Source organism: Leucopleurus acutus, assembly GCF_964270905.1.
Source record: "Leucopleurus acutus genome assembly, chromosome: 10".
Lineage (NCBI taxonomy): Eukaryota > Metazoa > Chordata > Mammalia > Artiodactyla > Delphinidae > Leucopleurus > Leucopleurus acutus.
In genome coordinates this window covers 4,317,968-4,606,325 of record NC_139153.1, presented here as the reverse complement: position 1 = coordinate 4,606,325, position 288,358 = coordinate 4,317,968, and the positions used below count along the sequence as shown (strand labels likewise).

Below are 288,358 nucleotides of genomic sequence, written 5' to 3'. Positions count from 1 at the left end.
AAAAGCCATGTATGAAAAACCCACAGTGAACATCACAGTCAATGGTGAAAGACTGAAAGCTTTTCCTCTAAGATAAGGAACAAAAGCAAGGATGCCTGCTTTCACCACCTCTACTCAACATTGTACTAGAAGTTCTAGCCAGAGGAATTAGGCAAGCAAAAGAAAGAAAAGGCATCCAAATTGGAAAAGAAGAAGCAAAAGGTAAAAGATCTGTACCTTAAAAACTACAATACATTGCTGAGAGGAATTAAAGAATAAATGGAAACCTTTTCCATGTTCATGGGGTTGGAAGACTTAATATTGCTAGGATGTCAATATTTCCCAAAGTGATTTATAGATTCAATGCAATTCCTATCAAAATTTCAATGATTTCTCTTTTTTTGCAGAAATAGAAAAATCCATCCTGAACTTCATGTGGAATCTCAAGAGAATCCCAAATAGACAAAACTACCTTGATAAAGAACAAAGCTGGATCACTTCCTGATTTCAAGACGTGCTACAAAGCTATAGTCACAAAACTGTGGTACTGACATAAAGACAAACATACAGACCAAAGGAAAAAAGATTCCAGAAATAAATCATTGCATATAACGTTATGATTTTTTGACAAGGGAGCCAAGACCATTCAATGTGGAAAAGACATTCTTTTCAACAAATGGTACTAGGAAAACTGGATATTCACATGCATAAGAATGAAGCTGGACTCTTACCTCACACCATACACAAAATTTAACTCAAAATGGATCAAAGACCTAAAACTATAAAACTCTCAGAAGAAAACATGGGAGAAAAGTATCACACATTGGATTTGGTAATGATTTCATGAATATGACACAAAAGGCACAGGCAACAAAAGAAAAAAAACCACACACAACATGAACTTCATAAAAACTTTTAAAATTTGCGCATCGAAAGACAATATCAACAGAGTAAAAAGGCAACCTACAGAATGAGAGAAAACATTTGCAAATCATGTATCTCATAAGGCATTAATTTCCAGATTATATAAAGAACTTCTAAAACTCAACAACATTAAAAAAAAAACTCAACCTGACCAAAAAATGGGCAAAAGATTTGAACAGACATTTCTCCAAAGAAAATACACAAATGGCCAATAAGCACACGAAAGCCTGTTCAACATCACTAATCATTGGGGAAATAAAAATCAAAACTACGAGATACCATCTCATACCCATTAGGATGGCTACTATCAAAAAACAAACAAACAAAAACAAAACCAAAAAAACACACCCCAGAAAATAACAAGTGTTGGTGAGGATGCAGAGAAATTGGAACCCTTGTGCACTGCTGGTGGGAATATAAAATAGCACAGCGGCTACAAAAAAAAGAATTGTGGTTCCTTAAAAAATTAAACTAGAATTACCATATGATCCAGCAATTCCACTTCTGGGGATATACACAAAAGAGTTGAAAGCAGTGCCTCAAAGAGAGATTTGTACACACATTTACAGCGGCATTGATCATAATACTCAAGGGGTGGAAGCAACCCAAGTGTCCATGTACAGATGAATGGATAAGCAAAATGTGGTATATGCGTTCAATGGAATATTATTCAGCTTTTTAAAATGAGGAAATTTTGGCACATGCTACAACACAGATGAACTCTGAGGACATTATGCTAAGTGAAATAAGCCAGTCACAAAAAGACAACTATTGTATGATTTCACTTATATGAAGTATTGAGAGTAGTCAAATTCATAGCAATAGAAAGTAGAGTGGTGGTTCCTAGGTACTAGGAAAAGTGGGCAATGGGAATTAGTGTTTACTGGGTATAGAGTTTCAGTTTTACAAGATGAAAAGTTATGGAGATGGATAGTGGTGAAAGTTGCACAACATTACGAGTGTATTTAATACCACTGACCTGTATACTTAAAAATAGTTAAAATGGTAAATTTTATATGTATTTTATTACAATTAAAAAATGGGAAAAAATTAACTTAAAATGGATCAAAGATTTAAATGTAAGAGCTAAAACTATAAAACTCTTAGAAGAAAACATAGGTATAACTCTTCGTGAACTTGGATTAGGTGATGGTTTCCTAGATATGATATCAAAGCATAAGTAACAAAAGAAAAATTAGATGAAGTAGCCATCATCAAAATTAAAAAGTTTTGTGTTTCAAAGGACATCATTTAGAAAGTGGAAAGACACCTACAAAATGGGAGAAAAATTTTGCAAATCATGTATCTGATACATGGACATGCACATATAGACTATAAAGAACTATTATAATATTTAAAAAAAAACAAAGAGGCAAAGAAATTGAGTAGAAATTTCTCCCAAGAAGATATACAAATGACCAGTAGCATAGGAGATGATCAACATCATTAGTTATTAAGGATATTCAATTTAAGCCCACAATGAGATACCACTTCACACCCACTAGGATGGCTACAATCAAAAAGATGAGACTATAACAAGTGTTGGCAAGGATGTGGGAAAACGAACTCTAATACACTGCTGGAGGGAATACAGAATGGTACAGCATCTTTGGAAAACAGTGTGGTCAGTTCTCAAAGGTTACACAGAGTTGCCATATAAACCAACAATTCCACTCCTAGGTATATACCCAAGAGAAGGACAAACATATCTCTACAAAAATCTTGTGTAGAAATGTTCACATCAGTATTATTTGTAATAGCCCCAAAGTAAAAACAATCAAATATCTATAGACTGATGAATGAATAAAGAAAATGTGGTATGTCTATGCAATGGAATATTATTTGGCAATAAAAAGGAATGAAGTACTGATACATGCTACAACATGGATGAAATCAGTCACAAAAGACCATATATTGTATGATTTCATTTCTATAACATGCCCAGAATAGGCAATCCATAGGGATAGAAGGTAGATTAGTGGGTGCCAGGGACTGAAGGGATGGGGGAAAGGGGAGATAACTGCTAATAGATATGGAGTTTCTTTCTTTTATTTTTAGCCGCACTGCGTGGCTTGTGGGATCTTAGTTCCCTGACTAGGGATCGAACCCACGCCCTCACAGTGAAAGCGTGGAGTCCTAACCACAGGGCAGCCAGGGAATTCCCTGGAGTTTCTTTCTGAAATGATGAAAATGTTCTAGAATTAGACAGTGGTGATGGCTGTACAACCTTGCGAAACTGCTAAACTGTACACTTTAAAAGGGTGAATTTTACGGTAAGTGAATTATATCTCAATTTTATAAAGCACAGCATGAGGGCTTCCCTGGTGGCGCAGTGGTTGAGAGTCCGCCCGCTGATGCAGGGGACACGGGTTCGTGCCCCAATCCAGGAAGATCCCACGTGCCGCGGAGCGGCTGGGCCTGTGAGCCATGTCCGCTGAGCCTGTGCGTCCCGTGCGTCCCGCAGCGGGAGAGGCTGCGACAGTGAGAGGCCCGCGTACCTCCAAAAAAAAACAGACAACAGAATGCAATATTCTCATAGTGACTTTTAGTTTACAAAATGCTTTGTATATATTAGTTTTCTCTTGGTTAAGAGATACGCAGAATAGGCACAAACCATTTTAGAGAGGGTGTGATGAGGCTCAAATCTTGCAGAATATATCTCCCAGCATCCATGTACATATATTTCTTAGCTCTGTTTATTTGTAATTAAGAAGAAAAGGCTGGCCAGTCATTTTATCAGTGCATAGGCATTAAATCCTTCTTTAGTAATGAACGTTTAGAATTCTGGTTGAGTCTATTATTACTCTGCAAGTTAATTCCACCCATTTCAGATATTCTGAATTCTTAACTGATAGAATAATATTCTGCCTTTCTGACTCACTTTATTTTTTAGAAGTTTTAAAGGAATCAACATTATTTGAGTACCCATAGGCTATGGAATCAGATAGACCTAGGCTCTGAAACACATACTGTCACCCTGAGAAAGTCATTTAAACCCTCTAAACTTCGGTTTTCTCAAATTCAACATAGACATATTGTTACTACTTTATGGGATTGATGAGAGGGTTAGTAAATAATATGTTAAGTATTAATTCTATTCACCACATAGTTACTATTAATACTATCACAAACTTCTGAAAATTTTTTCTAAAGCCTGAGTTATAAACAGTGTATAAATATCTTTGTTACCATGATTAATTGTACTAGTGAGATGCTTCTTGAATGGAAAATTCTTATTTTCTTTTTATAAGAAAGAATACCTCACATTATACACAAAAATTAGAAAACACAGGTGTAAATCTTCATGACCTTGCCTTAGGCAATGATTTCTTAGCTATTACACTTAAAGCAAAATAAAGAAACCAAAGACAAAACGAACTTTGTCAAAATTAAAAACTTTTGGGACTTCTCTGGTGATCCAGTGGGTAAGACTCCGCACTCCCAATGCAGCGGACCCGGGTTCGATCTCTGGTCGGGGAACTAGATCCCACATGCATGCTGCAACTAAGATCCCACGTGCCGCAACTAAGATCTGGTGCAGCCAATATAAATTAATTAATTAATTTTAAAAAAAGGTCATTTTTAGGGAGCAGAGTGGGGGCAGTGATTGGGAGAGGACAGGAAATTCTGTTCTTAACCTGTGTGGTGGTTACATGGGAATGTTCCCTCTATGATAATTTACTGTGTTACACACTTATGAATTGTGAACCTATGTATCTTATACAATAAAAACTTTATGTAAAAGAATAACAGTATTCAAAAAGTATTTCACAGGGACTCAGAGAAACTTTCTAAGTCAGTAGGCCAAAGTGACCCTTGTCCACGCTTCACTGGAACCTGCTAAGCACTGACCCTGTGCCACCCTGGGGCTGCGCACTGGGTGTGCACAGCAACCAGAAGTGGCCCTGCCTTCCAGCAACTGCGGCGGTGGGTGGACAGCTACAGGGGAGGAAGTGCGGGTTGGGTGCCAAGACTATTTGCCAGCTTTCTTACCCTGTCTGAGCTCCAGTTTAAACCCCCTGGACTCTGGTTGCCCCACGTTAAGGAATACGCTTGCAAATTTTATGATTACTTTTATATGAGAATCCCAAAGACCTCCACAGATTTGCTGAGAGGGGGCAAGGGTCATGCTGACGATGGGCTCAGTAATAAATTTATTTTAAAAATATTTATTTATTTATTTAGTCTGCACCGGGTCTTAGTTGAGGCACGCAGTCTTCTTAGTTGTGGCATGTGAACTCTTAGTTGCGGCATGCATGCGGGATCTAGTTCCTCAACCAGGGACGGAACCCGGGCCCCCTGCAGTGGGAGCGTGGAGTCTCACCCACTGGACCACCAGGGAAGTCCCTCAGTAATAAATTTAGATTGGGTGAACAGTCTTAAATATCCCTGGGATTCAAGGGAAGGATGCTTAACTCCAGAAGTAACAGGTAAGTGGGAAAATACCTGGGATCCCCTACTCCTGTGGCCTTTAGAAAGAAGGTGTGTTCTACTGGCACCACGGGCAGTTTAGATATGATCTGGCTTGAAGGCAAAGTGATGTCTTGATGGGATCTCCCAGAAATTCTTGCAGCTGTGTGAACGTTGAGCCTAATATTATGAACAGACATCAAAGCAGGAAGTCCACTTTTTTTCCTGAAGCATTCTGTTGAATATCATTTAGCACAATGATAAAAAGTCAATGACAGGGGCTTCCCTGGTGGCGCAGTGGTTCGGAGTCCGCCTGCCGAGGCAGGGGACAAGGGTTCGTGCCCTGGTCTGGGAAGATCCCACATGCCGCAGAGCGGCTGGGCCCGTGAGCCATGGCCGCTGAGCCTGCGCGTCTGGAGCCTGTGCTCCGCAACGGGAGAGGCCGCAACAGTAAGAGGCCCATGTACCGCAAAAAAAAAAAAAAAAGTCAATGACATAAAAATATTAGATGCATTTCTGACCGGCAGAAGCATCTCCTTTCCATCCTTTCCTGCCTACCTTTTCAGTGCCTGAAGTAGGTCTTGGCCCTCTGCCTTAGCTTACTTTCTACCCCTTCAATTTGCTCCAGCTGCAAAGGACACGCTCATTTAGTTCACAGTGAAGTGTAAACGCCCAGCAACACCCAGGTGTGTATTATACCTGGCCAGAGCGCTTGCACTTTGACACGGAAACAGCTACTCCAAAGGACTCAATTAAAACATGAGCAAGCAGAGTGTGAAAATACATTTGCATACAGGTCTTCCAGGGCATGGTGTCTGACTCACACTTAAAGGGTAAAATCGGCACTTCCATTTCACATCCTTTCTAAAGTTAACCATGCTTTACCCAACACACAAATGTTTACTGTCTAAAGAGTTCATGAAAGACCAGCTCGTCTGGTCAGCTGTCTCTGACCCCCCGGATTGGTGCACGAGTCCTGCTTTGGGCTCCCAGAGTGCCTGTATCTTAGCACTCTCCACAGGGCCCCTCATAGTACCTGCTCAAGTCTACCTCAGAGGGCAGGAAGGAACAGTTCCTTTTACTCCTAAGGCCAGGCACATATCAGGCCCAAAATGACTAGTTAGAGAATGAGTACTTTTTAACTTCAAGAATAAAGAAGTCGTCTTTTTTACAGTCCTGATGCTGGGACTCTGCCTAGACCTCTTTTTGTTTTACTCCACTCTTGTAACTATCTGCTAGTTAAACATCCTGCAGGTATGCACAACACCTGCCTTGGCAGTTTATCATATAAATAAACCAAGGCATATTGCCTCCACTGACACACGAGTATATGTGGCTGATGGGAAAGTACATACCTTTTTAACCTGGAGTGAGAACCTTCTCTATTTCACCATAACATGCCACTGCCTTGGCAGCATTTTTGGGGGAATAATTTTTAGGAAAAATTTCTGTGTTAACATGCAATCATTCGGTAAAGGATGAACATCTAGGTTGAACAGAATGCCCAAAGCATTCAGCTAATAAGCAAAAATTAAGTTTCTAAATCTATAATTTATTCTGATTCTGATTTTTGGCTGCAACATTCCCATGGGTTATTAATAGGGCAACAAAGTTCACACCCTGTGTGTGGGGGGGAAATAACAGATCCTGCAGACTCAACATGTTACGATCTCAATCAGGAACTTCCACTTCTCCTTAACATTCCTAGTGAAATAATGAACAATGTAAACAACTGCCTAAGTGGGTAAAGGGCTTCAGGCAGGGGACACCTCCAGCCTGAACTGAAATGTACCACACCCTCCTTTTATTTTTATTTCAAAGGACCACCAAATAATAAGTGTGGTGAAGGGTCAATGGGCAAAGAGTTAACCTCTCTTTGTGCAGCAACTTGTACCACAGAGGGAGGAAGCCATAGGAGGCTGCTGGTCTTGAAAGTGCTCGGCCGCTCACCTCATACAAAGGACCAGAACCTTATACTGCCAGTGTCCATGTTCCTAAAGAATTACTCCTGTTGAGTGGCAAGGGCAGCTCTTCGTTATACTAACGCCAGTGGAAGAATCAAACCTCAATATTAATAAATCCACCTCACTTAAATCAGAATTGATTAACCAGTTTGAAAATTTTCAAGTTGATAGTATGTTTAAAAAGATAAAACTACAGCCCTAAATTTCTTGGCACAAAAACAAAGATCCAAAATCAATGACTACTACCCCCAATTATATAAAACAGAGAGGTATTTAAGAACAGGTTCACATACTCTGTTCAGAGGCAGGTTAACCTACTGAAAACAACAACCACCACCACAAACAAACAGCTCTTGCTCCACTTGGGTCTACCCAGCACACTCAAATACAAGTTCCCATGAAGAAATAATTTGCTAGGTGCTAAGCATAGCAATAGACACTAAATTGATTTCCTTCAAATACATATTAGGCATCTAAATCCACTGCTTTTTACCACCTGCTATAAAAATAACTGCCTATGAAATATACTGCATTACAAGGAGACTGGCCTCCAGAAACAGAACAAGAAAAGGCTTCAAAATTAGTCTTATTTTTCTGCAGAACACTACACTTACCGTGCCAGTGGCTCTCTGCAGCTTTATTTACATTTTTTCTCAGCAACTTGCCCAGCCAGAGTCCAACCAAAACAGCCAGGGTTGGTGGGGGAACTCATCGGCATGTGCTTTCAAACTGCCAGTGCAGATTCCATTCACCAAAACCAGACAGAGCTGTTTAAAGATGCCCTCTCTATGACCCTGCTCTGCTGAAGGTCAAGTACACTATCACTCCTTGTAACTAAGGAAGCAAAATTGTCATGTTCTTGCTGTTTCACCAGCTGCTGAGGCAGTTTGTCTAATAATATGATTAATTGTTTCCAGGGAAGATGTAACTTTGCTTTACCAAGTTCTCCCTTCACCTAGATTGTTGCCTTTACTAAATGCTGGCCCCCACCCCAGACCAACTTTCCTGAACTGAGAGCTCAGGAGAACGTTACCTTGGAGTACAACCAACTCAAAACAGTTTTAAAACTATAAGGAGTAAAGGGAAGATTTGGAGAACTCAGAAATACCACATTCTGCATATAGCATTTTCAACTTCACAGTACGTTAGGTCAATATTTTTAAAGACATGGGGTCTTTGCAAGTTCCTCCTTCATTGAAAGGGAAGGCAACATCATAACCATCTGCATTACATATAAAAACACCCATAAGAATAACAGCACCAGGCTCCTTTAACATTTTACTACATCCACCCAACACGTAATAGGCATGTGAATACAGGTCAGAACTCTAGCCTCCAAAGCCTCCTATTCTGGTGAGAAGATGAACACGGGTAGTCAGGGCAAATGAGAGACTGTGGAATGGCTTCAAATCTAAGCCCTCCCCCCTTCCCCCAAGGCCACAGAGGAAAGGGAGCTCCTGGTGGAGGTCACAGAGAGGTGGGGCTGGGAGATAAGAGCACTTGCCTCCTGTTTGACATGGAGTGAATGCTGGTCAATCACCCTAAACCAAACCAAACAAATCAAAGCCTGGGGGAAGAGTAGGAAGAAATATATGGATATTTACTTTTATGTAGGATGGGAGGAGGGGATTGAAAGAGGAAGGAAATTAAAAAGAAATAAGTTCACACTGCAGTAAGTAATGAATTTCCACTCCACAAGTTTGTGGAGTGGAAACTTAAAACAATCTAAGTTAAAAGAATATGCCATCCATTTTTCAGATTCTAGCACAAACCTAGGCACCCCAACCGAAAGGGGAAAAATTAATCAAGAGTAAAAAAGATGATTATCCTTTTTTAAAGCAGTGACTAAAAGTCCTTCCACCTCAACAACTACTTAAAGTCCTAAGAAACATAACACTCTATTCACTAAGTACAGCCAGTAAATGACATGTTAATGGAAAGATTAATCTAAGGAAGCAAAAAGCTCCAAGGCCCAACTGTTGAGGTCAACAGGTCTGCTCCTCTCATCAAAAAAATTTGTTCATGCCCTCTGGCTTGGTAATTCTACTTTCAGGAAACCACCTTACACAAACTATCCTAAATACAGAAATGGCTTTATCAGTGTGTAATCCTAAATTATTTTTCTAGGGAATATGGAATTTCCTCTCTCAGGGGTTCAGATAAGGCAGAGCCCATCTCCAACTGTAGAGGCAGAAAATGCCAGATACTTGCAGGTCTGGCCTCCCTTGGAGGAGGGCAGGGGTTTGATCAGATGTGGAGACTTTGCACTAGCAGCAGAAGCCCCATGTCTGGCCTTGGGGTGTGGTGTGCAGCCACAGCTTCAGACCAGCTCTTCAGTGAGATCTGGGTGCAGTTCCTAGATGCAAAGCTAGTTCTCCACCTCTCCTGGTAACTCTGTCAAGTAAGTTATCTATCCATCCATCCATCCATCCTCACATATATTTTAAGTCAATGTTTTTTAAAAATCTCATTTCTCTTTACATCAGCAACAGTTGGTTTCTGATGTTATTTGCTATTAGATTCCTTGACTGGTAAAGCATGGATATATTTATCAGTGTTAATTTATAATACAGAAAGGTCAAAAGCAACTTAAATGTCCTAAACTAGGAGATGGGTTAGTAAATTATGCTATGCTCCCTTGATACAAAATTATGTAGCTATGAAAAATGATGGTCACGTAGGCTATGTAGTAACCTGTGGAAAGGATGATGACATTTAGTCTGTGAAATTAACATTCTGTGAAATCAAAAGATACAAAGTTGTATGCACAGGATGATTACAACTGGATGACATGCATGTGAAAAAAAAGACCAAAAAAGAACATGTTTATTCATGTAATAAAGAAAGGTTGGGCTTCCCTGGTGGCGCAGTGGTTGAGAGTCCGCCTGCTGATGCAGGGGACATGGGTTCGTGCCCCGGTCCGGGAAGATCCCACATGCCGCGGAGCGGCTGGGCCCGTGAGCCATGGCCGCTGAGCCTGCACGTCTGGAGCCTGTGCTCCGCAACGGGAGAGGCCACAGCAGTGAGAGGCCCGCGTACCGCAAAAACAAATAAACAAACAAAAAAGAATCCGCCTGCCAATGCAGGGGACACGGGTTTGAGCCCTGGTCTGGGAAGATCCCACATGCCACGGAGCAACTAAGTCCATGCGTCACAACTACTGAGCCTGCACTCTACAGCCCGTGAGCCACAACTACTGAGCCTGCACGCCTATAGCCTGTGCACCGCAACTACTGAGCTCACATGTTGCAACTACTGAAGCCCACACGCCTAGAACCTGTGCTCCACAACAAGAGAAGCCACCGCAATGAGAAGCCCAAGCACCACACGAAGAGTAGCCCCCGCTTGCCGCAACTAGAGAAAAGCCCGCATGCAGCAACAAAGACCCAATGCAGCCAAAAATAAAATTAATTAAATATGAAAAAGCATGTAGCAATATATACATAGGTGGTAAAGTCATAGACAAAAGGAAATGGCTCCATAAAATTCAGGACGACAGCCACACACTGTTACTTCAGAGTAGATTTCATTTGACCCTTCAAAGAGAAACTAAGACAAAACACTGGAGCTAATTCAAGCCCTCTCCCTCTGTTCCTGACTTTCCCCCTCTCCACAGCACCTTCCCCACCCAAAACCAATCCATGTGCGTATCTGAGAGCCATGGGCTTGAACCCCAAGAGATAACTTATTCAATTTCATAGGGAAAATGAGTCAAATTAATCTACTTACTGAAAACTGAAGTTTATATCCCCAAAATGGGACATGCCAGATACATATTAAATAGAATTGGGAGGGTTTGGGTGCTTTTGTCAGTGACTAGTTACAAATGACACTCAAACTTACTCAAATGAAAGGGGAAATTTGTTGGAAGGACACTCACAGAACCCAGTCTCAGGATGTATGACTGTGCTATTTGGGAAGGGGAGAGCTGTGAGGCAGCTTCTCTATCTCTTTCTCAGGCCACCTGCTCACTCCCCCTTTGCTTTTTTCTGAGAGTCTGAGAGTCACTCTCCGGCTTCTCTCTGAGGACCACCTTTCTCTGCTTCTACGTTCTGCAACAACCTGGGCTTACACATGGCATCACCTCAAGCCCTGACACTGTATGATCTTTTAACTCCAGGGTCTAATGTCACCTTTTACTGACCATATGCCAGTAGACACGTTATTTAACCCTCTCCTGTGCCTTAGCTTCCTTAACTATGAAAAGTGAGAGTACCATTTCACAGGCATTATGTTAACATTAAGGAAGATGATACAGAGCTTATGTGCAGTACCTGGCACATAGTAAGGGTTCAACAGGTATCATTGTTAGCAAAGTATGTTCTGTTGCAACGTTATTTCTGTAATGCGATTCTGATTCTACAAAATTGTAAACAGAGAAATGATGGCAGTATAACACTTGAAATCACACTGATTTACAAGTGACTGCTCCCAATTCCTTAATGCTTTGTATCACAGTGTAGAGCCACAGAATGCAAAGCACATCGGCATCTAAGCTAACAGGAATTCAGTGTCATGCACGATGCCTATTCATAACCAGGTTCATCCTCTTGTCTCATTCTGGCCACGTGTTCTGTGTCTTGGAAAAGCTCATTGCATGGTTCTCCCTAATCTTTACGCATTTATTCAATAATTCACCATCTTTAACCCTTCCTCCTTATATCCTCTTCCATAAAGCTTTCACCTTGTTTTTAAGACAAAATCCTATACTTAATCTAATGTTTGATTATTAGGAATTTAACATGTCTTTTTAATTATACTAGCATTTTTATTAGGATTGTTATTATTTTTGTTAGTACTCTGGGCCACGCTGAATGCTATTTTTCCATAAGCTCTGTTATTTATTTATTTATTTTTGTTTTTGGCTGTGCTGTGTCTTCGTTGCTGTGCACAGGCTTTCTCTAGTTGCGACGAGCCGGGGCTACTCTTCATTGTGGTGTGCGGGCTTCTCATTGCGGTGGCTTCTCTTGTTGTGGAGCACGGGCTCTAGGCGTGCGGGCTCAGTAGTTGTGCCTCGTGGACTCTAAAGCACAGGCTCAGTAGTTGTGGTGCATGGGCTTAGTTGCTCCATGGCACGTGGGATCTTCCCAGACCAGGGCTTGAACCCGTGTCCCCTGCGTTGGCAGGCAGATTCTTAACCACTGCGCCACCAGGGAAGCCCAGCTCTGTTATTTTTAGTGTGTAGAACACAAGGTTTTCCAGAAACGCATATTTCGTGTAAAAACAAAAATGCTTGTTTTCCAATTCTTAAGAGTAGGAATCTTATCAGCTCAATCAGTCCATCAGGGATACAGGTTGGCTGAATCAGCTGTAGACCAAGGAGACCAGGGGTAATGTGCTATGGACATGGCCACGCAGGTAATTCCACAGCAGGGACTATGGGTAGCCATGGTTTAAAACCAGGGAGTACCTCAAACTGCCCACCTTCAATGAAGAGAGTATGGTCTGTCAGGTCAGGGTCTGAGTGCAGCAGTTTGCACAATCAGCAGGCTCCTAGTTCAACCCTCAAAGACAGGCCAATCTCCTGCTCTAACTCTCCAATGGCTCCCCAATGTACATAGAATAAAATACAAATTCCTGACCATAGCCTATATAATCCAAGAATACCTGGCCCTACCTACCCCACTGACCTCATCTCCCACCACGTTCTCCCTCGCCCCCTGCACTCCTGCCACACAGGTCTCTTCATGGTTCCTCTACTGTGCCAACGCTCAGTACGTTGAGGTCCCCTCTCCCCTACGCTCCCCTCTCCCCTACCTGGAATGTTACCCCACGCCCTGATACTCTTATCTGAATCACTTCTCTTACTTCATTCAGGTTTCCATTTAAATGTCACCTTCTGGGACTTCCCTGGTGGTCCAGTGGTAAAGAATCCGCCTTACAATGCAGGGGATGCGGGTTCAATCCCTGGTCAGGGAACTAACATTCCACATGCCACGGGGCAACTAAGCCCACGCGTCACAACTACTGAGCTCGTGCACCTCAACTAGAGAGCCTGCATGCCGCAAACTACAAAGCGCATGCACTCTGAAACCCGCGCACCACAACTACAGAGCCCACACGCCCTGGAGCCTGCGTGCCACAACTAGCGAAGAGAAAACCTGCACACCACAACTAGAGAGAAGCCCATGTGCCTCAACAAAATATCCCGCATGCCTCAACGAAGATCCCACGTGCCACAAATAAGAGCTGACACAGCCAAAAATTTTAAAAAATAATTTTAAAAAAAATTTATGTCACCTTCTAAGAAGTCTTCCCTGAATGTGCTTAGATAATACTCTTATCACTTTCTATCTCTTCACTTTTCTTTATAGCACTTACTGCTCTCTTGACATTTTTCATTTGTTTAGATGTTGGTTGTTTCCCAATAGGATAGAAGCTTCATGAGAGCCGAGTATCTTAAAAACTAGAACAATGTCTAGCACACGGCACACAGTAAGCCCTCCTTAAATACTCGTTGAATGGATAAGTGCATACTTATGAAGTACCTTGAAGTCTATCAGTGAACAACTTTAATTTGCTTTACTAGTAAGACTTTCCCTTACTTCCAGTTAAACATAGCAAACACATGCATTTATTATCCCTATTCCTTTAACAAATCACATTTAAGCATGAGTAAAGGATTAAGAAAATGTACAGATCCACAAGGACAAAAAGAATAGTCAAGGAGATGACAGTGGATCACAAATACTAACAAACGCTAGGAACAGGGAAAGTAGTTGGTGGAGTGGAAACTGACTCAGCAGGATGAACAAAGCTGAACTCCAAATGACTATAGAGGGGAATACTAATGAGAAACAAGCTAATTCCCCCCAACCCACCCCCAGAACCCTGGAAGGGCTCAGTAAGATCCCTCAGTTCCACAGAAAGCTGGGTTTAGAAATAGGCTGAAAACCAGAGGCTGGCTGAATACCTGTGGTGCAGCCATGTGACTCATCACATGACCACCACTTCCTCATTCCCTTGCAGGGAAAGTGCAGCTACCAGGCCCCAGACCAGAGACATCAAAACATCTTCACAGCGAGGAGGGAGCCACCCTTCTTCAGTTTGCAAAGAGTAGATTAAATATTGAACATCAAACCCTCACTTTGTGCCATAACTTTAAAATCAACAACAATAAAAATACTGGAGAAAAGGCATAAATCACACCCACCCCCAAAGAATTCTTGCCTCCAAAACCTGAATGGCCCCAGAAAAGAAACCTATGGATAGTGACACCTGGAGCACCCTCCAAACAAAATGTGTGGGTGCCTATCTAATCACCCCAAAGTAAAATCAAACCAAAAGTTGACAAGCCTTACTCCTGTACAAAAAACATTTGTTTTTGTTTTCAGTTTTAAGTGCTTCATTTTAAAATGTGAACCAACAATAAGGATCATTAGCCATTTGAGAAAAGCTTCCTTATGAAGTAAAGGAACTAAAAGAAACAAGAAGGAACTTGGATAAAACAACACCTATGGAAGCAGCAAAAGAAAACTAAAAACAGCAAAAAACTGCAATTATCACCCTCACAAAAAGAGGACAAACTACTGCATACATGAGACAACAAAAAGTTGCCACACGGTTTGGTCTGGTTCTCCCACCGCTCCACGTCGGGTTGCAAGGCCTGGGCGGAAGAGGGCAGGAAGGGACAGCGCAGGGGGCCCAGTTCCTCGGGGATCTGGAGCGGCCCAGGCTCCACCCAAAGGAAGGGCAGCTCTCCCCAAGGGGCAGGGATGGAGGTACCCAAGAGATGGGCAAGGTTATCAGCTAAACCTGCTCCTGCAAAAGTGGAAACAAAGCCAAAAAGGGAAACGAGAACAGGGGAGCAAAGGGAAAACAGGCCAAAGTGGCTCAAGAACCAAGAAACTAAAGAAAGTTTACTTGCAGAAAACAGAACTGAAAGGGGGAGAGTCCAGCCTCTGATGAAGCAGGAGAGAAAGAAGCCAAGTCTGATGAATATCACACACTAAGTCTTATCAGTGGTCCCTGTCTCACTTCTTGTACAACGCGGAGGAATAACGTTATCAACTATTTCGTAAACACAAGGTTTTTTTAAAGTATATCTAGAAACATTTCTAAGGAGGAAATCCCACCACATCCAATTTTTCAAGACTCAATTTTTTTTTTTTGAGAGGTGAGTCATTTGCTGTTGCTTATTTTTCGATACAACCAGAAAATAGTGGGGTAATTGAGTGCAGGAGGCTTTGATTGTCTTGGATGTTCAGCTTAACATGCCATGGATGGGGGTCCTTTTCATTTCCTATTATACAAATCATACTAAATGACAACTTGCAGTCCCAGTTGTGCATTTAATACGCCTTGAACATTTAAAATTACTTCTGTTCTCATGTTGTTTTCAGTAAAATTGTTTCCTAAAGAAAACCACCCTTTGATCTTGGCCTTGCCTGTTAGAACTGCCTGCTCTCTGTAACATCTTTCATCATGCTAGTCCATCTTCCTAGTAACTTTGTTAATGTGCTGTGAAAGACCGAAAATTGGAGTATGTATATGATATTAAAAATTGTGAATTAATGGGACTTAAAATGTAACAGTTTATCAACACTTGAAGATACTGGTACTTGATATCCTCTTACAGAAAAATTTGCTGCCAAATTTTAAGCTGCAATAACTTTAAGAAAGACAACTACATGGTTTTTTAGATGTTCGGTACATATGTCACAAATTGCGTACAAACTGAAATGTCTGTGTACTGATGCTCAAAACAACCAATAAAATTTCAATTAAGAAAGGAAAATAAAAGAAAAAAAAGTTGCTATAAAAGAAAAACAGAAAAAAGTTTCTAAAATGAAAAATAAGATAGCAAAGAAGAGAACAATGTTGAAGAAACAACAGCAGCAACAGCAGCAGGAGCTGGGCAGTGACTACTCGCCACACTGTATTATTACTATGTGACATGCTTTAGACACACTAACTGAATTCTCACAATAATCCTCTACAATAAGTATAATCATTAACCCCATTTGATAGTTGGGGACACTGGCACAGCAAGGTTAAATAATATGCTCAAGCAACTGGTAAGACCTGAAGACAGATCTAAGTTGGAAATCTCCCTGAAAGTAGAAGCAGCAGAAAGAGCTAGAAACAGAAGAGAAAAAATGAAGAAATGATTAGTTCAAGAGCTCCAGTATCCAATTAATTAGGAGTTCTGGAAAGAGACTGGAAAAATACTGAGGGAAGATATTATCAGAGAACTACTGTAAAACAATTTCATAGAACAGGAGGTCGTGAGTTTCTAGATTGAAAGGACCCTCTGAGTGCTCAGTATAATGTATAAAAGAAAAACTACACTAAGAGACATTACTATGAAATTTCAGAACAAAAGGGATGAGGAAAAGATCTTTTTTTTAAAAAAAATTAATTTATTTATTTTGGCTGTGTTGGGTCTTCATTTCTGTGCGAGGGCTTTCTCTAGTTGCGGCGAGCGGGGGCCACTCTTCATCGCGGTGCGCGGGCCTCTCACTGGCGCGGCCTCTCTTGTTGTGGAGTACAAGCTCCAGACGTGCAGGCTCGGTAGTTGTGGCTCACGGGCCTAGTTGCTCCGCGGCATGTGGGATCTTCCCAGACCAAGGCTCGAACCCGTGTCCCCTGCATTGGCAGGCAGGTTCTCAACCACTGCGCCACCAGGGAAGCCCCGAAAAGATCTTAACCATGGAGGTAGGGGACAGAAAAGGCAAGAGAGAAAGAGGGAGAGAGACACTTAAAGAGAATCAAGAATGTAAATGGCCTTCTCAAAGCTGGAAGACAATAAAATGATGCCTTGAAATTCTGAGGTAAAATTATTATTTTCAACTTAGATTTCTATCCCCAAACTATCACTCAAGCATGTGGGTGTAAATAAAGACGTTTAGATATGCAAGATCTAAAAACAATTCATCTCTGATGCACTCTTTCTTAGGACGTTTCTGGACCATGTTATTTACATTTTTAAAAAAAAAGGAAAAAAAAACATGAATTCAAGGAAAGAATCCCAAACAAGAGACAAATAAAGGATGACAGCTGTGCAGCAGGCTTAAAAAGCAATCAGTAGGGACTGGAGCAGGTCAGAGGACTTTAGGAGGAATGTTTTCACAGGAAAATAAAGGAAACTGAAAATTCCTCTGATGTATTTGTATGAAGAATAGTATTCAGAGGGTTCTACAACTATATTGGAGATACTAGGAAGTATACGTGATAATGTCATAGTTAGGTAACAGAACATTAATTTATGCAAAGAGGATACACTTTTATTGGGAGAATGAAGGGAAGATATGCGCATGTGAGGAACTGAATGAAAACTAAAGTTTATTTATATACTAAGTCAAAAAATGTCTAATACCAGAAATGAACTTATTACTGATTTTGCAGAAATAAAGAGGATTTTAAAAGAGTACTATGAACAACTGTATACCAACAAACTGGATAACTGAGATGAAATGGACAAATTCCTAGAAACATACAACCTACCAAGACTGAATCATGAAGAAATAGAAAATCTGAGTAGACCTATAACTAGTAAGAAGATTGAATCAGTAATGAAGCCTCCCCACCCCTCAAAAAGCCCTGGAGCAGCCCTAGTGAATTATACCGAACATTTAAAGTAGAATTAACACCATCCATCTCAAACTCTTCTGAAAGACTGAGGAAGAAGGAACACTCCCAAACTCATTCTATGAAGCTAGCATTGCCCTGATACCAGTCAGGCAAAGACACTGCAAGAAAAGAATACTGCAGATCAATATCCCTTACGAATACCAATGCAAAATTCCTCAACAAAATACGAGCAAACTGTTATCAGCAGCATATTAAAAAGATTATATTGGGCTTCCCTGGTGGCGCAGTGGTTGACAGTCCGCCTGCCGATGCAGGGGACACGGGCTCGTGCCCAGGTCCGGAAAGATCCCACATGCCGCGGAACGGCTGGGCCCGTGAGCCATGGCCGCTGAGCCTGCGCGTCCGGAGCGCGTCCGCAGCGGGAGAGGCCACAACAGTGAGAGGCCCGCGTACCGCAAAAAAAAAAAAAAAAAAAAAAAGATTATACACATTACCAAGTGGGGTTTATTCCTGACAAAATTCAACACCCTTTCATGATAAAAACATCCAACAAACTAGGAACAGAAGGAAACTATCTCAACATAATAAAGGTCATTTGTGAAAAACCCACAGCTAACATCACATTTTGTGATGAAAGACTGAAAAATTTTCCTTTAAGATCAGGAAGCCAAGAATGACTGCTTTCACCTCTTCTACTCAATATACTAGAAGTTCCAACCAGAATGATTAGGCAAGAAAAATAAGTACAAGGCATCCAAATTGGGAAAGAAGAAGTAAAATTATCTTTATTTACAGATGACATGATCTTCCACATAGGAAAATCTAAAGATGTCACACACACACACACACTAGAATAAACAAATTCAGCGAAGTTGCAGGATACAGAATCAACACAAAAATCAGTTGCATTTCTACACCGTTAACAATGATGCTCAAAAAAATTAAGTAAACAATTCCATTTACAATAGCCTCAAAAAGAATAAAATACTGCAGGGGTAGAGGGGAAGAGGGAATGGATGTTAGTGTTTAAAGGGTAGAGAGTTTCAGTTTGGGGAGATGAAAAGTTCTGATGATGGGCAGTGGTGATGGTTACAGAATAAGGTAGTTAATGCCATAGAACTATATGCTTAAAAATGGTTATAATGGCAAATTTTATATTTTACCACAATTAAAACTAAAAAAAACCTCTCTCCCAAAAAAGGGCAATGTCTAACACTGATTAAAAAAAAAATTGGAAGAAAAAATGTTTTTAATAAAATAAAAGATGAACTTACTGTGTAGTGTAAAAGTCTAGGCTCTTAAGTCACTCAGATATGGCAAAGTAATCTCTCTACCTCTCAGTTTCCCCCACTTAAAGTGGGGAAAATAATACTTTCCTTATAGTGTTAACTGAAGTATTAAATGAGGTGATGAGCTGAGCATAACACCTGGCACACTGTATTATGTAGCTACAGATACATCTGAGAAATAAATACCTTACAAAACTGGAATCAAACTGTATATACTGCATATGTAATCATGCTTTACTGTTTTAGAAAGTATATAATTCTAATTAAAAAGTAGAAGTCACAAATCCCTCTAGTTTTTTTTTCTCCATTTCTTTTTGTTCTTTTATTTTGGAAAATACCTCTTAATTTTGGTAGTGGCATCTGGTTGCTGTTATGTATTGTTTTTAAAAAATACTTTTACTGAGCTCTAATTCACCTACCATACATTCTACCCATTTGAAGTGTATAATTCAATGGTTTTTAGTATATACACACATATGTGCAACCATCACCACAGAAAATTTTAGAAAAATCTCATCCCCTCAAAAAGAAACCCTGTACTCTTTAGGTATCACTTCCAAAATCCAGCCCTAGGCAACCACTATAACCTATTTTCTCTCTCTATAGAGTTCCCTGTTCTGGACATTTCATATGAATGGAATAATATAATATGTTGTCTTTTGTGACTAGTTTCTTTCACTTAGTATAATACTGTCAAGGTTCATCCATGCTGTAGCATGCATGAGTAATTCATTCCTTTTTATAGCTGAATAGTATTCTACTGCCTGGATATACCACATTTTGTTATTCATTTGTCAGTTGATGGACATTTGACTATTTCTACCTTTTGGCTATTTTGAATACTACTACTATAAACATTGGTGCACAAGTTTTTGTGTGGACAGTATGTTTTCATTTCTTTTGGGAATATAGCTTGGAATGGAATTGCTGGGTCATGTGGTAACTTCATATGTAACTTTCTGAAGAACTGCCAGACTGTTTTCCAAAGTGGCTACACCATTTTACATTATTACCAGTAATATAGGAAGTTTCCAATTTCTCCACATCCTCACCAACACTTGCTATCTGACCTTCCCCCCACCCCACCCCCCGCCATTCTAGTGGATGTAAAATGGTTATCTCCTTGTGGTTTTGATGAGAGTGGAAATTAATGAAACAGAGAATATAAAAACAATAGAGAAAAATCAATGAAATCAAAAGGCAGTTCTTTGAAAAGGTCAACAAACTGACAAATCTTTAGCTAGACTGACCAAGAAAAAGATTCAAATTACTAAATAGAATCAGAAATGAATGAGGAGAAATTGGTACTGACCTTATTAATAGAAATAAAAAGGATAAAAGAATACCGTGAACAACTGTTGTGACAATAAATTAGATGACTTAGATGAAACAAACAAATTCTCAAAAAGACACAGACTACTGAAACTGACTCAAGAAGAAAAAGACAATATGAACAGACCTATAACAAGTGATGAGACTAAATTTGGAACTAAAAAACTACCTGCAAAGAAAAGCCCAAGCCCACATGGCTTCACTGCTGAATTTTACCAGACATTTAAAGAAGAATTAATATTAGCTCTTCATAAACAATTCCAAAAAACAGAGAGGTCACACAGTTTGCAAGTGGCAGGATCAGGATTTAAACCAGGCCATCTGGCTCCAGAGTCTATACTCTTGACCACTATATTAAACTGTCTCTGTGAATAACTGAATAAATCGGAGCACATTATAGGACATCAAATTGTTCGTTTGTATGATCCAACTTTTGTAGTTTATTTTGGTAATGTGACTTATCTGGTCCATAGGGAAAAAGGTTGTCCTGGGGACTTGAAAGAAAATCATTTACACTATTGACAATGTTGCTCTATCTCATTTATGGAGCAAAAGCGTGGGACCTGCTAAAGCTCCTTATACGTTTTTTTTTGTTTTTTGTTTTCTGTTTTTGCGGTACGCAGGCCTCTCACTACTGTGGCCTCTCCCGTTGCGGACCACAGGCTCCGGACGCGCAGGCTCAGCGGCCATGGCTCATGGGCCCAGCCGCTCCGCGGCATGTGGGATCTTCCCAGTCCGGGGCACGAACCCGTGTCCCCTGCATCAGCAGGCGGACTCTCAACCACTGCGCCACCAGGGAAGCCCTCCTTATATGTTTTTATTTCAATGACTTCTCAAAACAATCCCATGAGATAATAGGTTCTAGTACTACTCCCATTTTCTAGATGAGAAAACTGAGGAACAAGGCAGTCACCCAGATAGCAAATGGCAGGACCTGGATTTAAACCCCAATCTGTCTGATCCCTAGAGAGCCCCCTTTCCACTATGGAGAGCCTGTCCTCTGTGTAGCCTGTCTCATGCCTGATCCCTGCAACACTGAGCTCTGGTGAGCAGATCCCCAGTCCTATTACTCACCTGTGTGTGCTTCTGGCAAACAGGCAGGGAAGAGGTATGTTTCTTCACTGTCTGCTGACTGAATAAACAACTGTCCCCAAATGACTGCTAATAACCCCTAATTTAAAAACTTCATTCCCACTCAATTATTGTTTAGCACCAACATGATGAACTGTAGGCGCTCTTACTCATTTCGCTGATTTAATATTATATACAGCTACCACATGTAGTTTAAAGTCATCAAACTTGAAATTTCAAAATAACAGCATGGAAATCTAGGGAATATTTTAAATAGGAAGATTGCTTTTGTTCTCCAAATTAATAATGCCTCCTACTATTTTGGATGTCTCCTCAAAATGTGCTTTTCGCCATGGGAAACAATAGTTGCACTAAATTAACACATGAAATTCCATTTCTTGATGGAAGTAAGGCATCTGACAGAAAATTTTACCTAGGAAATTTTCTGAATACATACACAAAACTTGTATTATCCTATAAATTACTATAGGTCAGTACTATAGGTTACTTACTATACTAACCTCTTCTCCTAAAGAATTAGTGATGACTTCTTAAGGCAGTGATCCACATACTAGTCTCCAAGTCAGTCTCAACTGGAAACTGTATTAAATGCAAAATAACCCTAAATATTTGAAAAGCCAACAGTGATTTTCAAGGTAATTGTTCCTAAGACAAACTATAAACACAAGCATTTTAACCCCAATACTTTCACAGCTCTTTAGCTCTTCCAAAAATATATTTAAAAATTTGTAAAATCTATCTGCTTTCATCTTCAGTTAACACTAACCCTTATTTGCCGGGTGAAAGGGATGATTATTATACTGCTGCCTTAAAGTCAATGGTTGATCTAAAATCTGAAAAGTCTGCTCACCAATTTTACTGGTATAAACTGGCATTCGTGTACTTATTTTTTATTTTAAAAAATCCTTTCTTTAAATGTCCATCCTTTGATAAATCTGTGTCTTCACCTTAGAAATACGATTATTGGTTCAAAAACACAAATCTGAATCCTTCTAATGGCTCCTGTTTGCAGCATGATGCATGGTTTATTGGAGGAGCTCTGGAAGAAGTGAAACAGAACTGGGTCAGTGTGCCCTTGGCCAGTTACTTGTCCTTGAGCCTTGGTTTCCTCACCTATTAAATGGGAATTAGCGATCACACCAAACCTCAAAAGGTTGTTGAGGACTGAAGCCCTTGCAGAGGGCCTGGTACAGACTGAAAAGATCTGGCCCTACTTCCCTCCTTTACACCTCGAGTTGCCTGAACATTCCAAGCTACTTCATGTCTCTGTCCTGTCTTTGCATAGGTTTCTGACTTAGGATACCCTCCTCAGCATCTGCCAGTTTCCAACCCTGCTTCCTTAGGTCTGCCTAACAAATGATTACTTGCAATGCAAGACCCACCTCCAGGATTACCTTCTTCACATGGAGTTTCACGTCTTACCATTTTATAATTACTCCTTAACCAGGCCCAGAGAACACTAAAGGAAGGACCAATGGCTCATTCACCTCCATATTTCTTAGCACTTAGCAAAATCCCCAGTACATGGAAGAAGGTCAACAATGACTGTAGAATGCACAGAATCCGCTTTCCACCATACACAGTATTAACAGAGTATCAACTGTGCAAGAAACTAAGAGCCTTTGACTTAAAACTATACTCACAAGCTTGACAAGCATCATTAGACTCTTAGTTTTTGTTCAAAGTAAAATGTTTAAAGTCACCTCATCGTATGCAGCTAGGCCACCCTATTCATGCAAAGAAACTTTAGGAGCAAATGTTCTTGTCATTTTCATTTTTCTTCAATGGCAGCATCCTGCTTTGGATCTGGCTCACATGCTGACTTCATTGGGACTGTTTTGAAAGAACAGCACACACTGATGTACTTTTCCTTTTAAAAGCAAGGGTGCCAGCTATTTTGCTAGCCCCTGTCACTCACCTCAGCCACCTGCTGGGTCCCCACTCTGTGCTGAACCAGCCCCTCCATATTTGTAGCCATGGTGAAGCAAGATCATTAGAGAACCTGTTTGGAAAGATGTAGCAACTTCTATCAGGTGGAGAGAAACCAGCCTACTTGAAAAACATCAGTAATCAAAATCCTTTTTTGGTACCATCTGGTGCAGATTTTGCCCTCCACAGACAACGAGCTAGCAGACTAAGCATATCTGGATAGGCTGCACCGGCTTCTTCAATTACAGGTACTAATATTAATCAGTAGTAACATTTCAATTGGGAAACAAGACTTGCCCTGGTAAATACAGACAAGATGAATCTGGAACTTTATCAGTTCTCTTGGGTTCTAACAGCTCAGTTCACCTCTCAGGCAGGTGGGAATCGCACCTTTTTGGATAGCTCCTTGTCACAGTGTGCTGAATAAGAAGGTGGCTATCTGAGAAAGGTGTAAGATCAACTTCAATACAGAGCATTAGATTGCTATCAGCAACTGTACTTCTGTTACTAGTGACCAAGCAAGGAGCAAAACCCTGCCCAGGTGCTAACACACCTCACTCATGGGTTTAAAGGCAAACACTATCACTAACAAAGTAAGAAAAGAAGTAAGGAGACTGCATTACTAAAGTGGGCTAAGAACACGGTACTCATAAATTTATCAATTTATATTTTTAAGTCCTCATTAAATTAGAAACCCAGATAATTCAGCTTTATATTATTAGAAAAATTATGCCATCATTTGCCTTAAATTGAGGAAGTTCATCTAAAGTCCAAAAAGCATGCTAGTCTCCTGGGTCAGAATCACTTGAGTGCAAGCAGTGTTGATGAAACAGACCCCCTGGTCTCTTCAGGTCATGACGTAAAGATCCCCTGAATAGTCCCTAAACCTTTTCCAATTAACTCTACCACAAAGAATTCAGGATAAAGGGATTCCACTTTGGACCTAATTCCTGGACAAAGCAAAGACTTCATTATTGACTGCACAGATCCTATGGTTAATAGGAGTTTAAAGCTCTTGTATAATTTATTTTCAGCATGTATACAAAAAATCTATATAGTCCTTCCAAGTGTGTAATGCATAAAATGCACACACAGTTTATTTGCTTGGCCCCTCCTCAATCACAAACTGGACTATTCTGCAATGCAACTTTACAAAACACTTTCCTATAGTTCTCACCTAAAGTATTATATTTATAAGCACTGATGTCTATAAACTTTTTCACTCTCTGGTAACTTTCTACGTTATTCTATCCAGTATTAGACAGCCACTTCTATTATCATTATTCAGATTATTTTATTGGCAAAATGGTAATGACAGAGAAATGGGAAACCCTGAGTGACAAATATAAAAGAAATATAAATATATAATATATAAATATATATATAAAATATATATATATTTATATATATATAAATATAAATATAAAAGAAATCGGCCCTGCCTTCAAGGATCAATATCCTCTAAGAGTACATACTGCATCAACTGCTATAACGATACCAGGTCACCAGTGCCAGTGAATCATCTTCTAAGAACAGGATTAGGACCAAGACTGGGGAGGCAGTGTTTCTGGCTATTTATTCTTTTAATAAGTCTTCAAGACTTTTAACTTTTGTTTACTTTTCTTTGTTTCTAGAAGAAAAAGCACAGAGAAACACTGGTCTTTTCCCCTACTCACAGTTTGATTCCAACTAATAAGGCATAGAGGAAAAAAGCATCACTTCACATGTACCAGAAAAGTCAATCAACTGTTGTTAAAAACACAACTATTGCATGTGAAAAGTCCAGAGTTCTAATCTTTTTTTCTCAAAACAGTAAGAGCTCTCTAAAGAATCAAATGGATGAAGATAGCAAATAGATTATATTAAGAAATAAAACCCAAATATGCAGCTGTGACTATTAATTTTATCACTTTTAGGTGTTATTAGCATTTCTATTGCTGTTAACTGCAGTTTTATGCAAGAAATACATGAACTTGAGTATTACAAAAATATTGTTAGGGAAATATTAGTGAGTATTAGAGTACAGAAATAACAAAGTATTAGAAAGGCATATCTTTCTATTGGGTTTCCCTAAAAGAGGTGCTTGATCCTCCAAGTTTTAAGGTATCACAATGTAAGAAGTAAGTAAAACAACATCCTCTGGTGATGTTAAGAAGGGAGGGAAAACATTTAACAAAGACTATGGGTGTCTGGATGTCAGGATATCAGGGAGTAAGATTCACCTGAGAGCCTGTTTTACTGGCTACCGCAGCCATAGGCTGAGACACATAGTGAGAAGGAAGGGTAAAGCTTTGGAAAGGGTACTGGGAGGTGGTTATCAATGAGGGGGTGTCCTTCAAGAATGAAAAGCTCCAGGGAACAGTGGATCGTGTCTACATATTCACTAGCACAATATAATTTTGCATTTGAAATTTGAAAAACAAAAAAATCCTATTGTTTTGCCAGTACAAACTAGACAAAGCACTTCAAAACAGCCTTGCTGGTAGAGCTGAGCAGGCTAATGTAAAGAGTAACTAACACTTACTGAGTGGTTACTATACCCCAGGCACTGTATTCATAAGTACTCTGGACTGAACACTAAAGCAGCTCTGGGAACAGAAACCTGAGTCTTCAAAGGCTGGTGCTTGACCCACTCAGCTCCTAACCCTGAAGGACTGCCCCCAACAACCACAATGTTTCCCAATTCATTAACCAAAGAGCTATAAAACCAAGTACCTTAAGTTAAAACAAAACAACAACAACAAACACTACAGAATATTTTCCTATGGTGGTTTTAAACTAATCAAGTTCAACCACCATCAACCCTTTAAAAATAACTAAGCAATAAGTTGGCTGCTGAGAATTAGTAACAACAATAAGAAGGAAAAGAGGAGGAAGAGGAGGAGAAAGTCCTTGTCCTTGAAGAACTTCAGAAGGAAACTACTAAGAGCTGTGCCATGTAGATGCTACAGAGTGTCCGAAGGAAGAAGCACCTCTGAGAGCAATGACAGTTTCACAGGACAGGAGCTGTTTAGACTGGTATTGAAGGAAAGTGGGAATTTAGCAAGCAAACAGAGGGCGGATGGGAGAGAATTCTAAGCAGAGCTCAAACTGCAGGTTATGAGAATGGCACAGCAGAGGAACAGCAGGCAATCTGGTGGGGATTGCTGGAGAGGTCATGGGAGGAGAGAGGCTGACACTGTAGACAATGAGAACTATCAGAAGTTTGGTAGGGAAATGTAGTGATCACATCTGGATCTTCAAAAAAAAAAAAAAATCCTTTGGGCGACAGTGTGGAGATGATAGAAAAGGACGGTCTATGGGAGGCCAGTTAGAAAGTGGTGGCAACAAAGACTATGGATGCAGGCAGACTCTTAAACTTAACCTGAACTAGTGAGTCCTTGCTGTATAGCACAGAAATGACAACAAGGCACAGTATATAAAAACTGTCATACAGACCAAAGAATGGCGCAAGTAAAACTATTATTGCTTGGCCTCATGTGGCAGTAGGTTTTATAACATAAATTCTTTCAAATACAAGTAGATCAATAGAACTCTTAACAGCAAAGATACAGAGAACACAATGGTGACTTTAATCAACTCTTCCAGACTTACGAAAAGTGTACAGCTGACCAAACTTTGCAAACTTTTCAGCGGAGGGCTACAAACCCCAGTGACCTGCAGTGAAAGCTAGGCTCGGCCCAGGAGCACCTGAATCCCAGTGAGTTAGAGAACAGCCCAGCTATGCTCTCCACAGGGGCAGGCTGAGAGGCCAATGTCTCAAATAACAATAAACAAATCCTGGGACAAGGAAACTCTGTCTTCACTGACAGGAATGGGTGAGCCTACCTTTCCCTTCACAATCAACTGATTCACATCATCCTTATTTACGTATTACGTGGCCCATAATCATATAACTTTCAAAATATTTACTGCCTTGGTAGTTTCTCTTCTAAACAAATATACTGGGTTTAGAGGCTCTGGCAGGCACTAAGTTAACTTCTCTGATACTGAACTGCATGAAGTTATCATTAAGAATAGATCTTAATACATGGGGCTTCCCTGGTGGCGCAGTGGTTAAGAATCCTCCTGCCAATGCAGGGGACACGGGTTTGAGCCCTGTTCCGGGAAGATCCCACATGCCGCAGAGCAACTAAGCCCGTGCGCCACAACTACTGAGCCTGTGCTCTAGAGTCCACACGCCACAACTACTGAAGCCCGAGCGCCTGGAGCCCATGCTCCGCAACAAGAGAAGCCACCGCAATAAGAAGTCCACACACCTCAAAGAACAGTAGCCCCCGCTCGCCTGTGCGCAGCAACAAAGACTCAACGCAGCCAAAAATAGATAAATAAAATAAATTAATAAGGAAAAAAAAAAAGAACAGATCTTTTTTTGTGTGTGTGTGTGGTATGCGGGCCTCTCACTGTTGTGGCCTCTCCTGTTGCGGAGCACAGGCTCCGGACACACAGGCTCAGCGGCCATGGCTCACGGGCCTAGCCGCTCTGCGGCACGTGGGATCTTCCCGGACCAGGGTACGAACCCGTGTCCCCTGCATCGGCAGGCGGACACTCAACCACTGCGCCACCAGGGAAGCCCAGAATAGATCTTAATACAATGTAAAGGGCCTAACACTGTGCCTGGCACACAGCAGGCATGCAATGCATGGGAGCTACTACTAGCACAAATTTCAAAGACATTTGAAAGCAACAACAAACTGTAAAATGCATATTATAATTAGGAATATGTCTCTCATTTTGACATAAGATCCACATGAAATTTAACTACATATGTATATGCATTATATGCTCATACAGCATTTATAACTGATTCTATTAAACTGCACAACTGAGTGAAATGAAATGGCTGAATTAGGATAAATCTCACAAATATTTAAAAATAAACCAATACCGAATAACTATTTGCAAAATACTACTGGGTACAGAACTTCTTGATAGGCACAAGGTATTCAGTGTAAGTTTTACTACGCTAAGATTGTCAGAATTCTCTTTATACTCATGGGAAAATAAAAACAAAAATATAAATAGCCTAAGAATTAAAAAATGAGAAATACATAGCTCAAGACTTGAAATCATAGATCAAGACTTGAAAACAGGAAATGGAAATCAAGTGACAGATTTAGTATAATTTAGTAGATGTTCATCAACATAAAAGATGCTTACGGGGATGTCTCTAAGGTCAAGTTGAGATATACATCCTGTCTGTCAGAAACCCTGACACTAGTTAGACTCAAAGATTACTTACCTTTTGGGTAAGGTGATATCCTGCCCCCACAGGAAACTTGTTTCTTCCATATTACAAGTCTGGGCTACGAGAAAGGGGCAGCGATGGTATGTGGGGGCTGGGGAGATGGGTGAGCAGTGACTTGCAGGGAAGAGAAGTGGCTCTCATCTACATGGAGTTCCTAGCTACCAGAGCAGTGCTACAGGTCTGTGTGTGGAGACCTTTCCTAAAATATCATTGTACAGTGTGGGTAGCTTTCCTGTTTCACCAAGGGCCCAAGTGTAAGGGTGAAACGCACCTTCTTTGTTTCTATTAGTGTGACCCAGGGGTAGACGGATGGAAGGAAAGCAGGACAGATTTTCTGAGAACCTACAACGTGCCTTATATCAAACTAGGCATCGTTTAATCCTTAACATACCTTCTGAGTAGGTATTATTAGCTGCACCAATGCAGACAGAAAAAAACGGAGACTCAGAAGTTTAATCAACTTGTTCCAAGTCATCCAGCTGGAAAGAGGTAAACCTGGGATTCTAACTCAGGTCTCTTTGACTCTAAAACCTCTGCACCAGGGACTTCCCTGGTGGTCCAGTGGTTAAGACTCTGTGCTCCCAATGCAGGGGACCCAGGTTCGATCCTTGGTCAGGGAACTAGATCCTGCATGCGGCAACTAAAGATCCCGTACACGGCACCTAAAAGATCCCGCATGTCGCAATGAAGAACCCCCATGCCACAAATAAGACCCGGCGCAGTCAAATGAATGAATGAATGAATGAATGAATGAATGAGTGAATAAAATAAAAAATAAAATAAAAAATAAAACCTCTGCACCACAGCGCCCTTCAAAATAGTTTCCCAGAAGAGGAAGTCAAGAGAAGAGAATTTTAAAGAGTGACAGGAGACCAATTAATTATCCAAAGGAACAAGCTGCTTCCATCAATAAGCTTGATGATTTAATAACTCATTTATATAACTACTAATTCCTAAATATATGATTGATGTTTCAGTACTACTCACAGAAATTTCTGATCTAGCTCCACCAGGACAGTAACATGACAGTTCCTTTAGAACTTGAACACACCTTTCCCTTACAATTTTACCTACATAATAATCATATTGATTCAAACAGTGAGGATAATTTTATCATCATTTTTAAAGTAAAATTTTTTACTGAAGTATAACATGCAAATACAAAAGTGTACAAATCATAAATGAAACAGCTCAATGAATTTTCATTCAGAGAACACCACTCACATCAGAAAATAGAACATTACTAGCACCTTAAAAGGCTCCCTTGTACGCCCTCAGAGTCCCTTACTTCCCTTCTCTCCTGACTTTCACTATCATGGATTCGTTTCGCTTGTTTTTGAGCTGTATGTTAATATATTTTTTGTGTGTCTGGATTCTTTTCCTCATTGTTGTGATAACCATGAGTAGTCAGTGCATTTTCATCCCTGTATAGTATTCCAACATATGACTATGCCACAATTTACTTATCCATTCTATAGCTGATGAACATTTAGACTGTTTCTAGTCTGGAGCTCTTATGACTGGTGTTCCTATGAACACTCCTGTACCGATGGTCCCTGACTTAGGGTGGCTTGACTTACGATTTTTCAACTTTATCATGGTGTGAAAGTGATATGCATTCAGTAGAAATTGTACTTTGATTTTTGAATTTTGATCTCTTCCCGGGCTAGCAGTATAAAGTTACGATCCTCTCTCATGATGCTGGGCAGTGCCAGCTACAGCTCCCAGTCAGCCACGTGATCAAACAACCACTACACTTACAACTGTTCTGTTTTTCACTTTCAATATAAATTACTGGAGATATTCAATACTTAATTATAAGATAGACTTTCTGTTAGATGATTTTGCCCAACTGCAGGCTAATGTAAGTGTTCTGAGCATGTTTAAGGTAGACAAGGCTAAGTTACGACGTTTGGTAGGTTAGGTATATCAAATGCATTTTCGAATATATTTTCTTTTTTAATTAATTAATGGCTGTGTTGGGTCTTGTTGTTGCTCGTGGGCTTTCTCTAGTCACAGCGAGTGGGGGCTACTCTTCGTTGTGGTACATAGGCTTGTCCTTGCGGTGGCTTCTCTTGTTGTGGAGCACAGGCTCTAGGCGCACAAGCTTCAGTAGCTGTGGCACACGGGCTTCAGCAGTTGTGGCTTGTGGGCTCCAGAGAGCATGCTCAGTAGTTGTGGCGCACAGGCCCAGGTGCTCTGCAGCATGTGGGATCCTCCTGGACCAGGGCTCAAACCCGTGTCCCCTGCATTGGCAGGCGGACTCCTAACCACTGCGCCACCAGGGAAGTCCCCTTGACATATATTTTCAACTTACAAATAACCCCATCATAAGTCAAGGAAGATCTGTACATGCCTTTTGAAAATTTTCCTACTTTAAAAAACTGTCTTTTACCTCTTCAGAAAAGAGACATATGTTATAAATTTAAAATTTCTTAAAAAAAATCTGTACTGTATTAATTATGTCATCAAACATATCCTAATTACCACTCTTTTCAGCCAAAGGCTGACATGCACTTTGAGATTTGTGCTTTTAATCTTGGTAAAAGGTGACTTTTCAGTAATTCCAGGCTTATTCACCTCATCAACCTAGTAGAAGGAAGCATTATTGCAGAAGCAATGGATGAGTGGAGAGAAAGAGAATGAGGGCAGTACAAATGACATTTCTGTAATGTTCTACAAATAATACATAATCAGATTCACTGTACAATAAATACCACCAGGGGAAATGCATCCTGAAGCCTGCTGGCATTGTTTAACTTCTTAAGAGCCATCCAATCTCAGCTGTCTATCTTTCTCAGTGGAGACCTGCCTGCCACATAGAGGTAGGCAGTTATTGGAGTTTTTATTGGAGGTGCATGTGTGGGCAGCCAGGTAAGAAACTTTTTTTTTGGTGTAGCTTCTATTCAAACATGAACAATAAAGGTAAGTAAGGTGGCTCCCAGTAAAACCATAAAACCTTCAAGTTTGTGTCTGGCCCTGCCAGCCTCTCATTTCTCTCCCCACTCTTTGAATAGCATTCACTTCATTTTCCAGGCCTCAACACCGTCTCTCATACCTTCCACTAATCCAGTGAGAGAATGATATGCTCTTCTATCATTGGCAGAAATTCCCCCCTATCAACATGTTAACACTTCCAGAGATTAGAATCATCAGGGTTACTGTCGATAATTTTGGAATGAAAGGTTTCACCTCCTATTATGGACTTCAGGCCTCTTATTAGAGTGGAAGAGGTATCACACTCTGTCCCTGAGGCTGGGTTTCATGATTATAGGCTACCTGGAGCCCCGGAGTAATCAGAAAGATAGCTGAGCATCTGAGCTAGCCTGTTCCTTTCCCATCCTTAACAATTCCCTTCCCATCCCTCTGCTCCAAGACTCCCAGATGCTGGGGTATGAATCTGCTCTTTCTGTCCCCCTAACAGTACCCTATGCCAATGCCCTGATCTGGACTTTAATGTCTTCTATCCACTCCCCCCCACCATCACTGTGAGCTATGCTAGTTGACTGTTCCCAGGGAGTCTTGCCTTTTTGTACAGAGCCCCTGCCGCTTAAAGCTCTAGCACTCAGGGCACCTGAAGAAAGAATGGGAAGCAAGTAGCAGCAGTGCGTGACAAGGGATATGGGGAAGGAATGGCAGGATGGGACAGAGTCACAAAGAGAATCTCAGCCCCCAGGCCTATTAGGTTGAGGCAAGTGAAACTCCAACAGGTAAGAGCATATCTTTTACAACGTGTGACAGATTAGGTTAAAGATAATAATACATGGAGGGAAAAAGTCTACATCTAAGCTGCTCATAACCAGCAATAAAGTGAAAAGAGATAAACTAACCTCTGACAGGTGAGTTTTGCATCAGGTGTGAGGCTAGACTTGATGAGCCTTAAGACTGATTCCTTCCCAAATTCCCCCTATGCAGTATTGATTAAGGGGGACTAGTATCTGCTCTAGGAGGTGCTTTGGGACTAAAGGAGCACATGGCACATAGGTAAGCAAACTCAGGGATAAAAATCCCAAATGAAAGCCCTTAATACGTGGAGACAGTCAGGCAGCTAGACACATGAGGCCAGTGTTCAGGGCCAACGTTGAAGGTGGGCTGATCCACACAGGCCCACCTGCCTTGCTCTCTATGCCATCTGGATAACAAGTGGTCCCTGTTTCTGACCCAAATCTCAGTGTTGGCTCCCCGCCTCCCCATTTTACAACTGGGGAATGTATAAGCCTCAGAGAGGCTACCCACTCAAGGTTCCAGAGACAGGCGATACACTGTCACTTGACTCCTTGGAGACACATGCTAAAACTTCCCAGAAGTCCTCATGAAGTGACGTTATTACACATAGGTTTTCCTTCTTTCTGTAAAGGCATATGCATGAAAACAAAACTTCAAGGTCATCATAAATACAACTGTTGAAAGCAATAAATAAGTAATTTAATGTTATAAGATAATATACACATACATATAAATATATATATATATTTAGCTTTTTCATTAAACTATCAGTTCTTTGGTTACCCTGAATTAGGTAGTTCAAGGAATCAAAAGTGTTGGATTGAACAAGTGATACCAAAAAATCCTTCAACAGGATAGAAAAGAAACATCCAAAAATAAATAAATAAAAGGGTGGCTGTTGTTTTAAAAATACCACAACACTTTATTTGTAAAATCTGTATTATATAAGTCAACAAAAATTTTCTATTTACCATGCTTTTAAGCAGAAGCTTGATATATACCTGGCAAAATGTGCTTTTAAACTTGGTAAAGCAATCACAAGGTGATTTTCAATAATTCCATTGCATGAATCAATTTATCTTTGGAAAGATTTTTTTTTTTTTTTGCGGTACGTGGGCCTCTCACTGTTGTGGTCTTTCCCATTGCGGAGCACAGGCTCCGGACGCGCAGGCTCAGCGGCCATGGCTCACAGGCCCAGCCGCTCCGCGGCATGTGGGATCTTCCCGGAGCGGGGCACGAACCCGTGTCCTCTGCATCGGCAGGCGGACTCTCAACCACTGCGCCACCAGGGAAGCCCAAGATAACTATTTTAAATTAATGGCTACAGAGGCTGAACTCCCAACTCTCTGCAAACCCATTAAGTCTTCTTCTCTGTTCTTTGATCTCCTGTGATAGAATAAGACCAGCATTTTTTATTTCAAGAAAATCACACTGGTGCTTTGATTTTTCAGTTAAAGTAAATGGCATGATTATTTTTGGCTGTTTACTAATGAGTTCCATGCGAACTCATTAACTTTCATGTAATTTACCTTGTAATACAACTAATTATTAAATTATCTATTTCTTGTCTCAAAAAGACCGCCCATAAATCAACATATTAAGTGTGTAAAAAAGGATTTATGTGGGTTATCTTACCCAGATTCAAGTTTGCAGGCAGTGCCATATCTGTGAGGAACCACTTCCTGAATTCATCCAAATACCATAACAGATATTTATTTTATTGCCGGCACTGCTTCTGAATTGCTAACAAGCCCACATAAAAAGGCACCATCAATGAGCAGCAACTTAGTTAGCAGTGATATCATAAATTATAAAGTATTCATTCACTCAACAAGTAGTGCCAGGCACTCTGCTAAGTGCTGGAAATATAATGGTGCCCAAAATGATTCCTGCTCTCATAAGGTAAGGGGAACAGGTATCAATCAAACAATCACATTATGGAGTGTAACTATGAAATGAGATAAACGTTAAAAAGGAAAAGAAGGGCTTCCCTGGTGGCGCAGTGGTTGAGAGTCCGCCTGCCGATGCAGGGGACACAGGTTCGTGCCCCGGTCCAGGAGGATCCCACATGCCGCGGAGTGGCTGGGCCCGTGAGCCATGGCCGCTGAGCCTGCGCGTCCGGAGCCTGTGCTCCACAACGGGAGAGGCCACAACAGTGAGAGGCCCGTGTATCGCAAAAAAAAAAAAAAAAAAAAGGAAAAGAACACAATGTAAAGAAAAAGAATCTGATCTAGACTGGCACTGGGCATCAGAGAGCGATTCCCTGAGGAAGCGATGCTTAAGCTGACATCTGCAGGACTAAGGTGTATGGGGGGCGGGGGGGCATGGGGCAAATGAGGACTGCAGACTGAGGGAACATCATCTGAAAGGGCCTGGGGTAAAGGTAAGCCACACTTTCAAGAAAACTGAAGGCAGGCCAGTGTGTTTCATGCACAGGGAGCTAGGGATACAGGGATAAGAAAATGACGTAAAGTCTTAGAAAGGTTTTAAAATAGGGAGCAGGCAAAGGACCTCTACCATTATATCCTGCTAGGGCTTTAACACTATAATGCCTGTAAGAGAATTCTGTAAACTGTAAAGCACCCCACACTTTTGTTAATAGTATTAGTTACACTACTTTGTTTTCTAAATAAACTTTTGGTCTGGATGCCAAGTGACTAGCTGAAAGCAGAAGAGCCAAAACTAGTACCCCAGTGTTCTAATGCAGTGTTTTGCCCCTACACCACACTGCCTAAAAATCTCATTGTTTGCATCACTTAACCAGTCCAATGTCTTTACCAGACAGCTAGTGCTTCATGACAACAATAACTCCAATTGTGAGCATTTACTATACGTCACTTTTCTAAGCTCCTTATTTACATTAAACTCATTTAATTCTCAATTCTAGAAGGAAGGTTCTATTTACTGTCCAGATGAGGACAATGAGCCTCAAAAAAGTTAAATAACTTACTCAGAATCACAGGGCTAGTAAATATTGGCACTGTTACCCACAACACTATTTAGCTTCTGCCTACAACATTTGTGTGGGTATGTGTATGTATGCAGATGTATTAGGGAAAGAGGGAGAGAACAGAACTCAGGTGTATAGAACTATATTCACATACTTGACACCCACCAATGTCTTAGTCAACTAGCGCCTGGGTAATAGGGGGGTTCAGGAAATATTTGAGGAATTGAGGATGAACACAAGGGAATGACAAAGGATTTGAATCTGGAAGTAAAGTGATTTTCTGAGGCTTTCCACCAAGTCATGTATTCAACAGGTATTCATTTCACGGCTATATTTTCCTCGACTCTCTCGTTGATTATTAAATTAGAGATTTATTCTCCACCGCCTTTGTCATATTTCACATACCTCAGCCTGGAGGTAGAGGGGAATAATGGACGGGACAACGAACGAGCTCTCCAGCCTCACTCACACCAAACGCCTCCCCTCCTGGGGCTTTCTTTGCATTTGCTGTTTTCTCTCTCACGCTATTCCTTCCTTGGGTTCCTCCATTCAAACATCACGTCCTCACGGAGCCCTTCCCCGACCATTCAATCGCAGCTGCGTCAGGCTTTCAACACATCCAGTTTCACTTCACTTACTTCACAGGATTTACCACTCTCCGAAATCACCTCTTTAATTGTCTATTCACCCTACCCCCAATTATAGGAGGGCAGGGGCCTGGTCTAGCTGGTTCTCTGGATGTATCCCCAGTGCCCCAGACTAAGCAAATACGTATGTAATCAACGAATGATAAGAGAACACTCCAGATTCTCCTCTGTTCTCTCAAGCCCTCAATACCCTTAGGCTTTCCACTCCGGGTGGCTCCACACTCCATTTTCAACAACAACACCATTTTTCCATTACTCTGAGGTTCGGAAAGTAGCCTGGACTCCATTTTCTGAGTTGAGCCCCTCAAACGATCTGAGAAGGGAGGTCCGGCCTGGCAAGAACGCCCATCCTCCCATTTCACAGTCGATGAAATTGAGCCTCATACGGGCAGGAGCCCTAAGGTGTCCAGATTCCAAAAAGCCCTTCCCACGAGCCAGCGCCCTGGGTTCAGGATGCTTCAACACCTTTATTACTATTGTTCCACAGCACTCATTCTGGACGCGTTCCACGCGGAGGACGCGCCCGGGCCCTAGCCGCGCGCCTCACGCTCACCCGGCCGCGCCCCCGCCCCGCCCCCGGCGCCCCGGCCCCACGTCGCGCCCCGGCCCCACGTCGCGCCCCGGCTTCTGCTCCCACCCCGCCAGGGCTCCCGCGACGCGCGGGGACCGCCCGCTGCCGACAGATCCAGTCAGCAAAGCCTCGGGGGGCGGCGCCGCGGGGCCCCGGCCCTCCTATCTGGGCGCCAACTGGCCCACCCAGCTGTCGCTCACAAGCTCGCGGCCGCACCCGCCTTCCTCCCTTTCCTCCACCCTCCCCTTCAGGAAAAAACGGCGGTTGGGCCGCAGCGGCCGCCAACTGCGGGCGGGAAGCGGAGGGTAGAGGAGCCGGGGAGCGAGAGAAGGAGGGACTGCAGAAAGGAGGAGGCGATAGAGGAGGAGGAGGGGAGCGTGGCCCAGCAGGAGCCATCTCCGCCGAGAACAAAATGGCGGCGTTGGCGGAGGGCCAACTGTGAGGCGGGGCCGCGGCCATCCCCCTCCGCCCCCACCCTCGTGCCGGCCGGGCCGGACAGGGGTAGCCCGCTCGCTCCGCCGGCCGCGGGCGGGGAGGGGAGGGGAGCGGCCCGGCCCACTATGCAAAGCGGTTGGCGCCGGCGCCGCCGCCCCGTGGCAAAGGTAAAAGGGTCGGGTTCAGCCGCCGCCGCGGCGCCTCCATGTCCGCGCGCCAGGACCGCCCCCTCCGCCGCCGGCCCGAGCCCGCCCCGGCCTTTTTTCAATTTTACCTCAGGATTTGGCGCCAAAGCGACCTCGAAGCAGGTCCCGTGTCTGCGGCGGGCGGCCCCCGGCGCGGAGGGCAGGGCGCGGGGAGGCCGGCTTCCCGGCGTCGGCGGATGGCGGGAGCCCCGGGCCGCGGGCTCGCAGGTCAGCGGGCGAGAGACGAGACGCCCAGGTGGGAGTGGGGCGGCGAGGGCGGGCCCGGAGGCGCCGCCGGGGTCGCGGGGAAGGAGGGGTTTGTTATTGTTTTTGTCAGTGAAAGGTCAGAGTTCGTGACCCCGGTGCCGCCGCCGCCGCCGCCCGCGCGCTGGTAGGAGGAGGGCGAATGTTCTTCTTCCTCTTCCCAGAGCCAGCCTCGCTGCGGCCGCGGGGGGCGGGCGAGCACGCGATTGGCTGAGGCGCGCGCGCGCAACGGAACGCGGCGGTCGCGCTGCTCCGTCCGGCCCCTTGGCGGCCCGGCGGCGGCGGCGGCGGCGGGCGCAGGGCGCAGGGTTTCGCGCAGTCGCCGGGGTGTCTGCCCCGGCTGGGTCCGCACCGCTGCAGGGCCACCATGTAGGTTAAATGCCGAGGTCGTCGGGGTAAGGGGTTGGTTGGTCGTTTTCGAAGGCCAGGAACGCCGGGTATCGTTATTCAGGGGCCAGCCCGTCCCTCCCAGGGGCCCGCGAGCTCCTCGAGGCCGGGTAGGGGCTGTGGTCTCGCTGTGACGTCCTCCACCCCGGCCCCCGCCGAGCTGAAACCTCTGTGTTGATTGAGGAAGCAATGAGAGAGCGGAGAGCCTGTAGGTCGGAAGCGGGTGGTTTGTTGGGTGGGTATTGAACTGTTTGTGCCCTACTCGGTATAGATGGTCCGAGGAGGCACCAGTTTCTGAGAGTATCAGGTGAAGTGCATAAAGAGTATCGCGATTTGAAACGAGTAAACCATGCTTAAATGTGTATTAAAAAACTCTTTGCAGGATTGCTTAAATTATATAAATACAGTTGCTTCTCTTGAGCCTATGAATCTTGGGTTGTAGGTTTTCATTAGCTACTTCTCTCTTTTAAGTGGTTTTGACTTGCTTTGGAAGGTGTGGACCACTGTTTTATCAGGGATGCCCTGAAGTGCTTAGGCCAGACTCCTTGATCACCATGCTTTCTCTGTAGGCCGAAGATCCTCTGCTAATTGATTTTTTCCCTGCACTTTTCATCTTTATTATGATTACTGACTCCAAGGTGGATGGTTTAAGCTTTTTTCTTAAACAGTGGCCATTTGGGCTTTTATCAGTGTGACCCCAGATTTGAGTATTTTGTCCATAATCTTGTAAAATTTTTATTTGATAGGAAATGCTTTAAACATCTTCCTTCCTTGTTGTCACCTTGCAAGGAAGTAAGTGGAGAAAAGAGTTAAATTTATAATGTCGTGGTGAACCACAGATCCTGAAGCTGGAAGGGATCTCAGAGATGATATGGTTGAATCCTCTTCTGGCAGAAAGATTTTACAGGAGAGGCAGATGAGACCAGAGAGATCAAATGATATGCCTAAGGGAACACAGTGCTTTGATGGTAAATCCTTGTAAACATGGACTGCTTTGTAATTGTGTACTTTTTTTCCCAAAAATTGTTTTTAATGTTATATAATACTTACAGATATAGTTTTAAAATACACACTTAAATGAGTTTTAAGGGTTTTTTTGGCAAATTATAATTGTTCTAGATTTTTAAATGAATACTAAAAATAGTTAATGTTTCTATGATGGCTTATAGTTTTCTTAATTTTCTCCATTTAATACTCAGCAATTCTGGAGCAAGGCACTGTTATTTCATTTTACTAAGGCGCAGGAACTGACACCCAGATAAGTTAAGCAACCTTCCCAGTGCTACAGGTGCAGAAAGTGAAGCCAGGGCTCTAATCTAGTCCTTTTCACCTTAAGGTTTATGTTGTAAACCATGCTGCATCAGTTTGCTTTGTTTGTAGTAGTATTCAGTAAAATTTCCAGTTAAAACAGGGATCCTCAACCCCTGGGCCATGGACCAGTAGCAGTCCATGGCCTGTTAGGAACCGGGCACACAGCAGGAGGTGAGTGGTGGGTGAGCAAGCGAAGCTTCATCTGCCGCTCTCCACCGCTCCCCACCGCTCTCCGTCGCTCACGTTACCGCCTGAACCGTGAAACCGGTCCCTGGTGCCAAAAAGGTTGGGGACCACTGGGTTAAAAGGTTAGTTGTTCAATATTAAAAGTAATAGCAAAGTTCACAATCTTGATGGGCTTGAGCTCTTTTCGTCCCCTGAAGGACAGAAGCACATGTACATACACACACAGATTGCAAACAGTATCAGCAGGTAAAAGCCTTCTGCAAGCTGAGGGCACCACTGCCATAGTGCTATTTTTTGTTCCATTGTGTTTTTGGTAGAAGCTTTTAGTGAGAACTCTTAAATGGCTTTGTAACACTTGATGGACTTTATAATCACAAAAATATTATACATTTTGTGTTATACTAGCTATACTTTTTGACTGTTAATGTGATGTATCCACATTTGCATTAACAGTGCTTTTAACGTTTTATCAGCCTTTAAAATAAAGTGTTCTTAATTGCAGAGTGTACTTCAGACCTGCCAGGCCCCCCGTTGGGTCTGAAACTGTAAGCTTTGGGTGGGGCCTGGCATCAGCACTTGTACTGAGCATCACAGATCATTCTGATGCACACTACAGGCCCAAATCACTGATCTAATTCCAAAAATGTGTGGCAGAAAAAAGAGACAAAACTTTCTGTTTAACCTTTTAAAAGAATCTTTTTTAACTCCTTAACTATGCCTGAAGATTACTCATTGACAGGGCCAGTGGCTCAGTGGGAATGATATATCCAGCAGTACCCAGCCCTTGTGTGTGCATCGCCTCAGCACCTACCCATCCTGAGCCCTGTATCGAAATGTGCCTTGTCCTGCTCTGTCTCAGCCCTTAACACAGTACCTAGTACAGAAGTACAGAATGGGCATGAAGTGGGCATTTATTTCCTTTTTTTTTTTTTCGGCCGCACTGTGCAACATGTGGGATCTTAGTTCCCCAACCAGGGATCAAACCCGCACCCCCTGTGTTGGAAGGTGGAGTCTTAACCACTGGACCACCAGGGAAGTCCTGCAGTGGGCATTTATTGAATGAATGCTTTTCACAGCAACAGTGTATGGTAAACAGTGTTCATATCATCATCCCATTTTTACAGATGAACTCTGTAAAGGTTTTGGTGACTTCCTGGAGCTGAGCCTGGGGCTTCTAGCTCCCTACACAGTACTTGTGAATGAGATCGAGGTGTTCCCTCCTCTGGTCCTCGGGCAGGTCTTTTTTCCCACAACACTTAAGCAGTCTGTTCTGCAGTCATTAACTGAGAGCAGGAACTAGATCATGCGGTTTCATTTTGTACCTAACAGAGTAAATGTTTTTTGCCATCCAAGCTTATTTTGAATTTGCATTTAAATGATAAATGTTGAGTCAATGAAAACCAAGTTTTGACTAAATAGTTGTAGATGTGCTAAATTTTTAAAATTACTATTATCTAGTAGAGATTTTTTTTTTTTACCTGTAAGGGTATGGCTTTTGTGATAGCATAAGTAATGTTTTTTTTATTTTCATAGACTAGGAAGACAATAATTACCTTTGTAAGTACTTACGTACATCTATATGTCAATTTTTCTATAATAGCTTATGCTTTATTACTATATACAGTAATCAGTTTCTGAAACTTGTTTCTCATTTGTATAATTGACATGTTTATAAAATAAACTTTTAAACCTCACGTAATTGTTGCTAGCCTTTTTTTTTTATGAATTTGGTATCTGAAGAGACATAATCATTGAATACCAGACTGCACATTCCTTACACTTACACATTATCCTGTTTAATCTTCATAATAACCCTGTGCAGTAGATAGTGTTATCTTTTTTCTCTTTTTTACAACTGAAGAGGCAGAGGCCTTTAACAGAGTAAGAATAACTTCTCCAAAGTCACGTGGCTAGCAGGTGGTGGAACGTTTATTAATAGTTATTTCTGCTTATTTCTTCTCTTTTGTCCTTGAGGACTTCGAAAGGAAGAAAACCCTCTTCTGCCCACCTCTGTGATTCTGTCACAGTCAAGCTCTGTCACAGTAGAAGGTTACTTGCGGAGGTCTCAACCTCTGTATCAATGGCCCTTGTTCTTCCCAGGAAGAGAAAGACCGACCCTGCGGCGGATGGATGGTTCTGGAACACAGGAACACTGCCAGAGTGAGTCCTGAGCCCCTCCAGAATGGCTTTTATTGAGAGTTATGACCGTTTGGTTTCTGACCTGGGGCTTCCCATGCCTTAGTAAGTTGTACTTGGCTCAGGTATCTTGGAAACATGATAGAAAATCAGATTATCAGAAAAATGCACCTGCCCTTAGTCCCATTTTAGAATATGCTCAGGAGAATGTCTTGTTTTTAAATGTCGTCTAATTGGGACTCTCAGTGTTTAGGCTGTGGCCTCTCCCGTTGCGGGTACTCCGGACGTGCAGGCTCAGCGGCCATGGCTCACGGGCCCAGACGCTCTGCGGCATGTGGGATCTTCCCGGACCGGGGCACGAACCTGTGCCCCCTGCATCGGCAGGCGGACTCTCAACCACTGCACTACCAGGGAAGCCCAGGCCTGGAGTTCTTTACTAACCCAGCACCACCTCAAGAGCTAACCCACTTGGGACTACCAGCCTTTCACTGATGAAGTCTAGAAGTTAAATAGTAGCATTCCTTGAGTTTCTTAAAGAAATTATTTCCACCCCACAGCCTGTTCACTGCAGGCCAGGGAATGCACCTCAAAGCAGAAGTTCTTTGGAAAAGCCCCTCCCTTAAGTGCTTTGCTTTGGATCCTGCCCTTTCCCTTGGGGAGAGATGGGATGCTGCCTGAGGCTTCTGGCTTTCAGGAGCCTCTGGTTACACTGTTAAGACTGAGGGTCTAAACAACAAATCCCCTTGGTTTTACCCTCAAGTTTGGCCCCTCCTCTACTGGTCCCTAGTTTAGGTCTTATCTTCATCTCTATGCCGCTGTGTAGTTCCGCTGTGTAGTTTCCTAGCCTTCCTAACCAGTCTAACTAGCTGCCTTCCTCATTCATTCATCCTTGCTCCCTTTGTGCTGCTGCTGAAACAGAGCCTCTCCTAGCCCTCTTCTATTTATGAAGGTCTTTAATAGTTCTGCATTGCTTAGGGCTGAAGTAAAACCTCAGATGCCTCCTCAGGTGGGGCCTTGGGGGAGGGTGTAGGAGTCTGGCAGACAATCTAAGGGAGGTTAATAAACTGATACAAACACAATTAGTATGTTAAATGGTGGTAGTGACACCTGGAGAGCTCAGTACCCACTTAAAGGGGGAGAGCCCCTCATCAGCTCCTGGAATGTGGTCCAGAGATGACGCATCTCAGATTTCTCAAGAGAAACCAGAAATCCAGATTTGTAAACATAAAAATTTCTTAACTTTAAAATGTTAGCAATTTGCAAATGGTTTTTAAACTGTGCAGGCCAAGCAGCGTCTCTTAAGCATGGTTCTGGGCCTCAGAACCAGTTTAGGACCTTGGACTAATCAGATAAAATACAGACTCCTCAGTAAGGGCAAATGAAAGTCCTTCATAATGGGTCTTTTCAGCCACCTTCAGATTAGAGCGTCATTCAGGGGTAGTCTCCCAACAAACAAACTGTTGAACTCAAGAATTTTGATTCCTTCTATTGAGCACACATTTTCATCTCAAGGAGCGGGAACTTCGCAGGCAGGAAACGGGAGCCCCCCGTTTAGAAGTTGAATCCAGGGACTTCCCTGGTGGCACAGTGGTTAAGAATTCGCCTGCCAGTGCAGGAGACACCGGTTCGATCCCTGGTCCAGGAAGATCCCACATGCCGCGGAGCAGCTAAGCCTGTGCGCCACAACTACTGAGCCTGCGCTCTAGAGACCACAAGCCACAACTACTGAAGCCCACGCGCCTAGAGCCAGTGTACCTCAACGAAGAGTAGCCCCCACTCACTGCCAACTAGAGAAAGCCCGAGCGCAGCAACAAAGACCCAGTGCAGCCAAGAATAAAATAAATAAAATTAAAAAAAAAAAAAGTTGAATCCAAAGTGTGTGTGTGTTTCCTGTCTCCTTCCAGGGCAGTCACTTGTCTGTAGGGTGGAGTCAGGGGATGAGGGTCTCATGACTCCTTACAGAGACTCCACTGGTGCTCCTGTTGAGTCCCACCATGGCCTTGAGTCCCACCATGGCCTTCCCAGATACGGTGCCTCCGGCTTCCAAGCCTCTCCGGAGGCAGGGGCTGATATGTCTCACTGGCATCTCTCCCAGGGGTCACTATGGTATTAGCTTTCTCCTCTGCCAAGTTAGCTGCCACTGTCCACGCATGTTATATCTTCCAAAAATGAGCTGACCATTTCCATACCCTATGCCTCTTGGATTTTCTTTGTCCTTTAGGTTATATCTCTTTATTCATTTACTGTCCTTTTAGTAGGTTTTGGGAGGAGCCAAGAAATGCATGTTTCGCGATTATCTAGGTGTTTCTTGAGACTCAGGTTTCAACGTGAAATTTGACTTGTTCACAGACGTTTCAGAAATGACTTAGGTAAATCAGCATTTCTCTGTATTAGGAAAGTCATTGTTTATGAGCGTATCAGAGTTTCAATCAGCAAAGTCTGTCTTTTCACCACAGGATGTAAAGTCAGTTTCCAGAATAACTGAAAGAATCTGGGTAGCTTTTCCATGAATTTTATATGTTTTCCTCTTTGTAATATTTTGAAGCATTCAAAAAATAAAACTGGAAGTGTCATTACATTTGAATATGTGTCTTTAGTTCTTCTGCTTTGGCTCATTATGTGTCTGACTGCAACTTTGTGCTCTTTATTTTTTTTTCCTTACCTGATACTCTTAGGCTAGTGGTTTAAAAATTTTTTGACCATGATCTATAAGTATAAATACATTTTTATCAACAAGCAGCATATCACATATAGTATATACATAAACGTATGATTGAAACAAAAATGTCATAAAATGGTCCTTAAGGATGATGGAATATTCTGCTGCCTTCTACTCCGCTCTTTGGTGTGTGGGGCAGGGGTCGGGTCCTGGTTGTGACCCATTACATTGATTCCATAACTCACTTGGAACTTGGGGGATACTGTCCAGTTTGAAAAACAAGAATAAAAGAAACTCATTTATGGTGCTTTCTTCCTTTTTTCTTTTTCTTCCTTTTCTCTTTTGTCTTGTGCTTTCTTAATACAGATTTTCTCTTGTCCAAGCCTCTCTTTTGCTCTCTACACTGGCTCTAGTTTAACGGCACCCTTGAAAGATGATCAAAGTAGAGAAGAGGCCCGCCGTCATTCTGCTCTGTCAACACAGAATGCCCTTCCCTGTAAGACATCGTCAATTATCTGTGCACCGAAAAGACCCAGACCATGTAGAGAACTCGTCTGCAAAATCACTCCAAGATCACCAGGACATTGTGAGGGTGGCCACGGGGCCTTAAGCTTCTCCAGAGAGAGATCTGGTGGAAGGGGATGTTGTGATGCTGGGCACTGCCTCTGTAGTCCGGCGTCTGGCTCGGTTAGGCTGGTTTCCCCTCAGATGTTCACTACCTTAGTAGTGTATTCCTCCTGATAACGTTTGGCACAGTGTGGAATTCTAAAAGGTGCCTTGCAGTCCTGTCTGACGATAACTAGTGACAGCCCTTGTGCCTAAAACATCATTTCAGACACTCGGGTCTCATTTTCTTCAGCTCAGGATCTGACTATACACTGCAGATAGACCCTGTACACTGGTACCACAGACTCCAAGCCTGGCCACAAGCTGAGGTCCCTGCCCACGGACTAAGTTAAGTTTTTACTCTGAAAACCTTCCCAGACCCTCCCAACCCTGGATCCCCAACTTGCCTGTCCACAGTTTCCTGAGGGCAGTTGTAGACCTAGAGAGGGGCACCCCAGAGGAGAGGGGTGGGCCGCGGGAAGAGCCTGAAGCCACCCACACATGCATAGTGGGGCAGCCGTCTCAGACCACAGAACCTATGCAGCTGTCCCCAGGGCCAGCTCTCCCTCTGCTGTTCCCCGCTGCACCCCAAGGGGGCAGCCTTGGTAAAGTGGCCCAGGTTCTGGCTGCAGCAAGTTGTACATTTGTGGTCTGTCACCCGGACACACTGCTCTGGCTTCACATGACCAACACACCCCGGGCTGTGCATTGCTTGCACTGGCTTGATTTCACTTCTGGAAATAGCCCCCTTCCCTTAGGGGTGCAACCCCCCAGGACACAGAAGTGTTCTGTGAACACGTGCTCTCTTCCCCTTGGAACTGGTGTGGCAAGGATATGATGGCTTCCTTCCCAAAATAAGACTTCTTGTCCATTCTTATAGGACACGTGTTAACTATAACCTTCGGGCTTGTCTTTTCACCACAGGATGTAAATTCATAAAGGGTTTGAGAATAGCAAGTAATTGATCAATTTTTAGGTTATTATTTATAAATCCATCATAGGAATTCTAAGCTATTCCATTATGTGAGAGAAATGTGCTGAATCCCCAAGGTTACTTACCTTAAAAATCCCTCATATTTGAGTATGCATTCTAACATGTCAATTATTGAATAATCCTAGAAATGTGAAATGTTAAATTATTTTTAAAGCATGTGTACTTTGGGTTTTAAATATCCAGATCCCCATTTTAAGTTGAGGTAAATCTTGTGCATATGATTGCAGAAAAAACAGAACTGTATTCATTGTTGCAATTAGTATATCGAAAACACTGGATTATGTACATGGATGGTACCTTACGTGACAACATCTAAGGATTCTGCTTGGAGAAAAAAATGCACAATTTTTCTCTGACTCAACATTGTGTTTGTTATACCGTTGGAAAAAAGGTCCTACTGATTGGTCCTGGGCAGTTAGAGATTTCTGTTGATTTTAGGAGGGACTTCATGTTGCAAGTGTCAGAAAATTGCCGAGTATCAGCTCACACACATTCGAGGGAGGCACCACAGGGGAGCAGTTACAAGCATGGGTTTGCCAACTGTGAGTGTGTGACCCCGGGCAAGCGACCTAACATTTCTATTCCCCAGTTTCCTCATCTGCAAAATGGGGATAATAATAGAAAAACAACTCACCTCAACAGGTCCTTGGGAGAATTAAATGGAGGAGCGGGGTTAAGGTGCTTAGAGCCCTTCGTGCCGAGATGTTTGCTATCATTTGTTGTTAATCACACAAAGGTCTTCTACGAGCCCATGAGAGATCAGTGCTGTTTGGCTGCTGATTTAATAATTGTGTTTATTAGGGGCTTAAAATACCAATAACATCAAACCAGCCTCCCCAATGCCACTTACAGTAATATTCAGCAAATATATAATAGATGCCCCAATGATGGCTGTGTAAGTTACTCTATCACAGAACATCCCCCAAATCCATGGCAAGGCACAGCCCGTGCACTACACTAATCCAAACCATAGTCTTCTTTCCAGAAGATGTGGTCCAGAGAGTGGCCACTGTGGGTGAATCCCCCCAGCCGCCTCCACCAGCTCCCTCTCCCCCAGCTGACTAGTCTCTGCCAGATATAGTGGTGCCCTTGGCAGTGACAGCTCAGTAAGTGTGGTCCTGGAGCCGTGTGGAGGGTCTTCTGGGTGCTTCTAAGAAGAAGCTACAGGGAGCTGGGCCCCCTCCTTGGGGGCTGTGAATAGGCCAGCGGTAGCTCCCATCACTGGGGGCGGTCACCGGTCAGCCTCTTGGGAACCAGCCCTGGAATCAAGCTGACAATGGACGACAGGTCAGTAACCCAAAGAGCTTGGAGCTTGGGGGATACTGTCTAGCCCTGAACCTGCCCTGCTTTCTCACTTCTTGTTGAGCTGATTTCCTAACTGTCTAAACCAGTGTGAGGTTGGTTTCCCTTTACTTGCTATTGGAAACAGACGTCTTAGTGTGGATACATTTGTCCTCTTGACTGACACTTAATACGTGGAAGCACAGAAGTTTCCCTGCTCACAGCAGCCGCATATCACAGGCTGAATCCGTGAAGGGAAGAATATTCCAGCATGTGGTTGACTTTGCCCCACAGCAGAAAGAAACTCGGGGGCTTCCCTGGTGGCGCAGTGGTTAAGAATCCGCCTGCCAATGCAGGGGACACGGATTCGAGCCCTGGTCTGGGAAGATCCCACATGCCACGGAACATCTAAGCCTGTGCACCACAGCTACCGAGCCTGCACTCTAGAGCCTGCGAGCCACAACTACTGAGCCCTCATGCCACAACTACTGACCCGCGCGCCTAGAGCCCGTGCTCTGCAACAAGAGAAGCCACCCAATGAGAAGCCCACGCACCGCAACGAAGAGTAGCCCCTGTTCACCACAACTAGAGAAAAGCCCGCGCACAACAGCAAAGACCCAATGCAGCCAAAAATAAAAATAATTTTTTTAAAAAAGGAAAAAAAAAGAAAGAAACTCGGGTTCCATCAGCTCCTACCACTCCCACCCCAGGTGGCCTCAGTCCCCACGTAGAGCCTCAGTGTTCAGTGATGCCATTTATACTGTCAATCAAACGAGAGGCTGAACTAGATGGGAAAAGGACTCTGACCTGGTTCTGGGGCTACAGCAGGGCCGTCAGGGTCGGTGCACACCAGCACACCACCTGGGCATCAGCCCCTCACGCCTCACCTGCCCAGGCTGCATTCAAAAGAGAATGAGCGGTCAGGGAATCTGTCAGCCTCAGCAGAACAACTCAGAGTATATTTCTGACATGTATTACATAGAAGACTTATTAGGACCCAGAAGCTCAATCAGTGTCCCGGGTCACTACCATGTTCCAGTGTGCTCTGCGTTAGTGACAACGAACAGAGTTCTTCCTGCTTATGAGGACCAGTCCAGACTGGAGAGACACATCCAGTCTCAGGAAAGCTGTGAAACCACCAGAGTGTAAAGTAAGTGCTACCTGCTTTCCAGTGTCACAGCCTTCGGTCCACTTCTACAAACGCACGGTGTGCGCTGTGTCCCCTCATCTCTTTGGGAAGCTGGAAGGGTCTCCGGGTGACAGGTGAAGGCACCGGGGCTCAGGGCTCCTGGAGTGTGTTCTGGTTTCTAAGCCACAGCACAGCTTCCTCTCTAGAAACACAGCCTCTGCTGGGGATGTGCCCAGGGGCTTCCCTGTGCCTGGGGAGAGCAGGTATCGTGGGGCCTTGGGCAGCCACTCCTCCAGCCTCTGGGCCCGGGTTACTCTGGGCTCACCCAGTGGACAGACGGTGACATGAACATGTAAGACGAGCTGGCCAGAGAGAAGGACAGGGGAGGGACAATGAACCAAATCAACCAGTAGAAATCGGATGAAATGAGTCCACGCAGAACCATGGGGAGGCCAGGTGAAAACAAGGCCCAGGTAACCAGGCAGATCCTCACCCAGTTACACGCGAGCTGTGCAGGACCTCTGTGGCTACTTCCTTTGACAAAACCCAACCAGGATGTTTTAGCTACAACCCGGGTGTTTTTCTCAGGGTTAACTATTCACTGAGAATAAAAGCCCTATCACATCTTCTTTACGGAGTATCAGAAGTAGGATGTTATACAGTAAAAGAGGCCTTCCAGATGACTTCCAGACATAATTCTACCCGGAGCTCAGAAACTGACAATGGGCAGTGGCACGGGCAGGTTGGAGAAGCGCCCACTTCCTTGTGCTGAAGTCTTGTTGTGCTTTCTAAAGGCTCAAAGGGTCTAGAAGGCCCATTTCAATATGTCTGATGATGAAAATGAAAGTCCTCAAAAATTAATAAGAAGGCCTCTCTAATCACTTACTTTGAATCATTAATTAAATGTTTGACCAAACATTTTAAAAGAACTGCAAACTAGAAAAAAAAATTCCCCTAAAAATATTTAATGTAAATAACTCCTGGAGATGGTGCTTTTTACAAAATGTTTGTCAGCAAATGCCTTTTTCAGGGGACAGGGCAGCAGGAAGATGGGGACAGGACATCAGAAAGTGTGATGATGGTTTTTTATTTCGATGAGAGTAACAAGGAGTCCCCCCACCACTCTGCTTTATGTAAAAACACGTCCAGCATCGTGAGCAGCAGTCATCAGCGGGGAGGTGACTGAGCCCCAGGCGCCCAGAGAGGATCTTCAAGCCACTATTTCTGTGCTCCCTCACTGTGTCCAGAGCCACTGGCCAAGACCACGAATTCACCTTCTGATTGCATCTTGTTTTCTCTCCTTTTGTCTCTTTCAAGGCTTCAGGAATACAGCAGAAGGATCACCGTGTCGAAAACAAGAACAGTTCTCACAAGCGTAACGACGTCAGCTTGTGCGGGGTAAACTCAGGAAGGCACACAATAAATTAAAGCAGACCTCTGTCTCTTCGGAGGGTCTGCAGTGACCTCTGGGGGCGGGGGCCGGATCTGCCAGCAGCGGAGTTTCCCGCACTACTCTGGTGTTGGGACTGCCGTGGGGAGGACGGAATATCTCCTTTCGGAAGCCCTGTCGGTCTGCAGGTCGAGTGGGCGGGCACTTGGAGGAGAGAGTCCTCCCCTTGTGCTCCAGTGCCACGTGGCCCTGCACCCTCCGTGGTAAGGGAGACCCTCCTGGTGTCGCCTCCTTGCGCCACAGCCAGTACTGGTGGCAAATTAGTCCACAGGACTCCATCTACCATTTACTTAAGTAAATCCCTTGGAAAAAATAAAACTGGAGGTTGTTGCTCAGTAAAACAATAAAGTGCTTTTGATGAGAGTAGCTGTTATTTGCTGGTTGTTTCTCATTTCACCTGAGGCACTGACATCAACAACGTGAAAGGTCATCACGTTTACCAGGAGTAAAAATTGTAAAAGCTTGTTTCTACTAAAAAGCTTGCATTTCTAAAATGTACTTCTCTATTGGTTTCCACGTCTTCATGTTACTAAATTTTAACTCACTACTGGAAAAGGAAATAGTTTATGCCTGGGGCGGGGGTGGAAAACACGAAGACAGAAAAGGTCCATAAATATCCCTTAAGGGTTCCACTTGTGAAGGTGTGAGAGAGGGGTTACAGCAAACAAGGTCAGGCCCCATGCTGAATCGAGATGTGTGTCCAGATGAGTGGAGACACAGATTGGCTTCTGGAAGGGTCCACGCATCAACCTAAGAGTGTACTCTGAGTCCACGTGCTTGATAACTGCTATAACACACTCGCATCTTCCATGGCTTCGATCCACCTGCAACGCAGAAGAGAGGGGACACTTGGTGTTGAGGCTCTGCCTGGAACCCTGGTCACGGAACCCATGAATGATGAGACTACGTTATTATTAGCCTGAAGTCAGCAACCGTGTCCTACTATATTTGTTTCCCTAGCATTTAGCAAAACGCCTAGAGTACAGTGCAAAGGTTGCTGAATCAATGCACACCTGTGTGAATGAGTTATAATACAGGCAGACCTCGTTTTATTGTGCTTTGCTTTACTGTGCTCGGAGATACTGCATTTTCTATAAATTAAAGGTTTGTGGAAACCGTATGTCCAGCAAGTCTAGCAGCACCATTTTTCCAACAGTATTTGCTCAGTCTGTGTCTCTGTATCATATTTTGGCAGTTCTCACAATATTCCAAACTTTTCCATTGCTACTGTATTTGTTATGGTGACCTGTGACCAGTGATCTTTGATGTCACTATTAGAAAAACATCATGACTTGTTGAAGGCTCGGATGATGGTTAGCATATTTTAGCGGTAAAGTTTTTTCAAATCAAGGTATGTACATTTTTTTTTAGACGTAATGCTATTGCAGAGGTAGCAGACTACAGTATAAACATAACTTTTTACGCACTGGCCAACCAAAAAGTTTGTGATTCGCTTTGCTTCAACATTCGCTTCACTGCGGTGGTCTGGAACCGAACCCGCAATATGTCTGAGGTCTGCCTGTGAATTTAAATCTGCTGTTCTGCTGTGGCCTGAGGGGACTTGAAAGGACAGGATGGATGGAGAAGAACAGAAGCCAAAGCCCAGGGCGACAGCTCGTTCCCTTCTGAGAGAGAGGCAAGGAAACGCACGACTAGTTATTTTGGTACCTCTGAGCCGAATTGGTATCCTCTGCTTTGAAGCTATAAAATACGGTTTTCTTGTGGTAAAGGTGAAAAATAGGTCCTACTTCGCTGCTGCCCTCCTCCTTTTCTGGCGCAATGGTGAAACCTAGGAGGGGCATGCTCTCCAAGGCCACTGTGTCCTGCAGGGAAGCAAAGGGAAAACTGATGTTAAACACGGCAAGATACCCAGTCAGCAGCTTAGCAATCACTGATGCTTCCAATGTAACATGCATGACGAGCCCCTCTGTGTGGGGCATCTCTGGCAACGGTGCAATTATCACACACATACTCTTCACTCCCACTTCCCCGCCAGCACCAGTCACGAGGAGGAAAAGAAACTTAACATTTTGTGACAGCATTTAGGGTCCAGGCACATTCACTTTCATATTATCTTGTTTAATCTTTGTACCAATCATAGAAGGTGTCACCCCCATTCTAAGAAGAAACTGAGGCTCAAGGAAGGTAAATAACTCCCCAAGATCACTCAGCGAGTAAGGGGCAGAGCCAGTGTTTGGACTCGAGACCACTTTCTAAAACCCCACATTCTTTCCACTGACTCGATTTATCAGTGACTCAGATTTCTAGTGTTACCCTCGTTAATGTATTCTGTACTCATCCCCCCAGGTCCTCTTTCACAGCGCTTCAATATGGAGCACTCAGGGTGTCCGTGCTATACAGCTGCTTACAATTTAGTGAGATGCACCCAGAGAACACAGATGAATCTTAAAATCACAGTGCTTAGTGGAAGAAGAAAGAGCTTTTTATATATAGATAAAGATATTTTATACACACATATTTATGTAAAAATACATGTTCATAAAGAATACAACTTTATAAAATCACATATAAACAAAGATATATAATTAGTTAAGCACATTAGAATGATTGTGGGAGGAGGGGGGGGGAGTAGAGTTTGTGTCTAAAAGGGAATCAATTTTCAAAGACTGCTAGATCAGTGCTCCTTTGGCAGCACATATACTAAAATTGAAACGATACAGAGATTAGCATGGCCCCCGAGCCAGGATGACATGCAAATTTGTGAAGCGTTCCATATTTTTATTATACAGCAGAAACTAACACACCATTGTAAAGCAATTATAGTCCAATAAAGATGTTTAAGAAAAAAAAGACTGCTAGATCAGAAAAAACTTTTGACAAAATTCAACATCCATTCATGATAAAAACTCATAGCAAACTAGGAATAGAAGGGAACTTCCTTAATCTGACCAAGGGCATCTATAAAATACCTACCAGTAACATCATACTTAAGAGCGAAATAGTGAATCCTTTTCTCTTAAGATTGAGACAAAGCAAGAGGACGCTCACCCTTACCAATTAAATTCAAAATTGTACTGAAACCTCTAAAAAGAACAAAGTTGGAGGACTTACATGACCTGACTTAAGGCTTACTATATAAAGTTATAGTAATAAGACAGACAGTATGGTATTGGCATAAGGTTTGGTAAATTATCAGTAAAACAGAATAGGGAGCCCAGAAATAGACCCACACTTCGTCATTTAATATTTAATAAAGACACCAAAATAATCCAATAAGAAAAGGAAAGTCTTTTCAACAAATGGTGCTGGAACAACTGGATATCCACAGGGGAAAAATTAAGCCTTGGCCCCTATCTCACACCATACACAAAAATTAATTTGAGATAGACCTAAATGTAAAAGCTAAAACATTAAAGTTTTCAAAAGAAAATATGGGGAAAATAACTTTGTGACTTACAGTAGTCGGAAGTTTCTTAGGACATGAAAGCAACAGCCAAAAAAGAAAACATTAATTGACCTCATTAAAGTTATAAACTTCTGTTCACCAAAAGATTGATTGATTCATTCATTCATTTAAAAAAATGAACAGACAAGCCACAGATTGGGAAAGAATATTCACAAAACATCCATCTGATAAAAGACTGGTAGCCAAGGTACAGAAAGAATTCCTGTAACTCAATAACAAACAATCTACTCTAAAAAATGGGCAAGAGATCCGAACAGACACTTCTCAAAGAAAAAAATATATACAGCCAACAGACACACGAAAAATATCATTAGTCACTAGGGAAATCTAAATTAAAACCACATTAAGATACTACTACACCCTCACCAGAATGGCTAAATTAAAGACTGACAATACCAAGTGCTGACAAACACATGGAACAACCAGAACTCCCAAATTTACCTACACTGTTGCAGGGACTGTTAAATGCTACACCATTCTGGAAAAATGTCTGCTAATTTCTTAGAAGCCAAATATATACCCTTCTGTGATCCAGAAATTCCAATCCTAGGTATTCACCCAAGGTGAAATAAAAACTACTTTCACACAAAAACCTGTATGCAAAAGTTTAAATTGGCTTTATGCATAACCGCCTCAAATTGGAAACAACTCAAATGTCCTTCAACTGGTGAATGGACAAACTGGTATATTCACAAAACGGAGTACTACTCAGTCATAAAAGAAATGACCTACTACTGAATGCAACAACATGAATGAATCTCAAAAACATGCTGAGTGGAAAAAGTCACACATGATTCCATCTGTATGAAGATCTAAAAGAGATAACTAATATACGGTAGGAAAAAAATCAAAACAGTGTGTTGCCTCTGGGGATAGGGGTGAGGTGGGGATTTACAGGGATATTCATTAGTCAAAACTCAACAGATAGTATCCTTAAGATTTGTGTACTTCATTATATATAAATTGTACCTCAAAAGAAAAAAAAGATACAGAAATATTGAACTCTTAGGAGGAAGTATACTTGAAAAGCATCAAAAAGATGGATGAGAGATGAATAGATATTTGTTCAAGGAAGTATAATAAAATGTTAATTGTATAATCTAGTTGATGGTTATAAGACGGTTCACTGTAAAATTCCTTCCACATTTCTTTATGTTTGAAATTTTTTAAACATAATAATAATAAATATATTAACTAAATAATAAAATATTGGAAAAAAATTTAAAAGATTCCTATGTATTTCTGATAGTCACTCTCTCCCAGGACTGTTACTGACAGCAAGTTACATCTGGTTTGGGTTACCTCAAACGTGGTTACCTCACGTCAGGGTACATGACGGGGCTCATGGTAGTGTAGACAGTGAAAACTGGCTATCCATTTTATCAAATTTTTTTCTTTGATGGAATTTGAAAGCTTGGTCCTGTCATTGGTTTAGGCTTATTGAGAAACTGTACAAGTTCCTCTCTCTGAAGAAGTGGCTTTGGAAGCATACTTAAATCCGTCTTTTAAAATTAACCCACACTCTCACTTCCATGACAACTGTTGCTCAGGACCCGGGGCCTCTGGGTTTTCCATTCTCAAACAGGATCCACTCTCTTTGGTGGTTGGTTAATTATCACTAGCCTTTGTTCATCTGTCTAAGCCAGTATTTCTTCCCCAAGTGTGTTTTCCATGAGATGCTCTGTGAGGAAGGGCCTGCTGTCAGGCCACCTTGGGACTCTCCACATCCTGGGGACCCACAACACGCCATTGTTCGTTAGAGACTCAAAAGCACTACTGTGAGGAAGTCCCACAAACTGTCTACTCAGGGTTCTCTCAGAACCCAGTTCTCAGAGGGCCCCTGCGAGTGTCCTGTGGAATGCCTCCTTAGGAAGATGCTGCTCTGGGTTGCGGCACATTTCAGATTGTTCCAGAAAGATCCACATTCTCCTCAGCACGGAGAGCCCCATCTGTGGACCCATAAGTGAAAGGCCCCCTCAGGGGAGGGCTTGCCTCACACAGTGCCCGAGTCACTCAGGCCCACAGTGGGTCCCCTCTGTGTGTCTGCGTCCCTCCTGGCCTCTGGGATCCCTGAAGATGGGGCTGACTGCAGCCGGCGCAGCTGCAGGCCCCTCATGAGGGAAGCTTTATGCCCGGAAGAAGGCAGTGCCTTCTGCCCGGATGCCAGCATCTGCGGTCAGGGGAGAAGGGCCAGCCCTGTGCTGATGTGCACATCCTTGTGGGTAAAGCACCTACCCTGTGCAGCTGGGCAGAATGCATTTAAGTCCCATTTTCAAAGCGGATTTCGCCTGTGGAAACCATCAGATGGTGGGGCCTGGACACGGAAATCTTTCACATTATCCCACAGGTTCAGCCTGGGCCAGGACCAGAGCGTCCCCTGCTGTACAGCCAAGCTCACACCTATCTACTCCAGAAGCAGGCTTGACCAAGGCCCTCTCTCCGATATTTTAGTAGACGTAAATGTAAGATGTTCTATGATATATATATATATATATATATATATATATATATACACACACACACACACATAAACTTGAGTTTTACTTAGCAGAAGAGTTACCACGAGGCAATATAGTTCCCTGACAAATGCACAGACAAAAAGTAAAGAAGTGGGACTTCCCTGATGGTCCAGTGGTTAAGAATCTGCCTTCCAATGCAGGGGACGCGGGTTCGATCCCTGGTTGGGGAACTAAGATCCCACATGCCATGGGGCAACTAAGCCTGCGCGCCACAACTACTGAGCCCATGCGCCTCAATTACAGAGCCCAAGCACTCTGGAGCCCATGCGCCACAACTAGAGAGAAGCCCATGTGCTGCAATGAAGATCCAGCATGCCGCAACCAAGACCTGATGCAACCATAAATAAATAAGTAAGTAAGTATGGTAGCTTCCTCCAAGCTGCTGAATTTTGTCTCAAACAACTGAAGCGGAGAACACAAAGGCGCTCTCTTTTAGGGAGTGCCAGCTTGTCCTGGATGCTGGGGCTGTGATACCCAAATGCTATGCTGCACAGGCCTGCCTGCTGTACCGCCTTAGCCCCACAAAGAAACAGTAAATTACTCAGATTGGAAATGGACGCATGGCTGCACATCCACATGGCGTCCCTCAGTAAACACCTGACCGACGTGGGAACTGACGTGGGAACCAGATGCTAGACTCACACCGCCCTCTGGTGAGGCACAGTGCACACACACCCCACATAGACAGTCTGAGGCACAAGCTTAACCCACGGGCCCTCACGGGAGAGGAGAGAAAGCAGGAACCACACTACCTCACTGGCCATGTAGGTGTAGAGCACTTTGCCTTTGATGACAAACCAGAGCTTCTTCCAGTGCCTCTTCCCTTTCTTACAACGGCTGAGATAACCGCTGATGGCGGAGCCCTCTCCGGAGGCGGCCACCTGGCAGACGGAAGCAGGGCGGTCAGGGCACCAGGTAGTAGACACGGTTTACACAGAGCCAAAATGACACTGCGAACCCGCTGGCAGGGTGTTTATACTGCTTTGGAATCTGAGACTTGGATGATCTCAGGATCCACCCAGCACCTCAAAGGCAGCAAAACTGTACCATATCTGAGAGACAGGATTTACTGACAGGATTTGCAGATCCTAGACACTGGAATCAAAAACTGCCTGCAGGAGTGCTGCCCCCTGGTGGAGATTCAGATTCCTGGTTCCCTGCCCTCAACCCCCAAGCCCCCAAATTACAAAACTGCAGATATTTGGGGGAAAGTTTCTTCCTTCTAAAATTGATTCTTATACTTTTCAGCTTATTTTTTTTATATTTAAGAGGGGATCCCTTTTGTACTGTTTATCTGAAAGGTTTTATGATCTCCTGCCCAATGAGTTTGTTAACTCCTCTAAGTAGTAGTAGTAGTGGTTGTGGTCTGTTGAACAGGCTTCATATGGGGGCTAAGAACACAGGCTTGGAGTAGGACCAATCTAGGGCTCCAGCACAGGCTCTACCAGCTACTAGAAGGGTAATGTCAGGCCACTTACGTCCTCAAAGTCTCAGTGTCCTTACTAGTAAAACTGGAATTAAGTGATATAAGACGGGTTACCTGTCAGGAAAGTGCCTGACCCACAGTAAGTGCTCCATAAATATTCACCCTACTATGAGAGCAATAAAGCCAGGTTTTGAAATCATTTCATCTTTCTCATTTTACAGGTGGGGAAACTGAGGCCCAGAGGAATGGAGGGATCTACCAAAGGTCAAATCCTGACTTAGTTGAAGAGAGGGTAAGAACTCAGATCTCTCAGCAAATGTTCTGAAGGTCAGCTAACTTCAGTGTAGGGAGAGGAAGCTACAACCAGCCGGGTGTTTTGAGAAGTACCAGGAAAGGAACCTGCCCCTCTCCGGGTCCTAGGACTTCTAACACCAGACTCGACTTCTCTCCCCACACTTGACCTGCTGGAGCAGCTCCAGAGTGAGAAAGGCAGAATGTACAGAACACATCAGGGAAACCGACTCTGCGGTCTCCCTCCCTGACAGATGCTCCAGAGGCAGCATTCCTGCAGACCTTCCCATGGGAAGCAGATCTCACTGCTAAGGTGGAGCTCCTGGGGGAAGAGGAGAGGGCGGAGAGGGACGGGCGCCCATTTCTTCTGGGGCTGCTGCAGAGCCCACGGTGTAGTCTTTGCTGAATAACAAAAAGGTTGTCACTTTGGGCAAAAACTGCCAACCTGGCTGGGGCAGATCCACACAGCACCAGGATCACAGTGCCCGGATACCCAAAGAGTGAGAACGGTTCTCGAACTCTGCACCCACAGAACACTCAGGTTCTATGAGCTCAGCTCATGCAGACACCACAGTGTGAGTGAGAGGGTGATCTTTTCTCAATTTGTGGAAAGGGACTAGTTAAATAAATGATGAGACAGCCACACAATGCAAGAAGTGTGAGATTTATGTGTATGAGCTACTGTGAAATAATAATATTGAAGATAAATTAACTGGAAGAAATGTACAGAGGACCCAGTATATCATCTTTTGGGTAAAAAAAAGGACCTATGATCGTCTATCTTTATTATGTATATGCACAAAAATTTCTGGAAGGGTCCATAAGAAACTTGATGGTGGTTACCTTTGAGGGGTGGGACTGAAGGAGTCTGGGGAGGGAGAGAAACTCACTTTTTATCATATAGTCTTCTGTGTTGTGAAAAAATTTTTATCACCTATGTGTTATTTACAAGATTTTTAAAATGCAAAAGGAATTAAGTTAATTGACAGAACTGTACTCATTTAAAATTTGCATCCCCAACACTTTTTTATTACCACCTGCTACTCAATAATGAATATTAATGAAAAAACTTGGAAACAGCTGATCACTCTTCTTTTGACAGCATGTATATTCATGGCACACATTTGTTTGTGGTTGTGATTAGAATACAGACATGTAATCTGGTCCTGTTTCCAGAATGGAATTTAGTTTAGCTAATTCTGAGGTTTCCTGCAAAGAGCCCCACTACCCTTAGGAGGCTCACCACCTGAGCCCGTGTGGGACCCCCAGGCTGAGAGAATGGTGCAAAGCTCGGGGGCGGGGGGAGGGGGCAGGGAAGGGCTGACGTGGGAGACCTGAGCCAGGACAAACAGCTTTAGACCCAAGTGCCCGGGTGATCTGTGCGGTAACCCTGGGGACTAGGTCTAGGCTGCGGGGACAGGTGCAGAGAAGGATGGGAGAGATGTCTCCTAGCACCACCTACAACCACTTGGGCTCCTGTCCTCTGTAACCAACAGGTGTCGTCTCGGTCACCCAGGAGACGGGCCTGTGCTTCAGGGCTGCCTTTGTTAGCGTGAGTCAGGACACCTCCCATTAGGGATCCTCTTTGTCCTGAAGAGCCTGGTCCGGCTTGGGTGGGGGGTCCGTCCCTGTCCACTGAGAAGGACCGAGAAACGTCTCAATCCCCAGCCTCCCATGCAGGTAGCCCCACCTGCCTCACCTCGGTCAGTGCCGAAGGGACTTTTTTCTGCTTCTTGAAGGCTGAGGGGTTGATGCTCTGGAAGACGGATGAGAAGGCGCTACTCGAGAAGCGGGTGGAGGACAGGGGGAAGCTCATGCTCACGGGCCGCCCTACATCAAGACAAGCGCCGGAAAGGGAGGTGAGAGTCCACGCGGATGGGCACAGAAGCCACGTGTCTGTGAAATCTGGGCTCCCGTCCCTCCCAAGATGGGACCCAGCCTCACTGGGGCGGTTCAGCGTGACTAGGAAGACGGGCACAGCCCCCTCTGCTAACACAAAGGCGGGGCTGGGGGCAGGCCTTCCCTGAGTGCTGGCTAGCCCCTCTTCTCCAAGTCTCCATGAGGCTGGGCTGTCCTCTCCGATGGCCTCAGGTGGCCCTGGGGGGTGGGGGAGGGGGAGTCTGGTTTTAGGCCCAGGATCCACCTGCTTTCCTTCCAGCTGACCCTGCTCTGCCGAAGCCTGTCCCCTGCGCAAGGGCTCTCACAGGCCAGCTCAGCTGCCTCGGGCTCCTTTACTGGAGGACCCTCAGCCCCTCCGCGACCATGACGCCTCTGCTCTCCATCTCGTCATCCTTATTGCAAAAAGGCCCCACGGAACACAGGCCTGCAGAGAGGGCCGCTACGCAGAGCAGACGTGAGCGCCGGCCAACCGTCCTCGCCACAGACGCGTGGACCCAGCGTTTCCCAAACTTAGCTGTCCATGGAACCCTTCCCCTGGGTGCACCTATGCACTTTCTACAGAACCAACGTTTGCGGAAATGGTTTCCTCCTTGAGGGCTGCTTTTGTTCAGAGCCTCCCCAGGAAGGTGGTTGGGAGAAGCCACGTGGGGAAGAAAGGGAGGGTGGTCCCCGGTACCTCTCATCAGGCCTGGGATGTCCCCGCCCCTCTTCTTCAGCTCCCCGTAGCAGCCGTCACACACCTTGGCCATGCGGTCCTTGAGGTACTTCAGAGGGTACTTGTTCCTTGAGCAGTTCCGGCAGACGATCTGGTGGGGTGATGCATGTCAGAGGGTCTCACCCTCCCAGCACGCACACAGCGACGCGTCCGCGCCCCCTGCCCACTCGCTCCCACCTCCTCCAGGGCCCCGTGCTCTGAGCACAGTAATTATGTTTCTGTGCAGGTGCTTATCTGTTTTTCTTTTCTAAAAATTTCTAAAATACATAACATTATTTTAGTTTCAGGTGTACAATGTAATGATTCAATATACATATATACAGTGGGCCCTCCATGTCTGTGGCTTCCATATCCCTGGATTCAACCAACTGTGGATCAAAAACATTAGAAATATTCCAGAAAATTTCAAAAGCAAAATGTGAATTTGCCGTGTGCTGGCCACTGTTTACACGGAATTCATGCTATGTTTATAACTATTCACATAGCATTTACACTGTATTAGGCATTATAAGCGATCTAGAGGTGATTTAAAGTATACGGGAGGATGTGCGTAGGTTATATGCAGCTACTACACCATTTTACATAAGGGGCTTGAGCATCCTCGGATTTTGGTAGCCACGGGGATCCTAGGATCCTAGAACCAACCCCCTGTGGATATCAAGGGAGACCGTACGATGAAATGCTCACCACAATGTCCAGCTAGCATCCATCTACCACATACAGTTACACTTTTCTTTTCTTGCATGAGAACTTTTAAGATCTACTCTCTTAGCAAGTTTCAAACATACACTACACTTTTGCTAACTATCATCACCATGCTGTAAGCTGATCTGTTTTTCTGATGAGCCCGTGCCCTTAACTGTGACAGGATGCTTTTCATCCCAGGAAAACCACCACATCCGCTACGACTTCCTTTTGAGAGCTTGCTGGTGTAGTGGGGTGGGCCTGGGATCTGGAGTCCTGGTGGGAGGGTATCAGTAAAAGGGGAATTAACTTCACAGGGTTGGTGTGAACATGCCCCACTCTGGGCCCGACACGCAGCAGCTGCTGGACGCCCCCCGGTCCCCACCCGACACCGCCGCCACGCCCACGGCCCCCGACGGGGACTCACCTTGCCGCAGGCGTGACAGTGGTGGCGCCTCAGGGTGAGGGAGAAGTCACAGCCACAGTTCATGCACATCATCACGTGTGTGACAGGCACTAGGGTCGGGGGCCTCTCCCCCAGGCTGACCCCCAGCCTCTCCCGTATCTGGAACAGCGGAATCGGACAAGCAGTGGGGTCAGGAGACCAACTGGATGGACACCCCCCTACCACGTACGGGGTGTGCACGTGTGTGGGCGGGGTGGACTCCTCTTCTACAGGCTCCCCTGCAACCCCCAGGGAGCTGACCTCAGTTACAAACGGAGCCGTAGGTGCCAGGCTCTGGGCTGCACAGTGATTATCCTGAGCCGGGCACGGGGAGGACCCAGGGCCCTGATGGAAGGAGATGCGAGGCCTCGTGGGTGTGCAGGGGCCCCAGGGAAACCCAGGTCTGTGAGACGGGTGCCCCAGAAACCCCGCTCACCTCCACGCTATGCTGGAAGGCAGCCAGAGCCTGGGCCTTGGAGTCCTCAGGGAGGGCTCTGCTCAGACAGCTGTGCCACTCGTCCCTCTCTGCACAGGAGCTGTGGGCATGAGCTGGAGTGAGCGAGGGGTGCACGAGGGCTCTGCCTTCTGCCCTCTGGGGGTGGACCACGCCCTGGTGGCCCCGCCCCTCCCCCACACCAGAGCCTCTCTCCCCCACGCCTGAAACCCCACTGGCCAGCCCAGCCACCTGCCAGACGGGCCAAGGCTTGCACCGCGGCACCTCTGCTTCCGAGCAGGCGGCCCCAAATGTTACTTGTATTCGGGCTCTGCCCGTAACAAGGGAATATCCAACACTGCTCCTCTAACTCCCAGGGCTGTTGTAGGGACCAAATGACACGTGTGGTGTGGAGGACTCTGTCAAGGACACAGCACCGTGCAAAAGCAAGGGGTCCCACACTTTAGGGGGGCAGGCTGGCAGGGGGATGAGGGCCAGGTACCACTGCGAGGGTGGGTGGATAAATGCTGGCAATGGTCACCGTCCCACTCTCTCCATCTTCCTCCTCAGTTTCCCACACAACTTCCCACTCACTCATCCAAAACGAAGACTTCCCATCCCTGCTCCGAGCCTGGCGGGGTCTCCTGAGTGGTGAGAGCCACACCTGGCCTGAGCTGCCCCAGAGCAGCTTCAGAGTGGAAATTCTCACAGAGCCCCCTAGATGTCATTCCCACCCCGTACTAAGTGTGTGGACTCAAACTAGAAGAAGGGACCGGTTTGGCCTGGAAGGGAGGGTGGTGGGCAGCCAGATGCCACATCCCTAAAAGGAGATGCATGAGTCCCCTGGAAGCTTCAGCATGAAGTATCTGGGGCTAGCAGGAAGGTGACTGGCCTGACAGTGACAGTGGCTCCTTGAGGCCACTGGCCAAAGGGCAGTGCCTCTGCCTAGGAGAGACAGGCAGCCCCACCTGAAGCGCTAAGCATGGCTTGTCACTACCCTCACTTCACGGTTGGGCAAAATGAAACCACACCCTGGGCCTCCTCATGCCCCTGATTTTACCTAGAGATAAGGAGAGGAGAGGCCATGGAAACCCACCCAGGCATCACCTCCTCCAGGAAGCCTTCCCTCACTTCCCCAGATGGAGGGGTCACTCCTTAGAATTTCCAAGGCTACTTTTTCCCCCTCAGGCAGTAGATAGTAGTGGAGAAGTGCTCTGGCTCACACAGTCCTGCGTTTGAACACCAGTTCTGCCTCACATGGATGTGGAACCCCTCTCTAGGCCTCAACTCCCTGCACATGGGAGGAGCTGCAGGCCCCACCTCCGAGGGTGGTGCTGAGGATCCGAGGAAGCGCCTGACACCTGGCAGGTGCCCAGTGTATGTCACCTTTGTCATCACTACTATTACAGCAGTTATGCTCTGCTAGGTCATCACTTTCCAACCCGTAAAGTGGGCTCTTCTGAGCAAACCAAGGCTTAGACAGTTTGTATCCTCAGCACAGGACTGGGCACTGAGGACGGGAAAGCGCATCTATGACAGAGCGTGTGCGTCAGGCCGGAAGTCCCATCCCACACCCAGAACCACGCCCACAAAGGGACCTGCTGCCGCCCGGGTCACACGCTGGCTGGGAGGGAAGACACTCCAACCTGGGGAACTCTGTACCCCTACTCTGCCCAGAGAGGCCCCTGGCAGGAGCCCCCGCTCCCTGGTTTCTGAGCCCCTCCTCCGCACCCTGGCTTGACCTGGCATTGCCCCGAAAGAGGGAGGGGGGAGCCCTTTCTCTGCCAGAAGCCAGCAAGGAGGGGTCCCCGGGGCAGAGCTCGAGGGCCTAAAGAAAACAGCCATCTCTGATAGAAAGGCCTTACCCCCAAACAGGGAAAGTAAAATGATGAATGCTCACTCCTTATTTTTCTCTTGCTCTCCAGACCTGGAAGCCTAAACGCAGACCATTTTGTAAACTAAGGTGCACTACGCACTTTTCATTGGCTGTAACTTTTCTTACTGCTGCAAAGACCCAATAATCCTTAGCGTTTTACAACGATGAGATATTTTTATATTTAAGCAACGGGCTCTGGAAACCCCCGAGATTCTATGTAAAGTTTTATGTGTATGCTCATTTTTTTTTCTGGGGAGAGAAGCCATAGTTTTACCAGATTCTCCAAGAGGTCTGTGATCCCCAAAAGGACAAGAAATAATGAAAAGACAAAAGTCCTTTACCCAAAAGGATACCGAAATAAAAATGACAACACTTCCAGCACCTGTTATTCCAAATGTTCCCACCAGCAAAATCCTGCCCCTTCTGCCCCAGACCGTCCCTCCTCTCCCCTCCTCCTACCTTGCAGACAGGGTCAGGCAGGATTCGGAAGTCTCGATCTTCAGGGCATAGGGCACTTTCTCCATCACAGGGCGGCTGACCTGGAAACCAACAGCGGCCCCTCAGGATGGGGGCAGGAGGGGTTCTGCCACTGCCCCACTCTGAGCCTGAGTTTCCTCATTGTAAAGGGCACACCTTTCTTATGTGGAAGATGGAGGGGTGTGTGTTTGTGTGTGTGTGTGTTTGTGTGTGTGCACAGGCGTGCAGTGAGGGCTCGGCTGCCGACTCCAACTCTGTGGCCACCAGCCCACACCCAGGAAGGCTACGAGCATCCCTCTTAGAACCCATCGTTCTGGACAAGTACCTGTCCAATGGCCACCCTCCCTCACGGCCTCCGTCACAGACTCCTGAGCAGAAGCTTCGGTTCAAAAAGGGAAGCCGCCTCCCAGATGAACGAGGTGCTTCCCTTCCCCTTCTCCAGGTTAGGAGCCTCAGGAGCGGGAAAGCCCCTGCAGGGCCCCTACAGCATGTTCCCTCCCGTCCCTCCGCCCTCCCAAATGACAGCCCACACCCAATTCCCCCACTTGAGTGCTCGCCTCTCTGACCCTGTCCCCACGCTGGGCTGGAATTAACTTCCTAAAATTTCCTACTCATTGAGAATCCCCTTCAGCTCCCAACCAGCCCCGTATTCGGGACCCAAGTTACAGCAAGTGAGGTCACAGCTGTGTCACCTTCCCTTCTCTCCAAGCTCACCCATGAGAATGTCCAGCTGGGCTGGCATCTCTCTCACATTTAAGAAATATCTGCCACTTGAATAGGTATTTGCACTCCCATGTACATTATTCACAGCAGCCAAAAGGTGTAGGCAACCCAAGTGTCCATGGATGGATGATGGGTACACAAAGTGTGGTCTACACATACAATGGAGTATTCTGACACTTGCTACCACATGGATGAGCCTTGAGGACATTATGCTCAGTGAAGTAGGCCAGTCACAAAAGGACAAACATCGCATATGATTCCACTTATATGAGGTCCCCAGAGTAGCTAAATTCACAGAGACAAGAGAGTAGAATGGCGGCTCCCAGCGCCTAGGGGAGGGGGGATGGGGAATTAGTGTTTAATGGGGACAGAGCTTCACACTGGAAAGATGAAAAGAGTTCTGGGGTGGATGGTGGCAGTGGCAGTACAACAACGTGAATGTACTTGACGCTGTCAAATTGTACACTTAAAAATGGTTAATTTATATTATGCATATTTTACCACAGTTAAAAAAAAACACCTGCTTGTTTCCTCCCTCCAAGCCTTTCCTTATGCATTTCCCTCCTCCTAGGACCCCCTCCTTCTCTCCCTTCCCTATTTGTCCAAATATTATCCACTCTAAGGGACTCAGCTCCCCCGCCCAGGAGGCCTCCCTCAGCCTCACTCTCCCTGGACTACCTACAACAGAATCCTGCTGTAACTCACAACCCAGGCTCCCTCACCTCCGCTGGTCTGTGAGCTCCACAAGCAGGGCTGTGTCTCTGCCTCCCCTGGGGTCCCCCCGCCCACCCCAGGGCACCCACCCCAGGTATCTACCTTCATGCTGGCCACCGCCAATGCGTTCTTCAGCCGGTACTTCCCATCCTTCTGGGGATACGTGTACAGGAGCACATCACTCATCTGGGGAGAGGGGAACCCCATCAGACATGTCTTGGCCCCAGAAGGCTGTGCTGGGTGTGTCCTGGAGCATCACTGAGCAGAGGCATCTTGCATTCCCCGTGACCCACACAGGAGAGCAAAACCACTCTGGAGTGAAACGGACACCCTTCCCCACAATTCCACTCTGACATAGACACCCAGGAGGAACAAATGCAGATGCCCACAAAAAGTCAGGTATGGGGGGTTTCCCTGGTGGAGCAGTGGTTGGGGGTCCGCCTGCCAATGCAGCGGACACGGGTAAGTGCTCCGGTCTGGGAGGATCCCACACGCCGCAGAGCGGCTGGGTCCGTGGGCTGTGGCCACTGAGCCTGCACGTCCGGAGCCTGTGCTCCACAGCGGGAGAGGCCGCAGCGGTGAGAGGACCGCGTACCACAAAAAAAAAAAAAAAAAAAAAGTCAGGTATGGGAATGTTCCTAGAGGCTTATTCGTAACAGCTCCAAAAGCAAACAACCCAAACGTCCATCGACAGGTGACTAGACACAGAAACTGTGATTCATCCACACCTCACAGCCACACAGTAACCACAGAGCAGACAGATACATGCCTGATGACAGGGTTCAATCTCCAACACATTACAGGGAAAGAAGCCAGACTCTGGAGTACATGCTGCTTCATAACATTTATATGAAGCTCCAGAGCAGGCAAAACTAATCTATACTGATGGAAACAAGGCCAGTGGTTGCCGGGGGTGGGGGTGGGGGTGGGGGAAGGTGCCTGACAAGGGGCACAGGGCAACTTTCTGGGGGCTGGATATGTTCTGTACCTTGACCCAGGTGGTGGTCACACGATGATATACAACTGTCAACACATACTAACACGTACACTTAAAATTGATGCATTTAACTCTATATAAATTAAGCCTCAGGGACTTCCCTGGTGGTCCAGTGGTAAAGAATCCACCTTCCAATGCAGGGGACACAGGTTCAACTCCTGTTCGGGGAACTAAGATCCCACATGCCGTGGGGCAACTAAGCCCGTGCGCCCCAACTACTGAGCCCACGCGCCTCAACTAGAGAGAAGCCCGCACAACTAGAGAGAAGCCCACGCGCCGCAATGGAAGATCACGCATGCCGCAACAAAGATTCCACGTGTCGCAACTAAGACTCAACACAGCCAAAAATAAAAATAAATAAATATTTAAAATTAATTAATTAAGCCTCTACCAAGCAAAGTGAAGGAAGGAAGGGAGGGAAGGGGGAAGCTCCTTGGGGACAGGGAGCTGGTGTGTTCTATTCACTGCCGTACCTCCAGCAATGCAGTAGGTGCTCAATTAATATTTGTTGAATGAACAACTGAAGCTTCCTGCCCTGAAGAAGGGCAGAGATGAAGAAACATAAGGAAAGTCACTTCTCCTCCGGAGAGAGTGCTTCCGTTTGGCTAAAAGTTTACAGCTTGAAGAGCCGATGTCACGCTCTGGGTGGGGCTGTGGGCCGTCAGTCCTGACCCTGCTCTGCAGCAGCTCTGTGAATTTGGACAAGCCGTTGCCCTCTCTGAGCCTCAGCCTCCTCACCTGCCAAGCGGAGGACATCCCTACCCCCACATCACTACAAACATTGAGAGTGGTCCCCAGTGAGCCCCTATGCATGGGAGCCAAGGCAGACTAGGGGTGTCCTGAGGATAGAACAGGACAAGGCATCTCGGGGTCTGAAATGGAGCAAGAACTCAGGATTTACACTCCTCTCCCTGCAGACAGAGTCTGCTGAGGGGACAGAATGGGTGAGTTTTCCTGCCACCAGCTCTCCTGGCGCTTCTGGCCAGGGTGGTGCGGGAGACCCGGCCTGGGCACTGAGCTGCTGTGGGACCTCAGGCAAACCCTTCCTCTCTCTGGGCCTCACTGTCTAAACAGAGTTGGAATAGACCAGGGTTGGCAATTTTTTTCGTAAAAGGCCAGATAGTAAATATTTCAGTTTTTGTGGGCCAGATGGTCTCTGTCGCAACTGCTCAACTCAGCTGCTACAGCCTAAAAGCAGCCACCGACAATCATAAAAGAATGCGTGAGGCTGCGTTCCAGTAGAGCTTTCTGAACAAAACAGGCAGCAGGCCGACCCCTGGGTCAGAGGAACCTTCAAAGCCCCTTCTGGCTCTGTTCTTCTAACACTGACAAGAACTACTGGCCATTCCACGTGCACTCCTGGGCAGGCCAGGTGCTGGGCTAAGCCCCCGGAATGATCTCAATTCATCCCCCAGGAATTCCCTCAGGCAGGTGCTGTTATTATCATCCCCATTTCACAGAAGGAGAAACTGAGGCACAGACTGGCTAGACAACCTCCCAGGATCACAAAGCTCATCAGCGGCAGAGCCAGGGTCATGAGTAAATGAGGGTGCCTCCAAGTGTGTGCAGGGTAGTGTGTTGGTGGTGGCCACACCCTGCCCACCCTGAGGAACCCTCCTGTGTCACTACCACAGCAGTTCCAGCCTTCCTGCGGCTGCCCCTGGAGCCCCTGTTGCCATGGCAACGCCACGAGCACCCAGGGCTCTATGAGTGGTCCAGGACCACGCTGCCTGCCTTGCACTGCAGCACCAGTCAGCCAGAGGGAGGGGTTCTCACGGGAGGTGACAGGTAGCTGCGAGGAGGGAACAGAGGAAGAGCCTCTAAGCTGGGCGCCCCTTGTGCTCTATGAGGAGTGGAGTGACCCACTGAGGTCAGGCTGGGGCCTCGGGACACGTGCCACAGAGGCTCTCCAAACCCTGATGGGCAGCTGCAGACGTGCCGCTTCGGTCAGGCTCAGGATTCCCCTGCTCAGGACCATGAGCCCTCTCTGGAATTCAGTCCCCAAGTGGCAGAGGGTCTATCTGAGGCCTGGTGTAGACCCAGCTCGTGAGTGGAAGACCCCATCTGCAGCCAATGACTCCACGAGACTCACAGAGGTCCTCCAGACACACCACGCTCCTCCCGCCTCTACGTTTGCCCATGCTGTTCCCACTCCTCCAATGTCCTTTCTTTGTCGGCCTGTTCCTACACACTGACTCAGAGCCTCTCTCCTTTTACTCTGCACACAACTGTAACAAAGTGTAAGGAGGCTGTTAGGGCAGCCACAACTGACAGTAACAAGAGATGACAGCTAACGGCGAAGGAGCAGAGAGAAAAATTACGTTCAGCAGAGAGAAGAACTTAAAAGGCAAAACTACTTGTGGGGCGGGGGGGCATGGGCTGGGTCTCAGCACTGGGGCAAAGAGCTGCTTGTAGCTCAGTAGCCACTGAGGTTGATGTTACTATACCCCAGGCCTGGACACTCCCTGGTGTTCCAGACTGTGGCGGTAAATCATCAAAAATGTTACGTATATCCCATCCTGTGCACAGTGGAGAAAGGGCTGGGCTCGGGTCAGAACCCTGGTTCCCTTCTGGACCTCTGCCACCGACCTGCAAGGAGATCCGGCCAAGTCAACCCTCCTTTCTGGATCTCAGTTTTCTCGCTTGTTAGATAAGGCAGTTGAACAGCTATTCCCGGTTTAAGAACTTCTTGGTTTTAGGATGGGCACCTGGGTAATTAAATTTTGGCAACATTCCCCTCAAAATCGTTCAAGTAATACATTAGGGACGGGTTGTAAAGCCCTCAGCTTTCTGGAAAGCTCGGCTATTCAGAATGATCCGCACCCTAAGGATTAGGCTCTGGTCTAGTCTCCCCTTTGCTTGCAGCTGTCCTTGAGTACTGCCCCAGAACACTTTACAGAACTTGACAGTCCTGGGGCCTGGATGGGGGCCAGGTACTTACCAGAAACAGGTGTCGGGGGCGTCTGTTTTTCCCTGTTACTTTCATCAGTGTCCCTTCTTTCAGAAACTCCTGTGGGGAGAGAAGCAGACCTCCGTGGTCAGGCTGACACCCCCCTATGTCCTGGAGAAGGGTGGGGGGAGGCCCTTTAGTGGGAAACAAATTACGGCACCTCCCAGAGTACCAGAGAGCAACTCGTGGGAGAATTCCCAGCTTAGGAGACGTGCCCCGTGTTTGGTGGAGCAGCTCTGCGGACAGGCACCTGGCCTTTCAGGAGCATCCACCTTGAATTACACCAACCCCAGACACCGTTCTGGCCACAGAGTGGTCCAGACAATGACTCGCTTGCTGGTTCGCTACCACGAGGGGTCCAATTGGAACAGAGCCTTTGAAAGTTTGCTAAAACGGCTGAAGACCTGTGAACAGTTGCTACAGCCCTCTCAATTCTGGAGGATACAAATAGATGTTTAATAAATATTCACTAACCTGATGACTCGGGCCAAAACATTAGGTGTGATTTTACACCTAAGTGCAATCTCTCATTCCTTTGTTCCTTGTCCTTCATGGACTGGAACAGGTAATAAACATATTTTTGACTCTTCTTGAGCTGAGTTTTTTTTTTTTTTGCGGTACGCGGGCCTCTCACTGTTGTGGCCTCTCCCGTCGCAGAGCACAGGCTCTGGACGCACAGGCTCAGTGGCCATGGCTCACAGGCCCAGCCGCTCCACGGCATGTGGGATCTTCCCAGACTGGGGCATGAACCCGCGTCCCCTGCATCGGCAGGCGGACTCTCAACCGCTGCGCCACCAGGGAAGCCCTTGAGCTGAGTTTTACGTTTTCCATTTGGAAGCTTAAAGTGGATAAATTTGTCTCTTAAAAAATGTTATTTCTAAATTTACTTATTTATTTTTATCTGCACTGGGTCTTCTCTGCTGTACACAGGCTTTCTCTAGTTGCGGTGAGCGGGGGCTGCTCTTTGTTGTGGTGCATGGGCTTCTCACTGCGGTGGCTTTTGTTGTTGCAGAGCATGGGCTCTAGGTGCACGGGCTTCAGTAGTTGCAGCACGCAGGCTCAGTAGTTGTGGCTTGCGGGCTCTAGAGCGCAGGCTCAGTAGTTGTGGCACACGGGCTTAGTTGCTCCGTGGCACGTGACATCTTCCCAGACCCAGGTTTGAACCCGTGTCCCCTGCATTGGCAGGCAGATTCTTAACCACTGCGCCACCAGGGGAATTCCCAAAAATGTTACTTTTAAAATGCTTTGTTGGGGTTCCTGAGAGATGGTTTCCCTGATTTTCCAGCAACTGGACTAAACTAAGAATACTGGTGTCTCTTTTTCTCAGAGGGACACGGAACCCAAATGGCACTGTTTCTTTAAAGGCCCTGAAAGCGGAAAAGCCCAGGGGAGGCAGCTGCGGGGCCTGGGGAGCCCAGCAGAGCCCTTGCCCTCCCCCCCACCCTCCTGGGTGAAAGGCACCTGCAGCCAGGCCTGCCTGGGGCCAGCCCAGCTGAACAATGGGGCTTATCAAGGCCTCGCCTGCCTGCCAGGCTGCCCCTTGCCCTTGCCCTTGCCCTTGGCAGCGGTGGTGGCACTCACCCTTCCTGGCTGGAGGAGATCCCCTTGGCCCCGAACGCTGTGCTCAATGTGGACCAGCTTCTGTAGGTTTTCCTGCGGGCGGGAGCAGGGCGAGGGGGAGATGGTCAGGACGCCTCATCTCCTCTGTAAGGAGTGGCATTGTTTCCACTTCAAAGAAGGAAATGCAGCCCAGAAGGGACTTGCTTCCAATCTGACCTCCTGTCGGTGGCAGGACCAGGAGTTGAGTCTGGGTCTGCAGGATGCCACCTGTGTGGACTGCCTACAAGCAGGCTAGTCTCTCTGGGCCTGGGGTCTGACACTGCCATCTTTCTGCAGGCCATGGAGATGGTCACGTGGCCTCGCTGTGCCGTCCGATACCTGTTTGTCTCCTGGCCTCTGCTCCTACTCTAGACTGTGTCCCCTGTAACGCCTGGAGCATCCGGATCTCAATAACCCAGAGGTGACAGATGTCCAAGGCCAGACTGGCTCTGTGGGCTTGCGCCCTTTGCGGGGGTGGGGGGCAGGCAGGGCCTGAGAGAGAATAACCAAAAACCGTAGCACCTGTGGAGGAAATGCTCTGTACTCCCTCAAGAAAAACAAGTGTGCCGGGAGCTCCCTGTCAGTCCCTCACTGGGAATCCACAATACGTAAGGTGACATGCCCCCAGGCCTATGCACACCATCCCGTAAAATTAGAAACGACAAGCACCTAACCCATGGGGCACATGCCCCTTAACCTTTTGCAGGGTTGTTTCTAAAGCCAGTGAACAAGGTGAAAATTGTGTGTAGAGAAACTGTCTTGAATTTCAGGCCTTGACACTGTCCCCAGTTTAGGGCATAAAATCCTACCCATTAGAAATGTATATAAGTTGTTCCACTTCCGCTTATCATGTAGGAGCTGCAAGGAAATCATGCCCCCAACCTAACAGGGAGAAAAAGCCGTATCATCTGCAAAAGCATAACTCTTCTTATGCCTATGGGAGAGGTGGGGTCCCAAGGCCACTGGGTGAACTGAGTCCCAAAGACGGACCACAGCCCCACCATGGAAACACAAGAGGAACGAGCTATTCTGCCTTTGGCAACACATGGGGGAGGAGGTGGTCGGCATAAAAAAGGTGAGAAGAAAGCAGCTAAAATGTTGATAGATTCTTAAAGGTCAGGTGTGGGCTGGTGGGACAGCTCAGAATAACGGGGAGCCCCAGACACAAGGGGCATCTGCAGTCACTTGCAAACTCTTTTCCAGGAGTTTCTGCCAGATACTTACAAGGAAGACTGGGGCCAGAGAGAACCCCCTCTTGGTGGTGAAGGCAAGCAGGCTACCACTGGGGGCTGGAATAAAACCCTGCCCACTTCCACAGGCCCCTCTCTGGTACAAAACCCTTCAGTCACTGGGGGAGGTGGGGCAACCCTCCCACTCCCAGAGCCCAGGCAAAGAGCCGCCCGCTGCTTCTGGGGAAAGGGCAGAAGCAAAAGATATCTGCTCCAAGAAGAGGTGGGTAACCTCTCAGGCCCAGGATTGTGCACCAGCACAAAGCAGAAACCTGTCAAAGACCCGCCACAGACACACAGCAGAGTTTTGCCACCATGCAGAGGAGGGGCAGGAATGCTGAGAGAGCCTGGCTCACAGGCCCTACTTAAGACTGAGGCTTGTCCAGGAGAGCTGTGACCTATGAGCCTAGCACGGAGTAACAGGAAACAGTGGTCTACCCCTGAGAAGGGGAGGGGGCAAGAACAAGGAGATCTCCAAAGATGGAGCAGGAACATGAGAAAAACTCTCCAGCACCTCAGGCCCAACACACAGCATCAGGGAACAGCAGCCCCCTTCTGGAGGAGCGTGAAGTCTGTGGGGCTCTGAAGGCGAGGATGGTGACAACAAAACCTAAACCCAGCTCAACTACTGACTGGATTGATGCAACTCCCACCCTCGACATGAATGGCATGAGTAAAAAAGAAGCATGTCCACTTCTGGAGGTAGACACTATTTCCCCCAGTCTCTACAGCACATAATGTCTGGTATTTGATTAAACATTACGGCAAACACAAAAAACAAGAACAAACCCCAACTCATTTTCAAGAGATAAAGCATTCAAGAAAACCAGAATGTGAGGTGACACAGATGTTGGAGCCATCAGACAGGGACATTAGAATGACTATGATTGATATGTTAAAGGAGCTAGTGGAAAAGGTAGACAGCATGCATGAACAGACGGAAATGTGAAAAATAAGAAATGTGGTATCAGAAATGAAGAATTCCTTTGACAGGCTTAACAGCAAACTGAACACAGCTGAGGAAAGAATGAATGAACTTGGAGATAGGTAAGTTGAGATTCACCAAACTGAAACACAAAGAGAAAATAGAGTGTGGGGGTGGGGAGGAAGAACAGGGCATCCAAGAGAATCTTCCAAAATTAATGAACAACAACAAACCACAGGTCCAGGAAGTTTAAGAATCACAACAGGATAAATGCCACACCCCTCCAAAACACACATACTTAGATATCATAGTCAAACTTCTGAAAGTCAAATGTAAAGGGGAGATCTTGAAGGCAGCTAGTAAAAAAGGGACACTTTACATAAAGAGGATAAATATAAACATCGCAGCAGATTTCTTATCAGAAACTAGGCAGGCCATAAGACAGTGGCATGGCATCTTTAAAGTACTGAAAGAAAATATTGGTCAACCCATATTTCTATACCCAGGAAAAATATTTTTCAAGAAGGAAGGTAAACTGATCAATTAAATAAATGGATGTTGGATGGCAGGAGCCAGGTTTCTCCCTGTTGGAGTGGAAATTTACAGATAAGCCAGGGAAGGAGGCTGGAATGATCCATTTGGTAAGAATCAGAGTTGAAGACATCAGTAAGAACTCATATCTAGCTTAATACAGGTGGTTATATATAGAAATAGCTATAGATATGAGTATATACATAGGTTGGTATATACACATTTATTATTTTGCTCTATAGCTAAGAGAATCTAGAGGAAATGATACCCCAATAGCAATGAGCAAACCTGGTGCCCAGATCTTGGTTTCTAATACCATTAACCAATTAAAGGAACCAAGCCTCCTTGGAGAAATAGCTGATTCTAGGACTGGGGCAGGAAATATACAACATGAACCTGGAGCATCCTGTAGTGCCAGAAAGTAAGGAAGTGCTCAAAAAATAAATAAACAAAATAAAAATCCCCACCCAAACCCACATCAATGCGGGTATATGAAAGAGGCACAGGAACCAACTGGCCAGGTTCTCAATGGCCAAAGATGGAACAATTTGAGAAATAAAATAAAGTAGATGGGATTAGAACTCAAACATAAAATAAATATATGTGAATTCTTACTGATATAAATAATTTATTTAGAATTAGTGAATACATTAATAAATGAGAGAGAAGAGACAAATCTCCCTTGCAGAAGAATTCCAAATAATTTAGGTAGATACTCTGCTCTCAAGGAGAGGGAGCATTATTCCTCACTCCTTAAATGTGGGCTGTGCATAAGTGACTTTCCTCCAAAGAGTACGGACAGGGCAGGTGGGGGTGGAACTTTACATGGAGAAATCCGACAAACACAACCTTGGCCAGGTGATCATGGTCAACATCAACAGTCATACAACAGGTTGCCAGTATGTACCCTTCATATGCTATGATGAGAACAGTACTTTCTGTGATCTTCCGCCTAAACTACAAACCTAGTCTAATCATGAGAAAAACATCAGACAAATCCCAACAGAGGGCATCCTACACTATAACTGATTGGTATTCTTCAAAACTGTCAAAGTTATCAAAAACAAAGAAAGCCTGAGAAACTGTCACAGTCAAAGGAGCCTAAGGAAACATGACATCTAAAAGTGACGTGATAAATATCTAAAAATCTTGTATGTTCTGGTATAATGTTTAAGTCATAATTCTAGTTATTACTTTAAAATGTATATCTCAGAAACAACTAAATTTCCTTGTCAATTGCATTATTACGAACTTTCATCAAATCTTTAACCGTGGTCATTTTTAAGTCTTTTGTCATTTACAGACAGTTCTGGGTGTACTCTGATGCTTTTGCAAAAATGTTCCTATAAAAGGGTTTCATCTTCAAGGAATTCATGGAAAAGACTCTGACAAGTACAGGTTTCTGGTAACTGACCATACTGCTGAACTGGAAGAGGAAGCATTTTCAGAACTCTAATGGAAAACTGATGAATTCATAAAAGTGCTAACAAAAGATCAAGAATGAAAAAGAAATTAATTACATGGGACTGAGTGAACTGATGAGGATGATTATAATTTTTGTGACTTTCTGTTTGAATAAAAAAAAAATCCCACAAGGACTCAGAGGCAAAAAATATACAAATCAATCTTCACTGCAAAGTAAAGGAGCTGTTACAGTGGAGGATTACTGGACTGAATGTCAATATTATGACATAGTGTGAGTGTGTTTCATGTTTGGTAATTGCAATCATTGTTGCTTGCTTTTGTTGTGGTCACCCATTTACAATGCTTGGTGTCAGTTTATTTATCTCTTGTAAAATAAAATACAGTGTGTGTGTGTGTGTGTGTGTGTGTGTGAAAAAAAAACCAAAACAAACAAAAAAAATAAAAATAAAAGTGATGCGATATCCTGGATGACAACCTGGAGAAAACATTAGGCAAAAATTAAGCAAATCTGAATGGACTATGGTCTTTAGTTAATAATACTACATCAACATTGGTTCTTTACTGTAACAAATGTACCACGCTAATATACGATGTTCGTAACAGGGGAAACTGTGGCATGCGTGCGAACTTTCTGTATAATCTTCTCAATGTTTTCTATACATTTAAAACTGTTCCCGAAAAAGCTCTATTCAGAAAGCAGAATGGTGGTAGCCAGGCTGGGGAGAGGTGGGGATGGTGGTGTTTCACACTGTGTGTTGGATGGTATGTGGGTCCCATTTTGGATTGGCGGGGTGGTGGGATCTGGCTTTTCCTGGAAACCATACCTCCAGCTATGACCTGTGTGAGGAACTGTGGTAATGGTTTGATGTGAGCATAAACCCCAAACGAACGCTGCCCTCCTCCAAGTAGCCTTCGCTGGTCCTCACAACCAATAAGTACTTTCCAGATTCTACTGAAGGCCATCTAGATTCACGGAAGACTTTGCAAAAAGGGGTTCTGGCACCATCAAACATATTTTAATAGGATCACTCTGGCTGCCAGATGGAGAATGGAATGGCAGAGCTGGGAGGTGATGAGGCCTGAGCTGGAGGGGGACCAGTGGGGAGGGAGAGGCAGAGCCCCAGTCCATCTTTCAGGAACACTCACAGCCACTGAGCTCTGCGTCGGGGTTGGGTTATCTGGACCTGCCCGTCCATGGCTCAGGCAGAGTCCTAGCCCGATCCCAGCAGGCGTGAGGTGGAGGCCACTAGTCCAGAGCAGGCCTGGTGCAGTGTCCACAGGCAGCTGGAGAGACAACAGCCAGCCTGCATCTTGGCGTAGCATCAAGCCTGGCCCTTGGAGAAAGCCAGGAGGGCGTTTGGCCGTGGGCTACTCCAGTTGCTCCTCCAGGCAGGGGCCATGTGCAGGAGCTCACCACAGGAGGGAAGACACAGCCCTTCCTGACCTAGATTTTCCCTTTTGGAAGCAGAGGCATATCCCTCCTAAAGGGGAAGTGTAGGCAGCCCAGCCCATCTGCTGCTACGTCACGACAGGGCGCCGACTCCAAAGCACCTCTGTTTTTTGGCTACAGTGAGGGAAATCTCACTGTATGTACAAAATGCCAAAATGCCAAAGAGCAGGGAGCCCACGGACACCAGAGGGGGGGGTGGTGCTGATGACAACAGCGTGTCTGACCCCCTGGATTTCGCACCCAGCTGTCTTCAGCCTCCACACTTGTACACGTCTCCACCAGCCACCTTGACTTCTCCCCTCAGACTCTTTTCCGACCGCACCTATGCTGTTCCCATCTTCCAGCCACGCTGGGTGACCCTCTGAACTCTGACATGTCTGGCACTTTCCCATCTCCATGCCTGTGCCCAGGCCAGGCCCTCTTCCTGGACCACCCTTGCTCCCTCTGCCTTCATGGCACACGCACATTCCTCCCTGTGTGGGCTCCTCCTGTATCATTGCTTCTCAGTGATCTCCCTGCTGGAGAGATGAATCCCTTCTCTGAACCTTGTAGCACTTTCTCTCTCTCCCTCACAATGTTTATCATGGTTCTTCATGTCCACGTATTTACTGCTCCACTAAGCTGTGATTTTCTCAAGGGCTGGGATTCACGTCTTAGCTCTGCATCTCCAGACCCCAATACAAGACGTGACATGCAGCAGGGGTCCAAGAGACGTTATTCCCTTTCCCCTATTTCTATCTGCTGATGACTGATTATATGGATGCTCTGCATACCTGCCACAGCAAAGCTGAGCAACAGCTCGGCATACATACCACCATCACTCCCACCTCTGCCTGTGGAAGACATCACTAACCGATCACTGAACTCTTTCCCACTGGCCTAGGACTCGGCCTCAGAATCGTTCTTAACACACAGTTCTAGCATATTTACTGCTTAGAGGAGCAGAAAATATGTGGACACAAGTAACTGTGGTAACCACTGGAACAGAGTTGGGAGGTGGGATAAAACTGGCCATCCTGGACAGAAACGCAGTAAGCATCTGATCATCTCCCGAATGCAGAGTTATACACTGTCAGAACCAGGCGTGCTTTAGAGCTCACATGTTCTCATGGATGAACGGCTCTCAAACTTTTGTGAGCCATTTATTTGGGGTGCTTGTTAAAAATGCCTATCTCTGGACCCTATCCCAGAAGTTCCAACTGGGAAGACCTAAGGCGTGCCTAGGAATCTGTAGTTTACAGACCACTCCAGGTGCTAACGCAAATGTTCTCAGACTACAGTCTGGGCACTACTTATCAGGTCTGTGCAAGTCTGCAGCCTCCCTCACTATTCAAATAAATGGTGAACTGGAGACCCAGAGAGGGACACACAGTACCTGAGGTCACACAGCACATGTCAGCGCCAGAACCCATGGCTTGTTGCAAGATCCCATGAGATAAATGGTTGCCTGTGCCCCTCACCAAGAAGTGGGGTATCACAAGGCAGACCTGTGCAGGGTGGAGGGGCTCCTGGAACCTGCAGCCAACGGAAGCTGCCCAGGGCTGGACTTACCCCTTGCTCCATGCTGTCATTGGCGCGGTCTGTGACCTTGGAGATGAGGGTCAGCGAACCTACAGAAAGAAGCAGAGCCGAGGGCTGGGCCTCCTGGGGCGGGCTGGGCTAGCTGCCACCTCCTCGCCTCTCCCCACGCAGGACCCCTGCAGGGCCTTGTGTATGGGTGGCACCAATTCTTCCCATGGCCGGGTCAGGTCACTGGCCCAATCCCAGCTTGGCCACTACCACCTAAGTGACCTTGACAGTCACGTGACCACCCCATGCCTCAGTTTCCTTGGCTGTAACCAGAATATGTTAAAATAGGGACTGCCCCGGCAGGTCGCATGCAGGGACAGCCACACAGAACTGGGAGGAAACAGGGAGTCTGGGTGAGATTTTTAGACCTGGCACTACCTCCTATCACTGAATTCTGATCACCTCCTTCTCCTCCTCTGACTGGACATCAGCCCATCCCAGGGAGTCCCCATGGTTGAGGTGAAGGGGAGTCACTTGGCAGCCCCGGAGGCCTCACGTCCCCTGCACACCCAGCTGGGGGGAGGGGGCTGTGTTGTGTGCCTGGGATCTGGTGTAGAGTCCAGAGTTGGGGAGAGGGACCAAAACAGGAATGTATCCCCTTCCTCTGGGTTCACACCGGACTTACCCTGTGTGTTATCGTACTCAGCCGAGTCCGGGCAAAGGTTATTTAAATAGTCTGCAGACAGAACAAGAGCCAGGAGTCAGTTTGCCCTGGGGAGGCCAGCCCCTCGTGTCCACAACAGGAGCCCCTCTGTCTCCAGAGACGGAATGAGACTTCCAGAAGAAGGAGGTGCCCACCCTCTCTTCTGTTAGCCCATCACAAGAACACACTGGCACAAAACTGGGCCCCCAGAATCACCACCAGCATCACGCCCACCACCGCTAGTCATTCATTCACTCATTCCACAAATATCTATTCAGCACCTGCTGTGTGGCTGGCACTGTGCTATGCCAAAGAAGCACACAGTCGGCTGGGGGAGACAGATGTGGCCACCAACATGGTAGAGTGGGATGTGTCAGACCCTTAACACATTTACACGCGTGAGGCTCGACACGGGCTGGTCTTGCTCCAGCTACCTCTCCATGCCTCTCGTTTAGTGGGGCAATGTAGGCATTCTTGCTACTTCTTGAACATGCCAAGCTTGCTCAGACCCCAGGGCCTTTGCACTTACTATTTCCACCACCTGGTACTCTCTTCTTCCAGATCTTCATATCGCTCATGTCCTCACTTCACTGATATCTCTGTTCAATGTTACCTCCTCAGATAGGTCTTCCCTGAGGGATGGATCTAATACAGCATCCCTGTTCCCCTGAATGTCCTTAATCTGCTTTATTTTTCTGTAAAGCTCTTATCACGGACATATTATACTTTTATTTCCTTATTTGTTTGTTCGAGTATAAGCTCCATAGCGTCACAGAGTTTGTTTAATTCACTTCTACCTTTCCAGCATCTAGCACAGAGCCTGGTACACAGTAGGTGATTAATAAATACTGGTTGAATTAGATGAAAAAATCCTCCATCTCCTGGCTCTAATGTCTTTTCTTACAGCCTGGTTGGTCCCTGGAGTTACATGCCTGTCTCTATGTGTGTAGTTCCATCTTCCCCACCAGAGCACCAGCTCCTGAGCCAGGGGTCTCTGTCCATTTAGAAGGCAGTTGCTCAGGACAGAGGTAAGAGTATTTCTGGCAGGCAGAGGTAGGGGAGGGGATGACACTCCTGAGGGAAGTTTGTATAGAAGGAAGAAACAAGGACCTGGGGCAGAGCCCCAAGAATCACTGACATTTACGGGGCCGTGGAGAGTGGCCAGTAGAGATGGAGAGGGAGCGGTCAGAGGGGTCAGAGGGAGGCAGGGAGAGAGTATACCACAGAAGCTCCGGGAGGAAAGGGCTTCGAGAAGCAGGAAGTGGTCAGCGGCAAAGCCACAGAGAAGGCCAGCAGGTCCAAGGGGGAAAACATCCGCTGATTCAAGAGGGCTTTGGTGATAAGACAGCTTTAGGGAAATGAGACCCACAGAGCCAGGGAGGAAATGCAGCCCAGGGGAAGGTGTGAGTTCCTGTGTGTTAGGACGGGAGACGCTTAAGGGAGACGTAGCAGGTGGCCACTCGGGCAAGTTTCCACGTGGCAGCAGGGGATCCAAAGCTCAGCCGGAGGGAAGGTGGTGGCTGGGCCTGGCACCTCTGCAGGGGGTGACGGCATCCTTCCTCCCACCCCTTCCTGCTACAGTGGGAGGGGAGGTCTCATCACATACCTTGCCAGGCCTCCCCCACCCCTCTGCAGGTGCTTCCCCTCCCCATACCAGCTCGGTACACCTTGACCTCCTGTGGGGCCCACCTGTGAGGAGCACTTGGTACTGGAACAGGCGCTGAACCACCCTCAGCAGCCGGTGCTTCACGTTCTGGCCACCTCCTTGCTGACTCTGCTGCTCCCAAGAGACAGGAGAACAAAACTCCATCAGAGACCCCTGCCTGAGGTCTCCGGGCTTACGGCATCCCACATGAGCCCATCCACACATGTTCCCTCCATGCCTTCTCCTGCCAGGCTGAGCATCTCCAAAACCAGGTTCCCCTCCTCCAGGGTGTCCTCCCAGATTAGCACCGCCCCACTCTGACAGTTCATTCTTTCAGGCTCACAGACCGTGCTACGCTCAGTTATACATCGCTCCCAGACCCTGCTTTGCACCTAATGTTAGTGGTAGAACAAAGTCCCTGATTTTGCTGCCCAGTAACTAGGTCCCCAGTTGGTGGTCATTTGTTGGGTCCTCCAGTGGCTTAGGGCCCCAGCTTGCTTTGTGCTTCTCTCCTGGACAGAGAAACAGCTACTAAAACTCTCCCCATGGCTGGTGCTCATGGAGTTCTCATCAATGGCCCAATAGGGGATGTTCTGGGTTTCCCCTCCTGCTGGGTCACCCTCTCCTCCCTACCCCCAGGTCTGCCCGTCTGCCCCACTAAGAAGCCCCACTGATTTGCATTAAGCCCTTCCATGCCCACCCCCACCCCTGCATCCTTAGAGCGGGTTCTTGGACTACCGACAACCCACCTCAAATTCTCGGACGGCAGCTGCTAGCTGGGGGGCGTGGAGGCAGTTCTCACCCAGCAGACTCAGGTACCTATCAAACTGCTGGATGTGAGTGGCATGGTGCTCAAACTCCTGCTCCCGGGCCAGGAAGACATCAGCCACCTTCTGCTGGCTCTCCCTGCAGCCAAGGAGGGGGCGGACAGGACAGCAAGAACTCAGCCTTGTGACCACACGGTGTTGGATGGTGAAGGTTGGCATTGCATCCCCGGTGGGGATCCCAGGTCGACTCTCCCACGGTTGTTTTACTTTGGGTGAACGACCTAACCCCTCCGTGTCTCAGCTTCCCCACCAGTCAAATGGAGACACCATTTCACATGGTGGGATTTTTACCCCACCTCCTGCATTCCCCAAGGCAACGAGGTGGGGACGGGGGTCCGGGGCCACTCACCAGTGTGACAGCCTCTCCTCCAGCTCCTCCAGGATCCCCTGGTGAAGGTCGCGGATGGGTGGGAGCTCACTCAGGCCACGTCGCAGCTCCTCCCTGGCCAACGTGTCCTTGCCCTCTTGGTCCATCTCATCCAAGGCCCCCATGACAGCTCCATGGAAATCCTGAAACCCCGAGAGGCCTGTTATGCATGAGTCGACTGGACTGAGCACAGTCCCCCAGGCAGCTCCTCCGCGGCTTTGGAGCCCTGGGTACATACTGATGGCACGGGACCTCACACCTGTGTCTCAGACCCTGTGAAATGGGGGTGACAACACGCACCTGGTGATCACAGGTAACTGATGCCCAAAGAGCCCCCCACAGCTCCCAGTATGGAGTAGGTTTAATGCATGCTCATTCCTCCCCTTCCTTGTGGGACCTTGGGTGCACACTCTTCTTTTACAAGATGGGTAAGAAGTTGGGTAATTCCTTCTCTGAAGAAATATACAGCTCTTGCTTTACAATTATCCATCTCTGAAGAGGTTCATGGGCTGTTCTTCCAAAACAAAGTCTAAAGAAACTATAGGCATCTGCTCCCTGGTGTAAAAATGGTGAAGATGATGACTGTAAAAACATTCATGCGTAGTGCTAAGAAATCAGGAAGGGGTACAAAGCTGTCTTCCTACCCTAACACAGCTGTGTAAAAAATGAATAAAGGAAAAAGCTGAAAGGGAATGAAATGTAAACAGTTACAGTGTCAGGGGTATAGAATTAGGAATGATTATTTTCCCTTGTTGCCTCTGTTTTCTAAAATTTCTGTATCATGATTACATACTTTAACAATTAAAGTAAATTTAGGGAGTTCCCTGATGGCGCAGTGGATAAGACTCTGCGTTCCCAATGCAGGGGGCCTGGGTTCGATCCCTGGTCAGGGAACTAGATCCCACATGCATGCCGCAATTAAGAATTTGCATGCCACAACTAAGGAGCCCATGTGCTGCAACTAAGGAGGCTGCGAGCTGCAACTAAGAAGCCCGCCTGCCACAACTCAGGATGTCACATGTTACAACTAAGGAGCTGGTGAGCCACAACTAAGGAGCCCAAGAGCTGCAGTTAAGGAGCCTGCCTGCCACAACAAAGACGCAGTGTAACCAAATAAATATTTTTTAAAAATTAAAGTAAATTTAATAAACATTAGGATTATAAAGAATGTACGACTTCTTTCTCACAGCAAAAATGTCTGATCTTGGGTTTCCCTGGTGGCGCAGTGGTTGAGAGTCCGCCTGCCGATGCAGGGGACACAGGTTCGTGCCCCGGTCTGGGAAGATCCCACATGCCGCAGAGCGGCTGGGCCCGTGAGCCATGGCCGCTGAGCCTGTGCGTCCGGAGCCTGTGCTCCGCAACGGGAGAGGACACAAGAGTGAGAGGCCCGCAAAAAAAAAAAAAAAAAAAAAAGTCTGATCTTCAAATACACATGCTCTTACATGAGGCCCAGCACTACGGTTTTAAATACATGGACTATCCTGAAACCACCTTGAATCCTGAAGCAATGCACATCAGGTGAATCTCAGCATCAGCAGCCATGGTCCGGCCCAAATCCAGAAGGTGACGTCACCTTGTCAACATTCAGGAAGGACGACCACCCTGCCTCGTTCAACTGCCTCCCTGATGGGGAACTCATTATGGGCAAGACAGTTAATCCCATTGCTGAACAGTTTTTACTGTTAGAAAAGTTTCTTTACATAGAGATCTGAAAAGGGAAAGTGCCTGAGAGGCAGGGAGGTGGATGGGGCAGATGGAGGCAAAGGTGGAGAGGGAACGAAGAGAGCAAAGAGAGCAGAGGGAGGGGTGCTGATGGAGAGAGCGAGACAGAGAATGGGAGGGGCAGAGACCCGGGGAGACTCTCTGGCTGCCCCGGAACATCTGTAAAGAGGCCACTGTGCTCCAGGAAGGGCAGCAGATGTGGAGGTTGCAAAGGTCCCCACTTCCTCAACACCTCACCCCGTCCTGCGTCCTGGAACGGCAGGGGGGACACGGGGAGGGCGGCCACCCTGGCTTGCACTCCCAAGGAGCGGGGACGAGTTGGTCCTGTCTGAGGCCGGCCCTAGCCAGCCCCAACACTCAGGTCGGAAACTGGGTGGAGAGAATGTGTGTCCTTAAGTGGAGGCCACACTCTTGAGCCATAATTAGAAACCGAATCGCATTGTACCTGAGCTACCAGAGCCTTTCCTGAAAGCAAGTTTAGGAGGATGGAGAAAGTATGAATGACAATGAGAGGGCAGCTAGGTGGGGACGGCAGCCAGCAGGTGGTGCTACTGAATTCTTATTTCTGCCCACAGCTGGCTCTGGGACACTTGGGGTCATCCTGAACCTGGAGGGGAGGTTTCTCTGTTGACCTTGACCTGGCATGGGAGGGCCCACGGGAGGGCCCACTCACTCCTCCCTTCGGTGTCTCTGTGTTCACTAGGACCCAGTCTCCAGCCCTGCAGGGTCTTCTCAGCTGTGGCATCCCACAGAAAGAGAGAAAACGTGCTTGATGAGGCTGATAACCCCTCCTGCCTGGCAGCTGGTGGACAGAGGACTTTAACACACCCCCTTACCGGCTCAGTGCCAGGTTCCAGCCCAGCTACCCCAGAAGCGATCACGGGCAAGCTGTCGACCTATCTGAGCCTCAGTTTCCTCACCTGGAAAATGGGGATAACAGTACCACCAGGTATCTACAAAGTGAGGCTCCTGAGAGGCTCATCCTGATGTTTGAAACTGCTTTGTAAACTATAAAGTGCTCTTCCTGCGGCAGCAATGGTTCAATTTTAGATATGACATCTCCAGAGCAGGGCCACATCTGTTGGTTTCCTCCCATGCTTCTGAAGTCCAGCAAAGCATGCGACACAGAGGTGTTTTATAATACTTGCTGATGGATGCACTGCAGCGCCCTTATTTACCAGAAAAGGAGAATGAGTCACGGGGGAGCCAAGACCCGAATAGGGTCACCCTGATACGCAGACCACAGTACACAGAAGGGGGTGGAGAGGGAGAGGGAGTGGGAACACGGAGGACAAGCAAAGACAAGGCTGATGGCTGCATTTGCATCACACTCCAGGGAGCTTAAATATTAATGGCTTTGCAAGCTGGCTTCTCATCTGTAATTAATTCTCACTCAATTGACTCAGTCCCAATGGGCAGGACGGCCACCAACAGCATGACTCATTCCTTGAACTGGAGCACAATCGGAACCGTACAGACATCCTTTCTGCAAACTCGCATCGGCTGGAAGCGCGCGAGGGCCCGCCGCCCCATCCGTTGCTCCCTGAACGGTTTCTGCCATCACCGCACCTGGGGGCCTGGCAGCCACCACAGAGGGCGGAAGGGGTAGAAGATCCGTGGTCCTCATCTCCTTATCACTCAACAAATATCCTGAGCGCCTGCTCTGCCCCAAGCTCTGAGGGGACAGTGGGAACAGGAGAGACGCTGTTCTGCCGTCAAAGAGTTTGCAATCTAGGGGAAAAGCAGTGAGCAAAACGATGACGTCAACACAGGGGTGTAACTGCTGTGACGGGAAAAACACAGGGGCTGTGCAGACCACGGGAAGGAGACCCGGCTTAGCACCAGGGAGGCAACGCCCACACTGAGACAAGAGGGGGAGTGTTCCAGGTGTGGGGACAGCATGTGCAAAGGCCCTGAGGTGGAGGAGGAACCGAGTTGGGTGTGGTTTGCGTGCCGTGGGTGTGTGCACGCATGCCGCATGCAGGATTGGAGCATGATGAAGCTGGAGGGTCAGACAGGACCCACCCCACAGGGCCCTGCAGCAGGCTTAAGGGACTTGGGTTTCATCCTGGGGTGGTGGGGAATCACTGAAGGTGCTAAGCAGGAGAGCAAAGTGACCAGGTTATCTGTCTTTAAAAGTTCACTTTGTTGGGAGAACAAACTGGAGATGGCTGGAGTGGGAGACCAGTGAGAAGGCCGTTCCAGTCGTCCAGAACAGGGGAGAGGCCAGGACCCAATGGTGCCATTGTGGGAGAGAGTGCACGGACCAGAGTCGGCAAGGAGTACGAAGTGACTGGACCCCATGCCTGCAGGGTCCAGCCCAACCCCCTGGGGCACCGGACGCCTTCCTGACTCGGTCTACCCTCTCACATACGCGCCTCCCCCGCTCTGTGTGGAGTTCCTGTCCCAATCCTCGAGGGCTATAGAGAACGAGGACGAGTCCTTGTCTATCTAGACGGTTGCCTCCATGTGACCTGGGGCAAGTCACTCCATCACCATGGACCTCAATCTCCCCCTCTGCTAAATGCGGACACACGTACCTCTGCACAGGGTTTGTGCAGACCTCCTTCTGTCATGTTTTAGGAAGATTCGTTTCTGGGCCTTGCTTCTCCCCTAGACTGAGTGGTACTTATCTCTGTGCCCTGAGCACCCAGCCCAGGGCAGGTGCTCAACAAACAGCAACGCTGATGGTTACTGAACGCTTGCATTATTATTATTTCTATTTTACCAATAAGGGAATTAGGCCCAGAAGGATTAAGTAACTCTCCCAAGGCCACCAGATGGTGAGATTTGAGGCCACGTCAGCCTGACTCCAGAACCCTGGCTCTTCCAGCTGCTTCACGCCAATTCCTCCTCTTATGACGGGCCCAGACAGGTAAGTGACTTGCTCAGGTCAAGGAGGGAGACTGGAGCCCAGATCTCCAGAATCCTGGCCAGGGCTCTGCCCAACCTCAGAGACCCTGGGGCAGCCTGGGAGAGAGGCAAGGATGGCCTATGCCTCTGGAGCCCAGACGAGTCTCCTGGGAGCTCACGGGGTTCCCAGGACCCTGCTCTGGACATGCCTGCAGTGGATGCAGGGACCTCACATTCAGGGGCCTGGTCCCCTGGCTCCTTTCCCCTTCTCCAAACCACTCATTGCATTTTCTGGGTGACATGGCATCTCCATTCTCTGGGCTAAACAGTTAGTGGGTGGCCAGAATGTCCTGCTCCTTGCAAGTGGTCAAACCACTGATGGTGCTGCCAGAAGTCAAGTGGACGCACTGGAATCCCATGAGTCCAAACGTACACCAACATCAACCTTGACCCACCTATGTTATAACTGCGCCCTGGCAGAAGCTGTGAGCTGTCCAGGGCACATGACTTCATTTGACCTGGCCAATCACCGGAGGATACTTTGGAACCCTGAATATGTTTCTGTGGGGCACGCAAAGACTTTTTAAACCGTATACAAAAAGTACTAACCATACAGAAAAAAACTGTTAAATTGGACTTCACGTTAGAAGATGAATATGGAAAAATGGAATTTGGTTGTTCTGTGTACTACTCCTAATCTTGTTACTTTTCTATAAATTTTACTTTTCATTTCATTTTATTTTTTGCCATACCACGAGGCATGCGGAATCTTAGTTCCCCAACCAGGGATCGGACCTGTGCCCCTTGCAGTGGAAAGACACAGAACCTTAATCACTGGATCGCCAGGGAAGTCCCTTGAATTATTTTAAAATAAAAGGCTAAGAATAATTTTAAAAGTAAATAAGATGAGAAAGAACAAAATGCTTAGGAATAAATTTAACAAAAGAGGCATAGAACATGTACTCTGAAAACAACAAAACATCACTGAAACTAAAGAAGACCTAAGTAAATGGAAAGTGTCGCATGTTCACAACTTAATATTGTTAACAGGTCAGCACTCCCGAGTTGAAAGACAGATTCACATCAACCCCTATCAAGACCCAAGTTGCCTTTTTTACAGAAATTGACAAGCTGCCCTAAAATTCATATGGAGATGCAATAGCCCAAACAACCTTAAAAAAAGAACAAAGTTGGAAGACTCACACTTCCTGATTTCAAAACTTCCTATGTGGCTATAAGAATCAAGACTGTGTGGTAATGATGGAGGGACAGACATTTATATTAATGGAATAGAAATAAACCCTCACATTTACGGTCAATTGATTTTTGACAAGGGTGCCAAGAAAATTCAATGGAAGAATAATCTTTTCAACAAATGGTGCTGAGATATTTGAATATCCATATGCAAAGGAATGAATTTGGATTCCTTCTTTAGATCATACACAAAAATTAACTCAAAATCAAAGATTAAAGGTAAGAGCTAATACTATACGGTACTTCCCTGGAGGTCCAGCTGTTAAGACTTCACCTTCCAGTACAAGGTGGGTGGGTTCGATCCCTGGTCGGGGAGCTAAGATCCCACATGCCTTGTGGCCAAAAAACCAAAAAACATAAAACAAGCAGTACTGTAACAAATTCAATAAAGACTTTAAAAATGGTCCACATCAAAAAAATCTTTAAAAAAAAGAGATAATACTATAAAACTCTTTAAAAAATGAGAGTAAATCTTTGTGATTTGGGGCTAGGCAAAACTTTCTTACCTATGACACCAAAAGCACAAGCAAGGAAAGAAAAAATAGATCAATTAGAGTTCATCAAAATTTAAAACTTTTATGCTTCAAAGGATACTATCAAGAGAGTGAAAAGACAACCTACAGAACAGAAGGATATATTTGCAAATCATGTATCTGATAAGGGACTTGTATACAGAATTACAATAAAAAGACAACCTATTGAAAGATGGGCAAAGGATTTGAAAAGACATTTCTCGGAACAATATATACAAATGACCAAGAAGATGCCTAACATCATTAGTCGTCAGGGAAATGCAAAATCAAAGCCACAATGAGATACCATTTTGCACCCACCAGGATGGTTATAATTAAAAAGACATATAACAACAAGTGCTGCAAGGAAGTGGAGAAATTGGAAACATCATACTACAATGGTGGGAATGTAAAATGGTGCAGCTAACTTTGGAAAACAGTCTAGGAGTTCCTCAAAAGGTTAAAGAAAGGTTACCATATGGTCCAGCATACACTCCGAAGTATATACCCAAGAGAATGGAAAACGTGTTCATGCAGGAGTTTGCACATGGATGTTCACAGCAGCATTTTCATAACAGTCAAAAAGTGGAAAGAACCCAAATGTCCATCAACTGACGAACGGATAAACAAAAATATGGTATATCCACTCAATGAAATTTTACTTAGCCATGAAAAGGAATGAGTCAATGACACACATTACAACATGGATGAACCTTGAAAACATTATGGTAGATGACAGAAGCCAGTGTCAAAAGACCAAAAATTGTATGATTCCGTCTATATAAGATGTCCAGAATAGGCAAATCTATAGAGAAAGAACTGGACTGGTGGGTGCCTAGGGCTGAGGGGGGTGATAACTCAGGGGTATGGAGTTTCTTTGGGGTGATGAGAATGTGCTAAAATTGACTGTGGTGATGACTGTATAACTCTGAATATATTAAAAAGTATTGAATTTTATGCTTTAAACAGATGAATTATATGGTTATGAGATTTATATCTGAATTAAGCTGTTGAAAAAATTGAATAGGGAAGCCACAGATTGGGAGACTATTCACAGTACACATATCTGAAAATGGACTTGTGTCCAGGATACTTAAATAGCTCCTACAAATCAAAAAGAAAAAGACAGACAACCCAATTAAAAAATAAGCCTAGGACATTTTTCAAAAGAGGATTTCCAAATGGCTAGTAAACAGAGGAAAGATACTCAATTTCATTAATCATCAGGGAAATGCAAATTGAAATCACATGAGAAACCACTACATGATCAGCAGAATGGCCATGAGTGAAAGGACTGACAGTGTGGGTATGCTGGCCAGTGCGTGGAGAAAGCGCTAGTCCTACACATCGGGAGTCGGGGTATACATTGCTTCGACCATGCTGTAAACCTATTTGGCAGCTTCTAATAAAGCCAAATCTATGCTCACCCTATGACCCGACAATTCTACTCCTAGGTAAATATTGAGGAGAAATGAGTTCCCTAGAACATTCATAGCAGCTTCGTAATAGCCTCAACTGGAAACAACCCAAACGATCTTTAACAGGAGGATAGATAGACCAACTGTGGGAGATCCATACGAAAGAACACTGATACACGGAAAACTGGTATGTATCTCACATTACGTTGAGCTAAAAAAAGCCAGAGACAAAAGGAATACACAATTCATGATTCCATTCAGATGAGGTTCAGGAACAGGCTAAACCAACTGAACGTGATGGAAAGTAAAATCGTCGAACCCTCTGGGGGGATGACGTCGACTAGGGCAGGGCACAAGGTACCTTCTGGGATGATGGGGATGGTCTACCTGGGTGGTGGTTACAAGTGCACACACAGGCATGTATTAAAAATTTGACCCCCACCCTTGAGATGTGTGCACTTACCTGTAGGTAAGTTACAAGACATTTTTTAAAAAAGCAAAACAGTTCTCTGAGGCCCCTGGGGGAGTGAGGACACGCAAGAGCTCCCCACTGCTTTCACGCTCCTCCAAACCCCTCGCGGCCTCTCCTGCCCTCACAGCCAAGTCAGTCCGCTTGGCCGGTCGCTGATGGCCCTTCAGGAGCTGGCCGCGCTGGTCTCTGCAGCTGACGCTCATTCCTTTACACCAGTGGGGCTCCAAGCAGAGTGTGCATCCAAATCTCCTGCCTGGCTTATTCAAACCCAGCTTGCTGGACCCCAGCCCCCGAGTTTCCATTCAGCAGGTCGGGCGAGGGGTTGGATAATTTAACATTTCTTCCACGTTCCTTGATGTCGCTGCTGCTGCTGGCCCCGGGGCCACACTTTGAGAACTGCTGCTTTATAAGAATCCTCTTTCCCAGCCTCTGTGTGTTTGTTCTGTGCCTCCAGCATCTGATCCATATCTTGCTCATCTTTCTTTCTTTCTCTAATAGACCTTCATTGGAGTATAATTCCTTCACAATACTGTGTTAGTTTCGGTTATACAAAGCTGCTTTCAAACGCCACCTCCATCATGAGGCCTTCCTGGGTTACTTCAGCAATCAGTCTAAGGGACTCTCAAGTGTCCTAGGGCCTCCAGAAATCTGGGGTCACAGCCTGAAGGGAGCCACCCCGATCTCAGAATGTCTCTGAAGTCTCATATTTTAGCTTAAAAATGAATGCATATTTTACATTATTCTCCAAAATATACCCAATTTAATTAATTTAAAATTTCACAACTAGAGCAAAGCGGAAGCTCTTAATAAATGTGCCGTGTTTATCCCGTGGCCTCAACTATGCCCCAGGCACCTACTGCATACCTGGGGCAGTGTAACCTGTATCCCAGCCTGAAAAGTAATGGCTTTACAAGGCTTTGCATCGTCAGGCTATTTACCTGCTCCGCATGTTTCTATTATCTTCCCTCCAATTAAGCAGAGAGCAGGCTGTGTCTACCCACTTTTGTTTCACCCTTGGATTGACCCGGCTTTGTTCACAACTGTGCTGAACAAAGCAACATGTTTGCTACTTTCCCACTAGGTTCTCCATTTCAGGTGCAAATTGCAATCACCTGGGGAGCGGTTCCACTGGTTTCCATGGCTAGGCTGCACTCCAGACCAATTAAACACAAACCTCTGAGGGTGGAACCCAAGCATCCATAGTTTTTTAAAGCCGAGGGGCCTGTGCGGAGGGAACTTACAGGATCACCCATCTGTGTGTCTCAAATGTTAGTACTGCCTGGAGGGTTCTGAAAACACAGATGGCCAGGCCCCACCCCCAGAGTTTCTGACTTAGCAGATCTGAGGTTCTGAGGTGGGATCTAAGACTATGCATCTCCCACAAGTTCCCGGGTGATGCTGATGCTGCTGTTTCGGGGACCACACTTTGAGAACCACTGATGTAGATGAGTCTTTCTCACACTGTACTCCGTGGAGACCCAGGGCCAAGGAAGGTGGAGTCAGAGCCGACTTTGGCCTCCACCTGCCTCTGAACAAAAGTGCCTCCACTTTCATCCACTCTTCATACTGGCATTCTGAGTAAAATTCCTTTGAAAACAAGCTTCCATGGCTAAAAATGTCTGAGTCCCATCAGCCATCTCAGGGTGAGGCATCAAGGAGAAAGAGACTTTCCAAGGTCACACAGCAATTTCTTTTCCTGAACTGAATGAAATACAGAGGGAAGAGCCACACGTCTAGCACAGGAAACTCCTCTACTGAGATGCCCCCAACAGCCACCAAATTTGTACCTCCCAAAATGGGGAGCTCACCAACCCCCCCGGCACTTCAGGGGGAAAGCGAGCACATTTTCTCACACGCAACTAAAATCTGCTTCTCTCTGCTTCTCCCAAAGATCAATGTGCTCTCTGCCAGCGAAGACTGAGAAACAGAACCCCCCCAACCCCCGCCAACTTGATTAAAAATTATTTCTTAGTGGGCAGGGGCTGCAAAAATAAGTAAGAGACAGCCTCGTTCCTGCCCCTGAAAAACAGAAAATCTTCCTGGCTATACATCAACTGCCTCAGCATGAGGCCGTCTGGGGGCTTAGTCTGGGTTAAACTTGTGGTCCTCCAGCATCGCCCCCTCCCACCAAACCCACCAGACCAACCTTCCCTACAACTCCCTCACTACATCTGCCCTGCTCGGGTCCTCAGGGCTCCCCAATTCCTATGTCTCCTTTTTGAAACACGACACATCCTGGCATTCAGGCTCTGCCTGAAGACCAGCTCTCCAGACTCTTCCTGTACACCCTACACTCCCCAAGCCCTCCCATCTGTGCACTTGTTTCTGTGGCTCCTACCTGCCAGAAGGCCTGTTTCTACTTCCTGTCCATCCATGTCCATCGCAACACCTCCTCTTCCAGGAAGCCTTCCTTGACTTCATTCCTCCCGCTCACACTGACTCCTCCCTCCTCGGGCTCCTTGCCACCTCACTGGACTGTTCCACATTTATTTGTCTCCTCCCCCTTCTCAGGGCTCTGGAGTCAAACAGCCCTGGCTCCACTTCTCACTGGCTGTGTGACTTTGGGTAAGTCACTCACCTTCTCTGGGACTCAGTTCTGGATCCATCCAACCACGTGAGAAATATTTACTGAGCACAAACTATATGCAACTAAATGAGCTAATGTATGTAAATTGCTAAGCACACATAGGAGCTCAACAAATGCTCTATGGCTGGGTGAGAAAAGAGGGGACTAGGGGGGCCAAACTGACAGCACACCAATTTAGGTAAATAAACTCAGAAAGTCGCCGAAAAGTCCCTCTAGATCCTCTGTTTGCCCCAGTCATGTCAGCACCGAGGCCGCAGCCAAATTAAACTCCTACGTGCTGATAAGGAAGGGCTTCTGAATGACTCTCCTCTTTCTCCGAGCAGTCTGAGAAGTCGGGCTGTGTCCTGGGGTGCTCCTTACGCCCCTGACACCCTTTCCAGCAGTTACCACCGCTGAGAAAAGCAGGCAGTGCTGTCAGTGGGAGGGGCACAGGGAGGATCCATGAGCCTCTCCCTGCCCTTCTGTACCGTGTCTGCCTAATACCCCTCTCCCAAAGTCCTTTCGCCCCTTCATAAAAGCCTGCCAGTCGGCAGGCCCCCCCCCTCCAGGGCACCTCCCTCCTCCCAGGGTCCCTGAGAGCCCTCTCCTGACACTGCACCCTCTCTTGGGGAAATCTGAGCCTCTCCTGGAGCTTCAGTTAACTTCTCTACACTTGACCGCTTCTGGTGCACATCCCGCACCCAGCTGACCACTAGCACGTCCTTCCCCAAGACCCCCTCCCTCGACTTAACCCATCATCTGCCCCCAAGCCTAGCCTGACCCCCTCCAGCACTTGCTGTCTTAGTGAGTCAGCAAGTCAGCAAGCCAGAAATCTGGGGTCAGCCTGGAGCCTGCCCTCCCCCTCCCACACTCGACGGCCCATCAGTCCCAGGCACACAGTCCTCAAATCTGCCTGCAGCACCGCAGCCCACTCTCACTCTTGCTAGAATCACCCAACGGCCTCCCACGGACCTTCAGCGGATCAAACCCAAACCCCAAGCATGCCTCGCGGGCTCTCCGGGCTCTGCCCCGGCTGTGCTGGCCTCAGCGCTCACCGCTCTCTTACTCACAACGCTCCAGCCAGGCTGAACTTCTTTCCGTTCCCAGTCACACCATTCTCCAGCTGGCCTCTGGGCCTTTGTACATGCTGATCCCTTTGCCAGGTGCAAGCCTTCCTCACTGCTCCCCACCCAGCTAACTCATCCCCATCCTTCAAGTCTCAGCTTAGACACGTTTCCTCTGGGAATCCTTCTTGGACCCCCAGAGGCCTGGGGCAGGTACCTCCCCTGAGCCCCTGCAGCCTTTGGGTGCCCCCCACCACTGTATTAATATTGTTTCCTTCATGCCCACTTCCCTCCTGGACTGTCAGTTCCTGGAGGGCAGGGCCCTCCCGCTTGTCATTCCTCCATAAGTCCCCCGTACCCACCCCACAGGAGGTTGCTCAGGAAACAATTTTGATTGAAAAAATGGTAAGACTGTTGGAAGAACTGACCCCGCCATCATTTATTCATCAGGCATTTACTGAGCACCGACAGCATCCCAGGCATCACAAACCACTGGGGATGAGATCTGACAAGAGCTTTGCCCTCAAGCAGCTCCAAGTCTAGTGAGAGAGGCAGACAATAAGCAAGCATCTAAAAGCCCTGAAATGCACGAAGCGAAGCAGACAGAACTGAAGGGAGACGTGGAGGACTCAACACCCACAGGTGGAGACTTCAACATCCCACTCTCCGGGACGGATGGAAGACGAGACAGAGAATCACAGGGTGCAGCAGACTTGAAGAGCGCTACCATCACCCTGACCTCAGTGACATCTACAGAACACCCCCACACACATCCTTTTCAAGTACACACGGAACATTCTCCAGGATATACTATATGTCAGGCCATAAAACAAGTCTCAATAAATTTAAAAGGGCTGAAACCACACAAAGCACATTCTCCAACCACAACGGAATTAGAAATCAGAAGCAGAAGGAAACGGGGGAAATTCACAAATATGTGGACACTAAATAATTTTAAATAACCCATGGGTCAAAGAAGAAAGCACAAAGGGAATTAGAAAGTATGTGAAAGTGAATGAAAATAAAAACACAACATAACAAGTAAACAAACAGATAAATTCGATCATTTCAGATAGTAAAAGGTGCAGTAAAGAAAAGAAAATGAAGCAGGAGGGAGCACAGAAGACAGGAGAGCTGCGGTTCCTTGCCCTCTCTGCATCCCCACCCTTGTCACGGCCTCATCGCAGGGGAGAGCACATCCCCGTCCCTTGCCTCTGGGCCTGGCCATGACACTTGCTCTGTCCAAAGCCACGTGGGAAAAAGCGACGATGCGCCAGTTGTGAGCGTGAATTTTAGGAGCCCTCTGGTGTTTCTACTTGCTCTCCTACCATCACTCTGGGAATAGCCTCCCCCGAGGAACCTGCTGTACCTTCAGACTGGGCCCCAGAATAAACACACAAGAAATACAGCTGCTGACTTGAACCCAACTTTGACCGAATGACTCCCAGTTGACCCAGTTTCCCTTGCAACTAGGAGTGCCAAATGAGATGAAAGCAGAAGTTGTCCAGCGAGGCTTTCAGGAAATTGGTCTCAAGTAGACCAACTCAGCCAGGAGCATAACCTTTTGATTCCCCCCATTTCCTTCTTCCTGCCTGGGACATAGATGTGATGGCTAGAATACAGCAGCCATCCTGTATTCATGATACTCCTCCCACTGAATGGTGAAGACTATGTTCCCTCCCCTTGAGCGAAGGTGGACTTTTGTGACTGTCTCAACTGAGTGTGGTAGTAGTGGTGCTACTTTTATGACCTGGCTTTGTCCAAGGCTACATCATAGAAGTGTCACGTACTTCCTCCTGGCTCCCTCTTGGGACACTCATTCTTGGAATCTAACCACCATGCTGTGAGGAAGCCAAAACCTGCCCAGGCAGAGAGACTACCAGTAAGTGTTCTGGCCGCCAGCCCAGCTGGGGTCCCAGACAATAGCCAGCACCGAGCAGCAGCTGCTGGTGTGAAGGCACCTCTGGTTGATTCCAGCCCCTGGTCATCAAGTCACTCCTTGATTTTAGTCTTCTCCAGACATCATGGAGGACAGACACACTCTCCCCACCTTGCCCTGTCCGAATTCCTGGCCCGGAAAATCTATGAACATCATAACATGGTTGTTTTATGCCACTAAGTTTTGGGCACCACCTTTGAGAAGGTGACACTTGAACTGAGACCAGAATGAGAAGGAAGAACTTGGCTGTGAGAAGAGCAGGGGCAGGACATGCCAGTGGAGGAAAGGACAAGTGCAAAACCCATGCAATGTGACTGCGTTTGTAGCACCTGAAGGACAACAAGAAGGCCAGTGAAGCTGGGGTGCAGGAAGGAGAAAGTGGTCAGAGGAAAGGGCGCAGACGTGGATGATCGCATAGGGCCTCTTGGGTGAGCAACCTCCTCCTGGGGTCTCAGATGGTGACAGCTTCCACAGTCACCTCTCCCAGTCAGCAGACTGGCTTATGCACAGGCCTACAATGCTTCGGCCCAAAGGAGGGACCCATGGTAGGAATTTTCTGCAACTGCTAGTGACACGGAGCAGGACCCTATGGTCCTTGCCCACCCCCTACCCCACGTCCTCAGTCTGCCTTTTGTCTGTGGAAAAATTTTGGCCAAAGAATAAGTTTAATCAGAGAAATGAGAAAATGCAGAAACAAATGAAAACAGTCAAAGGAGACCAAATAATAATAGTTTAGTCATTAAACATAGTCAAGGACCTTTAGTTCCTTAAGGGCTATAGATAATATCCTGAGCCATATCCTGTGAGCTGTCTTATAGATACTAAAATGCCCACCAGGTGGAAGAAGTGAACTACATCATGACCAGGCTGTAGCCATGACATAAGCTGCCACAATTCCGAAAACTGGCCTCAAAGAGATGGAAACAAACCGAACCTGGAACTGAAGATTAACTGTACCTAATACAATCAAGATGCTGCTGGTCAGACCACTGAAGACCAATTTCAAGATGACTGTCAGAGCTGACTGTGCTGCTTCTGCGTGTAGCCCCCTCCCTGTGTCTATAAAAGCTCTTGCCCCCGACTGTCAGTGGTGGGGAGTCGGCCTTTGGATAGGCGTCCGCACTGTGCCACTGTCCACCCCAGTTGCCAGCATCCAAAATAAAGCAAACTTTCCACCAACGCGGCCTCTTTATTGGCTTTTGAGTGGCGAGCAGCCAGACCGCACTTTTGGTTACACTAGGAGAGGGATTTGTTTTAGATGACAAAACAAGAGAATTAAAGGTGTCTAGGGGCCACACCAGTTTAAAATCTCCAATGACTCATTATATGCAAGGAAAAGCAGGAGGCTTCTAGCTTGGCATTTTAGGTACATCTCAGTTTGGTCCTAACCTTGGTTTTGGACCCATCACTTGACCCACTTGGAAACCTGCCTTTCCAAACGTATCCATGTTCTAACGACGTGTGATGGTGCCCTGTTCTCCACACATATCACGTTCCTTTAGGCCTGTGAGTGTTCTTATGCTGACGACCTGCCCTCCTCTACCACCTTGGCCTGGTGGCTCCCTCAAAGTCCATGTCAGTGGCACCTCTTCTGCCAACTTTCCTGGATACCCCAAAGGGGAATAAGCCTCTCTGCCCCCCATGCTCGTGCAGACTTTTGCACAAATTATACTTACCACAGAGTAGCACAACTGTTCACATATATAGTTCTCCTCCCCACCTCCAACCTTTCCCTCAACAGAAAAAGGAGACCTACTCAAGGGCAGGTTGGGGGCCTCTTCCCTCTTTGGGGATCCAAGGCCTATCTCAGTGTCTACGGTGTTGTAAACATCCTGTGATGTTCTGTCCAGAAGGAACGGGTGAGTCAGATAGATAGATGGATGGATGGATGAACGGATGAATGGACAAATGGATGAATGGGTGGACAGGGAGTTTGATGAATGACTGGCTGGCTGGATGGGTGGATGGACATATCATTAGGTGCATGGACAGATGGAAGGACAGATGAGTGGGTGAAAGCCTGGCTAGATGAGTGGATGAGAGATTGATCATACACACAGGTGGGCAGGTGGATGAATACATTTATGACTGGGTTCAAGGAAGGATAGAGCAAGTCTTTAAACCAGAAGTCAGCAAAATTTCCTGTAAAGACATGCTAAGTATTTCAGGCTTTGTGAGCCACATATGGTCTCAGTCATATACTCTTCTTTGCCTTTTTTTCCACAAGTGTTTAAAACATGTAAAATCCATTCTTAGTTAATAGGCTGTAGAAAAACAAGATCTTGACCATGAGAATGCACTTCTGGATGACCAGAAATTTTATGAATCCCTGAGGTAGCGCTATCTACCATTTGACAAACACAAAGTTGAATCCCTAACACAGAAGGCCAGAGGCCATCTCTGTCGCCCACTCAACAAAAGCACGATGGAGTCAGGGACTGTTCTAGCTGGGGAGGTTTGAAATGCACAGTTGGGCCCTTCCCACCACCCGGCAGCCTTGGAATTTCAAAAGCAGCGGATCTCCACAGAGAAATTCTGAGAGTACCTGCCAACCTTAGCAATCAGACACAGACCCAGGGAGGGGAGTGGTGGAGAACGTCCCAAAGTCTGTGGTCTCCTTTGGACTAGTGTCCCTGGCTAGGACTTGGAGTCACATTGGGGCATTTCTGCCACTTCTATCCCCATAAGCACTAACATCACAATGTAGCTCCAGGCCACAATTTCCCACAACTAGCTTCTGAGTTGTGATTTTTTTTTTTATGGGCTCTTTTTTTCCCCTCCTCAGGATATTATTATGGATTACCAGCGGCTTCAGCATCTTTCCAACTGGCAGGAAGCAGTGCAAACAGAGATGGAAGTTTCCCAGTTAGAACCCTCTTAACAAAGTCATAAAACAAAAAGGCGCAGCCCCTCTGTCAAGCTGCCAGCTCAGAAGCAAGGGAGAAGCATTACAAAAGGGAGAGTGATGCTTCCTGCCGTGCTGGGGCCACTGCGCTTCACACCTGAGGGCTTTTGGGTTTAATCACCCACACAAAGTTCTCAGCCTGAAGGGCAAAAACGAGGGGCTGGGAGTGCAGGGCCAGAGCAGTGCTCTATCCCCCCTCTCCCGGGGACCTGGGTGCGTCTGCTCACATGGCAACATGACACCAGGGTGATGTCACCGAGAGGGACCTCTGCAGGATTCGACCAAAGACCTGGCTTGGTGCTGGTGCTCCGCTGCCGGCAAGAAGGCCCCTGCCCCGAAGAGCTCCAAAGGCGGAGGGGACACGTGACTAACACAGGACGGCAGCACAGCAGGTGTCAGGAGACCTGGGGCTTCCTCCTGGCTCAGCCACCGAGGGGCACTGGCCTTTGCATCACCACCGACAAAACGCTCAGGATGGACATTCCCAGCTCTGACATTCTTGGAAAGACACAAAGACGAATCAAAGCAGCACGGGACCAGGTGCCAGCCTACGAGGAGACTGCAGATGGCTTAGAGAGCCCAGCCGAGCAGGGAGCGGTCACGAGGGCCTTTATGGGACAGATGCCCTCACTTCCCACATCTTTGCTGCACCCTCTTCCCTTGCCCTTCCTTATGACTCAGCCCCAAAGTCACCCCCTCCGGGAAGCCTGCCTAGATTCCCTGAGGTTGTCAGTCACTCCCTTTTGCTCTGGATAATTACTCATTCACCAATCTGTCTCCTTCGCTGGCCAGATTGCCCCTGCAGAAGGGACCTGTCTGACCCGACTTTCCATCCCCAGCTCTTGTCACACAGCAAGTGTCCAAAAAACGTTCACTGAACTGAATTGAACTGACTGCACAGGGAGACCTTCCAGGCAGTCTGGCAGGTTGTGAAGGGTGGCAGTGCCAGAAATCCAGGCAGTCCCCAGTCTGGCCTCTTTTCCTCTGAAAATCCAGAGGATTCCCCTGACCCCACCGGCTCAGGTGTTATTGTCCCAATACCAAGGTGACTGAGAAAGTCTCTTGATACCCCAGCTGCCTGGTCCTTGTGCAAACACATCACCTTCTCCACATAGACCTAAACATACAATGAGCGCACACACCTGTACACACACACACGCACATGCATGTCCCCACCCCACACACCTGAACTTGCACACACACAGCTACGACCCAGAACTACATCTGTCCTCCTTCTGTCTTCTTCAATGAGAGGGTCGAGGAGACCGCAAACATCCTTCCATAAACCTCAGCACGTCCCCTATGTACCCTCCACTCAGGCAGAGGGTAGCTCCATGGAAAGAGTGTGCTCTTCGCCCCCTGAAGCACACGAAGCAGGAGACAGACTTCCCTGAAAAGCTTCGGTGAACAGGTGCCTCTGCTTGTGGAAAGCACCTCTGTCTCCTCATTGCTTTTCTGCCCCTTATATCACAGCCTTGTAAAAGGGCGATTCGTTTTGGACAATTAAAGTGATTAACTCACCAGATGTAGGTGCTGGAGCATCTCCACGTATCTGCAGGGGGAAAGAGGTTTGAGTGTGCATTAATTCTCATTCTGTAGAAGCCGGGGAGGGGTGATGTTCTGTTAACAAGCTCAAGGCCACAGGCAGCTGCTTGGGGACTCACGCTTTCTCTGAAGACAGCAGTTCCTGTGCTATGACGTGGGCTCTGGACTGTCCGTCCACCTGTGGGAGGAAACAGAGCCATCAGGAGGGACAGTACCCATGGGGGCAGTAGAAGGGGAATCCCAGCTCCACAAGCATCAGTCAGGTTTATAGAAGGACCATCACGCTGCCGGAGGTGAATTCCACAGGCTTCTCAGGCCACCCCGGCACTCACTACCTGTGTGATCTTCAGCCTCGCCGCACCCCGGCTGCCTCATCTGTAATGTGGACATTAACAGCATCTAGTGCTCAGCCCAGTGCCTGCTGCGGCCTGCATGCTCGGCCGCCCTCACACCCACGCAGACTCTGCCCACAGCCCGGCAGGTTTTGAACAACCTGCGGTTCTCTGTGCCAAGCGAGCTCTCCTTGCTTTTTTACATGCTGTCACCTCAGTGTACTCTTCCTTTCTCTGCCTGGCCACCTCCCAGTTATCCTTGGAGACTTAGCCATGATGTCTATCACTTCCTCCGAGGAGCACTCCTGATGCCCTCCCCGAACAGGCTGGATTAGGTGTCTTTTCTGGGCAGCCCCCTCAGGACACCGATTACATCTCCCCCTGCAGGCAGGCACCGGGAAGTGCACCTCTGCAGGACAGTGCCCAGCCTGGGGTTGGTCCTCTTTTGTTACTGAAAGAATGAACGAGTGAATGAATGAATGAATGAATATTCATACCACTTGGGAAGCACTGACTCTCCTGGCTAACCTCAGAAGGTGAGCCATTTAACCCATCTGAACCCCAGCCTCCGCACCTGTGAGATTCGACAATAACTGAGATTTTGTCTATAAACAGGAAGGATGAGTGGGGGCCGAGGCAGAGGCCCGGGCCTTCTGCCACGAGCAACCCTTGTGGCCCCAAACCTGCCGGATATCAGACACACCGCGGTGTATCCGGAAGAGCAGAGACACTATGGGGCAGTGACAGGACAGATGGGGAAAGACACTGGGCCTGTGCAGGCAAGGCTGGGTGGGGTGGCCGCCGCGGAGAAGAGGGCACTGACGGGACGCATGGCTCCTGGTTTCCGGTCTCCTGCCACCTTCCCTTGCAACCCTGCAGAAGTCACTTTCCGAGGTCAGGCCTTAGCTTCCCAGGTGTGAGTAGAGTGGCCTCTGAAGGCCGTTCTCTGCTGAACCTGTGTGTTATTAAACTTGAGATGCGATGATCTACTCCAGTGGCCAGAAACGCACTGCCTGTTGAGGGAGCAGCTGCATGGGGCTGTGGCTAAGAGCACGGACTCTGGAACCAGGCAGTCTGGGCTCAAATCCTGCTTCTCCCTTGTTAAACAAGTCACTTAACCTTTCTGTACCTCAATTTCCTTACCTGTAAAATGGGCACAGCAGTATAATGGTATCTCACACACACGCATATTGTGTAGATTAAATGAGTGTGTATATATACAGATAGAGACCTCTCTGTATCTGTATCCATATCTGCATCTCACAGTTGGAACAGTGTCTGGCACACAGTAAACACTACACAGTTAACCGCTATCATTATGCTTGTGCTTTTTGTACCCTGAGGAACAGAACCAGGTGCCCAGGGATGGAATAAGAACAAATAATTTACAGGGTCAAGTAGGGAAAGGCCTCAACTGCAGAGTAGAGGCTGAGCCACTCCTCTGATAGCAGTTGAGGCAGAGGAAAGCAAATGGACCGTGGAATCAAGCATACCTAAGTACCAATCCTGGCTCCAGCATCGTGTAATTGTGTCACGGCTGGCAAACCATGACCTCTGAGCCTCAGCTTTTTCACCTGAAATACATGGAGAATGACCAACCCGGTCTCACACACTGCTGTCTGGGATGATGCACTCTTAACTCAGGCTTTGCATTTGCTGTTCCCTCTGCCTGTGATGCTCTTGCCCAGATCTTCTTCTCATTCTTTTTTTTTTTTTTGGCGGCACGCGGGCCTCTCACTCTTGTGGCCTCTCCCGTTGCGGAGCACAGGCTCCGGACGTGCAGGCTCAGCGGCCATGGCTCACGGGCCCAGCCGCTCCGCGGCATGTGGGATCTTCCCGGACCGGGGCACGAACCCACGTCCCCTGCATCCGCAGGCGGACTCTCAACCACTGCGCCAGCAGGGAAGCCCCTTCTTCTCATTCTTACTTTCTGACGTTTTCAGGTCTCTGCTCAAAAGTTACATCCTCAACGTGGCCATCCATGACCACCCGACCCAGAGAACTCCCAGAGTCAGTCTTACTCCGGGGTTCTCAGCCTTGGCACCACTGACATTTTGGGCCACACAGCTTTCGCTGCAAGGGCTGTCCCACGTGCTGCACGACTGTTAACAGCATCTATGGCCTCTACCCGCTGGATGACAGCTGTAGCCCCACTCCAAGTTGTGACAACTGAATGTGTCTCCAGACATTGCCAAATGTCCCCTGGGGGGCAAGAGCTCACCTTGGATGAGAACCTCTGCTCGAACCCTGTTTCTTGCTGTACTTTTCTTTATAGCAGTCACACTACCTAATGTTACCCTTGTACACGGGAGATGTTCAAGAAACGTTTGAATAAACGGATGGAATTGAGATACAGTGCCCAGCACATAGTAGGTGCTCAATAAACGAGTTCCCTTCCCTAGCTGGTGTGTCCCTAATAGCTTCTTGGCTAAGAGCACAGTGTTTTGGAGATTTCAGTCTCTCCAAGGCCACCCAAATTCAGCAAAACTTGGGCCTACGGTCAGTCTTCCTCCTGCCTCTCATTGCCGCCTCTGTGGTGGGTGATGCTGTTACACCATCCACAGAGCAGGAGGGAAACTTGTGAGGCCTGCAGAGGCCTCCAGCCTCACCTGGCCTCTCACCCTCCCACGGGTACCGCATCATGACTCCCGGTCTGCCTTGTGCATCCACAGGGCTAGCGTGGGGCTCTGCAGGCAAGAGCAGCTCACTTCCCAAGCAGGGGTTCCTGCAGAGTACCACACGCAAAAAGACTTCGTAAAGAAAACCCTCACAACGGAAACGTATTCTGCCAGGACAGGCCTCAACAGTTAAGAAAACCCTGTGGTCAAGCTCCCGTAAAGAGAATCACTTTGTAGAGAAAGGACCGGGGTCAGGAAATTGGCCCTATAAGATGAAGACGAGAATCAAGATGACGTCCAATCTTCCAGGGGCCTGTGAGTCAAATCTCGTTTGTCATCCAGCTTGATGCTGAGACCTGTGTTCTGGGGTCGGAAGGCCTGGGTTCAAGTCCTGGGCTCCACTCCTTCCTACGCTTATGCCCTTGGACAAGTTATTTCTCTTCTGAGCTCCCTCTGTAAAACATGGATGATGATGATGATAATAATACCACCTACCTAATAATATACGAGCTAGCATGTATTGAACACTTAGTTTGTGCTAAGTATGGCTCTAGGATTTTCACATGTATTATCTCACTGAATTTTCCCCACAACCTAGGAGGTAGATGCTATTATTATGATCTCCATTTTACAGATGAGGAAACTGAGCAACAAGTTAAGTCCTACCCTTTGCCCACAGTCCCTGCTAGTAAGTGGCAGAGCCAGGATTCAGAGCCAGGTCGTCAGCTCCAAGCTTGAAGCACTTGGCAGCGTGCCTGGCCCTGGGCAAGTGCCCAGTAAATCGTGTCTCTGCTCATTGGAGGAGGTGGGCTTTCAAGCTGGGAGACACCTACTGCTCTTCACCTTCACTGTGAAGGAGGCAGCAGGAGTCCAGCACTCCAGGGCACCCAGGCTAGTCCTCCCGCCACAGCCCTTTCTGATTCCCAGCCCGCAGAGCAGCACCCACCACGGCACACAGCAACGGGAGCGGTGCCGGAAGCGAGGACGCGTGGATCCACACCCCAGCCAGGCCACGAGCACCTATCTGACCGAGTGCAAGCCCTCCTCTGACGCCTGTCTTCTCATCGGGAAGATGGGGGTCAGTGTTCCCCCACTGCAAGGACCAGATGATGAGACGATGGATGGAGTGTCCCCGCCCCACCCCTCCGAACTTCTGAAGTTGTCCTCATTACCACTGTCACAATCTTGAAGCTGTCGGGAGGGACTTCTGTGCACGGGCCACTCTGCACGTCCCTCCCAGGCCCTCCAGCCAGACGGGCAGACTCTGGGCAGGATGCACAGGCTGTCCCGCTTTAGTGACTCTGCTGATGATGGATGTGTCTTCGCCAGCCAGAGAAGAAGGCCTGGCGGGCCATGTGCCTGGGGCTCTCCTCAGAAGCTGCTCCTGGGCGTTGCCCAGCCGGGCCATTTAATATAGATGTTTGTTTAACCAGGAAATGAACTCCGCGGTTGACGGCAGTGTCCAGGGACAGACTTCTGGGAACAGGGTTCCTCCCCGGCGTGTGGGGGCTGGGCCCGTGCTATCGCGTTTCTCAGGCTGGCGCTGTGAGGGTTACATCAGGTAGCCGCCCTTCTGTCCGAAGTCCAAGCCCAAGCGGCTTATCTCCCCTGTTCCCCTGGGCCGCCCAGCCGCACTTCCTCCCCAGGCCCCAGGCAAACCTGCCGGCTCAGTGCTGGCTATTCTGGGAGCAGCGCAGGGCGGGAGGAACAGTCCTCCCTTAGGGACCCCCCTGGCTGAACAGACCCCAGAAAGAGTTGGGAGCCCTGGTCCTCTGCCTGGGACTCAGTTTCTCCAGCTATAAGACGGGGGTTCCTAGGCCCCTTCTAGAACAGCGGTTCCCCAAGTCTGCTCTGAGGAGCCCCAGGGTTCTGCCTCCCCTTCCCAACTACGTTATCTGTGTGAGCCTGGATTTTCACTAAACTTGACCAAAACAGCATTTTCAACAGACGGAACCCGAGAAGGATCCAGGCGTCCCCTATGAAGCCGGAAGTTAACACTGTTCGCAAAAATGTGAAACCTGGTCACTCCTGTCGCTAAATATTTTGCAAAACAACTATTTTTCATAGTAAGTGCTATCTATGTTAACATATAATGGTCTATTGTTGTTATTTTTAAATAAATTAAAAGATAGATGTTTTAAGTTTTTCTCAGCGTTACTTTCTCACGTGGTAACTATGGATAGATATAACTTATAGAAATAAAAACTCTTAGGGGTCTTCAATCATTTTTATGAGGTTAGAGGGGTCTCAGACCAAAAGGTTTTGAGAACCACTGTTTTAGAGGCTGTCACCCTGATTATGTAGGATTGTGGACAGAAAAGCTCTTCATTCTCAGTGAAGAACCGAAGAGGAGGCATCACTGCCACTGTATTATAATAACAATCACCGTTACGGTTATTGTGAGAAGTAGGGTAATGAGCCCCAGGCTGTATGGCCTGGCCCTCAGCATGGCCCTATGTATTCCCAGGGGTCACACCATCTCTCCACAGCGTCCTGTCCTGCAGAAGAGGAAGAAACCACCTCCAAAGCTCCTGTTTTGTCACCTCTCTCCCTGTTTGCAGGCCTCCTGGGTTGATACCTGCTCTGCCTTTAAACAGCTGCCTCTTTCCTTTCACCCTCATCTCTGCCAGCTCCGGGCCAAGCCCCATGTCCTGACGTCTTGGTGCCTGGCTCAGTGCCCCCTCCCTAGTTCACACCTGTACCCCAGCCTGTGGTCACCTGGGAACTCCACCCTCCACGCCGTAACCCTCAGCCTCTCACCTCCTTGAGACTCCCTTCCCTTTCAGACGACTTTCACCTACTTGTATGTCTGCTCCACCCACCTGGGCCTCGTCCCCGCTCAGTGCCCTGCTCTGAGGTGGTGAGGACCTAAGCTCCCGAGCTCCCCTCCACCCTCAGCTGAACTCCCCTCTTAGCTCACGAGAGCTGCAGCCTTGGACCTACTCCAATCCACACAAGGTTGTGGGTACTGCCTTCTGCTGTCACTTGCAGTCCCAAGTGGCACCCCAGGACTTACAGAAAGAACTTGTCATCCAGCTTGATGCTGAGACCTGCGCTCTGGGGTCAGAAAACCTGGGTTCAAGTATTGGGCTTCAGCGCTTCCTAAACCTATGCCCTTGGACAAGTTAACTTCTCTTCTCTGGGCCCCATCGGTAAAAGAGGGATAATAACAATACGTACTTAATAATATAACAGCTAGTGTTTCTTGACCACTTAGTATGTGCTAAATATGGCTCTGAGATTTTTACATGAATTACCTCACTGAATCTTCCCAAAAAACTATGAGGAACTATTATTATTACCTCCATTTCACAGATGGGGAAACTGAGGCACAAATAAGTCCTACCCTGCACCTGTGACTCCACCTAAAGACCCTTTCCAGGCACCGTACCTGCATTCCTCGGGGCTTTTTGGCTCACAGATGCCTGTGTCCAGAACTTCCCTGTGATCGAATAAGTGTCTCTAGGTTACACGCTTCACCCCAGTGAGGCAGAGCGCCAAGGCAGGCCCCCGATGCTCCACGTCTGCCAGCCGCACATCCCGTGGGCGGGGCGAAGGGGCACATCCGCAAAGAGGGAAGGGGCTGCCGTCCAGGGCTGCTTCAAGCCCTGGGGAAATACTCCTGATGAGCCCTTGCTACTTTGAGGGTCCCAGCGAGGGGCCTTCCTGGGTCTCCCGAGGCCACAGCTGGAGCAGGGAACGTGCTCAGGGAGCCACACTCACGGGGTGGCAGGGACCCCAGGAGAACGCTTGTCTCCAAGGCCCCTCGGGGCACCACCTGCACTGACAGTGGCCACCTCCCCCTTGGAATGCAGACCGGGGCTCCCAGCACAGCCTTCAGCGGCCACTCGAAAATTCAGACAGGCGCTCAGGGAGAGACGGCTCATCTTTCATCCCAGCTGTTGCCTCTATTCCCACAGGTGGCAGAGGAGGGATGAGGAGGGCAAAGGAGAGGCAACACCTGCAGGACAAGGGGGGAAGAAGGAGGGACCAAACACAGCCCCTCCTCCCCTCCTCCCCCAGGACCAAGTGGTAGGCTTCGCTTCCTGCTGACATCCAGCCTTATTCTAGTTCCTGAGCACAGGCTGGTGTGAATCTGGGTTTGGCCCAGATACTCTAGAAAACTTTCAGTTGCAAAGAATCTTTGGTTCCGGATGCAGTTTGTAATAGAGGACAGCACGCTATCTTGGAACACCCCGCATGAGGCATCAGGAGACCTGGCGCCTACTCCTGACTCTGCCGCCAACGTGCCAAACAGCCACGAGCGAGCAGCGGCCTCTCCAGGAGCTGCAGTCTTCCCTCCCGTGAGACGAAGGGATCTCGTGCATCACAGACTCCACACCCAATTCCCTCTGCCCCCGGCCCCTGGCAACCACCATGCTACTCTCTGCTTCTATGACTCTGACTGTCTTAGATCTCTCCTGTAAGTGGCATCAGGCAGTATTTGGCTTTCTGTGACTCCCTTGCTTCACTGAGCACCATGTCCTCCAGGTTTGTCCATGTTGTACCACGTGACAGGATTTCCTTCCTTTTAAAGGCTGAATAACATTCCATTGTATGTGGAGACCACACTTTGTTTATCCATCCATCCCTCGATGGACATTGAGAGGGTAGATTTCATGTTAAGTGTTCTTACCACAATAAAAAAATAAAATGAAGTGACCTCTAAATGCCTCCCTCTGTCAGCTCTCTCAGCTTATAGGAGCCTGAGTGTGGTGGCAACTGTGACCAGGCCAGCTCTCACTGAACAGGCCAGCACACGGCTCGTACGAGACACAGGCTTCCTGTCCTCAGCATCTCACTTCAGTTCGGGAAAGGACCAGCCACAAGTCAAGAAGCCAGTCAGTGACGAGGCTGCATGCATTCGTGCTGCCTGCTTTGGCCTCCCACGTACCCTCTCTCTCCTTTCTACTTAGCCGCATCCTACTCTCCTTCACAGAGCACTTATGCCTCACCTCCTCCTAGAAACCTCCCTGATTGTCCTGACTTTTGAGACTTGGGATAGTCACACTGCTCAGGGTTTAGGTCACAAAGCTGAGGCCGCCATGGCTGCCCCATAATTGTTCCATCTCACGAGCAGCCTTTGTCTTGTAAAAAACTGTCAGACGTAACCCTCATAAAAGTGTATAAAATGTAAAGTTTAGAGATTATCACATAAGGAGCTTTCTCAGTCTCCAGCCTGACAGTAAGTCCCCACGGTCAGGCACCCCAGAGAGCTGGGGGCACTGTGGGTGCTCCATACAGACTGGACGGCTGACATACAGACCAGAGTTCAAACCTGAGTGAGCATATGAGCCACCGCGGGGGGATCCTGTAAACATGCAGATCCTGACTGGACAAATGTAGGGGGGCCTGGGGTGCTGCTGGTCCACATGTCCAACTCTCAGCAGCAGGGCTGTAGACCAGGCACAGAGAGCGACTATCACGAAGCTGGGAAGGAGAAAGTGAGGGCGAGTGTGACCCTGTGGCCCGAATTCTAAACTGGTCAAAGGGGCACGTTTGAGGGCTTCCCTGGTGGAGCAGTGGTTGAGAATCTGCCTGCCGATGCAGGGGACACGGGTTTGAGCCCTGGTCCGGAAAGATCCCATATGCCGCGGAGCAACTAGGCCCGTGCACCACAATTACTGAAGCCTGCGCGTCTGGAGCCTGTGCTCTGCAACAAGAGAGGCCGCGATAGTGGGAGGCCCGCGCACCGCGATGAAGAGTGGCCTCCGCTTGCCGCAACTAGAGAAAGCCCTCGCACAGAAATGAAGACCCAACACAGTCAAAAATAAATAAATTAATTAATTTTTTTAAAAAAGGGGGGGCACATCTGAGACTTGGCAGAGAGGAAAACCAGCCACAGAATAAGCTCTCACGGGACCAGGGTATCCCAACGGCCCCCATCCCCAGCTTCTTGGCTCCTGACAGCCTCAAGCCCTCCAGGGCCCTGAACAAGGGGTGTGAGACAGGCGGGTACCCAAGATGCCTCCCGGACCTCTGAGCTCCTGTTTTCTCCCTTCCCCTTTGGGTTCTGAGAGTCTGCACCCTCGTCCTCCTCCGCTCAACACTGCCTGAAAATGTTGCTGCGTTACTCTGCTGAACTGCTGTGCCCTCTGCGTGGCTGCTGTGGGGCTGGTGACAGGCAGGCTTGGTTCCCCACGCCGTCCCTCGCTGTGCACTGTAAATGGTACAGGACCAAACGAGTGTTTTTGTTTATTAAACTGTCGTTCATCGAAGTTTGTTTTCCTTACTTAAACGCAGGAACTGAGTCTAAATGCATTCACTTACTTATTCGTTTTTTGGAGGATATTTACTCAGTACTATTTTATGTGCCAGGCAGCAGGGACGTAACTGTGAATAGGACAATCATGGTCTCTGCCTTCCTGGAGCTACTCTGAAAGGGGAAGGCAAACAATATGCAAGTAAGCAGAAAAATAAAGAACATAATCACAGCTTGGGATAAGCATGAGAAAGGAAATGACAGGAATGAGCAGGGTGAGCAGGGGAGGCCTCTTTGAGGAGGTGACATCTCATCTGAGACCTGCAGCCAGCAGTGCAAAGGGCAGGAAGAGCATCTAGAGTGGAAGCAAGTGCAAGTGCAAAGGCCCTGGGGTGGGTTTACAGAACAGACTGATTCGTTCTGTAGCCTTCGAGGCTGAATTTCATTTGATCCATAATTAAGACATGGCAACAGAAGATGAAATGCCAGGGATTTAAAATCTTTCAAATCTGGTGCCAACCGCCAGAATAGCAAACTCAAGTGGAGAAGAAGGCGGGCGGGTGGTGGGGAGCATGGGAAAATGGCGAGTTCAACTTGGGATGTGTTGAGTTTGAGGTGTCTGCAGGGCTTCCAAGAAGGGCCCCAAAAAGCAGTTCATAGATGGAGTGCAGGGTCGCAGGGAGGGGTGGGGCAGAAGGTCGGCTCTGGGAACACACCTGAGAAGGGCTGGCCGCTGGCCTGGAAGGGGCTGCCTAAGCAGAGGACACAGGAGGATAGCGGGGCTGGAGGAACCCAGGCCCTGGGACGTCAACGCCTCACATGGAGGCGTGGGCAGAGAGGATGGTCAGGGGAGTAGGGAGAGAACAAGGAGAGAACGGAGCCAGAGAAGCCGAGGCAGCTCCCCGGGAAGGGAGACCACCAGAGCGGGGGCTTGGGATCTGAGGTGGACAGTGTGCAGGGCGAATGACTGCAGCAAGGGGGGCAGGACAGCAGGGAGGAACATGTCTGTGGGCGGAGCCAAGTCCTGCAGAACCCGTCCAGCCCACCCCCTTCTCCTCTGCTCCCCCAACGCTGACCTCGGCTGTATAGGCTCATTCCCACCACCCGCCCCGCCTCTGCGCTGCTGCTCCTGGCCCGGAATGCTCTGTCCCTAGACCTTCCCGTTTCCTCCTCCCTCACAACGTTCAGCTCCCTGCTCGAAGGGTGCCTCCTTATCACAAAGGCCTTCTCTGGGAAACTGGAACCCACCTGCATCTCTGGAGGGAAAGTCAAATGGGGCAGCTGTAAAATAGTATGGCAGTTCCACCCCCAAATTAAAAATAGATTGACTATGTGATCTAGCAATTCTACTACTGTGTACATAGACAAAAGAATTGAAAGCAATGTCTTAAAGAGATATCTGTACACCCATGTTCACAGCAGCCTGATTCATAACAGTGGAAAAGTGGAGGCAACCCAAGCATCCATCGATGCAACAACACGTGATACGTACACATAATGGAATATTATTCAGCTTTAAAAAGGAAGGAAATCCTGACACCTGGAACAACATGGGTGAACCTTGAGGACGTTCTGCTAAGTGAAATAAGCCAGACACAAAAAGACAAATACTGTACGATTCCACGCATGAGAGCAGTCAAAATCACAGAAGCAGAGAGCAGAGCGGTGGGTGCCAGGAGGACTGTGGTGGGGAGTTGCTGTCTAAGGGATACTGAGCTTCAGTTTGGGAAGATGAAAAAGTTCTGGAGATGGGTGGTGAGGATGGTTGCACAATAAGGTGAACGTTTTGTTTTTCTTTTTTTTAATGTAAGTTTACTGTTTTCTCTCTCATTTTTTTCAATTTATTTATTTATTTATTTATTTGGATCTGTTGGGTCTTCGTTGCTGTGCGCGGGCCTTCTCTAGTTGCAGCGAGCGGGGGCTACTCTCCTTTGTAGCGTGCGGGCTTCTCATTGCGGTGGCTTCTCTTGTTGCGGAGCACGGGCTCTAGGCGCAAGGGCTTCAGCAGTTGTGGCACGCGGGCTCAGTACTTGTGGGACATGGGCTTAGTTGCTCCATGGCATGTGAGATCTTCCTGGACCAGGGATCGAACCCACATCCCCTGCATTGGCAGGCAGATTCTTAACCACTGCACTACCAGGGAAGTCCCAACGTGAATGTTCTTAAGGCCACTGAATGTTCTTAAGGCCACATACTTAAAAATGGTCAAGATGGGGCTTCCCTGGTGGCGCAGTGGTTGAGAGTCCGCCTGCCAATGCAGGGGACACAGGTTCGTGCCCCGGTCCAGGAAGATCCCACATGCCGCGGAGCGGCTGGGCCCGTGAGCCATGGCTGCTGAGCCTGCGTGTCCGGAGCCTGGCTCCGCAACGGAAGAGGCCACAACAGTGAGAGGTCTGCGTATCGCCAAAAAAAAAAAAAAAAAAAAAGGTCAAGATGGAAGATTTTATGTTATGTGTATTTTCACAAAATTTTTAAAAATGGAAAAAAAAAAAAAACCCCAGCATTCTCCAGCCTCCCTGTCTAAGTTTCCTCCCTCTCCTCACCCCCAGTGCTCTGTCCTCCGCCACCTTGGTCTGCTTTGTTTGTTCGTTGTTTATAGCACTTTCACCACCTAAACCCACCTTGGGAGTTTTCTGGATGATTGTTCATCCCCTTCTAGAATGTAGACTCTAGCAGAGTCTTGACTTGTGGCTGCTGTATCTTCAGCCCTTAGAAGGGTGCCTGGCACATAGTAGGTGCTCAGTAAGTACTCAGTAAATAAATAAAATTCTGTTGAAGAAGAGGAGGGACGGGTGAAACTGGGTGAGGACACAGAGAGAAGAGGTGCAGATGGCGGGGAGTTCACATCGACAGGAGAGTGTTTTCTGGGAAGGAGAACAGGCTGCAGGAGAGGAAGCTGCAGCAGGTTTGGAATGGCCTCCCCGGGGCCCAGAGGAGCGCGTGTCTGCAGTGGAGCCAACGCGCAGCCGGAACGGGGGTTCAGGGTCTCCAGCATGGAGAAGGCACAGTGTGACATTTAACACAGGCTGGAGACTCGCCCAGTGGAAATGACCAGGGTTCAAGTGGATCCTTGTTTTTGGTTTGGTTTGGTTTTTGGCTGTGCCACACAGCTGGTGGAATCTCAGTTCCCTGACCAGGGAGGGAACTTTCACCCTCGGCAGTGAAAGCACAGAGTCCTAACGAGTGGACCGCCGGGGAATTCCCCACGCAGATCCTTTAACCCAGGCAGATGGTCAGGCAAGGCCACAGGTGCAAGGCTAGGGTCACGAGGTCAGCAAGGAGGCCCGGGCCAGGCCGCCAGGACCTTGGGTGCAGCCAGGGAGGGGACGTCCTGAGTGGGCGGGGACCAGGGAGGGCGTGAAGGCAGGATGGGTCTGCTCCAGGGGACAGGGCTGGGCTCAGGGGTGGACCCGGCCAGGAAACAACGTCCATGGTGACAGCGGGAGCCCGGCCAGGGAGGAGGTAGCCAGGAGGGGCTGCCAACTCCTGGACTGGTCTCAGGGGAGCTGGTATCTCGCCTGAAAAGTCGTCATCAGCCTGAAAACCGGGCGCATTGTCAGGGAGGGGCAACTCGCCAGCCTGCCTTTGAATGTCTCCTTTCATTGCTAGATCTATTTTTAGGTCCCTCTTGATTCTCCTTTTTTGCCCCCTCTTTCCTTCAACCCACACCCTTTGTACGTCTGCGAGTGGGAGAGAGAGAGGTCAGACAGGTGGGTGGACCAGCTGGGCCCAGCATCCTGTCCTGCTCCAAAATCCTCTCCCCTCCTGACTCGGTCACCCCAAAACATCTGGGAAGGGTGGGGCTCAGCACTTTTAATTTATTGTTACATAAACCATATCACACTGAAAGAAGGGTGGGGCTCACCACTACACCCCCAAACACGCCTCCCAAGGCCCCGGGGAGGCAATTCTATGATCACGCACACTTGGTCCAGGTCTGCCCCTTTGAGACGGTTGGAGATGGTAATCTGGGTCCCACTTCCCCCAGGACAAGACGGAGGCGAGGTCTGCCTTTTGAGAAACAGAATTTTCGGAGAGAATGGAAGGCAAAAGAATAAGAAGCAAATGCCCCTCCTCCCCACCCCTGCCCCACCAAACCGTCTGCAGCAGAAAGGAGCCAGGAAAGATTGCTCAGTCCGGAAAGCTCCCAGCGATCTGGGAGCCCTTCCACCCTGAGGGCTGCCAGGGAGTGTCTGTAACAGACTGGGGCAGGGGATTTAGCAGCAGGTATGAAGACTGATTGAAACTGCAAGTGTTCTCGGATCCCCTCCTGGGATCCACCCTCGGCAAAAACGTGTGTGTAAGGAGGGGTATGAACAGGTGCCCTGCAGTGCTGTCCACTGAGCAGAAAAAGGAGACATTGTAAATGTCCCTCAGCAGGGGGAGGGCAAAGTAAATGACAGCACATCCAGACACTGGAATACTATAGGGCAGGAAAATATTAAGTTAGAGCTCCCTGTACCGATGTGGGAAGATCTCTAAGATACTAGTGAATGAACCCGGCCGAGTTACCCCTCCACCCCCGTTTCTTATAGTTTGATGTGGTTTACGGAAAAAAAAAAAAAATCACAACTCCACAAACAATACCATCCATTTTCCACGCATAATGATGATATATGTAGGTGAATACAGGGAAAAAGTTCTAGAAGGATACACACCAAACTGCATACCGGTTACGTCCATAAGGGCACAAGGACCAGGAATGAGTGTCCCAGGGCACGTAACCCTGCCCAGTGATGACTTCATACATGATGAGGACCATCTAGCACAGCACGCCTCGGGCAAAGAGAACCTGATTGCTAAAGGCCATTTTACCTCTGCTACAACATGAAGGCCTCATAAGGAGGAAGAGAGCATGGTGGGGGGTCGGGGGTGGCGGTCAGTCCGCTCGGCAGCTGAAGAGGCTGGGCTCCCGAGACTGGACTGACCTGCCGTGAGGAGTCTGGACCCACACTTCTCCCTCTGTGCTCTCAGGATGACAGGACCGTCCTTCTCAGGATGGGAAGTGACCAGCCAGTGGTAACACAGCTGGAGGGGGAGATGCAGGTGGTCCCAGAGGAAGGTTTAACAGAGAAATCAGTGACTGGTCGGAAATCATCACGAGGTACAGAAAGTTGCACATGGGCCCCACTGCCCTCTCAGCCCTTCAACTCTTCTGGGCCTGGGATCCAGCCCCAGCTCCCAGCTTCAGAGAAAGGACCAAATCCCCGATGACAGCTATGTCTTTCTGCTCCCAGGCTCCATGACCCCAGGGATGCCCAGAAAAGCCAAAATCATCTCTAAATGGGCACCACTCACTGAAAGCTTGCCTCCCTTGTCACCCTCTCCCCACTCCAGGAGCCAATAGCTTCTTCTTGGGTGAGGGGAGGAAGTGGAGAGATAAGAGGAGGCTACCGGGACTGCAGTGGAAAAACAAACAAACAAGACTGGGTTTGGAGTCAGACCCGTTTTCGAGTCCAACCCCTTCAACCACTAGCAGTGTGGCCTTGGGCAAGTTACTTAACCTCTCTGAACCTCTGTGTCCTCGACTGCAAAACAAGACAACGGTACCGGCTTCAAAGTGTTTGTAAGGAGTGAAAGAGCAGACGAGGAAGCTGGGAGTGCCCAGCAGACAGCTCGCCATCTAGAGAGGGAAGGGGAAGCGGGTGCAGATGAGCCGGTGGGAAAGCCCCCTTCACCGCTCCCACAGCACTGTGTATATGGGCAGACAGGAGAGTGAATTTTTAAAAGAAATCGAGTGTACGAAACGAAATCAAAGACACGCCCATTTATAAAATGCTTGGTAGGGGCCAGGCACCTGTACCAAGTGCTCCCACAGGAAGAGTCTGTAATCAGAGGGGCCCGCCTCACCTAAGCTGGGAGGGGAAGATGCCCAGAGTGGGAGACAGCCAGGAACAGGGGCCCAAGGGCACTTCCTCTGCCACCCCGGCCCCTCCCTGGCAGATGGCAGATGGGAGCGGGCCCGCGAGATGGGGGAGGGGGAGAACTTCAGGCTGGCCTCAACCTTCCGTGCAGCTGGGGTGTCCTCCTGGTCTGAATTCCTGGCCCCCAGCACCTTGTGTTGTCTCCTGGGTGACACTAGTAACAGCCATGTGGCACTGGGCAAGTTCTTCCGCTCTGACAGTTTCTGCAAACGGGAAACACGGGAGACAGCCCGTGCCTCCTGGAAGGGGTAGGGAAGGACGAGATCGGCCGAGCAGAGGTAACCACGTCACACCCAATGCCCGACACCCAGTGCGAAGGTCTGGGCCTCCACTGTGACTTGGGCCGCAACTCGCCATCTGCCTCCAGAGAAGTAACAGCCCTTCTCTGAGCCCCGCCCCCTCAGCATCACTGCAGGGAACGGGGACACCAGCTCTCATTCTGAAGTTTTCACTTCACGAAACTTGCTCATAACCCCTTTAACTCATCTTACCCTCACAATTCCCACTTCACAGATGAGGTAACTGAGGCTGCCCAGGGGACCAAGGTCATTGGAATTCAGCCCTGTTTGGATTCAAATCAGGCGGCTCTATTCCGCTTCATCCCCAGGCTTCCTGGGACCCAGGAGGATGTCAGCAGTCACCCCCGCAGCATCAGCGTCCCCGTGTCTGCCACGTGTCTTCAGGCCGCAGCCCCAGCCGCCCTGTGACTCAGCCTCTGCATCCACCTTGGCGTCAGCTGTTTGAAAACAGCTCCCTCCGCACGGAGAAGGGAAGGAGTGGACCCTCTCTCCACTTTCACATCTCTGACGCCCACCTCCCACCGGCCCCCGGCCTGGGGTGGGGAGCCCTACCTTGTGGGTGAGGCTGGGGTCTCTTGGAGCACTGTCCTCCTCCTCCGAGCTTCCCCGCTCTTCATCCGACGTGAGGTCCTCCTTGGGGGCCACTGCCGAGATGGGACAGACCTTATAGGGCTCTGTGTAGGCGCTGGGGTCAGAGCAGAGGAGAAAGAGGGTTAGAGCTCCCTGTCCAATAAAGGGAAAGCGAACAGGCCAGGGGCCCTACTAATGTCATGAGCCGTTAATGAGTGCTCTGTGCTTCCATGAGGACCCAGAAGTGAATAAGAACCTCCTTCCTGCCCTCACTCCAGCCAGTCTGTTCTCCTACTAGTTCCTTGAACATTCCAAGCTCTTTGCTGCCTCAGTACCTTTACACATGCTGTTCAAGACAGACTTGTCTCCCTTAGACACGAGGTAGGCTGTGATGCTGAAGGAAGGTACAAATAATTACTATGAGGGCAAGAGATGTTCATTCTGATCAGTCTGGCAGTCTGGACTGGCCTGGTTGGGCGGCAGGGTCAGTCCTCAAGGTGGCCGTGTCCTCTGGGCCTGAAGAAGGGATGCAATGATGTGGCAGACAGAGTCTGGGATGTGCATTCGAGCCCCTCGCCCGAGCCCTGCTGCCAGCCAGATCATGGACAAGACACAGCTCAGGGTATCCGTTTCCACCTAGGCTACGCTGGAATAATGATTCCTATTCTCATTTTCTTGGCAGATGCTGTGAGGATCAGTATGTAGAAAGCTTATTCAGGTGTGATAATCTCATATCTACATAACTATGACTATTGTGTAGCCAATGTCATTAACTGATTAAATAATACATTCATTCAATAAGTATTCATTGATTGCCCGCTTTATGCCCGGCACACAGCTAGGCAGTGGGTAAAACACCGGTGAATAAAGCAGATATGGTCCCTGTCCTCAAAAAGGGAAAAGCTAATATATGATCATACATTGTGACACGTGAAGGAGAAGGATGTGCTCTCATACAGAGTAACAGGAGGGGGGCTGTTGAGATAGGTCAGGGAAGGCACCTCTGAGGCTGAGACCAGAAGGAGGAGAAGGAGCCTTGCGATAGGAGGGGAAGTGTTCCAGGCAGGAAGCAGCACGTGTAAAGGCACCGAGGCAGCAAAGAGCCTGGCATGGGACATAAGCCGACCTAGAGCACAGGAACCCTCCTTTCTCTGCCTTCTAAACCTTCCTCACAGAGGATGCTCTGGCCCCATCACAACAGCCTCCTTGCTCTGCTCCTTGCTCCCAGCCTCCCTCTCCACACAGCACGGTGATTGTTCTGCAACAGAAATTGGGCCACATCCCCTTCTTACTCAAGAACCTTCAATGGCTCCCTCCTGCCTTTGGCAATGTGGTCCCAGACAACTTCTCACAAAACTTCTCTTCATGCTAAAAATCCAGGCATCTTATCTTATTAAATTCTTATCAAATACTGATTCCTGCCCTCTGGGAATGATGGATGGATGGATGGATGGATGGATGGATGGATGGACAGACGGAGGAGGGGCGGCAGGGAGGGAGCCTCCATCCTCTGGAGTGGCCCTGCCAACTCTAGCCCAGGCCTTTGGCGGGCAGGTGCAGGGCCCTTGCCTCAGGTCTGGTCCAGGCAGGGGGAAGCATGGCCGGGGTGGGTACATCAGGAGAGGAGAAACTGAGTCTTGGGCTGCAGTGCAAGTAGAGGCCCTTCTTGGAGCTCCTTCCTGACTATGATAGGAGCCAGACCATGGACACCTCTCTCCAGAACACCTGGAGCCCAGGAAACAAGGGTCCGCCTGGAGCAGGACGGGCGTCCCCTGGTCCACACACTGGCGAAGAGGCTAGAAAGATCAGCAGCCTGTTCCTGCTTGGGCTCTTGCTGCATGTGTGTGTGTGTGTGAGTGTGTGTGTGTGTGTGTGTGTGAGTACGAGTGTGTGAGAGTGTGTGTGTGTGTGACAGTGCGAGTGTGTGTGTGTGTGTGTGTGTGTGTGTGAGAGTGGTGAGGGCTTGGAGCTGTGCACTTGTCTGCAGAGGCACAGCCCTGATCCAAGCTGCGCCACAACCCGCTCTGCCATCCAACTGCACACCCTTCTGGCCACTCCTCTTTCTTCCTCTTTTTCAAGATTTACTTTGTTCTTTTCTTTCAAACTACGAGAGCAAACAAGTACTCTGCAACAAGCCATATACCATGGAGGTGTACAAAGGCATGCGAGAGCCTCCCCTCCTGCTGGGGCCACCAGTTCCCTCCTCTAAGGAGCTGTCCCCTGGCCCAGAGGTCAGGAACGCTGCAGCTGCTGAGGGAGCTCAGAACCATGCTCAAGAAAGTGATGGCGTGGACAGTCTCACTGAGCTACAGCTCCCCTCCCTCCAGAGCTGTGCATGTCCTCAGACAGGGAGCCGAGCCCTGCTCTCCCTCCATGAGGAATGGCCACATTAGGCCCCAGCAGGAGCCCATTAGGCATGTGAAGGATGGCCAGGAATGGTGAGGCAGGGAGCAGTTAACTGTGCCCCGGGACCATTCCTCCTCCTTATCAAGGAAAAGCAGGTATACGGCAGGCCTTTCCTAGAACGTGCTGTGAAGGCGGAAAGGATTCCCAGCCAAGCCTCCCGCCGGGTAAAGGGTGTCTCCATCCTCCCAGGCAGCAAGCTGGAAACCCGAGCATCTTCGCACAGCCAGCCACTGCTTGAATATTAAACCGCTCCCAAATTCACCTTCAAATCTTCCCCGACTCTGCTGGCATCTCTATGACAGCCTTGTGGTCCAAGCCATCTCTTGCCTGGATGTCTGTAACACTTGCTTCCTATTGGCTCCCATTCCCCCCGACTGCCCTCCGATCTGCTCACCCAGCGGCCAGAGGGACCCTCTCAAATCCAATCTGATCTTGTCACCGTCTTGCTCAAATTGCTCAGGGATATTCCAGTGCTGTTGGGATTTGGCCCCAACAGCCCAGCCTGCCAGGCAAGGCTCCACTCAACCTGGGGCTGGGGAAGTGGGCATCCTTGGGCCCTGATGCTGCCATGAAGTCTGCCCAGCATCAGACTCCACCAGGCATCCAGGGGCTCTGCCTCAAACCAGGCAAGGGCTGGATTCCTCGGAGCAGAGCCATGGGTGACACTGGGGAGAGAGCTCATGGACACCAAACCTCCGGAGAGGCGGAGAGGCTGGCTCAAGGTCACGGGGCAAATCTGGACCAACACCCATCGCTTCGGAAGATGCCCCTGCCTATGCCTGATCCCACTTTAGAGACATGAAAACAGAGGCCCAGTCGGGTTCCCTCGGTGCACTGACGTGCAGGGTTGGGTCTCAGGTTGCAAGGGCAAAAGGAGCTTTGCTTTTGTTGTCTGTGCTCTTCTTTTATTTCCCTTCTGAGAAGCAGCAGAGTGCAGCGGTTAGAGCTCACTCTTGGGTGGGACTGCCTGGGTTCAAACCCTGGCTCGGCCACTTAATGGCCATGTTTAACCTCCCTAAGCCTCAGCAGTGCCCAATTCACTGAGCTGCTGGGAGGATTCAATGAATTAAATAATGCAAGACACTCAGAACAGTTCCCCACACTTAATAACTCAATAAATGTGAGCTCTCCTCCTTACCAACTTGGCCTGGCTGTGCACGGCTGTTCCATTATTGACCGACTGTCGTCTAATGTCAGCTCGTTTTTAACATCTGAACTATTCTGACCTCATCCTGAGTGATAATACCCATGAAGTCACAGTACGTATTCTTCTAACACTTTAAGATAAACCATACAATAATTAACCTATAACACGTTTGACTAAAATGATCTTGCCCTCCACTGAAGATGCACAGACCTTAGAGACAAACGTGGTTACTGCTGACCCTCAATCCAACCTTAGCTTCTGGCTAGAAATGTGGCTCAGGCTCTTTTTATTCTCCTTCTTCCTCTCACTTGTTTTCTAGAAAGATCTAAAAGGGAAGTCAGGAGACAAGGGTTTGGGTTCTCTGATGATATTCTGGCTCATTTATTTCACTGTCCTATTGAGGGATTGTGAGCACAGCAGACGGGGACAAACTGCCATTAAAAACATGCTTTCAGGGCTTCCCTGGTGGCGCCATGGTTGGGAGTCCGCCTGCCGACGCAGGGGACACGGGTTCGTGCCCCGGTCCGGGAGGATCCCACGTGCCGCGGAGCGGCTGGGCCCGTGAGCCATGGCCGCTGAGCCTGCGCGTCCAGAGCCTGTGCTCCGCAACGGGAGAGGCCACAACAGTGAGAGGCCCACGTACCGCAAAACAAACAAACAAACAAAAAACATGCTTTCACAACATAAAAGAGCAAGTATAATCCGAGGCCTTAACAGATTCAGTGGAAGCTGTAGTGACAGACCTTATATTGGACCAAAGTCATTTGTTAAATAAGCAAATCAAGACAGAACTGCCTCTATAGACCCCTGATGATATTTGCTACCAGGCTGATCTTCAAATACAGGGGAAGATAAACACCTCCAAATGTTTTCTTAATAACTTCTGCCCAAATGCTCTGCCAGGCCCTGGAGAACTCGTGTCCTGGGTGAGTAACCACTTCCTCCCTCGGAGGACAGACTGGGAACCCTCACATAGCCCATCCATTGCCCTAGTCTGTCAACATAAACCTGTGAGGTGGGTCCTCTACACAGTATGCCCTAAGGAAGGCTGCAAGGTCTGTATTTTCATCTATCTGGTTCCTATCTGCTTGCTTTTTGGTCATCCAGACTCTGTACTGTAGGTACTGGTAATACAGTGGTGAACAAACACATTGTCTGTTCTATGGCCTCTCCAGTCAAAATGCCCATTATAATCATAACTAGGTGAGGTGTTGTCTCTAGACACCTTTTTTTTTTTCTTTTTTAACATCTTTATTGGAGTATAATTGCTTTACAATGGTGTGTTAGTTTCTGCTCTACAACAAAGTGAATCAGCTATATGTATACATATATCCCCATATCCCCTCCCTCTTAGGTCTCCCTCCCACCCTCCCTATGGTTACAAAGCACCGAGCTGATCTCCCTGTGCTATGCGGCTGCTTCCCACTAGCTATCTATTTTACATTTGGTAGTGTATATATGTCCATGCTACTCTCTCACTTCATCCCAGCTTACCTTCCCCCCTCCCCGTGTCCTCAAGTCCATTCTCTACGTCTGTGTGTCTAGACACCTTCTTTGAATATACCAATAGATTACATATGAGAAAGCCCTCTGATCCAAAACCTACCCGTCTACTCACTCACCCACCTATACACTTTTCCATCCACTCGCCCATTTAGCCACTCCTCCCTACCGCCCTCCTCTCCATCCACTCCTCTACCCATTCATCTATCCAATTACCCATCTACTTAGCCATCCATTGCTGCATCCATTCATTCACACACCTATCTGGCCAGCCTTCTATCCACCCACTCAGCTATCCAGCTACGCAATCATCCTTCCTCCCATCCATCCACTCCCTCACTCATTCAACAAACACAAATTAGCACCTACTTCAAAGTGCAAACACATGGAGGCCTCAAAGATGATTAAAGCACTCTCCTGGCCTCACAGAAAGCACAGTGCAAAGTATTAGTTAAGAGGATGAGCTCAGAAGTCAGAACACTTGGTTTGAATCCCAGCTCTACCACTTCAAGCAAGTTACTTCAACTTTCCATGGCTCAGTTGTTTTTTTTTTTTTAATCTGTAAATCAAGGGTAATGACACATGCTGGGAAAACAGACAAAATGCCACGTGGTCAGCACTGTAGGTTTAGAGACCAAGTGGTATAAAACTTTGGCATCAGATCAAGGAGAGTCACTGGGTGACCTTAGGCAAGCCACCCACCATCTCTGTTTCTTATCTGTCAAGTGGGGATGACTGTATAGGTTCATTGTGGGCTTTAATAAGAACATGATAGTAAAAGTAGCCATTGCCTAGAACACAGTAGGTCCTTTTTGGACAGCCTGCAGAGGGGCCAAGTTCTAAACCCCCAGACTAGTCTTCACAGAGCTGGTCTCCCTCCCTCTGGGTTGACTTGTGCTTTAAAGGGAACATAAATTACAGCTGCCCAGAGCTCGTGACCTTAAACGACCCTCCAAATGAGCACAGTCCTTTCCAGCAGCCTAGAGTCATAAAAGGACATGTGCACCCACATGCGGGGAAGAGAACTTTGTAACCTGGTCCAGGGCTGTCCGGCTCTGCCCATTAAATGCCGTCCCATGTGACACTCACTGGGAGCCATAACCCTGAGCACAGCCAAAATGGCCTCATAACTCATAAAAAGGGAACGCTTTCCTCACTGGGAGCCCTTCAGTGGGTGCTCTGGCCCCTCGCTCCACCCTTGCCGGTGCAGTGACATATGCATGGAGGAGGCCAGATTGCAGATGTAACGTCCTCTGGCTCCTCTGAGATAGGCTGGGGCCTTCCCGGAGCTCGCCAGCTCGGCGGGAGGGGCAGGGGGGCCTCGGGGCTGTGATCTCTGGGAGCTGGAAAGTTTGAGATGGAGGAGACAGGAGGACGGACTTGGTCAATATGACTATCCTAATTAATTAGCAGGGCAGCTGGAAGAGCATGGAAGTGGATGGAGGAGAGGGCTGGGCGCGAAATCAGGGATTTCCAAATCCTCAGACATTTCATCTTGTCCTGTGTCTCCTCCCCCATCCCTCAGCACCTGCAGAGGTCACTCAAACATCCCTCCAGACCTTCCCCAGGTTGCATCTTCTGCCCTGATATTTCCTCGTCACTCAAAACTGACCCCTCACAGATCCCCCTCCTTCAAAGGCACATGAGATTTTCTTGGATACCACCCGCACTGTAACTGGGAACTTTCAATCTCAGACAGTGGAAACTGCCCAAGAAGATGGGGGTCAGAGACGGGGGAGTCCTGCATTCACTGCTAACCCACTGCATGGTCCTCCTGGTGGGCCTCCACACCTGTAAAGTGGAGATGGAGAACAAGACACCCACAGACGTGAAACTGCGCGTTGAGACCGGACCACATGCATCTGATGGCCTGGGGGCCAGGCTCTGAGAGCAGCTGCTGCCTGGAGCCTCCTCCTCTCTGTTTCATTCCTTCTTGGAGAGAATGCATCTTACACCCAGGGTCAGCCAAGGGATAGTGCTTGTAATGCTTCCCGGAAACATGACTGAAGGAGAGGCTTTTTAAAAAATTCAATTTCCATTTTTCACTAAGTAAAAACAGAAGTGCATCCCTGCTCTCTGTCCTGTCACATCCACACCCCTCTGCTTAAAGCACAGCCTCAATGGTTTTTTACAGGGATTTGTTTTTTTGTTATAATAGCTTTACTGATATACAATTCATATACCATAAAATTTACCCTTTCAAAGAGTACAATCCAGAGCTTTTTAGTATAGTCACAGAGCTGTGCAACCATCACCACTATCTAATTTAGAACATTTTCGTCACCCCCAAATGAAACCATGTACCATTTAGCCATCAATCACATTCCTCCCTCTCCCCAATCCCTGGCAACCACTAAATTACTTTCTATCTCTATGGATTTGCCTATTCTAGACATTTCATATTAATGGAATCATACACCATTTGTCCTTTTGTGTCTGGCTTCTTTCACTCAGTACAATGTTTGCAAGGTCCATTCGTGTTCTAGCATGTATCAGTACTTCATTCCATTTAATGGCCAAATAATATTGCACTGCATGGCCGTGCCACATTTTGTTTATCCGTCCGTCTCCTGATGGACAGTTGGACTGTTTCCACTTTTTGGCTTGTATGAACAGTGCTCCTAGGGGTATTCATGTAGAAGTGTTTGGGGGGACATACATCTTCATTTCTCTTGGTATACCCAGGCGTGGAATGGCTGCGCCATGTGGTAACTCTACGTTTAACATTTTGAAGAACTGCCAGACCATTTTCAGCCGCACCATTTTGCATTCCCACTGGCAGCGTTGAGGGTTCTGATTTCTCCATATCCTCATCAACACTTGCTATTGTCTGTCTTTGTTATTTTAGCCTTCCTAGTGGGTTTGAAGTGGTTCTATAGGGATTATCGAGGAATTTTGTTCTCCTTGATTACAATTCAGCCTCCTCCCGCCCCAAACAAACACTGCCTGTTTCCTATTCAGAGAGAAACATAACTGTGACTATGAAGGCTTTCTTTTCAGAAAATCAGTTGAGGTTCAGAGGTCCAGGGAGAAAAAATTAATACTTTTGGGAGGTCTGCAGAAGCCTCATGAAATGACAGACTAATATAAAGAGGTAACATACGAGAGAAAAACCATAAGCCACAGTCCCAGTCTCCCCAGTGTAATGGTCTCTCTGACCCCGGCTTCAGTAACAGTATCTGCCTCATGCAACTCGGGCCACCAGCGAGGACAGCAGAGGAAGAGTCCTGAGCTTCTGGCCCTTAGCAGCAGCCACGCTGTTGGCACATGGCCCTGGCCCTGCTCTGACCACTGCCCCCAGCACTGTGGCCCTCTCTGGGGCCACAGGAGAGGATAATGTTAAAGGGCACAGTGTCAGAATTCCACCTCCTAAGGTCAGGACCCAGCTCTTCCACTCATCAGCCCAACGACCCAAGGTCAGCTGCTTACCTGCCTCAGTTTCCCCATCTGTCAAATGGAGATGATACAGCACTTACCCGCCCAGGGTTTATAAGACGGTGTGTATGAATGAGGCGGGTGGACTGCTTAGCACAGTGTCTGGCAGGTGGATTGACTACAATGAGTGTGAGCTACAGGCCAGAGACGAATTAATCAGCCAGAGCTCCTCGAGGTCTCACAGAGCTGGGTTCTAATCCCACCTCTGCCACCAGCTTGCTGTCGACCCTGTGTGGGCCCTCTCCTCTCTCTGGGCCTCCGTTTCCTCATCTGTAAAATCAGGGAGTTGGAGGACTTCTGAAGGCCCCTTCCACCATGATGTTCTGTGAGTCTGTGTCCAAAGGCAAACCTGAGGAGTTCTGTCCCGGTGATTCCCGCCACATATCTGCTGCCGTCAGCCGTCACATGTGGCCAAACCACCACCTGCCTGACCCTCACACACCTTTGTACCTCCCCATCTCTGTGCCTCTTCCAAGGCTCCAGCCGGATGGGGCTCCCCTCACCACTTACATGTTGAGGCTGCAGAAATCTGTGTCCCTGTATCGGCTCCCCTGTCAGCCACCAGTTCTGAGGGCAGGAATCATGGGCTCGCTATGCGTTTCTGTGCATTCCATGAATGGCATATAGTAGGTACATGACGAGCACGTGTTGAGTGACCGTCCTATGCAGCTATTCTTCTGACTTCCATCAGCCTGTCAGTGAGGCCCCCTCCACTTCTGCACATCCGGCAGGAGCCTGGCACACAGCAGGTGCTCACACCTCTGGTGGAAATGGCACTGGCAGGCACTGCGACCACCGAGGATGCTGTGGCGTGGAGTCTTAATGGACAGATGAGCTTTTTTGCTAGTTAGGCCGTAACTTTATATTGCTTCAAATACAGCTGAAGGAGGGGGGTTGGGAGAGGCACCCCCATGAGCTGGATGTGGTTCACCCACAGGTTCAACGGATTCTATGCGTTCAGTTTCCTCATCTGTAAGATGGGCTCCACAGCCCGCACTCCTGAGCAACAGCCCAAAGCAAGAGCGAACTCGGACACATCTTTGTCCTGTCATCTCTGCTCCAGATTCAGAAGCCAGAGCACAGGGGAGATGAGAAGGGCAGGGGAACCACGGCTGCACCCCCAGCAGCTGCAGATTCATGAGGAACGCTATAATTCTAGAATGGCACACCACATCTGAAGCCGCCAGGAGCTATGAGAGAGGGTGTTTGCGGCTTGTGTGCGTGGTGGTCTGAGAAACAAACAAGCCCCTTTTCCCACCCTTCCCTGCCACATGGACACAGCCAGCCAATAACAACAGCAGCAGCAGCAACAGTAGGAGAGGCAGAAGCCAGTGATCTTGAGTGCTGAGGACGTGACGGGCACTTGAGAAATGCTTCTCAATCACTGTATCCTGTAGGTATTAAGGTGCCCATTTTATAGATGAAGAAATAAGCAGGGACACGATATGTGCAGAGCTGGGATCTGATCTGAACACAGGGACCTCAGCTTCAGAGCCTGTCCTTGTAACCACTGCTTCCACCAGCAGGAGCAGCTAACGTGTGTCAGGCAAGGAGCTGCACATGCCTCAGGGATCATCCCTTGTGACCCTCTCAGCCACTTAGTGGGACAAGCCCCACTACCATCCCCATCCTGCATCTGGGGAAACGGAGGCTCTGCGAGGCTGAAGGACTCGCCCAGGCCCACTCTGCTCTGCCCCTCGCTCAGCTTCTCCCACACAGAACCACAAACAGCTGATCCGCACCTGGGCCCACTCATGAGACATGTTCACTCATCTGGTTCACTGTTGCCCCCTCTGTGCTGGGGAGACAGACGTGAAAACGTGCGAGACGTGCCCAGACACACTGGGGGTCCTCAGTGCAGTCGGCACAAGGCGGGTAGGAGGCGGGGCCTTCCTGACACGTGAACAAGCGAGTCACGTGGGAACAAAGTGGGACGCCTGGATGGGGGACACGGAGTCCAGACAGAGACGGACACCCCAAGGCTGAGACCCAGCAGGGAAGGTGACACAGGCAAGGGCAACAGGCCTGGACCCAGACATCCAACATCGCACATACTCTTGTCACATGGCTCATCTGTGGCCGTGCCCACTCCACCAGCCTCCTTTCCCCCAAACAGGGAAGAAACATTTCCAGAGAAATGCCATCCTTTGCCAAAGGCCTGTAAGAGCCTATGAATCCACCCGGCTTCTTGAGGGCAGGGCTGCTGGCCGAGAACAGATGCCTGGGAGACGCCCAGTGTCTCCAGGCCGATGGATTCGCCCCAGACCCAGCTCCGACCTCACCTCCTACTCCAGGAAGCCTTCCCTGACCACTGAGGCAGGTCTACCATGAACTAGTGAGGCTTAGGCTTCAGGCCCCACACCTGCATAGGTCTCTCTCAAGGCTCTGCAGATTATTTTCTATCCTTCGTTGTACATTCTTCACCTTAAAGAGACTCCCCAGATTACATACGCTTCAGAATCTGCCCCTGCTTGGACACGCCTCCCTGCAGAGGGCCTGCTCCCCTCTACACGGCCCTGTACCCAGGGGCTCCCCTCACCTGGTTGTGGTCTTAGCTCTGCACAGTTTCCTCTACCTCACCAGCCCCCAGGGCTGAACTCTGCACACAGCAGGTGCTCAACTAACCTGCTGGTTTCAACGGACTCCAGGGGAAGCACCTCCAGCCAGATCCGTGCGTGCATCCGTGTGTGCTTCTGTGAGTAGACACGGATGTGGGGCATCCCCCGGTCAGAGCTGCCCCCAAGCACAGACACAGCAATTTCCTGCAGATGGAGCGCCTGCTGCCTGCACTCTCTTGCCCAACACACCTCACACGTGCTGACCGTCCACCCCAAGCCTGAGCGGGGGACACAGAGAGGGAGGAGATACCCCTTCTCTGCCCCTGAGGCACCCACAGCCCAGCGGGAACGCAGACGGACAAGCAGCGGACAAGAAGGGTGGTGAGGGCTACGAGCACAGGAAAGGGGCCCTAAACTTGTGCGTATGGGTGTGTGTGTGGGGGTAGGGGGGCGGTTCCAGGCCAGGGGAGACCTGAGACAGTCTGAAGGTTGAACACGAGACAGACAGGAAAAAGAACATTAGGGGAGAGATCTCGGGAAATGCGCAAAGGCACAGAAGGGAGAGACGTTGGGGTCTGCGTGCTGTGGGGTGAGGAGGGCTGGGACAAGGGGCTGGCCAGGCAGCGGGCTCTCAAATGCCCCTGGACTGTGTATCCTGGGCGGGATGGGGGCCAGCGAAGGTTCTAGCCAGGTGAAGGACCCGAGCAGTTGTGCTCCCTGGAGAGTTCACCCTGGCCACCTGGGAGGAGCGGCGGGAGGAGACACAGTGGGAGCGGGGGAAGGGCGAGGCGTGGGCTCAGGCAAGTCCGTGGGCCCGTCAGGGAGGTGTGGGAAACAATAAACTCTTATCCTCATTTCACAGATGAGAAAACTGAGGCTCTGAGACGCTGGGGGATTTGCTCAGGGTGACGCAGCGAGCGAGAGGCAGTCCCAAGACTTCAATTCAGGTCTTCCTGCCCCCAATACAACCCCTGTCTCTCAAAGGGTGAAATCGGGGATGTAAAAGCAACAAAAACAGTGCCTGAAACCTGGCACGTACTCAGTGAATGCTAGTCTCCTTTCCAGTTCTTACTCAGGCTTTTAAACATAACCTGTGTGGGACTTCTCTGGTGGCACAGTGGTTAAGAATCCGTATGGGGATTCCCTGGTGGCGCAGTGGTTGAGAGTCCGCCTGCCGATGCAGGGGACACGGGTTCATGCCCCGGTCCGGGAAGATCCCACGTGCCGCGGGGCGGCTGGGCCCGTGAGCCATGGCCGCTGAGCCTGTGCGTCCAGAGCCTGTGCTCCACAACGGGAGAGGCCACAACAGTGAGAGGCCCACGTACCGCAAAAAAAAAAAAAAAAAAAAAAGAATCCGTCTGCCAACGCAGGGGACACAGGTTCCATTCCTGGTCCAGGAAGATGCCACAGAGCAACTAAGCCCGCGAGCCACAACTGCTGAGCCCGCGAGCCACAACTACTGAAGCCCACGCGCCTAAAGCCCATGCTCCGCAGCAAGAGAAGCCACCGCAATGAGAAGCCCGCGCACCGCAATGAAGAGTAGCCCCCACTCGCCGCAACCAGAGAAAGCCTGTGCACAGCAACAAAGACCCAACGCAGCCACAAAATAATAATAATAATAATAATAATAGTAATAATAATAATAATAATCCGTGCTTCCAGTATAATCAACCCAGGGCCCATTTTCACAAAATTTCAATTCACACACACTTCTCAGGCACATTTCTGTGGCAAAAGTGAGGCCACCCTGAACTTCTTGGGTCACAGGGCTGAGTGGGGCTGGCCTGCCCTTCCTTCCTCTCACAGCTGGGCTGCGGGCTACACCAGGGCAGTGAGTGTTGCTGTGCCTTTGTTAGTGCTGCAGCAAGTCACCCATTTAACAGGTGGGGAGACTGAGTCCAGAGCAAAAGGACTAGGGGCAGATCTCCTGTCGCCCAGCTCAGTGCTCTTTTCAGGCTCCCAGGAGCCTCCCTTGGGAGGAGGGGTGGGCTGGCCAGGGATCTGGAGGCTTGCAGGGTGTGGCGTCCTGGAGGAAAAAGGCAGGGGAGGTGCAGGACTGCCTGGGAAGTGGGACCTTTCCCTTCAACAGCAACGAAAGGCCTCATCCTTGGGGCGGGAAGAGGGGCACCCGCCCTCAGCCCCACTGCCAGGCCAAGACACATCTTCCACTCCTCCTCCACCCACCTCCCAGGCCTTGTCCTGCATTTCCTGTAAACACGGGCACTTCCTCTGGCTGGCGGGGGGTAGGGGTGGGTGGGTGGGTGGGTGGGGGTGCTGGCAGTGCTGGGGCCACGCCCGGTGGCCTGCCAGCCCCGCACACAATGGCTGGCCCGGGGCTCTGGCTGGCCACTCCACACCCCAGGCCTTCCCTGGGACCCGGAGAAATGCCATCCATGGCTAGAGCTGGACAGTCCAACGCTCCCCTGCCACTGGCGGGCAGAGGAAAGCTAGGGGTGGTGGTTGCCCCTGGCCGCACAGCAAGTCTGCAGGGCAATGCAGGGGCACCTCGCTCATCTCTATAGCAGCACCTTCTACCCTCACTGCCACGTGTTCAGTCCTAGAACTGAGGAAGCTGGTTAGGAGCACAGACTCTGGAGCCAGCCCATCTGGGTTTCCAAAACCTGGTTCTCTGCCACTTACCAGCCTTGCAACCTCAAGCAAGTTTTCTGTGCCTCAGTTTTCTCATCTGTGAAATGGGGGAGAATAACAGTAGCGATGTCATTGAGTTTTTAAGAGGATTTAGTGAGTTGACATATATATAAAAAGCACCCAAGACAGTGCCTGGGACGTAGTAGCTATGTTACTGTTGCTGTTTTTAAGTGTTTACTGAACATTCCATCCAGGGCAGACCCACGTCTCCAGGCTACAGCCCACCACGGACGCATTTTGGGGTTGGATTTCCAACTTCAATACAGTTCGAAGTTAGAAGGGCGATTCTGGGAGTCAGGAGACTCTTGTTCTGTCAGAAACTCACTCTGTGACCCTAGGGAAAGCCCACTTCCCTCCACTGTGCTTTCGTTTTCTCACCTCTAAAAATTAAAAATCCCTGCTCTGCCCACCTCCTGGATTGCTGGGAGATCAAATGAGACAGTGGGCAGGAAACCAAACTGACATGTGTTCGGTGTATAAGACAGAAGCCGGCATTCCCAAGCAAATCGTTCCCAAATCTCATCTTTGATGATAAACTCTGAAAACTCCTTCCGGGCAGAGTTAACGTTACGGCTACAGCGAGAGCTTCCTGCGCACCAGGACCCGGCTGAGCACCTACCCTGCGTGACCTCCCACTGACTCCCAAAGACGGGCCTCTGAGTGGGTGTTACCATGCCACGTCACGGATGACAAGACTGAGGCTTCAACCTAACACCCTATGCCTAAAAATGGGCTGCACAGGACTCGCTCACAGCCCAGCTAAGATCCACATAGCACTTTACAGTCTACAAACACCTCCGCATCTTTCATCTCAGTGGACTCTCCCCACAAACCTGTAAGGTAGGCATCATCACCTCCAACTAAGAGAGGAGAAAATGAGGACCAGAGAGGCCCAGTGACCTGCCCAGGGTCCCACAGTAGAGAGGAGAAATGGAGACTAGAATGTGTGCCTGGCCCAGTCTGAGAAAGGTCTCCCCGATGCATGACAACGCCTGTTCCCCGGATGGCAGTGGTGGTTCCTGACACTGAACCAGCCCCATAGACCCCGGGTACCGTGTGAGCAGTTTTAGAGGCCTGGGGCCTGGTGTCTGGAAGTATTTATGAACCATGCAGCTAAGCTTGCTGTGTGTGTGTGTGTGTGTGTGTGTGTGTGTATGTGTGTGTGTGTAACTGCTCTGAAATATGGGTTCTGAGATTTGTGCTACGATGCCAGCTGGCACAGCCTCGCCCTCACACGCCAAGGACAGACACTACAACAGTGGAACGCTGGGAAAACCACCATCACACAGGCCATTCTGGCTCGGGATGAAAGAAAGGGCCGGAAAAGAGGCAATGAACTGGAAAACAGAACCCTTGAGGATGGCATGGCATGGCGCCCTCCTCCCTCAGCCCCATCCTCACGAATCGGTCTTTCAGTCCTCTGTGAGGGGCCCTGAGCTCCCAGGCCAGTTGAAACATATTCTTCCACATGAAGGTCAAACTGCACACCCAGGTTCAATGATGAGTTTCCCCCTAGTTAGTGATTCAGGTGAAAAGTCTTATGTGAAATGAGCTAGAAGTACCATCGACCAGGGAAGAGTTTTCCAAAGAGAGTCGGTCGCCTTTACCTAAAGAAACCACAGGGCCTCGGGGCTGAGTACTTGATAGACAGTCCTCGGTATCTATCCCAGCCCCAAACCCAACCTCCGAGCAGCCCAACTCCTCATCCCCTCACCTTTCCTCTCTACCTGCTGGACCACCTGGCTGCCAACTTCAGTCTTAGCCTCTCTCCAGATTCTGGATTCATTCCGCCACTAGTCAGGGAGGCGCTGGGGAACTTCATTCAGCTCCACAGGATCTGAACATAAAGCGCATCAAGGCAGTGCTCCTACTGTAGAGTCTTGTAAGAGCAGGCTGGGTGATCGCCACTCCACGGTCTTCCTCAACCATGCTGTTTCTGATACGAAGCCCAACTTGTAACCCCACTCCAGGGTCTGGGAACCCATTGTGATAAACCCTCTCACATCCCAGCCTCAGGAGTCCTGCTACCTTCAACCCACCTACATCGCTTGTTCCCAGACTCCCTGGTTCCGAGAAACTTCCTGAACCTCTGAGAGCAGGAAGAGAACTAACAGATAAAAGTGCAATGTTGCCACAGCCTTGTGTGGGGGACGAGAGCCCTGTTCCTGGAGGTACTCAAACACCAGCTTGTTGAGAACAGAAGCGTCCAGGGAGCAGCAGGGCGTCCGCATCTTGAAAGTCCTTTCCAGCCCCAAACTGACTAACTTCATTAGTTTTAATTCAAACTTCCCAGAGTAAAATAAGTTATGGGTTGATGTGGCTGGCAAGTTGAGGATGACTTCAGAATGCAGCTGGATGAAACCTTTCCTGCAGTCCACCCCAATCCACAGGGTGGAGGAGGAGAGTTGATGTCTGCCTTCAGAACACTTACCATGGAAAGGACCTGGGGTGGGATGAGGGGAATCAGGAGGGGTTTGTTGACATGTACAAGTGACAGAAAAGGAACCCCCCCACACACACAAAAAAAGTTCTAGGCATCTTCTGAGCTAAGGCAGAATTTCTGTTGGAACCTGGGCTGAGGCAGACACCTGTCTTTTCCTAGCTACTCCAAAACTCAGGCGTAGGGACTTCCTTGCACACCTTAGGAGGTAATGAAACACCAGTCACGGGCTATTGCATCTGACCAGACCAGCACTATCAAGTTAAGAGGACAGATGAGGGAAGGACTTTCCAGGAAGGAAAAACAGCACAAACAAAGGCACGGAGACAGGCATGTGGCCTATTTAGGAGATTTTGTATTCAAGCACAACACTGTGCTAGCCCTTCAGAGACAGTCATTTAGTTCCCTCAGCAAGTCAATGCAGCAGGGCTCTCAGCTCTCGGGCACAGAGACATGAAACCACTAACCTCAGACCACATGGCTATGAAACTGTGTAGCCAGAGTTTTAAACCAAGTCTGTCTCATGGAAAGGCAAGATGCTCACGCACTGCGACCTGTATCTACCTGTCCAGGCCGGCCCTCCCGAAGGGACCCTTCCCTTGTCCCTTCCTTTACATAAATACAGGAGTGTCAGCCAGGTCCCAAGCCTGCCTGCCCTCAGGAGTGGACCTAACGGAGGGAGAGGAGACTTCTTCGTGCAGCTAGTTAAGGAGAAGTCAGATGGTTAGGGGAGTGTTTCTCTACGGTGCACTGGGGTACCTGGGGGAGGGTCTCTTATAAATGCAGATCCCTTGGCCACACCCCATACCCTGTGGATCAGAATCTCAGGGTGCAGGTCCTGGAAACCTGCATTTTTAATTTTTTTTTTTCAAAGTCACAGTGAGAGTTGAGACATGCTATAGCTAAAAGGGTCAGGAGACTCTGGTTCAAATCTCAGCTCCCTTAGCTGTGCGACCCTGGACAAGCCACTTCTGTTTGTTTCCTGAGCCTCAGTTTCTCCATCTGTCAGGTGGGAATCCCTTCCTTCCAACCCACAGGGTTGCTGTGAGGGTCAAAGGACGTTAGAAGAGTTTTCTGGGTACGCACAGCTGTGGACCCCAAGAGACCTGTGCTCCTTCCAGCCACCCGACTGGTACTTTGTCCTGATGGGGAGGGGCTGGCTGTGACCTCATCAACGGGGAGGTTGGGGGTGGCAGGGTGGACCAGGCACATCCCCAGTCAGGGCGGGCAAGCTGCTTGGCATCCACATGGCGCTCTGCAGGCAATGCCTGCTGCAGAGCCCTGGGGTGGAAGGCTGTCTGCAGCCAGGTCTGACTCAGCCCTCAAGAGAGCGTCTACAAAGGGAAGGGGGAGCCCAGTCCCAGCTTTCAAGGCCAAGAGGAAAAGACCACAGCAGGGAGGAATTCTGGCACAGCACATCAGCCTCACTCTCCTCCCAGCTCAAACTCCCTTATAGCACATGCAGGGGACAGTCTCTAAGCTGCAGAGACCCCAAGAGTTCCTTGGTTGTTGAGCACAGTACAACTCGTTCATTTTTGTGCAGTTCACATTTACAGAGACCCCGCTGTGTGCCAGGTGCTGTGCTAAGCTCTGGACAGGGACCCTCCCTTTCATAGAGAGCCAGAGTCTAAAAAGAAAATAAATAAATCAAGCAAAACGCCAAACATGAGAAAAAGGCAACTTGATTTAGATTCTTGTTTTCTTGAAGAAATATCAAGTATTCAATTCTCAGGATTTTTAAATTAAGAATAAGAAACATAAGACTGCATTTGATAAATATAACTAACTCTTAAAAAGAGAATTCTTTCTTAAAAATTTTAATAGTGGGGAGGAAGACGGTGGGGAGAAAGGACAGCACAGAGGTCTTGGGGGCAATCCGTCTTGGACAAGGTGACACCATGGACAATGGGACCAGTGTTTGACACCCAGCCTCCTACCAAGTACCCACCCATCTGTTTGCCCACCCAGCAGCCACCCATCTTCACGTCCACACACGGTACTGCACACGCCAGATTCCTGACAGACACGGGACGAGGAGGAGAAGCGCCTGCTCACCAGGAGTTTGTGCTGTAGGGGAGCTACAGCCAGTAACAGGCACACAGCTCCAAAACAGGGAAGGCGGCAGAAAGTTCTAGGAGCCATAAGAGAAGGAGGGAGAAGCTACTGAGAAAATTCAGATGACATCAGAGATACCACTAATTGCCAAAAGATACAACGAAGGCTTCAAGCAGAGGGTGGTACTTAAAACAGGTTGAACCGTGCCCTTGGGAAGGATGTGAACCTGCAGAAAGAGTGACAGAGCAGCTGGGCAAAAAGCAACAGCGTGGGCAAGGGCTCAGGATATGTAATGGGACAAGACGGAATTCCGATTGAGGGATGGAGCAGAGAGATGTTGGGAGAAATGGGTCCCGACAAGTGTGCAGGGCCTTGAGGGGGCTCTGGGGCCACTGGGAAGAGCCGGGTCGAAGAAAGAGAGGCGGGCCTCCCAAGCCTCAGGTCAGTGCACGTGGCCAGCCTCTGTGACCGCCATACCCGCGCTCTGGCGATGGGGAGGACGCCACTCCTAGAAACGCCTGGCCCTCCAGGAAAGCACTTCCCAGCCCCAGGGAGCAGCAGGTCTCCAGCTGACAGGTGAGGGCTGCCTGCGATGCTGAGGCCGGAGGTCAAAGGAGAAGCTCCCTGGGGCTCCCTGTGGGGAAACTGGCAGCGGGGCTGCTGCGAACACTGCTCCAGGGTTGAGGACAACGTGGGTTTACAATGTGGACATATTTCTCTGGATCCCAGAAAGCTGCAGCTGCCCGAGCCAGATGCCTCTCCAGGAAAAAAGCTCACCCGACTTAACTGTCAGGCTGAGCTGCGCCAAGCAGAGATGGAAGCCAAACGCCCAGAGTTTAGCAACCGCCTGAGAGTCCTCTTTGGGGAAAAGGACTGGAAAGCCAGGGTCTGGGACCCTAACAGACTGTGGGGGTAGGTGGGGGGGATGTCTGGGACCCTGGCACACTGCAGGGGTAGGTGAGGGAGGGGTTCTAAAGCCCCAGGAAAAGCACACTCAGGTGACTGAGAACTGTGGGAAGCCGGCAAGAGACCGCTGTTTGGGGGGCAGGTACCCCTTAATCTTACCCATGAGGTCAACACTGTCTGGTGCCTGGTGACAGTGTTTCCTTTCACACCCAGATCCATGGGAGATGACTTGGGGGCCCCCATCCCCCCGCCCCTTGTCCTCTGGATAAGGGAGAAAGGACAGTTGTGGGTTATAACCATGCTCTTTGGTGCCTGACTTTTCCTCTATCTTTTCTGAAATCTTATCTTAAAAAAATATGTCTTCTCCTTAACTAAGCCTGTTCATCTCCTTCCTCCCTCCAGCAGCCCCTTCTGAGTCTCAGAATCTTGAATGATTCACACCGACCGTAATTTGATCCCAGTCAGGGCAGAGCAGCGTTTAACCCAGCCGCCTGGGCACTCAGTACCAGAGGCTGCCACCCCTCCTGCACACGCGGCACCTCCCACCCAGCTCGCACTGTCTCGCTTTTATTAACAATCATCACAACCATCCCTCAGTTCCCGTCTTAGATGGGACCAACGGGGCAGGCCCAGGCGACCGCTGGCACAGCCCTCTGAACAGCACCTAGGCAACACAGCACACCCGTTCCCCGACCGTCTCTCCTATGGAAATGACCCCAAACGCCAAAAAAGCTTTCATTACAAATACATTCACCTGAGTGTGCAGTACAACGCAGCAAGATATCACCAAGGCCCTAAATGGAGCTCCAAATGGGGCATTTGTGCAATCACTTGGTACTACTGTATCCGCAAAGCCCAACAGACTGTCTCCTCGCCAGTTTTAGTAATTCAGCAAGTTATTTAATAATGTAGGCAAATACTCACAATATGCAGTTAAATAAAATAAGCAAGATAAGAGAGTTTACACACAACATGAGTACATCCTCTTTGAACGCCAGATATATTCACATAAGACAAGGACAAAGTACAACCCAATGCTAGGAGTGATTATGTCAGTGCTGTGGGATTGTCTTTGTTTAATTTTTTTTAAACCTTCACGTATGTTTGTAAAAGTGTGCACATGTGTATGTAAAGTTATTAACTGTAGTATTTTCAGAGGCGTATAAGACTGGAAACAACCTAGCTATCCATCAATAGGTGACCAGATACTGGAGCTCCCTGCAGTCATTAAAAACAACGGGGGCAGATGTATGTGCCTTGATAGGGAACAATGTCTAAAGTAACAAAGCAGGGTCAGGAAGAGTGTGTTCAATACACTTCCACTTATGCCTAGAAGTAGTCAAGGATCGGGGGAGCGTGTGTGTGCGTGCCCCTGAATGCACACCATAAAGCATCTAGGGAGGGGCTGGAGAACAGGTTCAGTGGTGTAAGATTTGATTTTTTGCTGCAGATCTGATTTTTTAAAGTGCATGTCACCTTCTACAAAGCATTTTAAAAATGGTTTTTGAACCAAAATGAACTGGTCAAATTTCTCTCCCACTGGACTACCCCAAGAGCACAATTTCCTCCTTGTGGCCAGAATTCTGGCCATTGTAGTGACCTCTGTGACCCTGTGCTGAGCCACCCAAGGTGGGATCCTGCACCTCTTGTCCTCTAACCACCGGTCAATTAATCAGACTGGCATGTGGTGGGGAAGGGGTATTCCAAATGAGGAGAAGGTCCGTGGCAGTCTAACCTCCCTGGGGCAGGGGTCCCAGGGCACAGCAGGGCCCAGACCACAAATACGGCTACTATTTGCAAACAGTTCCAAGTCTACAGAACACTTTTCACATATTATTCCCACTGGACCTTCACAACAAGTCTATGGGGTACATGGTAATAGCTCCACTTCACAGCAGAGGAAACTAAGGCGCACAGAGGTGAAATGAATGTCCTCATTCTACTCAGCTAGAAGGTGGCAGATCTATTGTGAGAATCTGTACGTTTCCCACTTCCTGGTGTTGAGGGAAGGGAAGGGGGAGTGCTGGAAACACATGTTAACAAACCCTTCTCATATCAAACATCACTCAAGTCCTACCTAAATCCCTTTTGCTATATTTCAACTAAATTCCCTATTGCTCCTAACCAACTGACACAAAGCTGTGCAAATGTATTCTCCCAACATCCCGAAGACAGGGCCAAAATATAGTCAGCCACTGCAGAGGTGAGGGTGTGGGGCTGGGGGGCTGGTGCTGTTGTGTTTTTCCCCATAGTTTTCGGAGACGGATATGAGGTTCCCTGGAATGTCATATGTTCCATTTTCCATTCTCTCCCTGTTTGAGCGGGAATATCTATAACTGCTCCCATCATTGTTTTAGGGGAGCAGATAACTTCTTTAGGTTCCTAAGTTCACAAATGGAGAGGAATTATTCCCCAGGATGGATGATACTCAGAGCCTCACCCACACCCAATGAGAGGATTTAGATGATGAGGTCTGGGATTTCTGAGCTGATGAGATTCAGATGAGATTTGCTGAGCTGATGCTGTCATGGGATGAGATCTTTGGGGGCCTTGGGATGGAGTGAACTTTGCATTTGGGATGGACACAAATCTTTGGGGGTCAGAGGGTGGACTGTCACAGGCAGAATAATGGTCCTCAAAAAAATGTGCAACTCCTAATCCTGGGACCTATGGATATTTTGCATTACATGGCAAAAGAGACTTTGCAGATGTATTTAAGAGTACAGACATTTTAATAGGGAAATTATCCTGGGTTATCTGGCTGGCCCAATCTAATCACAGCAGTCCTTAAAGCAGAAAACTTTCTGTGCTGGAGTCAGAGATCCAAAGTATGAGAAAGGGTCAACCCACTGTTGCTGGAGGGGGCTCCATGGAAAGCATGAGAAAGAATGCAGGCCACCTCCAGGAGCAAAAACAAGCCCCAGCCGACAGCCAGCAGGGAGTAGGGACCTCGGTCCTATGTGGATCTGAGGTCAGCCAACAACCTGAGTGCCCTTGGAAGTAAATTCTCTCCCACACCCTCCAAATAAAAGCCCAGGGCAGCTGACACCTTGGTTTTGGCCTTGTGAGACCCTAAGGGGAGTACCCAGCCCAGTCTACTAGACTTCTGACCTACAGAACTGTGAGATTTAAAAAATGGGCATTGTTTTAAGCCAATAGATGTGTGGTAAATTGTGATGGCAGTTAGAAATAGAAACCTATATATGTCATCTCACAAGGCACTTCACCATTACCTTCATTTTTGCAAATAGGGAAACTGAGGTCCAGAGAGCAGAAAGCAACGAACGGTTACACAGCAAGAGGCAGAGAGCCCAAGAGCCCAGATATCCTGGGCTGGCTCTGGTTCTCAGAAGGAGAGATGCAGGACTCTATGCCCCAAACCAAACTGTGGACCATGTGAACAGCTTTGTGAATAACCATGATCAACCACTTCTGACGTGATGATTCACAGACAGCCCACAAGTAGTCCCAGCCTGCCTCCATCTCTGTGGGAAGCCGAGTCCACCCAGGCTAGATGTCATTTATACAAGACCCACCTGCTCCTCAGGCCAAAGAGACAGGGATGGGACAGGGCAGAGGTTGACTCAGAGACCAGGATTCTGAAAAGCCACAATCTAGAGAAGGCTAGTCTTCAGGGGAAGGCCACCTAAATATATTTTTCCCACAGTGATTAGCTCTAAGTGGCCTATTCAAAGGACACTAACTCATGCGTGTCACCAGGGCACCATGGATTGGAAGCAACTTGAGAATGAAGCCCCTGTGATCCGAGTAGTGGCCCATAACTGGGAGGCAGACCCAGCCTCAAAAAGACATGGTTACATCTATCCCCTTCCCTGCTCCAACTGCAGGGGGAGGAGAGTCTCATATAATCCCAGGTGGTTTCAATGGAGGCTGGAAAAGGCAGTCAGGGCAGGGAGAGCCCAGGCTGGGAGACCGCCCCCCCCCAACCTGCACTAGGCCTCTGCGTCTACCTGCTGCCCTTCAGAACCTCAAGCTTTCAGTCACTCCCTGAGCAGACAGTCTGGCCACCGTGCCCGTGTCCTGTCTTTGGACACTCCAGGCCCTTTCTGACTTGTGCCTTTGCACATGCCGTGCCTTCTTTGGAAAGCCCTTCCCACACTTCCTCACCTTGCAAACGCTTACTCTTCAAGCCCAGCTCAAATGCCCAATTTGAACCCTGCAAACTCCTCAGGGAAGCCTTTTCTTCAATGCACTTGGCTGCTCCTTCTGTGCTGCCAGAACATTGTTCATTTTCCCACTGCACTTATAATCGCATTCAGTCAGCTGTTCATGCATCTGCATCCCGCTCCCCCCCTCACCCTGAGACCACAATCAAAGCTGCACCTGTGACCCCCAGCTCCCAATCCTGCAGGGGCTGCACGTAGTAGATGACCAGTGGATGCTCCTTAAATTGATGAATATTTCTCTCCAGACGTGAGGCTCACAAATGGTTCCTAAGGTCAGAATTACATGTACTAGGGGCTTCCCTGGTGGCGCGGTGGTTAAGAATCCGCCTGCCAATGCAGGGGACACAGGGTCATGCCCTGGTCGGGAAAGATCCCACATGCCGCGGAGCAACTAAGCCCGTGCGCCACAACTACTGAGCCTGTGCCCTAGAGCCCGTCAGCCACAACTACTGAGCCTGCGTGCCACAACTACTTCAGACCGCACGTCTAGAGCCCGTGCTCCGCAACAAAAGAAGCCACCGCAATGAGAAGCCCACGCACCGCAACGAAGAGTAGCCCCCGCTCGCCGCAACTAGAGAAAGCCCACGCATAGCAACGAAGACCCAATGCAGCCAAAAATAAATAAATAAATAAATTTTAAAAATTATATGTAGTAAAATCCCAGACTCAGGAGCCTGAGAAAGTTGGTTACCTGATCCTCTCGTTGTACAGTGGAGGGAATAGAGACCCGGATCACACAGGTGATGCCAAGACAGATGAGATGCAGAACAAATGAGAAAAGGAAGGAGCCAGGGCGAGGCCGGGGGGTGGTGAGTTCCCAGGTGCGGGAAGGGAGGAGAGCAGTGAGTGTGCACAGGCCAGCCTTCCCGTGGGAAGTGAGGGCTTTGGCCCAGCACACTGTGATGTCACCACGGCCAGCTGGAGCATCCTCATTCAGAGCAGAGCCAGCAGGAGAAAGGGTAAGGGCTCTGGAGTTAGACGGACCTGCATGCAAACCCCAGCTTCTCCTCTTGATACCCCTGTGGCCTTAGGCAAGTAAGGTTCCTGCTCTGAGTCACAGTTTTCTCATCTGTAAAACAGGCAAGATGACCTTCCTCACAGGATCCTCCCCGCCCCTCTCCCTCTATCAACTTCCTCTATCAAGTTAATTCCTCATCAGAGTTCAGGACTCATAAGTCCCAGTCTCATTTTCTCAGAGGTCTTCTCCAGCCACAAATAGATCAGGGCACCTGTCAGAAGCTCTCAGAATTGCCCGCACTTCTTTGGAGCACTCAGAACAGGTGAATTTAAGTAATTAACTGCGCAGGCAGGCATTTCCTGTCTGAGTCCCCAAGCTGACTGTCAGCCAGCCTTGTCTCTCCTGTTGTCCCAGCACCCAGGGCACTGATGGGGCTCAGGAAGAATCTGTGGGAAGCCGGATCTGGTGGTGTCCCTCGGAGATAACAGTGTCCTTCAGCCTCCAGAAGACATCCCTTTATTTAACACACTTATTGAGCATCATCTGGGTATCAAGCTCTATGCCAAGTGCCAGGGACACAGGGATGAGCCGCGGTGGTGATGCCCTGGAGGGGCCCACAGTCTAGTAAAGGAGACAGTTCCATAGTCAACACAGGTGGGCAGACTCTACAAAGAGGCACAGCAGAGAAAGTGACCAGCCCTGGGGAGGGGAGGGACGGAGGGCCGTGCTTACCTGCTGGGGTTTGGGGAACACCAAGAAGGCTTTCTGTTCCAGAATCTTATCCAAGCACGTAATACAGTGTCTGAAATTCCCTCATCAGAGCGTCATGCCCCTCCTGCACGCCCTCACCGTCCTCCTTTCCATCATTACCTTATGCATTTACGCGGGTGGCAGCTGATCCAGTGGAAGGAGGAATGGAGGACCCGAGCCCCCTCTCTGGGCCTCGGCTTCCCCCTCTGTAAAGCCAGGTGGTATCCCGGACCTCCCTCCCTAACACTGGGAACAGGGGAGGGTAAACGAAAGACCAGAAATTGGGGCAAAGGCTGCAACACACAAATGTCTCTTCAGCACGGTGCTGCTGGTCAGCCTTGGATGAGACCTCAGGACCTCCTGGGGTCTGAGACTGGGTTTGGAGAGGAAGGGGCTCCTTATCCCAGAGGCTGAGCAGCTGTCTAAATTCTGGTCTCTGCTAAGCCACTGACTCACTCCATGGCTCTAAACCCAGCCTTGACCTCTGGCCTCAGGCCGGCAAGGAAACTTGGGTTTGGACTAGGGACCTCCCTGGAAACCAGATGTAGCGTCTGCAAGGAGCTTCCCAGGAGGGGAGTGCGGGCCCAGAACAATCCCTAGCCTGTGACACCACCTCCTTCCTCCTGTCATCACCCAGAGCAGCTCCAAGTGTGCCCAGTACCTGACACTGCCTGTCCTGGGTCCGTGCCGGGACCAGCCTTGCTCAACTCAATTCATCACAGAACACGTGGCCAGCGGCTTCGCAGCAGGTACCCCTGAGCCCTATGGCTGGGCTCTGCCACTTGCCAGCTACGTGACCTTGTACAATACTCTTCCAGCCTCCAGCTCCTTTTCTGCTCTTCCCTGGCATTTTCCAAACCCTCGGTCTTACAGGGACCTTCTCCTCCTGTCTTTCCTCAGATCCCTTCTTCATATTCAGTACAATCATAATAATAACCATAATTGCATTCACTGAGAACCAACTTCATGCCAGGCCCTTGGTGTGGGTTACTCTTAACCATCAGATACCTGTCACTCCACTGTCCCCATTTTTCAGTCGAGGACACTGGGAAAACATTCCAGGAAAATGGCTAACCGCAAGCCCCACAAAGAAAACAACTCTGCCTGACTACCTTCTGTCCTCTTTCAGGTAGGTCTTTGCTTAAATTTTGCTTTTAATTGGTGTCTTGCCTACTCTAGACAGAGGTTGTTGGAAGAATCGATGGAGCTAACAGGCATGGAAAAGCTTTGTAAACTGTAAAGCGCAGTGCACACGTATGTGGCTGCCACATCGAGGTTTCATGACTTTCTCAACGTCCAGCTTTCTGACCTACAAAAGGAATCCGCAGGACGGCCTCTCTGGCAGGGGCTCAGCCAGCCCCTCTGCACACACCCACAGTGAGGGCGAATCAGTCTCCTAACGTGGGCGCAACTCTTGCCAGGAGCAAGCACTGCTCAGTGGAGCTGGGACCCCTCCGTGTGCCCACCCTGTGGGTCCTAGCTCTGTGCTCTGCATTCTCAGACCCTGTCTGTTTGCCTCCTCTGCCACATGATGTCTGGGCACCTCAGTTTTCTTACCTGTAAAATGGGGCCAATAATCAATGAGATAATGTGTATAAAGCAGTGGGGTGCACAGAGGTATGTGAAGTATCGGCAGACAGTGGAACCCACTGGGGGTTGCCTCCTTTCCCCACTCATATCATTAATTTCATTTCCATTCTTGTAAACCAGATGGTGAGGGGGTTATTATAATCCAGGAGTTTATGATCCAATAGTTATTTACCCCTAAACTGCTTCTCAAACTGCTACACCTTCCCTTCAACAAAACAAAAGCCCTGCTTTTGAAAGGTGGGCAGAAACCACCATTTCTCCACCTCCCCTGCACAGGGGTCTGTAAACCACTGATCAAATTCTCAGTGAATATGACTTATAACTATGTATATTCAACAGATAGCACTTACTAAAAGAAGCCTGCCCAGAGTATCTGGGATGAGGTGGGGTTTTCAAACTGCATTGCTCAGAAACCCTAAGCCCTTTTTGGCAAGGATTCACAAATATCTGCTTGGAATTTCATGGGTACAGACACTGCTAGAGTATCAACAGCTAGAGTGCACTGAGGACTTCCAAGGACCAGACTCCAGCTAAAGTCTTTGCAAGTGTTAACTTACTCAAACCTTGAGACAATCACTTGAGGTTGGCAGCACCACCTTCCCTGCTTTTACAGATGAGGCTGCTAAAGCACAGAGAGGTTAAGTAATTTGCCCAAGGATACACAGCTAGTAGCTCGTCGATTAGGGATTTGAACCCAGCCATCTGCCCTAGAAAATACATTCTACACCCATGATACACCCACCACTTTGCACAAACAACACCCCTCATTAGGCCATAAGAGCAGCACTGTAATCCATAATTCCCAATTTCCAAGATTTCTATTCATTATGACAATCTTGTTAAATTAACTTCCTATGAAGTATTAAAAATTTTGAACTTGTGAAGGAGAATTATAATAATAAAGCTTTGCCTTCTATGCTGGGGTTCCGAGTAAGATTTCATTTAAAAAAGGATCCTGCTGCAACAGAAAGTTTGAAAACCACTGAGATGAAGTGTGTGAGGGAGCCCCCCCCAAGGGGCACCAAATAACCAACCTTCCCATCTGCTTCAATGCAGCTGGGCCCTTGGCTCCAAGAGGGGGCCTTTTGCCTTCCCCTGAGGCAGGCCATACCCCAAGGGCTACCACCCCCCAGGTACTGCCTTCTTCAGCATTTCAGAGGGTTCGGATGCAGTGGGCAGGGGGTATGAAAAACATGTTTCTCCGTAACAGGAGGTGCCTTCTGGAACCAGGCTCAGAGCTGCTATTGAGTCTTCCTATAGTCTTCTGGGGCCTCTCCAGCCCCGGGGCCTGGACACCTTTTAGCAGCTGCTTCCTTGGGACTCGACCTGCCCAGCCAAAAATGACCCCCAGAGTTCAGATTTCCTGGCCTGTGTAAGTCATGATCAATTCCTGTATCCTTTCCACTGATGCTTAATTACTGACCATGATGAAGGCTCACGACCCCACAGGACAACCCTGCTGGACACCTCTTTAAGTGTAGGAAACTCTCATCCGAACAGTACAGCAGGCCTTAAGGTCTCTGAGCAGATTCTGCTTTTGTTTGGTTGGGTTTTTTTTGGGGGGGGGTGCGTATATGTGTGTATCTTGTCTTCTTTATTAAAATCATGCAAGCAAGCCTGAAATGTCAAGTTCTCGGATCGTGCCCTGACCTAGAGAAACTTCTCTTGGGCCCTATTCAGGGCTCCAGATCAACCCCACGCATGTAGAGAATGGGTCTGTTTACATAGAGACCAGCCACATCATCCCCCAAAACAATCTCAACCCTAAGACATTCGTTTTACAGGAAAACAGCCAAAGACAGAGGCCTCTCCAAGAGAGGGAAACACTGCAATTCTCAGCTGCAAGCTCAGAAGTCCCTGCACACAGCTGAGTGGCTGCCTTCATATCTGGGAGGCCGGACAGTCTTGGGACATTGTCAAGGAGCCAGATGAAACATCAATTCATCACTTAGAAATTATTATCAGTTTTTTGTCCCGTTCACCTGGAGTACTGTGAGCACGGATGATAAATTCCCCAATGGCCCTTCCTGAGCCCAGCTAGGCAATCTAAGGAAGCGTTAACCTCCTGCACAATATCATCCCTTTGACTACTAACGCAACAGTGTGCACTACTCTCTTTATATATAGTTTTTACATCATCCCCTGGACATGTGGATCTAAGCAAGGGGACAGTCATTATACTGTCCATTCTGAATGCCTACACTAAGGACATTTCCGTTCTAAAGATTCATACCCCATTGTGTGTCCTCACCTTTGACATCCGGAGGGGGGTCGATTCCAGTTGGGAAGTTCTCAAAGGGGGTGAATCAGAAAAAGGGAAGAATTTATACCTAAAGATACCTTCCTTCCCGTCCTGGCTCCATCACTTACTGGCTTACAAGTCATGTTACCACTCTGAACCTCAGTTTCCTCTTCTATTAAAAAAAGTGAAATTGGATAACTACTCCCAAAGGGACATCTAAACAAATTAAATGTAGTGACGCACACAAAGTGAGAGGGAACCTCACAGCATAGTTGAAAGCACAGTTGCTGGAAACTGCCTGGGTTAAAATGCTGGCTCTGCTGCTGACCAGCTGTATGACCTTGGGCCCCTTATTGAACTTCTTTGTACCTTAGTTTCCTCATCTGCTGAGTGTAGATTTTTTTTAAAAAAGTATCTATGTGGCAAGTGGGTGTTTCGGATTAACTGAGTTAATACATGTAAAGGGTCTGAAACAGTATCTGGCATCTAGTGAACACGCAGCAAAGCCTCATCAGCTGTGGTGCACACAGCTCCCAGCAGCAAAGGCCAAGGCTGACGGTATTATTTTTTAATACCTGAGAAAGCCCTTGTGTGAGTATTATCTCTGACTCCTCAGGACAGCTCAGTGATGAAGGGCCCATCATACCCCTGGAACCGGTGAGAAGACTGAGGCTCAGATGGGACAGGGGCAGAGCCGGACCCGACCTCATTCTCTTCCGGCCCTACTGCCGCCTCTCTGGTCCTGTCAGCTGTGTTGCCTACACGCCGTCAGGCACCCTGAGACCCCCACGCTGGGGAGATGCAGGCAGCCAGAGCCCTGGGTCACTCTACTCTGAGTGACTGTGCAGCCGCCGTGACTGGGGGCCATCACATTACAGAGGCTGCAGAGCGAGGCCTGTCATCATGCCTCGATCCCTTGATATTCAGACACCTTACTGGTGGGGCTTCTCTTCCCCCATTCGACCCCTCATGGCTGACAATAACTGTGCTAGAGAACTAGCTGATGACGCTCCCTTACGCTAAAACCTTCAATAGCTCCCTATGGCTCACAGATCAAATCAGTTTATGCAGGGAGCACAGGTCCAAATGTAGCACATTTGTTTTCAGGAATTTTCCCAGCCTTATCACCTCTCGGCCTCCCTCTGCTGGGCGCGTGTCCTCTCGGCTCCCTGGACCACCACCATTTTCTGTAAAGAGCACTCAGGTGTGGACTCAGAACCGCTGGCTCCAAGCCGGTCCAGAGCAATCACAGGTGGGAGAGAGACAAGACCCAGATGCTCAAAAATCACATAGGCAGGGGCAGAGCTGGGGCCCAAATTCAAACCTCCTTACACTCCAGAACCATTCTCAATAGCAAATATTCTTTGCTGCATTTTCAAATTATTTGCTGATGACTGTAAACATACAAGTCTTAAAGAGTTCAGATAACTCCAACATTTTGGATCCTAACACTTCCTTCCAATGGCGTCTTATTAAAGTAAAATCCAAATCTTTTACAAAGGCCCCTGCCCACCCATCCCTGGTCACTCTCCCCACTGCATTCTGCTCTCCAGCCACGTTGGACTCCTGGCCTCTCTACAAACCCCCAAGGGCCTCCAGCCTGAGGGCCTTTGTCCCTGCTGTTCCTCTACCTGGAACGCCCTTCCCCCTGATGAGGCCTGATCACCATTCAGGTTTCACTCCATGTCACCTCCTCAGAGAAGCCCTCCCTGACCACCCTGTCTAAACCGTACCTTCCACCAGTCACTTTCTATCACTCTGCTCTTTTTTCTTCTTTTTCACAAAAGAATAACCTCACTTGATATGAATTCAGTGAAGAAATGCACAAACTACAGAGATGACTTTTGCTCTCTGGTTGCATCCTTTGCATGGTACGCTTATCCCCAGTCCACGGGCCGGAAGACTGAGGCCCCGGATGTCAGCACCATCTACACTCAGGCTGGAACAAAGACTCCATGCCTCCTCTGGGGCTCAGCTGGTCAAGGAGACCAGCTGCTGACATTTCACCAAAGAACCCATGCAATAAGTCTGTCTGCTATTAGTGAGAATTATTCTCACACCTCCCACAGAGGGAAACCCTGACTTTATGAAGGTAAAACCACATTGTGATTAACAATCAGGATTTCATCTGCATTATAGCTCTGTGAGGGAAAAAAAAATAGCTGGGGCTTTAATCTCATGCTAATAAATGTTCCAATCAGTGTGTTCCTGACACAATTTTCTTATTAGGGTCCTTCCATGTAAATTTTATTGCGTTTAATTAAAAATTATTGCTAAAAGAAACAGCTGCAGATGGTCTTATTTTAAGTCAGAAAATTAAAAACTGAATATTCTCATCAGTCAATTTCAACAAGAAGCACAGCCGCACGCAATAGGAATGTGATGGTTTTGAGATTATAATAATTTTTATGGCATTTCCAGGTCCTTTCAATGAAACTTAATGAAAGCTCTGCATGAGTTCATTTGTCAAAAACGTAATAATAATAGGAAAGCTCCCGGCTTGCAGACCAATAGAAAGATACGAAGGAACACCACTGCTGGGCTGTGCCCAAAGCCCAGCGACGCAGCTCTCAGCACCAATGCAATCAGCCAGCAGGAGGCCTGGTTGCAACTCTGCCATATACCCACTCAAGGATGTGTAGCTGAGGCCGTAAATCACCTTTGTTTTACAAGGATGCATATTTTTGTTGCTGCAGCACTGTCTACGGTTGTAAAAAAATAAGTCAGCTTTTGCTGTCTCAGGGAATCACTTCACCGAAACATCTACTGCATTCTAAAGATGCTGGGGGCCAGGGAGGTAAGAAGGAGGGGCCCTCATGCTAGAGTCTGTGCTGGATTTCAGAATTTTAATTGCAGCCGCTGTCCTTGGTCTGGATTGTCCGTACAATTACCTCCCCCACCTTTGTTACTCGGCTTGTATCCTTTAACTTTTATTTTAAGGACTAAATTCTTATTATTTCTTGCTATGTCTTCGATTGGAAACCAGCGCCAGCCTTTCTATTTGGGACCAGACAGACTGTAAAAGATAAACAACAGATTAAGAAGAGAAAGGCAAAGGCAGATACAGCTAGCCCTGGAGTGAACTGACACTGGAGGACTGGGCTGCTGTGTGCATTCTAGAGATGGAACACCACACGTCCCACTCCCTGCCACAGCCCCACGGGGTCTTCGTTTCCTCTGCAGGGGCCGGCGCAATGGCCTCCTGGCTAATGTCCCTGCTTCCCGTTGCTTCCTCCCCTCCACTCTCTATCCTGCCAACAAGGCGTCCAGTGCAATGCAGCATCCCCACCACGGCCCTGCCCTGCTGAAAACCAGCCAGGGTCTCCCCGCTGCCCTGGGATATCAGACAGGCTCATGGAGCCGAAATGTGAGGCACTTCCCGGCTGGGCCCCAGGCTGCCTTCCCAAGTTCACCTCGCAGGCGTGGACACTGAGCTCCACCTCAACACTTCATGGTCTTTTCTTACTCCCGACTCCTGCCCAGGCTTGTGCTCCTCCCCGACTGTGTGTCTCCATCATGAACACCTTGCTGTGCCTCTGGCCATACCAGCGGATAGCCCAGACAGTGAGGGCTCCCCGCTGCCCCTCCTCAGAGCTGTCTGGATGGACCTCTAACAGGACCTTTATTATGCTAGGTTCTAAGGACCTCGGTCTGCCTTTCTCCCCAGCCAGACGGAAACACCCTGAGGGCAGGAACCGTCACCCTCCAGTGCTAAGAACAGCAGCCGATGTTTAGTGGTTGGCCGGTGAGGGAATTGGCTGAGCCAGTGCAACCTTCTACCACCAACTGGGGACAAGAAAAAGATGGTGCAAGTTTAGTACTTGAGGCTTTCAACCCAGTCTCCCCGATGCAGTCTCCGTGTCTGCAGATGATGGGAACTGTTTTCCTGAATAAAGATATCGAAGGACATGCTGAACTAAGGTTAGGTTATTTTCACTGCAGCTTCACCTGCTAAAAACCACAGTCCTGCGTGTGTCTGTCTGTGCTCATACCTTCTTCTACCTCCATATGTGGAAACCCTACTTTTCCTTCAGTGCCTGTTCAAATGTCCCCTTTTCCACGAAACTATCCCACCCTTGTCTAGACTCCTACTCTTTGGGTTCTGAGCATCTCCGATCTTGCATTTCAGGGACTTGGGTCTAAGTCCTCTTCCAACCACCCAACTGTACCTGCGCTGAGGCCGGTGACGGTACTGGGTCCCCTTCTCCACCTCCTCCCACACATCACTTAGCACAGTTCCTACTCAGAATTGCTCATTTCTCGAATGGTCGTCATCGGCAAGCCAAAATATTCAATCCCCTGGATGCACCCACTGCGGGTCCTCATCTCACGCTGTACCACGTGGCCTATCCACAAACTCCACAAAGCATGTAATTCGAGCTGCATTCCAACAGGGAACAGCTCTGGAGGAGAGCCTGAAATGCTGGGCCTCGGCCCATCCACAGCTCTCTCTGGAAGGCACTGCTGCTCGGGGCTGCATCGTCTGAAGCTCCCCTTATGAGCGGTACAGACAGCTGCTCTAACCCAGAGCTCCTCCTGGCTGCTCCTCGGGCACAAGGGGCCACAGGAGGGCCAGGGTCCCCCCGAGGCCCTGAGGGAGGGAAAGACATCTGAGCACTGCATTAGCAAGTCCCAGGAGAGGCTGTCAGTCTTCTTGATGAGTTGCCAAGAGAGAAGTAAACCCACCAGCCTTGAGAAAAGAGAGTGTCCTTCTGCTTCTCCTCTGGACCAACAAGCAAGGCTACCCCAGCCTAACTCCTGCAAGCAAAGACACTTCACAGCGGTTGGATGGAGACCACCAGCTAACGTGGCATTTTTCAACCAAAGAAAATAGGACGTGGAAAGAGCATTCGGTCGAGAGGCAGAAAGACTGGGGTTTGACCTTGGTTTGGCTACTTACTACCTGTGTGACAGAGGATGGTTTATACCACTTCCCTGGGCCTCAGTTTTCTCATCTGGAAAAATAGGAACTGGAAATTCCTAAGGTGCCTAACTAATCGTGAGTTACAAGTGAAATAATAGCTACAGTCAGAGTCACAGAGTAGGCACCTCTGCTAGCGAGATTACGGAATCAAAAAGCCCTGGTCCTGGGTCCAATTCAAGGCTGCTTAGGCTGTTGCCTGCAGCCCCAACTCCATCTCACGCAGAAGGCAGAGGCAGTGCTGACACCACACACCACCACCGAAGCTCACGAGTTCACGCCTGGTCCTGGTTTATGGATGGGAGGTCCTGAACATTGAGTCAAACACACGCAGAACAGTCATACGTGAGAGAGACAGAGAGATACTCCCTCAGTGAAAGGGACCCGATTCCCCACCTGCATCCACTGCTGTGTGACCTTGATCATGTCACTGGATAACAGCTAGTGCCTAGTGAACATTTCACTCTGTGCTGCAGTAATTCATTTCGTCTTAATGACATTGTGAGGCCAGTACTACTATCGTCGCCTTTTACAGGTAAAGAAACTGCGGCACAGAGAGGTAAGTCACAGTAAGTGGTGGAGGGAGGACTGAAAGCCACGCAGCCTGGCAGGAGCCTGCACGCTTAGCCACCGTGCTCTCACAGGCTCTCCCTGGGCTGCCATGTCCTCATCTGTAAACATAAGCCACCAGAAATGCATCAGCAACAATATGCATCAAGAGTTGGAGAGGGCGCTGGAAAGGGATGAGAAAAAGCCAGTGCAGCAGTACGTTAATGTAAAATCTAGGAGGTGGGCGTATGGGCATTCACTGTTAAGCTCTTTCTACTTTCCCGTAAGTCTGAAAGTTTTCATGATGAAATGGGGAAAAAGGGCCTCGGGGATCTGTGTTGAGGTAGGGATCTGTGTTGAGGTATAACACTGAGTGATTAAAGGAGACTCATCATCATGCAAAAAGCAAACTTACAATTATGGGGATTTAAATGAGACACTCAGGACAAACCAGTGTGTGGTGTTTTGCATCAAATGGATACTGAATAAGCGTACACAAAGCACCCCAAACTGTGTTTCAGAGTATACTTAATAAATGATAGTTCTTTCCCCCAGTGAAGCTCAAAATCACTGACTCATCGACATGCATTTATTAAGCTCCTAGTGCATAACCAACATACTGAGGTCCTGCAGGATATTCAGAAGTAAAGACTGGGTTCCCCAACCAAGAGTCCTGACTGAGGACATAAAACACCCTATTTGAAAAGGATGAGTGCTGGACTGAAAACATTTTTTGTGCGTATGAGAGTCAATTCAGGAAAAAAAAGAATGCTTTGGGGATACACTTTAAACCAGAGGATAACGAAACCTCTTTTACATACGGGGGTGGGGGAGTGAGGACTGTACATAGGTAACAATGTATACGCTTTTATTTTATGAGATAGAAAACGGTTAATAAGAATATTGTTGTAGCTTCGAAAATGCTATTATCTGTGTATACAAATCTCAAAGGAAGTAACTGTGTGGAAGAAACTTTATAATCATCCATCAGACCCGGAGCTGCTGCTCAGATTTAGGGATCTCTAAGGGCTCTCGGAATTCTATTACATACTCAAAACATTTCTTGAAGGGAGGCACTGTCAGCGGAAAAAGGACTTGGATTTAAATAACATTGAATCACACCACGAGAGAGTTATTCCCTTCTCAATCCACCTGAATCCTTCTGATTATGCCAAGTAGAAAGTCTCCGTGTGGTGCCAGGATGCCTTTAACACCTCTCCCTGTTTAACAAAGGGACCAACCTCCAGCTCACAGCCTTGGCAACTAATAACCTCAAGCTAGACTTTACCCGTGCTATTTTAATTTCTCTTTGTATCCTACTTTTACAATTGCCTTCTTCTATTTATGACACCTAATACTGCTTTTCCATTTCCCAACAGTGGCATAAAATTTCCTTTTTAAATATTTTTAAAGTAAAAAACATGGACTGATTTAAAGAAAAGCAGTGAGTGATAGCGCAGGTGGTTGAGAAGTACAGATGGGCTCCAATCCTACCGTTTTACAGAGAAGCGACCGGGGCCCAGCCTCCTCCAGGATCCCACAGCAAGTCAGTGATGGGGTGGGCTCTGAACCCGCACGTCCTGCAGCACTGTCCTGCGCTCTTTCAGGACTGTCAGTATTTATTTTGGCTTCTGCCTCTGATCTTCACACTGAAGCAAGGTCTGGGGCAGGACAGGCAGCGGAAGGAGGAAGGAACTGTCTCCCACCCTCTCGTCCTGTCCTGTCCAACCCCAAGCACCCCTGGGCACGTGTCTCAGGTCAGCGGCACCCCTCCGCTCCGTTCTCAAAGCCCTTATTCAGGCGAAGAAGCATGGCTCCTCACCCCGTGGCAGTTCCCCCTGCCTCTCAATTTTGTGTATCTGAAGCCGCCCTTGCCCAGACGTGTTCCCGCCCAGGTTGGGGATGTCTCTCTCCCTCTGCTTCCATCTGTTTCATGCAGGGAAGCGGAAGAAAGCTTTGCTCACTGATTGATATCCAAGAGGATGTGGTTCCTGCACGGGAGATTCATCCCAGTCAGTCTGGCCTTCAGGGAAATAAATTCAGAGTGGGGCAACAGTGCTTTTGAAATTCAGAGTCTGACGGTTGAGTCAGACCCTAGGCCAAGGCCCTAGGCTGTAGCACCAAATGTGAGATAATACAGGGAAAGCACTAGCACGGTGCCTGGCACAGTAAGCAGTCAGGATACGGTAAGTATTAGCATTTTCTTGGGTATTTTATTCCCTTAATGTCATTATAGTTTGGATGAAGGGAGCTTTTTTGTTTTTTGGACTAAGTACAGATCAAGGCAACAAGGCCTTTGCATATGGCCAAGTAGCCTGTGCACTGCACAACCCCAGGGGCAGCATATTAGACGAAAAGGTGAGTGGGACCCTGGGGTTGTGCAGTGGGCAGCCTGAACAACCAGACCTGGCATCCTTCAGCATAATGCACTACAAATTCCTGAACCAAGAGTCAGGAAATCTGAGTCCTGACACTGATTTCTCCACTAAATTGCTTAGAGATTTTAGGCAAGTCTCTTTCCCTCTCTGTGCCTCAGTTTCCTCCTCTGTAACGGGACCAAATTTTGGCTGAAGTTCCCTTCCAGCTATGAAATTCTGTGATTCAACAGAAGCAGGTTTCAATTTCCGAAGGACAGTCATACAAAAGGGGAAATGAGCTCAGCTGCCTGGCTTGAGGGGAAAGAGCCAGCATGAGTGGTGTAGGGATATTAGAGAGAATAGCTTCTGCCTCAGTGGGATAGGGACATTAGGGAGAGATAGCTTTTGCCTCAGGCAGAAAGAAAAACTTAATCAGAGTACCTAGCAACAGACGAGGCACCTCTGGGAGGTGGTGAGTTCCCTGTGGCTTGAGGAATTCAAGCACAGACCCAGTTAAGAGAGGGACCTATCAGACATGGGAGGTTTGACCGTACGCTCTTTGAGGTCCTTCCCAGCATGGAGATTTCATGGTTTCAAAGCCTGGTTCTATTTTCATTAGTGCTGGAGGCATTCAGCTAGGGTTGGGTCTTGTCAAACCCCGCTGATAACTATTAACGCAATGAACTTGTCTGCTCTCCCGCTCCCACCCTCTTAAAGTTCGCACACATCCACATTCTCCAAATTAAACTGGATCCCTCCGGTGGCACTGATGTCTACCTTTGCTCTGGCAAACAAACCTAGGAAGAACCAATTCATAGCCTAACCCAGACTTGGGGCAGGGAGAAGATGGAGCCAGTGTGGGGAACCACGTGAAAAATTCAGGAGAATAAACCACACAAACACTTCTAGTGGCTACACTCCAGAGAAAGCTTATGCTAATTGCAAATCATTCTTATCTATTCATTAATGCAGGTCCCCTGGGACTTCCGAGCAGCAACAGCTGTGCCGGACTGCGATGAGTTACTGCACACGAGGGGGAAAGAATCAGGGTTTCCTTTAAAATCACCACCATTCTGACTTTTCATTAATTCAGATCAGGTGCCCCCAAGCGTGTAAATGGTTGAGGCTGAATCGCAGTGCCTTTAGGTTGCATCCATGGTGCATAAAAAACAGCAAGATTTGGCAATTATCCACCTGGGATGGTCAACAGGACATTCAGTCAGTCTTGGGAAGGTGGGGTCAGAAAACCACCACTGTTGTCAATAATTGCAGTGTTTCACGCTCACTTCCAAGGTGACTGAGTCCAAAAAAAAAAAAAAAAAAAAAATCAGCCTGGACGTACCTCTTAAAGACCTCTATTCAGAAATTTAGCTCAGGGCACCCTTAGCTCTTTAAACAATTCAAATAAATTGTCTTTTCTAGTTCCTTTGAACAGAGTATATACTGACACAATAAGAAGGTCTCAATCTCAATTTAGGGTATTTTCCTGATGGTGAAAGATGTTTAGTTTGACAAGATTCCAGAACCTTCTCTTTTGGTGACTTTCCCAGAAGGGACTAGTAAAGCCATCTACCTAGGAGATGAGAAATGTACCCCAAATAATAGAAATACATACACTCACATGGGCACTATATTTGGCATCTTAGCCAAATACTTTCAAACAGATTAGGTACTCTCATCTTTTCAAACACTCTGCCTAGAGGTAGCACAAATCCATTTCCCAGATGAAGTAACTGAAGCCACTCACCCCAAGCCACAAAGCTAGAGAGAAACAGAGCCTGAGGCTAAAAAGCAAGTCCGTTCTGTCCCCTACACCTAAGCTTGCCTCTCGGATAGTTACACCTGGCGAACAGCAAAGGAAATGTCATTTCACGGTACCTTTCTGCCTCCTGGTCTGCACTCTGCTGTTTGCTCTCGAAGGCGTTGAAGCTGCTCATGTCCACGTAGCCGTCATTCTCGTTTGCTGTGGACAGGGCTCTGCTCTGATCTTCAAACAGCTTCGTAAACGTCCCGGCCCTTGGGGGCCTCCGAGGTGGAATCTGGATATTTTCATAGTCCGAGTTCATGGCCGGGATGTTCTCATAGTCCGAAGTGTCAGCGTTGGGGAACGAGATGGAGCGCGGCTTGGTCAGGGGCAGGGGCAGAAAAGGAGGCCGGGAGCGGTCCTCGAAGGACTCCACCCTGGACACCGTCCTGCTGAAGGGGACGCCCTTCCTCTTGCCGTCCCTGTAGAAGATGAGGGAGGAGGGCGAGTCGCAAGCCCGGAGCTTGCCGGTCCTCGCTCTGAGCTGCGGGGAGTTGCTGAGGCTCCTCCGGTCCATCTCCAGGAGCCGGGCTGGCCCATGGTAGCTGGACTCTGAGGAGGACCTGGACGAAGACACGTTGACGTCCACGTGCACCTTGCTCTCTGTCTTCTTCTTAAACGTCAGCGCCAGGAACCGCTTAAAGGACGGCTTCTTCTTCTTGGTGTGCTTGTCCGGGGGCTCACTCTCCACCAGGAGCGAGGGGGAGCTCTTTGTGATGGGCTTTTTGGTGATGCAGGCCAGGTCAAAAGGGGGCGGGATGTCAACCACGGAAGACGGGGTGGAGGTGCCGCTGGATGGGAGGTGGCCCCTCTGAGAGAAGCTGCCAGAGGAGCCAATCACGCAGGGCAGAGAGAGGTTGTCGTCCTTCCTCTTGATCCCGTGGCCGTCTAGGCCACACGCCTCGGGCTCCCGGCACAGGGACATGGGGATCTCTCGGCCTTCCACGGAGAACGATCGCGGGTACAGAGTGAAGGCTCTGGGCTTTGCTGGCAAGGCCCTGCCGACGTCCAGCGGCTTCCCCTCCAATGACAGGACCGCCTTCCTTGCCTCCTTGGTGACACCCCCAATGCCAATGGCTGATGAGCCAGCTTCCGGTCCCGTTTCTTCCGGGACAGTTTCTGGGACGTAGCCAGCCATCTTCCCGGAGTGGGGCCTGGCCCTCGTGGTGACATTCTTCCTGTCGATGGGGACCAGGCTGCCCTCCGCATCAGAGCTCACCTCTTCCTTCAATCCACAGCCATTCGCGGTGCCTGAGGCAGCCTGTGCCTCAGGCTTCTCCCCCTCCCCAGGGTCCACCCCGCACGCCAGGCCAACGCCCATCTCATACGGGTTGGCGAGCGCGTCGTCCACGGCATCCTCCTCCTCTGGCATGACCACCACGTCAGGGACAGAGGGTCCCTCCCCGGCGCCACCCTGCAGGGAGCCACGCCGGCCACATCCAGGCCCAGCCACGGGGTCCTGCTGCGCCCGTTCCCCTGACCGCGGCTCCTGCTCGGACTCTAAGCTTTGTGCTGACTCGGAATAAGGAGAGCAGCTCTCGCTACAGAAAGAGGTGCTCTCGCTTGGGAAGAACTCGTAGGGACGTCCTGAAAGTGGAGCCACAAAGTCGTCCACACAGTCCCTCTCGAAAGGAATGATCTGGCAGCTCTCCTCAGCTCCTTCATCCTGCACAGGGTCCTCACCTTCTTGAGGGTCCCCTTCTGCCTCCTGGGTGACCACTGCTGTTGCTTCTGGGTCAGGTTTCTCCTTCTGATCAGCTGGCTCATCCTGACCATCCTGGCCACCACCTCCTGGGGCATCTTTACACGCCTCCTGGGAGATGTCAGGGCTGTCTGTGGCCACCTCCGCCTCCGGGACACCGGGGGCCAACCCCTCGTTCTCTGGGGGCTCCTCGCTGCCATCGGCAGTGTCCCGCTCAGGGGGCCCGTCAGAGCCCACACACTCGTCTGATGCCCCCAGTTCTGTGTTGGTGCGGCCTTCCTCACCATCCTCCTCTGACTCCCCGGGTGTCACAGGCGGCCCGGGCTCCTCACCACGAGCTGCTGGGTCCTCTGCATCTAGGTGAGTTAGAATGATATCGCTTGGAAGGACCGCCTCTCCATCCCCAGCACCCCCGTCCTCCAGGCTGTACACGCTGTGTTCTTCCACCTGCTTCTCCTCGTCGTCACTTGTGAACTTCTGCTCCTCTGCCCCCGGGGCACAGGCACAGTCCTCCACCTCCATGTTCTCAGGAGTGGGGGTGACTCCTCCATCGTCCTCTCCACCCAGCACCGCTTCAGCCGGGGCTGCCCAGTCCTCTGCAGCTGCTGCCCCTTCCTGCTCACACTCCTTGCCTCTCTCTTGGCACTCCTCCCCACCGCTGGCCTCTGGAGGCACCGTGACTGCATTCTCCACGGAGCCCCCATCCCTGGGTCCGTCCTCTGCTGCAGGAGCCCCGGGGGCCACGATGTAATCCTCGTCTGCCTCAGGCTCGGAGCATTCCGGGGTGGACCGGTGCTTGTCGTAGAGCCCCCTGTCTACGCAGGGCAGCTTCCCATTGCTGCATTTGTTCAAGCTGTTGATCATGTAGATGCTGGCCCTCCACTCACTGGGGGTAGCCAGCCTGGGCTTTGGGGCGATGGGGGGTTTCGGCCCCCTGGACATGGAGTTGGGACTGTGAAGACACTCGGGCCGGGGTGACGAGGAGAATTTGGGTGCCGTCACTGGCGTGAGGGGACTGGCAGCCTTCGGCTTAGGAGCAACTGGTGGTTTGGGTGAATCTAAAGGATGAGAATAAGAAAAGGAGAGAGAGAAGGTACAGTTACCATTATTTCCTTCCACTCAGAGTCTCCTACTTACCATTCACAAGAGAACACCGAAGATGGTTTCCCAACCCACATGAACCCAATCTACCATGTTCTGTCAGGTTTACACCCTCCACCAACATCTTTAAAATCCCTCGACCTTCCAATAAAGATTCATTCTGTAAACAAGGTGAAGAGATCTTTCTTCTATGCACAGGCCAGCTAACAGAGCCCAACTGAATGACACCCTGTGCTCCTCAAATAAAGGTGTCCAGGTCGTTGCACTCATCCACTCAACAACGACGCAGTAAATGCTTTCGATGTGCACCGGCCCATGAGACACTGCTGGTCCCAACAGTCAGATCCCTGCTGCCCTCGTGGAGCCCACAGTCATTCCACCATTCATTCATTCTTCTATCTATATACGCAGCACTGCAGATGGCAGAGGCTTCTAGAACCAAGAAGAGAAGAACACCTCTGCTGAAGACTCACAATTGAATCAGGGAGACAAGAGTAACAGAACAAGTGGAGGACTGAGCCACAGACCCTTGGAATATGATGACTGAATATCTCCCTCCCTCCAGAACGATACACCACAGGCTTGGGATGGTGGCATATGATTCTTCTGAGGGTCACCTCTGAATTCTACGTGCTTCAAGACTGGTTTCCAGCTAACTGCCCTGCCTCCAAATTTCACAGGAGAAATTATATGGTATTTTCCAACATGGGATATTTGCAAAAGGCCTTATCCCCTGTGGATATTGAGGATCTATCAGCCATGGCAGAATAAAAGATGTCGCACAACATGCACGTGTGACAGGAGTTAGGAAAGCAAGAGTTGCCATGGCTAGGGAAGACCTCTCGGAGAAGGTGAAATTTCAGCTCACTTTTGCAGGACTGGAGGGACCTGGACAAGCGGAAGGAGCAAGGGAGGAGTCGCCCACTTCCAAGTTCAGCAGCTCTCCTGCCACAGCCAGCCCATGCCTTCACACCTCCTGCCGTGCCTCCGAGCCCCTGTCCACACTGCAGCCAGGGTGAGGAATGCAGATTTTCATGAAATGCAACTCCATCCTGCCAACTTCACTTCAAAAGCACTGCCTGGCTGTTCACTGCCCAGGTTTAGGATGTACAGGTCCCCCCTTCAGTCCAGTCTCAACTCCCAGTTCCATCCCCACTAAGCCTTGGGTGTGATACAAAGCAGCCCCAGCATGCCAGCCCGGCTTGTGACAGAAGGAAGACTGAGCACAGGGTCTGGAGGTCTGTCAGCAAACTCTCCTCCTCCCCACACATTTGACTCCCAGCTCAATCCTTGCAGCATCTAACCCTGGTCATCTCTAATCCAGGGCTGTCTGACAAATATAAATGTGAGCCCCATTTATCATCACACACGTAATTTTTAATTTTCTCATAGCCACATTAAAGAGTCAAAAAGAAACAGGTGAAATTAATTTTAACAGTACATTTTTCAACTCAATATATCCCAAATATTATCATTTTGGACATTATCATGTGATCAATGAATCATGTTTGCATCAACATGTAATCAATACACAAAAGTCATTAACAAGATATCTGACACTCTTGTTTGTCCTAAGTCCTCGAAATCTAAGTTATATTTCACACTTGCAACACATCACGATTCAGACCAGCCACACTGCAAGTGCTCAGTGGCCACGCGAGGGTGGTGGCTATGGGGTCAGCTAGCACAGCTCTAACTGATTTTAACCCATCTCCATGGGACTGTCCCACTGGCCCCTCAATTTCAGTATATCTGAGGCCAAAGTCAGTATCATCCCCCCCAAACTGGCACAGCTATGCAAAATTCAGCTGAGGAGCCCCAAAGGAAATAAAAAAGGCCCAGGACAGCAATAATATAGGGTTATAAAGCCCATGCACTCTGGTCCTGGAAGGGCCTGATTCCAGAGCCTCTGTACATTGCTCATAAATCTAATGAACTTAGTTGTATGGTTTCCCAGGACACAGCTAATTAGTGGGGGGTGGAGGTGCAGGGAGAGCAGCAACACTGCTAGTTGTAAGATGTGGTAGCAAACAGCAAGAAATGGAGAGAAGAGGCACAGCTGTCAAGACTTTAAAGGCTAAAGCAACCACTGCATCAACGCCCTAACCCACACCTACATTCATCCGCACCAATGCCCAGGCCAGCCACTGGCATCCGGATAATAACCCAGAGTCTTCAAGATAAAAGAAGTGACTTCCCAACTTTTTGTTTCCATACGCAATCAAATATATCCTAATTTAGAAAAATTTCTGTCCAATTTAGTTTAAAACAAACTCGAATATTTGGAGCTTAAAGAGCTACCTGTCAATGTGGAGTAACAGGGTAATAATAAGCCTTTGGAGCCTGGTGGTCTGGGTTCAAATTCCGCCGTTGCCACAGATACGCTATGAAACTGACTCTCAGATTCCTCATCTATAAAATGGGTTCAACAGTAACACCTATTATGAAGAGGTTGTTATGAAGATTAAAAGATATATATTAGCAGGACTTTGCATAGACAGGTGTTCTCAATAAGCAGTAGCTATTATTGTTCTAATAAAGTCAGTCCTTCCCTACCCCACATCTTCCCCTGGTATAAGTCTTGCTCTACACAGATATATGATGTAATACGAGCTTCACGCTCTCAACATCAGGTGTCAGGCATTGGCATGAAATTATTCTTTGGGGGTGGGGACTCTCACTTCTCATCCTTAAAAGGTGGTATTTCACATGGGCACCACGAGACCTGACAGAGGTCATGGAAAATGACCGTCACCTAGGCTGCATCGCTCCCACCGCCCCCCATCCTTCATCCAATCAAGCTATTGATCTGTGGGCGCCATCTCCTCAGAAAAGATTACAGTGGGTGTCTGAGGCGTGATCCTGAAAGAAAATGCCTTCCCCACAGGAGCCCCTAAGGAGTGACAGGTACACAGTGTCCATGCCCTGCTCCCAGCTCTAGAGCTCAGGGCGTTTCATCCACATCCCCTCTGAGATCAAAGGATGCCAGAGTCAGAAAGGCCTCGTCTGACACCTCATTGAAAGATGAGGAAACTGAGGCACAGAAAGGGTGGGTGACTGGCCTGGAATACTCAGCGAGTCCAGAGCAGGGCCCCAGTAGAATGGGTTTTTTTTTTTAATAATAGGATTTTTAAAATATATACTTATTTACTTGGCTGCGCCGGGTCTTAGTTGCAGCACGCAAGATCTTCCTTGTGGCATGTAGGATCTTTAGTTGCGGCATGTGGGATCTAGTTCCCGACCCGGGGTCGAAGCCAGGCCCCCTGCACTGGGAGCGTGGAGTCCTAACCACTGGACCACAAGGGAAGTCCCAGAATTGGGGGTTTCTTGCTTCCTGGTCCACTCCCTTGAACCTCTGCCTTCACCTTTCTGCCACTGAGCATTTCTTCTACAGTGCAGACTCAGGGCTCCCAGCAGAGAAGGGCAAAACGCAGGAAAACTGAGGCCAGGGAGACCAGGGACTGCCAACCAGGTGAGAAATTCACATAAGGCTGAGTTAGAAGGACTAACTGTGACCATAAAGTGAATGACTGGCTTTCCTTTGCTCCTATCCATTTTTCTTTAATCCAACTCCATTAAATAGGTATTTATCGAGCACCTACTATTTGCCAGACACTCATCTAGACTCTTTAGATACATCAATAAACAAAACACTGTGTAGATGCTGCTTAGCCTTGAGCAGAAGGCCATGCACACTCCAGCTAGTGTGATGAACAAACTAGAAGTGGTGAGGATGGAAGGAGGGAGAGCAGGGAGGAGGCGCCTGCGATAATCCAGGCCAGAGAAGATGGAGGCCTGGACCAGGCTGTAGCAGTGGAAGTGGTAAAAAAAAAAAAAAAAGAAAGAAAGAAAGAAAGAAAAGGTCAGATTCCAAATATGAAGGTACAGCTGGTGGGATTTACAGACAGTTTGGATTTGGGGTGTAAGAGAAAGAATAATAAAGGACAACACGAAGGTTTTGAGTCACAGCAACCAGAAAAGTGAATTTGTTACCAACTGAACTGGGGAAGGCTGCAGGTGCCAGGGGAGGAAACCAGAATTTCGATTGGCACGTGTAACATCTGAGTTGCCTATCACAGCCCCGGGAGGAACTGTCAGTGGGCTCTCGGATGGACCAGCCTGGGTTCCCGGGAGAGGCCTGGAGGCAGCCATCACAGAGACAGGATTAAGGCATGAGCCGGGTGAGCCCACCAAGTGACTGAGCGGGGGCAGAGACAAGAGCAGGGCCCAGGAGGGAGCCCCAGTGGCCCAAAGGTTATGAGAAGGAGCCAGCAAGAGAGACAGAAGAGGGAGGAGAGAAAATGAAGAGTGTGAGAGCTTCCAGGTCTGCTCCCTCCCTGCTTCCCTCACAAAGAGGAACCACATAGAGCCCCTGCCCTCAGTACAAGGGTCTCAGACCAGTTCTGCCCAGAGAAGACCCAGGGAACAGATAGCACCAGGGTGCATGCTGAAGGACAGGGAGGATTTTAATAATCAAAAAAGAGGTTGGATATGATCCAGCAATCCCACTTCCTCAGCATATATCCAGAGAAAACCTAATTTGAAAAGATACATGCACCCCAACGTTCACTGCAGCACTATTTACAATAGCCAAGACATGGAAGCAACCAAAATGTCCATCGACAGAGGAGTGGATAAAGAAGATGTGGTACATGTATACAATGGACTATTACTCAGCCACGAAAAAGAATGAAATAATGCCATTTGCAGCAACACGGATGGACCTAGACATGATCATACCAAGTGAAGTAAGTAGGACAGGGAAAGACAAATATTGTATGATATCATTTATATGTGGAATCCAAAAAAAATGATACAAATGAACTTATTTACAAAACAGAAACAGACTCACAGAAAACAAATTTAAGGTTACTAAAGGGGAAAAGTGGGGGAAAAAATAAATTAGGAGTTTGGGATTAGCATATACACACCACTATATATAAAATATATAACCAACAAGGACCTACTGTATAGCACAGGAAACTCTACTCAATATTCTGCAATAACCTATATGGAAAAAGAATCTGAAAAAGAATAGATACATACATATTGTATAACTGAACTGCCTTGCTGTACACCTGAAACTAACACAACGCTGTAAATCAACTATACTCCAATATAAAATAAAAATTAAATTAAAAACATTTTAAAACAAGAGGTTGGGTGTTCCAGGCAGAAGGAACAGAATGTGCAGAGGCCCAGAGGCAGTTAGATGCAAGCCCTTTGGGAGTAAAGAGCCCAGTTTGGCTGAGCTTTAGAGAATGGCAGGGATGGGGCAATTACAGGATAAATCAGAGCAGGGCTTTCCTCCGCTGGGCTGAGCTTAACTTTCTGACTGTCCAGAACCCAGAATGGACGGAACTGCTGGGCCCTCTGGCTGCTGCATGAACCTTTTCTCTCTCTGTAACACAGAGCCTGCGGGGGCACAGCCTCCCCACCCTGAGGTACCAACTCCCAAAACCTCCTGGCAATTTGCTACACCTGAGGATGACTCGAACGCAGAATACCCTTTGAGCCAAGAGGCCAAGAGTTAACTGGGGGTGGGGAGTCACAGTGACAGGAGGAAGAGATTTTTAAGAGCTTCTGGTGATAGAAATCATCCCCAGCCAGGCCCCTGGTACCAGTTTATATTTTCTCTCTCTATTTTAATTAAATATCTGCCACTCACACATCCATGTTGCTGTTCCCTTGCCGGCTCTGCAGAGTTTAAATCAGAAGAGGTACCGAGAGGGGCACTGGACTGGGAGTTGGAGCTCTGATCTCCACTCCTGGCTCTGCCTTTAACTGAAGGGGAGACCTTGGGCAAGTCCCCTCCCCTCTTTGAGCCTCAGTTTCCACATGTGCAGAGTGAGGGGACTGCACCAACCAGTCAGTAAGTGCCTTCTGCTTGCTCTGGCCGACAACAGCCTTTTAAACTCATGGCTTTTCTGATGACGTCCCCTGACATTCCCATCTTCAGCCCCTGTGTCTGTTTCAACTGCAGTTCACCATACTCCCCCTGGAACTCTCATAACCGTATGTTCCAAGAGTAATTATCTTCCAATTTCACCTTCCAATTGCATCTTAATTTAACTTTCATTGCTGGGTGCCTGCTGGAATGTCCCAGTGAAGCCTGATGATTTCTAATTAGGCTGCTGTTAGGCTAGTCCAGTGATGCACGACAGAGCGGGAAGAGCATGGGTCCCCAGCTCAGACAGACCTGGACTCCAACCCCAGCTCTGCCACACACTGGCTGTGTCACAATAACTAAGAGGATGGTGGTTACGAGATTCAGTCCCATGGAGTCTATGAACCACTATGCTGCATGATCGGGAACTTCAGAGCCTGGCACACAGAAATCATTATACGAGGTCTAGGACTGCCGTCACACTGCAAAAGTAACCAGGTTTATGCTGGAGGCAAATGACTGGATGGCAGATTTCCTGGGACCAAACCTGCCTTTACGTGTATTCCGGCTCACTCCATCCCCCAGATTCTCAGAGAAGGGAGGGCTTGCCCAAGCCTCATGCAGGGAAACGTGGGAATACCGGATCGGCTCTCACCATTGTTTTAAGCGAGTTTTATTAGGAGTGTAGGAAAGAGCTAGCCTGGCTCTGTCCAGGCTGTGCCAGATCAGGCAGCAGTCCACCTCCTTCCTACAAGGAGTGGCTTGCTGGGCATTGAGACCCTGCCCCAGCCTTTTCCACTACTCAAAAGGGGAATCCCTGCTCCCACTCCCACCTCCTACCCTGCGACCAACACTCACTCACTGTCCAGGTGCGTACACGCCCAGCAAAACAGGGCCTGGACACAGGGAGGCGGCTACCACACTCCCAGGCCCCCAAGTCTCTCCTTTGTCAGATCAATCCAGCCAAACGTCTCCCATCTGCACCTCACTCCTAAGACAATGACTTTTTTCATCAAAAAGATTATACAAAGAAAAAGCCCACAACACACACACAAACACACACTTTTTACACATACTCAGGGCAGCAGGATATGGTTCTAAGACAGCCAAAATGGTGGCTTCCTGTTTCTTCAGGGATGTGTGTTTTGGAGTACGGATTCGGACAAGGGTGTTGGTCGGAGAGAGAGCTGCCTTCTGCTAAATTCTAAGAGAAATATATTAAAAGAGCAGTAATCGCTCCTTGTCAGGCAAATTAAGTTAGCTGGGGCTGCTGCCTTGCAAACTCACCTCTAGGAGGAAACTTTCTGCCCTCCCCGCGGAGGAGTCAGGAACCCGAGAACTGGGTTCCAGGCACCGCCCATCTCTGACTCTCAGTTAATAAACCTGTTAAATGGCACTCCTCTGGAGGGATCATTATCTACTGCCAAACGCGTTCTGGATTTCACGGAATCCCTGGCCTAGCAAAGGCAGATATGGAGAGCAGAGAAGCAAGGGCTTGGGAGGGAACGCCTGGAGTGCGGCTCAGCCTTGGCGTCCCCTAGGCGTTCGGTCCCCTGGGGGAGGCACAAAGAAGGCCCCGGGCCACGGCACTGCAGGAGGTTGGGGTGCGCTGCGGGTGTGTGTGTGTGTGTGTGTGTGTGTGTGTGTGTGTGTGTGTGTGTGTGTGAGATAATCTAGGGCTTTTTAGTTCCTTCGGAGAGCGAGCTCCAAGTCTGGGCGTCTAGAAGAGAGAAGGGAGCAAGAATCCGCTAAGGGCGCGCCTCGGAGTAGCGAGGGACCAGGAATAGACCCCGCAGTGGGGAAGACCTCAGACGGTTCCCGTGGGCCAGGAGGGGCCTCTGAGGGGCCAGCGAGGGCCTGGCGGGGACCCTGAGGAGCAGGAGTGAGAATTTAGGGTCGCGACCAAGTCGCCTGTGCGAACGGAGCGTCATTCCCCGCTGCGAGGGGACCCTCAATACCGGGACCGCGGTGGGAGCGGGATACGGCCGTACGTGGCCAGGGTGCGGCCTCGCCGAGACCGAGGGTGCGTCCCCGAGGCTGGGCGTCTCGGACAGGGGCAGCGGCCCCCGATGTTCTCGTCCTCCTCGGCGAGGGCACTCGTGACCCGCCCATACCTCGGCCGAGGCAGAGCAGAGTGGGAAGGTCGGGGGTTTCTCGGCAGCTCGCTCCCGGCGCCCCGCGGGCTACAACTTGGAGCGCCTGGCGGGGGCCCCTCGCGCGCGTCCCTCGGCGCCTGAGGTCGCGCGGAGCCTCCTACCTGCTCTGTTCATCTTCCAGCGCGCGGAGCCAGGGACCGCCCGTCGGTGCGTCCGTCCTTCCGAGCACGAGTCCGCGCGCCGCCTCACTCCATGGCCGCCCCGCGGGGCCCGCACCCCGTGGCGCCTGCCCCGCCCCCGGCGCGCGCCGGACTTCGCGCAGCGCGCAGGGCAAGTGGGGGCTTGGGGGGTGCGAGCCTCCGGGGCTGGGCGGGGCTGGGCGGGGGCAGGGAGGGGAAGGGGCACGAACGCAGGGCGCGCGGCGTCGCGTTCACTCAGGACTCCGCGCGGCGGGCAGGGCCAGGGGGGCGCAGGGCGCGAGCCTCCGGGGGCGGGGCCGGGGTCAGCGGCCGGGACAGCGCGCGGTGTTGCGTCCGCTTCTGGCTCCCAGCTCCGCGCGCGCTGCGCCCTGGTCGCCGCGCCGCTGCCCGTGCCGCCGTTGCCGCCGCTGCCCCTCCGCCCCCTCCTAGACGTTTCCTCCCGCTCCCGGAGAGGAAGACTTTTTTTTTTTTCTCTCCCCTTTCTGCTCTGTCAGGGATCGAGGGAGCCGAGGGGCGAGGCGTCCCCGCGCACATTTAAAGGGGCCATGGCCGCAGGGACTCGGGGAGCTGCACGAGGTTCAAGGCACGAGGGTGGGAGGGGCGGGGTGAAGCTGGCGAGTTGGGCTTCTGGGGACTTCCTGGTCCCTTCGCCCAGCGGACCGTCTATCACTTTATTTTCAACCTCGGGCGTTCATTCAGTCCTGGGCCCAGCACCGTGCTGAGCGCAGAACAAGACAGCCCCAAATTCTTGCCCTAGTGGAGCTTAAATGGGATGTCAGTGGAGACACAAGACAAATAAGCAATAAACACCGTTTCAGAGAGTGATGGGTGCCTTGAGGGAGATAAACCAGGGTCGTGGGGCAGAGTAATTTTTAAAAATGCAAATTCTCAGGGCCCGCCCCAGACTTAACTGAATCAGAAATCCCGTGTTTAACAAATCCTTCAGGTCCTTCCGATGCAAGCTAGTTTGAGAACCTCTGGAGTAGAGAACAGGTGATCAAGGAAGGTCTCCCTGAGGAGGTGACATTGAAAGGGAGACCTGGTAGATGAGGAGCCTTTGTCCACTCAGCGCTCACCAGCCAGCATCTCGCTGGGACCAGGCCTGGTGCTGGGTGACATGGATGACTCAAGCCTTCACCCTTGAGCACCCGTTGGATTGGCCACGCAAACATAGGCAGTTCTGCTTCCCTGGACAAGTGCTGGGATGGGGACAGGAGCTTGTGGGAACTCAAGAGGTGGCCCCTGAGTGGAGAGGGTTCCAGAAAAAAAAAAAAAAGGGCCTTTCAGATGGAGTAGCTTGGGCAGAGACTTAGATGTGTGAAAAGGCATGGCCTGATGGAAGAGCCCTGAGGGGTTTGGCAAGGCAGGGAAATAGAGGGTGGCAACATCTGATAAGAGGCACAGAAGGTTGGGGTGAGGCGTGCTTTGAAAGCCATACCAAGGGCTTCCTTCCATCAGCCATTGAAAGCTGAGGGCAAGGGTCATGTCTCTCATCTATAACTGGCAGCCAATACTTATAGAGCACCTACTGTGTGCCTGGCAAGGTGTTAAGCTCTGTACCTGCATATTTACTCGTTTAAGCCTCACCACAACTTTATGAAGCTGGTATCAAAATTCTTCCCATTTTACATTCGAGGAAACCGAGTAAACTAAGAGTTCACATGAGCTTTCCTGATTGTTCTTGCCCTGGCTGTCCCATGTCTGCATCTCCAGGACCCAGCTCAAGGTGTGGCTTGGTCATTTAGTAGTTTGGTTGTGAGCCCACTACGTGCCAGGGTGTAGGCTCGCAGCAACCCCAGCACTCTGTGGGAGGGTGTGGGGCTGGGGCATCTCAATTCATTCAGGCGATTCAGCCAATGTATCTACTGTGTGGGAGTAGGTGGAGGGGGACATGGAACATATCCCCCCGCACCACGACCATCCCTTCCTGTCCCTCATTTGGGGACGAAAGACCCAGAAATGGCCCCATGCCAGGGTGATGACTCCAGGGCAGGGGCTGTGTCTGCTCTGCTTACCCCTGCAGCCCTGGCATCTAATAAAGAACCCAGCACTTAGTAGGTCTTCAAAAAATATGTGTTGTCCACAAAAATGAAGGCCTGGGACAGAGGTTCAGACTATTGTTTGGGATCACTTTGGTTTTCTGGGACTGAAGGTGGCAGAGGCTAGAATTTTTGTGACTTTGACCAGTTGTGCTGGGAGCTTGTGAGGAGGCAGAATTCCAAATGGCCATGAGACATTTTGCAGCCTTGGCTGTCCTCCCTGAACCTAGATGCCTTCGGTCCAGCATTTGGTCCAGGCAGTCCCAGACAACCATATGTTTTCATTGCACAGATGAAACACTTCTCTGAGCATCGTCTGTGGAGCCCAGCAACAGCAGCACTCAGAGGCTTAAGAATGCAGAATCCCAGGCCCCACCCCAGTCCTACTGAACTAGAACCTGCATTTTAACAAGACCTCCAGGTAATCTGTTTATACATCTGGAGAAACACTGCCCTGGATAACTCACCCCATTACTTTTTGGCCAGATGTGCTGCCAAAGTCCACAGAAGTAGAGAAGAGACTTCCCCAGGTTCTCACTGGGGTGAGAACTTAATCCTCTGACCTCTGTCTCCTTATTAATACATTATTGGAAGGTGGGTAGGTTTCTGGATATCTGGGGGCCTGCACCCAGCAGAACTCCTGGTGCATATTAGGTGCTCACTAAAACTATAAAACTTGTATGAAGGTCTGATTGGAATTGTTTCATGAGCCAGTTGGTGCCTGACACAGAGGATGTTCAATGCACACATACTGAAGACAGGAATCAATACATTTCAGTTAGATAATGTGGAAAGGCTCTGGGGAGGTGAAACTCTTGTTTCCCGTCATTGTGAAAAATCTTATGTTTTCACACTCACCAAGCACTTCCATATGCCTAACCAAGTTTGTAGGTTTTGTCTTGTTTTTATCTTTTAATGCCCACAGTATAGAATCAGATTATGTGCATTTCAGGCAAGGGCCTAGGGTGTACCTCAGTTTCTCCAAATTCAGAAATGAATTTGATCCTTTCAAAGGACTTATTCGTCTCTGAACCGCTACCGAGTCCTTAAGCGTCCAGCCTTTTGCAGGGAAAACCTTTTGCCTCTGAAATAGGAAATCAATGGCAGAATTTGTGTTACTTAGGCCCTTCATAAACTTTATGGATCCCTGCGTGGAAGCGGTGGAGAAGATGATGGAGGTGATGGTGGAGGTAGGAAAGGTCGTGTTGGAGGCGAAGGACGGGGTGGGGGGAGGTGGTGACAGGATAGAAGTAGCTGTGAACATCACGGTTAGGGTGGAAGGCGTGATGTAGTCGGAGGTGGTGGAGGACGAGGTGCATGGAGGTTATGGTTTTGATGGATGTGGTGGAGATGGTGGCCTTGGAGGAAGTGACGGAGGTGGAGGTACAGAGGGTGGGAGGTGTCCGTTTGAATATGGGTACAAATGAGTGAGTGGATCAATCACTTCAATATTTGATGCAAGAAGAAAATATGTTTTAAGAGTTGAGATCATTTCTGGGAATTAGCAATAAAACCCAAAGAACCTAGGACCCCCAAGGCAGGAGCAGGAGAGGGAGGCTCAGATAATTCAATCAATGGCCAGCTTACCCTTTGCTGTAGGGCCTGTGGAAAGAAGCAGGGAGGGCAGGAAGGGACCTCAGTGCTTGGCTAAGACCTTGCCATGACTGTTGAATTTGGGATTTGAGGCTAAGCAAAGTCTACTTTAAAAGATCATAGCACCAAGGGCAGTTGGGAAAAAAAAACCCAGGTCTGAACTTGTTTAGCTGAAACCACACGGTGGTGTGGAGTGATGGGCCATGAAGCTGAAACGCTTATTCCTTTGTTTGCTTTTCCTAATATGAGAAAATGGATGGGAAAGACCAGAGGGCTTTCCAAACATTAGGAGCTGATACTGGTGGTTGGACTTGCTTAGTCCTTATGGAACTGAGCTATAACCACTCACTGAGCTCAGGGATGCAGTCAATAACCATGTGGGGGGTGATGACCCATCATCTCTCTGGGTTTGAGCCTTTCACACACATACTCTTCCCAAGAACCCTATAAAGTGTTTCTTATCTCCCCATTTCACACTTGGGAAAACTGAGGCCCAGACTGGGGAAGTGACTTGCCCTTCCAGCCCAGCCAGGACTCACCCCCCCTTCACTCTGAGAACATGTTCTTAACTACCAGGCTACAATGATTTCTCTGTGATGGGCACAAAGTCTGCCTAGATTTCATGCTTTCCAAATCACTCACCATCTTACTTGCTCCTCTCAGCAGACATGAGCCACCCAGGGTAGGTGTTATGCCCACTTGACAGACACGGAAACTGAGTCCAGAGGGAAAAATAACTGGCCTGGGATCCTACGGTAAGTCAGGGGATTCCAGTGCTGGGATCCACACCCCCTGACATCCAGGCCCAAGTTGGAATGATGTGGAGCTCTGCATACAACTTAAGTCACCTCAGATCAAAACCACTGAAATTCAGCTCCCTGTTCCCGCCTGCCTGAAGCCTTGGCAAAGTGCAGAGCCAGCACCAAAGCTGGATGTGATCTCCAGAAACAGCGCCCAGGCTCTGTGAGCTCCACGGCCAAGCCTCCCAGACAGGCGGTAGAGTGCAGCGGTCAGGAGCCACACTGACCTGGGTGTGACCTGGGCGGGAGGGCAGGTCCCAGCCTCAGCTTCCCCATTGGTAGCTAGTATTTGCTGAGCGCTTATTTGGTGCATTCAGTAAGTCTTTTGCATATATTAGCTCATTTACTCCTCCCAACAAACAAACTCCTCCTGCCTCTGAAGTAGGCAATGTTATTACCCCTGTGTTACAGACAAGGCTACCAAGGCACAGAGAGGCTGAGGCATTCGCCCAGGGATACATAGCTAGTGAACAGTGGGGATTCCACCCTGGCTCTGGGGCTGGCTTTCTTACCCACTTCAACACGCTGCTGTCCTGTCAAGGATATGATAATAGTGTCTGCTCATTAAATGAAATGAATTATCTAAAGCATCCAGGAGGGGAGAGGGGAAGACAGGAGGTGCTCAAGAAATGATCATTATCATTTAAACATCTAGTACAGAGTTGGTGTTCAATAAATGCTTACAAACAAAGTACACCGGGAACTGGGCCACGCACACCCCACGATCAGAGCAGGAGAGGGATGGGAGAGAGCATTTACTGAGCAGCCTCTGTATACTGGGATGGGTGAGAGGGGGCAACAGGGGAGCCCCTCGGGAGCACGGGGAGGCAGCCTGGACCCTGCTTCCTGGCCCCGGGGTGGGGGAACGATCGGGGTTTTGTTTACCGCTGAGATGGGGGCGCTTCCATAAAGCTGGGGCCCAAGACCAGCTACCTTCGCATCCCTCTCTGTAGCAGAGTCCCCCTGGTTTCCCGGTTTCCACGAGGAGCAGCTCTATGCCTTTTGTCTCCGGGGATAAAATGCATGTTACGAAAACGGAAATGACCCCGGCTCTGCAGCCTCTTTGTGCTTTTGGACTGCTCACCCCACAACGCCACGGCTGCGACATCATCAGCTTCAGGGCTTATCTCCCCCTGGAAAGTAATTGAGTTGCCTTCCTGGCTCCAGGGGTGGGCAGATCTGAGCCAGACACCTGCCGGGGTGGACTCGGCTTAGCAAGGCCGCCCCTCCCTTCCTGTGCCCCAAAGACCGGGCCCTCACCCCCACCCCACTGCACACACCGGGCCAGGCACGAGCAGAGGGAGAAGCGGGGGTCCTGAAGGCCCCTGGTTTCACCAGTCACTGGTTCTGTGGCCTTGGGGGGAGGTTTCACCAGTCACTGGTTCTGTGGCCTTGGGGGGGGGTTTCACCAGTCACTGGCTCTGTGGCCTTGGGGGCAGGGACACTTTGCCACTGTGCACCTCAATTTTGTCCTCTGTAAAATGGGAACAATGAGACCTTTCTCTCGGGGTCATGGTGAGGATGAAAGGATGTTATTTCCCCTCTCTCTTCCCTTTCCTGTCCTTGAAGAGCTCATGGCTTGGTCTGAGAAACGGGCCTGGGTCAGCTAACAGTGACACAGTAGAGAGTGTCATTTACAGGTGGAGGGGTAGGGTTGCCGTTCCAGGTGAGGGTACAGCCCGTGGGGATGGAAGAGGAGGGCAGGATTGGGGCAAGGTAAGAAGTGTGCTCTGGACAAGCTCTCCAATGGCTGGCCAAAGAGTTTGGACTTTATCCTGCTGGTGATGGGGAGCCTTAGAGTGTTTCTGGGGGAGGGAGTGACATGGCCAGACCCGTGTTGTAGCCAGAGTGGGAGGGGAGCCAGAGGGACAAGTCCAGAGGTAGGATGGCCCAAGGAGGCTGGGGCAGGGACCCCAAGAGAGATTAGGCCTAAATTTATGAATGTTCCTGACCCACAATCGCAGGGCTCAAACGCATGCTAGGAAGGCTTCCAGGAGCAGGCAAGCTTTGCTCTGCACCCTGGAAAAAAATCACACAAGCAGAGGGGAGCAGGAAAGGGCCTGCCACACAGCGGGTGGGAGTGGGAACTGGGGGTCAGTAGCCCAGTAGGCTGATGTGTCCAGTGTGCAGGGATGGGTGAGAGGGACAGGCAGGGGCCTCAAAAGCCTTTGTGCAGCAGGCCTTTGACTCCCCAAGGAAGGGCTGAGCTCTGGGGGAGGGGAGTCTGAGGCTGGGCAGGGCCACTCGGAGTTTTTATCACCACTGGGTGGGATCCAGGGTCTGTGGAGGAAGTGACCGCCCTCTTCCGGCCAGCCATTTTTTTTCCTTCTGCTGCCCGTTTGGCTTTTTCCTGAGGCCGCATTTCCACAACGGCCCCTCCTGGCTGGCTGGGCGTGGGCATGGCTCCACCACACACCCAGCATTAGGGGTGGCCCGGCGCTAGGCTTCCTGTCCCTCTTTGGGCAGGCTGATTGGAGGAAAACAGCCCTCGAGCCTTCTTCAAAACAGGAAACTGCTCTCCCTGCTTCCTGAAGGACAGGAACTGTCCCCATGGCAACCATGGGACAAAGAGGCCATGTTAACCCTTCTGAGGTCAGGCCTGGCTGAGGCCCTTTCTTACCAGCCCCTCGTGGGTGTGGCACTGTACAGGTGACATCCTCCAAGTCTCACCACCATTCTGAGGGCAGGGCAGGTCGGGGACTTCATACCCATCGGATGGATGTCAACATGGAGTTCAACTCCGAGGGCAAAGGCGTGGCCACACCGCGAGCACACGGTGGGGTCTGAGGTCAGCTGTCTCCGTTGAAATCTTGGCTGTGCTGGCTGTGTACCTGGGGCAGGTGACTGAACCTTCCAGCCTCAGTTTCTCTACCTGTGAAACAGGAAACAACGCGGGGCTGTTGCGAGCGTCCGCTGAGTTCACCGCTCGTTCAGCGCGTACTCGCTTGTGTTATGAGCTGTTCTATGCCCTGATGGCAGCGACAATGACACGAATGACAACCTCCTGCCTCGTGGGCTGAGTGTGTAGATGGGGGTCAGGAGGTCAATAGGCCCACATGTCCGTGCAGGCCAGAGACTTGCAGGGAATGACCTGCAAGGGCTGCGGGTGGGGGAGGGGAGCATTCGGGCAGCGGGGCGGCAGGTGTGCTATCTGGGGATCAGCGAGGCACAGGGGCGGGCGAGGGTGGGGAGCAGAGAGCCTTTGGGTCTATCCTCAGAGCAAGGCGGAGCCAAGGAGGGTGAGGCAGGCCGGGCATGTTCTGATTCGCATGTTTAAAGACCTGCCTCTGGCTGTGCGGACATGCAGAGTGACAGGGACTCTGAATGGTGTGTTTCCTGGGGGGACCTTGCCCAGGACCCTGGAGAGACCTGAGTCATGGGGAGACACCATCTGTGCTGGTGCTGGGGAGCAGGGCAGGGCGGGGACTCCATGACCTGCCCCCAGTGCTGCCACTGTTCAGGGGCCCAGCCTTTTCCTTGACGGTGCACCAGGACACACCCAGCCTCCCTCCCTCCGACGCCCAAGGGCTGCTGCGAGGAGGATGCGGTGGACGCAGCTCCCGCACTGTGGCAGAGGCTGCTCTCCTCGCTGTGGCCTCCAAGATCCCACACTCCCTGCCTCACCACGCCCCCTCCCCACCCCATCTCCCACCACCCTGGGCTCCGGCCACACCGGCCTTCCTCTCCATCCCAGACCCTGCCCGGCTCCCTCCGGCCCCTGGGACTTGTCCTGCTCTCTAAAATGCCTTCCCAAGTGCTCACGTGGCTGGGCTGACCCCCTCATCTGCCAGGTCTCCAATGTCACCTCTTCTCAGAGATAACCCCACCCCTCCAGTCCCTCAGCATCCCCTCACCCAGTGTCTCTTCTTCACCTGCACTTACCTATATCTGAGATCGTCTCAGGATTTATCTGTTTCCCTATGTGGTGTCCGTCTCCCCACCTGGTACAACAGCTCAGGGAGGGCAGGGCGCCCGGAGCAGAGCCTGGCACACAGTGAGAGCCACTCTAATATCTGCTGCGTACCGAAGGGACAATACTGACAGAGGCCCCCCTTCTTGGGCCTTATCGCCAAACCCCTGCTCACTTCCACAGTCTGAAGAGATGTGGTCTCTCGGCCAGGAAGGCAGCTCTCAAGAGGAGTTGGTTGGAGGTGAGGGGAGCAAGGGTTAAATGCCTGCCCTGTAAGGAACTAGTTTTGTTCACGAATGTTAACAATCACCAAGAACTGTGTAGGGGACTCGTGCACGGGGAGGGATGTATTATTATCCCCATTTTTCAGATGAGGTAACTGAGGCGCAGAGAAGCAAAGTCTTGAGCCCAAGACCACACGGCTGGGAGGGGGCAGAGTTGAGGGGAAACCCAGGGGCCTGTGCCTTTCTCCTTAGCCTTCCGAAGAGCTGAAAGGGGCCTCGCACACAGATGAGAAAAGGTGATTGACTTTCTGAAAAATCTCCAAGGCTTTGTCAAGGCCACTGCCATCAGCCACATCATTGGGTTAACGTAGGTGAACACAAACTTCCTGGACTGAAGCACCCTCTGCGCTGGTTAAAGCGCGAACTCCAAAACCCCATTCCAGGCCCAGTGAGTTAAGCCTCCCTGAGGTCGAGGTGGAGAGTCTTCATTTTGGGAAACACGGGATTGAGGCTGTGGAGGCCGCACTGTGAGTGGAGACTGGGCTGGGAGGAGCACAGGGATCCTTTCCAGCCAAAAAGCCTGAAGTTCCAACTGGGTCATCAGCTGAGAGCCTGTCCATTGATAATCTCAGGGTGTGGAGGAGTGTCTGAGGGGGCATGAGCATGTCCACACCCTGCCCTGCCAAGCTGGGGCAGCCCTGGGAAGGCCTGCCAGGCAGTCGATTCCATTCTCCGACCTCTGACCTCCTACCTGCTCTTGACTTACCCCAGGGACAGGGAGCTCATGTCCTCACAGGGCTCTCCTCCCCTTGTGAGACATCTTTGCGGAATGCGGGTGGCAATGTCACCTTCCAGGATGCACCAGCAAGGCTGGCGATTTTAAAACAGGCATTTGGATGAGCCACCAGGCCTGACTCCTGATTTATTTTCCGGAATGGAGCTCTGCCCCTCTGCCGGCTGGTGGCAGAGGTGGGGGGAGCGGCTCTGCAAGGACCATGTTAATTAGCTCAATAAGCACGTGTGCACCCGTGCGGAGGGACCCAGAGGCAATGTGACCGCCTGTCATGGACACCATCAACTTCTGGGGTGAGCTTCCTCTACCTGAAATCCAGACACTTAGAGAAATGAATCCGACACCATGAAAACACTCAGCACCCTGGGCACCAGTGCACTGCCCCACAACTGGGGGTCTCCGTCCTTCTAGAAGAGGCTGCAGTCAGCACGCATGGTACCCCACGGGAGCTGCCTCCTAGCTGCCTTCTGGCAGGGGGGCTACAGGCTGGAGCCTGATCCTCTCCAGCTCAGGGGAGCCCCTAGGGAGGGGACAGCGTGTGAGGGAGGGGACCTTCAGCACATGGTCTGACAAATTCTGATGATCTCACAGTGTGAACTGGGGACAGAGCCTGACAGCTCAGAGTTTGGGACGAAGGTGTGGACTACACACTGGGGTTTGAGCCCCAACCCCCGCCCCATCTCTCAGCCCTGAGCTCCTGGCAAGTCCTTGTCCCGCTGGGTATCCCCCTCATTTATAAGATGGGGCATTTCTAGCACTTACCACACGTGCCCACTAGGGGAGATGAAGTAAGATGATGACCCTGCAGTGCTTAGCCCGGTGTCTGTTATGTAACATGCGCTCAGTATGTTAGATATTATTCCTAAGTATTACTAGTGAAGAAGTATCTGGCACAAAGCAGGCCATCAGTTAGAATCTGATGTCTTTTATTGTTTGTGAAGGTCTAACCTCACTGACTTGACAGTTTAATGTTTAACTATAAATAAAATTTGTTCACACTTTACTAATGAACAGGCAGCAGCATCCAGACTTTGCTCTGGGGTCCACTCAAACTCTTAAAGTCCGAGGATGATTTGCCTCCCTCAGGTTGCAGACACTCCTGCCTACATAGATGTGGGCTCAGTGCCTCCTCAAACTGGTGGAGCTGTGGTGCTTGACATGTTATGTTTAATCACCACAGGCACGCTGTGTGGCAGGTATGATTATACCCATTTTACAGATGAGGAAACTGAGGCCCAGAAATTTGCCTGGGAATACATAGGCATCGAGCAGCAGACGGTTGTGATCCCAGGTCTGTCGTAACCACACGGCTGGTGCTTTTCCCATTGCACTTAACTCAGGATCTCCCCAACCAAAATGGAGATGATTTCCCCCCAAACAGTGGCAGTCGCAGCACTGATGAGGGTTTGAGGGGTTCCCTGTGACCAGGGCACATGTGGGGCGGGTGGTAGAGCAGTATTTATAACCCCCGGCCTTTCCTCTGACATTCATTTCAACCCCATTTATGGGCACCCTTTTTGTGCCAAGCCTTGGAGGGAACCTGGGGGGTCAGACACACTCAGGGAGCAAGCGAAAAGCATCACAGCTAGGACCGGCCGTGCAATTGTGGGGCCAAGTGCAAAGCGAAAATGCAGTGCCTCTCGTCTAAAAATTAAGAATTCCAAATGGTGACAGTAGAACATGGGGGTTTAAACCAAGCACGGGGCCCTCCTGAGTGTGGGTCCCCATGTGGCTGTGATGGCCACACACTCGTGAAGCTGGCCCTGTGCACACCAGCACTGCAAAAACAGCACCTCCGAGTGCCCAGCCCACAGCCTGGCACAGAGTAGGAGCCAAGTACACATTCATTGAGCAGTGAGTTCTCCCAACTCTGTGAGATGGACACCTGATCATGAATTTGCAGCTGGGTAAACTGAGGCTCAGGAAGGCTCCCGCCTTGCCAGGCCTCACCAAAGCCCAGGTCGTGGCTTCCTGCTTGGCGTGCTGGCCCACTGTTCCATGTTGACCCCAATCCTGACCTTTGTTTTCCTGATCCCTGAAAGAAGGGGTAATGTTTACCACAGGCTGAAGTTTATTTTATTTTTGTGTTTCCCAATAATTGATTCCAACAGTTCCTACAGACGTCCTGCCGAAGGAAAACATGTTTTGCTCACTCAACCTTCGACTTCCTCGCGGCGCCAACGGTGGTGGGGGCCCACGGCCACAAGGAAAGCGTGGGGTGACTTTTCCCTTGGTTATTTTATTTTTTTTCCATCTCGCTGTCGGGGGACAACAAAACATGTTTTCCTTTTTCTCCAAAGGAAATCGGAACTTTCTTATTGACTACTTGTTGCCTAAATTTCATCTTCCTACTCCTGTGATTACCTTGGACTGGGTGAATTTTCTGAGAAAACTTCAAAATAAAGGACTGTCTGTCACTTTACTGAAAGGACAACCATCACAACCAAAATTTTCATTCACATGAAGCCACTGATGCCACCGAAATTCACCTTGCCTTCCTCATCAGTGTCTGTGCATGCTCTTGAAGTGGCTTTATTATTCCAAGTTCTCACATTTTCTCATAAGGTTACCTTCTTCAAAGTGCAGGACTAGGGAAACTTACACAGATCCAATGTTCTGGTCAAGATGATGGCTGCCTGGAGTTCACTGAAGCAGATATGGGCGTATGGTGTGAGGTAGGGGTCAAGGATCTTTTCTCCCTCATGTGCATATTCAACCAATCCAGCAGCATTTATTTAAAATTCATCATCCTTATTCCACTCCACTGCAGTGTCTCTGTTGTCATAAATCTGGTGATGCCACCCATGTTGGTCTAGTTCTGGACTTTCTATTCTGTTCTCTTAGTCTAGTTGTCTATTTCTGTGCCAAGGCCACCTGTCTTAATCAATGTTGTGTCCACTGAAATAGATAATCATGGTTTGCTTAATAACTCCTCTACTACTGAACATTTAGGTTGTTTCCAATGTGTTATTTTTATGACTTGCTTGTACTAAATCATGGTAATAAAAATAGCAATAATAGCTGAGACAGTGTGCCAGTCTCTGCTCTAAGTGCTGTCCATATATTAACTCGTTTAATCTTCACAACAAGCCTTGGAGGGAGGTGCTCTTGTGATCCCGTCTTTGAGAGACAAGGCCCTTGTGGCGCAGAGAGGGATGATGGGGCTGGAGTCTGGACCCAGAAAGGCTGGCTCTGGGACCTGCACTTTCATCCACTTCCCCCTAGAATCAGAGAGTGGATGAAAGGGGAGTGTTGAAAGGGATGAATCAAATGTAGGCTGTAATGCCTTCCTCGTCTTCTGGAATTAATGAGGTAGCCTAGTGGCTGTGGAGCCTGAGAGCCCTGGGACCCCTCCCAGGCTGCACCACTCACTGGCTGGGTGACTTTGGGCAAGTGATGACTCCTCTTTAAGCCTCAGTTTCCCTGTCCGTAAAATGGAGATACTAGATCCACTTGTCTGGGCTATCGTGGGGCTCACGGGAGGTTCCCAGTCCTGTCTTAACTGCCTTGACTGATGGCCCAGGAGCCTCAGTGGCCCCAGAGGGCTCTCCCCAAAGAAGTTTTTGATTTGCAGGCATTCTGGGCTTTCCTGTTTCCTGGAGCAGCGGAGGGCATGGCTGGTGGCACCCCAGAACCTACTTCTCGTGGCCTCTCTCTGCATTTGGAGATCTGAAGCTCTGGGCTTTCCTGACCATCAGCTCCCCGAGGTGGGTGCTCTCCTGAACACCCCTCCCCATTCATTGGGTGGCAACTCCTCCCCCTTTAAGGACTGCTCTCCTGACCTGCAGGCCTGAGTGAGCCTCTGATGATGTTGCCAGCCTCCTGCAGCTGGACCGTGAGCTCCGTGAGGCTGGACCTTGCCATGGCTCCACTGACAGAACCAGGCACACGCTCACAACAAGTGGTATTTGCTGAATGGATGAATGAACCTTATCAAGCAGTTACCAGCCACCAACCATCCTGGTTTGCCCAGGACCAAGGAGTTTCCTGGAAGGCAGGACTTTCAGTGCTAAAACCATGGATGACTTGGTGAAACCAGACAAGGTGCTCACCCTGAGTTACCACCGCATGGCAGGCCTTGGGTCCAGCCTTTACAGTCACTGCTGGATCTATCCTCGTGTCTTAGGTTGGGGCCCCTAGAAGCAGAGCCCAAGTCAGGGATCCAGGTGTATGTGAATTATTGAAGAAGTGCTCTCAGCAGGAGTGAGGGATACAGGGAGGGCAAAGGCAAAACGCCAAGCGAGGCTGTGGCCCTGGCTGGAGACTGGCCTCGGCGCAGCTCTGGAGTGCCAAGAGCACCACAGAGTTAGCCCCACCTTGAGGGGAGGGGGCCCTGGAGAAGGGTGGCAGCCAAGGGCAATGCCCAGGAGAGGGGCAGCAGCTGTCAGCCATTAGGAGCCATTATCACTGCAGCTGAGGGACAGGGGGCACTGTCCTGAAACAGGGATCAGACCGTGGCACCCAGTGTCCACTGGACTTCATAACAGCCATGGAGGGAGGTCAAGTATGAGTATATCCCTAACAACTCTTTTAACCTAAAACCAGCCAGTGGAATGAAATCTGAAGTCCTTACATCAGCTGCTGGCCCCCGTCTCTCTCCTCCCCACCGTCTCACTGAACTCCCAGGCACCCCGGCCTCTTCTCTTGTCCCCGTGCACATCTTTGCCCGAGCACGGCTAGTGTCCTTGCAGTTTTCTCCCTCTCCCTTGGCCCAGCTCTCTCCCTGGCTGCCTCCTGCCCGTCATTCAGGTCTCAGCTCAAACGCCACCTTCTTGGAGAGGCCAGGGCACCCCACCCATATCCCCTCAACGCTGCTAGTGACTCTCCACCGGGCGACCCAGGTTATTTTCTTCCTGGCACTCGCCACTATCTGAAATGACTCTATTTATGTTCCTCAATTGCTTTATGCCTGTCTCCATCTCCAAACACAAATTCTCTGAGGGCAGCAAGTCTTTCGCTTCTGTAGGGACTCAATAAATATTAGTCTAATGAATGAGCATGTCCCCACTTTACAGATGACAAATGGAGTCTCTGAAAAGTCACAGGACTTAAATGAAAGGTCACCTGCTGCTGAGTGGCAGAACTGGAGATCAAACCGGGCAGACCACAAGGCTGGGCTCCCAACCACCAGGTTGTCCCACCTCCTTTGCCTCCTTTGCCGTGATGGTGGAGACGGGGTCAGATTGTGCATCCCTGGCGTCCCAGCTCCCGGCTCAGAGCCTGGCCCAAAACACGGGCTGGCAGATGTGTGGGGAGCAGACGAGTGACAAGCCACTGATGAGAAACCCTCCTTGCCTCTTAGAAGGGGCAGCGGAGGTAGCTGTGCTCCACCTGCATTTCCTGGGGACTCGGGAGTCTCCCTAGCCACAACACCATCCTGTGATCAGAATGCACTGCGGTTCCAGGGTGGGGTGGCAGGTGCTGTCTGCTGGGTGATCAATGTGAATAATAAACTTGTAGACTTAATAAGCTCGAGTTAACTTCTCTCCCTTCAGTGACGAATGGGCTTCCCGGAGCCCATAACTCATCCTGTCGGCAAGCCTCCCATCCAGCCCCAGCCTGCTGTGAAACATTGCCCAGGGAAGGGGAGGGACCTGGGTGCAGCCGGGGACTTATTTATGGCAGGGAACACAGGGCTTTCAGGGAGCAGCAGGGTCTTTCTGGGTGGTTTCTGGCTCCAGAAAGGAGATGGCTGGGGGTGAGGGAGGTGGGCGATCAATCTGCCACCAGTGGCTGGGGGACCATGGGTGACTTCTTTCCCCTCCCGGGCCTCCTGTTCCTCGTCCGTCAAGGAAGATAATAATAACCTGGGCTGTTCCAAGAATCAGAGATGTGATGGATATAAAAAGTGCTGGACAGGGCTTCCCTGGTGGCGCAGTGGTTGGGAATCTGCCTGCTAATACAGGGGACACGGCTTCGAGATCTGGTCTGGGAAGATCCCACATGCCGTGGAGCAACTAGGCCCGTGAGCCGCAATTACTGAGCCTACGCGTCTGGAGCCTGTGCACTGCAACAAGAGAGGCCACGACAAAGAGAGGCCCGCGCACCGCGATGAAGAGTGGCCCCCGCTTGCCGCAACTAGAGAAAGCCCTCGCACAGAAACGAAGACCCAACACAGCCCAAAATAAATAAATAAATAAATAAATAATAAATAAAGTGCTGGACAGTGGGGGTGGGTTTGATCACTTCTGTTTGCAAATGTGTGAAAACTTGGGGGAGAAGATCAGGTAGCTGTGAATGGAGATTGCAAAGATCCTTGACCTACACTCCCCAAAGGGCGGTCCTCGGACCAGCAGCCCCGAATCTCCTGGGGGCTTGCTAGAAATGCAGACTCTTGGATCCTGCCCCAGACCTGTTGGACCTGAATCTGCGTGTTAACGAGATCCCTTGTGATTCCTGTTCATGTTTCAGGCTGGGAATCACTGGCCTAGACCAAGCATGGACCATCAGTGACTTTGGTGCTTCCATTGACCAGTCCCCTGACAAGAGCAGACATTGCTAATCAATCACAGCACCCTTGCCAGTGGAGCCTAGAAATGGCCTCAGAATCCCTTTCTGCATAGCAGCCTCTGCCACTGCTCAGAGCTGGCATGCAAGGTGGAAACTAGTTGTTGTCCTGGTCTCCCAAATCTTTAACCAGGATCAGGAAACCCAGCCCAGTCCCTTCGACACAGTTTCTGGAACCAGCACTATTCACAGAACAGGGAAGGTAGCATGAGGCACGGAAGAGGCAGATATGGGAAACTGAGGCAGGGAGAACCCACAAGGCTCAGTGAGCAGCGGGATGCCTGCTCATGTGAGGTGAGGCGTGGACACCGGAATACTCCTTGGAGGGTCTGCCAGACTCCCAGCTCGGCAGAGAGACGATGACCTCCTCTTATGGGCAGACCTTCATAAGAACCTCTCAAAATGGCTTTTAAGAAAAAGTATTTACTACTTAAATTATTGGAGCTATAAAAACTGACTGTGAAAGTCAAACAATACAGAAGTGACATAAAAATATAACAATCTTGCCCTTAACGATCCTCTTGCCCTGGGGTAAACAATGTTAGCAGTTTGGTGAATAGTTCTTTCCATTTTACTCTTTGCTCTTTCAAAACATGTTTACAAAAATAGATCACACCATGTACCTGACTTTGCAACTTGTTTTTTGTCCAGTAATATACACAAACACGGTTCCAGGTCCATACATATGGCTGCCAAATATGTTATAGAATGAATGTCCCAGGATTCATTCAAGCATTGCCCTATTGATCAACACTTAGTACGTGCCTTTTTTCGAACAAATACCCTTGTACCTATCACCTATGTGTCTGTATGGTTTTGCTGGATCAAAGGGCACACACATTTTAAACTTTAATAGAAACTGCAGATTACTGTCCCAAAAGACTGTGGCAACTCACACTCCCACCAGCAGTGTCAAAACTGCTTGACTGCCCCCCTCCTTGCTGGCACTGGATGTTATCAATATTTAATATTGTTTTCCAGTCTGATGGGAGAGAAATGGCATCTCACTGTTCTTTTTGTTTGTGTCGCCACCACTGCCTGAGCGCGGAGCGGCTCTGCATTCATTTATTTATTGGCCATTTGCATTTCTGGAGCGAATTGCCTGATCAGAGTCTTTGCCTGTATTCCTTCCTCTATTTTTGTTGTGTATTTTTAGGCACTCTTTGTATGTTACTATTAACTCTTTGCCTCATAAGTGGTCCACCTCTGTGCCAAAAAGAATTCCACAAGAGGAAGCAAGAGGAATAAATGCAAATCCTTCATCTTGGGTGGGCACACGCACAGCACCTTGGACAGAGGAGGCACGGCTTCTTGGCCGCTCACGGCGTCAGAAGTCGGGGGGCTCAGGGGGAGGTAACGGGGGACAGCTTCTAAAACAGCTAAATTGGGACAGAGGTGCATTCATAGAGGGAAGGGATTTAAAGTGCTGTTCCCACTTCTGGGGAAGGCATTCAGCTCTGACCCGCTGCAGAGGGGGGAGGAGGGGGCTGGAGCTCCCTTCCCATGAGTAGCTGGCCCTGCTCAGCCTGGAGCAGAGCAAGGCTATCCCAGGACTCAAGGAGCAGATGGGCTATGGGCCCAGGGGCAGGGTGGGGGCTGGTCCCAGCTGAGAGTGAAGAGGAATTTTCTCTTTAACCCCCTATTTTTTCAAATTGTATCTCAAGCACCTCCTGCTCCTTTCCCTGCTTTATCTTCTCATGGTGCTTATGATTTCTAACATGCTATAAACATTATTAATTTTGTATATTGTCTATGTCTCCTCACTAGAATGTCAGCTCCATGAGCACACACATTTTTGTCTATTTTGTTCACCACTGTGTCTCCTCCAGAAGCATTGCTATTGTTTCTCCCAGGCTGAGCCATGCAGAAGTGGGTTAGGCTGATATTAGGTAGTGAGCGCCCCATCGGAAGAGGTGAGCAAGTGGAATCTGCCTGGCCACCTATCAGGCTTTCTGTGTAGGGGATCCCAGTATTCATCTGTGATCCTCTCATCAAGGTGAGAGCCAAAAGGGCCTCTAGATCAATGGGAGACCCCCTGGGTCTCCCAGGGCTTCGAGGGGCCTGCATGTCAGCCAGCTGGGACACCAGAGCTCTCCAACTGGGTCAGCTTCTGTTTATGTCCTCGTCCTGGCCCATCCTGAGCCTGGCCCCACCCCCGGTCAACCCCTGTCCAACCTCAACTCTCCCCCCCAGCATGAGGCCCTCATGTTTTGGAAAATCGACCGGCATCACACCAGACTGAAAATATCTCAAAATATCGCTTGTGACTTCCTCCTGTTCCTGAGGCCCCCCGCCTGGGCGGGCAGCAACCTTTCCCTCGCTGTTGATTTTCAAGAAAGGCTCTTCCATCGCTGGGACACAGGGAATTTCCAGTATTTTTCTTCCTCTGCTCTTTTTTTTTTTTTTTTGGCCTTCAGACTCTTACATTGTGTTGTCCTGACGCAGCTCAGGCAGTGTTTGGCCCCAGAGGCTTGGGCTGGGTCAGCGAGGCTGGACCAGCAGCCCCGGCTCCTTGGGCGCAGGAACAATGCCTCCATAATTCACTGAAAACTCCCCTCGGATGACTTTTTCCTGTTGCTGATTGTCTCCGTGGTCCAGGCCCGCACAAACTGCTTTTTCCTGCAGCTAAATTTAAAAGAGCCAGACCTTGGAAACAGTGCCCCGGGCTGGCCTCGCTGTAGGGGCAGAGTGGGGGGAGGCTAAGTAGACGCAGAGCCCACCAGCCTGAAATATACACATCGACAAGTGGCCGCAGCCCTGTCCTCATTTTATTCTGCAAACCACCTTAGAGCCTCTCCAGCTACAGTCACAGACCTTGGAGTTCAGAAAAGCCTCCTGGTTCTGTAGAGGTCAGAGAGGCCCCAGGTGCTATCCCAGAGCAGGGCAGCAGGCAGGTCTGGGGGTCCACAGGGCAGCGTCAGACCTCGCCAGGCGTTGGATTCACAGGGTGAGGAAGAGGAGCTTTGTCTCAGGCAGAGTGGAGCAGGGAGGGCACAGGCGGCCAGGAGGAGTGAGCCCCTTACCACTGGGGGTTGCAAGCAGAAGGGGCATGGCACCCCCGTAGCCACAGGGTTGGGAAAGGCACAGTTCTGAGGCCCCCACCTCCGTTCATCTCCCCCGCCCTTCCCACGTGGTTCTTTCTTGAGGCCTGGGGGCCCAGCCCGGCACCACTATCAGTGTCACCCTGGATCAGCTGCCCGTCTGCCAGGGGACCTCACCAGCCCTGTCACCTCTCAGTGTCGGTCCCCATGTCCCAGGGCTGCTGAGCGGCAGAGGGCAGACAGATGGCCCGCAGAGGGGGGCCTCGACGCGGGAAGCCCTGGCAGACGGGCAACTACGCAGCGCTGCTCCGGACCCCTAAGGACCAGGGTGAAAGGAGTGAGGTCAGTGTGAGTGTGGGCAGGTCGCGCCATGTGGAGACGCCCCCCAGTGGACTGGGGACCACAGGACACGGACCTGAGGCTCTCAGACGGTCCAGAGCCCAGCGAAGTTGGCGGTGGGGGGAGCAAAGGTTGGATCCCACCTGTTCCTACTTCCTAGAGGAAACGGCCAGGTGATGAGAAGGAAGAAGGGAGCAAATATCACAGACAGAGGCAGACACAGCACGTGCCCCAAACAAAATGACAAACCTCACAGCAACCCTACAAACACACTAATTAAGAGACGTTTCCCAATTGCTGGGTACTTACACATCACCTCAATGATGTTTGCCACGTTTATTTATTGAATGTCCATTACTAGACCCATTCACATTTTCAACTTAGATGTATTTAAAAGAAACTTCGATCACTGTTTAATTTGCCATACATACAAGGTCACAGTAGACTGGAGAGACAGAACGTAAAGCGACATTGCTAAATTCTAGCCAAACACTGTTGCCTGCAAAGGCCCTGAGCTTCAGACCCCGTCCCTTGGTTAAGAAGGGAGATTAGCAAGTGTCAGAGAGGTTTTAAAGATGGCGTAGCACCCACCCAAGACTCTCCTTGATGTAACGGGAGGGCAGGAAGAGGATGGAAGGAGTACCTTTCTCACCCTCTGCCCTCTCTGCTTCCACCTAAAATGAATTGCTTACAACTGGTGACACAGCTGACAAGTGTCCTTGAAAGTACTAGCGAGGTGAGAATCCCAGCCATCCTCGGGGAGTCCCCTCCTGACCTCCCTCCCCACACAACCCCCAGGCCAGCTTGCAGAAGGGTCCCGGGTCTCAGGCTGGGAAACCCCAGGATCTGATCATACCCCAACTGTCAAGGTATGTGATCCTTTCTGGAACCTCCTTTACAGCTTGTACCTCCAGTGCCTCACGTCTCCGAAAGCTCCTCCCTGAGCAGAGAGGTCTCCTTCCTCCTTCTTTCACCTGCACAGGTGACATGCCGCACGGGAACCTGGGGGAGGTGGCATCAGTCCTCTCCACCTGGGTGACTACAGGGCGTCTCTAATGAACACAAACCTAACCAGTTCCTAATCCCCACCCCCAGGCAGGCTCCTCTTGCAGCCTCCCCCACTGCAATAGCATCTCCATCCTTCCGGAACACTGGAGTCATGTCCACTGTCCCTCTTCTCTCCTCAGCCCAAATCCAATCTGTTAGGAAATCCTGTTGGCTTCCAGATCTTCAAAACACATCCACACTCTCCCTGCGCCCACCTTGCCCCCAGACTGTTCTTCCCAGCTTTGGAGGAGGAGAGACCCAGGTTAGTATTTGTGGGGAAAATTGTTGCTTTTTATTTTTTCTGACATTCTCCTCTCCTTCCCTGTTTTTTTCTTTTCCCCTCTGTCTCTCTTTTCCCATTTCCAGTGTTTTAATCTCTGTCCTAAGCACAAGCTTTGTAGTCAAAAGGCTTGAGTTCAAATCCTGGCTCTGCCATTTACTGTGCATTTTGGGGCAAGTTACTTGACTTTTTGGTGTCTCAATTTCCACTTCTAAAAAATGAAGAGAATAGAAAAGCAAAGTCAGAGATACTACCCAAGGTCAATACTTACTCTAAAGCTACAGTAATGAAGACAGGATGGTACTGGCAAAAGAACAGACAGATCGGTGGAACAGAAAAGAGAGCCCAGGAACAGACCCACAAAGATATAATAAACTGATCTTTGACAAAAGAGCAAAGGCAGCACAATGGGGAAAAGACAGTCTTTTCAACAAATGGTGCTGGGACAACTGGGCATCTATGTGCAAAAAAAAAAAAATCTATACACAGATCTTACACCCTTCTATAAAAATTGACTCAAAATGGATCACTGACCTAATGTAAACTGCAAACTACACAACTCCTAGAAGATAACACAGGAGAAAATCTAGATGACCTTGGGTATGGTGATACCTTTCTAGATACAACATTAAAGGCACTATTCATGAAAGAAATAACTGATAGGCTAGACTTCATTAAAATTAAAAACTTCTGCTCTGCAAAAGACAATGTCAAGAGAAATGAAAAGAGAAGTCACACTGGAGAAAATATTTGCAAAAGACACACAAAGGACTGTTATCCAAAATACACAAATAACTCTTAAAATGTAACAACAAAATGAACAACCTGATTAAAAAATAGGCAAAAGACCTGAACAGACACCTCACCAAAAAAGATATACAGATGGCAAATAAGCATATGAAAAGACGCTCAAAATTATATGCAAATTATATGAAATTATGAAAGCATAAATTAAAACAACAGGGACTTCCCTGGTGGCGCAGTAGTTAAGAATCCTCCTGCCAATGCAGCGGACACGGGTTTGAGTTCTGGTCCGGGAAGATCCCACATGCCGCGGGGCAACTAAGCCTGTGCGCCACAACTACTGAGCCTGCGCTCTAGAGCCCATGAGCCACAACTACTGAGCCCGTGTGGCACAACTACTGAAGCCCAAGAGCCTAAAGCCTGTGCTCTGCACCAAGAGAAGCTACCACAATGAGAAGTCCGCACACCGCAACGAAGAGTAGCCCCCACTCGCAGCAACTAGAGAAAGCCCGCACACAGCAACGAAGACCCAACACAGCCAAAAATAAATAAATAAATAATAGATTATGATTATATGAAGGAAATGATTAAAAAACAGCAACAATAATGAGATAACACTTCACGCCTGTTAGAATAGCCAAAATGCAGAACACTGACAAGACCAAATGCTCCACTAAATATGGAGCAACAGGAACGCTCATTCATTGCTGGTAGGAATGCAAAACGGTACAGCCAGTTTGTAAGATAGTTTGGTGGTTTCTTACAAAACTAAACATACTTTTACCATATGGATTAGCAATCACACTCCTTGGTATTTTCACAAATGAGTTGAAAACTTATATTTTCAAAACATAAATGAAAACCTTCACATGGATATTTATAGCAGTTTTATTCATAACTGCCAAAACTTGGAAGCAACTAAGTCCTTCTTGGGTGAATGAATAAACTGTGGTCCATCCAGACAATGGAATATTATTCAGTGCTAAAAAGAAATGAGCTACAGGACTTACCTGGTGGTCCAATGGCTACGACTCCACGCACCCAACTCAGAGGGCGAAGGTTTGATCCCTGGTTAGGGAACACATGCCGCAACTAAAGATCCCGCATGCTGCAACTAAAAAGAAAAATCCTGCATGACACAACTAAAGATCCTGCACGCCACAAGTAAAAGATCCTGCATGTCGCAGCAAAGCTCCCACACACAGCAACAAAGATCCCACATGCCACAACTAAGACCTGACGCAGCCAAATAAATAAATAAATATTTTTTAAAAATAAATTTAAAAAATAAAAAGCATTAGTACATTATAGCATTAATACCATAGTTAAACTCTGAACAGCAGGGTCACTGACATAACAAAGAGTAAAAAGAAAAGAAATGAGCTACCAAGCCATGGAGGAACCTTAAATGCATATTATTAAGTGAAAGAAGCCAATCTGAAAATGTTACAAACTGTATGATTCCAACTATATGACATTTTGGAAAAGGAAAACCCCCGGACAGCAGGGCTTCAGGGGAGGGAGGGATGAACAGGTGGAGCACAGAGGATTTTTAGGGCAATGAAACTACACTGTGTGACACTATAATGGTGGATACACATCATTACATCTTTGTCCAAACCGACAGAATGTGCATCATTGAGCGTGAACCCTAATGTAAACTACTGGCTTTGGGTGATAAAGATGCGTAAATGTAGGTTCACCAATTGTAACAAATACACCACTCTGGGGGCCGATGTTGATGGTGAAGAAGGCTGTGCTTGTGTGTGTGGTGGGGACCGGGTGGGAATAGGGAGTAAATGGGAACTCTCTGTACTTTGGGCTCAGTTTTGCTGTCAACCTAAAACTGCTCTAAAAAACAGAGTCTATTTTTTTAAAAATTGGAGAGAATGAGAGCCCCTTCCTCCTGGGCCTAATGTCAGGCCTTAAGGGGGGCATATGAGGACGGCTCCCAGTGCAGAGTCTGCAAGAAGTTCATTAATTTGGAGACCAAAGGAAACACAGGGTGAGGGCTTCTGATTGGGCAAAGTCATCCTCAACATATGGCGGGAGGTGTAGGCTGTTGAGGGCTGTGCACACACGGACCTGCCTCTGGGGACTCTGGCTTTTCCTTTTCCCCTCAGGATCCTCTCTTCTGATTTACTAAGAGCAGTCCCCCTGCACCCCGAATTCTTGCTGTAGACAGGTCCTGTCCCAGTCCTCAAATCCAGTCGCTTTCAGCTTTTTGTGACCCATCTCCCAGGGAAGAAAGACGTTTTACATGAGGATTAAAAGAGCCAACAGCCATGGCGGCTCCACATTCTCTGAGCTCTCCCGAACCCCTCCTTCGTCTCTCACAATGACCGAGGTGTGGGTGCTACTCTTCTCCACGAACAGATAAGGAAACAGAGGGCTGGAAGGTGGCACAATGCATCTGAGGTCACGGGCCCGGGCAAGTGGGCTCTGGCCCAAGGCCCACCTTGAGTGCAGTTTTTGGCCACTGCACTCAAGGTGACTGAAATAAAGCTTGTGGCTTTATTATCTGCAATGCACCCTATTTTCTATTCCAGTTCTCTTTTTAAAAATGCAGAACACAACTCATTACATGGCTTTCACAGCTCACTAGTGGGTGTTCACCTGCAGGTCCTTGGCAGCATGTGTTGGTTCTCTGAGACCCCAAGTGCCTGGGGTGCACCCACTGGGTCCTCCCCAACCTGTCAGCACCCCTCCCAGCTCCCCCCTCCCCACTTCGTTTTCCTCCAACCCCACAGGCCAGGAACAGAACGACCCAACTTCTCTCCCACATGTGAGCTGACAGCTCCGGGGCAGCTCACCATCCCTGTAGCCCTAGAACTGGGGAAGCCAGGGAGGGCGCCTATCCCCATCTCCCTGGTGGGGAATGTCATTGTGATGCAGCTGGCGAAGGAGCTTCTGCCTAGAGGGGCTTTCATTTCCGCAGTCTCGAGCTGTGGGGCGGGAGGAGATGGCTCAGAGATAGGGAGCTGCTGCTGGGCTGGTGCTTTATTCGTGCTCCCCAGCAGCCAGCCAAGCTCCTTAACCCTTGATGGAGCTGGAGACTGGGAGACAGCCAGCAGTGGGCCTTGCACTGGAGCTTGGCATGGGGTGGGGGCTCTTCAATCACCTAGTTATTAATAAATAGTTATTCTCATTCACGTTTGCTGAGCATGAGCTGAGTCTTTCCTCTGCATTATCATACAGAATCCATCCACAGACCTGGAAGGTTGTTACTGTGATTATCCCCACTTTACAGAGGGGGAAGTGGAGGCCCAGGGACCAAAGTTGCTTGCCCACTGTCCAAAGGCTTGGACGGGAGGAGCACAGGGTTTTGTTTTTGGAAGGGGGAGACACTTTCAGGTTCTGGGGGAGGGATGTCAGGGGCCTCAGCAACTGGGAGCCTTGGATTTATCCTGCATCTTCCAGAGAACTCCTGGGCTCTCAGCAGAGAGGCCCCATCCTCCCTCATGCAAACCCCCTGCTCTGTCTTCCTCCTGCCTCAGTTTATTCCTGGCATTAATGCCGCTGTGCTGTGCATCTCATGCTGGTTCTCATCCACTCGAGCTGTGTGTTTATGACCCCCACGTCGCTGTGCGTGCAACCTGGCCCACTGCTTCTCACTGTGAGAAGTTGACTTTATGTGTTGTTCCTGTGTCCAGCATCTTGGTGAATCCATATTAGTTGTTATTTGTCTATTGATTCTTGGTTGGTTGTTCCATGAAGATGACTGAATCACCTGCAAATAATGGATGTTTTTATAATTTCCTTTCACATCCTTGTATCTCTTTGCTATGGACATTTGTGTTTCTCCCCAAAGTTTATACACTGGAGCCCTAACCCACAATGCAATGATATTTGGAGGTGGGCCTTTTAGAGGTAAGCAGGTTTAGATGGGGTCATGAGGGTGGAGCCCCCTAAGGAGATTGGGGCCCCTGTGAGAGGAAGAGACCAAAGATCTCTCTCTGTGCGCACACACCAAGTAAGGCCAAGCCCAGGAAGAGGGCCCTCACCAAGAACCCAACCATGTTGGCACCCTGACCTTGGACTTCCAGGCTCCAGAGGATGAGAAATAAATGTCTGTTGTTTAAGCCATACACTCTGCGGTATTTTGTAAGAGCAGCCTGAACGGACTATGACACTCTTATTTCTCTTTCTTTCCACATAGCGTTCAGGATTTCTAATACAGTGCTGTTGACTGTAGTATCCTTATCTTGTTCCTAACTTTACGGAGAATGCATTACAGTGTCTCCACTAAGAAAAATGTTTGCTGCAGGATTAAAAATAATTTTTTGAGGTAAAATACACATAAAAGTTGCCATCTTAGGCATTTTTAAGTGTACAGCTCAGTGGTATTAAATACATTCACATTGTTGTGCAGCCATTTTCACCATCCATGATCATAACTCTCTTCACCTTGTAAAACTGAAACTGTCCCCGTTAAACACTAACTCTCCATTGCCCTCCCCACAGCCCCTGGCAACCACCACTCTACTTTCTGTCTCTACCATTTTGATTTCTCTGAGTACCTCATATAAGCGGAATCATGCAATATTTGTGTTTTTGTGACTGGTTCATTTCACTCAGCTTAATGTCCTCAAGGTTCATCCATGCTGTAGCATATTGCAGAATTTCCTTCCTTTTTAAGGCTGAATGATATTCCATCATGTGATGGATATTCCATCCATATTCCACAACTTTGATTATCCATCACCTGTCAATGGGCCCTGGGGTTGCTGCCACATTTCAGCTATTGTGAATAATGCTACTATGAACATGGGTGTACAGGTGTTTTTTGGAGACCCTGCTTTCAATTCTGTTGGGTATGTACCTAGAAGTGGAATTGCTGGAATATATAATTCTATTTTTAATTTTCTGAGGCACCATTATACTATCCCATAGCAGCTGTACCCTTTGACATTCTCAACAAGAGTAAACAAGGATTTCAATGCTTCCACATCCTCACCAACACTTGCTGTTTTCTGGCTTTTTGATAGGAGCTCTCCTACTGGGTGTGAGGTGGTATCTTGTTGTAGTTTTGATTTGCATTTCCCTAATGATTAGTAAGTTGAGCATCTTTTCATGTGCTTATTGGACATTTGTATGCCTTCTTTGGAAAAATGACTATTCAGGTCCTTGGTTCAATTTTGAATGAGGTTCTCTTAGATATTCTCTATATATTCTGGATATTAATCCCTTATCGGATATATGATTTTCAAATATTTTCTCCCATTCTGTGTACTGACTTTTTACTCTGTGAATACTGTCTTTTGATGCACAAAGTTTTTAAAATTTTCATGAAGTCTGATTTGTCTATTTTTGCTTTTGTTACATGTGCCTTTGGTGCCATATCTATGAAATCAGTGCCAAGTCCAATATCATGATGCTTTTGTCCTGTGTTTTCTTCTAAGAGTTTTATTTTTTTAGGCCTTACATTTAGGTCCTTGATCCATTTTGAGTTTTTTAGTATGGTGTTATGGAATGGTCCAACTTCATTATTTTGCATGTGGATACCCAGTTTTCCCAGCACCATTTGCTGAAAAGACTGTTCTTTCCCCATTGAATGGTCTTCACACCCTCATTAAAAATCATTTGACCATATAGGTGAGGGTTTACTTCTGGGATTTCTACTCTATTCCATTGGTCTATATGTCTATCATTATGCCAGTACCACACTGTTCTGATGACTGTAGTTTTATAGTAAGTTTTGAAATCATGAAGTGTGAGTCCTCCAGTTTTGTTCTTTTTCAAGATTGTTTTGGCTATGCAGGGGTCCTTTGAGATTCCATATGAATTTTAGGATGGGTTGTTCTATTTCTGGAAAAATGTCATTGGGGTAATAGGAATTGCACTAAATCTTACATCACTTTGGGTAGCACTGACATATTAAGTCTTCCAACCCATGAACGTGGAATGTGTTTTCATGTATTTATGTCTTTAGTTTCTTTCAGCAAGGCTTTATAGTTTTCATTGTATAGGTCTTTCGCCTCTTTGGTTAAGTTAATTCCTAAGTGCTGCATGTTATTCTTTTTAATGCTATTGTAAATGGAATTGATTTTATAATTTCCTTTTCAGATTGTTCATTGTTAGTGTATAGAAATGCAACACTTTTGCATTTTGACTGTATCCCATTCCTTTGATAAATTCATTAATTAGTTCTGAAAGGTTTTTTTTTCTGGTAGAAGCTTTAGGATTTTCTACATACAAGATCATATCATTTGTGAACAGAGATCATTTTATCTCTTCTTTTCCAATTTAGATGCTCTTTATTTATTTTTCTTGCCAAATTGCTCTGGTTAGAACTTCTAGTACTATGTTGAATACAAGTGGTGAGAGCAGACATCCTTGCCTTGTTCCTGACCTTAGAGGAAAAGCTATCAATCTTTCACTATTGAATATGTTTTCTGTACATATGACTTTCATTATGTGGAGGTAGTCTCCTTCTATTCCTAGTTTGCTGAGTGTTTGTTTTTTGGGTTTTTTTTTGCGGTACGCGGGCCTCTCACTGTTGTGGCCTCTCCCGTTGCGGAGCACAGGCTCCAGACGCACAGACCCAGCGGCCATGGCTCATGGGCCCAGCTGCTCTGCGGCATGTGGGATCTTCCTGGACTGGGGCACGAACCCGTGTCCCCTGCATCAGCAGGCGGACTCTCAACCACTGCGCCACCAGGGAAGCCCTTGCTGAGTGTTTTTATCATGAAAGGGTGTTGAATTTTGACAAATGTTTTCTCTGCATCAATTGAGATGATCATGTGGGTTTCCCTCTCCTTCATTCTGTTAATGTGGTGTATTACATTGATTGAGTTTTATATGTCAAACCATCCTTGCATTCCAGGAATAAATCCCATTTGGTGTCATGGTGTATAATCCTTTTGCTATGCTGCTAAACTTTGTGTTGCTAGTGTTTTGTTGAGGATTTGCATTGATGTTCATAAGGATTTTTTTTCTTGTCATTTCTTTGTCTGGCTTTGGTATTAGGGTAATGCTGGCCTTATAGAATGAGTCAGAAAGTGTTCCCTTTTCAGATTTTGGGGAAAGTTTGAGAACTATTGATTCTTTAAATGTGTGACAGAATTCACCACTGAAGCCATCAGGTCCAGGGCAATTGTGGTCCAGGTGGGGAGACAGATTCATGGTCCTTCCTACTCGGCCTCCTTCCATTTGTGTCTCCTATTAATTCTTACCTTATCAGTATACTTACCTACTCTACCTCCTAAACAGCTAAATATTTTGTCACATGAGCATGTCCCTTTAGTTCATCTACTCTTACCCTTAAGTACTTTTCCTTCAAGTCTTTAAAAAATATCACTTCATTCTTCTTGCATCTCGTGTTGCTGTGAAAAATCTGATGTCAGTCTGATCCTTACTCCTTTGTAGGTGGTCTTCCTTCTCTACCTGGTTTCTTTTAGAATTTTATTTTCTCAAATTTCACTCTGATATGTTTCTGTCTGGGATTTTCCTCATCTCTTCCATTTGATACTCTTATTCCTTTCATTCTAAAGTCTTTCATTTTTCTTAAAGATGGTATATTAATCTTCATTATTTCTTCAAACAGTCCCTCCTCTCAACTTTTATTTTCTGTTATTTTCTCTTATTTTTTAACATCTTTATTGGAGTATAATTGCTTTACAATGGTGTGCTAGTTTCTGCTTTCTAACAAAGTGAATCAGTTATTCATATACATATGTTCCCATATCTCTTCCCTGTTGCATCTCCCTCCCTCCCACCCTCCTTATCCCACCCCTCTAGGTGGTCACAAAGCACCGAGCTGATCTCCCTGTGCTATGTAGCTGCTTCCCACTAGCTCTCTATTTTATGTTTGGTAGTGTATATATGTCCATGCCACTCTCTCACTTTGTCCCAGCTTACCCTTCCCACTCCCTGTATCCTCAAGTCCATTCTCTAGTAGGTCTGCATCTTTATTCCCATCTTGCCCCTAGGTTCTTCATGACGTTTTTTTTTTTTTTTTTAGATACCATATATATGTGTTAGCATATGGTATTTGTTTTTCTCTTTCTGACTCACTTCACTCTGTATGACGGTCTCTAGGTCCATCCACCTCACTCAGTTTTGTTCCTTTTTATGGCTGAGTAATATTCCATTGTATATATGTGCCACATCTTCTTTATCCATTCATCTGTTGATGGACACTTAGGTTGCTTCCATGTCCTGGCTATTGTAAATAGAGCTGCAATGAACATTTCATTGTGGTACATGACTCTTTTTGAATTATGGTTTTCTCATGTTACTTTCTCTTATAATCTGGGTTTTGGCACTTTTATCCTCCACATCTTTTCAATGGGTTTTATATATCATCAGCCTTTCCTGATGCTTTCTTGGAGAGTTCCTCAGTTTGATCTTCCAACCTGTTAATTGGTTCTTCATCATTTATCTTATACATGTTCTTCATTTTAACTATCATACTTTTTTTTTTTGCGGTACGCGAGCCTCTCACTGTTGTGGCCTCTCCCGTTGCGGAGCACAGGCTCCGGACGTGCAGGCTCAGCGGTCATGGCTCACGGGCCCAGCCACTCCACGGCATGTGGGATCTTCCTGGACCGGGGCATGAATCCGTGTCCCCTGCACCGGCAGGCAGACTCTCAACCACTGCGCCACCAGGGAAGCCCAAACTATCATACTTTTTAAACTTAGAATTTACACTTTTTTTGTGATTTCTTTTACTTATTTCATATTGCTAATACATTTCCCTATGTACTTAGGTATACTGACTGTGCTTACTTTTTTCTGGTCTTACCAACAGTCCTGCTTCAAATGGTATTTCTTGTCCAGTTTCTCATCTTCTTTTGCAGTAAATGATTCTTCTTATATATTTAGTTATCTTGGCCTTTGAGCTCAAATTTCCTCGATCATGTCAGCTACTCTGATTATGTGTTTTGGGAAGTATAAAAGGACAGGTCCCATTACGTCAGAGTTGTAAAGGGATGAGCCACACATGCCACAGAACTTCAATACTCAGATTTGCTGTCACCCCACCAGGCAAATCCTCTGGATAAGTTATGACCTTAAAAACCCCTGGGGGAAGCAGCACCATCTAAGGGGGCTTTTCCTTGCCTTGTAACCAGAAGCCCCTGAAGTCTAGAGGGGAACGGGAGAAGGCATGAATGACCAAAGGTACCTGGTCAGTCAGCATCTGACACCTGGCCAGTTAGCTCCAGCTTTCATCAACATCCTAATGGACAAGGCCTTTACACTCCTTCAATATCACCACCTGCACCTGTACTAGTGGCCTGGCCTATTGCTGTTGTTGCTACAGTGAAGAAGCAGGTGAAGACTGTCCCAAAGCTACATTGAGGAGACGCAAGACAGAGCTGAAAGGATTCCACACTATCCTCCATTGCCACCTCCACCTCCTGTCCTCCTCAGGCTGCAGCCACCCACATTACCCACATAAACCACTGCAAAACATGTTTAGCCTTCTGGGGTTTTCTCAAAGGATTTAGGTCTTGGTATCCATGCTTTTCTTTTGCTTCCACAGTTTCTCTGGGGTTGATTTGCAGGGAAGTAGCCAGCAGTCCATGCCAGTTTGCCATGTTGACAAGAACCAGAATTGCTCTCAGTGGATGTTTATATCTTGAGGAGTGGACACCCTGCTGGCTCTACCTCTGCTCCCATTGGTCTTTGGACAACGAGGCAGATTTCTCACTATGTTTTTGGGTTTCAGCCTAAGAAACACCACCTTATTTCAATGGAAAGGTGCTGAAAACTGTCTGACTTCTCTTTTACGGTCTCAGGCCCTGGGACAGCCCTGCTGAGATGGAGACAGTGATGAGCTTCCTTGAGGCTTTGGGTTCAGGATGAACCATCCCAGGCCCTCCAGCCACTCCTCACCGATTGGGGTCTGCAGCCCACTCCTCAACCTGGCTCCTTCCTCTGGTCATATAAAAAGTGTGACTTATATGTGCCACATCTTGTTTATCCATTCATGGAATATTACTCAGCCATAAAAAGAAACGAAATTGAGTTATTTGTAGTGAGGTGGATGGACCTAGAGTCTGTCATACAGAGTGAAGTAAGTCAGAAAGAGAAAAACAAATACCGTATGTTAACACACATATATATATGGAATCTAAGGGGAAAAAAAGGTCATGAAGAACCTAGGGGTAAGACGAGAATAAAGACACAGACCTACTAGAGCATGGACTTGAGGATATGGGGAGGGGGAAGGGTAAGCTGTGACAAAGTGAGAGAGTGGCATGGACATATATACACTACCAAACGTAAAATAGATAGCTAGTGGGAAGCAGCCGCATAGCACAGGGAGATCAGCTAGGTGGTTTGTGACCACCTAGAGGGGTGGGATAGGGAGGGTGGGAGGGAGGGAGACGCAAGAGGGAAGAGGCATGGGAACATATGTATATGTATATCTGATCCACTTTGTTATAAAGCAGAAACTAACAAACCATTGTAAAGCAATTATACTCCAATAGGGACGTTAAAAAAAAAAGTGTGATTTTATGAGAAATCTTTTCAATAAAGTGACTCCCAAAGTTCTTGTACCATTTGACAATCCCACGAGCAATGTATTGAGTGGGCCAAAAAGTGCCTTTGTTTTTTTAAGTAAAAATAAAAGACATTTTTCATTTTCACCAAGAACTTTACTGAACAACGTATTCACACTTTTGTTCCACTACCTTCTGCCATTTTTCAGGCAACTTCATAATTTCATCTTCCCACAACTTTTTATCTTTTTGAGCAAAGAACTGTTCCAAGTGCCTTTTACAGTCTTCCAGGGAATTGAAACTTTTTCCATTAAAAGAATTTTGTAAAGACTGAAATAAATGGAAATCCGAAGGTGCAATGTCTGGTGAATACGGCGGATGAATCAGAACGTCCCAGCCAAACTGTAACAGTTTTCACCTGGTCATTAAAGAAACATGCAGTCTTGCGTTATCCTGATGGAAGATTATGCATTTTCTGTTGACTAATTCTGGACGCTTTTCGTCGAGTGCTGCTTTCAGTTGGTCTAATTGGGAGCAGTACTTGTGGAATTAATCGTTTGGTTTTCCGGAAGGAGCTCATAATAGAGGACTCCCTTCCAACCCCACCATATACACAACATCACCTTCTTTGGATGAAGACCAGCCTTTGGTGTGGTTGGTGGTGGTTCGTTTTGCTTGCCCCATGATCTCTACCATTCTACATTGTTGTACAGTATCCACTTTTCATCATCTGTCACAATTTGTTTTAAAAATGGAACATTTTCATTATGTTTCAGTAGGGAATCGCATGTGGAAATACCATCAAGAAGGTTTTTTTGCTTAACTTATGTGGAACACAAACATCAAAGCGATTCACATAACCAGGCTGGTGCAAATGATTTTCATTGCTTGATTTGGATATTTTGAGTATGTCAGCTATCTCCTGCATGGTATAACATTAATTGTTCTCAATTATTGTTTCGATTTGATCGCTATCAACTTCAACAGGTCTACCCGACCGTGGAGCAAAGTCCAGCGAGCAATCTCCAGCAGGCAACTTCGCAAACCATTTTTGACACGTTCGATCAGTCACAGCACCTTCTCCATACAATGTACAAATCTTTTCATGTGTTTCAGTTGCATTTTTACCTTTCTTGAAATAATGAAGCATAATATGCCGAAAATGTTGCTTTTTTTCCCCCCCATCTTCAATATTAAAATGGCTACACAAAAATTCACCAATTTGTTTTTTGAGGGGCCTGCAGTAAGTCTCTAAATGCCAATAATGACTACAACTTTTCCTCTAACTCTTTCCTTTTCCTTTTTCATTCACTCTTTTCACTGTATGCAGCCCTCCCTCTCTGTCCACTTCCTACCTAAGCTTCATATGGTACTGCCGGATTGGTGCTTAACTAAAAGAAAGATTCTCAGTAGCAAATGAGGCATAAGTTACATTATGTGCATAAAATAAAAAATTCACCAATTTTGATGTCTTTTTGTAAATGCTGTCACATACAATCATGGCTGTCACATACAATCTAACAAAATTGTTTTGAATGAAGTTAAGGACAACTAAGTGCTACTAGAGCCATCTTACAGGAAAAAAAACGAACGAACCTTTTGGCCCACCCAGTATGACAGCTCTGGTTGCTCCATATACTTGTCAGTACCTGGTATTTTCAGTTAAAAATTTTTTTTGGTCATTCTAGGAGGTGTCTAGTAGTATCTCATTTGTGGGTTTTATTTGCATTTCCTTAAAGACTAATGATATTAGGCATCTTTTCATGTGCTTTTTTTACCATCTATATATCTTATTTTGCAAAATATCTATTTAAATATTTTGTCCATTAAAAAAAATAGGGTTGTTTGTCTTCTTCTTGAGTTGTAAGAGTTCTTTAGTTATTCTAGAAATTTATATATTTTTCTACAAGTTTGTGTGTTTTTTCTTAAAGTTTTTTTCCCCCCAAAGAACAGAAGTTTTTAAATTAGGTGAAGTACAGTCCATTATTTTTTCTTCTATTTTTATTTTCATTATTTCTTATTGTTATAGGAAATCTGTGTCTGCCTCAAATATCACGAATATTTCCTCTCCTATGTTTTCTTCTAGAAGTGTTTAAGTTAACATCTATGATCCATTTTGAATTAATTATTGTTAATTAATTATTGTTGCTGCAAAGATCAATTCTATGTTTTCCCCATATGGATATTCAGTTGTTCCAACACCATTTGTTGAAATGACTATCCCTCCAAATTGAATTACCCTGTCATTTGTTGAACATCAACTGACTATATGCACATGATTCTGATCCTGGACTCTATTCTGTTCCAGTTATCTATAGGTCTGTCTTTCTGCTGATAATAAACTAGTCTTAATTACTGTAAATTTATAGAAAATCTTGAAATCAAGTAAAGTTCTCCAATTTTGCTATTTTTCAAAAAAATTTGGCTATTCTAGGTCTTTTGCATTTCCATATAAATTTTATAATCAGCTAGTCAATTTCTACTAAAAGAGCCTACTGAAGTTTAGATTGGGATTGCACTGAAGCCATACATCAATCTGAAAATAACTGACATGTAACAATATTGAATCTTCTAAGTGGGAAAATTTCTAGAAAGATACAACCTGCCAAGACAGAATCAAGAAGAAACACACATTGAACAGAACACTAGTAGTAAAACTGAATTTGTAATTTAAAAAATTCCCAGCAAACAAAAGTCCAGGTCTGGACAGCTTCACAAGTGAATTCTATTAAACACATAAAGAACTAATACCTATCCTTCTCAAACTATTCCAAAAAAAATGGAAGTGGATGGAACATTCCCAAATTCGTTCTATGAGGCCACCATTACCCTGATACCAAAACCAAAGATGTTACAAAATACAGAAAATTACAGGCCAATATCTTTGATCAATATAGATGCAAAAATCCACAACAAAATATTAGCAAACCAAATCCAACAATATGTAAAAAGGATCATACACCATGATCATGTTGGATTTATTCTAAGGATGCAAGGATGGTTCAACATTCACAAATCAAACAATGTGATACACCACATTAACAAAAGTAAGGACAAAAATCACATGATCATCTCAATAGATTCAGAAAAAACATTTTGACAAAATACAATATCCATTCATGATAAAAACTCTCATCAAAGTGGGTATAGAGGGAACATATCTCAATATAATAAAGGCCATTTATGACAACCCACAGCTATATCATACTCAACAGTGAAAAGCTGAAAGTCTTTCCTCAAATTCAGGAAAAAGAGAAGATGCCCACTCTCACCACTTGTATTTAACATAACATTGGAAGTCCTAGCCACAGCAATCTGATAAGAAAAAGAAATAAAAGGCATCCAAACTGGAACAGATGACATGATACTATATAAAGAAAATCCTAAAGTCCCCATCAAAAAACTATTAGAACTAATAAATGAATTCAGTAAAGTTGTACAATACAAGATCAATATACAGAAATCTGTTGATTTTTTATACACTAATAATGAGACAACAGAAAGAGAAAGTAAAAACGCAATCCCATTTAAAATCACATCAAAAAGAATAAAATACCTAGGAATAAACTTAACCAAAGAGGTGAAAGACCTATACTCTGAAAACAATAAAATACTGATGAAGAAAACTGAAGATGATACCAAGAAATGAAAAGATATTCTGTGCGCTTGGATTGGAAGAACTGATATTAAAATGGACATACTACCCAAAGCAATCTACAGATTTAATGCAATCCCTATCAAAATACTCATAGCATTTTTCAGAAATGCTGAAAATGGGAGATAATGCAGAAAATGGGAGATAAGATGAAGAATTTCAGCAGAGAATAAAATTCTAAAATAATCAATTAGACATTCTAGAATTTAAAAATAGAATAAATGAAATCAAGAACTCAAGGGATAAGTTTTATCAGCATATTAGACACAGTTAACAAGAACATTAGTAAACTGAAAGTCAGGTCAGTAGAATATAGACTAAAGTACAAAGGATGGAAAATATAGACTCGAGAAAAAAAGATGCATGGAACGCACTGAAAAGTTATAACATAAACATACTTGGAGTGCCAGATGCAGAAGAGAGGAAAAGGAGGAGGAAAGAGGGGAAGGAAGAAGGGAGAGAAGGGAAAGAGGATAGAGTGAATATCTCATGAATTAATGGCTGAGAATTTTCCAAAACTAATGAAAGCCACAGATCATGAAGTGCTGCAAACAAAGGAAAACTCAGAATTTCAGGAATTAAAGAATAGCAACAGAAATGACAAATAACAAATAACATAATACACTTTGTATTTTTTCTTAAGTTCTTTAAAATATGTTTGACAGTTGAAAGTAAATATTATGATGTTGTTGAAGAGTTTAAATATATGTACATGTAATACATATGATAATAGAAAGGAAAGAGGGTAAAGAGACTTATGATTGTAAGGCTTCTACATTTCCCTTGAAATGGTAACTATTAGGCCTAAACATACTGTGAAAAGTAAGGCATGTATTGAATAGAATGTATATGCTAAGGCAAACAATAACATAAAAATTACAAAACAAAGAGCTATAGCCAAAAAGCCAATAGATAAATTAAACTGGAATACTAAAAATATTCAAACAATACAAAAGAAAGCAGGAAAGGAGACAGAGGGAAATAAAAAAGCAAAGGATACAAACAGAAAAATAATAAAATAGCAGACAAACTATATCAACAGTTATATTAAATGTAAATGGTCTAAATATGCCAATTAAAAGACAGTGTCGGGGCTTCCCTGGTGGCGCAGTAGTTAAGAATCTGCCTGCCAATGCAGGGGATGTGGGTTTGTGCCCCGGTCCGGGAAGATCCCACATGCTGCAGAGCAGCTGGGCCCGTGAGCCATGTCCACTGAGCCTGCACGTCCAGAGCCTGTGCTCCGCAATGGGAGAGGCTACAACAGTGAGAGGCCCATGTACCACACACAGAAAAAAAAAAAGACAGTGTCAGGGACCTCCCCGGCAGTCCAGTGGTTAAGACACTGCACTTCCAATGCAAGGGGAGTGGGTTCGATCCCTGGTCAGGGAACTAAGATTCCACATGCCACACAGCACAGCCAAAAGATTAAAAAAAGAAAAAAAAAAAAAAAAGACAGTGTCAGACTAAACAAAAAACCAAGACCTAACTATATGCTGTTTACCAGAAACCCACTTTAAATATAATGATATAGATGATTAAAAATAAAATAATGGGGACTTCCTTGACGGTCCTGTGGTTAAGAGTTTCCCTTCTAATTCAGGGAGTGTGGGTTCGATCCCTGATTGGGGAGCTAAGGTCCCACATGCCTCGTGGCCAAAAAACCAAAAACATAAAAAAAAAAGAGGCAATATTGTAACAAATTCAATAAGGAGTTTAAAAATGGTCCACATCAAAAAAAAAAAAAGTAAAATAATGGAATAGTTGTATCAAGCAAACACTAATCAAAAGAAAGCTGAATTGGGCATATTATCATTAGACAAATTAGACTTCAGAACATAATTATCAGGTATCAAGAGAGATGTTACATAATGACAAAAGAGTTAAATGTGCTGTACCCAACAACATAGCTCCGAGATGTATGAAGCAAAAAATTGATATAGAATTAAGGTAAAATAGACAAATCCATAACTGTATTTGGAGACATCAACATTCCATTCCTACTACTCAACAGAACAAGACAGAAGATCAACAAGGATATATAAGACTTTCACAACAATATCAACGAATTTGACTTCATTGACATTTGTTGAAGACTCCACCCATCAAGACCATGAATACAGACATATATTCTTTTCAAGTGCACAAACAGCATTCACCAAAACAGATTATATTTGGGGTCATAAAGCAAACTTTAATAAATTTAAAACAATGGAAAGCAAACAAACTACATTCTCAGACTATACCAGAAATAAACCAAAAATCGATAACAGAAAGACATCTGGAAAATCCTCAAATATTTGGAAATTAAATACCAGACTTCCAAACAACCTGGGTCAAAGGTGAAACACAGGGAAATTAGAAAATATTTTAAACTGAATAAAAACGAAAATCCAACATACCAAAATTTGTGGGGTGCAGGCAAAGCAGTGCTTAGAGAGACATTTACAAAATTAAATACTTATGCATTAAAAATATAAGGCCTCAAACCAATAATCTAAGTCACAACTTAAGGAACTAGAAAAAGAGCAAATTAAACACAAAACAAGCAGAAGGAAGATAAAGAGCAGAAATCAGTGGAATTGAAAATAGAAAAACAATAGAGAAAAATCAATGAAACCAAAAAGTGATTCTTTGAAAAGATCAATAAAATTGATAAAACTGTAACCAGACCGACCAAGATAAAAATGAGAAGACATAAATTACCAATATCATAAATAAAATAGGGAATATCACTAAAGACCCTATGGACAGGGACTTCCCTGGTGGTCCAGTGGTAAAGAATCTGCCTTCCAATGCAGGGGGCATGGGTTCGATCCCTGGTCAGGGAACTAAGATCCCACATTCCGTGGGGCAACTAAACCCACGTGCCAAAACTACTGAGCTTGCAGGCCTCAACTAGAGGCAGCGTGCCGCAAACTACAGAGCCCACACACCCTGGAGCTTGCACGCCACAACTAGAGAAGAGAAAACCCACACACCCCACTAGAGAGAAGCCTGTGCGCCACAATGAAAGATCTCACATGCCTCAAAGAAGATGCTGTGTGCCGCAGCTAAGATCCGACGCAGCCAAAAATAAATTAAATAAATAAATAAATAATAAATCTTTAAAAAAAAAAGAAGGAGGGGAGGAATCAAGATGGCGGAGTAGAAGGACATGCTCTCACTCCCTCTTGTGAGCACATCAGAATCACAACTAGCTGCTGGACAATCAACAGGAAGACACTGGAACTCATCAAAAAAGATACCCCACATCCAAAGACAAAGGAGAAGCCACAGTAAGATGGTAGGAGGGGCGCAATCACAGTAAAATCAAATTCCATAACTGGTGGGTGGGTGACTCACAGACTGGAGAACACTTATACCACAGAAGTCCACCCACGGGAGTGAAGGTTCTGAGCCCCACGTCAGGCTTCCCAACCTGGGGGTCCGGCAACGGGAGGAGGAATTCCTAGAGAATCAGACTTTGAAGCCTAGTGGGAATTGATTTGACAGGACTGGGGGAAACAGAGACTCCACTCCTGGAGGGCACACACAAAGTAGTGTGCGCATCGGGACCCAAGGGAAGGAGCAGTCACCCCAGGGGAGACTGAAACAGACCTACTTGCTAGCGTTGGAGGGTCTCCTGCAGAGGCGGGGGGTGGCTGTGGCTCACCGTGGGGACAAGGACACTGGCAGCAGGAGTTCTGGGAAGTACTCCTTGGTGTGAGCCCTCCCAGAGTCTGCCATTAGCCCCAGCAAAGAGCCCAGGTAGGCTTCAGTATTGGGTTGCCTCAGGCCAAAAAACCAACAGGGAGGGAACCCAGCCCCACCCATCAGCAATCAAGTAGATTAAAGTTTTACTGAGCTCTGCCCACCAGAGCAACACTCAGCTCTACCCACCACCAGTCCCTACCATCAAGACTCTTAGATAGCCTCAACCACCAGCGGACAGACAGCAGAAGCAAGAAGAACTACAATCCTGCAGTCTGTGGGAAAAAACCCCACATTCACAGAAAGATAGACAAGATGAAAAGGTAGAGGGCTATGTACCAGATGAAGGAACAAGATAAAACCCCAGAAAAACAACTAAGTGAACTGGAGATAGGCAACCTTTCAGAAAAAGAATTCAGAAGAGTGATAGTGAAGATGATCCAGGACCTCGGAAAAAGAATGAGGCAAAGATGGAGAAGATGCAAGAAATGTTTGACAAAAACCTAGAAGAATGAAAGAACAAACAAACAGAGATGAATACAATAACTGAAATGAAAACTACACTAGAAGGAAGCAACAGCAGAATAACTCAGGCAGAACGGATAAGTGACCTGGAAGACAGAATGGTGGAATTCACTGCTGTGGAACAGAATAAAGAAAATAGAATGAAAAGAAATGAAGACAGCCTAAGAGACCTCTGGGACAACATTAAATGTAACAACATTCACATTACAGGGGTCCCAGGAGAAGACAGAGAGAAAGGACCAGAGAAAGTATTTGAAGAGATTATAGTCATAAACTTCCCTAACATGGGAAAGGAAATAGCCACCCAAGTCCAGGAAGTGTAGCGAGTCCCATAGAGGATAAACCCAAGGAGAAACATGCTGAGACACATAGTAATCAAACTGGCAAAAATTAAAGACAAAGAAAAATTATTGAAAGCAGCAAGGGAAAAGCGACAAATGACATACAAGGGAACTCCCATAAGCGTAACAGCCGATTTCTCAGCAGAAACTCTATAAGCCAGAAGGGAGTGGCATGATATACTTAAAGTGATGAAAGGGAAGAACCTACAACCAAGATTACTCTACGAAACAAGGATCTCATTCAGATTGAGGGAGAAATCAAAAGCTTTACAGACAAGCAAAAGCTAAGAGAATTCAGCACCACCAAACCAGCTTTACAACAAATGCTAAAGGAACTTCTCTAAGTGGGAAACACAAGAGAAGAAAAGGACCTACAAAAAAAAACCACATAACAATTAAGAAAATGGTAATAGGAACATACATATCAATAATAACCTTAAATATGAATGGATTAAATGCTCCAACCAAAATACACAGGCTTGCTAAATGGATACAAAAACAAGACCCATATATATGCTGTCTATGAAAGACCCACTTCAGACCTAGGGACACATACAGACTGAAAATTAGGGGATGGAAAAAGATATTCCATGCAAATGGAAATCAAAAGAAAGCTGGAGTAGCTATACTCATATCAGATAAAATAGACTTTAAAATAAAGAATATTACAAGAGACAAGGAAGGACACTACATAATGATCAAGGGATCAATCCAAGAAGAAGATATAACAATTATAAACACATATGCACCCAACATAGGAGCACCTCAATACATAAGGCAACTGCTAACAGCTATAAAAGAGGAAATTGACAGTAACACAATAATAGTGGGGGACTTTAACACCTCTCTTACACCAATGGACAGATCATCCAAAGAGAAAATTAATAAGGAAACACAAGTTTTAAATGACACAACAGACAAGATAGATTTAATTGATATTTATAGGACATTCCATCCAAAAACAGCAGATTACACTTTCTTCTCAAGTGTGCACGGAAAATTCTCCAGGATAAATCACATCTTGGGTCACAAATAAAGCGTCAGTAAATTTAAGAAAATTGAAATCATATCAAGCATCTTTTCTGACCACAACGCTATGAGATTAGAAATGAATTACAGGGAAAAAAATGTAAAAAACACAAACACATGAAGGCTAAACAATACGTTTCTAAATAACCAAGAGATCACTGAAGAAATCAAAGAGGAAATCAAAAAATAACTAGAGACAAATGACAATGAAAACACGATGATCCAAAACTTATGGGATGCAGCAAAAGCAGTTCTAAGAGGCAAGTTTATAGCTATACAAGCCTACTTCAAGAAACAAGAAAAATCTCAAGTAAACAATCTAAACTTACACCTAAAGGAACTAGAGAAAGAACAACAAACAAAACCCAAAGTTAGCAGAAGGAAAGAAATCATAAAGATCAGAGCAGAAATAAATTAAATAGAAACAAAGAAAACAATAGCAAAGATCAATAAAACTAAAAGATGGTTCGTTGAGAAGATAAACAAAATTTATAAACCATTAGCCAAACTTATCAAGAAAAAAAGGGAGAGGACTCAAATCAATAAAATTAGAAATGAAAAAGGAGAAGTTACAACAGACACTGCAGAAATACAAAGCATCCTGAGAGACTACTACAAGCAACTCTATGCCAATAAAATGGACAACCTGGAAGAAATGGACAAATTCTTAGAAAGGTATAACCTTCCAAGACTGAACCAGGAAAAAATAGAAAATATGAACAGACCAATCACAAGTAATGAAATTGAAACTTTGATTAAAAATCTTCCAACAAACAAAAGTTCAGGACCAGATGGCTTCACAGGTGAATTCTATCAAACATTTAGAGAAGAGCTAACACCATCCTTCTCAAACTCTTCCAGAAAATTGCAGAGGAAGGAACACTCCCAAACTCATTCTATGAGACCACCATCACCCTGATACCAAAACCAGACAAAGATACTACAAAAAAAGAAAATTACAGACCAATATCACTGATGAATACAGATGCAAAAATCCTCAACAAAATACTAGCAAACAGAATCCAACAACACATTAAAAGGATCATACACCATGATCAAGTGGGATTTATCCCAGGGATGCAAGGATTCTTCAATATATGCAAATCAATCAATGTGATACACCATATTAACAAATAGAAGAAGAAAAACCATATGATCATCTCAATAGATGCAGAAAAAGCTTTTGACAAAATTCAACATCCATTTATGATAAAAACTCTCCAGAAAGTGGGCATAGAGGGAACCTACCTCAACATAATAAAGGCCATATGACAAACCCACAGCAAACATCATTCTCAGTGGTGAAAAACTGAAAGCATTTCCTCTAAGATCAGGAACGAGACAAGGATGTCCACTCTCACCACTATTATTCAACATAGTTTTGGAAGTCCTAGCCACGGCAATCAGAGAAGAAAAAGAAATAAAAGGAATACAAATTGGAAAAGAAGAAGTAAAACTGTCACTGTTTGCAGAAGATATGATACTATACATAGAGAATCCTAAAAATGCCACCAGAAAACTACTAGAGCTAATCAATGAATTTGGTAAAGTTGCAGGATACAAAATTAATGCACAGAAATCTCGCATTCCTATACACTAATGATGAAAAATCTGAAAGAGAAATTATGGAAACAGTCCCATTTACCATTGCAACTAAAAGAATAAAATACCTAGGAATAAACCTACCTAGGGAGACAAAAGACCCTTATGCAGAAAACTATAAGACACTGATGAAAGAAATTAAAGATGATACCAACAGATGGAGAGATATACCATGTTCTTGGATTGGAAGAATCAATATTGTGAAAATGACTATACTACCCAAAGCAATCTACAGATTCAATGCAATCCCTATCAAATTACCAATGGCATTTTTTAGGGAACTAGAACAAATCATCTTAAAATTTGTATGGAGACACAAAAGACCCCGAATAGCCAAAGCAGTCTTGAAGAAAAAAAACGGAGCTGGAGGAATCAGACTCCCTGACTTCAGACTATACTACAAAGCTACAGTAATCAAGACAATATGGTACTGGCACAAAAACAGAAACACAGATCAATGGAACAAGATAGAAAGTCCAGAGATAAACCCATGCACCTATGGTCAACTAATCTATGACAAAGTAGGCAAAGATATACAATGAAGAAAAGACATTCTCTTCAATAAGTGGTGCTGGGAAAACTGGGCAGCTATATGTAAAAGAATGAAATTAGAACACTCCCTAACACCATACACAAAAATAAACTCAAAATGGATTTGAGACCTAAATGTAAGACCAGACACTATAAAACTCTTAGAGGAAAACACTGGAAGAACACTCTTTGACATAAATCACAGCAAGATCTTTTTTGATCCACCTCCTAGCATAATGGAAATAAAAACAAAAATAAACAAATGGGACGTAATGAAACTTCAAAGCTTTTGCACAGCAAAGGAAACCATAAACAAGACGAAAAGACAACCCTCAGAATGGGAGAAAATATTTGCAAATGAATCAACAGACTAAGGATTAATCTCCAAAATATATAAACAGCTCACACAGCTCTATATTAAAGAAACAAACAACCCAATCAAAAAAATGGGCAGAAGACCTAAATAGACATTTCTCCAAAGAAGACATACAGATGGCCAAGAAGCACATAAAAAGCTGCTCAACCTCAATAATTATTAGAGAAATGCCAATCAAAACTACAATGAGGTATCACCTCACACCAGTTAGAATGGGCATCATCAGAAAATCTACAAACAACAAATGCTGGAGAGGGTGTGGAGAAAAGGGAACCCTCTTGCACTGTTGGTGGGAACATAAATTGATACAGCCACTATGGAGAACAGTATGGAGGTTCCTTAAAAAACGAAAAATAGAATTACCATATGACCCAGCAATCCCACTACTGGGCATATACACAGAGAAAACCATAATTCAAAAACACACATGCACCCCAATGTTCATTGCAGCACTATTTACAATAGCCAGGTCATGGAAGCAACCTAAATGCCCATCGACAGACGAATGGATAAAGAAGTTGTGGTACATATGTACAATGGAATATTACTCAGCCATAAAAGGAATGAAATTGAGTCATTTGTTGAGACGTGGATGGATTCAGAGACTGTCATACAGAGTGAAGTAAGTCAGAAAGAGAAAAACAAATATCGTATATTAACACATGTATGTGGAATGTAGAAAAATGGTACAGATGAACCGGTTTGCAGGGCAGAAGTTCAGACACAAATGTAGAGAACAAACGTATGGACACCAAGGGGGGAAAACCGTGGTGGGGTGGGGATGGTGGTGTGCCGAATTGGGCGATTGGGACTGACATGTATACACTGATGTGTATAAAATTGATGACTAATAAGAACATGCAGTATAAACAAACAAACAAACAAACAAACAACAACTAACAAACATTCTTTGGGTTATTTGTATGGAAATATGTTACCATAAATGTTTCAGACATTACATGAAATTTCTAAAAATCTTATATATTCTGGTATAATGTTATAAGTCATAATTCTAGTTATTACTTTAAAATGTGTATCTCAGAAATAACTAAATTTCCTTGTCAATTGCATTATTATGAACTTTCATCAAATCTTTAACCGTGGTCATTTTTAAGTCTTTTGTCATTTACAGACAGTTCTGGGTGTACTCTGATGCTTATGCAAAAATGTTCCTATAAAAGGGTTTCATCTTCAAGGAATTCATGGAAAAGACTCTGACAAGTACAGGTTTCTGGTAACTGACCATACTGCTGAACTGAATGAAGAAGCATTTTCAGAACTCTAATGGAAAACTGATGAATTCATAAAAGTGTTAACAAAAGATCAAGATGAAAAAAAAATTAATTACATGGGACTGAGTGAACTGATGAGGATGATTATAATTTTTGTGACTTTCTGTTTGAATAAAAAAAAAATCCCACAAGGACTCAGAGGCAAGAAATATACAAATCAATTTTCACTGCAAAGTAAAAGAGCTGTTACAGTGGAGGATTACTGGACTGAATATCAATATTATGACACAGTATGAGTATGTTTCATGTTTGGTAATTGCAATCATTGTTGCTTTTGTTGTGGTCATCCATTTACAATGCTTGGTGTCAGTTTAGTTATCTCCTGTAAAAATCAAATACAGTGTGTGTGTGTGAAAAAAAAAAAGAAAAGAAAAACGTTTTGGAGGTGGATGGTGGTGATGGTTGCACAAACAATGTGAATGTACTTAATGCCACTGAACTGTACACTTAAATATAGTGAAGATGGTAAGTTTAAAAAAAAAAGACGCTACAGACATTAAAAAGATAAGGGAATACTATAGACAATTCTGTGCACATAAATTCAATAATTTAGATGAAATAGGTCAATTCCTTTAAAAACACAAACTATCAAAATTCACTCAAGAAAAATAGATGACCTGAACAGTCCTGTATTTATTAAAGTAATTAAGTTTGATTTTAAAAAGCTTTCCACCAAAGGAAACTCCAGGCAAGACCATTTCACTGGTGAATTTTACTAAACATTAAAGGAAAAAAATAATATCAATTCAAAACAAAGTAGAAGAGGAGGAACTACTTCCCAAGAAATTTTTAAGGCCAACATTACGCTAATAAACCAGACAAGGACATTGCAAGAAAAAACACTATGGACCAATAACCCTCATGACTAAGGATGTAAAAAATTTCAACAAGATATTAGTAAACTGGATCTAGCAACAGAGAAAAAGAATAATACATATGACCAAGTGGAGTTCATTCCAGGAATGCAAGGCTGGTTCAACATTTGAAATCAGTGTAATTCACCATATTGACAAAATAGAGAGTCCAGAAAGAGACCTACACAAATATGGGCAATTGACTTTTTATAAAGGTGCAAAGGCACTTAAGAGAGAAAAGGATATCTTTTCCCCAAATACTGCTGGAACAATTGGATATCCATATGCAAAATAAATAAATAAATAAACTTCAACCCATACTTTGTACCTTATACAAAAATTAACTCAGAATGGATCACAGACATAAATGTAAAACATAAAAATATAAAACTTTTAGAAGAAAACTTCTGTGACATTGGGTTAGGCCAGAGTTTCTCAACTGGTACTACTGACATTTTGGACCATATAATTCTTTCTTGTGTGTGTGCGTGCTGGAGGGGATCATTTTGTTCATTGCAGGATGTTTAGCAGCATCTCTGACCTCTACCCACTAGATAGCAGTAGCATCCCCTCCGCAGTCATAACAGTTAAAAATGTCTCCAAACATTTTCAAATGTCTCTTGGGGGTCAAAATCATCTCTGTTGAGAACCACTGGGTTAGGCAAAGAGTTTTTAGACATGACATCAAAAGCACAATACGGAGAAGAAAAAAAATATGATAAACTGGACAGCATCAAAATAAACTTTTCTCCACAAAAGCACTACTAAGAGAATGAAAAGTGCAGCCACAGACTGGGAAAAAATATTTCAAAGTCCCATTTCTGATAAAGTACTTATATCCAGAGTAAGGAACTCTCAAAACTCAACAATAAGAATACAAATAACCCAATTTAAATATATGAAAAGATTTGAACAGATACTTCACCAAAGCAAATATATGAATAGTAAATAAGCCCATGAAAAGATGTTCAACATAATTAGTAATTAGACAAATTCAAATTAAAATGATATTGAAATATTACTACACATATATTAGAATGGCTAAAATTTAAGGGGAAAAAAAAGCTGACAATATCAAGTACTGACAAATATTTAGAGCAACTGGAACCCTGATACATTACTGATGGGAATGTATAATGGTACAACGACTTGGGAAGACAGTTTGGAAGTTTCTTATGAAGTTAAGCACACCATTTACATGCAACCGAGCAATCCAACTCTTAAGAATTCACCTAAGTGAAATGAAAACCTGTGCTCACATAAAAACCTGTTCTTGAGTATTTGTAGCAGTTATATTGATAATCACTAAAAACTGAAGACAATTTAAATGTCTTTCAATGGGTAAATGGATAAATAAATTTTTGCCCACCTATGTCACATAATATATACAGAAGAGAGTTAACATAGGAGGCCTGAAGCTGCTGTCTTTAGAAGGACCTGCCTACAAGGTTGGCCCCTGGCTGGTGTCTGGGAACTTGGCACTTGAACCATTTCCTATACTATGCCTACACTGTTTATATAAATAATGTGATTTATGCTAAACACTTGCTTTCCTTCTGGCAGTCTGCAACTTTGATATTTGTTAGGCAGAGAGTATCTACATGACTGCTACCCAATAAAAACCTTGGGCTCTGAGTTGCTAATGCGCACCCCTGGAGAGAAACATCACACATGTTACTGCAAGTTTTCACTGCTAGAGAATGAAGCACGCTTGGTGTGTCCCGTTACAGGAGGGAGAGCGCATGGGAGAGTCTGTATATGGATTTATCCAGATTCTACCTGTGTCTTTTACCCTTGCTCATCCTATCATGTATCCTTTCACTGTAATAAACCTTATCCATGAGACAACTATATGCTGAATCCCATGCGTACTAGTATCAATAGGTCTCTAAATGTGGGGGTGGTGTTGGGGCTCCCTGAAACAGAATACTATTCAGCAATAAAAAGAAACCATTGAGGGGCTTCTCTGGTGGCACAGTGGTTGAGAATCCACCTGCCAGTGCAGGGGACATGGGTTCAATCCCTGGTATGGGAAGATCCCACATGCCGCGGAGCAGCTAAGCCCATGAACCACAACTACTGAGCCTGCACTCTAGAGCCCACGTGCCACAGCTACTGAAGCCCGTGTACCTAGAGCCCGTGCTCTGCAACAAGAGAAGCCACCACAATGAGAAGTCCTCGCACTGCAATGGAGAGTAGCCCCCGCTCACTGCAGCTAGGGAAAGCCTGCATGCAGCAACAAAGACCCAACGCAGCCAAAATTAATTAATTAACTAACTAAAAAAAGAAACTATTGATACATGCAACAACATGGATGAATCTCACATGTCTTATGCCATGTGAAAGTAGCTAGACTCAAAAGGCTATATACAATATAATCTCATTTATGTGACATTCTGCAAAATGCAAAACCATAGCTACAGAAAACAGATCAGTGGTTGGTAGGAATTACAGGTGAGGGAAGAGTTTGACTACAAAGGGGTAGCATGAGGGAATTTCTTTTTTTCTTTTTTTTTTTTTTTTTCGGTCGGTGGGGAAACTGTTCCGTATCTTGGCTACAGTGGAGGTTACACCACTCTATGCATTTGTCAAAACTCATAGACTTTTACACAAAAAAGAGTAATGTTTACTGTAATTAATTTAAAAATAAATTCAACTGAAACAAAATCAATTGCCTTTCTATAACCAGCAACAAATAGAAAAATTAAATTAAAACATAATTTATAAGAGCACCAAAACTATAAAATATCATAGAATAAATCTAATGAAAGACATATAAGACCTCTATGCTGAAAATCACAAAATATTATGGAGAGATTAGAGAAAACATAAACAGTATACCATATTCATGGACTGAAATACTCCAATATTACAAAGACATTAACAATCAAATTGAAATCCCAGGACAATGTTTTAAAACTACAGGATGATTCTAAAATTATATGGAAATGTAAAGGGCTAAGAATAGCAAAACAGCTTAGCACACAAAGACTGAGTACTTACTCTGCTGTATGTCAATATTCATTATAAAGCTATAATAACTGGGTCTTTCCTGGTGGGCCAGTGGTAAGACTCCACATTCCCAATGCAGGGGGCCCGGGGAACCAGATCTCACATGCATGCCGCAACTAACAGTCCACATGCCACAACTAAGAGTACACATGCTGCAACTAAGAAAGTCTGCATGCCACAATTAAAGATCCTGCATGCTGCAACTAAGACCTTGTGCAGCCTAAAGAAATAAATAAATATTTTTAAAAGTTTTTTTTAATAAAGCTATAACAGGGCTTCCCTGGTGGCGCAGTGGTTGAGAGTCCACCTGCCGATGCAGGGACACGGGTTCGTGCCCCGGTCCGGGAAGATCCCACATGCCGCGGAGTGGCTGGGCCCGTGAGCCATGGCTGCTGAGCCTGCGCGTCCGGAGCCTGTGCTCCGCAACGGGAGAGGCCGCAACAGTGAGAGGCCCGCGTACCACAAAAAATAAAACAACAACTAGACTGTTAAGTGTTGGTAAAAGTTTTAACAAATAGGGAACAAAATAGGGACTCCAGAAAAACGACCCTTGATTTAAACATATAGAGCCCTTTGATTCATGGCAGAGTTTGCACCAAAGAGCTGAGGGAAAATTACAATCGTCTCAATAGGTGATGCTGGATCAGTTCAGTATATACATGGGGGAAAATAAAACTTGGCCCCTACATCATGTCATACACAGAAATCATTTGCAGGTGGAGGATGGATATAAATGCAAAAGTTAAAAGAAAAAACTAACAGATGGCAACTTTGGAGAATACCATCATGTTGTCTGAGTACAGAAAGTTCTTAAATAGGTTACAAATAACTAATTACAAACAAAAAGACTGAAAACTGGACATTAAACTTAGCAACTTCTGTGCATCAATAGATACCACTGCCAGAGTAGAAGTGGGAGAATCATTTGCAACATGTATAACTGACAAAAGTCTTGTATCCACAATAAAGAACTCCAAAATATAAATCAAGAAAAGACAACCAACCTGTAGAAAAATGGACAAGAGGACTCAACAGGCACTTCGCAAAAGAGAATATCCAAAAACGTCAATGAACAATCGAAAAGGTGCTCAACCTCTGTAGTCACCAGGGCAATGCAAATTAAAAAACATTTCATCATTATAGAATGGCTGTAATTTAAACGATGGACAATATCAAGCACTGTGAGGATGTGGAGCAACTGGAATGCTCATACACTGCTGGTGGGAGTGGAACTTGAAACCACCATTTGGAAAACGGAGTCTCACCAGAACTACAGGATCTAGCATAACATACACATACTCTATGACAGCAATTTCACATCCAGGCATATCCCAACCAGAAATAAGGACATATACAAAAACCAGCACAATTTGTCATTACCAAAATTGTAACCAACCCAAATATCCATCAACATTAGAATGCAAAAAATTTTTAGTTTAGTCTTACAATAGTTTATTACATAGCAGTGAAAATGAGCAGTGGTTCCGCCACACGCAGCAACATGGATAAATCTCACATTGTAACCTTGAGCAAGAGAGGCCAGACATCAAAGAATACATACTGAACAGTTCTATTTAAATAGTTTAAAAATACATAAATCTATGATGTGAGAAATCATCCTGTTGGGAAGGAGGGTGGGATTATTGATAGGGAGGGGACAAAAGAGAATGTCTAAGGAGCAGATAATGCTCTGTTTCTTGGGGCCTATAGGGTATGTTCAATTTGTGATACACATTGAGCTATATAAACTTAGGATTTGTTCATTTTCTATATTTTATAAAATTTTTAAGTTAAAACACAAGAGATATATATCTTATCATTTTTTTCAGTTTTCTAAAAACCTCATGAATCACATGATGTCACTTCCTGCCTTGCAGGTACAGAACGGCTTCCTCTATAACACTCACAAGGCTACCTGATCCAGCTCCTGCCTACCTTTCTGTCCTCAATTTGCATCCCTTTTCCCCCTTCCTCACAATGCTCCACACTGGTCTTCTCACTTTTCCTCACACATACCAAACTTGTTCTTATCTCAAGGTATTTGTACTTGTTCTGTCCTCTGCCTGATGATCCTTCCTGATCCTTCTTTGTGCCTATTTCTAATCCTTCAGCCCTCCATTAAAATATCTCTTCAGAACTGCTTCCCCGACTGTCTACCGAGTGTACCACATCCCACCCCACTTTCCAGTCACTCTCCATGCCTGGGGTCAGTCAGCATTTTCTACAAAGGGCCAGACAGTAAAAACTCTAGTCTTTGCAGGCCAGGTGGTCTTGGTCACAATGACTCAAAATTTCCATCTTAGCAGGAAAGCAGCTACAGACAACATGTAAACGAGTGGGCATGGTTGTGCCCCATTGAAACATTACTTATGGATCCTGAATTTGAATTTCATATCATTTCACATGTCACGAAAAACCTGTCTTTTGATTTTCTTCCTCCCAAGCATTTAAACATGTAAAAATGGGCTTCCCTGGTGGTGCAGTGGTTAAGAATCTGCCTGCCAATGCAGCGGACACAGGTCCGAGCCCTGGTCCGGGAAGATCCCGCATGCCACGGAGCAACTAAGCCCATGCGACACAACTACTGAGCCTGCGTTCTAGAGCCCGCAAGCCACAACTACTGAGCCTGTGCTCTAAAGCCCGTGAGCCACAACTACTGAGCCTGCGCTCTAAAGCCCGTGAACCACGACTACTGAGCCCACGTGCCACAACTAATGAAGCCTGCGCACCTAGAGCCCATGCTCCGCAACAAGAGAAGCCACCACAATGAGAAGCCCGCTCACCACAATGAAGAGTAGCCCCCGCTCGCAGCAACCAGAGAAAGCCCATGCACAGCAATGAAGACCCAATGCAGCCAAAAATAAATAAATAAATTTATTTTAAAAAATAAAAACATAAAAACGACTTTTAGCTCACGCATAAAAAAGGCAGGCAGTGGGGCCAGATTTGGCCCCTGACCACAGTTTGCCAGCCTCGGCTCTAACCCATGTCCCCGGTCTGCTTTCTTCCCAGCCTTATCCCTAACTAAAATAGTTCAGCTCTTCACATGTTTATCTTCTATCTTTCCCCACCCCTAAAATTTCAACTCCAAGAGGGAGGGGCCTCATCTGTTTTGTTCACCATCGCGTGTTTACTACCCATCTCAGCATCTGACACACAGAAGCTGGAAGAAGTGAAGGCCCAAGCCCACCTGGGTGTGACCGTGGCCTTGGCCTGGACCTTGATGGGTTTCTTCCGAGTGGTGCTCACAGGAGCCAACACAGGCTCCTCCTTCGAAGACTCTCCAATTGAGGATTCGGGTCGGGCTGACTGAGATCGTAATAAAAGGATTTCTCCTGAGCATAAACTCAGCTTGGTGGCATGCTCAGGATAGGGCCCGGACCTTAATCTGGTCCGAATGATTTCTGCCTCTTCCTTTACCGGATATTCTACGGTGAACAAGCCTCTGAACAGAAGACACTGGTGTCACTCCCCGGCGTGGCCTGGCCGCCATGCCCTGCTGTGAGACTGCACAGCTCCCCCTCCAGGCCATTACTCTCGCAGTCTGCTGCCTCCCGTTGTCTGGCCCAGTGCTCCCACCCTAGTGCAGCTAGTGGATCAGTAAGTGCTAGCTGAATGGAAGAACAAATCAATCTCAGTTCTGGCCATCTGTCAAGACCCAGCTTTGATCCATCCTCCCCCACGGGCCTGTGCTTCATTCAGCTTTGTGTCCTTTATAGCACTCAATGTAGAGGCTGGGTACACTATGCACTCAATGTAGAGGCTGGGTACACTATGCATCCATGTTGTTCCCTGTGCCTCCAGACTTAAGTCATTTCCATCTATGTTCTTTGTTTTATTTTTCTTTTGCTTTCTCTGCTAGACTGGCCAAGGGCCTCTCATTTCTTCATTCACTTACCAAACATCTACTAAATGTTGGGCACTGGTCATAAAGATGACCCCATACAGGAGTTCCCTGCCTCTGGGAACTCCAAGCAGGAGTGGGGGGCGGGGATGGGAAAACAAAGAAATATTTATAACGCTAGGTAGTAAGATTTATAATTGTACTATATAGTCTCCTTACCTGCCGCCAGCAGGACGGAGTTCATGAACTGGGACGCTGTCTTCTGAAACCGCCTCTTGATCTCTGCCAGGGCCCGACTCATCTTAGACATCTTTTCATCCATGCTGCTGATTCTGCGGGTCATCTGGGGAAAGGCCGAGGGGAAGGGCATTGTCACCTGCCCCGCCAGGAGCCGTCTGCCCAGCCCAGTGACCACAAGGCTAAGCCCTGGCTTAGAGGATGTGCCGCTCCTGCCTGGGACCCACCTCTCTCCCCTCAGCCCAGTGAATCCCCACACACTGACCCAACCCACCTCAAACGTCCCCCCCCAGGGAGGTTGGTTGCACTGGGCAGAACTGTTCCTTGCCTTGGACCCTCACCACTTTCTCTATGCAGCCTGAAGACAGAGGTTAGCCCTTTGTGAAGTGATCAGTTGCGTGGGAGCCTGTCTCCCCAGCCAGACTCTGAGCTCCTAGAGGACAAGGATCGGGTTTTGGTCTCCTTTGTGTCCAAGTGCCCATCACACAGAAGGCACTCAATTAATGCTTGTTGTGCTATGAATAACTGGATGGACAAACGCCTCTCTGGACGTTTGCTGCCTGTCTCCCTCTATCGCACGACCCACAGAACCCTCTTCACCCTGCTGGCCGCTCTCTGCTGAGAGACTGCCCTAGGCCAGGGTTACACAGATTGACTGGTTCCCATGGGCACCAAGGCCCAGGCCTCCGGCCTCAGTTCAGGATTACTCTGAAGGGCCACACTGGCTCCGGAGCTCCTATGGGACAGTGAGGCCGCCCTGCAGTTCAACCTCTGCCTCTGCCGGGGCGGAACTAGGTTCAGATTCTGAAGTTAATGGCAATCAGGGTGTGACTTTTTCTTCAGGAAGGCGTTACAGACTTGCTAAGCTACCAGCAATCACTCCCCACATTGAGCTTGCACATCTGCTCATTCCTGTCCTTCTTGCCCTGGGTTCTGGTCACTTTTTACTTTCTTTATCCCTAAACTTCGTCAGCCCTGAAGGCAGGGTCCATGCAGTCTATATCTCCCACTTCACACAGAGGAGGTGTGAAATAATTTTTCCTCTGCAGAATTGAAGCCTCAGGTGGAGAGAGCAGGGTAAGTGGTGGACAGACTTTCTGAAGAGCGATAAAGTCAGCCACGTATCCCTCTTTGTCCTGTAGGCAGGGCTTCTGTAAACGATGCTCCAATTAATAGCAAAGCCTCAACCATCCTTCTGTTTGTTGGCCCCAACCTCTGCCTCTGGGCTAATTTTATTTATTTATTTATAATTTATACCCAGTCTTGCTTCCCAAAAGGATCTGAGGCAGCACTGGGCTAATAAAGCATTTAAATTGAGGCATTTCCTTGCTTCCAAAGCGCTGTCTTGATAGAAAATTTAGTGAGGAGCCTGGCCGCAGGGCTATAAAAGCTGGGACTGCCATTCTGCCTATCGCTCTGATGGGTGGTTCCTTCCAGGGTGATGGGTTTAACAAGTTTTCCACTGACAGGGAGTGTGAGGGAAGAAACCACCCTACTCCCACCCCTCAGCTTTCCTAGATGGCCACAGGTTTGCTGATGAGTGGGTGACAGCCAGCTCCAAACACACACACACACACACACACACACACACACACACACACACACGATTGCAGTTGAATGGATTTTTAAAGTCCCAGGAGAGAAGTGTGGGATAGCTGGGTGGGCCTTTACACATCACTATACAAATTGGGAAACTGAGGCCCAGCAAGGAAAGGGAAGGCCTGAGGCCACCTCCTAGCTGAGGCTCTCTGCCAGCCTCGAGATTTCACATAAAAATATTCCAAGATGTTTAACCTGGAAGCTAGGGTCAACATTTGGAAATCCTGTTACCCACAATAAGTCTTCATTTGTTGTTGTTTATCTAGTCAGAAGGTTGTAATATACAGTACACCACCCTGCTCTCTCAAACAGAAGAGGTTAAGACGAGGATGCTCTGGGGCAAGTCAGTCTCCTTGGTCAACATCAACAACTATCCTCTAGAATGCGGTGGTTTTCAGAAGCTGTTTTAATGTATTTGTCTGTTTATCCCTACGCTAGATGTCTCCAAGATGGTTATGCTTTTTGAGTTACAATGTTCTTTTTAATAGATAACTTCCAGCCTCCTTCCGCACTGTCAGCCTCTGCAAGCTTCCCTTAATGAGGATTCCACCTTTAGATCCCCACTGTTCACTAAAAATATAATGCGAACTGCATGCGTGGCTTTGAACATTCCTGAAGCCACATTAAAAACATTCTCAGGCTTCCCTGGTGGCGCAGCGGTTCATGCCCCAGTCCGGGAAGATCCCACATGCCGCGGAGCGGCTGGGCCCGTGAGCAACGGCCGCTGAGCCTGTGCGTCCGGAGCCTGTGCTCTGCAATGGGAGAGGCCACAACAGTGAGAGGCCCACGTACCGCAAAAAAACAAACAAACAAACAAACAAACAAACATTCTCAGGGAACTTCCCTGGTGGCGCAGTGGTTAAGAATCCGCCTGTCAATGTAGGGGACACGGGTTTGAGCCCTGGTCTGGGAAGATCCCACATGTCGTGGAACAACTAAGCCCGCGCACAGAAACTACTGAGCCTGCACTCTAGAGCCCGTGAGCCACAACTACTGAGCCTGCACTCTAGAGTCCGTGAGCCACAGCTACTGAAGCCTGCGCGCCTAGAGCCAGTGCTCCACAGCAAGGGAAGCCACTGCAATGAGAAGCTCGTGCACTGCAACAAAGTGTAGCCCCCGCTCACCACAACTAGAGAAAGCCTGAGCACAGCAACAAAGCCCCAACGCAGCCAAAAATAAATAAATAGATAAAAACATTCTCAGAAGATGAAATTAATTCTAATAACATATTTATCTAACCCAATACATCAAAAATATGATTATTGCAACATGTAATCAAAATAAATGATCAATAAGAAATGCTACATTCTCTTTTCACACTAAGTCTTTGAAGTGCAGCGTGTGCTTTCACTTCCAGCCCATCTCAGCCTGGAATTGTCACATTTCAAGTGCTCAAGAGCCATTTGTGACTCCTGGCTACCATATTGGACGGCACAGCTCTGGACCTCTGATTCTAGCTCTCTAAGGCTGCATTTAGCTAAGAAAACATAAGATGTTAATGACTGAGGGGCTTTCCTAGGCCAAGAGGACATGTTCGGTACATGGAACTTAGAGTGATTTCTCTCAGCTGTTCATGGGGGCCTTCAACTGCTTACGTCCTGGTTCTTAGCCATGTTCCAAATTTCAGAGATTACCAGACAAGAGGTTGCCAGAAAAACAAAGCATTACTGCAATTTTATGTGAACAAAAATTTTTCTATTATCTATTGCCTTTGATAAGTAAATGCACATTTTTTAAAATACAAATTGACAGAATGGACTCATTGTCATACAAATTGACGGAATGGACTCATCAATCAGCAGTCATCTCAGCCCTGATGGACTCAAAATCCTGGCGTTGTTTTGCTCTTTGGCATGAGGAATGTAGGCTGAAGTCACTGGCATCTGAGTTTCCTGGGTGCTCAATGAGATCCCTTTAACGAACCCACCAGCTCCCTCAGCGCCCCTCTCTCCCACACACCACACCAGTCAAGCTGGATCACAAACCTGTGTTGATGCTTTTGCTCCTTCCATTAGAGTGAAAGTATTTCAGAGACTAGAGGGAGTGAGGCTTCTTTCACTTCGACATCCCCAGCAGCCAATCCGGCACACGGCAGGTGCTAATACATGTTTTTGGGGTTTTTTTTTTGCGGTACGCGGGCCTCTCGCTGTTGTGGCCTCTCCCGTTCCAGAGCCCAGGCTCTGGACGCGCAGCCTCAGCGGCCATGGCTCACGGGCCCAGCTGCTCCGCGGCATGTGGGATCTTCCTGGACCGGGGCACGAACCCGTGTCCCCTGCATCGGCAGGCGGACGGACTCTCGACCGCTGCGCCACCAGGGAAGCCCGCTAATACATGTTTATTGAATTAGCTAATGAACTAATGAAGTTGAAATGCTGCTGAAATGTAAGAGCAGTGGAAAAAACAGGTGCAACGCTTCCCTCCAGGAAAAACACAGGTGTTCTCTGTATCTTGTTTAGATAACATGGGTCTCCAACAAATGCCAGCCTCGCGTGTCCCCATGTAAAGGGGAGACATGGGGCTGGCTGCTCCTATGGGCTCTGTCAGCCCTGCGAGCCTGTTGGCATGTGGTGGCAAATGCCCGCACAGTGCAAACGCCTCCTTCAGAGTGACTATAATTTATCAGCCAAACTGGGACACTTCTAAGAGGGATGCTACTAATAACTCCTGGGCTGATAGGCGTAAACCGGGACTGGCCCCGGGAAGACTGGGAGGTGTGGTCCCCCCGGCTCCCACTCCAAGGAGGCTTCTTGAGTGAGCCAATCCCCTGTGTGTAATGCCAGCGGTCAGTGCCACCAAGGAGCCCATGGCCACCCCAGTCTCATGGTGAATGTCAACTATTCTCTTCCAGACTATAAACTCCTCAGGGATCAGGGACTTTGTCCCCTCATCCTCTCCATCTCTTTCCACAATGTTAACTCTGGACCAGGCACACAGTAGGATTCACAAAGACCCAGTGAATGAAGAACTGAGTTTCCAGACTCCAACATTGGCTCACCTACCCCCTTAGCAAGTGCTTCATTTGAAGCAGTCCCTGTGCTTCAGGGCAACAGTACCTGTAGGAATCACAGGGAATTCCCACTTTGGTAGAGAAGGCTGGCTTGTAAATAAAGCAGTGTTGGAATGGAGGTGAGTCACTGCTGGGAGGGCTGAGCAAGGGGACAGGCAGACTCTACCTGGGATGGGAAAGGGGGTGGTGGAGAGGGTCATCAATACATGGGCAGTTACTCTATCCGGCATCATATCTCCCTTTTCTGGTAACAGCACCGTGATTTTCCTTTATGGAACACACTCCTGCCTAATCATTTGCCCGAGTGGTATACCTGGGGCTGATCACACCCCTCGGCTCCTGGGATGGACATGACTACTCGAGCCTGGCTAGTAAGAGCAACACACATACCTCACCACAGAGAACATTTCAGGTGCAGGAAGTAGATGGAGCCAATGATGTTGGTGTTGGCACCTCTACTGAAGTGCTTAGCAAAGAGAACTCCTCTTTTTCCTGGGGAGACCAAAGCTGGTAGAACAATAAGCCTGGAGAGGCTCATGACCATCTTGTCACCATAATAAGAGAAACTCCTTGGAAACAGAGCCAACGAAGAGGAAGGCAGAGCCAAGAGATGGGAAGATCTGATGAAATCCTTTGAGGGCCTGGATCCAGCCATGCCTGATGCTGCCTATCTACAGACTGACTTTTCAGTTTATTGAGCCAATACAGTTTCTTTTTTTTTTGCGGTACGTGGGCCTCTCACTGTTGTGGCCTCTCCCATTGCAGAGCACAGGCTCCGGACGCGCAGGCTCAGCGGCCATGGCTCACGGGCCCAGCCGCTCCGCGGCATGTGGGATCTTCCCAGACAGCGGCACGAACCCGTGTCCCCTGCATTGGCAGGCAGACTCTCAACCACTGCGCCACCAGGGAAGCCCCTGAAAGACTCTTGATAGAAGTTTCACAGAGAAGGCGGTACTAAAGTCAGACAGTGAACGATGAGTACAAGTCCATTAGACAGGTAAAGAGGTGGGGCCTTGTATGGGTAGGGGAGGCAGGAAGAACAAAGGCATTCCAAAGTGACAATCCATGTTAAAACACTCTGGGGTCAGGCCTGGGTGACTGGTCTGTGTGCCTTACCCGTTTATTGTGCGATGTCCCATGTGGACAGCTGTTGGCCGATATGGGGAGTGTTACTGTCTCATTCAGGGAGGTAAAGGTGGCCATGATAGAATCCTGTCCTAGCACCATCAGCTTCATTTGCTCATTCACCTGTGGATGAAGAAACCAGGACTCAGTGGATCCCTGCTTCTGTTGTCCCACCTACCCGTTCCTGACCGGGTAGGGGGGACAACAGAAAACCACAAAACACAAAACCCCTCTTGGCTTGGGCCTAAGAGAGCTGTAAGATCTTTCTGGTTATTATGCTAGAATCCTGTTTTCAGGGAGAACACATAAGAATTACAATTTTTCTTTGAGGGATAAGCAGAAAAAATAATGATGGTTCTTTACCCCTGCCCTTTCCCTTTCCAACCCAAACCTGTAACCAACTGTGAAGGAGACACAGGGATCCAACAGGCGAGTCAGCTTTGGCTCTGGTAGAGTTGGATAGGAGTCAGAAGCCAACACTGTCCCTGAATCTGATGCTGGGTCCACCCAGGCACCAGGTCTGACTAGGAAAGCACGCAGAGCTACCTTGGCAGGGGGACCAGACCTCACCCCTCTGCAGGTGGGTGGGCAGATGGCAAAAGGGAACCTAGCCAGGGCCGTGCCACACATGCTCATTTCCCTCTCCTGCAGTCACCAAATGTGTCACCACTCCTCCCCTGAGGAGGGGCCACCCTTTTTCATCACTTCCAAAATGGTGGGATTTCCTAGGTAGCAGTCCCAGAGAAGAACACAGGGAGGGTGAGTTGCCCTTATAGCAACTCACTCCTTACTAAGAACTCTGTGGCCTGGAGTGAGTCCCAGGTCTGCCTCTGGTTAGCAAGCCACTGGGCCTCCCTGAAGCTCCCAGTCTTCAATATCAGAGTCAAAATGCTCATGTTAGGTTGAAATAAGATAAAGATTATGGAAGTGGCTTTCTAAATCACAAAGGCCCACACCAAAGACGAGCAGATATTGTCAGGATGTGGCAGAGCAACGTGCACGTAAGGCCCTGGATGGTTCAGGTGTGCAGAGAGTTATTTATGCGCAGTGGCCCCAGCAGGGCCTGGGCATCTGTAGCTCTACAGCCCCTGACCTACATGTGCCCCAGAACTCCTCGGAACTAAGAAAGTGCTCTCCATCTTCACTCCTCCCATTTCCTTCTAGGATTCCACTTGCTGGTCCAAAGGTCCACACTCAATTTCCTCACCATCCAGCCCCTTCCTCATTCTCTGCAGCCTGGATGCTAGTCCCCTTCCACACTCTGAAAACATCTGATCCATGACCATCTTCCTGCCAAGTGTGTGACATCTTCAAACTTGTAGATCACTCTCACTTAAGAGAGACACTACCTGCTCCAGTTCTCCTTCTAGAGACTGTAGAACAGAGCTGTGAGCTGTGGCTGGGAGCTCAAGCACTGTGGTTGGACACTTGAGGCAGGTTGCTTAGCTTCTCTGAGCCGGGGAACAATAACAGAATCTTTCTCTGGGGCACTAAGCAGATTTCACAGATAAAATAAGCAAAGGGCTTAGCTTGGTAGAGCTGTTTTTAATTATCTTGGCCCCTGGGTGGTTTCTCTTCCTCTTCCCAATGTCCCAACGATGGTGCTCTGTGAACTCAGCCACTGCTCATCTTCCTGGGAGTTCGTGAGCCACATGTATATGATGTGCATATCATCCCCAATCTCTCGTTCTAGGTGAGGATCCCTGTCCAGAGAGAGATGTCCACTGAGCCCAATTAGCACATCAAAAACCATATGGGTCTCTGAGCCTCTCAGAAACTGCTTTGTTTCCACCCAGACACACACACTCCATGTGGAGTCATCTATAATTCCCTCCTCCTCTCATTTATCCCCTACAGCCCATTTCTGAATGCCACTGATTTATTTTACTGAAATGGCCCCTTTAAAAAATATTACTAATACCCTCCATCATGTCAAGTCTGGCTAGTAACTCCTTAACTAGTCTTTCTACTAGCCCCATCTGCTGATCTTTCCCTCTCCAGTCAACCTTCCACATAAATGCTGGATGGAGCATAGCAGCCCTCAGCTTAAAAACTAACCAGCTGGTTATACTCCCACTATAGCTGAGTCAGGTCCTAACAGGCTGATCCTCCCACAGAACTTGGAAAAAATACAAAAAACAACTACTCAAAGGCTCAGAAGAATAAGCAAAAGCAGGCAGATTTCGAAGAGTCAAAACTTAAAAGGATCAACATGGGATGAGTTCTTTCTGGCCCAAAGAACCAAAGGACAAAACCTGGGGTCAACTACAGTCACAGAAAAGTAAGGAGAGAATTACAGAAGGGACAGAGAAGTAGAGTCCCAAATGCTATGATTAAACAGTCCACAGCTTTGGCTGATCCCTGAACCATGTGTGAGCAGTGAAAACTCAAGGCAGTTTACTTCCAGGGAAACAGAAAACTGAACTGAGATTTGAGCTGCTGCCCACTGCGGGTGAGACAAAGTTTGCATTATGAGTCTAAACAAGCCCATTGCCTGTTAAAACAAAAAAAATCAACACACTTCAGAGAAATACATCAGAACTCAGAGACTCTAAAACATAACATCCACAATGTCAGCAATCCAAAATAACTCAACATGTGAAGAGCCAGTGAAGTGTGAGCTGTTCTCAAGGCAACAAATAACCAATCCTGTCTGATATGTCCCAGATGTTGAAATTACCAGACAAGGCTTTATAGCAGCTAACTTAACTATGCTCAATGAGGCATAGGAAAATATATTTGTAATGAAAGAAAAATTAGGAAATCTCAGCAGAGAAACAAAAAATATAAAAAACAACTAAACAGAAATCATAGAGTTGAAAATAAATATCTGGAATTTTTAAACATCACAGGATTAGCATAACAGCAGAATGGAAATGACAGAATAAAGTCAGTGAATTTGGAGATAGATCCATGTAAATTATCCAATCTGAAAAGTAAACAGAAAAATATTGAACAACAACAAAAAGAACAGAGACTCAGGGACCTTTGGGACAACATAAAAGGTCTAAAATACATGTAATTGGAGTCTCAGAAGAAAAGGAAGGAGACTGGAGTGCATTCTTCCCCTAAAACAACAGCAGAAGACTCCCCAAAATTTGTTGAAGGATGTGAATTTACAGATTAAAGTAGCTCAGTAAACCCCAAACAGAATTTATATGAAGACAACCACATGCAGACACATCATAGTCAAACTTAGAAAACTAAAAGAGAAAATCTTGAAAGGAATGAGAGAAAATGAACAATGATTTGAATAACTACAAACTTCTCATCAGAAACTATGGAGGACAGAGACAGTGGAACATCTTTAAAATGCTGATAGAAAAAAACGTCAATCAGAATTCCATATCTGGCAAAAATATTCTTTCCTAAAGACATTTTTCACATGAAAGAAAACAGAATTTGTTGCCAGAAGATCTCCATTTCAAGAAATGCTAAAGGAAGTTTTTCAGGATGAAGAGAAATGATACTGGAGGGAAACTGGATTTTCAGAGAGGAATGAAAATGCTGGGAACGATAAATATCTGGGCAGAAACAAACTTGCCACTGCAGCCTCCAAGACAGCATGCAAACTCCTCAGCATGACATCCAGTGCCTCTCACCTCCACCCCCCTGACACATACAGCTCTTCCCTACTTTTCTTTCATGAGAAGCACTTGTGAACTTTTAACGATGCCACCCTGAGTCCCAACTCCAAGCCTTTACAGATGATATTCCTCTATCCAGAATGCTCTCCCTCCTTCTTATCTGTATCTATGAGAATAATATGCACACACACTCATGTTACAACTCAAGGCCACTTGTGTTCCAGGCCACTCCTGACTGTACCAGCCCCTGTTGTGCATTTCTGTATGCAGCTCTAGGGAACAGAATAATGAACTAAGACACACTGCTGAAGCACTTTAGTGTGTCAAAGCACCTTCCCCACCACTGTTTCATTTAGTTCTCACAAAAGCAGTGTGAGGCAGGAGGGAGGCTCTTGTGACCCACCTTGTATTGATGAGCCACCAAGACTCAGAGAAGCTGAGTGGTTTTCAGAAAGCTGCACACCCAGGGTTTGGCAAAGCTGACACTAGTACGTGGCTCCTCAGACCCTCATCCCAGAGTTCTCTGTCCACTTGGCCATACTGACATATAACATATGGTGTCTGCCTGCAACCAATTTATAATCTTTTTGGATTGTAAACTTTCATATAACTACAAAAAGTTAAATAGTAAGGCAATAACTCAATACACTCCTGGACTGGAGATCTTGGACCTGGTCAAGCAATAGAAAGACTTGTGAAAACTACAAACTCCAGAACCCATGACAGACCAACTGAATCACAATCTCTCTAGGGCTGTGCCTGGGATCTATATTTTTGTTAAAGTCCCATGGGTGATTCTGATATGCAGCCACAACTGAGAACCTCTTCATTACATGACTAATTGTACAATGACTGAAATTTGTCATTTCAGTCCGGATTACTTTTTAATCCAGACAGTGGGCACTGGGAGAAGAGAGAAATGGGTGTGGACTGGAGTGCCATGAGAACAGGAAGTCTGAGTAGGGCTTTGAAGGAGGGAAAATTTGGATTGGCAGAGAGAGAAGATGTATTATATTTCAGGACATTGGGGTAGGAAGGGTGATACACGTTCAAGGAATTGAATGTTTCTGAGCAGTGGTATGGTCTACAGGAATCGAGATATAAGAATGAGAATCCAGTGGTCAACATAGAGGATGAACAGGAAGGGCATGAGACAGGATGCTTGAGCCCTACCATGAACTCTAACAGTGCTTCTGTCTGTAACTCTTACCTAGGGTGGATTCTATGTTCTGTGATCTTTCTCTGAATCCCAATCCTATGAGCTTGTCCTTCTCTCACAGCCCTTATACTTTTCTACCACATATTCTTATTATTCCCCTAGATTTCTGAGTTCCTTGAGGGGTATTGTCTATCTTTCTATCCCCTAGATTGGTGATTTTCAACAACAGGTGATTTTTGCCCCCCAAAAACATTTGGCACTGTCTGGAGATATTTTTGGTTGCCACAACTAGGAGAGGGGGTACTCCTGGCATCTAGGGAGATACTGGTAAATATCCTACAATGCACAGTTATTAAAAGGATTATCCATCTCAAAAAGTCAGTAGTTCCAGGGATGAGAAACTCTGCCATAGGTAAAGTGACAAGCACACTTAATTACTTTATTAGTATATTAAATGTATTAAGTTATTATTTAATATTAGTAATTAAACATTTATTATTTAATAACTCTTTGATGAATAGCTGAACAACCAAATGAATGAAAAAAGGATTTGTGTCTATCAGCTTCCTTTACCTCTCAGATTTTTTTGTTTCACAGATAGTAAAACTATAAAAACAAAAACTGGGGAGACCAACATAGAATTACTTTTCTTATTGCCACACATAGGCATTAAAAATAAAACTATCAACTACTGTAACAGTTACTTCCTAAAATAAAGGACATTTTAACTATAAATTATAATATCATTAATAATAAAAATAAAACAGGAAGCATATTACCAAGAAAGGTCAGTACAGAAGCCAACAGTTGCTGTAGGCTGGTGAAAAGTTCACTTCAGTCAGCCCTGGACCACGGCCCATCAACGTGGGAACCTCTGATATTACAAGCTCCTTGAGGCTAGGGCTCCTGTCATACAGGTAGCCCTCTGGCTCTTAATGCTGGATAGCCCAGTGGCAAGCCCCACCTCTGCTGCCCACTCCTACCTTGTATTCCAGAGAGAGCAAAGTCTCTGTCTTGGAGGTCCAGCTCCACTTGTGAACTACATAGCCGTTGTAGTCGTTGGCGGTCCCACCTTCTTCATCCAACACCAAGACGTATGGGCAGCTAGGAGAGATACATAAATGAGGAGCTTCCTCCAGGACCTGGAAGGAAGCCCCCATCACTACAGGCTATAGGCAGGCAGGGCTCTGAGACTCTGCCCCAGGTGGAGGAACTGTGGACTCTTGCAGGTGGCCCTACTTACCCAACCTAACATGGTCTGATGTCCCCTCACACCTCTTGATGCTACTGGGGAGTCTGCTGGGAAGGTCAGATCTGAAGGAGATGGTGGAGGCTCAGGCCTAACCCAAGGGGGAGAGAAATGGAACGTGTGCCCGTAGCCCAGGAGCCTGAGCATATAAGATCTCAGGCACCAAAATGGGAAACGGAACAACCGTCACATGAAAGTAAGTCAATCCCTCCTAGAACAGTTCCTTAGGAAAATCAGACAAAATCAACATTTGGCTACCAAGAATATGTGCTACCCATGGCCTCTCCTACACTGCTTCCTAGTATAAAACACTTCTCTTCCCTAAAGAATTCTTCCATGAATCTAGCTAACAGTGAAGATCTCAGTGCTCTGGCGGGAACAAGTGGAGTAGGACTTGGGGAATTTCCCTTCTCATTGGCTATGACATGAATCCAGCAAGTAAGGGCCTCAAAGCACCTATGTCCCTACAGGCACTGCTTTGGCCCTGCCACACTGTCTTCCTAGATCTCTGGACACTGCCTGGTCCATCTTTTTCCCAGGGGCTCCTACTTTGCACCTCGGTGCCCCACTTTGTCACCCTCAGAGATACTTCCATGGGGCCAAGATTCCCCCAACTGACTCACCAGGCCTTCAGGTTGTAGTGAATGCAGCCCTGGCCTTCAGCATTGAACACGGCCAGGAAGGAGAAGCTGGGTGTGTCATTAAAGAGGCAGGTGATGGCTCTCCCTCTGCAGCACATGGGGATCTGACACACGGCGATGTGTCCAGAGGGATAGCTCGCAGAAATTGTTAAGTAGAACTAACAGAAAACTCTCAGAATTCTGCTCTTAGGTGCCTCATGGAAAGCAAGTCTACATGTCAGTGTTTTAGCTGTTTGGTACATCATTCCCAGTCTTCTGCACTTTGCATAAGTAACAACTAAATGACTATGGAACCAACCATGCCCTGGGTGCTTCCCTGTATCCTCTTTCTACTCCTCACAACCACCCTGTGGTAGGTACTATTACCTTCATCTCACAGATGAGTAGGGTTTCCCTGCATGTAAGGGGTTTCCTGAGATGCATTACTTTCAGTGATAAAACCAGGAAAGTCCCAGACAAACCAGGATAAGTTATTCACCCAACAGATGAGGAATCCAAGGTGCAGAGAAGTGATCTGCCTTACATCACATCACAGGAAGTGGCAGAGCCAGTATCTGAACTCTGAGGCCAGGATATTTCTAATGCTATTAGGCTGCTTCCCCTTCTTACCAATCTAGAAGAGTAGACAATGTCTCCCTGTTCATTTCCTACTTAGGAGGCCGCAAGGAGCACTGGTCCTGACTAAAACAGATATGGTGTGGGCAGCTACTATCCTTTTTGCCAGAATTTCAGAAGTGCCCCAGACAGGAAGAATTTCAGTGATCCTACAATCCCACTCCTGGGCATATATCCAGAGAAAACTATAATTCAAAAAGATACATGCAAAAAAAAAAAAAAAAAAAAGATACATGCACCCCAATGTTCACTGCAGCACTATTTACGATAGCCAAGACATGGAAGCAACCAACATGTCCAGCAACAGATGAATGGATAAAGAAAATGTGTTATACACACACACACACACACACACACACACACACACACACACACACACAATGGAATATTACTCAGCCATAAAAAAGAATGAGATAATGACATTTGCAGCAACATATAGGACCTAGAGATTAACATACTAAGTGAGTAAGTCAGAGACAAAGACAAATATCATATGATATTACTTATATGTGGAACCCTAAAAAAATGAACTCATTTACAAAACAGGAATAGACCCACAGACATAGAAAACAAACTTATGGTTACCAAAGGAGAAAAGTGAGGGGAGGGATAAATTAGGAGTTTGGGATTAATATATACACACTCCTATACGTAAAATAGATAACCAACAAGGACCTACTGTATAGCACAGGGAACTATGTTCAATAATTTGTAATAACCTATAATGGAAAAGAATCTGAAAAATAATATACATATACACATATAACTGAATCACTGTGCTGTATACCTAAAACTAACACAACATTGTAAATCAACTATACTTTAATTTATTAAATTTTAAAATAAACAAATAAATTAATTATTAAACCAAAAAATAAATAAAATTCATTAGATGGATTTAGCACTATGCTGGAGCAGGAGAAGAAAAAAATCAGTGAACTTGAAGACAGAACAACTGAAATTATCCAGCCTGAGGAGCAAAAAGAAAAAAGAATGAAGAAAAATGAACAGAACCTAGGAGACCTGTGGGACACCACCAAGTAGACCAATATATGCATAACAGGAGTCCCAGAAGAAGTGAGGGGACAGAAAGAAATAATGGTTGAAAACTCCCCGATTTTTATGAAAGATATGACTCTATACATTCAAGAAGATCAACAAACTGCAAGTAGGATAAATTCAAAGACAGCCACGTTATTATCGAACTGCAAAAAGACAAAGAAAGAATCTTGAAAGCAGCAAAAGAAGAGACTTGTCATGTACAAGGGATCCTTAATAAGATTAGTGGCCAAGTTCTCATCAGAAACCAAGAAGGCCAGAGGCACTGGAATGAAATATTTAAAAAGCTGAAAAAAAAAAGCTATCAACCAAGGCTTCTATATTGAATAAAACTATTCTTCAAAAATGAAGGAGAAATTAAGATTTTTCCAGATAAACTAAAGCTGAGACAGTTCACCACTAGTACACCTGCCCTACAAAAACTGCTAAAAGGATTCCTTAAAGTTGAAATGAAAAAACACTTGACAGTAACTCAAAGACAAACAAAGGAAAAAAGAACACCAGTAAAGGTAACTACATAAGTAAATATAAAATTCAGTATTATTATTTTGTTTATAATTCCTTTTTTCCTATACGATTTGAGAAAACAAATGCATAAAACAATACTTGTAAATCTATATTAATGGCAATGTATGTATAAAGAGTTAATTTCTGTTAACAACAAAATAAAGGAGGAGGAATGGAGCTGTATAGGAGCAGAGTCTTACATGCTACTGAGGCTAAGTTGGTCTTAACTCAAACTAATATGTTGTCAAATGTAATTAGTTTCTTCAGGCTGCTGTAACTAAGTACCACAAACTGGGTGACTTGAACAGCAGAAATTTATTCTCTCACAGTCTGGAGTCTAGAAGTCTGAAATCAAGGTGCTGATAGGGCCATATTCTTGGAGGCTCTGGGGAAGAACACTTCCTTGCCTCTTCCTATTTTTCTAGTGGTTACCAAGAATCTTTAGCATTCCTTGGTTTATAGATGTATCATTCTAACGTCTATCTCAGTCATCGCGTGGTGTTCTTCCCTCTCTGTGTGTCTGTTTTCTCTTCTTATAAGGACATCAGTGGATTAGGGCTCATTCTAATCCAATATAACTGCATCTTAATAATTATATCTGCAAAGACCCTATTTCTAAATATGGTCATATCCTGAGGTTCCAGGTAAACATAAATTTTTGTTAGACATTATTCAACCCATTATACCAGGGAAACCAATAAGAAAATAACTAGAAAGTGTGGAGAAAAGGAAATCAGAGAGCTACCATATAAGCCAGCAATCCCACTCTTCAACATATACCCAGAGAAAAACATGGTTCGAAAGGATAAACACACCCCAATTGTTCATTGCAGCACTGTTTACAATAGCCAAGACATGGAAGTGACCTAAATGTCCACTGACAGATGAATGGATAAAGATGTGGTACATATATACAATGGAATATTACTCAGCCATTAAAAAGAATGAAATGATGTCATTTGCAGCAACATGGATGGACCTAGAGATTATCATACCAAGTGAAATAAGTAGGACAGGGAAAGACAAATATCGTATGATATCACTTATATGCTGTATCCAAGAAGAAAAAATGAAAGAAATGAACTTATTTACAAAACAGAAATAGACTCACAGACTTAGAGAAGGAACTTATGGTTACTGGGGAGAAGGGTGGGAGGAGGGATAGATTGGGAGTTTGGGATTGACATGTACACACTGCTGTATTTAAAATAAAATGCCTTGGGACTACCCTGGTGGCGCAGTGGTTAAGAATCCACCTGCCAATGCAGTGGACACAGGTTTGATCCCTGGTCCGGGAAGATCCCACACACCACGGAGCAACTAAGCCCATGTGCCACAACTGCTGAGCCTGTGCTCGAGAGCCCGCGAGCCACAACTACTGAGCCCATGGGCCACAACTACTGAAGCCCTTGTGCGTAGAGCCTGTGCTCCACAATAAGAGAAGCCACCATAATAAGAAGCCCATGCACCACAACAAAGAGTAGCCCCCACTTGCCACAACTAGAGAAAGCCCGTGCACAGCAACAAAGACCCAATGCAGCCCCCATACATACATACATACATAAAAATAAAATGCCTTTCCATGAAAAAGAAAGAAAACAAACAGCAAAATGGCAGAATTCAGTCCTCCCATATCATCAATTACTTTAAATATAAATGGATTAAACTCTCCAAAGGCAGAGATCTGCCAAATGGATAAAAACAAAACAAAATATATTACTCAACTATATGCTATCTACAAGAGACTCACTTTAGATGCTAAGACACAACTAGGTTGAAAGTGAAATGATGGAAAAGGATATTCCATGCAAATAGTAACCAAAAGAAAGGTGGCTGTATTGATATCAGACAAAATAGACTTTAGTAAAAATTTTTACAAGAGACAAAGAAAGACATTATGTATTGAGAAAAGGGCCAATACCTCAAGAAGATATAACAACTATAGACATATAAACACCTAACAACAGAGCCCTAAAATATATAAAGCAAAAATGCACAGAATTAGAGGAAGAAATAGTTCTACAATAAAAGAGACTTCACTACCTTACTTTCAACAATGGCTAGAAAAACTAGACAGAAAATCAGAGGACTTGAACAATAGTATAAACCAACTAGAGCTACCAGGCATATACAGAACATTCCACTTGACAACAGGAGAATACACGTTCTTCTCAAGTTCACAAGGATTGTTCTCTGGTTTACACAGTATGTTAGGCCACAAAACAAGTCTCAATAAATTTCAAAAAACTGGAACCATAAAGAGTATATTCTCTGACAACAGAATGAAACTAGAAATCACTGGCAGAAGGAAATTTAGAAAATTCACAGACAGTGGAAATTAAGCACACACTTTTAAACAACTAATGGATAGAGAATAAATCACAAGGGAAATCAGAAAATACTTTAAGATAAATGAAAACAAAAACACAAAATACCAAAACTTATGGGATCAGGTGAAAGCAGTACTCAGAGAGAAATTTACAGCTATAAATATTCACATTATGACAGTCTCTAGGCCCAATCCATGTTGCTGCAAATGGCATTATTTCATTTGTTTATACAGTCTAGAGATTGTCATACTGAGTGAAGTAAGTCAGTCAGAGAAAGACAAATATCTTATGATATCACTTATATGTGGAATCTAAAAAAATGGTACAAATGAACTTATTTACAGAATAGAAATAGAGTCACAGATGTAGAAAACAAACTTATGTTACTAGGGGGGAAAAGGGGGGGGAGGGACAAACTGGGAGATTGGGATTGACATATACACACTACTATATAAAAAATAGATAACTAATAAGAACCTACTGTATAGCACAGGGAATTCTTCTCAATACTCTGTAATGACCTGTATGGGAAAAGAATCTGAAAAAGAGTGGATATAGTAAATCAACGATACTTCAATTTAAAAAAAGATAAAAAGATTAAAAATTTAAAAAACTATGAGTGGATATATGTATAAGTGATTCACTTTGCTGTACAGCAGAAACTAACAACATTGTAAATCAACTACACACTAATAAAATTTTTTAAATATTCATATTAAAGGAGAAGAAAGATCTCAATTCAATAACCCAACCTTCTACCATAATGAACTATAAAAAGAACAGTAAAGTAAAACTAAAGCTAGCAGAGGAAGGAAATAATAAAGATCAGAGAAAAGAAAAACAAAACAGAGAACAGAAAAAACAATAGAGAGAACTGGCAAAACCCGAAACTGGTTCTTTGAAACGATCTGTAAAATTAACAAAACTTTAGCTACACTGACTGAGGGGGAAAAAAAAAGGAAGACTCAAATTCCTAAAATCAGAAATGAAAGTGGAGACATTACTACTGACCTTACAGAAATGAAAAAAGATCGTAAGAGAATTATATGAAGATCTGTACCTCTACCAGTTAGGTAACCTAGTTGAAAAGGACCAATTTCTAGAAACATGCAAAGCAAAGTTGCAGGATACAACACCAACACATAGAAATAAGTTGTCCTTCATGAACATGGGATGTCTTTCCATTCATTTCAGTCCTCTCTACTTCAGCAATATTTTGTAGTTTTCAGTGTACGAGTTTTACACCTCCTTGGTTAAATTTATTCCAAAGTATTTTATCCTTTTTGATGTTATTGTAAACGGTATCATTTCCTTTTGTTTATTACTTTTCTATTGTAGTTGTTGCTCATATAGCATTTCAGATCATTTGTTCCCGGTGTTCATGGATTGGAAGAATTAATATTGTTAATGGCAATGCTCCCCACAGTGATCTACAGATATTGGGTTGGACAAAAAGTTTGTTTGGGTTTTTCTGTAACATCTTAGGGTCTTTTTGGCCAACCCAATACAATGCAATCCCTAACAATCCCATCAATCTTTTTTGCAGCAATGGAAAACTTGATCCTAAAACTCGTACAGAATTGCAAGGGTACCCAAATAACCAAAATAATCTTGAAGAAAAGAATAAAGATGAAGGACCCACACTTATTGATTTCAACACTTACTACAAAGTGATAATAAAACAGTGTGGTACTGGCATAATAGACATATATATCAACAGAACAGAATTAAGAATCCAAAAATAAGCCCATATATCTATGGTCAATTGATTTTCAACAAGGGCGACAAGACCATTCAATGAGGGAAAGAATAGTCTCTTCAACAAATAGTGCTAGGACACTTGGGAACCACATGCAAAAGAACGAAGTTGGACCCTTACTCATACTATATGCAAAGATCAACTGAAAAATGGACCAGAGATCTAGACCTAAGAGCTATAACTATAAAGCTCTTAGAAGAAAACAGAGGAATAAGGAATAGTTTCTTAGATATAAAATCCAAAAATATAGAAAAACTGGACTTCATCAAAATTTAAATCTTTTGTATATCAAAGGATGCTATCAAGAGTATGAAAAGACACCTCACAGTACAGGAAAAATATATGTAAATTATATATCTGATAAGGGTCTAGTATCCACAATATAAAAAGAACTCACAACTTAATCAAAAAATTGGCAAAGGACTTGAATACACATTTCTACAAAGAAGATTATACAAAGAAGGCACATGAAAATGCTCCTAATCATTAGTTATTAGGGAAATGCAAGTCAAAACCATGACAAGGTATCACTTCACACCCACTAGAATGGCTGGAAATTAAAAATTGGAAAATATCAAGTATAGTCAAGGATGTGGAGAAATTGAAACCCTCACACATTGCTGTGGGAATGTAAAATGGTGCAGCCACTTTGGAAAACATTCTGAATGTTTTCATAATAAGTTAATAAATATAGAATTATCATATGACCCAGTAATTCCACTCCTAGGTATAGACCGAAAAGAAATGAAAACAGTGTGCAAATAAAAACTTCTCCAAGAATGTTCATAGCAGCATTATTCATACTAGCCAAATGGTGGGAGCAATCTAACGTCCATAAATGAAAGAATGGATTTTAAAAAGTGGTATATCCATTCAATAGAATATTAGTCAGCCACGAAAAGGAAGGAAATTCTGACACATGCTACAACATGTATGAATCTTGAAAACATTAAGTGAAGGAAGCCAGGCATAAAAGGCCACATACTGTAAGATTCCATTTATATGAGATGTGCAGAATAGGCAAATCCATAGAGACAAAAAAACAGATTGGTGGTTGCCCCTGGGGGTAGGCAGAAATGAGGAGTGACCAATTAATGGGTATAGGATTTTCTTTTGGGGTGAACTCAATAGAGGAGTTGGTTGCACAACACTGTGAATGTGCTAAATGCCACTAAATTGTACACATTAAAAGGACTGATTTTATGTCATGTGAATTTCACCCCAATCAAAAAAACAAAAGGAGGGAATTCCCTGGAGGTCCAGTGGTTAGGACTCTGTGCTTCCACTGCCAAGGGCTGGGGTTCAATCCCTGGTCGGGGAACTGGGAGAACTGATGCATACTACAACATGGAAGAACCTCGAAAACATTATGCTAAGTGAAAGAAGCCAGATAAAAAGACCGCATACTGTGTGACTCCATTTATATGCAGTGTCTGGAATAGGGAAATGCATAGAGACAGAAAGGAGATGAGCAGTTGCCAGGGACTGTGGGGGAGGGGAAATGGGGAGTGACTGCTTATTAGGTACAGGGTTTCCTTCTGAGGTGATGAAAAAGTGCTGGAAACTAGATAGTCGTGATGGTTGTACAACACTATGAATGCCACTGAATTGTACACTTCAAAATGCTTAAAATGGTAAATGTTATGTGCATTTTACATATTAAAAAAAATGTGCACCTCACACAGCAGTTCTGAGTGCTCAACAAATCCCTAAAGGAACAGCACTTAGCACAGTACTGGGCACATGGTGATTATGGTTTGTTTTTAATGTGGTGAGTTGTATCTTTGTATGAAAAAAGGACTTGAGGGAAGTTTGACAGGAGACTCAGCCATTGAGGAGAGAGGTCCAAGGAGATGCTGACAGCCCAAATGAAAGCGATGCCGGGGATGGTTCTGGGGTCTGACACTGACCAGTGCAAACCCACTGGGGCTTGGAGCTTTTTGGCAATCCAAGGGCAGACACATCACTTCTACCTGAAAGTTTTGCCCAGCAGTCTCCGTGAAGACAGAATTAGCTGCCAAGTCCAGGGTTCTGTGGAACCCATGAGGGAGGGAAGTGTCTCCCAAACATTTTCTCTAATCCAGAGGGATCCAACACCTGCACGTGTGTTTTGGCCATTTGATCACAGTAACGCAGATGCTGTCCTTCAAGATCACTGGGTCCAACTTTCTCACCTTATAATGGAGAGAAGTGAGGCCCAGAGAGATGGAATGGCTTATGCAGGGTCACCAAGAAGAACTGGGCCTAGAATCCAGGCCTCTTGGGACTCCCACAGCAGAAATACATTAATGACCAAGATCACTGGGGTCTGAGTCAAGCGCACCAGCATCGATGGCCTGAGGTCTCGGGTGGTCCCAGCAGGGGGTCCTTGGGATTCTGTGGCAGGGAAGGGAACATGGATCGCAGCAGGCTGGTCTGCAGTACCTTGATCCCCTGATCTACACTTGTCCACCCCTCTCTGGTCCTGCCAATAGCAACCTAATTCACGGACACAGCTTCACGAGTTCAGGGTGATGGTCCCATTCAATGCAGTGTTGAGGAAGAAAAGGGGGGAGAGGGAGCCCCATGACCCCTGTGAGCAGCAGCTGCCTGGGAAGGTGTGTGCTGAGTTCAATGCACAAGGTGCCCTGGAAGCAGGGCTGAGCAGAGGGTAATGAATGCACTCATTTATGGTCAGAGAAACCATAGGACTCCTTTGACAGGCACTGCAATTCTGAATTCCCAGTTCAGTGGAGAGGAGGCCAAAGGAAGCGAGGGGGGCCATGGCCAGAAAGGCCTGCCGAGCCGCCTGTTGAGACGGCTCAGAGAGCCACCTCCCTCTAAGATAAAGTGGTACATTCACTCCATTCCATTAATCATTGCATATAATACTCGATAAACATCTGTGAATGAAGAAAGCAACCTGACTCCATTCATGCTAAAATATGCATAACTCTCAGCCTTTACCCTGCATGTTAGAAATCTTAGTTTTCCTCAGTCTCGGGTTCTTGGTGCATGGACAAGCTTTGAAGGTCTGCAGACCCCCTGCAATCACAGGAAATGTTTTACATGCATGTGTATCAGTTCATATTTCTGGGAAGAGGGTCTATAGCTTTCACCAGATTCTCAAAGAGAAAATGTGTCCCCTTGTGCCACTCACACACCCCAAGGTTGGGACCCAGCTGCCCACATTCTCATGAATACCGCCAGACCTCAGCTGCAGATCAACCCGAGCATGTGCCAGGTGGGGTATGTGCAGTGCGGGTTAGACTCCAAATACATGGATCTTGGGGGCAAAGTATGCAAGAACCACAGTACTTACCCATTGAGCCTGGGACAGAAGGACAAAGACCCCCCCCCCCCCCAGGATGGAGGGTCTCCTATCACCTTCTCTCGGCTAGAGATGAATTGTTCTGTGTCTCCAATCTCTTCCCACCTGGGAGAACCTCGAAGGCAGGGACTGCTGCTGCACCCCCAGCCCGCACTGACACGTAATCACAGATAGTTGGGTTCAGTACGTACTGGTTGATCAGGACTGAATTTGAGGCTTGACTCTTGGTACTTCTTCTCTGACCTGAACAAACTCTTAATATCCCAGAGGACCCGTCACCAGACTTCTCTGACCAAATGAAAAGCCAAAGGAAACACTCTGGCTTTGTCAAAGGCTGGAGTTCTCTGGGCTGAGCTGCTGGGGAGAAAGGGAAGCACCAAATAAAAGGATACTAAACGAAGAACGACCCATCATAGAAGGTGTAATGCAACTTGCTGGCCTTCTTGGGTGCCTTCCATTCCTGAGAATGCCGGTCCAAGTGAAGATGATGGGCAGGAGGTTGGTGAGGGGTGGGAGTGGAAGTCTGAGCACCTGGAGGGTGCGGATGGTGGGAGCTTGGGATCTGAGCATCCCCTTTGGGGGTAGACATTAGATGAGGGGGCATCTTTGCCCTGTAGTTGCGTAAGATCATGGGTAGAAGATATTCCTCCCTTTCCACGAGACCCTTTCGGCTTCTCTGCAGGGAAGGAGACCAACATATTTTCTAGCCACTTGCCTCTCACTCACCAGGCTCTCTACAGCCCCTCCCCAGCTCCCCAGACTCCCATTCCATTTCCCTGTCCCCAAAGTATCTGTCCCTACCCCAACCCCTCATCCTTACAGGTAATGTTTTTAGGAAGAACTGGGAAGGTCCCCATACCCCTTTGAGACTGGCCCTGGCCTGCTTTCCACCTTTTGCACAGGAGTGGGGACCCATGGAGTGGAGCTGCGTGTGGAACGGGGTGGCAGAGCTGCAGGCTTTGATCACCTCTCAATCCTGAGCTTACAAAGGAAGACAGCTTCCTTCTGGAATGTCACAGTAAGGAGCAAACTGGGTGGCTGCCCTCTACGCATATTCTACAGCTGCAGTGACAGTGGCCTGTGAGCCCCAGGACACATATATGCTTAGATGTAACTAGGTTTGAAATCCTTTATGGCCCATGGTCCAGGCCTTTGGAGGAACGCAGATTCACTTGCTAGGACTTGTGGGACACACAAAATCATAAATACCATTAATCACCCATGTCAGTGTATTTTGTTTTGAGAGCTGTTCCTTTTTTTCTAAGAGAACATCTGACAAATTATGTCAAGAAATAAACATTCTTAACTGTAAGGGTGTGTAAACTTTAAGAAGCCATGCAAAGGGGTCTCACTGGTGAGGAGGCAAAGAACATTGCCCTGGGACAGGCCCATTGAGCGGTGGGACCTCAGACAATGCCTTACCATGTGCTTGGGGTACCTCAGTTTCCTCATCTGTAAAACGGGAATAAACCTGCCTTCCTCATAAGGTCATAGTAGGACTGAAAATGACTGTGATTGTGGAAGGACTAGGGACCTGTGTGTGAGGGACAACTATCACCCTGTCACTGTGGCTGGGGGCACTGGGTAGCCAACATGTCCGTGATCCCCCTCCACGCACACACAGGCTGTGCCCTCCTCTCCCATACACCCCCAACCACTAAGGTGCTCACGCAAGGCGACACATCTCCTGCAGCTTCTCCCGGGCGTCAGGGCAGGGGTCGCTGAACTCGATAACCTCAGAGGCAGAGGTTCCCGCTCCTCGTTGTGGGGATGTCAAGACTACTTCTTCCAAATTTGGGGGTTTGCCTGTAGCTGGAGATGAACAGGTTAGGGAGGGTTTTAGAAAATGGTTTCTCAAGACGTCATGTTCACCTGGGGTGAGGGGGCGGGGAGAGCAGGACAGCTGCATCCCTTGAGAATCAAAATAACTGTGGGAATCATTTATGCTTCCAGGGATAAGAATCCCCAGCAGGTCACTTATGAAACAGAGGCGGTGCTCTGTGAGTCAGCCGAGTGTGTGTCAGGAACACTCATGCAGAGTGGTGAATCCAGCCACATTTCCCCAAGGGCGGCCTGGTCCTGGGTAGAGAGAGCACACACATGGCTGTGGTGGATGCAGAAGGGATTCCCTTGTGACACTTCTGACTTAAGACAAAAAGTCCCAGCTCCATCTCAATGGCTCAATGGCTCAAGGGCTTCAACACTTCTCTGATGCTGGCTTACCTCGGCCTTCGGCAGAGGGCAGAGTATATCAACTGAGACTCAAGACTGTGATGTTTTGCGGGCTTTTGTGTGTGCTTGTGGTAAAATACGTATAACAAAAATTTACCGACTTAAATTTTAAGAGGCAAGTTCAGTGGTATTAAATACATTCACAGTGTTGTGCAACCGTTATCACCATCTATTCCCGTAACTCTTTTTATCTTATAAAATTGAAACTCTGTAACAACACCCCCCCATTCTCCCCTACCCCCAGCCCCTGGCAACTGCCAATCTACTTTCTATCTTTATGATTTTGACTACTCTAAGTACCTCCTATAAGTGGAATCATACAGTATTTGTCTTTTTTGTGACTGGTTTGTTTCATGTAGCATAATGTCCTCATGTTTCACCCATGTTATAACATATTGCAGAATTCCCTTCCTTTTTAAGGCTACATAATATTCCATTATAGGTATAGACCAAATCTTTCTTTTCAATTTTTTAAAATATTTATTTATTTGGCTGTGCCAGGTCTTGGTTGTGGCACTCGGGATCTTCATTGCAGCATGCGGGATCTTTTAGTTGAGGCACGTGGGATCTAGTTCCCTGAACAGGGTTCGAACCAGGGCCCCCTGCATTGGCAGCATGGAGTCAACCACTGGACCACCAGAGAAGTTCCAATGATTGAGTTTTATATGTTGAACCATGCTTGCATTCCAGGAATAAATCCTGTTTAGTGTCATGTTGTATAATCCTTTTATTATGCTGCCGAATTCTGTTTGCTAATATTTTGCTAAGGAATTTTGCATCAATGTTCATCAGGTATATTAGTCTGTAGTCTTCTTCTAGTGTCTTTGGCTCCAATATCAGGGCAATACTGGCCTCACAGAATGAGTTGGGAAGTGTTCCCTCTTCAATTTTGGGGAAAAATTTTAGAACAATTGGCATTAATTCTTCTTTAAATGTTTGGGAGAATTCATCACTGAAGTTATCAGGTCCAGGGATTTTCTTTGTTGGGAGATTTTTGATAACTGATTCAATCTCTTACTATTTATAGGTCTAGTTCAAATTTTCTATTTCTTCATGATTTAGACTAAGTAGGTTTTGTGTTTTAGGAACCTGTCCACTTCATGTAGGTTATCCAATTTGTTGGCATACAGTTAGTTGTTCATAGTACTCTCTGATAATCCCTTTTATTTCTGTAGAATCAGTAGTTGTGTCCCATTTTCAATTCTGATTTTAGGAATTTGAGTCTCCTTTCTTTTTTTCTTAGTCCATCTAGCTAAAGATTTGTCAATTGTGTTGATCTTTCTGAAGCATCAACTTTTGGTTTCATTGCTTTTCTGTTGTTTTTATATTGTCTATTTAGTTTATCTCTGCTCTAACCTTTATTTCCTTCCTTCTCTAGCTTTGGGTTTAGTTTAAAGTTCCTTAAGTTGTAAAGTTAGGTTGTTTACTTGAGATCTTTCTTGCCTTTTAATGTAAGCATTAATAGCTATAAATTTTCCCCTTAGCATTGCTTTCATTGTACCCCATAAGTTTTGGTATGCTGTTTTCATTTTCTTTTTTTTTTTTTTTTTTTTGCAGTACATGGGCCTCTCCCTGTTGTGGCCTCTCCCGTTGCGGAGCACAGGCTCTGGACACGCAGGCTCAGCGGCCATGGCTCACGGGCCTAGCCACTCCACAGCATGTGGGATCTTCCCAGACCGGGGCACGAACCTGTGTCCCCTGCATCGGCAGGTGGACTCTCAACCACTGTGCCACCAGGGAAGCCCGCTGTTTTCATTTTCATTTGTCTCTAGTATTTTATAGTTTTCCTTGTAATTTCTTCTTTGATCCATTGATTAGGTGTGTGTTATTTAATTTCCACAATTTTGTAAACGTTCCAGTTTTCCTTCTGTTACTGATTTCTAACTTCATCCCATTGTGGTAAGATAAGATACTTTGAGTGAAATCTATTTCTTTTAATCTACTGAGACTTAATTTGTGGCCTAACATATGATCTATCCTAGAAATGTCCCATGTACACTTGAAAAGAATGTGCACTGTTTTTGTTGTTTTGTTTGTGTTCTGCATGTGTCTGTTAGATCTAGTTGATTTATTGTGTTGTTTTTTATTTTCTTACTTCTGTCTGTTATTCTATCCATTATTGTGAGTGGGTTATTGATGTCTCCCACTATTACTGTAGAACTACTTGTCTTCAACTGGTCAGGTTTTGCTTCATATATTTTGACAGCCTGTCATTAGGTGCATAAATGTTTATAACTGTTGTATCTTCTTACTGTATTGAAATTTTATTATTATAGAATGTCCTTCTTTGTCTCTTGTAATCTTTTTAAATTTAAAGTCTATTTTATCTGATATTAGTATAGTCACCCCTGCTCTCCTTTGGTTACTATTTGCATGGAATATCTTTTTCCATATTTTCACATTCAAACCCAATTGTGTCTCTGGATCTCAAGTGAGTCTCTTATAGCGTATAGTTGGATCATGAGTTGCTATTCATTCTCCCAATCTCAGTCTTTTGATTACAAAATTTAGCCAATTTACATTTAAAGGAATTACTGATAAGGAGGGACTTGCTTCTGTTACTGTGTTTTTTATTTTCTATATGCCTTATTAGAGTTTTTGTTCTTCATATCCTGCATTACTGTCTTAATTTGTTTTAATTTTTTGTAGTGAAATTTTAAAATTTCTCATTTCCTTTTCTGTATATTGTAGTTATTTTCTTTGTGGTTACCATGGGGATTACAACTTCAATAACGTACAAAACTTCAATAACGTACAAAAACTCTCCTCCTTTACAGCATCATCCCCATCACTGTCAGTTGTTAATGTCCTAAAAATTACATCTTTTTATATCGTATGTCCCAAAACATAAATTAACATTTCTTTTAAATCTTTCAAATTATGTAGAAACTAAGATTTGGAGCTACAAACCAAAGTTAACAGTAATACTGGCTTTTACACTAATTTTTTTCTTTAAATATATTAGTCTCTTAAATCATGTAGAAAAACAAAAAGTGCAGTTACAAACTGCTGTTACAATAATACTAGCTTTTATTCTTTCCTGTGTATTACCTTTATTGAGGTCTTTATTTCTCCATATAGCTTTGTGGTTCTCTCTAGTGTCCTTTCATTTCACCTTGCAGGACTCCCTTCAGCACTTCCTGCAGCACAGATTTAGTTGTCATGAACTGCCTCAGGTTTTGTATGTCTTAATTTCTTGCTCAGTTTTGATGCACAGTTTTCCTGAATTCAGGATTGATTCTTAGCTGACAGGTTTTTTCTTTAAGCATTTTGAATGTATTTGCCCTGTACCTTGTATCCTCCAAATTCTGATGAGAAACCTGCTAATGATCTTATTGAAATTCATTGTATGTGAGGATTCACTTCTCTCTTACTGCTTTCAAGATTCTCTTTTCGTCTTTGTCTTTTGAAAGTTTGACGATTAATGTGTCTTGGTGTGGGTTTCTCTGAGTTCATCTTTCTGGGAGCCTGCTGAGTTTCTCTGACGTTTATATTCATGTCTTGCATCAAATTTGGGAAAATTTCAGCCATTATTTCTTAAATATTCTCTCTGCCTCTTTTGATCTCTCTTCCTCTTCTGGGACTCCCACATGCATATGCCACTTGATGGTGTCCCACAGTTCCCTTAGGCTCTGTTCATTTTTCTTCAATCTCTTTTCTTTCTGTTCTTCAGACTCAATAATTTCCATTGTCCTGTCTTCGAGCTGATTCTTTCTTCTGCCTGCTCAAATCTGTGGTGGCAATGTTTTGGGCTTATTTCCATTATTTTCACAGTTATCCCCCATGGCAAGTCTTAGGTGGTATGAGGATATGATGACATAAAATTGTGGAGGTGATCATCCATGGCTGAATTTCCAGAAGCATCTATTCAGGTCCTGCCTGCTTCTGAGCCTCTGCTGCCTACTCAGCTGGAGCCACATGCTCTTCCTTGATATATGTAGGCTCATCTTCACCTTGGACTCAAAAATAAAATGAGTCTTCAGGCCAGGGGCATTGCTTAGGCTCCAACTGAGCCCTGAAGGCCTCAGAATGGAGACTTTCTCACTGTCAGCCAAGCCTCGAGGTTTCTGGTTGCTGCTTGGGTACCATGTCTGATATCTGTCACCTTCAGTGGTTCCTGGTCCCTTTCCTGACTCCTCCAGCCATGAGACCAGAGACTTGACCCTGAGGCCCACCTACCTGCTGGCTGACCTCCTGGAACATCTGCTGGCTTGAGCATCCATTTCTGGCCTGCCTCTAGTTGCTTTGGGTCCCCAAGTATGACAACCAGGAACCACTGTTGACAGATTTCTCTCAATTCTCTGCCTGTAAAGTTGGGCTGTGCTCCAGAAATAGCTGTTGTCTGCTCAGGGAGTAGGTCCAACTCCTGGAGCCTGTCTGCTCCAAGTCTGCATGACCCTAGAACTGCAAAGGGGGCCAGCTGGCAAGGTGTGACAGCACGTGTACATGGAACAGATAGCAGAGGTCCCAAACCCAAAGTGACTTAAAACCACAACGACTCTACAATATGTTCTTTAAGCTAGGGTACTTTGGAGTGAAAGTGGGTATAATTAATAGTTATGCCAGGACAACAGCATAAACTGGGACTTTCCTGGGCAAGCTAGGACACACGGTTACTTATAAACTATTAGGGAAGGTTAACCACCCATCCTAGCACACATGTGTGAGAATAATTTCTAAACAGTATCAGGAACCTATAAGAAATGCAGCAGCGTTGAACATCCTAGTGAGAATGATGCAACATCATGGGGTAATCACATCCTTGGGTGGCAGAGGAAAACAGCCACATAGACAAAGAGACCAACAGACATGTAACTTTTGTTTTGGAACAACCTTACTCAAGGCATCACCCCTGAGGTCATTAGGAAGAAAAATCATGAAATCACTGGGTGTCCTGAGGATACTTTGTTTCCCCTCAAAGTGACTGCATTGATTTAGGGCCAGCTCAGGAGGAGATATGATAAACCAGGAGCATATAAAGAGGGATGCTGGAAGTGATGCTCACAGTGACAGAAAATGTGTCATGAGAGGTAAAGGAACAGGGGAAACAAGAGTCTGAGGATGTCACCTCCATCAGGGAAGGTGTTCCTTGTCTTAAAATCCACACATGTACCCACAGCATTCAGAACAGTGACTGGGGCTTCCCTGGTGGTGCAGTGGTTGAGAGTCCGCCTGCCGATGCAGGGGACACGGGTTTGTGCCCCGGTCCAGGAAGATCCCACATGCCACGGAGCGGCTGGGCCCATGAGCCATGGCCGCTGAGCCTGTGCGTCCGGAGCCTGTGCTCCGCAACGGGAGAGGCCACAACAGGGAGAGGCCCGTGTACCAAAAAAAAGAACAGTGACTGACAACTAGCAATTGTTCAATAAACATTTGTTCACTGACTGAAAGGCTACAGGATCAACTTGATACGGAGAGTGAGGCCTGGAAGAAGGCAAATCTCATGGCAACCCGAGGTGGGCTCAGGAATAAAATCCAAGCTTCTCAACTTCTAGCCTTACCTCCAGTGTCTGTGGGAATCACTGGACAGTCTTTGAGCATCCCAAACTTCTGTGGATCCTCCCACCACCACTTTGCGAATACAGTCCCTCCCCTACCCCACCACTCTACCACCACAGCCTTGGGGGCCCTGGAAGTTCCACGAGAGAAAGTTCCTTCTCTGCCCTCTCCAGCCCCAACTCATCTCTCCTCCAAGCTCTGGCTGCACAGTCACTGCTACCCTGTTTGGTCTCACCTGCCACCAGTTCTTTCCTTTAAGCCTTTCCTTCTGCTCTGTGTTTTCTGCAATAGAATAGAAATGGCCTCTATGTCTGTTTTCTGCCCACATAAACTGACCCAGCTGGGGACACACGGTTAGGCTTGGTATCCAAATACGTCCGTTCAGGTACTGGTTCCCCCACTTGCTGGGTGAGTATGGGTAACATAGGTCTCTCTCTGAGAAGAGGGGGTGAGTATGGGATAACATAGGAGGTGGAAGATGTGGGTTTGCTAGGGGTGTTGCCCCAGGTGAGAGGAACCGCATTAACAGAAATGGAGCACTTGTAAACATTCAAACGATGAGACTGCAAAGTGGAGTGACTTGGTTGAGACATGTCACCTTTTATGGGACAGAATCTGTCAATAGCTGCTGGGTCTCCGGCCAGGGCAGCTATATATCCTTCCTATCAGAAAACCAAATCAAATCATCTCATCAACCTACACAGGAAATCTTCTATCCCCCTCCCCATCCCACCCCCACCACCAAAGGTAGGTCAAAAGGTCTTGCTGGGAATCACTGTTACCTGTTTTTTCTTGACTTCCCTTCCGGTTGAGAGGGAAAAGCTCAGACAGCCAGTAGAGGACTCGTAGACAAGCTGGTAAGGTGAGTTCACTCCCATGGCTGGGATGTTTGTGGAAGAATCTGGAGTGGAACAGATGGGATTCTGCTTTCAATTTTTTTATTTTAATTTTTTTAATCAAAAGTATAATAATGAAGTTTTTGTCCTAGTTGTATGGTAGACCAGATATTCTAAAGTGCCCTGTTGTTACAAAACAACCAATTTCTGGAAGAAAAAGATTTTTTAATGCTGGAGAAGGCTCAGAGTAATTAAGAGAAATCTTTAAAGTTCTCTTCTACGGTGTTCTCCCAGTTCTCACGACTCTCCTGGTTCTGGCTCTGCTTGGCTCTGTCTTGCTACCCACCAACTGGCCCTCCCGATTTACCCCCTCCTCCTGGGTGCTGCCTCTCTCTACCTTGGCATCATTTCCACAAACTCCCCCTTTCAACACCTCACACTGTTCTCATGGCCAACGTCTCAACCTGGGCTCAGCAAAGCTGGAGGGATGGGAGGACAAAATGGAGAACGGAGAGGGGTGAAAGGATGATTCTTGGGGGTGGTCTCAGGAAGGAGCTGAGTTGCAAAGCTGACCCTTGGCTGCCACCTTTTCACGGCGCATTCTTGTAGACCTGTCTGGGGTGGGTGCAGTGGATACATACACACATGCCCAGGCCAGACCCTTCCAGGCCTAGAAAAATGAGCCAGGATCCGGTGAGCCAGACTTCGCTGACTTACTGGACATGGACTCCAGCGTGGCCTTCATCTTCAGTGTGAGGAGCTCGGCCAATAGGTGGATAGACTGCCTCTGGAACCTGTGCAGGGTCTCCTGGCTGGATGGCCCCGTTGGCCGTGGGTAGGAGAGTGTGTGGAGAATTTGGCCGGCCCAGTGGAAGCGGGCAGCATCGGCAGTGGTAGCACTGGCGGAGGTGGCTTGTTCTGGACAGGGGCCTGCACAGGGGCCGGTTCCATAAGCACCACGGGCGGGGCTCCAATGCTGATCTCCAGGCCCAGGATCTCAGAAGGGGTAGGGATCATGGGGTCAGTGATCAGCTCCTCCCAGGTAAACTCAAAGATGTTTCTGATGCCCTTGGGTACAGAAATGCCTGCACCCTGGCAGACGATGAGCAGCCTGGAGATGCGGGCCAGCACCTTGGGGTCCATGGCGGTGTATTGCTGGTATAGTTCTCGGTTAGTCTTGATGTCATTCATGGTCCTAGAGCACGCATACTACTAGGTAATACTGTCCATCTCAGACAAGAAGGACCTTCAGCTGTGAGGAGGCAGACACCCTGAGAGCTGAATGAGAGCCAAAGTTCTCACCTAAGGTGAGGCCTTGGGGACAGATGGAATGGAAGTGCTGAAATGGCCCTTACAGGTCATTAAGCCAGGGCATCCTATGCGGGAGGATAAATAATTGGTCACTCTCTCCCACAAAGGGATGCCCCCCCGTCACCCCACTTCCCTTCCTGGGGATGCGTCAGAGACCACGTTAGTGAGTCACTTTGGGAGGGGCCTGGGGATGAGCAGGTTCCCCAAACAGACCCTGGGCTGGAGTAAGGAAAAGGATGGGGAAGGGAAAAATGTTCCATCGCACCTTTTGTAGTCAGAGATCTGAGGGTGGAAGATCTGCTTGTGGTCTCTCAATAAAAACCTGCAAAAACAAAAAGATGTTTCATTGGTTCCTTCTGGGGGTAGGTGATGTGGATGGAAGCTCCTGGTTGCAACGCAAGGATGGGCCTGGATTCAACATGTACATCCAAGGGCGAATGGGAAAGGAGGATGATGAATTTTTTTAGTCCAACGACTAATATCGTTTACCACATCTCCTCAAATCTAGAACTTCTGACAACTCCTGCTACCGCAGCCTTCCAGTCATCAGTTCTACCTGACAACCACTCCCCATGACAACCATCCTGACAACCACTCCCCATGACGTCCATGGCCCTCTTCTCCTGCCAGACAATCCTCATTCTTTCACTCTTCAAACTGTGTCCTCTGGAGCCACCCCAAATTTGCCATTCCAGAACTGCACCCCTGGTGCATACCCTCAGCATTTACAGTGCGGCTGCCCTGGTGTGAAAAGGCTATTATCTTTCTGGTTTCACTGATGAGGAATCGAAGGCTTATAGAGACAGAGCTCTTGGTCACCAGTTGCCTGCCTGCAGACTCTTGGCATAGAGACCTTTCCAAAGACAACACGACTTCCTCACGGGCTTCCAACTGAACTGCCCATCCACCAGCAAAAAAATCTCCTAGGAACAAGAGTCCCACAGAGCAACCCCTTCAGACATTCTGCTGGTTTGCAGATAAACTGGCTTTCTACATCTATTTGCTAACTCCCTGGCATCTCTATTCCTCAGCTTTGGAGACTCAGAAAAATAGGTTCGTTTTTGAAATGATAAGTCTACAGAACAAAGAGACCACTCAGAATCTTGGTCATCTGGGCAACCAGCCAGAAGGGTCTGACCCTGACCATGCAGGGCAGATCTGTTTTAAAGCCAGGATTCAAATGAAGAGAAGACGAATACAATCCTTTAAATGTTAACTGGTTTGAGGAACCCCACCCCACCCCCTACCAGTTCCTTTCTTGTGAGGTTAATTTTGAAGATATGCCTTACAAACAGATAAAAGTTGGGTTTTAAAACAGCTTTATTGAGATGTAATTCACATACCACACAATTCACCCTTTTTAAAGTGTACAATGGTTTTTAGTATAGTCACAGTTGTGCAACCATCACCACTACCTAATTTTAGAACATTTTTATCACCCCCCCAAAAAAACCCATTAGTACTCACTCTCCATTCCTCCTCCCCCCAGGCAACGACTAATCTGCTGTGTGCCTCTATATATCTGCCTGTTCTGGGCATTTCATATAAATGGAATCACACACTATGTGGTCTTTTGTGACTGGCTTCTTTTACCATCATGTTTTTGAGGTTCATCCAAGTTACAGCATGTATCAGTACTTCACTCATATACTTCATTATATGGAAAGACCACCATTTGTTGATCCATTCAGTATTGTTTGGACACTTCGGTTGTTTCCACTTTTTGGCTATTACGATGGAACATTCAGGTACAAGTTTTTCTGTGAATGGATGCTTTCATTCTCTTGGGTTGATACCCAGGAATAGAATTGCTGGGTCGTATGATAACTCAATGTTTAACATTTTCGGGAACTACCAGGCTGGTTTCCAAAGTAGCTGCACCATTCTACAGTTCTTTTTACAAAACCTGTAATGTATGAGGTTTTAAATTTATCCATGTCCTTGTCAACACTTGTTATTATGTCTTTTTGATTTTAGTGCCATCCTAGAGGGTGTGCAGTGGTACTTCATTGTCTTTTTGATTTGCACTTCCCTAACGATTAATGATGTTGAGCACCTTTTCACGTGTTTATTGGCCACTTTTCCACTTTTATCTCTTCTTTGGAGAAAAGTCTTTTCAGATTGAACAACTGTTTTTTTTTTTTGAAAAGAAATGTCATTTTAAATTAAACGCACAAATAACCTCTATTTGTTACCATGTATTTATCTCTGCAAAACTCAGCTAGAGGTGACCACGTGACTCCATTCTGGCCTATGAGATGCAGGTGGAGCTGTTGGGTGGGATCCTGGATATCTTTTCAAGAAGTCTGTCTGCATGGAGAGAACACTTTTTCTTTACTCACTGCCCTTCTCTTTCTTCTTGTCTGGAATAGATGAGATGGCTGTAACTCTGGCAGCCATATGGAGCCATGAGGTTACCTTGAGGAGGGAAGCCATGCATGAAAGGTGGCAGAGCAGAGGCACAGAGCCTGGACTCCTGCTGACATTGTGGCACCCACACACCGGCACTTAACCACCTGCCTCCAAATTTGTTTCACCTGAGAGAACGAACCCCTCATCTCTTTAAGTCCCTTTATTCAGATCTCTGTTCCTGCAGCCAAATGTGATTCCTGACAGACAACCAGCCGTGTGGGAACAGCATCACTCCCTCCTTTCCATATATCTAATTTTCATTGTCACTCGTCCATTTTTCCGTCACTGAGACACAGGCCTTGCCCTCAAGTAGCTCAATGTTCAACAGGCAAAACAGACTTACAAAATTGATATAAGGGTCACATTGCCAAAAAAATGTACAAAGGCCATGAAAACCCAAAGCCAAAAGTCTAAAGGAAGCTGCACTGAAGGCTGTCATAGAAGATGAATAAGAAGTCACCAGGCAGGTAGGAGGAAGAAGGCATTCTTGGTAAAAAGAAGAGTATGTGCAAAGGAACAGGGACATTTAAAGCATGGCAGGTTCAGGGAACCACAAAACACATCAGTATGGTTGGGGCCTTGGGGCTCTATGGGAAAGTAGCAGACAAAGCTGGAAAAGTGTCTAGAATCAAATCGTGAAGGGCCTTGCATGCCATGCCAAAGAATTTGCATGCTATGTAATCATATACTCAGTGAAAGTACTCAATGTATCATCTTTAATTGCTAGTTGCATCTCATGTGGTCTCTGCAAACAGAGGGCAAGCATCACGTCTTCTCCCCCTTTTACAGCCTCCACGACACTAAGACACCAAGTAAGCTGCCACATGCCAGAAAGTGAAAAATACTTATAGCATGAAAATCCGACAGATAGCCCAAATAGGCCCATGTAGATGGCTATAAACAAAGTTTCAATTAACAATTCCCACAAAGAAATAAAAAGAGCGTGGAAGAAGTTTATAAAGGATATGAAAAATGACGACTCTCATTCCAACATCTTCAAAGTTTTGCGGGCTGTCTCCTCTTGAGGGCAGGACAGAGATGAGGGGAGGAGTGCACACGCACACAGGCTACTATGCCAAGTCTGAGTGCTCTCTGCCAGGCAGAGGGAAATCCAGAAAAGGCAGTGTCACCGGGCGGCTAAGAACTCAGGCCATGTGACCTCGAGCCTCGCACTAGTGGACACTAGGCCCTGCCTCCCAGGACTGTAAGGACTAAATGAGGGCATATGTGTTAAGGATTGGCACAATGCCTAAAAGAGGTAAGTGCTCAATGAATGCTAAGCAGAAAAAGATAATCATTTGAAGTGGTTGAAGAAGGCTGTGCAATGGAAATGACAGAAACTGGTTCAGAAGTAGGTGACTAGTGAACAAGGACAGGAAGAACACTCCAGGTGATGAGAACAGTGCTTGCTCAGGTTGGAGGCTCTAAATTGCCTGGCAAGTTTGGGGAACTGCAAGTAACTTGAGGATGCTACATGTTACTTGGGGGGGCGGGGGGATGTGTGGGAGGGGTGGGCAGCAGCCTGCTGAGAGGAGCTGGTGTAAACCGCTGAACCCTGACTTCATCTTGCAGATGGGAAACCACAGGACTGCTAGCAGAGGTGGCATCTATATTGTAGGGCGCTCCTCCCACGGGCCAGCAGTGTGGTGGGAAGGAGTGTGAGAAATACGACTGCAGTGGGATTAGCCAAGGAGGAGAGCTGTACCCACAGCACCCCAATTTCTGCCTATAGTAAAAAAGCAATGTCCAGCCCATGCACCTGAAAGAGTACTTCAAAAGGCACAGACCCAGCAAACTCCCAGGGGTACACCGTGGGGCGCAAGCAGAACAAGGGTGAAAAGTGGGAAAGTTCTAAACAGGCTTTGGGAAAATCAAGGGCACCCAACGAAGAAGGAAGCTGAGGGGGAAATTCAGGCATGGCTTTGAAAAAGAGAAAAGGGCATGCTTCCTTCTCGTACTGGCACTGATTCAAGAATCCATTTTTGGGTAGAAGTTGTATCCAGCTGTATATTTAAAACCAAAATTAAACTGTGCTCCCTCAAGTAATCTGGTCCTGATTTTCTTTGCTATTTTCTCTAGTCTCCGGCTCTCTCTGGTTTTAACCAGAACGCTTTTGGTAAGGACAGTGAGCAGGCCAGATGTAACCATGTGACTGCCATCTGTGAGTAAGTGCAGCTTCAGGCTGGGACAGGCAAGAGAACAAGCCCGCACCTGATGCACGAAAGACATGGAAATGGAATTAGAAAAACTAATAGACGCTGTCCTCTCCATTCAATATATAAAGAACGTTCTGGACAGATGCTTGAATTCTCTAGCAGATGAGAGGAAGAAGGGCTGAGCTATGGAGAGGAGTGGATCTGAGAGGAAGGAGAGGGGGGGTCATGTGCATACGATCAAGCTTAACTGCCTGCTGCCCAGCAAGGTTTGCTCTCGAGACTGCAACCTCAGTCACCGCTCTTCCTCGAGTTGAATCCACTTGTAAACCACCTGCATCCTCCACCAGGGGGATCCACTGTGGCACCAAAGGGCCATTAAGATGAGTCTCCCGGCAAGACCCATCGAGAGACAAAAAAATGATCAACGCTTTGACCCAGTGATTTTAGTTCTGAAAGTAATGCCCAAGGGAACAGTTTTAAAAGGAGGAGGGAAGATAGTTCTTCAAATGTGGTCAAACCAAACAAAAAGATGCTTATAGCCACTTCATTCCTAACAGTGAAATAACGTAGCCAGCCAACAACTGAGGAACTGTTTGACAACGATGCAGATTAATATGAAGTATTAGGCAGCAAAAAAATAACTTGTGCTCAGTTTTGAGAAATGTTAAATTAAAAAAAAACCACACAAATGGTAGGTCTACATTGATTACACATCCCATAAACACCTATGCTGATCATAATTGGAAGCAGAGATACAAAGTCTTTCAGTTTTAAGGTAAAGATGACACTTTAGGAAAGAAGACAACAAACGAGGGCCCCTGAAAAAAAAGCAGCATGTTCTCAGACAGGCTTGTGACCTGGGAGACCTAGGCTGGGAGCAGGGCCCATTCTTGTATTTCCTGGTTTCCATATCAACCCTGAACAACCGAGACTGTCTGTGCAGAGAGGAGTGGTGTGGGGACTGAGAGGTCAAGAGCTACACCCGTGTTCAAGCTCAGGGAAGCTTACTTGCTGATAACGACCAAATAGAAACAGAACACATCGTTCCCCAGGGAAGGTTTTTACAACGGGGCAAAACCACCACCTAGCAGATGAGCTTAGAGTTAGAGAGAACATGGCAGTTAGAAATGTAGCGGGGAAAGATGCTGTTTAAATGGAGGGTAGAAAACAAGTAATATTTGTGACCACTCCCATCACTGGACAGACGTACATTTACTGGGCATGGTTACACGAACAGCCGGGATTTACCGAGAAACGGTAACAGAAGATCAATATTCAGCCTGGGTGACAGGTTTTCACTAAAACACCCTGATTCTTTCGATTGTTCTGGTTTTCCCATCTTCCTAGACAATGATCTACACCATCCCACCGTTCTCCCCACTCTGCCCTGCCCCCCACACATGCTCTGAACGTTAAGCCAATGTCCGGGTCCACACCAGCAAATGCCTCACCACCTACCAGCAGGGCAGGTGCCAGGACCACGGGAGTTTCATTTTCTCTCATGGTTTTCAGCAGGTTAACAAATTCTTTTCAATTATCACGACTTACCTTAGCCATATAGTTTTTTACAGGAACTGCCTGACGTATAACTGACTTAGTTCAATTCACTGGCTGAAAAAAAATTAAACACATATGGCGTGGCTACTCTGTGTTGTATTAACTGTAAAGACCAGTACCCACGTCCATTCCAAATTCTAAATTCTACTGCCTCATCTGTGTGTCACAAAAAGGTCAGCTGATAGCCATCTCCCAGGCTGCACTATGGCTTTAAGAGGAAATAAATTATCCCACAAGTCTTCAGCAAATGCACCGCTAAACATAGCAGGAATCTCATGTATATGGATTTAAAGTTTCTCCTTTGGGAATTTTGCAAGCAAACAAAATGATTTATTTAGCCAATTCAAACGAACTGTATCAAAACACACAAAGGCCTGGAGAAAAGATTACAATGAAAACAAATAATTCAAAGCAATTTCTGATCCAAAATATTTCGCTTAGCTCCACAATGCCACGAATGAGGTGTCGTCATGCTTTCTGATAGATTTCAGCACTGCTAGCTCCCAAGTCAAACAAGCCATAGGAGTAGCGTGAATGCTTAATGTATGCTTGGAAGAGATGTGTTTGCCAACCCTTTAGTTACTAACAGGAGAGTTATGTACAGTCAGACCACAGAACATGTAAAAACAGATCATTTAGAGTTGTGCTGTGCATTCAGTAGCACTAGACTTGTGTCTTTTGAGCATCTGAAATGTGGTATAGTATGACTAAGGAACTACATTTTATTAAACTTAAAACTTGATAATTCAGTTATTGGCAAACTCTTAAATGTTTTCAGTATGTTTGGATGAACCTGGGTATGTGAATCTACTTTCAAATGTATTTTATGAAATCTAAATACAGATCAAGTATTCCTCATGAAAATTTAGCATCTGAATTAAGATGGGCTGTAAGTGGATACACAGATTTTGAAGAGTTGGTGTGAAAAGAAATGCAAAATATCCCATTAAACGTTTTGTATATCGATTAAATGTTGAAATATTTTGGATATACTGGATTCAATAGAGTTGACCCTTGAACAACATGGGTTTGAACTGTGAGGGTCCACTTATGCGCGCATCTTTCAATACTACTACAGCACTACAGGATCCACAGTTGGTTGAAACCAGATACAGAACTGTGGGTACAGAGGGCCGCCTGTGGAACTTGAGCATCCACGGATTTTGGTTTCCATGGCAGGTCCTGGCACATACAGAGGGATGACTGTATACCACAAAATTAATTTCACTTTTTAAATGTGGTTCCTAGAAAACTGAAACTGACACACACAGCTTATACCTCATTTCTACTGGGCAGTGCTACCAGAGCACGGGTCTGCAGCCTAAGAACTCCAGTGCCATCTGCTGGACACACTCCTACAAAACAGGCCCACAAGAAACACTAAAACTGGAATTGTGTTAACGCTGAAGGACCCCGAGTCTGAAATGGAAGAGGATAAAACAACTGGGCTCATAAAACACTCAACATATGCTGTTAAAATGAGATTAGAAAAAGGTTTATACAGTCTTTGAAATCCTAGAGAATATCCAACTTACAGTTATTAGTCGATAGTGACCCTGAGCCAGCATGCACAGGCTGCTCTGCCGTCCAACGTGGGTGCCCTGGGCAAGGACAAAAGGTTATTTGGGGGCCCCTTCCGTGACCACTGCCTCCTATACTCATGTGCTTGTTGCTGCCTGCCTAGTCTTCCCATCCCTTCTCTACACTATGCCTCTCGAGACCTTCTGCTCTACCTTATAAACACAACCTCTTCCCATCTTTCTCTAGTCTATTATTCACCTTCTCTTTTCTTCTATTTTTCCTTATGATTCTAGGATATCTAATAATTGTTTTTTCCTTTTAGTATTCCAATTTTTCTTTTTGTCTCCTCTCCTTTTGTCCTACAAGCTGTTTCAGTTGGTTTTACACTTTTACATTTAAGCCTTTGGTCCATTTTGAGGTGCTTTTGTTTTTTATGTGGTGAGACGTACGAGTCCAAGTCCATTGTTTTGCATGTGGCGAGTCAGCTGTCTCAGAACCATCTGTAGAAGACTGTTCTTTCCCTACTGGATGATTTTGGCACCGTCAAAAAATTAAGTGACCACAGATGTATGGGTTTATTTCTGGACTCTCAACTCTGTTTCAGTGATTTATCAATATGTCAGTACCACATTGTTTTTTTTATAAATTTATTTATTTATATAATTTTGGCTGCGTTAGGTCTTCGTTGCTGCACGCAGGCTTTCTCTAGTTGTGGTGTGCAGGCTTCTCATTGTGGTGGCTTCTCTTGTTGCAGAGCATGGGCTCTAGGGGCCCGGGCTCTAGAGTGCAGACTCAGTAGTTGTGGTGCACAGGCTTAGTTGCTCCGCGGCATGTGGGATCTTCCCGGATCAGGGCTCGCACCCATGTCCCCTGCATTGGCAGGCGGATTCTTAACCACTGTGCCACCAGGGAAGTCCAGGATCACATTGTTTTGATCCCTGTAGCTTTGTAGTAAGTCTTGAAATCAGGAAGTGAGTCCCCCAACTTTGTTCTTATTCAAAATTGTTTTGAATATTTGATATTCTGGGTCCCTTACAATTCCATATGAATTTTAGGATGAGTTTGTCAATTTCTGCAGAAAAAGGCAGCTGGGTCAGTTGGTTTTCATTTTTGTTAGGAGAGATATTTGCCTGATCAGGCTGACAAAATGACCATTTAATAGGTCTTGCAACTCCACCCTTGATCTGGACTTCAGAGGTTAAGTTTGCAAGAATTTGGAATTTTGTCTATTACTGATCCATACTGGGGCAAAAGACTGAGAGCAGAGGGTGCTGAAGAAAACATGAGTCTGAAGCAAACATGCACCTAAACAATCTGCCACTTAGATATCACGTGACTAGTCACGGACCCTCTCTGTGCTCCCATCAACACCACTGTGCTGTGGGAACAGAGACCACAGGCTCCAGCAGGTGCTTTGAGGACCTGCTCTAACGCCTTCTTACAAGACTCACTGGCCTGGGAGGCAGCTGTAACAGCCCTGTGGACCTGGTGGTCAACTTCTACTGCTTGTCTGCAGCTGTGAAGAGAACATTGAGGTGTAGTAGGTAGAGCACGGGAATGGTACAGGCACAGGAAGTCCTTCTGGAGTTCTGCTCACCCACTTGTTAGTAAAGACAAAAGGACCTTGCTGTCCCTCACTCCAGCGCAAGTCCATCCTACCCAGGCTGAGATGACTCAGCTCCCAAGAGAGATCAGGGCCCAGAGCGGGAGAACCAGGGAGGCAGGTGGAGATGAAAATCCAACCCTGGTGGCTAAGGAGCACAGCTCTTACCATGCCCAGCAACCTCCACATGTGCCCATCACTCAATACACACTTAATGAACGCCCACTAAGCGTGGCTGTGATAATCGCCACTCAAAAAGGAGTGATAGTAAGAGCAAGTGACGTCAATGTCTACCTTTCTGGACTGTGAAGTCCTCCCTGGTCTTCCTGTTCATTTCAAATGATATGCTTAATTCTCCATTAGTGTCAGGGTCCTCCTGGAGACTAGATCACTTTGCCTCCCAGTGTACCCTCATGTGCCATCATTTGACAGGCTAAAATTCTTCCTGACAGATGCTCCACCAAATGACCTGGAAGCTGAATGCTTGGAACAAAGACACCTACAAGCTAGTACTGGCAAAAGGAAAGGAGTGGAACCCCTAAATCTGAATAAGTCTTGGGAGTGGGTATGAAGCAGACAGGATTGCAAACACCTTAGTATCAAGTATTACAGAGTATGTTTACTCTACCTCAGCTCACATGTAAATCCAGATGAACTGGTATCTCCATACCAATGAGAATGAAATGAACAGCTAAGTGGCCGGAGTTCCCACAGTACCATTCACTTTCTTCCCTGCTGACAAATACAGCCTGAAGTCTGGATCTTCAGGGAAAAGACAGGAAGAGAAAGTTACAGTTCAGTCCCTAAAGTTAAGTTATTTTCTCTGCTCTGGGAGAGGAAGGCACCATCAATAGTACAGACCCAAGTTATAGTGTTTTTAAGTTCATGTCACTTGTTTATAGTATGAAATCATATCATCCAGAGTTTCAAAAGTGACCGCCTGGGCTTGTGGTAGGCCGCTGGGGGCTGGAGTGGATGATGTATGTGAAGAGCTGGGGTCATGGCTCTGGCCAGGGTGCTGCCCCGGGTCACTCTGTGCAGGTGCAGGTCTGTTCCATGCCTGGCTACTCAGAGAACCAGTTCTTTTTTGGTCCACAAAGTAATTCGATGGTGGGGCAAACTCAGGGTCTCTCTCAGCCCGGAGATCTGATTGCCTCTTCAACCAATACCCAAAGGAAAAGTCTAGTAAAAATAAGAAAGAGTATTATTAGAACTGATGATTGAATCATTGAATGTTTATTGTTATTACTTTTTAATTATTGTATATACTTCTTAAAAGCCACCTTAAATTCTCTGGAGAACAAGGACAGTAATAACAGAACTATAATACAAGGTATATGTGATGCCTACAAAGGATAAGGAACCAGGCCAAGAAAAAGGAGTGAGAACTTCCATGTGGAGAAAGGTTCAAGGAAGGTTCTGTGGAGAAAGAAGGCTGGCAGGCTCTAGAGACAATGCCAAAAAAGTACTAAAATTGCATGTGAGAGACAAACATAAAAAATCAAGCACTTAAATCATTTGCTTGACATAATGTTACAGGTACTTCATAGCAAAACACAAGTTTTGTCTTTTATTGAGTTTTAGAAGACACAAAAGGCACCTGTCCAGATCTATCTTGGTATTCCATCTCTATTTCTAACAGTAGCACTAACCAAAGGCACTCACCCATCTGCATATCTTTTACTTTAGTCGTGGATCTCATCAGTTCCAACAATTCACGCTAATGTACCACTGAAATGATCTTTTTCAAAAAGACATAAACCAGAGTCTTCTCCCAAAGAGAGGCTGCTGTAGGGACCGTGGTGTATTTACAGACAAAATTTACAGACAAATCTGCATAACCCAATGGAACCATATGTGAATCCGAGTTAATACACTGGGACACAGACTGTTTTCAACTGAACATAAAAGAGACTGCTAAAAACACGGAATACATTAAAGTACCAAACCTTCATAAGGTTTTAAAAACTGGTTCCTGAAAAACAGCATCCCAGGGGCTTCCCTGATGGCGCAGTGGTTAAGAATCCGCCTGCCAGTGCAGGGGACACAGGTTCGAGCCCTGGTCCGGGAAGATCCCACATGCCGCGAAGCAACTAAGCCCATGCGCCACAACTACTGAGCCTGCACTCTAAATCCTGCGAGCCACAACTACTGAACCCACGCGCCACAACTACTGAAGCCCGCGTGCCTAGAGCCCATGCTCCACAACAAGAGAAGCCACTTCAATGAGAAGCCCATACACCGCAATGAAGAGTACCCCGCTCACTGCAACTTGAGAGAGCCGCGCAGCAATGAAGACCCAAAGCAGCCAAAAATTAAAAACGAAAAACAAAAAAAAAACAGCATCCCAAAGCTGTAAGACCACATGGGGGCAGCGGGAATTTCAGAAACCTTCCCCCAAGTGCTTCTCAAAAAAAAAAAAAAAAAAAGAAACTCATCCTTTAGGCATGACGCCTTGTAGACCCTGGTCTTTTATAATCACACTGTCTAATGCTCCTGGGTATTGAGAAGAAACAAGTTCAACGATGTGGAGAACTCCTTAAGCTTCCAAGGACCAGTAAGACTCACCAGAATCACACTCTGTTCAGGAGAACTGACCCCCTTACCTTTTCCTCTGTCCCACTCCCGGATGTGTGGCACCCCAGGCCGGGTATCCTTCCTCTCCTGAACGATGACTTCGACTTTGCTACTCTGGGCAGCTGTATGAGGAGCTGGCATGACCTCTGGTTCTGGTGGCAATGGCCCAATAACATCTCCATCTATTTTTGGCAATGGAATAAGACTTCATTATAACAAAGCTTAAAACTACTTTAAAAAATTAAATAGAACATGCTCATCCTGAGAGTACAAACAATAACCGGTATTTATTGAGTATCTATCATGTGCCAGGCAGTGGGCTAAGTATTTTGTATACAATAGTTCACTTAACCCTGTAATAACCCTAATAAAGTCAGGACTGGTATTCCCACTTTATACCCATTTTATAGATAAAGAAAATTAAGATCAGAAATGCTACACAGGTGGACAGTGACAAGGGCCAGGATTCAAACCCAGGATGGATGGATTTCCAAGTCTCTGTTTGCCACTATGCCACCCTGCTTCCCCTGACCAACAATCGAAGGACCAGAAACCCCCCAATTACTCAACTAAAGTAAGAGTCTCCGACTAAGCAAGGGGACTGAGGGTGATGAAGAGCTGGAGCCTGGCGACAGGCTGTATGCTATTCTATTTTGGCCATATTTTAAAAGAAAATAGATTTTTAAAAAGCACTGGTGGCACTTTACATCTTGTGGAAATGACAGATGTTCAGGAGTACAGCAAAAACAGAGAAACAAAACAGTTTAACATGTCACAGGGAGACAGCATTTATACAAAACTAAATGGACCATTTTCCGATTCCCAAGTGTTCTGATCTCCTTCCAAAGCTAAACTGAAGTGTGTTCAGAATTAGAAAATGGCCCGTGGCTTAGCACAGGCTTCCGGGGGAGCTGGAGAAGCTTCTATGTGCCCCTAACACCCACACCCCCTTCTTCCTTTTGGGACTACAGTGCCCCCCAGCTTCAGCTGGATATGTGTCACCTCGTCAGAGAGGCCATTTCCCAGCCTCCCCTGCAGCTAGGGATGGCCCGTGGATTCTGGCCATTGGGATGTAAATCCGTAGGTTGTGTGTGATCCTGACTCACATCCCTAGAATGGAAGCTGGGTCCCCGCCCCTTCTTCCCCAGGGCTGGATCATGAACAGGTGCTGGGGAGCTAGCGACCGTGCAGGTGAGAGGAACCCTCTATGGAATGACAGAAGTATTAAGACAGGAACAGGCCAGGGAAAAGGTGACCATACAGGGCAGAGCTACTACCTGCCCTGGACACCCACCACCTCTGAGGTGTTAAACTAGAGAAGCAGACGTCCACCTGGTTTGAGCCAGTCTCTGCAGTGTCTCTGTTGGGGAGTTTATCCCAGTCTAGCATAACAGTGAGCAAGTCTGACCACAGTACTGAACGGTGCTCCCAGCATTTCAACAGTCCCTTGGTAAGCTGTCTATACCCATATTTGTAAATCCTTTATTACTTTCTGAAAGCACGTCTTCTTTAAAATACATTACTTTATAATAACCAACAAAAACCGCAGCCATAGCAAAAAAATAGGTCTAAAACATGTACGTGCACAACTAAATTGTATCCTAAAATACCTTTTAATTATTTTACTTAGGTATTTTACTCCTAAGTCTCAGTTACTAAACCATGCTGTTCTATGAAACAACACAATATACTGCTAATACCCTTGTCTACAGCCTAAAATTTTCTTTGGAGTGTAATTCCATGCCACTTTGGTTATAAAAACTGTTCCTGGCAATATCTCCAAGGTGCACTGCTTGCTTAGAGAATAAAACTAGATGGCTGATTTCCACATTGCCAGTCCTATTATTGAGACATCAACAAAATTTTTCCTTTTGTGGTTTAGAAACACGAGCCAAGATATACCTCTAACTTCTTCCTCTGCTCCATCCTCTTTAGATGTTTTCATCTTTTTTTGTCGGAGTTTGGCAAGTCTTGCTTCTAACATAGCCTTTCTCTTTTCCTTTATATTTTCTCGTTTTGTTCTCTGATCTGTTGTCTGAACAGAACAGAAAATTAGAAAATGATTAGCGTATTCACAATATTTCTGTTGAAAAGGATGAAATAATTAATTTTATTCTAAAAATAGACTAATTGATTTTCATGCCACCTCTAAGAAGCCATCCTTGAGATCTTCAACATGAAGACCCGTTAAGTCCTCTTACACAAGCCCTCTGATGTCTTCTGAAGTTTAGTAAGAGTTCAGAGTATCCTGGAAGGCTTACCATTCAAGAAAATTCTGTCCTACTCCTTAACCACCCTCTAATAACTTTCTATTTTCTCACCCAGGCCGCTCCAAAAGTGCCATATTTGAAACCAAGTTTAAAACATCAAAGTTATACAAGTTACTTTTGAACAACTATAATCTTAAAGTCTGAAACACCAAAATAATATCGCAATTACCTTTATGAAACCGATAATTGCATTCTGAATAGCAATGTAAATTTCTAATTAATTTACTAGATTTTTTTGCAGTACGGTACAACAAGAAACCCAACCGCTCAAATCCTTAACATCAACTGAGTTTAATTTGTACCTGCTCACGCAGCATTTCTAAAGTTTTCATCTGCTTGTTTCTCAACTCTTTATCTCGGGCAAAGGCAAAGTATCCAACACCAAGTTGCCGGGCCTCTGAAATAAGTCAAAATTATCCAAAAGGTTAGATTTCCCTGATCAGTGAATTAAATTCAGACCAAATTCCTACCACAGCAAAAAGTAACACAATGATGTCTCACACATTTTGTTTTGTTTTTTCTAAGAAGCAGCTAAAACAAAAGTTAGAAGTTGTTTCCATCCTGTTTGCCAAGTGACAAATATTCATTAACATTTTAGTCATAGGCTGTCTCCACTTCTCTTGGGGAGCAAACTCGGATTAACAGACCCTCTGTTAGGAAGATACTCCCAATATGAATATTTTTAGGCTATGAAGTGAAAAAAGGGGTATTTTCAATTCCGAAAGCAGAATCTTTTATTTCCACATAAGAGCTGCTGCTTCACGAATACTTCCTTTTATGCTTGTCATTTGTTCAAGATAAAAAAATGATTTAAAAAAGCTGCCAGATGGGGGCTTCCCTGGTGGCGCAGTCCTAAGAATCCGCCTGCCAATGAAGGGAACACAGGTTCGAGTCCTGGTCTGGGAAGATCCCACATGCCGCGGAGCAACTAAGCCCGTGTGCCACAACTACTGAGCCCATACGCCTAGAGCCCGTGCTCTGCAACAAGAGAAGCCACCACAATGAGAAGCCCATGCACCGCAACGAAGAGTGGCCCCCGCTCGCCGCAACTAGAGAAAGCCCGTGCACAGCAACAAAGACCCAATGCAGCCAAAAATAAATAAATTAAAAAAAAAAAGCTGCCAGATGACTATACCATTTTCACGAATGTCTTCGTAATGTACGGGCCCCATTGGTCTTCTCAGGGACTCCCTCTCTTCTTCCTCCCATTGCTGGCGCTGGAGTTCTTTTCTCATATCTTCAGATAGTAAGGTTTTTTCATTTGCAGGACTAACAAAACTAGGAAAATCGAGCAAAAACCATCTTAGATAAGAGTTGTGACACAGCAATGCTTCAGTTCAGGAGTGCGATCATGGATGAGTAACTCTAGTTATGAAGAAGACAGTTCCTTACAGAGGCTTCTGACCCACAATACCACTGGGAACCTGCAAAAACTATTTTCACCTTTCTTTAATCAAAGCAAGCAACATGTTACATTAGCATAATGAAATCTTGCCTCACCACTCAGACAAATTACTTTCCTTCCCACCCTGGTCTTGGGCTGAATGGAGGGGGCAGGAGAGGCAGAGAGGAGGAACTACGGGCCTCCTGTGGACGGTCTCCCGTGCAGGACCTCATGTCCTGTCAGGTGGCTCAGGGCTTCTGCACTTTCTTCCCTGTGCCAAGCCCAGGCCTACCTGAACCTGGATGATGTGGACAAGGTGGACCTTCTCCCAACGCTTTCCACACAACAGCTGCCCTTGGTTAGAATTTTATTCCCTGGGATGTTTTAGCAAGTTACCTCTTGGGTGTGTCTTAGGCACCACAGAAAAAATTCTAGCCATAAAGCCCTTACTTCAAAATGCAAAGGTGTATAAACAAAAAGTTAAGCTAACTACCTGCCTGCCCCCACCTGCTGTGGGATAACCAAGAGTATATTCTTAAACACTTTCTCCGCAGTGGTTTGTTTGTTGGCTTGGTCTGGGCTCATTCTCTATTTGTTACTCTGTAGGCAGACATCCTTCCAAGTAAACAGATAGGCTCTAACTCATCCCTTTTAGTAGCTACACAATGAGTGTAGCTCATTCACTCAGGTTGTTCCCTGAGTGTGGACTATGTGTGTATGTGTATGCTAACCCCAAAAAAGTGCTTCCACTAATATTCTTATACATTAAAAAAATACTCTTACAGCAAAGCACCAAAGAAAATAAACTAAAAACAGCCTTGCGCACAAAACAATCCCCGTGTCTGCATGTCATGGGCAAAGCTTTGCATGTCACACACTTACAGCCTCCCCTGAAGATTTTTATCCATTTCCAGCAGATGTGGCAAATCCTTTCTCATACAGCGCCGGGATCGCCCTAAAGAATCCACATAATCCACCCTGAAATAAAAGTGAAAAGACGTGGAAAATTGTACATGACATATGGTTCCGTAAGTTAGGAAGTTGGTGCACAGTAAAAAGTTAATTTAGGCCCCATCACCAAGAAAAACCCTCAACCTGAGACACCACTACCATTGGTAAGAACATGTTTTTCAAAGTTAAAAGTTGACACACAGTAAGTTCATTGAGCCCTTTATTAAATCTTAGTTTTAGAAACTGTAGAAAATGATCATGTACATCTCTGACCTCAAGACAAATACGCCACAAAGACCCCTGCTGCAGCATCTCAGAACTTACTTTAATTTGGTTTAAACAATTCCAAATATTTTATCAGCATCATAATAACTTTGCTCCGTACCATATTCTCAACTTGCTCACTTCCTTACAGTCTTCCCAAATTTGACTTTTTATTCTTTCCTGTATTTCTTTAAATTGGTACAATTCTTCCCAATGAATTAGAACTTTCTTAATATAAGTATTTTGAGAGACTCTTTTTGACTAGGAGGAAGCCAAGCAACACACATTTTATACCAAAGAAGCACCTCAGCAGTGGGCCAGTCTGTTATCTTTCACCCCTGTTCCTCTTTCCTCATCCTGGCCCCAAGTACCTTTGTCCAGGTATGAGGCAGGGGAGCCAGGCAGCCGGCAAGGCCAGTGAAATACTGAGACTCCCCCATACAGGAAAAGGGCAGGTTTTCATGAGTAACATTTCATTTGCATTATGATGCAAAACATTTTAAATTTTTTAAATTATGGGCAAGGACTCCCTCACAGCCTTTGGCAGGAGGCTGAAGAAAGCACAGAAGGGCCAGCGCTGCTGCTGGACCAACTCAAGGTCAGATTACCATGCATATGGCTTTGCTTTTGTTAGCCTTTTCTTTTGTCTCACACCTGCCGATTCCAACTGTCAGCCTATGATTTAAAAACTGAATGTTTGGGAATCCACAACTGTAGTCCTAAAACTGATGACCACAGAAATAAAACCTCCAACAGCAGAGAGCAGGTTCTTTCTCCCTTTTCTTCTTTTCCTTTTTTCTTCTTCTATGAATGGAGAACAAAAAACATTGAGCCAGATGGTCTGAGTAGTTATTTACAGTATTTTTGTGGAAAGATTTTCCACCACCTGGAACTTAACTACTTAAAGGATTTTACAAGCAGTTACAATTCTGGAACCTAATTTAAAAACAAAAAAAGTGTCAGAACTGCTTGCAGTGCATCTTCCTTCACCATATGGTGGCATGTGACACCTTCAATTGCCCTCCAAACTCTTCAAATCAGTAACAAATTGATTGTAATCATACAGGCATTAATATGAGGGGAAAAAAAAGACATTAAACCTTTCAAAGGAGATGAGATTTCTCCTATGAAAAGCAATCACAGGCCATTCTGTCTCTGGAGAAGGCCTCCAAAACATTCAGATCCCATCAAAAAGAAGTGGCAGAACAGCAGCCAGCAACTGCCCCATGTAATCAGCAATCACTGAGCAAGCTCTCAGAGAAACAATTACTCGAGGTACAAGGGGGACACAGGAGGGCTCGGAGTCATGCCCTCTTCACAGGGCTCTAGGGGGAAGTTAGGGCACACGCTCATGAAACACTCCTAACAGGAGCAGGCAGGGTGTAAAAAGTACCAGAAGTTTGCCTCAATCTTCTTCTGGTAATGAGGCCAGTTATGTGTCAATATAAATAAAAGGTAAGACCCAAAGGAGCAGAAAGTATGTTTAAGTGCTACCAGAGTTGAGATGAGGGAGAAACCACTTAGACTAGAAATGATGAAGAGACCATGACAGAAGGGATGGCATCATACAGGCTCCTCTTCTGGTTGCTATAGCAAGTGTGTGGCCACTTAGCCCACCCCAAATATAAGTGTTTTAGAAGGTAGGTAAGAAGACCCCTCCACAGCATGAAGATGCACGTTCTCTGTGTTCCCAAGCAAAGACTGCTCTCCTCACTCATAAATGACTCCTGCCCACAGGGGCAATGGCTGACAAAAGGTCAACGAGTGCTGCCAACAATCCTAAGCAGTTCCTAACAAACACCCCCATAAAGAGGACATTTGAGCCTTGAAGTGGGGGAGGGGTGGGCTCTGCACCAGCAGGAGGGGAACAGGCAGGGTTACTCCCAGGACACAGCATCAGTGCATCTCCATGCAATTTCAAGCCCTTTTGAACAAGTTTCTAAACAATGTCTTAGGTACAAAAAATCATAATGGAATTTTCATTCTTGTCTCTTTGTAAAGAAAAGACTAGTTTAGTTTCCCCATCATTCACCTACTAGGCATCACCATCCCTGTTCTACAGATGAGGAAACTGAAGCTTAGAGAGGGTAGGAACTTGATCACAACCATATCACAAGTGAAAGGCAGAGCTACTGCTGTCCAGATCCAGGTCATGATGCCTAGACCACACTGCCAGAAAATGTCACAGCCAGAGTAAGGCTCACTGGATCAGCTCTGCCAGCCTCTTTTCACTGGAAATAGAGATAACACTATCTACGTGATGACTCTCCATGATGCCCGAATAAGGACATGGGTAAGGTAGCATGGGTAACAAAGGAACATTCTTCTGCCTAAACAACTTTTTCACATCAATGAAACAGGCCTATCAATGCCTCCATACCTGGCACAGTGCCTGGCACATGGCAGGAGTTCAGTCTATCTGTAATTATTTCCTTATTGGAGCTACTCCTTCTATACCTATAAATCCAATCCTATTTAAAGTGGAGTCTCTAAAGAAAGAAAACTGATTAAGAACAGAGAGAAAGGGACTCCCTTGGTGGCACAATGGTTAAGAATCCACCTGCCAATGCAGGGGGCACAGGTTTGAGCTGTGGTTCGGGAAGATCTCACATGCCATGGAGCAAATAAGCCCATGTGCCACAGCTACTGAGCCTGTGCTCTAGAGCCCGCGAGCCGCAACTACTAAGCCCGCATACCTAGGGCCTGCGCACCGCAACGAAGAGCAGCCCCTGCTCACTGCAACTAGAGAAAGCCCACGCACAGCAATGAAGACCCAATGCAGCCAAAAAAAGAGAGAGAGACTGGTACTTCCCTGGTGGTCCAGTGGGTAAGGCTCAGCACTCCCAATGCAGGGGGCCCGTGTTCAATCCCTGGTCAGGGAACTAAATCCCTCATGCATGCCGCAACTAAGAGTTCACATGCTGCAACTAAGAAGTCTGCACGCCACAACTAAAGAGCCCGCATGCCTCAACAAAGAGCCCACATGCCACAACTAAGACCCAGCACAGCGAAAATAAATAAATAGTAAATAAATAAATATTTAAGGATAGAGAGAAATGGCTTGATATCAACCAAACAACATAACTCTCAAAAACTAAACGCAAGTCTGACAATGTTAACATGACCAAATGGCATAATATCACCAACCATTCTTCACTGGGATCCTGGGGAGGAGGGATATCTTTTTCAGAAACGGTTTCTTCATCATCATCTCTTTCTGTCTTTCTATAATCTCTATTGGCACCAAGCTCTTCCATTTCTTTGCGTTTGTCTATGATCTTCTGTGTGAAATCCACAAGGTACATATCCTCCACTTCTTCATCTAGGACATAAAAAATAATTTTCAGATTCTTGACATCAAAGAAGAAGACCACACGTGGAATTGACAGGAAGCAGTCACATTCAACACTAGGCGGCTATATTACCCGACAATTCAGTAGTTGATGTCTCCACCCACCCCCTAAATGCTCACAAAGACACAGAGCCACCTCGAGACTGACAGGGAAGCTGTAAATAGACCACTGGACACATGTACCACATAAAAAAATCTTTAAAAGCCTAATGTTTTCTGCTGCCTTGTCAATAACAAAAGGCTTTAAGATAACAAAACCATTTGATTTCAAGAGACTCATATAGCCAATTACATAATACAGAAGCAGAACTGTATTTCTCAGTAGTCTTTGTGGCTATCAGTAATACCCCTCTCTAATCATGTGGGCCATATCCCATAACCCTAATTATACTGCTACAGTATGGCAAATGTTTGAAGGGTCATAACACAAGTAAAAGTCATCTGAATTCTTTTCAATCCAAAGAACACCACTTTCAGGTAAGGCACGGTGCCAGGATCTGCAGGGCATACAGAGATGTGTAAAGTGCCATCTGCCTGCAGGCTTCATGATCTACTTGAGCTAAAACATACACTGAAAGTTAAACAGCAATCCATGATTTTAATTTAACACAGTATAGTGGGTGTATTCACAATGTTTCATGAAGTTTCACTCTGCTAGATTTAAGCTCTAAAGAACAGATAGTAGGTTCCCTACTACCAGGGGCTGGTGTTACCCTCACTGTACAGTGGAGAAGAGCTGAGGCTCCAAAACTTGACTAGCCCGAACATGCTGGTCCAATATGCCTATCAGGAGGTGGGCCTGCCGGTATGGACAGAACCAAATCTCCACGTCTACACACTCCTTTGGACTTGATTTCTATATTAACAATATAAGTAAAGTTTGAATCAAACGAAAAAAGACTTTTTTTTTTAAGCCACAAAAACATGTAACTCAAATGGGAAAGAGATACACGTTCCCAGAACTGAGGTGTAAGACCATGTAACAGTGAGGCCTCCTGCTGACTGACACCCTGCTGCTTCTTTAGGAGGAAGGCAAAGCCTCTCCCAGGGCCCTCAGCTTTGCGCGCACCCAACCTGCCCAGGCTGGGCTCCCCACCACACAGGGAACAGGCCTCTGCTGTCTGGGCCGCCCATGACCAGGGTCCCGCCCCGCTACCCTCCTGCTGCCCCACTACCCCCTCTCCCTGCCCCTCTGACCCAGCCCTGCTAGTCGGCTCTGCCAGCTCTGGCCCTCTCCTCCCTCCGATCTGCTCTCTCCATTCTCCCCCTGCAGAATCCCTTTCTCCAGTTTTCCAACACCTTCAAGACCCCCATCAGAGGCACCTTCTCCCTAGAGACTTCCACACGTGCCTTTTAAAGGCAATAAGATATGTACTGCCTTGTAAAATCTCTTCTACTGCTGTTGAACTGTAGGTTGGGTTTTATTTTTCTGGGGCAGGTATGAGGAAAGGGGGATCTTTTTATTATTATCTTAAAAGCAACTATAAGCACATCACAGAAAAAAACTAAAAATAGAGAAAAACAGGGGAAAAGGAACCATAACTCCAGTACCCTGATATAACCATAATTCCTCCCAGGTTTTTTTTAACATAGCAATAACTGTAATTGTGGCCTATTTAGACCTTGTTTCCTAAATTTGTTTTGTTCTGTGCCATTTTCCTCCACTGATGATACCCCGCCTTGAGGGCAGAGGCAGAGAATCTGGCTTATACCGTACTAGCTTGTCCCTTCATAGCACCTATCATGGAGCCCAGCACCCACGGGGCAACTGAAAAACTATTGCTGATTTTCTTGTCTCTGTGCTGGCACGGAAAGTAATCAATTTTATTCTTTAAATTTCTCCCTATTCTTACAATTATTTTAACAAATAATAAAATACCACAGAGGTATATGAATTACAGAAAATAAAGATACATAAATAATCATATTTACCTATAAAGGCTCCTTTAGTCATTTTTTCATATAATTTGGCTTTTTCTTCCAATTTCTCCCTAGTAGTAAAAAAAAAGCAAGTATTAGAAATGGTCTTTATCACTGCAACTCCTGGTAAGTCTGCCCCATCCCCAGCCTTACTGCTGCAACCTGCCCAAGGGACCCAGCCTGACTACAGCTGAAACCCCGCCCTGAGGGGACCCTCAGGCCCAGCCAGGTCTGCTCTGCCAACCAAACGCAAGCTCCGTGAAAGCCTAGCCCATGTTTCTCTCATTCATGACTGTATCCCAGGGCCTAAAACAGTATCTGGTGCATAGCAGATGCTCAGTAAGTATTTGATGAGTGAATACATGAATGAATTAAGATTCCAATTTAATTTAAATGCCAAATGTAACTTAAATACCAAAAAAAGAGAGATGTTTAAACAAAAACATTTTCTATTTGCAACGTTCCAAATGGATCAACAAATTCTATTTGTTTTACAAATTCCTTGTCTTATACAAGGGTCCCTGGTCTCCCTTGGCTCATCAGGCCTAAGGGAGGTAGAGACCAACTTCTTGGAAGTCTGTTAAAAATATATCGTGTCTATTTTATACAGAACATGTATAATGTATTCATGACAAATAGCTAATAAAAAACAAACATCAACCCTGGTATTTCAATACAGCAGTCTTCCTGCTCATGTTAATTCTAGAGACATTTATTCTTTCGTGGGTAAGACAGCTGACAATTCTTTTATTCTAGAAATACCTATAATGGTAACGAGCCCCAAACAAGTCATCTGAGTTTTTGCTTGTGAAGGATCACACTTAATCATAATAGAAAATTTCATTTCTAATGGTGTCCCAAGGGAATTCCCTAGTGGTTCAGTGGTTAGGGTTCTGTGATTCCACTACAGGGGGCATGGGTTCAATCCCTGGTTGGGAAACGAAAATCCCACATACCATGCAGCGCAGCCAAAATAATAATAATAATAACTAACAATAATAATAACAAACAAACTAACTAATAATAAACAAACTAACAATAATAATAATAATAATGGTGTCCCAAGGCAATGAAGTTCCTTGGTCACACTGCTGTGTGCTCTGGAATAAGTGACTTAACCTCTCATACACCTCAATTCCCACATCACAATAGGAAAGATAGCACTGCCTCTTAGGGTTGTAATGAGAATCAATTAGATAATACACGTAAAGCATGCCACCAGTTACAGCCTCTTCGCGTCTATGTCAGAAAGACAAGCACTGACTACATAAGTGCCAAGCACTGTTTTAGGTGCATAAGACAAAGTTCCAGCTCTCATGGGGGTCACACTCTAGAGAAGGAGAAAGACAATAAATAAATCAATGAAAAAGAGGATTTCAGACAGTGAGAAGAAGGGAAGGAAATAAAAGCAGGTTATCCCAATAGAAGCCCTTTGTCATGCATTGATGGAGTGCTCTGTGGACCAGCTCAGTCATATCAACTTCTAAGAGGTTAAGTTGCTCTTTTTCAGATGGAACTTAATGTAACAAGCAGTCTTGTTACAGAATCTCATCTTAGTAAAAATAAAACTTCAAAAAATTTAGAAAACAAAATACACTGTCTGGACAGAGAAAATGGGCAGGACACTAAGATAGGGTAGTCAGGGGAAACCTCTCTGAAGAGGACGTTTGGCCTAAGGCTTGCATACCAAGAAGTCAACCATGGAAGGAATCTTCAGGGAGAAAGCATGTCAGGCAGAGGAAAGATGAAGAGGGAATGAACTTGACATGTTCAAGGAGACATCAGCGTGGTAGAGGGTGCTGAACAAAGGGGAGACTGGTACAAAATAAACACAACAGAGACAGGTGGGGACAAGAGTGCAAGGGAAAGGATAAGAAGTTTGGATGCAGTGTAACAGAAAGAAGACAGTTTTAAGATGGCAGGAAGAGTCTTCAGATGAATAATGGAGGGACTTCCCTGGTGGCGCAGTGGTTAAGAATCCACCTGCCAATGTAGGGGACACGGGTTCGAGCCCTGGTCCAGGAAGATCCCACATGCTGTGGAGTAACTAAGCCTGTGCGCCACAGCTACTGAGCCTGCACTCTAGAGCCCGCAAGCCACAACTACCAAGCCTGCGCGCCACAACTACTAAAGCCTGCGCACCTAGAGCCCGTGCTCTGCAACAAGAGAACCACCGCAATGAGAAGCTCGCGTACCACAACGAAGAGCAGCCCCCGCTCACCACAACTAGAGAAAGCCCGTGTGTAGCAACGAAGACCCAATGCAGCCAAAAAATATACATTAATTAATTAATTAATTAAAAAATAATGGAGATCAAGGAAGATGTCAGGGAAATGGCCACTGGATTTAGTATATGAAGAAGTCGTTGGTGACTGTAAAGAACATTTCTTCAGTCAAGTAGTGAAGATGGAACTCAGAGGGCAAGGGTATGGGACACTTATCTGGAACCCACTATGTGCCAGACACTATGTAACTCCTTTAATCTCTTAAAGGGCTTCATGAGTTAAGTATTAACCACCACACAGCACAGACAAGGAAAGCGTCTCAATGGAAAAGTAACTTGCCTGAGGCCTTACATCCTCATGGACCTACCTCGGCCTGCTGTAAGCTCTGGAGAGATGCAGAAGTCCTGCAGATCATGGGGAGACTTGATTCCCCACGAGCACAATGAACGTATTATGTAAAAAGTTACTGGATAGAAAAATCACAGCAAAGTACCAAGGAATACTCTGTTATGCAGAGGAAACTAAAAAAGATCATGCCCATAGTTAATACTCAATGGTGAAAAGGTGGAAGCTTTTACTCTAAGGTCAGAAACAAGACAAGGATGCCTACCCTTAACATTGTTATTCAGTGTAGTATTGGAAGTTCTAGCCAGAACAATTAGGCAAGAAAAAAAAAAAAAAGGCGTCCAAATCAAAAAGGAAGAAATAAAACTATCACTATTTGCAGATGACATAACATCATATACAGAAAATCCTGGGCTTCCCTGGTGGCACAATGGTTAAGAATCCACCTGCCAATGCAGGAGACACGGGTTTGAGCCCTGGTCCGGGAAGATCCCACATGCCATGGAGCAACTAAGCCTGGGCGCCACAACTACTTAGCCTGCGTGCCTGGAGTCCATGCTCCGCAACACCACTGCAATGAGAAGCCCGCCCACCGCAACGAAGAGTAGCCCCTGCTCACTGCAACTAGAGAAAAGCCTGCACACAGCAATGAAGACCCAATGCAGCCAAAAATAAATTTAAAAAAAAGAAAATCCCAAAGACTCCACCAAAAAACTGTTAGCACTAATAAATGAACTCAGTGAAGTTGCAGGATACAAGATCAATACACAAAACTCTGTTGCGTTTCTATATACTAATAATGATCTATCAGAAAGAGAAAATAAGAAAACAATCCCATTTACAATTGCATCAAAAAGAACAGAAGAGACTTCCCTGGCTGTCCAGTGGTTAAGACTCCATGCTTCCATCGCAGGGGGCGCAGGTTTGATCCCCGGCTGGGGAACTAAGATCCCACATGCCATGTGGCACAGCCAAAAAAAAAAAAATCATAAAATACTTTGAAATAAATTTAACAAAGGAGATGAAAGACCTATACACTGAAAACTACACAGCACTGATGAAGAAACCAAAGATGATGCACATAAGTGGAAAGGTATTTACAGATTAGAAAAATACTGTTAAAATGTCCATGCTACCCAAAACAATCTACAAAATCAAAGCAATCCCTGTTAAAACTCCAATGGCATTTTTCGCGTAAATAGAATGAACAACCCTAAAATTTGTATGGAACCACAAAAGATCCCCAAAGAGCCAAAGCAATTTTGGAAAAGAAGAACAAAGCTGGAGGCATCACGCTCCCTGATTACAAACTATATTACAAAGCCATAGTAATCAAAACAGTATGGTACCGGCATAAAAACAGCCACATAGATCAATGGAATGGAAAGAGAGCCCAGAAATAAACCCACACACATGATCATTTAATTTATAACAAACGAGCCAAGAATATGCGATGGGAAAAGGACAGTCTCTTCAATAAATGGTGCTGGGAAAACTGGACAGCCACAGGCAAAAGAATGAAACTAGACCATTATTGTACACAAAAACTAACTCAAAATGGAATAAAAACTTGAATGTAAGACCTGAAACCATAAAAATCCTAGAAGAAAACACAGGCCACAAGTTCCCTGACATCCGCTGTGGCACTGACTTTTTTTGGATTTGACATGAAAAGCAAAGGCAATAAAAGCAAAAATAAAGAAAAGGGACTATATCAAACTAAAAAGCTTCTGCAGAACAAAGGAAATCATCAACAAAATGAAAAGGCAACCTATTGGATGGGAGGAAATATTTACAAATCATTTATCTGACAAAGGCTCAATAGCCAAAATAAACAGAGAACTTACATCTCAACAGCAAAACAACAATCCAATTTAAAAAATGGACCTGAATAGATATTTTTTCAAAGACATACAGATGGCCAACAGGTACATGAAAAGCTGCTCAGCATCACTAATCATGAGGGAAACGCAAATCAAAACCACAATGAGATATCACCTCATACCTGTTAGAACAGCTACTATCAAAAAAACAAGAAATAACAAGTGTTGGTTGGTGAGGATGTGTAGAAAAGGAAACTTTCATGCACTGTTGGTGGGAATGTAAACTGGCATAGCCACTATGGAAAAAGAGTATGGAGATTCCTCACAAAATAAAAATAGAACTACCATATGGGGACTTCCCTGTCAGTTCAGTGATTAAGACTCTGCACTTCCAATGCAGAGGGAAGGGGTTCCATCTCTGGTTGAGGAACTAAGATCCCACATACCGCACAGCATGGCCAAAAAAAAAAAAAGAACTACCATATGATCCAGCAATTCCACCTCTGGGTATTTATCTGAAGTAAATGAAAACACTAATTCAAAAGATACATGCACCCCCATGTTCATTACAGCATTATTTACAATAGCCAAGATAAGGATACAATCTAAGTGTCCACTGATGTATGAACGGATAAAGAAAAGGCGACATACATACACAATGGAACACTATTCAGCCATAAAAAGCAATGAAATCTTGCTATTTGCAATGCTATGGATGGACCTTGAGGGCATTATGCTAAGTGACATAAGTCAGACAAAGAAGACAAATACCGTATGATTTCATTTATATGTGAAATTAAAAAAACAAAAACCCAAACAAACTAACAAAAAAGCCCTAAACAAAAAAACTAACAAGTTCATAGATACAGACAACAGGATGGTGGTTGCCAGAGGGTGGGGAGGAAATGGGTGAAATGGGTGAAGGGGGTCAAAATGTACAAACTTCCAGTTACAAAATAAGTAAGTCATGGGGATGTAACATACAGTATAATGACTGTATTGCATAGTTGAAGTCTGTTAAAAGAGTGGATCTCAAAAGTTCTCATCACAAGACAAAACAAACTGTGTGGTGATAGATGTTAACTAGATTTATTGTGGTGATCATTTCACAATATATACAAATATCAAGTTATTATGTTGTACACCTGAAACTAATATAACATTATACTTCAATTATATCTTAATAAAATACATACATAAAGCATTAAAAAGTTATAGCATCTTTCAACAAAATTAAAATTCTAAGAATAATGTCCGGTAGTGAGAAAAATGTCTCAAAAATGAACATACCTTTAAGTCAAGTCTCATGTCTGTTGAGGATAGGCCAAACATTAAGAAAAACAATTCCCCAAATGGGCTAATATTCTGCCCTTTATTCTCAGACCCAAAAGAGCTGAGGAGCCTTAGCAACCACTGTTTTCAACTTTCATTATGCAATAGATCCAAAAGCACATGTGGCAGTCATGACAGACATTAAAACTTGGGATTCTGAGTCCAGGGTGATACTGCAAATAAGGGAAGAGCTCTTCTTTACAGAAGAATGCCAGCTAATAAACAGAATGAAAAAATAATAAACATGGAAGGATAGAATTAGAAAAATCCTAACTTTGAAATCATCACTGTAATAACTGACCCATCAGTGATGACAAAACCGTCGCATGAAAACATACTGGCAAACAGGATATTCACAGTCTCAGTTTCCCTCCTTAGATTATTATTAATTACAAATGCGGAAGAGCATCTTTACAGTGGAAAAATCTAGCAGACCTATCTTAACTGAGTGATCAAAGTTATCATCACCAATAATGACTTAAACTGACATCATGAACCTCCCGATGTGATTCAATGGGAGGACATATCATTACCTATATATTCAATAGTATTCTTACCAACAACAGTTAGTGTGACCCTAATCACATTGTGGGACACTGTAGAAACAACTGGGCTGGACTCTTTAAAAAACATTAACGGCATAACAGACAACAAAAAGGCAAGGGAACTGTTTTAGATTAAGAGAGACTAAAGAGATATGAAAATTAAATGCAATATGTACTCTTTGATTGACTCTTGGATTAAATGTTTTAAAAAACAATAAAGGACATAACCTTTATTTAGGATAAATGGTGAAATCTGAATATGGACCATATGATAGTACTATTTTATCAGTGTCAAATTTCTTGGGTATGACAGCAGTATTGTGATTATGCAAGATAATGTCCTTATTCTTAAAAGATATATGCTGAAATATTTAGAGGTAAAGTATCATGATGTTTAACGAAGTTTCTCTACACACACTGGAGAGAGGGAGGGGGAAAAAGAAAGTAAATTTTAAAAGATGTTAATTGGTGAACCTAGGTGAAAAGTATTAGAATATTCATCACACTCTTCTTTCAAATATTCTGTCGGTTTGAAGTTTTTCATATTAAAAAGTTGAGGGGGAAATTCACTTTCTAAATGCTAATAGCATGCCACCTAGTAGCCCCAAACCACACCACCATGGGGACACTTCTTAAACACTTGTTGATAACCTCAGTGCCTAACAGGGGCTCAAAGTGGGACTGTTTCATCTTTTAAACTGAGGCTTTCTCTTGTCTTCTTATAAGACTATAAATATGTCTGCAAATTATATTATTTTCAGAGTAATAAGAGTATTTGGCTATAAGGATGATAAAAATTAAAATTGTAAATCAAAAAGAGTAAAAGTTGAACTTTCATTCCTTTGCCTGGGTAGCCACAACAGCAGCTACATTTATCAGAGCGAAACTTTACCTCGCTTTGTCCAAAGTCTTCTGTTCCTCAATCTTCTGTTCAGCATCCTTCTCAGCTCGATTCGAAACTCCTGTGTTTTGTCTGCTCCAGATACTTGGTTTCTGGAGAATAATTTAAAAAGACAAGACAGAATCACCAAATGATCGCAAAAACTCTCTACTTGTCTTGTACATCAGAAGGAAAAAAAAGATAATTAGATCTTATGAATCAGTGGAAATAACTAGACTTCTGACAGCCAACCTATGTCCTGTAAATACACTGTCCATAGCAAAGTTGGAGCTGAAAAAAAAAGCCCTAATTACATAAAAAAAAATTTCTTTATACAATTGCAGTTACTTCTCTTTTATCTCCTGAATGATTACAACCTAATTCAAGACTAATGAAAACATATATAACAGAGATTTAGTAACACAAGTAACAGATACCATTAGCTATAAAATTGTAAAAACATTCACAACTCTTAAAGACCCAGCTATATTTCTGCTATATTTCTATATTATCTAATTGTTTATCTCTGGATTTATAACACCTGTAAAACTAGATCATCTTCCATGGAAATGTAAATAAACACATTCTAACAGCATGTACTATTCCAAAAGAAGTGGCTAAAGAATTAGATCATTACAATGCGCTTTTTTTTTCTTTTTTTTTTGCGGTACGGGGGGCCTCTCACTGTTGTGGCCTCTCCCGTTGCGGAACACAGGCTCTAGACGCGCAGGCTCGGCGGCCATGGCGCACGGGCCCAGCCGCTCCGCGGCATGTGGGATCTTCCCGGACCGGGGCACGAATCTGTGTCCCCTGCATTGGCAGGCGGACTCGCAACCACTGCGCCACCAGGGAAGCCCATAATGCGCTTTTAAATCTTACTAATTTCTATCTTAATATTTAAAACATTTCATGCATATGTTCAAATACAAGACAGGGATTTTTATGTAGCAGACACCATGAACACTTTCAAAAGACCTAAGTACAGTGTAATTTCCCTATGTTTGGAATTGATGGAGATAATTAGATCTTATTTTTACCTTAGTAGTTGGTTTTGGTTTCCCCAAAACTCCAGCATCTTTTAGAAGTTTTTCTTGTTTGAATTCTTCTTGTTTTCGGAAGAGTTCAGCCTTAAGGTCTACCAACTAAAATAAAACCAATAAGCAAACAAAAACAATTAATTCTAATGAGTGACTGGATTTCTAAGTTTTATAATTCTCAAAACAAGATTACAAGCTCCTATAAATGGACAAAACTGGATATAAAACTAAAAGTTTAAATGTAGAATCTAGTACAAAATAAAACCAAGTCATATTTCATTCCAGCTCTGTTGTAAATGCATTTAACTTTCAACACTTCAAGGCTTTCCTCTGGGCAAGGGGAGAGTGATAAAGCAAGGTAAATGAAATCTGCATCTTTTAGATTCAGATTCAACTAACATTATTAACCACCTTCTGTCTGACTGGCACTGTCCTTGGCTTTTTCTTGTAGTAATTTCACTTAAACATCACAACAATTTATTATTTCTATAGGAAAACGTCTTTGTTCAGCAACAATCTGAGCACCAGTATATGTCTGGCACTTAACATTGAAGAGCAGGATACCAACATGAATTAGACATAAAGCTGCCTCAAAGAGCCTACAATCTCCTAAGAAATGTAACTTACAATACCAGTCCGTTGTAAAAAATGACGTGAAGAGTGGAATTAAGTAGCAAAAAGTTCAGATAAAGGAGTATTTCCTTCTGGCCAGAGTGATCAGAGATGGCTTTGAAATGAAGCTTAAAGGATAGGCAAGATTTCAATAGCTAGAAAGAAAATGGACTGAGTGAATTTTGTTTCAGCGTGTTTTGGAAACTGCAAGTTTAGCTGAACAACAGGGTTCAAGAAGAGGAAAGGCCAGAGCAAAGGGTACAGGGGAGTTGGATCAGTCACCACTATCTACTCCAAAAAAGGATGTAATGACTGCTTCCTTTTTAAGGATCCAAGTACAGCTGCTTATACACATGGTCATTTATAAAGCAGATACTTATAAAGCCCAGCATCACAAACTGACTTTTAAGGTAAATCAAAATGACTGAGCTCAATGATTTCTATTTTGGAAGGAAGCAATTTAAAAACAGGCTTGGCAGGGTTTTTAATAATGCCAAGGGCAGGTTCATTCTAGGGCCTAATACTCTAAATTTAAAAAAAAAAATTTAAAACTTAAGCCTTGGGACTTCCCTGGTCGTCCAGTGGTAAAGAATCCACCTTCTGATGCAGGGGACGTGGGTTCGATCCCTAGCCGGGGAACTAAGATACCCACATGCCACGGGGCAACTAAGCCCACGTGCTGCAGATTACAGAGCCCACGCTCCACAACTAGAGAGAGAAAACCCGCACACCACAATTAAGAGAGAAGCCCGCGCGCCACAACGAAAGATCCCGCGTGCTGAAACTAGGACCTGACGCAGCCAAAAATTAAAAATAAATAAAGTTACATGTATCACTAAAAAAAAGACTTGTACATTTAAGGAAAAAAACTTAAGCCTGTTCTTCTAAGCCGCCTTTTTTTTTTTTTTGATGTGGACCATTTTTAATGTCTTTATTGAATTTGTTACAATATTACTTCTATTTTGTCTTTTGGTTTTTTGGCCCAGAGGCATGTGGGATCTTAGCTCCCCAACCAGGGATCGAACCCACGTCCCCTGCATTGGAAGGCGAAGTCTTAACCACTGGACTGCCAGGAAAGTCCCTCTAAGCCTTCTTAACTACATTAATTTTCTAGCCAGACATTTTCCTATTAAACTTTTGAACTTTAAAATGAAGATGCTCAGAAAAGTGTCAATTCCCAGATGGCATTCACATTATGATTATTGCTAATTTTAACCCGTCAGGAAAGGATAACTTTAATTTTACAGCTTTTTGATTCCTAATCCTCAAACATAATAACTAGTACCAATTTTCAGTATTAGACGGGGGAAAGGAGCTCAAATATTGGGCTACTTCCATCTTTTCCTTCATATCGCTTGCATCCTAACATTCTGCAGTAAATCCGAGATTAAACCAAAGGTTAGGCAATTTGCTCTGATATAACGGAAAAGACAACAGCTTTGGAGTCAAACAGATGGAGTGAGCCTAGTTCTACCACTAAGAACTCAGTATGTAAGCTGGAGAAAGCCACTTCATTTTCGGAGCCTCAATGGCATCACCTATAAAATGGGGATATTACTAGCACCTGCCTCCTAAAACAGTCAGGAAGATTCAATGAGGTAGTGCATACAAAGTGCTGGCACAAAAGTACTCAGAACAGGTTTTCTTCCTAGAAGCAACTAACTTAACAATGCTGTTTACATTCTGTTAGACCTTACAGCTTCCGGGCAGCGCAGCCTACGGGTGTATTAACAACTGTTTAGTTCCTGGTGGGGACTCTGGGCATCTCGGACCCTGGGGAACAAATCACACTAATGTTCTGAGGGGACCATGCCCGTCCCTGAACTAAAGGGAGATATATCTGCACAGCTAGCAGAGGCTGCGTTCCCCCTCCGACGGTAACGAAGACAAGGCTGGCAAAGAGACCTGGCCTGTTGTCGCGGAGGGGAGGCAGGGACATTCCAAACCCGGAAAAGACACCAGGTTCTGGTCCGCGTCTGAGGGGCAAGCCTGGTGCCGGTGCACGGCGGAGGGGAGACGTCACGTTCAGGGTTCTACAAGCAAGAAGTGGGCCCTGGCTTTTTCTGGGAGAAAAGCCAGGTACCGGGGGTCCTGTCTGAGGGGAAGCCAAGTTTGGGTCCCCGAGTGAAGAAACAAACGAGGTCGAGATTCCTGTCCGGCAGAAGCGAGGAGACGTGGAGCCCGCAGCATCATCTACACCCGTACTCACCGAGGACGCCGTGACGTCCAAAGGCTTTTTCTTCCGGTCCATCGTCGCACTAGAGCGCCCCAGCACAAAGTGAACGCCTCACCGGGTCTCCGCAGGCCTCTTATACAGGCTTCCGGCGTAACCGGAAGTGTCCTCATGAGAGCGACGCTGTTTACGACGCTGGCGCCATCTTGAGAAGGTCAGGATGTGGTGCGCGCTGCGTCCTTCACCATTTTGAGAAGATCAGCGTACCCAGGAGTGAAGCTAACTGCTAAGGCCATCTTGAAGAGGGCGGAAGGTAACAGGGCTAGTATTGTCGCCATCTTGAGAAGGGCGGCATACGTCTTGCAGAGCAATGCACGCCAGCTTGAGTGGGTCAGTTGCGCGGGGCGGGTGTGTGTGGCGATGGCGCCATCTTGGAAGGACAAGGGAACTGAAATGAATGTCTTCCAGTGACAAGAAAGATAGGTTAATCGGACTGCAAAGATCTACCTAAATACCATTTTAAGACCTGATGTATGCTGGGCACTGTTTGGTGCTTCTCAAAGGTTAATTTATTTAAATTCTCACAAGAGTCATATGAGATAAGGATTATTATATTAATTTTAGTAAAAATAACAATAATAATAACTAACATTGATATAATGCTATATATGTATAGTGTGTCACTTTACATATTTCAGCTGGTAAGAACATGAACTCCAGAAGCCAAGTTCCTCAGCTGGAATCACTGCTTCACCACTTATTGACTGTGTGACCTTGCAAAAGTTACTTACTTGGTGCTTCAGTTTCCAAATGGGAATAAAATAGTATTTACTTCATGGAGTTCAGTTAGTGTTAGATGAAGTAAATGAGCTTGGTAGACAGACCAATGACACGTTCCCCCCCCCACACACACACACACACACATACAAGATGTCCATCTTCTAATCCCTAGAACCTGTGACTGTGTTACCTTATATGGCAAAAGGGAATTTGCAGATGTGATTAACGATTTTGAGATGAGATTATTCAAGTACTGTAGGTCCAATGTAATCACAAGGGTGTTTATAAGAGGGAGGCAGAAAATTCAGAATCAATGAGAGATAAGAAGTAGCTACACTGTGGGCTTTGGAGAGGGAGGATGGGACCACTGCCGAGGAATGCAGGCAGCTTCTAGAAGCTGAAGAGACAAGGAAATGAATCCTTCTCTAGAGCCTCCAGTGTAGCACTGCTGACACTGAGATTTTAGCCTTGTAAGGCTCATTTCAGACTTCCCACCTCCAGAACGTTAAGAGAATAAATTTGTGTTGTTTTAAACCACTAAGTTTGTAGTGATGTGTTACAGCAGCAGTAGGAAACTGATACAAATGATAATGATTGCAGCAATAGCATATGTGTGTACCTCTTTTCATGGATTATCTCATTTAATCCTTGCAAGGATCCCAGAGGTGGGAGCTATTTACACCATGTTACCGAGGAGAAAAGTGAGGCCCAAGAGGTTAAGTGACATGCAAAGGACATTTGCCAGCTACCAAGTGATGGACCCTAGGGTCAAAAAATAACTCAAAGGCATTGAGTTAATTATTTGCATGCTATTTACTTGTAAAGAGGGGAACCCATATAGATTGACTTCATCTAATAAAGGCTAGAAGAGGATTTATATAAAAGAAAGAGGGGAGAAGGAAAAGCCATAAATAGATTGGAAACCATGAACTTCAGTTTCCTTGCCTAGTTGGCCACTGGTAATGAGGCCAGTCAGTGTACTGATCTTGGGCTGCTAGAAAGCAAAAACTTTCAGTTGTTTATGGATGCCGCAGAAGACCTTGAGAGTTTAGCTTTCTCTGTATAATGCCTGTCAGTGTCCTGGCTGTCATCTCCACGTTCATTAGGCAGGTTTGTACCAATACCATCCTCCGAAGTTCTCGCTCCCGTGGCATCCAGCTGATTTCAGTTACCTACCAAGTCATTTAAATTACTGGGAGCAAACCAGTGAGTCTCCTCTGTTCCCCCAGCCCTCGCACACACCCAGGTCTGGAGAAGCACAGAAAGCTTAATCCTGGATTGGCCAGCATGCCCTCCTGGCACATCAACCGTTTTTCACATATTCCGTTCCTCAAATTCTCCTCTTCCTTTTATACTTTCCAAATGTCTGGGTCTGTCTGGAATTGCCTTCCTCTACCAGGTACAAAAATTGAGGCCACAGCCCTCTGTTCTTTACCACACCATGCTCTCTTCCTGGGGTGTCATCCTCTAAACCAGATCTCAGTCCACTGGGTCTCCTACACAGACCTGGGTTTGTTCTGGAAGAAAGGGGGTGGTCAGGACCCTCATCTGCTGAAAAGCACAGGATTTCCTCCGAGATCAGGCTCAGCCGAGCTGCACCCCTCTGGTTACCTTGAGAACCTCACATCAGCCCCCTCTGAGCCTCACTTCTCGCACCCAGTTGGGTGCACGGATGTTTGAGATAAAGAGGAGTGTGGAAATGGTCTTCTGGCTGAAAAGTGCTATGCATGCATCTCTCAAGGAATAGAGAAGTTCACTCAGCGCCAGTTTTCTCGCCGCAGAAGGCACGTGCCTGGCGACAGTCTGTGTTATGATGCTGCATGTTTTGCAGCGCTATGAGCTCAGCTTGTCCCCCTACCCCTGTTGGGTCCCACGGGGGTAAGGCTGGGTGGCAGAGCTAGTATCTTCTTCCTTTTCCTCTCCTATTGGCCTTTAGTTGTCTGTCAAATCTCCTAGGTACTTTAAATAAAGGTGGAGAGAGGCGGCCTTTGGAAACACACAGCAATTATTTCCCTGTGAGCACGGCCACCCAGGCATGCTCTTATTTTAAAGGGGGACCCCGCAGTCATTTTCTGGCATGAAGATTCATAGCGACAGGGTTGCAAGTTGTAGCCTGTGCTGCTATTGTAATGTTTTAATTGGTAATTAAGTCAAGAGGTTTAATTCAGCCCAGGCTCCTTTTGGCAAGTGAATGATTTCTCTCCACCCCGTATCCTGTTTCCTCAAACTGAAAATGTGTCTCTCCCAGATGTGTCCAGCCTGCAGTGTCTTAACATTTGTTCAGTCTCCAACACACTGTCTCTGATAATAAATTACGCAGCAGTGGATGAATTAGCCAAGTCCATTGTGTGAAAAAAGATTAGGTCGGATCTAAGGAAATTTAGGTTCTAAGTATGAGCATAGGATGAGGTATAAAGATACTGAGCCTCGTGCCCTGGATGACAGAGTAGCTAACATTTATTAGTCTCAGGCACAAAACCAGTTATTGGCATTATCTCATTGAATCCCCACAACAGCCTCAAGGGTGGGTGCTATTATTATTTTATTTGGCAGATGAGTAAAATGAGACACAGAGAAGTTAAGTAACTAGTCCAGGGTCACACAGCTAGTCTTGGCCCCAGGATTTGAACCCAGGCAGCCTAGTGCCAGGACCTCACACTGTCCTCCCTCTGTGGATCTGAGACTATATTCGCTTTGCATTAATTAATTAATTCATTTATTCATTCATCCATTCAACTTTACTGGGGAAGTAAAGTAAAGTTTTTATAGGAGCTGGCCCCAGAATATTTCTGCAGGAGGGACCTGTCATTAGGTCATTGCAGTCAGAAGGGACCCACTAGGTGAATGCCAGGAGGCCTGATGGGGCAAGCTGGGACCGGACAAGGACCACTTGGTGCCCTGGAAAGCCCAGCTGAGCTTGCAAATGTGGAGTAACTGGATGCTGAGTGGGGCTTTTCCTGCAGCCTGGGAAACTGGTGCTTGAAGCCATCACTGAAAAAAAGAGGTGCTAAGAACTCTACAGCCTTGAGAAAACTGCCAACAAGTAGGGCCCAAGTGCTGTCTCCCAACTTCAACCGAGCAGATTATTATGAGCAGGGGAAGATGCTTCACTATGTTCAACCCCACCCAGGCCCACTGCATAAACAGAGGCAGCTGGGAGGGTCAGAGGGAGCCTGAAGCCCAGTGAGGCCCTGCAAGGGTGGGGCACAGAGGGCAAGTCACGGACCTGGCAAGGCCGGGGCAGGGGTATCCCTCAGAGTGTAACCGAGCAGGACACCATAGGGCCTTCCCAGGACAGACACCCCCCACCCCCAATGTACTCTGCCTGCCTCTTGCCTGTAGAAAAACTTTAGCCTCCTAGGTCTTCCCTGAGTTCCAAAGAATAAATTTAATCAGAGAAGTAAGAAAATGCAGAAACAAAGGAAAACAGTCAAACACAACAAAATAATAATACTTTGGCCATTAAACAAAGTCAAGGACCTTTTGTTCCTCCTCAAGGGCTATAGGTAACATGCTGAGCCATATCCTTTGAGCTGTTTTACAGAGACCCCCCACCAGCTGGAAGAAGTTAAATGTATGCTGCCCACAAGCATGTAGACCACAGGATGGTTGGAACCAGAAGGTTGATGAGGTTGACTGCCAATTATCTCACCACCTACCAATCAGAAGAATGTCTAGGAGCTGATCATGCACCTGCAACCCTCTCCTCAGCACCTAGCCCCTTCCTCTTTTCCGTACATTATCTCTGAGCTAAACCTGGGGTGTTGGGGGTTGGTTCTTTGGGATATGAATCCACCTTCTCCCCAGGATTGCTGGGTTCCTCAATAAAGCTGTCTTTTCTTTTACCCAGCACTGTCTCTCAGTATTGGATTCTTGAGCCACGAGCAGCTGAACCTGAGTTCGGAGACAAGAGGGTCTTGAAGGCCACGAAGTGGGGAAAAGCAGAGAAACAAAGACTGCTTTTGCCCTTGCCTCCTGCTCCCCCCTTCTGGCCCTGAGTTATGTTCCTAGGGCCAAACTAGGGTACTTAAAACAACGGAAATGTATGGCTTCACAGTTCTGGAGGCTAGAAGTCCAAGGTCGAGGTGTCGTCACTGATATTAACGTTGATCACCTGGCTTGATGCAGGATTTGCCAGGTTTCTCCACTAGACAGTTGTCTCAATCCATGCTCTTTGGAAGTACGTCACCTGGATCAGCCCACCCTCAAGTGGCACTTTGCGTATTTTAACTCATTTAACTTTCACAGTAACCTTACCGGGCAGGGCCTATCATCATCTCCATCTTACAGTGGAGGGGTCCGAGGGAGGTCAGGTGGTGATGGAGGCCATGGGAGCTCTCCTGCCTCTCCAAGCAGACGGGGCGCCTGCACCCATCTCTCACCAAGTTTGCCACCTTCTCTGCATCCTGCCTGCGGTCCTCACCCATCACACATCCAGAGGCGGAAACAATCCAAGTTTCTTTGTGGCCCCAAGTTTGGTGTGAGACTGTACCTGAAAGAAAGAGGCCCCGAACCACATTCCTTCCTGTCGGCACTCTTGGGTTCTGGAGTCTGGAGCCTGAGCTATTTATTGTGGACACCATGCTGCCCACTTTCATTTCCGGCATGGTCTAGATGGACACAGATAGAGACAGAGCGGGGGAAGCGTCCTCAGCGGATGAGCTGTGAAACTCACAAGAGGGACCGTAACAATGGCTGCGTCCCTCCTGGATCCTGCAAGGGAGAGGCAGGCTGCAGGGAAGCCAGGTGTCTGCCGGGACCATGATTTTGGCATGAGGAAGCTAGGATCATGGTCTTGGAGGGTGGGGGAGGAATCATCAAGACAGGGAGAAGCAGAGGCTGCCTGGGGGACTAGGGCTCTGTTTGGGAGCACACGTGCTCCATCCCTTCATTCCAAAGAGCCTCCCCTGCACCCCAACTCCATCTTCTTCCTCCCTGAGAATTCACCCTCAAAACGACTCACACAGGGAATCGACTGTCATGCTTTTACTCAAGCATTCTGTACTCAACACACAGC

General features: G+C 46.6%; 3 protein-coding genes across 4 annotated transcripts; all 3 read right to left on the bottom strand.

Annotated features, from left to right (window-relative positions):
* Window positions 1–50,307: 50,307 nt before the first annotated feature.
* On the bottom strand, window positions 50,308–165,081 carry FGD5 (FYVE, RhoGEF and PH domain containing 5). Its single transcript, XM_082847665.1, has 21 exons — window positions 165,003–165,081; window positions 154,130–156,815; window positions 115,581–115,713; window positions 99,773–99,831; window positions 99,630–99,660; window positions 81,386–81,546; window positions 80,959–81,115; window positions 80,254–80,341; window positions 78,547–78,597; window positions 77,904–77,962; window positions 70,775–70,846; window positions 69,185–69,253; window positions 65,349–65,432; window positions 63,792–63,871; window positions 61,460–61,559; window positions 61,006–61,143; window positions 59,856–59,985; window positions 58,980–59,110; window positions 56,316–56,444; window positions 51,286–51,440; window positions 50,308–50,441 (listed from the first exon to the last, which is right to left on the bottom strand). The coding sequence occupies exons 1-21, from the start codon at window positions 165,013–165,015 to the stop codon at window positions 50,405–50,407; spliced, it is 4,563 nt and encodes a 1,520-aa protein (XP_082703791.1). The 5' UTR covers window positions 165,016–165,081; the 3' UTR covers window positions 50,308–50,404.
* Window positions 165,082–216,797: 51,716 nt separating this feature from the next.
* LOC309967006 (uncharacterized protein C3orf20) lies at window positions 216,798–249,502 on the bottom strand (the record flags this gene model as incomplete). Its single annotated transcript, XM_082847444.1, is given in 12 exon segments — window positions 216,798–217,159; window positions 217,780–217,903; window positions 223,520–223,651; window positions 229,258–229,378; window positions 230,147–230,299; window positions 240,137–240,374; window positions 240,377–240,420; window positions 241,415–241,550; window positions 248,258–248,266; window positions 248,269–248,376; window positions 249,029–249,127; window positions 249,130–249,502. Coding segments are annotated over 12 exon segments (1,899 nt in total).
* A 7,198-nt stretch (window positions 249,503–256,700) lies between these two features.
* Window positions 256,701–282,690, bottom strand: CCDC174 (coiled-coil domain containing 174). 2 transcript variants are annotated; one of them, XM_082849125.1, is made up of 11 exons: window positions 282,598–282,690; window positions 279,777–279,881; window positions 278,752–278,852; window positions 271,602–271,660; window positions 269,465–269,639; window positions 265,985–266,080; window positions 264,854–264,996; window positions 264,021–264,115; window positions 263,351–263,483; window positions 261,478–261,630; window positions 256,701–257,348 (listed from the first exon to the last, which is right to left on the bottom strand). In XM_082849125.1, exons 1-11 carry the CDS (start codon window positions 282,637–282,639, stop codon window positions 257,263–257,265), a joined length of 1,188 nt encoding a protein of 395 aa, XP_082705251.1. In that variant the 5' UTR covers window positions 282,640–282,690; the 3' UTR covers window positions 256,701–257,262. The 2 variants fall into 2 exon arrangements, with proteins under 2 accessions (XP_082705251.1, XP_082705250.1); XM_082849124.1 differs by lacking the exon at window positions 256,701–257,348 and adding an exon at window positions 258,733–260,053.
* Window positions 282,691–288,358: the final 5,668 nt, after the last annotated feature.

Coding starts and splice junctions, on each gene's coding strand:
- CCDC174 (XM_082849124.1), bottom strand. CDS start 282,639: ATGGACCGGAAGAAAAAGCCTTTGGACGTCACGGCGTCCTCG. Junction 271,661..278,751: donor AAGACTTTGGACAAAGCGAG/GTAAAGTTTCGC, acceptor TTTTACTACTAG/GGAGAAATTGGAAGAAAAAG. Junction 264,997..265,984: donor AAAAATCTTCAGGGGAGGCT/GTAAGTGTGTGA, acceptor CGATTTTCCTAG/TTTTGTTAGTCCTGCAAATG.
- FGD5 (XM_082847665.1), bottom strand. Junction 81,116..81,385: donor GAGGAGAGGCTGTCACACTG/GTGAGTGGCCCC, acceptor CCTTGGCTGCAG/GGAGAGCCAGCAGAAGGTGG. Junction 51,441..56,315: donor ACACCTACATGGCCAGTGAG/GTAGTGTGGTTC, acceptor GCTTCCCTGCAG/GACACAGTGGCCTTGGAGAG.